Source organism: Rhinoraja longicauda, chromosome 18, assembly GCF_053455715.1.
Source record: "Rhinoraja longicauda isolate Sanriku21f chromosome 18, sRhiLon1.1, whole genome shotgun sequence".
Classification (NCBI taxonomy): Eukaryota; Metazoa; Chordata; class Chondrichthyes; order Rajiformes; family Arhynchobatidae; genus Rhinoraja; species Rhinoraja longicauda.
In genome coordinates, this window is record NC_135970.1 from 14588554 (window position 1) to 14813937 (window position 225384).

Genomic DNA, 225384 nt, shown 5'->3' on the forward strand with positions numbered 1-225384 from the left:
ACCAACCATTTCTCCTTCCAAAGATGCTACCTGGCCAGCTTTTTTGCTTTTATTTCAGATTTCCAGCATCTGCAGCCGTTGATTAACAGCTCCCCTTATTTATTGCTTCCTGCTAGTTGGTAACACAGTGCATCCAATTTGAATGGGCAGGTACGTAGAAAGGAATCAAATATTCAAATAGCAAGCAATATGGAACAAGTGTTGGAAATATCTACCTTATCAAACTTTTTCATCATATTAAAGACAATTTTCAGATCACCATTCTCAACCAGCAATTCTCTAAAGAGCCCCAGGATTTTAATCGACCAAAGTGGCAGAGGACATAAGAAGAGGAACAGATGAAGGTAAATTTAATCTGAACAAGAGAAAAGGCGTAAGCTCCGTGGGGTAGGCACCAGGCTGAAAAGTAGTAGATTTTGGGCGTTTTTTCTTTGGGAAGGTAGAAAGGTGCATGGTTGAGGACCTGAAAATGGTTATCAAATGACCTGCTGGAAACCAATTACAACTGGTTATTTATCCCTAGGAAGCAGTTCCAAGTATATTCCAAGAGGGCTTAAGGATAGATATCAATTCTGAGATCTACAGTACAAATGAAAGGACTATTGTGCATGCAGCAACACCATTTGAAAGTGTTGTGTATCTCCATTCCTCACCCCTTTTTCTAGTACGGCAATGACAATCTAATTGTGATTTATAACCATACTTAATAATCAAGTCTGTAGTCTCTTTTTGCTGTGGTTTATTTCACTCATGTTTAAACCGCAATGTTGTATTCTTAATGTTTTATTCTTAATTGTTTACTGTATGTTTGTGTTGTTACTTGCGAGCAGAGCACCAAGGCACATTCCTTGTATGTGTACATACATGGCCAATAAAATTATTTATTTATTCATTTCTTCCTCTTACGGCGATTAAATCTCAAATGTTTCCAATTCAACGTCTTTCCATATTCTCACATGGTTTATCAACCTTTTTATCCCCAATTTTTTCTTCATTGTAGCCTCGCCAACAGTCTGTCTTTTTCTTTGTTATTTTTAGTGTTTTAAAAAGTATGTGTTAATGTCCTATGGTTTGTTTTAGGTGGGAGGTGGGAAGCGGGGGAACTTTTTTTGTTCAATCTCTTACCTTGCCGGAGATGCAATTGTTTTCCGGACCGTATCTCCGGTCGCTCTGCAGCCTAACATCATGGAGCCGGAGGCCTTGCTCGAGACGAGCCCCATCGCGAGGCCGTGGACTTACCACAGGAGCCTGCGATTCCAACATCGAGGAGCTCGCAGTCTTGGGTAGAGACTGATGTCGGGAAGCTCCAAACTCGCAAGAGGTTCGACCAACCCCGACTCCGAGCTGAGATCCCCCTCCCCCGATGCGGGAGCTTGATTGCCCCGACGCGGAGGGCCCGACCGCCAGCTACGGGAGCCAAGATTGTCCCGTCAACGGAAGCCTCAAGGCCCCCGACCGTGGGAGAACAAAGGGAAGAGATTGAACTTTTTTTTCGCCTTCCACCAGTAAAATTAGCATTTGAGCACTACTGGCTCAAGTCTGCAGCTATGAACAGACCTAGTGTCAAATAATTTTGGTTCTTGATATTGTTGGACTCTGTCCCCAACAGTTGCAAAGGATAGAGGTAAACCATGGATTTTCCAGCAAATGGTCCTGCACCCCCTTTAATCCAGACAAAATTATGAGAGCAGTGCATTACATGTGGTACACGTGTCTCCGTCCTGAAAGGTAATTGTTAATCTTTTACATTTCTAGCTGTTCATGGTACTTTAGATACAGGAAGGGTACAATTAGTGGATCATAGGTGTATTGTTGTATTATTACATGACCTCTGTTGGTCCAGCAAAGGGATAATCTGGCACGGCTCTGGAACATCGATGGTGTACCTGTACTGATATACAGCATTGTTTCTGATATTAAATGAAAGTAAGGCAATCAAAGTATATCCTAAAAATGAATGGTCATCACAGAAAAGTGAAGAACTGCACACCTAGAATATTACTGGGAAGATTAACTGAAGGTCACCCTCAGGACACTGTGCTTGAGGCAACAACACATTTGATCCACAAGACATTGTTGGCAGCGGTGCTCAATTTCAACGTTAAATTAAGTTTGAAAGAATTTACTGGAATATAGTGCAGCCCATTAAATGATTGATCCAAGAGCATAAAGATAAACAGACTCAAGGCCATGAACAAAACCATTTCCCTAATAACAAGTCACCAGCTGTAATCTCAGGAAGTCACGAAAAATAATGTAATCAGGTTTTTTCCACCTGAATGGCTGTAGCTCCATCTTGTGGCCACCATGTATAGAGCAATTCTCTCAATGTTACAAATCAACCAACGCTGATGGAACTAGACAGGTTTTACAGTTGGTCATGTATTTCACTGCAGTGCTGTGGGTAGGTTGTTAGTCTATGCTTTTACATAGGTGGGTAGCCACCTTTTCAAAAGCTTCACTATTAAGAACCTCCACCAGCTTGCCTGTCCTTTTATCAATGGTATCTGTTCTACCAGAAAGCAGAATTTGCATTCACACGGGAAGTACATGTTCAGACTGAAAGGTCCCGAACCAAAATGTCATCTGTTCAGTTGCCTCCAGAAATCTTTTCTGACCCACCAAGGTCTTCCAGCAGTTTATTTCTTAATCAAGTCTCCAGCAGTTTCTTGTGTCTTGTATTCATGTGTTCAGATAGCTAACCAAACACAACTTATGACTGAAACTAACCAGAGATCCAATTTCTTGCCTTCAAGCTTTGTCACTATATTGGTGTATTTTTTCTGAAAATGTCGTGGCAGTTCTCCGCCAGCTCTAAACATAAAAACTGCCTTTGGCACCAGTACACACCACGACACAAACACAGGTAAACGTCCATTAAAACTGTTTATTTTTAGATTTTTTTTTCTATTTAATCAAAGAGACCAAAGCCCATGTCATCATCTGATTCTTCAGACTCTTCCTTCTTTTCCTCTTTCTTCTCTTCAGTTGCTAAAAAGACAGTTAAGACAAAGATCATCAACACCATAATACTAAATTATCCAAAATCCATAAGATTTAACATTTTGGGAACTAACCGCAGGTGGAACACCAAAATTGAGCTGCAAATGTACAGTATCAGCCTGCACGCTACATGGCCCAGATATTAATGGTTGATACCTCACCTAACTCACCAATTTGTTATTAGTAACGCTGAAAGTTATCCAGCAGAGAAACAGGGACCCTCCATGCTGTGTTTTGACATTTTGAAAAATCAGTGCTTTTATGTGCACCATGAAAATTGACATTTTAGCAATAAATTGAAAGTCTTTTAGGACATTAGCATAACAAAGTCAAACGTGGTTAAGATCTCAAAGCCAAAACCAGACAAATAAAATTCCCCAGATCAAACCCTTTCAATGTTGCTATAAGAATTCTATCATTTTAGAACCAAAGACACTCAGAACCTTCCCACCCCACTCCATATTCAGAAAGCACAACTAAATCAACGTTCCCATCACGAGAATTCATGGAATCCAGAGCCTTTTGCAGCAATCAATTAATATTTTTAGGGGTGTCAGGGATTTTGGGGCGAAGGCAGGAGAATGGGGTCAAGAGGGAAAGATAGATCAGCCACGAATGAATGGCCTAATTCTGCTCATAACTTATGAGATTTAGTCCAGTGCAACATGCATACTGTTCCTGGTCAGATTTGCAGCCTTGCTGTAAATCAACAAGTGCATCAAGTTATAGACTTAACTTGTATTGTCCCACAGCACTTCCTTAAAGTGAATGGATGGAAATTGAAAGCGGGTAAATAAAAGACAGCACTCACCAGCAGCAGCAGCTACAACCGGGGCAGCAGCACCTGCAGTACTGACAGCAACCGCACCTCCAGACGGGACACTTGCAAGCTTGGCATTGCCTAAACAAGACAACTGGTCAATTAATCTCTTCTTTACACCCTCCCCCCCATGAATATGAAAGTCTATCATGGTTTAGTCAACCAGTTTAACGATACAAAGATAATGTAGGCGTAATCCTGCACTTAAAATCCACCCTTTCAATCTACAGGATTCATCCAGGTATGGTAGGCTGATGTGGGTGCCTATCTTCCATTGCAATCCTTTGCCCAGGTTGCTTCACACAAACAACTAAATGTATGGCAGCCTGACTATTGAGGAAACTACAAATTTCAGATTCATAAAGGTTCCAAGATTTTCCAACCATGGATGTGAATCTAAGTTTAGAAATGTTAGCTCCCTCCAACCTCTTGAAAATGAGCAACACTGTGGCCGCACTCCAAACCAGCCTTCATCAACTTCAACAGAACCAGGATATAAATTCCAAGGCCTTGCTAATCTTGCCGGTAGTCTTGAACATTTACCAAATCTTTCTGGGTTGCTCCTTTGCAGTAACTCAACTTAAAAAAAGTAAATTCTGCAAAATGTTTATTTAACTCCCAATACACCATCATTTAAGAATTACTAAGTATATAGTAAAGCATATAAATATGCCTGCTGTTTAGACTGTTAGACTGCAAGCTAAGAACATTTGACTTAAGGTGGATAACTGCAGGTCGTCAGTTTTCTCTCTGCCTAGAAGGGCAAAAGGCCACATTTGAACACCTACTGCAAGTGAAGCTACTTTGGAGGCAGCAGATTTAATGTTAGAAAAATTACCAGGACTACCTCTGTCTTCTTAGGTGAATGGCAAAGATCTCATGACAAGGTATGAAGAGACATCTCAGTACTCTGGCCAACATTCCTCTCTCCACCCACACTACCCAAGACCAATTAGGTCACTGCTCTTCCTGGCAAATTGAAAAGATGGCAGATTACAACAGTAACCAACCTTTTAAAAAGTACTTCATTTTGATACGCTTTGGATGTGAAAGGATGATAAAATGAATCTTTCTCACAAATAACCCATAAATAAATGACCAACTGTAACCACTGGTTAAATTTAGGAAAATGAACTGTTAGAAGCAGCAATAAAGGTACACAGAACCACACCTTTACCACCCAATCACTCAAACAATTATAACATTCAAGTGGCGTCCTTAAAATACTTCCCTTAATGTACCATTGAGAAGACTCAGATTTTTGAAAGGCACTTTGGCTGGGAAAAAATGCCAACCAAGAGACCAGAATCCCCTTGATCCTCCTTGAATGTGATATTTTGCCATCCACACAGGACAAGTGGGGCCTTGGTTTAACATCTTTTCCAAAAGACAGTGCCTTCAACAATACAATTTCCAGGCACTGGAGTGGAGGTTCAATAGGGATTGCGGTTCCCCATGCAGCAACTTGGAGCAAAAATTGTGAACACAAAGCCATGGTTGAGTTTCATTCAAGCTTGTTCACTTAGTTTAATTGGCAAGCCTATTACATCTTGTTGCATACAACCCATGTGGAAGTGTATAATAAACTCTTGAAAAGGTGCACATTTCCACTGCAAGTTTGGTATCAACTTAGTCAACTACTTTGGGTGACCGCTGTCACTAGAACTTAAGGAATGGAAATACACTCCATTCCTTTCGTGCATTCCAACAAGAAATAAAACATAACAAGTAACGCAATTAATTGACGTGAAGACAAAAGTATGCCCCTTACAATCAGAGACAGGTGAATTTATAACAGGAAACAAGGAAATGGCAGAACAGTTAAAGAGTACTTTGGTTCTGTCTTCGCTAAGGAAGACAACAATCTCCCAAAAATACTAGGGGACAGAGGATCTAGTGGGAGGGAGGAACTGAAGGAAATCCACATTAGTCAGGAAATTGTGTTAGGTAAACTGTTGGGACTGAAGACAGATAAATCCCAGGGCCTGATGGTCAGCCTCCCAGAGTACTGAAGGAAGTGGCCCTAGAAATCATGCATGCATTTGTGATCATTTTCCAATGTTCTATAGACTCTGGATCAGTTCATGTGGACTGGAGGGTAGCTAATGTAACTCCACTTTTTAAGAAGAGGGAGAGAGAAAACAGGGAATTATAGACCAAATAGCCTTACATCGGTAGGATGTAACAAGCAGAATGGATAAGGGAGAGCCAGTGGATGTGGTGTATCTGGACTGTCAAAAAGTCTTTGACGAGGTCCCACACAAGAGATTAGTGTGCAAAATTAGAGCACATGGAATTGGGGGTAGGGTATTGACATGGATAGAGAACTGGTTGGAAGACAGGAAGCAAAGAGAAGGAATTAACGGGTCCATTTCAGAATGGCAGGCAGTGACTAGTGGGTTGCCACAAGGCTCGGTGCTGGGACCCGTTATTTACAATATATATTAAAGATTTAGATGAGGGAATTAAATGTAACATCCCCAAGTTTGCGGATGACACAAAGCTGGGCGGCAGTGTGAGCTGCGAGGAGGATACTATGAGGCTGCAGGGTGACTTGGATAGATTGGGCGAGTGGGCAGATGCAGTATAATGTGGATAAATGAGAGGTTATCCACATGAACAGGCAGATTGTTATCCAATTCACTGGATGTTTTCAAGAGTTAGATTTACCTCTTCGGGGTAAAGGAATCAAGGGATATGGGGAAAAAGCAAGAATGGGGTACTGATTTTAGATGATCATCCATGATCATATTTAATGGCGTGCTGGCTCGAAGGGCCGAATGGTCTACTCCTGCACCTATTTTTCTATGTTTCTACAATGATTCAACTTTTGCCTACTTTTATATATGGTTAATGACTTTTGCAGTCCCTCTACATAAATTAAAATAGATCCCTGGTAACATTCTAAAAAGATCTGCTCTGTATCAACTCTAAAGCATTCATATTCTTCCTGGCTGTTATATAAAACTGGCTGACATTCCGACAGGGGAATACCTAGGCTTTTAAAAAATAAAATAGAAGTGGCCTAACATACTTTGCACTCAAAAACAAGCTCATCTTTCATGATTGCTTTCAATCTACAGATTTTTAGTTTAGTTTAGATACAGAACGGAAACAGGCCCTTCGGCCCACTGGGTCCGCACTGACCAGCGATCCCAGCACATTAACACTATCCTACACACACTAGGAACAATTTTTACATTTACCAAGCCACTTAACCTACAAACCTATGCATCTTTGGAGTGTGGAGAAAACCCACATAGGTCACAGGGAGAACAACAAACTCCATACAGACAGCACCCATAGTCGGGATTGAACCCGGGTCTCCGGCGCTGCAAGCACTGCAAGGCAGCAACTCTCCCACTGCCCCACCAACGTGCTCAATAAACAGAACCAATATGCTTTAGTGCATCTTTGAAACCATGTAATTCTCCATCATTGTTTAAATGCATAACTACATGGTTTTAAAATATACCTGCCATTTCATGTCTCAATTTTGCAATAAAACCCTGTTTACACTCTTCATGTTGAGCCAAATGCAATCCTTACAATTGCATTTTGTACACACAATGTAACCATGCTCACCCATGTCCAAGTTTTTAACCTAGATCCCAGGTAGCATTTAAGAACAGTTTCAAAAGGTAGAACAATATTGCTGCCTATTGTTTGACTGGAATGAAACACGACCCTGAGGGGCTTAACAGGGTGAATGTGATGAGGAAGGTTTCTCAATTTCCATTGAGGAATCGAGAACTAGGAAGTTACTGCTTAAAAGGGTCAACACATGGCTTGAATTTTTCTCTCAGATGCTTCAGAACACTACCTCAATCGAAGCAAAACCCATGAGTTGGTAGAGAGACACGCGAGAATGGCTTACCGTAGGAATGCAAAATTAAGGCTACAAATGGATCCGTCACAATCTCAATCAGTGGCAGAGACGATCAGTGGCCAAATGGTGTACTCGACCATTTCAAATTTGATTTGGTAGATTTGGAGCATTGTGGCAGGGAGACAAACAGTCTTATCTGGGAGGGATGGAGATTACAACACAGAGCAACAGGGAAACCTGCCCCACCTTTAATAGGCTGAGATTTCTTGTAAATGTAGCATATAATGAAAATCGCAGTTGATATTCTAACCTGAAAATGGCATTAACAGTCACTCACAATTTTTGGACCACTTTTTTTTACTGGTTCCACAAGGATTTTCTGCATAGATTCATAACTGAAAAGTGAACCTGATCTGCACCACACCCCCAACCCAGTTGATTCAGACAGTCATGGAGCCAATGCTTAAAGTGCTACTCACCAGCAGTGATGACATCGTCCACATTCTTGCCTTTCAGCTCACTGATCACCTGAAATTCAATTTAAAAGCATTACTTAAGGAAATTAAGAATTCAGACAAACACCGAATAAAGTGTGCACAGGTAGGCACGATACCTTATTCAGTCGCTCATCATCAGCTTCAATCCCAACGCTGCCAAGAATCTTCTTAATGTCCTTTGAAGCTGGGGCCTCATTGCCGCCCAACACAGCGAGGAGGTAAGCTGCGACGTAACGCATCCTGAAAGAGGAAGAGGTTGAGCCAAAGTTCAATCTTTTGGATGCAAATTTTATCTGCTACAATTCCAACCTCATTATGTTACAAAGGCCATAAATGTATGTGACATAAATGACAGTGGTATGGACGTTTTGGGTCGAGACCCTTCTTCAGACTGATGTCAGGGGGGGCGGGACAAAGGAGGGATATAGGTGGAGACATGAGGGAGAGGGAGATCTGGGAAGGGGGAGGGGAAGAGAGGGACAGAGGAACTGTCTAAAGTTGGAGAAGTCAATGCCACCTGCCCTCAACTTTGACAGGGCGTATGTAGACTCGATTTCCCTTGACCCAAAACATCATCGACTTTGGAGATTCTGCCCATCCCGTTGAGTTACACCAGCATCTTCATCTAGGGGGATAGAGAATCTTTGAAATTCACGAATCAATAGGATTAAGGATGCTCAGTCATTGAGTATATTCATGTAAATGGCAAAAACGGGGGGCTTTTTCCTTGTTGGCTGCCAGCGACTAGTGGAGTTCCGCAGGGGTCGATGCTCTTCACATTGTACATTAAATTACTTGGATGAGGCGATTGAAGGTTTTGTGGCCAAGTTTGCAGATGATACAAAAATTGGTGGAGGGGCAGGTAGTGTAGAGAAAGCAGGGACTCTGCAGAAGGACTTGGACAGGTTGGGAGAGTGGGCAGATGGAATAATAGTGTAGCAAAGTTTGGAGTCATGTATTTTGGTAGTAGGAATAAACTATTTTCTAAATGGGGAGAGAATCCAGAAATCAGAGGTGCAAAGGGACTTAGGAGGACTGGTGCAGGATTCCCAAAAAGTAAATTTGCACGTCGAATCGTTAGTAAGGCAAACGCAATACTAGCATTTATTACAAGAGGGCTAGAATACAAAACCACTTTTCAAAAAGTCACTTGCAACTTAATGGTCTGAACATTTAATTTTTGGCAACTAACCCAACCCCCCCCCCCTCTCTCTCTTTCCCTGTGCTCCATTTGGATTGATGTTCATTACTCCCCTAACCCCTATTCTTTCCACCCGTTTCACAATTCACTGTGGCGGCCGGTCGAGCTTGCGGCCTACGGATCGGCGCCGCCACCCTCCCCGTTGTTGCAGCGCTGAGTCGGTGGCGACCGGTAGCAATGAGGGTGGATTATTTTTATTGATCTTATTGCTGGACAGTGGGTGACATTTCATTTCACTGCACATCTTGTATGTGTATGTGACAAATAAACTTGACTTGACGGCCCGGCAGCCGCCGCACATGTCTGTCTGCCCGCCCGCCCGCCCGGGGGAGGGAGCCACAGGGGCGCAGCGGCAGAGTTGTTGCCTCACAGCGCCAGAGTCAGAGCCGGGTGGAGTGTGCGGGGATGGCTGGTCGGCGTGGACTCGGCGAGCGAAGCAAGGGTCTGGGTCTCTAAACTAAACCCTCCACAAACCCGCCGTCAGCGCGGGGGGACAAGTGGCCTCCTGCTGAAGCACCCACAGCAACGAGGCGACGCCACTCGGCCCCGGTCCCCCGCCTAGTGACCAGGCCCCGGCCCCCCGCCTAGTGACCAGGCCCCGGCCGTAGGCCTCAGGCTCCCCCCTCCCCCCCAACAAAGTTGCTGCCGGTGCAACGTGGGCACCCCGGGGAGGGAGGAGTCTGGGGCGCCGGCAAGCCGGGGCGGAGTGCGGGCGGTGGGACTTACTCGGAGCCGCTGGAGAGGAGGAGGAGGAGGAGAGTCCGGGTCCGCGCTCTGTCGCCACACACACGCACGCGCTCCGCTCCAACCGCCGGAAAGAAAGGGCCGCGGCCTCACCCCTGCACATAAAGAGCATGCGCCGCGACCCGCCCCGTCCCGCCCGCACCCCATTGGTCAGCCCCGGACTCCGACCGCATCCCATTGGCCAACCCCGGACTCCGACCGCGCCCCATTGGCCAACCCCGGACCCCGCTCGCACCCCATTGGCCAGCCCCGAGCACCGCTCGCACCCCATTGGCCAATCCCGGACTCCGACCGCATCCCATTGGCCAGCCCCGGACCCCGCCCGCACCCCATTGGCCAACCTCGGATCCTGCTCGCATCCCATTGGCCAACCCTGGACCCTGCTCGCACCCCATTGGCCAACCCCGGACCCCGCTCGCACCCCATTGGCCAGCCCCGGATCCCGCTCGCACTACATTGGCCAACCCCGGACCCCGCTCGCAATCCATTGGCCAACCCCGGGCACAGCTCGCACTCCATTGGCCAGCCGCGGTTGCTGCTCGCACCGCATTGGCCAGCCCCGGACTCCACCCGCACCCCATTGACCAACCCCGGACCCCACCCGCGCCCCATTGGCCACCCGTCCGGCCAATCACACGGCCGCATCCTCATCCGCCCCCCCATTGGCTGGAAGTTTGGAGGCCACTTTGATCCGGTGTTTGCTCCAGAGTTTAGTTGGTGACAAGGGATCAAGAGTCAAGATTGTCTTATTGTCATAAGTCCCATGCTGAACAATGAGATTCTTACCTGGAGCAGCACAACAGAATGTGTAAACATAGTACACTGTACACAATATAATAAACGAGAAAAAAAGTTCTGTGTGTATGCGGTTGAAAAAGGGTCTCGACCCGGAACGTCACCCATTCCTTCTTTCCAGGGATATTGCCTGTCCTGCTGAGTTACTCCAGCATTTTGTGTATCCTCGCACATACATATACACACGTTTAATTCTCAATGCATTTAATTTCTGAAATTAAAAAAAGGATTTTTCTGCACAGTGAAGCTGTCATCATGTAAAGACGTACTCTGAACTCAGAAATTTTTAAGCCTTTCTTGTTTGATTATAATAGACACATTATTTTCTAAGAGCCTTTAGAAACTAAACCACTGCAATCTCTTTTAACATTGCCATCATCAGTCACCAGTGGAAGAGTCTAGGACCAAGGACATAGCCTCAGATAAAAGGACATACCTTTAGAAAGGAGATGAGGAGGAATTTCTTTAGAAATTCCACCCTCTGTGGTGAATCTGTGGAATTAATTGGCACCAACAGCTATGGAGGCCAAGTCATTGGGTGCTTTTTAAGGCAAAGATTGTCAGATTCTTGATTAGCAAGGTTGTCAGGAGTTATAGGGAGAAGTCAGGAGAATGGGGTTGAGAGAGAAAGAGATCAGTCATGGTTGAATGGCAGAGTAGACGCGATGGCCTAATTGTGCTTCTGTGTTCTTCTGTTTCAGTGCGTATGGGAAGATCAGAGAAAACTTCAACGGCATAATAATAATAACAGCATCAGTCTGAAGAAGGCACCCAACCCGAAGAGTCGACTGCCCATTCGTTCCACAGATGCTACCTGACCCACTGAGTTCCTCCAGCAGTTTAGTTTAGTTTAGAGATACAGCATAGAAACAGGCCCTACCGCCCAGCGAGTCCATGCCAATCATTGATGACCCACACAGTAGTTCCATGCTATCCCATTTTTGCACCCTACACACTGATTTCCAGAGGCTAATTTATCCTATAAACCTGCATGTCTTCGGAATGTGGGAAACCCTTGCAGTCACAGGGTGAATGTGAATAAAATCCGCACAGATAGCACCCGAGGTCAGGATCAAACCTGGCTTCTGGCACTGTGAGGCAGAAGCTCTACCAGCTGCACCACATTGTCATCACAAGACATTGCAAAGACATCCGGAGGCTACAGTGCATCGTTCGATCAGCCGAGAAGGTTGTTGGCAGCAACCTTCCTCCCATTGACGAACTGTTTACTGCAAGGGCCAAGAAGCGAGCGGGTAAGATCATCTCTGACCCCTCTCACCCTGGCCACAAACTCTTTGAAGCACTTCCCTCTGGAAGGCGACTCCGGACTGTCAAAGCCGCCACAGCCAGACATAAAAACAGCTTTTTCCCTCGAGCAGTAGCTCTACTCAACAACCAAAGTCTGTAGCCTCCTTTTGCCTCCTTTTGCTCTGGTATTTTATTTCATTCTTCACATGTGTAAATTATAATGTTTTATTCTTAATTGTTTACTGTATGTCATGTTGTTACTTGCGAGCAAAGCACCAAGGCAAATTCCTTTGAATAAAATCCGCACAGATAGCACCCGAGGTCAATTCAATTCAATTCAATTCAATCATATTTAATATTCCTATTTCAGTGCAGTTGGGAAGATCAGTGAAAATTTAATTTGCAATTACCCAGCAATAATAACAATAAATCAGTCTGATGAAGGACCCCAACCCTGCCCATTCCTTCTACAGATGCTGCCTGACTTATTGTGTTCTTTCAACACCACTTAACTTAGCCTAGCGATACAGTGTGATATTGCTAACTTAGAAACCATTTGTAATATTATAGCAATGTTATAATTTAAAATTATAATTTGTATGGGCAGCATAGTGGTGCACATGGTAGAGCTACTGCTTCACAGCACCAGATTTGATCCTTTTCTTACCCATGTTTGATCCTGTTCTTGGGTGCTGTTTGTGAGGAGTTTGTATGTTCTCCCTGTGACCGTGTGGGTTTCCTCCGGCTGCTCCGGTTTCCTCGCATAATCCAAAGACCTGCGGATTTGTAGGTTAATTGCCACCTGTAAATTGCCCCTGTTGTGTAGGGAGTGGATGAGAATGTGCGGTAGCATAGAACTAGTGTGAATGGATGAACGACGGTCAGCGTGGACTCGCTGGTCCGAAGGACCTGTTTCCATGCTGTATCTCTAAACAAAAAACAAACAAAAATTGGTATTTTTGGAAAGACACAACATGTTGGAGTAACTCAGCACCTGGATATTTGTGGATATTGGTAGACACGGTCATGTATGCACCAAGAGGAATATTAGTCCAGGAAATTCACAGTAAGTTTAAAAAAGTTTATTTGCGCAGTGAAGTAAAATTATGCATGCGTGTGTGTGCGTATGTGCATGCATGTGTGTGTGCATGTGTGTGTGTGTGCACGCGTATGTGCATGTGTGTATGTGCATGCATGTGTGTGTGCGTGTATGTGTGTGTGCATGCGTGTGTGCGTGCATGTGTGTGTGCATGCATGTGTGTGTGTGCATGTGTCTATTTACGTGTAGTTTAAGCGAGTTGAACGAGACAGGTCATTCCCAATCAGTAATGGATTTCAATGCTAAAACAAAATCAGATCTTCAGTTTAAATGATCGTTTCGCAGCTGAAGAATGCCAGCGGGTTGTTTGCAAAGCCAGTGGCGCGGAAACTTCAGCTTGATCTGAAGCATCGCCATCTGTCACCGTGTCTGAGAAACACCCAGTCGCCGGGCTCAGGTGCAGAGCGCTATTTACATGGTTCGCACCTGAAGCAGTTTTGTTTTAATTTGGAAAAAAATGAAAGACAAAAACAGTGAATGGTTTTGCGTGTGTTCGTGGCATCGTCCGGCCTGTGCATTCCTGGGGATGTCGGGCCGATACATTTGAAGTATGAGTACATTCCACAGACAAGGCACCTTTGTAGTCCCTTTTGAAGGACACAAACTTTTGAGTGTGTGGGAGGCGTCTGTCACTGTGAGTGCATGCGACTGAGTGAGTGGTCGAGTAAATAACGAACCCGGTGGGTGACCCTTTGCAACGTCGAAGGAAAAAGACTTCGACAGGAAATGTTTTGAACCAAGAAATGTGGCGAAGTTTCAACAACCTTAACTCTGGATAGTGTTAATTGCAAACCATGGGATGCGGCAACTGATAAACGCCATTGAGCGGGAATAATCTCCCCGAGGGCGGTTTAAAACAAAAACTGGGCGAGAGAGCAGAGTAGTCTCTTCCTGCAAAAAAGCGGTGACTCAAACCTAACCATCCGGGCCGCCTTAAACTCGTGGAAAACTTTTATTTCAAGCTTCCCAGTTCCCCCTGCACCCGGCGCGCTGTGCATGAGTAAGTTTCATTTCTGTACAGTGCTGACATGTGATCAGGAACAGATTCTTTTTTTCTACTTTAATTTTTTGTTGTTTCCACAGGCCGAATACATCTTCCCGTTTCCGTGGGGGACAGCGATCGCAGATGTTAAATTGCAAACTGTTTCGTATTTTAGTTTTGCATCAATCCATTGTCAGGGTAGGTGTCTGATATTTGGATAATTCTGTCCCTGTAACTTCCTGGGTAAGAAGGTCGTGTGGTGTTTTCTTACAGGGACTTTATTCTCCCCCCCCTCCCCCAGTTGAACTTTGCAATATCGGGCGTTTTAGGTTCGCAGAGTGTGTCGGTATGCAGTTTGTGTTGCAATAACTTGCATTTAATTTGTGCCTTTAATGCATTAAAAAAAAAGTAGAAACATCAAGCAGCGTCCCGGCTCCCAAGACATTAGCGTCAGTGAGGGGTAGCCTTCCGAACATTGGAGCTGTCAAGAACATATGGTGAATGGAGAAAGTGCAGGTGGTTCACTGACAGCCATGACATGTGCATGTTCTTCACCCTCTCAAGCCTACCTTCAGAACAAACACCCAAGCCCTTACTCCACATTCGGAGTTAAGATCTGGTGGTTTAGGTTTAAGTTGGTTATTGTCACCTTAACCGAAGTACAGTGAAAAGCTCTGTTTTTCATACTATCCGATCAAATATTATACATAAATACAATCAAGCCAAACTCAAATACAATAGGTAAACCAAAGGGGAAGATATAGGGTGCAGAATATAGTTTTCAGCATTGTAGTGCATCAGTTCCAGAGACAAAGTCTAATGTAAACAATGGGGAAGAGGTAAATTGGACAGTACCCTAGTTTATGGAAGGACCGTTCAGAAGTCTGATAACAGAGGGGAAGAAGCTCTTCCTGAGTCCGGTGGGAATAAACATGCACAGGATATGATGTTCTAAACACCTACACAACTGGGACTTTGTCCTTGTGCAGGAAGGAACTGCAGATGCTGGTTTAAACTAAAGATAGACACAAAAAGCTGGAGTAACTCAGTGGGTCAGACAGCATCGCTGGATAAAAGGAATAGGTGGCACACTGGTTCTATGTTATCCCAGTTTCGCATCCTACGCACTAGGACCAATTTACTGAAGCCAATTAACCCACAACCCTGCACGTCTTTGGAAATTTGGAAGAAACGAAAGCACCACAAAGAAAACGCACGCAATCACGGGGAGAACGCACAAACTCCATACAGACAGCACCCGAGATCAGGATCAAACCTGCGTTGTGAGGTAGCAACTCTACCGCTGCACCACCGTGCCACCTTATGCTATAATCATGGCTGTCTTCAAGAAGAGAGAGAAATCTGACCATGATAATGGCAATGGGGTCTTCCTGCTGTTTAACTTGCATTTAATTGTTCCAGGAATCATCAAATGAATTCTATCCATGTAGAGTTTCATGGACATGATCTTCACCTTGCAGCAACTTCAAGAAAAATGCAGGGAACAGCTCCAGTCGCTTTGTCGTATTTTGACGTCACTAAATGCTTTGACTGCTGAAATCGAGAGGGATTAACCTCCATAAATACTGATGCAGACACAAGTCACAATTTACAATTTTTCTCATCAGGGAAAGAAAAGTCAGTTTTACCAGCTTGCCAATTCTGCCAGCTGGTTGTGGCTTAGCAAGAGTAATTTTACAATTACTTCATGATGGTAGGTGAGGCACGATTTTAAAGAAAGTTTACACAGTGGAAAACCCATCTTTTCAACTAAACGTCTCAATGTTTCTTTAAATAGTTCAATCTTTGTTTGATAACATCCTCTTAAAGTGCTTAGGTAAGGTTTATAAAATTGAAGGGGCTTTGTAAATGCAAGGTGTTTACAAGCAGGCCCGATTGAAACTGGACTGATAGTCCAGATTGATTTAATGGGAGATACAGGTTGTTAGATAAATGTAAACTTTCTCTGAGATACAAAGGCTGGTCAATGTGCATGACAAAGAGAGAGTGCTGCAATGTAATCTTTCAGAAGTACCTCGAGTGATGTTAAATCAGTCTTTAATTTAAAACAGGGATGTTTCCCCAATGGCCAATATTTATCTGTCACACAACATGCAAAACATTTGATCTGTACACATATTTATTTGCCGATTTTGGGATCTTGATGGATGATAATTAGCTATCGTTCTTTCTAGTTTAGTTCACTGTAGAGATAGGATGTGGAAATAGGCCTATTGGCCCACCAAGACTGCGTGGACCAACACTCACCTGTGCACTAGCACTATCCTACACACTCGGAACAATTTAACTGACAAACCTGCACGTCTTTGGAATGTGGGAGGAAACCGGAGCACCCGGAGAAAACCCACCCGGTCACAGGGAGAACATGCAAACTCCGTGCAGACAGCACCCATAGTCAGGATTGAACCCAAGTCTCTGGCACTGTAAGCAGCAACTCTACCGCTGCGCCACTGTGCTGCCCAGAATCTACTTTATAACCTTGGTTACATTTTTACCTTGGTAGTTCATGGTCATTCTTTGTCATGTGCATTTTTTGTGTATATAATCAGGTGAGGATAGGATTCATCTGGACTTTGTTACTTCCCTGCTTATATGTGGCATGTAATATATATTTCAATCCCATGTTTTCCCTTATCAATATTCTGAAATGGGTCACACTTGCATGTTTGGAGAGGAATAAATGGGAGTTTGAATGCGACGTAACTTTGTTTGCCCAGGCCAGTGGTTCCCAACCTTTATCGGGCCACTGCCCCCTTGCTTCCATAAACTCATCCCCAGTGCTCTCGACCCTATAAAAAGCATTATTCAGAATAGCAGTTTGCATGACCCATTAAGGAAGATAATAACGCAATAAAAATTAAAAACAGTAACAATTAATAAGATATTTATTCAAACTCAAAATCCTATTTTTAGTTGAATTAATTTAGGATAATTGATGGTCTTGATCCAGGGACACTCCAGTTGCAGGAACAGCACTTCATATTTTGCTTGGGCAGCTTACAACCCAGTGGTATGTTCGTTGATCTCTCTAACTTCAAGTGACCCCTGCATTCCCTCCCTCCCCCCCTCCTCCCCCACCCTAGTATTCCTACTAGTTCCACTGTTTGCATCCTTGTATCCCTCTGGTATCATCTACTGCCCAGCCACAAATAGGCCATTATGGCTTTGCCCTTCATTGGTTATCTGTTGCCGGCCTGGATTCGTTCTGGCCTTTTCCTATCTCCAGTCCCCGTCTTCCCCCTATACTTTCAGTTTGAAGAAGGCTTCTAATCCAAAACGTCTCCCATTCTTTTTCTCCAGAGATGCTACCTGACCCGCTGAGTTACTCCAGCACTTTGTCCCTATCTTTGAACCAGGGATACCAGCTTTTCAAGGTCATTTAGCACAAGAGTCTTAAACACCATTTCCCGTAAATACGTGACTGTTCAGTGAATTCTCAAAGCAATGGATGGTCTTGATGAAGTGATACAACTTTGAAAAGTTCCAAGAAATACTATTTTAGCAAAAGCAGACCGTGCTTTTAGAGGGAACATCAGTTGAGTGCTCAGCAACCAACAACCAACCGGCCTATAAGCATGTCACGGGCACACCGATACCTTTCTTGCCCAATGCCGCGCCCACCTCCAACGCCCCTCTGCCAACCACTTGCCTCATCACCCCCCTAGGTAATCCCACAGACCTCCACGGGACAGTCCCGCCCACTTTGACATCCACTGGCCTAGACTGATGTGAAGTGAACCAATTAGCTAACGTGTTTGTTAACTTATGCCTTTCTTATTTTTATCAATTATTTGCAGTGCAGGCTATTCTTGAGGGAGAACGGTTGTGAAAAACATCTAATGTCTGCCTGGCGTGTTGGAACATGCCCCTCGCACAGCTGAGCCATGGTCGAAGATGGCAGAGCTGTTGTCTTGGGAGGCAGATACCGGTATTGCAGCAGAAGTGTACCTGGCAGACAACAGGCTGAATTTAGACGTATATCCAAATGGCACCAGACACTTCTTGGTGCTGTGCAATACTCGCAGGGAGGAGTTACTACAGATTGAGTTTCTACGGCTAAACTGCAATGAGGAGGAGATCAGTTCATCACTTTCCATCATTCCTGAACTAAGGCAGCTGAAATCACTCGTGCTTAAAGGTATTGGAACTAGGTTTACTTGTGCAGCCATTTAATCCATTATATTTAAATGTATACATTTTAAATATTATTGTATTTACATATAATATAATTTTCTGGGCGTAATATAAATGAGCTTTGCCATGGGTTATCACCCCAATACATTTAATTTCTAAACTACTGTAATTCATGACATATAATTTTTATTGGCTCGTGAATGGTGTCAATAATGCACAAGTTTATTTTTCGAAAAGTAATAATGTTCTTTGAATTAGTGTGTGTGTGTGTTAAAGATCACTACGACAAATTTGTTGTCGGCATGGTTAACAATGGATGTGGACACTTCCAAGGACTTCCAAGCACCTTTTTTCAATACCTGTTACATTTACTTCATTCACTAGGTGGTCATCTATGGGATGAATATGGCATGTGTCTGCCTGGACTGGTGACAACTTTGCCTGTGGAGTTTACACATCTCCAGCACCTGACCCATTTGGATCTGAGCTTCAACAGCTTCACCTCTTTGCCTGAATGTGTGACAGAGTTGAAGGAGCTGGCTGTGCTCCTGCTAAGCCACAACAAGCTGGCTGCGCTGCCCGACAGCATTGGCAAGCTGGTAAAACTAACTTTTCTTTCCCTGATGAAAAACCAGCTGAGGGTGCTGCCCGCAAGCGTTGGTGAACTTGTAGCGCTTCAGAGAGCAGACTTGTCCGAAAACGAACTGGAATTGCTTCCCGATGAGATAGGAAACCTCTGCAGTTGTACCTGGATAGACTTTTCGGGGAATCGACTGAAAACTCTCCCATCCTCACTTGGTAAGTTAATTGGACAACAACTCTGATTACTGGAGTGATGATATAACTTGAATTTCCGAACAGCCTATTAACGTAAGATCATGCAGAATGTCATGGGAAAGATAGACACAAATTGATAGAGCAACTCGGTGGGTCAGGCAGCATCCCTGGAGTACATGGATAGGTGATGTTTCGGGTCAGTACTGAAGAAGGCTCGTGATCTGAAGCGTCAACTATCCATTTTCTAAAGAGATACTGCCTGACCCACTGAGTTACTTCAGCATGTTGTGTCTATCTTTGGTATAAACCAGCATCTGTGGTTCCTTTTTATTACAGAATATTATGGTGTTGGAATCAGTGAAAATGTTGAGATAATAATGTGCAAAAATGGTTGAATTGAATTTTTATTGCCGAATAGTATGATCACTCTCAGTTTTCGAACAAATTTGGTGCATGTAATATCTTTCACTGACAAAATAGGAATTTAAAAAATAATATTTTGACTGAATCATTTATTGTTTGAACTAGCATCTAAATCACAGGTTAGAAGTTACATTAATGTTTATCAGTTTCTATTTATATATAAAAAATATTTTATATTAATATATATATATTTATATATATATATAGGTTTTATATATATATATATATATATATATATATATATATATATAAAACCTCATGTTCTGCATTTTTCCAGTATTTTTTAAAATGTGCTTTAATTTTTAAGATTTTGTTGCAGATTCCAATATTTTAAATGCTGGTGTAGTGTAATAGTTGTGGCAATAATATATTTCAAAACGCATTTATATGTGGCACAAACCTCGATATTCCTGCCTGCAGCAAACATGACATCCCTTGGGGAATTGCATCTGCAAAGCAATCAACTAGTAACGGTCCCGGCAAGCCTTGCAGACCTCCCCAACTTGTCAAGACTTGCTCTGCAGAACAATCGTCTGCGCTCGGTGCCTCCTGAGATCCAGAATTTCCCCTTTGTGCATTTGGAGGGCAATCCAATAGGGGAGGCAGAAAGCCCTGAAGAACAAGGTACAGTGTCAATAGATTGTGGTTTACCTCACTGTCTGCAACAGAGTATGCTCTGGGAATGTTGTGTTGCATATCACTCATTTGAACAAAACTTAATAATGTCTCTAAGATGAACACAAAGGTCTGGAGTAACTCAGTGGGTCAGGCAGCATCTCCGGAGAAAAAGGATGGGTGACGTTTCAGGTCGGGACCCTTCTTCAGGCTGAGAAATAGGGGCAGGGAACCAGAGGTAAGAAAAGGCCAGAACAAAATAGGGCCAGTAACAGATGAACAAGGACGGGGGGGAGCACAAAATGGCCCATTGTTGGCTGGGGAAGTGGAGATAATGAAGAGATACAAGGATGCAAACAGTAGAAACAGTAAGATGACTAGGATGGGGTAGAAAGGAGAGAGGGAATGCAGGGGTTACTTAAAATTAGAGAATTTTTTTGGGTTGGGGAACATTCCACGTCATTAAATTTGCAGCACTTGTCCCTGTCGACATTGAATTGCTTCATTAAACCTGTTATATTCAGAATTTTCAGAGAATTTTCTTAAGAATGAATGTTTATAGATGTTAAACTGAAGCCAAAATGTAATAAAAAAGATGCAGACACTAGTTTATACCGAAGATAGACACAAATACTGGAGAACTCAGCGGGTCAGGCAGCAAATGGATAGGTGACTTTTCAGACTGATTGTAGGTTGCGGTGGTTGGAAACTGGAAGCATGAAAAGACCTGGACAAATCATGACTGACGACAGCTCACCACAGGCTGGGTGATTCCCTAATAGGCCGATTGTTGGCCTGGGGCGATGAGTTTACACGGAAAATAGGCACAAAATGCTGGAGTAACTCAGCGGGACAGCATCTCTGGAGAGAAGCAATGGGTGATGTTTCTTCAGAGTTGGCGATTGAAGCCAAACCTGTCCACCATGCCCTTGGTTCATGCCAAAGGTGTACCTTTGGGAAGAGTCCTACAGATTTGTTTAATTTATTTACCAGTTCTGTGAGACTGATATTAAGGTTATTTTCTGTATGAAGTGTATTTTATGCAAGATCTTGGAACTTGACGTTAGACCATTTTGAGGATTGCAGTGACCAGCCTGTTCCCTGAGGTAGATCTGCTTCTCTGAATCCCTGTGTGTATTCAGGCAAGTGTCCCCTTCTGCAGTTCATTTAATGCACAGGTCGTGCCAGTCTACTCGAGATAGTAGTACATTTTGACACAGATGCTATATCCGGATTGTGTTGATTAAGACTGGCAGCGTACAGTAAAGCCCTCACGATTATGGACCTTCTTTATAATGGATTTTGGTTGTAGCAGATCGAGGCCTCCGTTTGTGTTGATGATGGGTGGGTGGCAAGCTGGGCAGCAGAAAGGGGGCGGTGGGGAGAGCGCGAGCAGTGAAACACTCTTGAAGATCGTTGCATTGTGCATGGGTTTGCAGCAGCCGCCACAAAGCGAGGTCTCGCGGTGTTGGATGCCGATGCAGATGCAGCACTGCCACTGCAGCTGTGCCACTCTGGTCACGGTGCAAGGCTCCCGTTGCACCACGCCCCACTTCCACCAGGTTATCCCATGGGCTGGCGCAGCGCGGCATGCTTCCACTTGCGGGAACGGAGAGAGCCGGAGTAACTCGAAGATAGTCACAAGATGCTGGAGTAACTCAGTGGGTCAGGCAGCATCTCTGGAGAACATGGATAGGTGATGTTTCGGATCGGGGCCCTGTTTTGGACCCTACCTGAGATGCCACCTATCCATGTTCTCCATAGATGCTGCCTGACCCACTGAGTTACTCCAACACTTTGTGTCATGGAATTACATTGTCTTATTCTTGTGTAAGGGTGATTTGTCATTGAGTGCTTTGTCCAACATTTCAAACAACTGTATTGTCCAATATTTCAAACAATGAATCAATAGACAATAGACAATAAGTGCAGGAGTAGGCCATTCGGCCCTTCGAGCCAGCACCACCATTCAATGTGATCATGGCTGTTCATTCTCAATCAGTTCCCCGTTCCTGCCTTCTCCCATACCCCCTTAAGAGCTCGATCTAGCTCTCTCTTTAATGCATTCAGAGAATTGGCCTCCACTGCCTTCTGAGGCAGTGAATTCCACAGATTTACAACTCTCTGACTGAAAAAGTTTTTCCTCATCTCCGTTCTAAATGGCCTACCCCTTATTCTTAAACTGTGGCCCCTGGTTCTGGACTCCCCCAACATTGGGAACATGCCTCTAACGTGTTCAACCCTTTAATAATCTTATATGTTTCGATAAGATCCCCTTTCATCCTTCTAAATTCCAGTGTATACAAGCCTAGCCGCTCCAGTCTTTCAACATATGACAATCCCGCCATTCCAGGAATTAACCTAGTAAACCTACGCTGCACGCCCTCAATACCTCATATGCATTCTCTGCAAGGTCATCCAAGGTATTTGTAGCATAACGCGACTGATGTCAGTGTCCTCTCCCAGAGTTGACATCCACAGCAGTGAGGTCTTAATTACACTTAAGACATACACCAAAAGCTGGAGTAACTCAGAGGGACAGGCAGCATCTCTGGAGAGAAGGAATGGGTGATGTTTCGGGTCGAGACCCTTCTTCAGACTACTGAAGGAAAAGGGAAACTAGAGATATAGACGATGATGTAGAGAGATAAAGAACAATGAATGAAAGATATGCAAAAAAAGTAACGATGATCAAGGAAACAGGCCACTGTTACCTATTTGTTGGGTGAAAATGAGAAACTGGTGTGACTTGGGAGGGGGAGAGATAGAGAGAGAGGGAATGCTGGGGTTACCTGAAGTTAGAGAAATCAATATTCATACCACTGGGCTGTAAGCTGCCCAAGCAAAATATGAGATACTGTTCCTCCAATTTGCGTTGAGCCTCACTCTGACAATGGAGGAGACCTAGGACAGAAAGGTCAGTGTGGGAATGGGAAGGAGAATTAAAGTGTTTAGCAACCGGGAGATCAAGTTAAATAAATTACACTTATTTAGCTCCATTGTGTGTGTGTACCATTTTATTTGTATATCTGAAACCCAGCTCCCACATTAGATATTCTACTCCAGCCTCTGTAATGGCAAAGATTACCAGGTGTCAGGTGGAAATATTTCAAGGGCGTTCTTCAAACCTCTGAAAAAATCTAACATGGAGTCACAAAGCATCGAAAAAAGCTCTTCCACACAACTCGGCCATGCCAACCAACATGCCGCTTGCGCTTGCTTCATATCCCTCTTGTCCATGTTCATACGTTTTAGGACATCCAGCACCTCCTCGACTATAACACAGTCTGTTCCCCCGCCATTCATCGCCATTAACATTCCCAAGTTCCCTAGTCTTCATGCCTTTCCCCATGGTAGAAACAACTTTATTGATTCAATGGTACTTTATTGTCACATGGTAACTAGGTACAGTGAAATTCTTTGTTTTTGCATACAATACATAAAGTAGGCAAAGAGTCTGGCGCCGACGTAGTTAGGAAAGTAATCATTACAATCCCGATGGTTCGCGTGTGTTCTCAGAGGTCGCTCTCCCTGCTGGGTCCCTCCTTGTTACCGGCGGCCCGACCTCAGCCCGCTGTCTCTCCTCGGCCCGTCACCTCTCCCCCTTGTACGGTTCGCCAGCGACACTTCACTCTCCTCTCCGGTCCTTTGGCCTTCGAGCCCAGGGGGACGCCTCCCACAGCCGACTTTGAAGATGCTTGAGGTTAGCCCCTCCAGCCCTCCTCCTACCGGCCCTTTGTCCAGCATCCACTGGTGCCGCTGCCTCTCTCCTTCCTCCGGTTGACGATCTTCGGGGGCGGGTGGGAGATGAGCCTCAGACACACTCCAGGCAGGCTGTGGACGCCTCCGGCCCATGACTGCTCTAAATGGTGATGGGACTGAGAATCTCAAATCTCTCTGAAGCACTCAGGAAGCTCAGCAATAAGAGTGCACTGCCATACTCCCCACTACACATCTCCCCAGGCAAGCACCCCCTGGCCCATCTGTGGCAGAGTCTGAAAATCCCACATCGCTCTTTGAACCCAGAGAACTGGAGTAGAAGCAAGTCATGCTTGGCCAAGAGGGACTGCCTGAGACCCCCTGATGAACCCTCAGTAATAAAAAGGAACTGCAGATGCTGGTGTACACCAAAGATAGACAGAAAATGCTGGAGTAACTCAGCAGGTCAGACAGCATCTGGAGAAAAAGGATGGGTGACACTTCGGGTCAGGACCCTTTTCCAGTCTGATTGTGGGGGGTGGTGGGGGGGGTGGAAGCAAGAAAAGACTAGGACAATTAAGGGCTGGCAACAGATGCCCTCAGGCAGGGTGGTTCCCTGATAGGCTGATTGTTGGCTGGGGATGGATGGTGTGATCCCAAGAGGGATACATCGTTGTGAACTCATTAACTGACTTCTGGTGGAGGAAGGCGAGGGGAGGGGATTGTTTCTACCTAAAATTCAACCTAAAATTAGGGAATTGAATGATCACGCCAGGGAGTTATAAGCTACCCAAGCGAAATGACTCGTGGGGTGCCACAAGGCTCGTGGCTGGGACCCCAGTTAATTACAATATATATTAACGATTTAGACGAGGGAATTAAATGTGACATCTCCAAGTTTGCAAATGACACAAAGCTGGGTGGCAGTGTGGGCTATGATGAGGATGTTATGAGGCTGCAGGGTGACTTGGAGAGGTTGGGTAATGGGCAAATGCATGGCAGATGCAGTAGAATGTGGATAAATGTGAGGTTATTCACTTTGGTGGCAAGAACAGGAAGGCAGATTATTATCTGAATGGTGTCAGATTAGGAAAAGGGGAGGTGCAACAAGACCTGGATGTGCTTGTACATCAGTCACTGAAAGTAAACATGCAGGTACAGCAGGCAGTGAAGAAAGCTAATGGCATGTTGGCCTTCATTGCGAGAGGATTTGAGTAGAGCAAGGAGGTCCTACTGCAGTTGTACAGGGTCCTGGTGAGACTGCACCTGGAGTATTGTGTGCAATTTTGGTCTCCTAATTTGAGGAATGACATTATTGCCATTGAGGGAGTGCAGCGTAGGTTCACCAGGTTAATTCCTGGGATGGCGGGTCTGACATATGATGAAAGAATGGGTCGACTGTACTTGTATTCGCTGGAATTTAGAAGGATGTGAGGGGATCTTATAGAAACACATAAAATTCTTAAAGGATTGAACAGGCTAGATGCAGGAAAAATGTTCCCGATGTTGGGGGGAGTCCAGATCCAGGGGTCACAGTTTGAGAATAAGGGGGAGGCTGTTTAGGACTGAGATGAGGAATAACGTTTTCACCCGGAGAGTTGTGAATCTGTGGAATTCTCTGCCACAGAAGGCAGTGGAAGCCAATTCACTGGATGCTTTCAAGAGAGAGTTAGATTTAGCTCTGAGGGCTAATGGAATCAAGGGATATTGGGAAAAAGCTGGGACGAGATACTGATTTTAGATGATCAGCCATGATCATATTGAATGGCGGTGTTGGCTTGAAGGGCTGAATGGCCTACTCCTGCACCTATTTTTCTATGTTTCTATGAGATATCAGGTGCAGTTCCTCCAATTTGTGTGTGGCTTCACTCTGGTGAGTGTTAAACCTTCTGCCTTGTTTGCTTTATGGTACTGAATTGAATGTGCCAGGAGGGGGTGACATATTCCCCTCATGAAGGTTTCCAGATGCTCTCAGGCTTCTCCACACTTCTCCAAAACCTATGTAGTATTTGTGGTGGGTCCAAGGAGTCACATCAGTATGATGACCTGAGTAAATGTAGGTATGTAGGTTAATTGGCTGGGTAAATGTAAAAATTGTCCCTAGTGGGTGTAGGATAGTGTTAATATACGGGGATCGCTGGGCGGCACGGACTTGGAGGGCCGAAAAAGGCCTGTTTCCGGCTGTATATATATGATATGACCCGTTGGGCCCAAACTTCTCTTGCATTGGTGCAGCACCTTCTCCTCCCCTCCCCCCCTCTCTCTCCTCCCCCTCCCCTCCCTCTCCTCCCCCTCCCTCTCCCCCCTTCCCCTTCCCCCCACTCCATCCCCCTTAACCCCCCTTATCCTCCCTCCTCCTCCCTCCCCCTCCCTCCACCCCCTCCCTCCCTCCCTACGAGATAGATTTAAACTTTAAAATGTGAATAACTTTAAAAATATAACACCGATTTCAATTAAACTTCTTCCATTAGCTCCAAAGGGATGACGGTGAGTAAGGTGGGCCTAAAATTGTTACGCTATCGTGTACCGTTTTTGGCTGTAGTTCAGGAACAAACAAACAAACGAACGAGAGTTTTAGTATATAGATGCAAAAAAGCTTAGTCTTTGATCTTTCATCAATGCTTTAGTATTGTTTTGCATTATGGGCAATGGCAAAGGATTTTAATTTAAAAAAATATTTGTAAAAAAATACTAATTATAATTGAGGATTGCAGAAATAAATCAGTTTTAGGATTTGTATATATTTGATTTCAGTATTTTATATTGTCCAAACCCTTTATTTTATTTAGTAAATCACAAACTGCTGGAGTAACCCAGCAGAGCAGGCAGCGTTTATGGAATTGAATTGATAGATGACGTTTTGGTTCCGGACTTGTATATTATCACTTGCTCCTGTTTGCTATTTTCCCTACATAAATGAACACGGAACTGGTGAAAACGATCATTTTCAGTATCGAATGTTTCAAGTCGTTTTTCCGTGCTTGATCTCCACAATTTTCTTGCTCTGGAGTTATGGGCTGTCCACATTAATGAAGTGGGGAAGTATTTTCTGGAGATTGTCTCTGTGCAGTGTCCAGTGTCCACTGGCAGTTTTCAAGGAGGTCTTGAATTGAGAGACCTCAACCACCGTGGATCCAGGGGAGGTTCGTCGCTGGGCCCGGCCCCTTGCCTGCTCCCAGTACCAGGAACCAGAGAGGAGTTGGATGGAGTCGGCGACAGATGCTGGACGAGGGACAGTGTGAAGAACCCAGGGGTCTGACCTGCCTCGTCCCCAAGGTCGGTTGCAGGAGGCGCCCCTGGGACACGAAGGTTGTAGATGGCTGGGCAAAGAGAGGGACGACGGTTAGTGGGATGACCGGACGGCTGCAATGGGCCTTTATGACCAACTATAGATGGGACAAGGAAATGGCGCCAAAACCTGGCGACTCTTGCATGTGCTGCAGACTCAGTGGGCTGATTCTGTGCATTATGTATTTATTGTACTTTTGTGTGGCAATAATCTCACTGATCTGTATGCAAAACAATAGATTTTAACAGTACTTAGGTGCATATGATTACAAAGGAACCATTGGCATTGGCTTAAATCATGCAACACAATGCAATATAAATCAGTTCATTATGTTTTAAGAAGGGTCTCGACCCGAAACATCATCCATTCCTCCTCTCCAGAGATGCTGCCTGTCCCGCTGAGTTACTCCAGCATTTTATGTCTATCTCCACTGTCTGCAGTTCCTTCCTACACATGTTTTATTTAATGTTGCATTTGTTCTCTCATTTTACGCAGACCATGCCGAACCAAAAGAAATTGTGAGCCGATACCTTGCGTCTAATTCAGACAGGTACCGTCAGTGGTTTTTCGATTAAATCAGCCATTTCCTATTTGTGTACTCTGAAGGTTAAATGTACGTGATGTTGATATGTTCCAGCTTCACTGTTACTGCTGAAGGCTGCAATGTTGTTCTGCCCTGCGGGATTGAAATCCATTTCCCACCAGAAGCAGTGTCCTTGTCGGCTGCGGTTTCCTGCAACATAATCCCTCCTGACCCCCAGCAGGTGAAGCTCGGCCATCATGACTTCTTACTGAGCCCTGTATTGGAACTCCTCCCACACAGCATACAATTTGAAAAGGTACAAACTCTCCATCTAATTCACTTGATATTTTTCCTGGAACTGTGTGCAGTGAGCTGCTCAGTGCATTTTTACTAAGCAGGAATGATTCCAACGCTGAGTTAAGTTCAGTCTCGTTAGTTTAGTTTAGTTTATTGTCACATGTACCGAGCGAGGTACAGTGAAAAGCTTCTGTTGCGCGCTAACCAGCCAGCGGAAAGACAATACATGATTACGATCGAGCATATACATGATTACAATCAAGCATGATTACAACAGCATATAATCCTCCAACACTTTCGCCACCTCCAACGGGATCCCACTACTGGCCACATCTTCCCATCTCCACCCCTTTCTGCTTCCCGCAGAGACCGTTCCCTCCGCAACTCCCTGGTCAACTCGTTCCTTCCCACCCATCCCCAGGTACTTTCCCCTGCAACCGCAGGAGATGCAACACCTGTCCCTTTACCTCCCAAGGACCCCGACAGTCTTTTCAGGTTAGGCAGAGGTTCACTTGCATCTCCTCCAACCTCATCTACTGTATCTGCTGTTCCAGGTGTCAACTTCTGTACATCGGCAAGACCAAGCGCAGGCTCGGCGATCATTTAGCTGAACACCTCCGCCCAGTCTGCCTTAACCTACCTGATCTCCCGGTTGCTCAGCACTTTAACTCCCCTTCCCATTCCCAATCTGACCTTTCTGTCCTGGGCCTCCATTGTCAGAGTGAGGCCCAGCGCAAATTGGAGAAACAGCACCTCATATTTTGCTTGGGTAGTTTACACCCCAGCGGTATGAACATTGACTTCTCTAACTTCAAAAAGCCCTTGCTTTTCCTCCCTCTCTATCCCCTCCCCCTTCCCAGTTCTCCCACCTGTCTTACTGTCTCCGACTACATTCTATCTCCGTCCCGCCCACTCCCCTGACATGAAGAAGGGTCTCGACCCGAAACGTCACCCATTCCTTCTCTCCAGAGATGCTGCCTGTCCCGCTGAGTTACTCCAGCAATTTGTATCTACCTTTGATTTACACCAGAATTCTTTCCTACCCATTACAATCGAGCCATTTGCAGTGTACTGATACATGATAAGGGAATAACGTTTAGTGCATGGTAAAGTTCGATCAAAGTTCGTAAGTCCGATGGCCCCCGATGAGGTAGATAGTAGATCAGACTGCTCTCTGGTTGGGGCAGGATGGTTCAGTTACTTGGTAACAGCTGGGAAGAAACTGTCCCTGAATCTGGAGTTAATCATCCCCTTGAAATTACTAAATCTAATTTGTGTTCAGTAAGTGTAGCCTCAGATAAATATTGAAGTGAGGGATGGTTACAGATTGAAAGACGCTTATAAATTTGGTTTGTTTGATACGGTGTATTGTGTATGACTCGATTCTACAGATTGTGGAAGGAAGTTTCACTTCTTTCTGATCTGAGGCAGATGATATAAACTTTAAGCCTGATTTCTCCAAAATGTGTACTGTGGGAATAGTTAGTTGACTTTTGGGTTTTGTGGTAAGTTGAAAACCCTGGACCACAAAGAACACTCATTGAACCTAGAACAGCACCCCACTGGAATGGGCCCCCAATGTTTGTGCCAAACATGATTACTAGATTATGAAGAAGAAGAGTCTGAAGAAGGGTCTTGAACCGAAACGTTCCCTATTCCTTTTCTCCATAGATGGTGTCTAACCCGCTGAGTTACTCCAGTTTTTTGTGTCTATCTTCGGTTTTGCATAGATTGGACATATACATAACCTTAAAGGGTAGGTTAATTGCTCCTCACCTGATGTAAAGCGTGGAAGAAGACAAGGCTAACGCGGGCAAATAGGATTAGTGTAGATGGCAAAAAGGTTGGCTTGAACTAAAAGGGCGGCTTCTGAGCTGTATGACCAATGACTGTGACAGGGCACTATGACTTTGATAATTTCCCATTGCATAGGAAGTGATGATTTGGATGCCGTACATTACTCCTCGATCTGACCACCAAAGAGAAGTTGTGATGCGAACATTCAATGGGAGCTGGACCAACCTGGAGACCAAGATTTCCAAGGTACTTTCTTAACCTGGGATAATTAGTCAACCTCACAATTGCAAACATGGATTTAATACAGGCAGATCGGTTGACTGAGTTGTCCTTCAAATACGAAATGTTGCAGATTTACTCTTCAAGTGTCACTCTCCTCACTAGTTCCAAAATCTCTGTTAGAGAACATCTGGGAGCAAATTAAGACCATGCCAACCACGGCATTTGTGCAGCATTGTAGAACTCGTTCAAAGAGAAATGTGGAAATGATGGTTTATTCTCATTCATTTTTGTGAATTGGACATCGCTGGTATTGCCAGCACTTTTGACCCATTCCTAATTGCCCCATGAGAAGGAGTGGTGACCTGCCATCTTGCATTGCGGCACTCCTCGGTGCGGGTGATTGTGCAGTGCTGTTTATTGTATTGCACTGTTTATGATTGTCACATATACTGGTTTACAGTGAAAATGAATTCATTCAAGTCAAATCATGCAATACATGAGTTTTATCAAGTTATACACACGTACACACAGGTAATGCAAGGAGAAAAATACCAGAGTGCAGAATATAGTGTTATGGCATTATAGTGCGACAGTTACAGAGACAGTACAGATTTTTTATAGTTCAAGGTCCCGATGAGGTGGGTTGGAAGATCGGAACTACACGCTGGCTTCTGGGAAGGCCTTTCAGGAGTGTGATAACAGGGGGGAAAACAGTTTCTGAATCTGGTGATATATGACTTCAAGCTTTTGTATCTACTGCGTAATGAGAGGGGAGAAGAGAGAATGACCAGGATGAAAATGGTCCTTGATTAGGTTGGCTGCTTTCCTGAGGCAGCGTGAAATGTAGATAGAGTCGATGGGGATGGGAGGCTGGTTTGTTTGATGGACTGGGCTATATCCACAACTTGGTTGCCCAACCAAGACTTGATGCAGCCTGATGGGATGCCTTCTTTGGTGCATCTGTAGTGGTTGGTAAGAGTCGTTGGAGATGCTGTTGAATTTCCTTAGTCTGAGGAAGCAGAGGTGTTGCTGTTCGTTCTTGGCCATGGCATCAGTGTGGTTGGTCCAGGACAAGTTGTTGGCAGTTTATATGCGTAGGATCTTGAAGGTGTCAACCATGGAGAATCAAATTCAGCGACTTTGATGCTGACTAGGGTATGTACACCACATCACTTCTGATGTCAATAACTAGCTGCTTCATCCTGCTGATATTGAGGGAGAAGGTTGGTGTCTTGACACCATGTTACTAAGTTTTCTATCTCCTTCCTTGTTGGGGAGAGTGTTCCAGGATTTAGACTTGGTGATAGCGAAGGAACATAGAAACGTAGACAATAGGTGCAGGAGTAGGCCATTCGGCCCTTTGAGCCAGCACCACCACTTAATATGATCATGGCTGATCATCCAAAATCTGTACGCTGTTCTGGCTTTTTCCCCATTCCCTTGATCCCCTTAGCCCTAAGAGCTAAATCTAACTCTCTCTTGAAAACGGCGATATATTTCCAGGTCACGATGGTGTGTAACTGGGAGGGGAACATGCAGCTGGTTGTGTTGGCGTACACTTGCTGCCCTTGTCTCCTCTGGTGATAGAGGTTGTGGGTTTGGGAGGTGTTGTTGGAGGCCTGGCCAAGTAATTTTGCTTCATTTTGTTGACGGTGCACACTGCAGCCACTGCGAATGGGCGCTGGAGGGGAAGAATGGATGGGACGATGGATGGGTACCAACCCAGTGGGCTGCTTTGTCCTGGATGGTGCAGGTTTCTTGGGAGTTGTTCCCATTGCACACAGCTGCCACCTTCTGGCACTGCTGTGATAAGACATTCTCCACTAGGGGGCAGCCTGGACACACAGCGAGGGTCTGAAACACAAAGTGACCGGCTCTTCCCACCAGCAGGAGTTGCAGAACAAGTCAGAGCTTCTACAACAGCCGACTGATTGAACACGTCCCGTGCAAAATCCCGAGTGCAGGTCTCGTAAGGTCTTTGCTTGAGCGGCTTGATAACTTGTGAATCTGTGTGAGCAGACCAGATAGGAATGCTCAGAATGAACTTGCGGTGAATCCCCTCCCCTCGGCTAACACTGCACCCCTCAAATGTTTTTGTTGCCTATTGCTTACAATTGTTTGGGGGGAGGGGGGGGGGATTGGGATGGATTTTGGTGCATGTCTATCAGAGACTTGTCTGTCCTTACACTGTGAACAGGGTCCTTAATCTGCATCCAGGAGTAGTACATAGGCGATAAACAGCAAGATAAAACTGAGTAAAAAATTAGCAAAAAGTGTGTGGTGGCACTGTCCTGCTTTTGATTGGCGTTACAGATTGCCACGTGTGCAGCTATGGAAATGCATGATGAGATTTAGAGACTAATGCTGGAAGATTTACAAATACACATCATCGTGGATTGAATGCGGAAATAGTCTACAGTGTAATCTCAGGCATCCATGGGGAAATGGGGAGGTGAGATTGCTGGTTGCATGAGAATTGTTTGATAAAAATTACTTTTAGTTTCAGAGATACAGCATGGAAACTGGCCCTTTGGCCCATGTGTTAACGCTGACCATCGATCACCTGTTCACACTGGTTCTGTGTTATCCCTACACATCACGGGCAATTGACAGAAGCCAATTAACGCATGACTTTGGGATGTGGGAGGAGACCGAAACACTGAGGAAACACACGCAGTCACGGGGAGAATGTGCAAATCAACACAGACAGTGCCCATGGTCAGGATCGAACTGAGGCCTCTGGCGCTGTGAGGCAGCAGCTGTGCCACCGTGCCACTCTGAGTATTCTAGGTATAAACCTCTAAATAAATCACTTGGGTCAGGAGTGTTTAATTGTCATATGTACCAAAACAGAATATTGACATTTCTTACCGTATCAAATTACAATGTTTTACATTGCAATTCCATCTGTTATAGCTATGCAGTATTCATGCAAACACAAGGAAAAAGCTGGAGGTAATCAGCAGTTTGAGGTTCATGTGGCATTAGTTCCAAGTAGAGCAAAAAATATATCATGTACATGATTGTAGTCACCATCACAGGAGGTGCCAAATCTTAAAAGAATGTTGATGCTGGTCAGCAAACAACTGCACAGCCCTCTTTTGTAAATGCAATTAAATCAAAAATGTCTTCTCACACTCTAAACTAAACTAGATAGAGCAAATGGATGACACAGAGTGCAGAATATAATTCTCAACCATATGGTACATCAGTTCCATAGACAAAGTCCAAAATCCATAGTGGGGTAGGGTTGAATTGAAGAGTACTCTATTTTTTGAAGGACCATTCAGAAGCCTGATAACAGAGGGGAATAAACTGTTCCTGAGTCTGGTGGTGCGCACATTCAAGCTTCTCCACAAGAAGGCACAGCTTAAGATGAGATTTAAGAAGGACTTCAGGAGCAACCTTTTGTGTCTGGAACAAGCTGCCAGAGGAAGTTATAAAAGCTGGTACAATGACCAGCTGGTACAATGTCTTTCAGAAGACATTTGGATTGATACATGGAGAAGAAGGGTTTTGAGGAAATGCAGCCAAATGGGACTGACCCAGAATGCCAACTTGTTCAGCGTGGACAAGTTGGGCGGAAGGGCCGGTTTCTATTTTGTACAGCTCTCTGACTGGCAATTTGGTTTGAAAAAGTTTGTATTATGAATGCTATTTTGGGTCAATGTGATATTAGCTTCATTGATATTTTGCTCTACAGTGCAGTTCAAATCAGTTTGAACACTTTGGGAGATCTATTGTTTTAAAAATACACTTGGCTATCATTCAGAGGTACAGTAGCACTCAAATGGAATGTGTTACTTGGGTACTTCTGCTTCATCAGGTTCTGCTAGTCGTTGTACATCTGGGATGTACAGTATGTTGTTTGCTGTCAGTTAGTGATGCTCGTGAGCTATTTAATTTTCTATCATTTTGGTGATGGCAGAGAATTCTTTGAGAGTAGTCATGGTGATGGAGTTCCCATGGTTACAACAAAAATTCCCAAGTACACAAGCAAGAGCATGGTGGGTATTTATTTACTGTATGTGGAATTAGCTCCATTTTCCAATACAAGCAGATCATCCATAATCTTCCATTTTGCTCCAATGTTATTTTGGGTGCTGTAGGTAACGATACGTAAAGTGTAATCATTATCACTCCTAGTGGTCACAAACATTTGGAACTATTTTTCTTCTCCCAATTTCCAGTTAAATTAGCAAATAAATGATCTTATAGGTAATTGCAATAAAGACAGCACTAGAACCTACAACATTTAAGGACACAAAATGCAGGAGCAACTCTGTGGGTCAGGTAACATCTCTGGAGAACAGTTGGACAGTTGACATTTCGGGATCGGACCCTTCTTCAGAATGATCGTTTTGTGTAAACCAGCATCTGTAGTTCTGTTTCTACATTTTGCTCTACTGCATATCAGGCTGAAGAGAGGTCCATGTTCTCCAGAGAAGCTGCCTGGCCAGCTGAGATACTCCAGCAGTTTGCATCCCTTTGTGTAAACCAGCATCTGCAGCTCCTTGTTTCTACTTACAACATTGGATGAGCACTTCAATTGGGTAGGTATAGTGGACAAAGACCAAGTGTGGGGAAATGAGATTGGTGTCAATGGGATTGGTATAGATAGGTACTTGATGATCAGCATGGACACCGTGGGCCAAAGGGCCTTTTTCTACGTTTTAAGGCTCTGTAACTCGATGAGCCAGGCGCTAAATGTCCGCAGAACTACTGTTTTTATCTTTGAGGATTTCGTTTGTTGAGGATCTCACAAATGCAATTAACGTTCCACCACAGGAACAGTTCGTGGGTTCACATTTGCCAGAATATTTGGTTCCCTGTGACTTTTTTAACAGTGTGCTCTTTTCCTGAACAATCCTTTGCTCCGTAGTCGCGACATTCGGCCTGCTGCAGAGTGCTCCACTTCTCCTGGTTCATCGTCATCTCGCGGCTGAGGGAGAATAGCTGCACTGTCCCCATGGAGGGGACCCGGTTGTTCTCATCTGTGGATCCCAACATCAAGGTGACGTTTCCATCCGGTGCAGTGAACCACACACGCAGCGTGAAAATGCAGGTTTGTCAACGTATTTAATATGAACCGCTGGAAATAAAACCATGCTGATCCCCCCCCCCCCCATCCAGTAAAGAGCATGACTTCCTTTATAGAGTCATAGAATGATACAGCATGGAAACAGGCCCTTCGGCCCAACTTGCCCACTCCGGCCAACGTTGGGATAGTCCCAGCCTCAACTACCTCCTAAAGACAATAGACAATAGGTGCAGGAGTAGGCATTCGGCCCTTCGAGCCAGCACCGCCATTCAATGTGATCATGGCTGATCATTCTCAATCAGTACCCCGTTCCTGCCTTCTCCCCAAACCCCCTGGCAGCTTGTTCCATACACCCACCACCTTTTGTGTGAAAAAGTTACCCCCCAAATTCCTATTAAATCTTTTCTCCTTCACCTTGAACCAATGTCCTCTGGTCCTCCATTCCCCAACTCTGGGCAAGAGATTCTGCGCATCTACCCAATTTATTCCTCTCATGATTTTATACACCTCGATATGATCACTTTGTTCCAATTTTGTCTTTGTTTAGCCTGACGTGTCTAACATTGCCTTGAATTGAAACATAGGTGTTGCCCATTGCTGTGGAGGAGATACATGAGCTGACAGATGATCAGGATTCTCTCGCAAGCCCTTTGCTCTGCTTGTCTCAAAACTCAGCAGATAACTTTCTGAAACCAGTAAAGATTCAGCTTCCATTACCTTCCGGAGTCACAGGTCAGTATCTCAACACCTCACTTGAATGTTGGTTGACAATTTAGTTTCACCTCTGATGTCTCGATCCATGTCTAAGTTGTAACCCATCAAAGTGAATGCTGGAATAGAGGCAGCAGGGAGGCTGTGTACCACATCTTTAAAGGCAGAAGTGCTCTTGGAGAAGAGCAGCAGGTAAAGATCATAAGTGATAGGAGCAGAATTAGGCCATTCGGCCCATCAAGTCTACTCCACCATTCAATCATGCCTGATCTATCACTCTCTCCTAACCCCATTCTCCTGCCTTCTCCCCATAACCCCTGACACCAGTACTAATCAAGAATCTATCTATCTCTGCCTTAAATATATCCACTGACTATACCTCCACAGCCCTCTGTGGCAAAGAATTCCACAGATTCAACACCCTCTGACTAAAGAAATTCCTCCTCATTTCCTTCCTAAAAGAACATCCACCATAGAGCTGCAGCCTCACAGCACCAGAGACCTGGGTTCACTCCCATCCTCGGGTGCTGCCTGTTTGGAGTTTGCCCTTCTTACTTAAACCCTTCTTACATATTAAGGTAGTGTTAATCTGCGGGGATCGCAGGTCAGTGCGGACTCGGTGGGCCGAAGGGCCTGTTTCCACGCTGAATTTCTAAACTAAACTAAACTAATGTTGAACATGACCATGAGTTGCTCTGAATTGCATTTGTATAATTCATATTACTCTGCAGTGGTTGGTTGTATTGTGCCACATTCCCACCAAAACACTGCAATCTCTTTTAACATCATCATCGTTAGCCGCCAGTGGAGAGAGTCTAGGATCAAGGGTGTAGCCTCAGAATAAAAGGACGTACCTTTAGAAAGGAGATGAGGAGGAATTTATTTTGTCAGAGGGTGGTGAACCTGTGGAATTCATTGCCACAAACGGTGGTGAAGGCCAAGTTAATGGATATTTTTAAGGTGGAGATTGACAAATTCTTGATTAATACGAGTGTCAGAGGTTATGGGGAGAAGGCAGGTGGGTGGAGTTGAGAAGGAAAGGTAGATCAGCCACGATTGAATGCTGGAGTAGCCATGATGGGCTGAATGGCCTAATTCTGCTCCTTAAACATATGAACTTCAGACTGCTTTAGTTTAAAGATACAGCATGAAAACAGGCCCTTCAGCCCAGCAAATCCACACTGACCACCCGTTTGCCTAGTTCTACGTTCAATTTTAGTTTCCACTCCGTACACACCCAGGAATGAGTAGGTTAACAGATGATGAGTGTTTGACGGCACTGGGCCTGTATTCACTGGAGTTCAGAAGAATGAGGGGGGACCTCATTGGAAAGTACCGAATAATGCAAGACTTGGATAGAGTAGATGTGGAGAGGATGTTTCCACTAGTGGGAGAGTCTAGGACTAGAGGTCATAGCCTCCGAATTAAAATACGTTCTTTTAGGAAGATGAGGAGGAATTTCTTTAGTCAGAGGGTGGTGAATCTGTGGAATTCTTTGCCACAGAAGGCTGTGGAGGCAAAGTCAGTGGATTTATTTAAGGCAGAGAGAGATTCTTGATTAGTACAGGTGTCAGAGGTTATGGGGAGAAAGCAGGGGAATTGGGTTTAGAGGGAGAGATAGATCAGCCATGATTGAACAGTGGAGTGGACTTGATGGGCTAAATGGCCTAATTCTGCTCATATCTCTTATGAGGCAATTTTACTAACTGACCTACAAACCCGCACGTCTTTGGGGTGTGGTAGGAAACTGGAGCACCTGGTGGAAACCAATGTAGTCACAGAGAACGTACAAACTCCACACACAGACAGCAAACCTGGTCAGGATCAAATCCCATAACGCTGGCACAATGAGGCAGCAACTGCACTGTGCTGCCCCACTGTACCGTCCTTCTTGCTTAAACCCATCTTACACATTGCTTACAGGTCTTGCTATTGAATATAATCTGCTTTTGATCTGTTTGTTTGCATATTTGGCATTTCTTTCTTTGAAATTGTCATGAACCTTATATTTACCAGATCCTCTCCGATTTGACATTTGAATTTACCTTGAGGTTCTGCAACTATGCAAATGAGAAGGGGCAATGATTCAACAGCAATTTAGAGACCACTCTTTCCTCTACAGCCACTGCATTAAATATTATTCCTACTGTTCAAACTATTTCTCACTCAATACTAGATCTTATATTGAATGTAAGAAATTAACTGCAGATGCTGGTACAAATCTGCACGGTGGCGCAGCGGTAGAGTTGCTGCCTTACAGCGAATGCAGCGCCGGAGACTCAGGTTCAATCCTGACTACGGGCGCCATCTGTACGGAGATTGTACGTTCTCCCCGTGACCTGCGTGGGTTTTCTCCGAGATCTTCGGTTTCCTCCCACACTCCAAAGACGTACAGGTATGTAGGTTAATTGGCTGGGCAAATGCAAAAATTGTCCCTAGTGGGTGTAGGATAGTGTTAGTGTGCAGGGATCGCTGGGCGGCGCGGACCTGGTGGGCCGAAGGGCCTGTTTCTGCGCTGTATCTCTAAATCTAAAAATCAAAAAAAAATCTAAATCGAAGGTATTTATTTCACAAAATGCCGGAGTAACTCAGCAGGTCAGGCAGCATCTCAGGAGAGAAGGAATGGGTGACGTTTTTCAGGTCGAGACCCTTCTTCAGACTGGCCGATCTTATATTGAATGTCCATGATACCAGTTGGACCATTTTGCTCAGGATATTATTACATGCAAAATGGTTCTGTCATTGTGGAACAAAACTGGCAACCTAAATCCCCCCCCCCCCCCCCTGTTGCAAATCTGAATCCAACATGTTTGGTGATAAGGTTGATGTTAGATAAGTGTCTGAAGAAGGGCCCTGCCCCGAAAGGTCACCCACTCTTTTTCTCCAGAGATGCTGCCTGACCCGCTGAGTCATTCCGCACTTAGTGTCTATATTTATGACTATTATAACTGCCTGTCCGTTGTTAACAACCTAACTGGTTTACTCATGCTCTCTGGAAGGGAACCTGTCAACCCTGTTAATCTGTGTAGGAAGGAACGGCAGATGCTGGTTTAAACCGAAGATGGACAAAAAATGCTGGAGTAACTCAGCGGGACAGGCAGCACCTCTATAGAGAAGGAATGGATGACGGTTCGGGTCGAGACCCTTCTTCTGAAGAAGGATCTCGACCCGAAACGTCACTCATTTCTTCTCTCCAGAGATGCTGCTTGTCCCGCTGAGTTACTCCAGCATTTTATGTCTAATCTTGTCAATCTACTTTCAATGTAACTTCAGTGCTTCACTATCTGCTTTGCTTTTATTGATTGTCCATCAAACTATTTCCATTCCCAATACAAAATAGGCAATTGTATCAGAGTCAAATTTACAAAGTCAACTTGACCTCAGTCTCTGTCATGTAATATGTCTTCTAACATCTCGGTTTCATAACATCTTGGCGTACATTTATTTAAGGGATATCCTTCACATTTTGAGTGAGTATTCTTCCTTCTTTATTTCACTTCTGACTACTTAATTTGTTGAATTTAGTTTAGCAATCGAGGATGGAAACAGGTTCCTCGGTCCACCGAGACAACGCCAACCATTGATCGCCCGTTCACAGTGGTTCTTTGTTATCCTCTCCCTACACACTAGGGGCAATTTACCGCAACCAATTAACCTACCAACATGTCTTTGGGATGCGGGAGGTATTGATTAGTAAGGGCATTCAAAGTTATGGAGAGAAAGCAGGAGAATGGAGTTGAGAGGAAAATATAGATCAGCCACGATCGAATGGCTGAGCAGACCCAATGGGCCGATTGGCTTAATTCTGCTCCTATGTCTTATGATCTTACAGACATACCATATAACCATATAACCTGGAGGAAATCCACACAGTCGCAGGGAGAACGTGCAAACTCCAAACAAACTCCAAACAAACTCCAAACAAACAGCACCCGAGGTCAGGATTAAACCTGGGTCTCTGGTGCTATGAGGCAGCAGTTCTACTACTGTGCCATTGTGCTGCATCATGCTATTTGCAACCTTCTATTTAACCTGGATTATATCCATTTTGAATCTTTGCAACGAAGAATGTTCAGCATATTAAAGTGTTGTTAATTCATATGATTTCCGAATACCTAATCAAGTTACATGTTCTGTGATTGCTATTCTGCTGAGGCAAAACAAGTTTAAAATCTGCTTTAAGACACAAGGAACTGCAGATGCTGGAATCTTGAGTGAAACAGAAAGAGCTTAATGCATATCTGCTTTATTCAGATCACTTGCCATTACCAAATGAGACACTGAACTGCTTGGGAATTCTAAACTTAACTTGATTAATTTCAGTCTTCCAGTAACACAACTTTTCCCGTGATCTAATTTTGGACTAATCAATCTCCCTTCTAATGGATATCCAGTGGCACAGTGGTAGATTTGCTGCCTTACAGCATCAGTGACCTGGGTTCGATCCTGACATGGGGTGCTGTCTGTTAGGAGTTTGTGCATTCTCCCTATGACACCATGGGATTTCTCCGGGTGTTCTGGTTTCCTCCCCAAAGACATGCAGGTTTGTAGGTTAGTTGGCTTCTGTAAATTGTCCCTAGTGTGTAGGATAGAACTAATGTTAGGGGATCGCAAGTCGGTTCGGACTCGGTGGGCCAAAGGGCCTATTTCCAATCTAAACTAAACCCTCTTTGTCAAATCATAAGATCTCCAGAGAATGAAGTTGGGTTTGGGTGCACAAAACCCTGTCAGAACAGCCTGCTGCTGGGTGGCTGCTGCTGATATCAATAGGTAGCTCCCAATACAGTGAGAGCTATGTTCAAGGTTCACTATTACCTCAGAGTATAGGGGGCTACCCTGTGGCTTGGTATTCTATTCTAACAGTACTGTTTGTAGAGGCTGATGATGAAAATTAATGAAAGGTCATTTGTGTTACTGGTGTCGGTCATGTAAGAAACCTTTTCAGAAGTGCAATGGAAGTTTAAATATAATATTAATTTCCTCGTTCTTCCTTCTAATTATGATTTACCCCCCACCCACCCCCATTGAGAGGCACACATCATTCTCCAGCTAAGAGGACAGGTCTGCGATTCTGCAGGTTGTGAAGGGAGTGCAACGATGTAGTTAATTCCCCTTCCCATTCCCACACTGACCTTTCTGTCCTAGGTCATCTCTCCACTGTCAGAGTGAGGCTAAATGGAAATTGGAGGAACAGCACCTCATATTTTGCTTGGGCCTAGTGGTATGAATATTGATTTCTCTAACTTCAAGTAACCCCGGCATTCCCTCTCTCTCTATCTCTCCCCACCCAAGTCGCACCAGTTTCTCGCTTTCACCCAACAAACAGTTAACAATGGCCTGTTTCCTTTACTGTTACTTTTTTACATATCTTTCATTCATTGTTCTTTGTCTCTCTACATCATTGTCTATATCTCTCATTTACCTTTTCCCTGACGAGTCTGAAGAAGAGTCTCGACCCAAAATGTCACCCATTCCTTCTGTCCAGAGATGCTGCCTGTCCCGCTGAGTTACTCCAGCTTTTTGTATCCTTCTTCGGTTTAAACCAGCATCTGCAGTTCCTTCCTACACAGGATGTATTTTATGTTTGGCCTGCCTGAGTTCAAGACTTGTCCTTTTATACTACAATTAAAACCACTTTCTGAATCATTGTCTATGTATATTTTGTCATACATCTGGAAGTGCTAATAATTCTCGTATTTTTAAAGAAAAGGTGTTAAAAATATTTTAAAACAAAATCACTGTCCTAGGTTTGAATCTGGACCGATCCAAAGTTCATTTACTCCATGGAGATCCAGAGGTCGAGGACTGGATGGACATCACGAATCAGGTGGTGCTGGAATTCACTCACCTTTATGCTATTTTTGAAGTTAACCACTTCTCATGGTAAGATGTATAAGGAATGTTCATACGTTTAAGTGATAGAAACAGAATTAGGCCATTCGGCCCATCAAGTCTACTCTGCTATTCAATCATGGCTGCTCTAGCTTTCTCTCTCAACCCCATTCTCCTGCCTTCTCCCCATAAATCCTGTCACCCATACCAATCAAGACTCTGTCAATCTCTGCCTTAATATCCATTGACTTGGCCTCCATGGCCGTCTGTGGCGACAAATTCCACTATTTCACCACCCTCTGACTAAAGAAATTCCTCCTTGTATCCTTCCTAAAGGAAGGTCCTTTTATTCTGTGCCTATGACCTCTGGTGCTGATGCCACCGACATTTTTCATTGTTGTCTCTGCATCACTGGCAAGGCCAGGTGACGTCTCCTGTTGTATGTAGAGTCACAGAGTGCAGCACAGAAGCAGCCAGTTTTGGCCCACTGTCCATGCCATACTTCTTCAATTACCCCAGTTGTCATGGCAATGGTACTTTGACAGTGCATATGGAAGAAACATATATTTCCAAGCCTGATTGGAATGTGACTTCCAGGAATATTAGATGATGGAATTGACAGAAGCAGGCCCCACATTTCCTTACACCACCCAGCTTTATTTTAGACTTTAAGCTTTAGAGATACAGCTCGGAAACAGGCCCGTCGGCCCACTAGGTTTGCGCTGACCAGCGATCACCCCGTACACTAGCGCTATCCTACACACCAGGGACAAGTTACAATTTACAGAAGGCAATTAACCTACAAACCTGTACATCTTTGTAGTGTGGGAGGAAACCAGAGCACCCTGAGAAAAAACCCTGGTCACAGCGAGAACATACAAAGTCCGTACATTCGGCACCCGTAGTCAGGATCGAGCTCGGGTCTCTGATGCTGTGAGGCAGCAACTCTCCCGCTGCGCCACTGTGCTGCCCAGCTAACCAAAGAAAACGTAATCAATATAATCTCTTGGATTGTAATGCGTTAAAACTACCCCTGCCATAACCATCCAGCGTCTGTTGTCTTTGAAATGTGTACAGATGTTGATCGGAATTTCAGCACAACAGCCTGATGCATTTTACTCTGCATTAATGTTCAAAGTGAGTAATGCCCATGAACCGATGCTGAATATAAACTATTCACAAAACGAACTCTTTACATGGATGGAAGGTGATCTGTTTAAACCAAAAAATCACCAAAAAAAATCCATTGCTATTATGAATACGGCAAAGACAAGTGACTGGTTCTGAAATAACGCTCACACTGTTTAATGTACAAACTGGACCTTGACTTAAATTGGAGAGTTCGGCATTCTGTAGTCAAAACATTTTAAATAGCAATCTTAGGTGGGGCTGAGAAAATAAGCCGATTTGACTTACTTCCAGGAACTACGATGGTCATATGCTTGGCGTTTGCGATTTTCCTGCTGCACCCTGGATAAATAACATTCCATATTTTCTCATACTTTTATGGTTACCTCATACAATTGTCCGTATTTCAAAAGTAGTTTATTTTTCATTGAGCAAGGCTGGTAATGTTTGGTGTAGTTTAGCCACCCATGAACAAATGGGTGAGATTTGGTTGAAATTCTATGGGTTGGGTGTGCAATCCAGTTCTTGTGAACTTAAGTCCAGGTTCAACAGGCACGTTTGGATGCCTGCAAGTAGATCACTTACTAATAGGGAAGATTTAATTGTTGCAGGCAGATATTAACGCAAACCTTGCAAATTGATTTAATGTTAATTACAAATGAAATATGTGGAAATCCAGTTTCAGTGGGCACAGGATCGGAGATGAGATGGTTTTTATTATTTATGGGGTGCGGTTATTGCTGGCAAGCACAGCATTCCACACTCAGCACTCCCTGCATTTGCAAATCCACAGTGAACTGCCTTAATGGCCGTACTCTGTGAATATAGCCTCCAATCCCAAGAGTCAAGAGTGTTTTAGTGTCATACTAGACCAAGTGGACCCGTTGGGCCCAAACCTCTCCGGCATTGGTTCAGCACCCTCTCCTCCCCCCCCTCCCGTCTCCTCTCCCCCCCCCCTTCCCCCTCTCCCCCTCCCTCCCTTCCCTCCTCCTCCTCTTCTCCCCCTCTCCTCCTCCCCCTCCCTCCCTCTACCCCTCCCCCTTCCCCTCCCCTCCACTCCATCCCCCTCAACTTCCCCTTATCCTCCCTCCCCCACCCCTCCCTCCCTCCACCCCCTCCCTTCCTAGGAGATAGATTTAAACTTTAAAATGTGAATAACTTAAAATATATAACTCCGATTTCAATGAAACTTCTTCCATTAGCACCAAAGGGACGACGGTGAGTAAGGTGGGCCTAAAATTGTCGCGCCATCCTGGACCGTTTTGGCTGTAGTTCAGGAACAAACTAACAAACAAACGAGAGTTTTAGTATATAGATATCCCAAACAGAACAACAAAATTCTTACTTGCAACACCACAACAGAATATATAAGCACAGTACTCTGTAAACAATATGATAAATGGAAAAAAAGTTACATAAAAACAAATAATCAATAATAGAGCAAAAAGACAAAACCAATGCCCCCAAGTCTATGTAATTCAGAGCTTATTTGGAGGTTGTAGTGTTTAATAGCCTGATGGCTGTGTGGAAAAGCTGTTCCTGAACCTGGACCTTCCAGTTTTCCGGCTCCTATATCTTCTTCCCGATGACAGCGGTGAAATGAGTGCGTGGCTTCTGATGATGCTTTAGGACATGGGAGCAAACCGGAGCACCCGGAGAAAACCCACGCGGTCACAGGGAGAATGTACAAACACCGCACGGACAGCAACCGAGGTCAAGATTGAACACAGGTCTCTGGCTCTGAGGCAGCAACTCTATCGGTCTGCCACAGTGTCGTCCACTGTCAAGTAGATACTTAAACAAAGCGGTGTACAATCTCATATCTGAAATCTCATTTCCCTCTGGCAAATTGTCAACGGAGTCCTGACAGGAACCTCTTCTCAACTTTTGACGGGATTCAGTTTGGCCGGATCAGGGTGGTGTCCAAACTGGATGCATGTGACAGGAAGATGGTTGAATGCTGCAAAGATGAGATTGTAATGTCACTTGGTAACAGTTATCCGTGGCTGCCCAAAGGAAGATCTGCTTTCTGCAGGTCCTGGTGGTGGGTGGTCTGGCTGTGGAAGTGGCCACTCCTGAACTTTTCTTTTGCCTCTGGATCATTCCAGGGTCAGCTGTATAGAAGATCTTCGCTTATCAACTTTGTTTAATCTAAAAAAATTCCTTTCGCTAAATGCAGTTGGGACCATTGTCAACAAGGAACCACAATTCCTAAAAGTCATCACAGCCATAGTGTGGAATAGAAGTTGTATGGTATTCGAGTAGCAAGGTCTGACCTGGCTTTAAATATGTTTGAAAACACTTACAATAGACAATAGACAATAGGTGCAAGAGTAGGCCATTCAGCCCTTCGAGCCAGCACCGCCATTCAATGCGATCATGGCTGATCACTCTCAATCAGTACCCCGTTCCTGCCTTCTCCCCATTCCCCCTCACTCTGCTATCCTTAAGAGCTCTATCCAGCTCTCTCTTGAAAGCATCCAACGAACTGGCCTCCACTGCCTTCTGAGGCAGAGAATTCCACACCTTCACCACTCTCTGACTGAAAAAGTTCTTCCTCATCTCTGTTCTAAATGGCCTACCCCTTATTCTTAAACTGTGGCCCCTTGTTCTGGACTCCCCCAACATTGGGAACATGTTTCCTGCCTCTAATGTGTCCAATCCCCTAATTATCTTATATGTTTCAATAAGATCCCCCCTCATCCTTCTAAATTCCAATGTATACAAGCCTAATTGCTCCAGCCTTTCAACATACGACAGTCCCGCCATTCCGGGAATTAACCTAGTGAACCTACGCTGCACGCCCTCAATAGCAAGAATATCCTTCCTCAAATTTGGAGACCAAAACTGCACACAGTACTCTAGGTGCGGTCTCACCAGGGCCCGGTACAACTGTAGAAGGACCTCTTTGCTCCTATACTCAACTCCTCTTGTTATGAAGGCCACCATTCCATTGGCTTTCTTCACTGCCTGCTGTACCTGCATGCTTCCTTTCAGTGACTGATGCACTAGGACACCCAGATCTCGTTGAACATCCCCTCTTCCTAACTTGACACCATTCAGATAATTATCTGCCTTTCTATTCTTACTTCCAAAGTGAATAACCTCACACTTACCTCCAGATTCAGGAACAGTTTCTTCCCAGCTGTAATCAGGCAACTGAACGGTCCTCTCATCAGCTTGAATGCAGTCCTGACCTGTTATATCTTTGACGTCCCCTTTATCCTTTGTCTTTGCACTGTGGGTGGCTTGATTATGTTATCATATCATATCATATCATATCATATATATACAGCCGGAAACAGGCCTTTTCGGCCCACCAAGTCCGTGCCGCCCAGCGATCCCCGTACATTAACACTATCCTACACCCACTAGGGACAATTTTTACATTTACCCAGCCAATTAACCTACATACCTGTACGTCTTTGGAGTGTGGGAGGAAACCGAAGATCTCGGAGAAAACCCACGCAGGTCACGGGGAGAACGTACAAACTCCTTACAGTACAGCACCCGTAGTCAGGATCGAACCTGAGTCTCCGGCGCTGCATTCGCTGTAAAGCAGCAACTCTACCGCTGCGCTACCGTGCCGCCCATGTTTGTGCATGTTCGTTCGTTTGTGTACTGGATAGCACACAAACCAAAGCTTTTGTTTGTACATGCTATCCAGTCATCGGAAAGACTATACGTGATTACAAGTGTAAATAGTGCAAAGATAGTTAAGGTTTATAGGAATGGAGCAATTGTAACGAATGATTGTGGATCCACTTCTGGGACCAGCATGCAGAGAGTCGCCTGGCTTGGACGCCATCTTGTATACTGGAAAGTGGGCAACTGCTATGAGGCTAATCAATCCTTAAATGTGGCAAACGGCTGGTTAGTACTTGTTCGAGGATGTTAGTTGAGGATGATCTGACGTGATAACGAATCTGAAGAAGGGTCTCGACCCAAAACGTCACCCATTTCTTCTCTCCAGAGATGCTGCCAGTCCCGCTGAGTTACTCCAGCATTTTGTGTCTACCTTCGGTTTAAACCAGCATCTGCAGTTCCTTCATACACTGATAAAGAACCAGTTTGGCAAGTTAATTGTAGACACTAGGAACTGCAGATGCTCGTTTACAAAGAAGGACACAAAGTGCTGGAGTAATTAAGTTGGTCAGGCAGTATCTCTGGGGAACATGGATGGGTGGCATTTTAGGTCAGGGTACATTTTCAGATGACTTCTGAAGAAGGGTCCTGACCCGAAAGGTCAGCTGTCCATATTCTCCAGAGGTGCTGCTGGATCCGCTGAGTTATTCCTGTCCTTAGTGTCTTTTTTTGGCAAGGTAATTACCGATCCATTTTTATTCATCGTCTGATATCTGCTTGGATTCATTGTTCCTTTCTTTTACTGCATGCACAGATCTTCTGAATCTCCACTTTGTTCAATAAATCTCGTGACCATCTCCTCAGTCTGCAGCAGACACGACTTAATGATTGCAATCGGTGATCCTCTTTTAAAAAATAATATTTCACTTGCGCAATTGTATCCTGAGTTCTTGCCTCACAGTACACCTGCCCTCATAAATATACCAGCACAAATGCAACTTTCTGCTGCATACAAACTTACATATGTACAACAGTTATAAATATTTTTATATCCACCATTTTTGATCCTGACTACGGGTGCTGTCTGCCCAGAGTTTGTACGTTCTCCCCATGACTGCATGGGTTTACCCTGGGTGCTCCGTTTTCCTCCCACACTCCAAAGATGTACAGATTTGTCGGGTAATCGGCTGCGATAATGATTGTAAATTGTTCCTAATGTGTGGGATAGTACTAGTGTGCGGAGTGATCGCTGGTCGGCGCGGACTCGGTGGGCTAAAGGGCCTGTTTCCGCGCTGTATTTCTTAACTAAACTAAACAAACATTAAAAAGTCGCAATCCATACAGATGTCATCTCATATAATATTATTCCAAACACAAATTTGGAAACACGTAGTATATTTACACAACATGCATAAAATACATTTAATGATATCATTTCAAGTATTTATATCAACATTATTCCACTATGCCCTTTATCCGTGAGCCTTTGAATTTGAAAGAACTGATTTTAAGACCTCTTGGACTTAAGTAAATAAATAAGGCCGCCATTTTCAACCATACCCAGTGGCAAGGTTGCCCAGTAGGAGTTGACTTATTTTTCGATAGGACACTAAGATAGCGTGCAAGCCTGCACTACTTGAAGAGAGTAGGCACGTTCTCCCAAGTCATCCCAAACCTTGGTCAGTACTTTTCTCAGCCAACATCATGAGCAGACAAACTGAACATTATTTCATTGCTAATTGCCAGATTATGCTGTGTGTATGCTGTCTGCCATCTTTGTTTTCCAGTGGCTTCATTTCCAGCAGAATTTAATGCTATGAAGTGGGGGGGCCTCCTTGAAATGTACTGAACAGTGAAAGGCCTGTATCGAGTGGATGTGGAGAGGATGTATCGACTAGTGGGAGAGTCTAGGACCACGGGCCATAGCCATAGAATAAAAGGACGTACCTTGAGAAAGGAAATGAGGAGGAATTTCTTTAGATAGAAGGTGGTGAATCTGTGGAATTCATTTCCACAGAAGGCTGTGGAGGCCAAGTCGATGGATAGTTTTAAGGCGGAGATTGACAAATTCTTGATTAGTACGGGTGTCAGGGGCTATGAGGAGAAGGCAGGAGAATGGGGTTGAGAGGGAAAGATAGATAAGCCAATGGCAGAGTAGACTTAATGGGCCGAATGGCCTAATTCTGCTCGTATAACTTATGAACTAAGAACTAATGAAGTACTTTAACGATTTCTACAATCATGAGAAAAACTACACATAAACCTTTCTCCACAAATAGGTTTATAATTTACAATTTAATCTCCTTTTTAATTATATTAAATTAGTTTTACTGTCATTTTACTGTGCGGTTTTATCATTTTTGGGATTCAATTCTTTATTTTAACCTTATTTTTTTTACTCACATCTTAGGCCTATTAAGCTTTAGGCTCTACAATATTTTAACATAATTTATTGACTGTACAAATGTACTCAAAATCACTGGGGTATTGCCCAAAACTGCCACAGTGCTCAAATTTTGGTTTACTATAAATTAGTGCCTCTGGTAATAAATTGTATATTAATTAAAGTAATAATAGATATTGGTCAGTCTTGTCAAAGCAATGTCACGGGTCATTGGTACAGTCATTAAATATTTTGGGTTAAAATTTATAATTTTACCTGAAAAAGCCTTTTCACTAAATGCAATTGGTTCTTCACATGGAAGAAGAGTTCTGCAAAATCCACTCAAGACCTCAGCAAATGGCACACACTTGACTTGATGGGCCGAATGGCCCGTAATTCTGCTGCTAGAATTTATGAACCAGTTTTTCCAAGCTCAGTTGTGCAATTGAGACCCCCCTAAATGCCACCGTTAACTTGTGCCCGATCGTGCTTTGACGGCAGAGGTGAGGTGCACTTCAACTTTAGGGTGGCACAGCTGGCAGAGCTGTTGCCTCCCACTGCCAGAGACCCAGGTTCGATCCTGACCTCGGGTATCTGTCTGTGTGGAGATTGCACGATCTCCCTGTGTCTGCCCGGATTTCCTCCAGGTGCTCTGATTTCCACCCATAAAATGTCATCTGAAAATTTGCTAATCATGCCATGTACGTTCTCACCCAAACCATTGATATAGATGACGAACAGCAATGGACTCAGCGCTGAACCCTGAGGCACATCACTAGTCACAGGACTAGTCACTTTCTTTTCCCCCACATCACTAAACATTGTGGGAAGAGCCCGTGGCCGACCCAGAATTGCACTGGAAGTTCACACCTATTTGTCCAATGTGTTAACTTTGGTGGAATTGTCTTTGTTTGCATTAATCAGGTACTGGCTGTGGTACACAACCATGACTTACGTTGGTGGAATCGCTAAAAAAGTGTATGAACGCTTGAGGAGGTGGCAGGTCAACTTCCTGGCACGGCAGAGGAAGAGGGATCCAGAGCAAATATTCCTACAGTGCATTCCCAAACACAAGGTATGCCTTAGATAGACACAAAGTGCTGGAGTAACTCAGCGGGTCAGGCAGCATCTCTGGAGGTAAAGGATAGGTGATGTTTCGGGTCAGGACCATTTTGCAGACTTAAAGTAATTTGGGGGGGGGTGGTGGGTATGGAAGGAGGGTTCCAGTTCTATTCAAGGTATGGCTTACTTGAAGAGAAAAGACTCAAACTGACATTCATGATTTTAGGATATCCCAAAAATACTTTACACTCGTGATGAACTCTTGAAATGTAACCACTGCCGTAACATGGAAAATGCAGCATTAAAAGGGTCAACGGACAGCAGTTAGATGGGTCCCGACCCAAAATGGCGTCCGTTCATTCCCTCCCCAGAAGCTGCCTGACCCACTGAGTTCCACCAGCAGTGTGTGTTGCTCATGTTTACACCATTTGAAGTCTTGTGTTATTAGGAAGATATTAACTTGATAATATGAGAGGAGAATGTTGTATGTTCTAATGTGCTTTTAATGAAGTCCACCAGGTCTGCGCCAACCTGATGGCGATCACCCCATACACCGGCACTATTCCACACACTAGGGACAAATTACAATTTACACAAGCCAATTAACCTACAAACATTTTAGACTTTAGAGAAACAGGCCCTTCAGCCCACCGAGTCCGCACTGACCAGCGATCCCTGTACACGAGTAGTATCTTTCACACTAGGGACAATTTATAATTTTACCGAAGCTAATTAACTTATAATCCTGCACGTCTTTGGAGTGTGGGAGGAAACCGGAGCACCTGGAGAAAACCCACGTGGTCACAGGGAGAACGTACAAACTCCGTACAGACAGCACCTGTAGTCAGGATCGAACCCAGGCCTCTGACACAGTGAGGCAGCAACTCCAGCCCTGCTCCACTGTGCCGTTTGTTGGCTTCACTGTAAATTCCTGTTAGTCTGAGTTAGTGCAAAAGAACCAAGGGAGAGTTGAAGGACGTGTGAGAGGGCGTAAATGACGGAGCTACAAGGAATTAGAGAAGAAAGTGAATTTGACTGATGGGATTGTTCTGCTGATCGCTGTGATGGACCCAGTGAGCTGCATGAACTCATTCTATGCCGTAATAAGTGAGCACACCTGAGACTTTCCATAAGTTCATAACTGACAGGAGCAGAATTAGGCAATTCGGCCCATCAAGTCTACTCTGCCATTCAAGCGTGAATGATCTATCTCTCCCTCCTAACCCCATTCTCCTGCCTGCTCCCCATAACCCCTGACACCCGCACTAATCAAGAATCTATCTATTTCTGCCTTAAAAATATCTTTTGTCTTGGCCTCCACAGCCTTCAGTGGCAATGAATTCCACTTTTATCAGGTTCTCTCCGTATGACTTTTTGTTACGCAGGTTGAGTCTGTTTGCAAGAATTTGCAGAAGAGGTATTGGGGACCCGAGCCATCTGATATTGTCGAAATGTTTGAAGGAGAAGAATTCTTTGCTGGATTTGAAAAGGGAATTGAAATTGTTTCAGGTAAATGCCAATTCAGGGAATTGTGGCTGTTCAATGAATGTTTGAAGATTATGTTTTATTAGCATCAGGAGTTTGCTTTCAAAACTGCTGTTCTATTAACATGGACACATTTTCAGTTTAAGTTTGTATTTTATAAAATTATGTGTTCATCAATTGCAAGTCCATAAGTTCTAGGAGCAGAATTAGGCCACTCGGCCCATCAAGTCTGCTCCGCCATTCAATCATGGCTGATCTATCTTTCCCTCTCAACCCCATTCTCCAGCTTTCTCCCTATAACCCCTGACAACCTTGCTAATCAAGAATCTCTCAATCTCTGCCATAAAAATATGCATTTACTTGGTCTCCACAGCCGCCTGTGGCAATGAATTCCACAGATTCACCACCCACTCCACATCTTCTTTCTCAAGGTGCGTCCTTTTATTCTGAGGCTATGTCCACACAGCGTGGAAACAGGCCCTTCGGCCCAACTTGCCCACACTGGCCAACATGTCCCAGCTACACTAGTCCCACCGGCCTGCGTTTGGCCCACATCCCTCTAAACCTGTCCTGTCCATGTACCTGTCTAATTGTTTCTCAAATGTTGCGATTGTACCTGCCTCGACTATCTCCTCCGGCAGCTCGTTCCATGCACCCACCATTCTTGGTGTGAAAAACCTACCCCTCATATTCCTATTAAATCTCTCCCCCTGCACCTTAAACCTATGTCCTTTGGTCCTCGATTCCCCTACTCTGGGCAAGGAACTGTGTGCCTACCCGATCTATTCCTCTCATGATTTTATACACTAGACTCTCTAGAGGTCCTAGATTCTCACACTAGTTGAAGCATCCTCTCCACGTCCACTTTATCCAACTGAACATTCAAGCAATGGCATTCCATTAATTGTCATTCACATGTATTTTAAAACAGAGAGGGGCAGCTGAATATTACTTACATTGGAGTTGTGGAATTGTAGATTAGTGTAATGATGTCACTCATGTTATGTGTCATGCTGTTGTAGTTACGCCCCTTTGGGCTTTGGAGTGACTGCTGTTGGCGTGACTCGAGTTAGTGTAAGTACGACGTGCAGGCATAAGGTCGTACCTGCCAAAGTAGTTAATAAAGACTAAGGTTTACTATCTAGGTGTATGGCTTCTGTTATTATACAGCACACACCAACAGGAATCATGCAGCCTCTACTGCATTATGGCATGGGCTGATCGCACAGCCTCTGTCAAGATCACATAATGACAAACAGGAGAGACAATATTTAAAATATTCATCCAGATTTGATAAATCTAGCACATTCATTTTTGAAATGTTGAGTGATTAAAAACAATAATTAATATATAATAGACATGAGTTCACAAAATAATATTTTCAGAACTGCGTTAAGAACATATTCCTTAAGTGATATCGGGGAAATGTTTGATTTGACAAAATTATGTTGTGCAATTTTGATTAATGGACAAAATACTGAAGTTTGAATGTTTTGTACAGTGACAAGGGTTGTGTTAGAGTTCATAAAACCACATTGGATCTTTGTTTTTCATTTTAATAATACATACATTTCTGCATTAATATTTTTGACAAGTTTAAGTTCTGAGATAGTGCACCTTATGTCCCCTACTCTGGCTTACCGAAATGTAAAGGGGAATTTTAAAATAATTGTGTGGGAAAGAACTGCAGATGCTGGTTTACACTGAAGATAGACACAAAATGCAGGAGTGATTCAGCGGGGCAGGCAGCATCTCTGGAGAAAAGGAATAGGCGATGTTTCATGTCGAGACCCTTCAGACTGAGAGTCAGGGGAGAGGGAGTTTGGAGACATGGAGTGGTAAGGTGTGAAAGCTACAGATTAACCTGGATTTTCTGTCCATTGGCAATGAGACACCTTTCCATCACTGACTTTGAAACGAGTCTCTAAGATTAACTGGGCTCCATAGCATGGATCTTTAACATTTCCCCTGTGTGACATGAAGCTGAGCAACGTCTGGCACATCCAACACCATTGATGGCATAAAACTGAATTGCCAATAAGCTTGAAGCCTCCAAACCAGGAAGTGAACAGCAGTAATTGTTGTCATGTTTAAAAAAATATTTTACAAAAATAACAATGAAGGTTGACAAACACTTGCGAGGCAAAGATAGAAACTGAAACAAGTTAGATGAATTAAAATAGTAGAATTGCAGAATATGTGCGTCAAGGTAGGACGCCATTTGGTCCATGATGATTGTACAGCATGGCTCAGAGGCGCAGCTGGTGGGAGCGCTGCCTCACGGCACCAGAGACCCAGGTTCAATCCTGATCTCATGTGCTGTGACTGTGTGGGTTTCCTCCGGGTGCTCCAGTTTCCTCCCTCACGTCCCAAAGACTTGTCGGTGTGCCGGGCCTCTGTGAACCTCCCCTAGTGGGTACAGAGTGGATGCAAAAGTGGATTGACGTAGAACTAGTGGGAATGGGTGATCGATGGTCAGTGTAGACTGGGTGGGCTGAAGGGCCTGTTCCCATGCTGGGAACATTGATTCATCTTTTGATCAATCTACCAGATGGGAAGGAAGTACTAAATCTAATACAACTAGGCCCCTCGTCCTGTAGGTCAGCTCTTCAAACATCTACGCACGTTGCAAATATTTTGAGCGTTTCTGCCTCCACCATCCTTCAAAGCAGTAAGTTTTAGGCACTTATCATCTTCTGTGGTTTTAGTTTCAGAGATACAGTGCGGAAACAGGCCCTTCGGCACACCGAGTCCACACCGACCAGCGCTCCCCACATATTAACACTATCCTACCATACACTTGGGACAATTTACATTTATACCAAGCCAATTAACCTACAAAACTGTACGTCTTTGGAGTGTGGGAGGTAACCGAAGATCTCGGAGAAAACCCACGTGGTCACAGGGTGAACGTACAAAGTCCATGCAGGCAGAGCCCGGGGCACTGGCGCTGTAAGGCAGCAACTCTACTGCTGTTGAAAAATGTTTTCTTTAGCTCCCCTCCAGTCCTTCCGCAGGTTGCTATAAATCTCTGCCCCATGGTTTTTCACCTTTCTGCTGTGGGAACTGGGACCTCCCTCTACACCCGTGACCCTCACAATTGTATAAACCCACTCTTCAGCCTCGGTAATTATGAAGAAGCAATCCTTTCCCCAATTGCTGACGTTTCCAGTCCTGGCATCGTACTCGTCAATCTCCCCCGTGCCCTTTCCGGTGGAATCTCAGAGAGTTTTAAATGCTGAATCCCAGAGAATTAAAATTTCATGAATATAAAATGTACTTTTTCAGGGTCAGGGAGGGCATTCTGCCATTATGATGCGATTATATGTGGCGCACAAACCATGAGGGAAAAAAGTTATTTCGCAAAAATGTACATTTTAGTTTTGAGACTTTATTGCCCATTTGACAAATGTTGTTAAAATTATCCATGGTCGTGGCTTTCTTCCCGATTGTGTGACATGAGACCTTGTGCTGCCTCATTCAAATCACAGTTCATAAATAATTCAGCGACCGCCATACTGTATTACAACATTTCCAGGCTGGTGCTTTTGTGTCGTACGGGAATGAGGTGACTAAAATACTTTAATTAGCCTGTTGATCGGGAGGAATTTAGCGGCCAAATCATCATGACCAAGGCTAGTAATCAGACGTGAGATCGAGGAAAATGCGTGATGACACTCATGATTAATTGTTTGTGTTAATCTTTTAGATCCTGGAGTCGTACAGCACAGAGATAGGCCCTTCTGCCCACCACGTCCATGCCAATCATGATGTGACCATCTGTACTATTCCCATTTACCAGTAATTAGTCTGAAACATTCTATACCTAGGTCATTCAAGAGCTCGTGTCGACACTTCATAAGATCATAAGTGATAGGAGCAGAATTAGGCCATTTGGCCCATTCAATCATGGCTGGTCTATCTCTCCTTCATCCCATTCTACTGCCTTCTCCCCATAATCTCTGACACCCACACTTCTTAAATCTGAGAAATCTAAGAGTACACTTCTTCAATGTGCAGGAGTAACTCAGCAGGGCAGGCAGCATCTCTGGAGAACATAGATAGGTGACATTTTGGGTCGGGAATCCTCTCCAAACAGTCTGAAGAAGGGTCTTGACCCAAAACATGACTCCTGCACTTTGTACCCATTTGTGCATTAATCAGCATCTGCAGTACCCTGTTTCTACTTTTAAATGTTGTGGGCGTACTTGCCTCCACACCCACTCAAATGGCACACTCCACATTCCAATGAGCTCCTCAGGTAAAATAAAATCCTCCTCAGATCTCTTCTGAACTTCTTGGCCTTGTTAGCTTGAATCGATGCACTCTAGTTTGAAACACTTTTGGTGAAGGGAAAGGTTTCTTACCGTCTACTCAATCCATGCCCCTCATAATTTTGTATGCTTCGACCGCTTCAGCCCGCTCTGCTCGAAAGAAAAAAAAATCCCCAGCCTGTCCAGTTTCACTCACAGCCAAAATGCTCCCTTCCAGGCAACATCCTGATCAATCTCCTCTGCACCATCTCCAGCACAATCATGTCTTACTATAATGTGGCCAGAACCACACACAATATGAAACATTGGTGAGGCGACAGCTGGAAGAAAGTTGTTCTTGTATATTCTATGCTCTTGCTAACAAAGACAAATATCCCGTAAGCCTTTGTCACCTCTTTATTCCTTTTTGTTCCCGATGCTTGGGGAGTCCAGATCCAGGGCTAACGGAACCAAGGGACATGGGGAGAAAGCAGGAACGGTGTATTGATTTTGGCCTACTCCGGCACCTATTTTCTATGTTTCTACATTATTGACTTGTCACCTTCAGAGATCCTTGGACTTGTGCACCAAAGCCCCTCTGTTCTTCAATATTCCCAAGGACACTGCGATCCATTGTGCATGTCCGACCCTTAGTTCTTTTAAACTCTATCCACCATTGGCACAGTGACGCAGCAGTAGAGCTGCTGCCTCACGGTGCCAGAGACCCAGTTTCGATCCTGACTGTGGGTGCTGTCCGTGTGGAGTTCATACAGTTCAGACTTTTCCCTGTGATCTGTGTGGGTTTTCTCCGGGGGCTCCGGCTTCCTCCCACATCAACAAAGACGTGCAGGTTTGTAGGTTAATTGGCTTCTGTAAATTGCCCCTAGTGTGTAGGATGCAAAAGTGGGATAACCTAGAACTACTGTACACATGGTCGGCATGGAATTGCTTACTTTCCATGCTGTAGCTCTAATTTAAAACTAAATCCACTCAGAGATCAAGGATAGGTTTAGAGGGATATGGGCCAATTGTGGCAAATGTGACTAGCTTAGATGGATTATCTTGGTCGGCTTGATGGTCCTGTTTCCGTGCTGTCGGGCTCTATGGCCTCACACTTATCTGAATTAAATTCCACCTGCCCATTTTACCAACTGTTCGTTATCATCCTGTTATCTACGACTATCCTCTTCACTATCGACAAAATAAAATGCTCACCAGTTCATTTAAGTCTTACTTTCTTTTCAGATCGGCCAGATTGCATAAATGGGAGAATCAGTTTCACCTTTTACTCGCATCTGAAGAACAGTAAAGAGCTTTATATCTCCACTCTAGATGACAGGAAAGCACAGACTGTGAAAGGACAGGTGAATGATGATCCCACTGCTCAGTTCAAATGATTGTAAATCTGCATCTCCATTGTTTAGAAGCTCTGCCTCTTGCTGATTGAGCATGTTTGCTCTTGATGTCCTGATTCCAGGAAGGTTCCTTCATTCGAATCATTTGCATCGCCTCTGTGTGGGTACCCATCTTGCAGATTTATGAGTTCATTTTTTACTACTTGCCGTTGACTTGCAGTAGAATCACAACTTAATGTCTGCAGCATATTATGCAGCTTTTCACCATTGTCAGCATGGTAATGTAATGCAAGGGGAAAGGACCAACATGCACTCTGCCCCTACGGTCACAGGGAGAACGTGCAAACTCCACACAGACAGCACCCTAGGTCAGGATCGAACCCGGGTCTCAGGCGGCATGAGGCAGCGGCTCTGCCAGCTGTGCCATTGTGCCGCCCCCACCCCACTTGTGAATGGAGTTTGGGTGACTTCCCAATGCTTAAGCAAGTAGTGAACTGTAGCAGAGATTAGCAGCCACAGCCTCAAATGGTCGTGATGCCAGCAAGCTGAGGGTGATCATCACCCTGATCTCTAAAGGCAAAGCAGTCAAAAGAACGTGTGAAAAACAAACAAGTTAGGAAGTGACGGAGAGGAAAGAGTGTAATTGGAGTGCTGGGTCTTTAAGTAGTCTGCTTTCTGGGCAAACAGGGTAAGTTAAACCTGGATGTGCTATGAGTAAACAAGAACTGTTATTTTCAAACCAGTTTGCATGTTGCACTATTTCCGATGTCTTTAGGGTGAGTTTTGCACTGGAAAACACTGCTGGAGAGAAAGACAAACTCTTCCAAGTAATGAGATGAATTTCCCAATATGTCTCACGGCAGCACAGTGGTGCAGCGGTAGAGTTGCTGTCTTTCAGTGCCAGGGACCCGGGTTCAATCCTGACCTCGAGTGCTGTCTGAAAGGAGTTTGTACGTTCTCCCTGTGACCGCATGGGTTTTCACCGGGTGCTCCAGTTTCCTCCCGCACTCCAAAGACGTGCAGGTTTATTGGTTAATTGGCTTTTTATGACTATCTTCAGTTTAAACCAGCATCTTCAGTTCCTTCCTACACCCATAACCATACATTGCCCCTGGTTAGCCCATGTTTTTATTTGGTGATCAAATCAGATGAGATGTAACAATCAAAATGATACCTAACTGATGGCTGGTCGCACAGGTGTGTCAGGTGGTTTTGGGCTTTTTGTTCAATGAATGAATCCATGTTGACATGAGAGAGAAGTGTTAAGAGCTAATTATTAAGTCTAAGACAGTCAGAATCGTTTTTCCCAGGAAGGAAAAAAAAATCAAATACAAGAGGGCATAGCTTTACGGTGAGAGGGGCAAAGTTTAAAGGAGATGTGAGAGGGAAGTGCTTTTGCACAGAGGATGGTGGGTGCCTGGAACACACAGCTAGGGGCCGTGGTTGAAGCAGATACATTAGTGCCATTTATAAGACTTTTTGATAGGCATATTGGATATGCTGAGAATGTGTGTTATGTGCAGGTAGATAAGTGATGGTCTTGGTATCATGTTTGGCACAGACATGGTGGGCCAAAGGGCCTGTTCTCGTGCTGTACTGTTCTATGCTCCATGTTTTATTGACCAGGTCATGGGAGACAACTCTTTGCTCTTCCTGAAAACAATCTCCTCGGATCTAAGGCTGCTTCTTTTAAAGTTTTGGAACTGCAAAATGTCCACATTCTCCGCGCGTGACATAAGCAGTTTTGGGGTCACATATTACATCAGACATTTAACAATTAGACAGCCACAACAAATATTTATTTTCCACAGTGGGAAGGTGCTGCTATTGTTAAAGACACAAGAGTCTGCAGATGCTGGAATCGTGAGCAAAAAAACAATCTGCTGGAGGAGCTCAGTGGGTCAGGTGGCATCTGTGGAAAGAAATGGACAGACAATGTTTTGAGTTAGGATCCTCTTTAAGACCGATGAATAAAAAGGTCCTGATTCGAAACGTCATCTGTACATTTTTCTTACGTGCTGATACAGCCTGACTCACTGAGTTTCTCCAGCAGTTTGTGTTTTGCTTCTATTGTTAGTCGTTGATGAAGCAGAGGCAGTTTAGACCAGTTCACCCAGTGGCTCCTACTCTGATTTCAGAGTCATAATGAGACTTGCATGAAAATTATTTTGCTGCGCTTAAATTTTCGATGGTGCTCTTTTGTAAATCCAGAGCTATTTATCCATTGCTAATAGGTCATCCATTTTTCAAAAAGTTCAAAAGTTATAGGAGCGGGCATTAGGCCATTCGGCCCATCATGTCTACTCTGCCATTCAATATTGGCTGACCTATCATTCCCTCTCAACCCCATTCTCCTACCTTCGCATTACCCTGGCACCTGTACTATTCAAGAATCAGTCAATCTCCGCCTTAAAAATATCCATTGACTTGGCAAAGTCTTCGTTGGCAAAGAAATTCCACAGATTCACCAACCTCTGACCAATGAAATTCCTCCTCATCTTCTTTATAAAGGTATGTCCTTTTATTCTGAGGCTATAGCCTCTGGTTCTAGACTCTCCCACTACTGGAAACATCCTCTCCACATCCACTCCATCCAGGCCTTTTACTACTCGGTAAGATTCAATGAGGTCCCCCCTCATCCTTCTAAACACTAGCGAGTGCAGGCCCGGTGCCATCAAACACACATCATATGTTAACCCACTCATTCCTGGGATCATTCTCGTAATCCTCCTCTGGACCCCCTCCAACACCAGCACATCCTTCCTCAGATATGCGGTCTGACCAGTGCCTTATAAAGCCTCAGCATTACATCTCTGTTTTTATATTCTAGTCCTCTCGAAATAAATGCTATCATTGCATTTGCTAGCGTGAAAATATTTTATCTTCAGAGCTATGGTGAGGATTATGAAATAACTGAAATTGATCTTCTGTTTTTGTTTGTGCCACAATATTAAGTGATTACAGTCCTGTGTGTGTGTGTGTTTGTGTATACGTGTGAGAGAGAGAGTGGGTGAGGGAAGTGGGGGGTAAATGCTTGTCCATATTTGAGGGGAATATGGATCAGACGTTCAATGTTTCAGCCGTGTGGAGATTTGTTTATTCATTGTGGCTCCTCGTAATTGCTGAAACTGCGTTTTGATTGTTATGGATTGCTGCTCTACAAATTAACAATTATACTGCTCCCCCCCACAGAGAGGTTTTGTTTCAGCCCTTTTCTTCATGATTGCTCTTAAATTTTTAAACTGTTATATGCCACCCTGAGGCAAAGCAAGCTAAATGTAAAATAGGCTGACTTCAGCTAATATTTCAGCATCATTTTGATCCTTTCTTTCTAACAGAAACCGAGCATTTGTTGTCCTCGGGATGGTCATTAATGATTTGGTAATGTGAAATGTGAGTCACTTGTCATCAGGGTGACACGGTGGCACAGTGGTAGAGTTGCTGCCTTACAGCGCTTTAAGCACCAGAGACCTGGTCCGATCCCGACTACGGATGCTGTCTATGCAGAGTTTGTACGTTCTCCTCATGACCGCGTGGGTTTTCTCCGAGATCTTCGGTTTCTTCCCACACTCCAAAGACGTACAGGTTTGTAGGTTAATTGGCTTGGTACAGGTGTAAATTGTCCCTCGTGTGTGTGGGGTAGTGTTAATGTGTGGGGATCACTGGTCGGTACAAACTCGGTGGGCTGAATGGACTGTTTCCACGCTGTATCTCTAAACTAAACTGAATATTTCACATTTCCACTTGATTACTATCCTCAGTGGAAATAGCAGGTGATTAACTCTTGGACCTTCGCTTAGGGCAGAGTTTAGCTTTATTTAGAGATACAGCATGGAAACAGGCCTTTCAACCCAGCGAGTGCATGCCAACCATTGATCACCCGTTCACACACGTTCTGACTTATCCCACGTTTGCATCTAATCCCTGCACACTCCACACTTCCTGTAAACCGACGCGGTCACAGGGAGAACGTGCATTTTCCACACAACACCGAGGTCGGGATCGAACCCGTGTCTAGCACTGTGAGGCAGCTGCACCACAGTCCAAACCAAGTTGGTGGGACATAAACTATAATAGATCACCCTTCCTTGCTGAGAACTATCTTGCCCAAACCTGCAACTACTGGTAGATTGCCAATTGACAATATTGAAGCAATCTGCCAGCACCAGCAGAGCTGCATTGCAACTCAAACCGCAGCCCAACAGATGTAATTGGTATATTACCGATCTTCATTCTAGGTTTCCTTTTACCGAGGAACCTTGCCAGCAAATATACCTGAAGAGGCAGCGAGGAAGCGTAAAGGACCAGATTCGATGTGGCTGGCCACTTTGCCAATCAAGTTGCCAGTAAGTCAATATATTTTTTGGATGTTTTCCATTCCACTTCAGGCAACTGAAGCTAAAATTAGAACTGGCAACAATCGGACATGTATTTTAATTGATGAAGACAGATGTTCGCTTGACCTTTTATAGCACAGTGCAGGAATGACTAGAAAGTCCAGTGGCTGTTCTTATATTGACTGATATGGCAGCCATGTAATGCACTGCCAAAGTTTGCCAAATGCAATGAATGGTCAGGATTACTGTTTGTCAGGTGGTTGAGAGAATATAATTAGGCACAATGTTCTTCAATCAGTGCTGTGTGCCCCTAGAATTCTAACTACATAGCACTTTTGTTTTGTCAGTAATGTACATATCCAAGATTATTTATTTTTTCCAGAATGAAATGTAATTAAGATGTTGACTGAGTCAATCCACAGAACCTAGGAAATTCCATTGGGCACTTCCTGTCTCTAATTGTGATGACCCGTTTCCTCCATTGGACTCAGCTGTGATGATGCCATTTCCTGTGTAACGCTCATTTAAAGTATGCCTCGGAAAAATCAATTCATGCAGTCCTGAAATATCCTGTCTTTAAGGATTTTCAGTCCAACTTAGGGTTTAGTAGGTCTGCTTATTCTGCACACTAGGGTAATTTACAGAGGCCAATTATCCTACAAACCCATGCATCTTTGGGATATTGGGAGGAAACCGGAGCACCCGGAGGAAATCAGGTATATTTAAAGGGCGACCCCTGAGCAGGTCACTGGGAACCGGGCTCAAGGAGAATAACCAGTTTATTTAGTAAACCACAGGTGATCCTCCCAACATTGCCCACATAGAAACATAGAAAATAGGTGCAGGAGTAGGCCATTCGGCCCTTCGACCCTGCACCGCCATTCAATATGATCATGGCTGATCATCCAGCTCAGTAGCCTGTACCTGCCTTCTCTCCATACCCCCTGATCCCTTTAGCAAAAAGGGCCACATCTAACTCCCTCTTAAATATAGCCAATGAACTGGCCTCAACTACCTTCTGTGGCAGAGAATTCCACAGACTCACCACTCTCTGTGTGAAGAAATGTTTTCTCATCTTGGTCCTAAAAGACTTCCCCCTTATCCTTAAGCTGTGACCCCTGGTTCTGGACTCCCCCAACATCGGGAACAATCTTCCCGCATCTAGCCTCTCCAACCCCTTAAGAATTTTATATGTTTCTATAAGATCCCCCCTCAGTCTTCTAAATTCCAGCGAGTACAAGCCCAGTCTATCCAGTCTTTCCTCATATGAAAGTCCCGCCATCCCAGGGATCAATCTGGTGAACCTTCTCTGTACTCCCTCTAAGACAAGAACGTCTTTCCTCAGGTTAGGAGACCAAAACTGCACACAATACTCCAGGTGCGGTCTCACCAAGGCCCTGTACAACTGCAGCAGAACCTCCCTGCTCCTAAACTCAAATCCTCTTGCTATGAATGCCAACATACCATTCGCTTTCTTCACTGCCTGCTGCACCTGCATGCTTGCTTTCAATGACTGGTGCACCATGACACCCAGGTCACGTTGCATCTCCCCTTCTCCCAATCGGTCACCATTCAGGTAATACTCTGCTTTCCTGTTCTTGCCGCCAAAGTGGATAACCTCATATTTATCCACATTATATTGCATCTGCCATGCATTTGCCCCCTCGCCTAATCTATCCAAGTCACTCTGCAGCCTCCTAGCATCTTCCTCGCAGCTAACACTGCCACCCAGCTTCGTGTCATCCGCAAACTTAGAGATGTTGCATTCAATTCCCTCGTCCAAATCATTAATATACACTGTAAATAACTGGGGTCCCAGCACTGAGCCTTGCGGTACCCCACTAGTCACTGCCTGCCATTCCGAAAAGGACCCGTTTATTCCTACTCTTTGCTTCCTGTCCGCCAACCAATTTTCTATCCACCTCAACACTGAACCCTCAATACCGTGTGCTTTAAGTTTGTACACCAATCTCCTATGTGGGACCTTGTCGAAGGCCTTCTGAAAGTCCAGATATAACACATCGACTGGTTCTCCCTTATCCACTCTACTAGTTACATCCTCGAAAAATTCTATAAGATTCGTCAGACATGATTTGCCTTTGGTAAATCCATGCTGACTTTGTCTGATGATTTCACCACTTTCCAAATGTGATGCTATCACATCTTTAATAACTGACTCTAGCATTTTCCCCACTACCGATGTTAGGCTAACTGGTCTATAATTCCCCGTTTTCTCTCTCCCTCCCTTTTTAAAAAGTGGGGTTACATTAGCTACCCTCCAGTCCTCAGGAACTACTCCAGAATCTAAAGAGTTTTGAAAAATTATCACTAATGCATCCACTATTTCTGAGGCTACTTCCTTAAGCACTCTGAGATGCAGCCCATCTGGCCCTGGGGATTTATCTGCCTTTAATCCATTTAATTTACCTAACACCACTTCCCGACTAACCTGGATTTCCCTCAGTTCCTCCATCTCATTAGACCCCCGGTCCCCCGCTATTTCCAGCAGACGGTTTATGTCTTCCTTAGTGAAGACAGAACCAAAGTATTTGTTCAATTGGTCTGCCATCTCCTTGTTCCCTATGATCAATTCACCTGTTTCCGACTGCAAGGGACCTACATTTGTCTTAACTAATCTTTTTCTCTTGACATATCTATAAAAGCTTTTGCAGTCAGTTTTTATGTTCCTTGCCAGTTTTCCCTCATAATCTATTTTCCCTTTCCTAATTAAGCCCTTTGTCCTCCTCTGCTGGACTCTGAATTTCTCCCAGTCCTCTGGTATGCTACTTTTTCTGGCTAATCTGTATGCTTCATCTTTTGTTTTAATACTATCCTTGATTTCCCTTGTTAGCCACAGATGCACTACCTTTCCTGGTTTGTTCTTTTGCCAAACTGGGATGAACACTTGTTGTAGTTCATCCATGCGACCTTTAAATGCCTTCCATTGCATGTCCACCGTCAACCCTTTCAGCATCAATCGCCAGTCTATCTTGGACAATTCACGCCCCATACCCTCAAAGTTACCTTTCTTTAAGTTCAGAACACTTGTTTCTGTAAAGACTGTCACTCTCCATCCTAATGAAGAACTCTACCATATTATGATCACTCTTGCCCAAGGGGCCTCGCACAACAAGACTGCTAACTAACCCTTCCTCATTACTCAATACCCAGTCTAGAATGGCCTGTTCTCTCGTTGGTTTCTCGACATGTTGGTTTAGAAAACCATCTCTCAAACATTCCAAGAAATCCTCTTCCTCAGCACCCCTGCCAGTTTGGTTCACCCAATCTATATGTAGATTGAGGTCACCCATTATAACTGCTGCACCTTTAGTGCACGCATTTCTAATTTCCTGCTTGATGCCATCCCCAACCTCACTACTGCTGTTAGGTGGCCTGTACACAACTCCCACTAGCGCTTTCTGCCCCTTAGTGTTTCGTAGCTCTACCCATATCGATTCCACTTCCTCCAAGCTAATGTCCTTCCTTTCCACTGCTTTAATCTCCTCACTAACCAGTAACGCTACCCCACCTCCTTTTCCTTTCTGTCTATCCCGCCTGAATATAGAATATCCCTGGATGTTGAGCTCCCAGCCTTGGTCACCCTGGAGCCATGTCTCCGTAATCCCAACTATATCATACCGTAATCCCAACTATATCACATCCATGCTTCCAATCTTCCCCTACAGTCCCAGGCTCCACTCTGACCCACCCCATCACTTCACAACTGGGGAATGACGACCCCAACACCTAATCAAATGATCCTCTCCCCTTCCCTCTCTCCACCTCAATTCACTTTCAGTTCCCTGCCCCTCAGCTTTGCCATTGGCCTCAGGCACCACTGAGCTTCCAAGTGAGTGGTGCGCAAGTGGAAGTCATTCACACACCACACAGTGATTGATTAGTAAACCACTGCAGGTTAATTTGTAATTCATAATGTTTAAACTCTATCCTTAGTTTGAGTTTGATTGTATTTATGTGGACTATTATCTGAACTGGATAGCATGCAAAACAAAGGTTTTCACTGTATGTCGATACATGTGACATTAATAAACCAACTTAAACTCTATCCCTAGCATTGCAATAATGAAACAGGTCATTTAATTAATTTAATTAATCCCTCTGAGGATGGGATTTATGGTGATGTGCTGTTTCCTGAGCACTGCTCCAAAATGCTAAGCTATGTCTGGGATTCCAGAGAGGGGGACATTATACCGTTTGTCACCTATACCTTTTCTCCAGAGATGCTGCCTGACCCACTGAGTTACTCCAGATTTTTGTATTCATCCTCAGTTTAAACCAGCATCTGCAGTTCCTTCCTACACATAACATTCTAACTCTTATCTGTCGACTGCTAACAACATATCTCTTTGCCCAGAGTCCATCTTCATGTTAGAAACATTTAAAGTTTTTTTTAAAGCTAATCTACTTTCTACAGAAACAGAAACCAAGACTTCATAATGAGTCAAGAAAGGAATCATCGTATCCACCGTTAAATCTCGGTGATGAAGGTGAGACTATATTGCCTTCTAAATACTAATATTTTGATTTTCTTTTTGTGTTTGTCTCAGTATTCGGGAATTAAACATGTTTTATACTTTGGCTGTCCTATGTTTGTCAGATCTATTGATTCTCAGATCAAGGACGTTTGCATTAACATCCTGAGAGAGCTATACTCTGGCAGGTGCCTGGGTTCTGACATCTTCATTCTATTCCATCTCAACGTCCCAATACCAATGATATTAGTAAGAGCTAGTCAATTACCTGCGGATATCTTTGTGCCTTCTCTTCTTCCTCCAAATATATACTTTCTTTTTAATAAGAATCCAGTCCACAAATTCTACTGATATGTGCAAAACAGGTGGCATTGTATTGGTAATTCAGTCAGTAGGTGAAATTGGGGACTCGCTGTGTGCATTGCGATCTTCCTGATGAAGTCCTCTGCGTCATCTGATATGCAAAGGGCCAGAGTTGCCTGGACATATACAGTCCACCAGGATCCCACATCTGTGATTTTCATTCATGATTGCGTTTCCATAATTCATTTAGGCCCATTTGAAGTTTAAATTTATTCCATGATATCTCTCCATCTGGCCCCCCAGTAATGGTCCATCCAGAAGCTCTGACCCCAAACCCTCTACGTTCTAACCCCGTTCTTAATTGCAACCTCCCTGCTCATCCCTGATCTGCAGGCAATCACAACATCATCAGCCTCTTTTCCCATATTGCCCCAACCCAACTCATTGGTCCTGATTTACCACGCCGCCCATCCCTTCATCGAAAGCCTGATCCAGACCCACAACCTCACTGCTGTCCTCTGCAACGGCAGGACAAATTGGGAACAGCTTACGAGTGTGTCAGACATGGAAGGCTTGTTCTGATGTGCCCGAATGCCTTGTGTGCAGTAACATTCATTGTCCACTGTACAACGCCCATTTTATGCATCATAACATGTGCCAAATAATTTCCAGGCCTCTGATTTCATTAGAGGTCAAGTGTTGTCTGGTATGGGCATATGTACTGTACGTATGTATTGCTCCCTTTAGTGTGTTTTGAGGAAGTGGAAGTTTTCGTGATGCAGGGTTTGAGATGCTTGGTTGGTTACTACGTACGTGATACAACCTTTGGTCCAGAATTGCCAGCATCATGCACTCTTCCTGACATTGCCTTATCCTCACATAGATAGATGTGGTCAATGTCCTTCATCAGTGCTTGCATGTGGTGAAGTATTTCCCGTGAAAAATTACTTTTGCTGTTTGCTAGGCTAGCATGGAGCAACTCTGTTTAGTCTTGGAAGTTACCCAATGCGTTGGAACTGTACTCGTGACCATTGGCTCAGTGAAGGGAGGTTTGAATGGGAGTAGATATTGGCAGATGACACAGATAATGGGGGGTAGAGATAGGGAATGTAATAAGAAAACTTTAACCCATAACATGGTGTCTAAAACTGGAAGGCATGACTTAAAGGTTGAGAGGGGATCTGAGGAGGAATTTCTTTTTACCCAGAGGGTGGTAGGAATCTAGAAAGCATTGCTGAAGTGGGTGGTTGAGACAGGTACTCTCAATACACAAGAAATATCTGGACATACATTTGGATCATTTTGGCATAAAAGTCAGTGAAGCAAGTGCTGGTGAATGGGATTAGTATAGATGGCCTATCGATGGTTATTTAACCCAGCCAACCTGTGCAGTATGAATGTGTAGGGGGTGGAGATGGGAAGATGTGGCCAGTAGTGGGATCCCGTTGGAGGTGGCGGAAATGTTGGAGGATAATTTGTTGTATGCGACGGCTGATGGGGTGGAAGATGAGGACAAGGGGGACTCTATCCTTGTTACGAATGGGGAGAGGGGGAGCAAGAGTGGAGCTGCAGGATATAGAGGAGACCATCGTGAGAGCCTCGTCTATAATGGAAGAGGGGAAACCCCATTTCCTAAAGAATGAAGACATCTCTGATGCCCTAGTAATGAGTCGCTTTGAGGAGCAGACCACACAGACTGCTTCATGATTTTTTTGCATAGTGTTCTAACTAGTTTCTTACTTTATGATTGGACAGAGACTGGCTACCTGACTGAAGTGAATCTCTTGAGTATTGCAAGAAGGATCGGGCCAGAATGGCAGAACATTGGAATAAATCTCGGTTTAACCTACTCACAATTGGAAAGAATAGCCCACAATCACAGGTTAGAGAGACATTTATTTATTGCTGATGTCAAACCTTTGGTTTAGTGTTTTGATCTCGATATCGTGATGGTTGGCCTGATTAATTCATAAAACACCAGCAACAAAAGATCATTGTGCATGTTTATGATTTAAAGTCATATTAGTGGGACAACACGTGGTACAATGGCACAGAGGTAGACTCGGGTTTGACCCTGACTAAAGATGCTGTCTGTAGGGAGATTGCACGTTCTCCTCGTGACCGCGTGGGTCTTCTCCGGGTGCACTGGTTTCCTCTCAAGTTTCAAAAACATGCACTATATCACTAAAGTGTTAAAAACACAAGCATGGATAAAGCCCACATAGTATTCATTTTCAGCAAGTTACACATTTCACCTTTTAGTTACACAGTTTGTTTGACCTTGAAACACCTCTGGTTGACCTTGAACTGACCTTGAATGGAGCCTCACTGCGCCAGAGACCCTGGGTTCTATCCTGACCTCGGGTGCTGTCTTTATGGAGTTTATACCGAATGATGGATTTTGACCGAATTTTCTCTAGGTTCCTCCCACATCCCAGAGATGTGCGTATTTGTAGGTTAATTGGCCTCTGTAAATTGTCCCGAGTGTGTGGGGAGTGGATGAGACAGTGGAATAACATAGAACCAGTGATTGGGTGATCGCTGGTCGGCGTGGACTGGCTGAAGGGCCAGTTTCCATGCTGTGCCCTAAACTAAAACTAAACTTGTGCTGGCTGCCTCACTGCTATACTTCCCATGGCTAAAGATGAAGCTATACTGCACCAGGATGGAGCTACCACTTGGCCCAGCCAAGATCTTCCCACCTACCTCCTTTCATCTTCTAAATCTTACAGTTTTCTCCGCACTGATCATGAGCTAGGAGCAGATGAGACAGAGCAATGTAAAGCCACATTGTGTGATGCCATTTTATTTTGAAGTGACGTTAATTAATCCAGTATCCACTAGAAAACTATGAGGATCCCATGGGATGTGGGATATCTTTAGAATCATGTGCGTCATCAGCTGAAGGTTTGACTCTCATTGAAAGTGTTGCTTCATGTTGTTTTGAAAGGAAAATGGAGCCAGCAGATGATTTATGGAACAATAGACAATTGGAAACTAAATACTGAATGAAGTAATTGTCATGCTATATCATCCATAACCTTAATAAATGTAATTTGACCTTCACAATGGCTGTTAGTCATTCCATCGTCTTTCTTACTGTGGCACAGAAGGACACTTTTCAACCCATCGAATTCATGCTGGCCCCCAGAAAAACATTCCATCAGTTTATTCTCCTTCTACCCAGGGCCAGCACCATATTAGCTGCCCTCAATTATGAACTATGGACTGCCTTTAGTTGCTCTAACTAAGTTTTTGGCTTTATTTGCTAAAATTAGTCAGGGTCTACAATAAGCTTGCATTTATCAAATCCAAAAGGTGTTAATTATTTCCCTGTGTACCTTTGGTCTTTTTACATTCTTTTTTCCTCTTTAATTGTTTTGCTGTTTATCTTCAGTCATTTGGACAATAGTTATGCAGTTTCTCTTGCCCGTGCTAAATGAACCTTCTGCCAGGGGAAAGTTAGTATAAGAAAATAACTGCAGATGCTGGTACAAATCGAAGGTATTTATTCACAAAATGCTGGAGTACCTCAGCAGGTCAGGCAGCATCTCAGGAGAGAAGGAATGGGCGACGTTTCGAGTCGAGATCCTTCTTCCGAAGAAGGGTCTCAACCCGAAACGTCGCCCATTCCTTCTCTCCTGAGATGCTGCCTGACCTGCTGAGGTACTCCAGCATTTTGTGAATAAATGCCAGGGGAAAGTAATCAGCTTCTTTTCCACCTTGACCACACAACCTCACCTCCTCACCTCTCCACAAGTAGATATGCTGCAGACAGCAGCCAGAGGAACGGAAACCAGGCCAATGTTTAGCAGTTGCTATAGTCCAGAAAAAGGCAGAACCTTCAGCCTTGATGGAAATTGCCTGCAAAGGAAATGTTATTTAAACCAGCCCTTGTCTTGTCTTTCCAAAACATTGCTTCATTTCCTTCAGGGACGACCTGGGTAAGCAAATCCTGGAGATGCTCTTTACATGGGCACGCTGCAATGCAAATGTCTCGGGCTGCATCAGTCATCTCATTGAAGCGATGAAGGAGAGCGATCGGGGAGATATCGCGGAGGAAATACACAGTATAATTGAACTTGGCAAGAAGAAGTACCGCGAGTCCATTCATCGAGTTGGACTGAGCCAGGAAAGCAGCAACGAAGATTCAGCCATTGCAATGGTGTAACCCTGAAGGCACTGGTCCTTGACCTTTGGTGATGGTGCTTCAGGAGTTGTTAACTCCTAAATTAGAATTTTATTAGATATTTATTTTTGATGGAAGTCAGTGTCAAGGAGCGTAGTAAACTCTTGGGAGTTCTGTTGGAAACTTGCATCACAAATTCCTGGGTTTGTGTTTTATGTAAACATAGAGAAGGCTTCAAGATTGAACAAGAATTTGAAGCGATGAGCAATTTACAATATCATTTCATTTAGAGTGTAGCGCCCTTTATTTCACTGATTGTTTGATTGATACTTTGTCACGTGAGATTCTTTGTTTGCATACAGTACAAGTATGCAAGAGTCGCCACCTAAAGGGTGCCGACAAAGTTACAAAAGTATTCAATATAGTCCCTCTTCCTTCTCCCCCATCTTGTGTGTTACTAAGAGGAGTGCATTACTTATACTCGTACCCTCATGCCAATACGTGTTTGCAGTTACTCACTGGAACTTACCAGCACTGGAACAAACTGTCCGCCTTAAATCTGCACCAAGGCTTTACTCCATCAGAGTCTGCTAGTCAAAGCCCTTCCTGTTCCCCATGCAATTTTGAAAGAAGGAGTGAAACACAAGCCTCTGCATTGTGAGTTTCCTAGTATCGCCGAACTCTGAATGGGTACGGTCTGGAATTCAGCAGATCGGGTTGCTATGAGGCAGTGACAAACCAGGAAGAGAACTTGGCAACACCACACAATGTCTGCCTTCTTACATTGCAGGAGTCATGTTAATGCTAGCGCCCTCAAGCTAGTCGTTTTTAAGATGAACATTGTACCTCACAGTTTAGCAGGCCCAGATAGAATAACTAAGTTAGTAAGTCAGTGGGTTTCCCTTGCATTGCTGAAGTTTTAAAACTTCCAAGTAGCAATTCCTGCGCTCTGTTAATCCCGGTCTGATAGCATTGCACAAGTGTGATTTTGGTTTCTCTTCTTTTTCAACCTTTGTGCCCTTGCTGAGGGTGGTTGACAACAGACCTTTCTCATTGTTGCAGAAACTTAGCCACTAGCACAGAAGTTCATAGTTTTTAAAACCTATAGCTGCTGGCATCCATTGCAAATGATAGCTCAGGAATAAATCTTTGATAAGCAAGTAATTATTCATTTAAAAGTTGAACTCGTATGTACTGGAACGGGTTGTTCCTTTCCAATCTGTGGTTGGGTGCCATCATTGTCATACCAGATAACTAGGACACCTGTGTAAAAGGTTTTTTACAAACATAAGAATGTTTTACAAACATATTTCCTCTAATATTAACACCTGTATTCATGCATTCCTACACCACGGGTCAGGCAGTCTGACATACTGAGTTACTCCAGCACTCTGTGACTTCTTTTGTAAACCAGCATCTGCACTACCTTGTTTCCACCACTCACTTTTACTTTGCCCCATTATCTCTTTTATTATCTAATTCTATTTTACCCTCTGCCAATGATTTTTTTTTTAAAACCTTCTCCATCTCTGCTCTGTGGCTTAAAACTTGTTTATCGCTAATCTTTTTTCCCAATTTACATGTGAAAAATTAACCTTTTATCGTTCCTTTGGTAATTCCTGACTTGGGTATTTTAACATTTTTTGGTTTTACAGCAGATTTCAGTTTGACAGCAAATTGCCAGAGTTTTGTCAGACTGAATTGAAGTAAGCTCGTACTGTTTGTCTTTAAATGTTTCTCTTTTATTTATGTGTATAAATCTGGGTGTTCATGTATAACATCTTGGAATAGTTTTTGCACAGATCATTAATGTTAATTGTTAAGGAATGCACTGGGCATTAAGTGAATACATTAGTGAAAGTGTTTTTTTTAAACATGGCACAATTTTATGTTAATTTATTTTCAAAAAATTGATTTTTCAATGAACTATAAAGAGTGTACAGACATGACTTAATGTATTGTAAAATGAATACAGCAATAAATGTTGTCTCTTATTTTAAAATAATAAATTTGGTGATTTTTCCTTTCAAACTAAACAGTGTCATTCTCACTTCCTCCCAAGACACAGTTAAAGTTAAACCTTTTTTCTGCCCCACCATTCACACCTGCACAATTTTCCATCTCTGATGTGTATAAATCTGGGTGTTCGTGTATGACATCTTGAAATAAATTTTGCACAAAAGATGTCCAGCTGGGATCTTGCAAGTATTCACATTGCTGAACTAAATCTAACTACCAAGTGGAGGAGCACGAAGACTTAACTCAAATTGACCAGTTATTGTGCAGGTAACTGGGAGAGGAACTAAATCTAACTACCAAGTGGAGGAGCACGAAGACCTAACTCAAATTGACCAGTTGTTATGCAGGTAACTGTGTGAGGAAGAACTTACTGACATCAGCTCCAGATGGACCCTTCACCCCGTATCCTCTGGGGATCAATCTTCTGACTCAGCATCAAGTCTCGATGCTTGATTGCCTGGTGTGTTCAGTTGTTGTTTGTGTAGACACTGATAACAACACACACTGCAGCAGGTATATCCCATTCACACAGTCCAAGAACAGTCGATGAAAATGATTTGGATGTAGAAATCAATCTCTAAGATTGCTTTTATTTTAATAGATTTATGTGAAGGTGAATTACTAAACTAAAATGAAGTTCTGAACATAAGGCATCCAATAAGTTAATTTGTTAATGATTAAAATCTGGTCCTAGACTCTCCCACTAGTGGAAACATCCAGGCCTTCCACTATTTGGTAAGTTTCAATGAGGTCCTCCCTCATCCTTCTATACTCCAGTGTGTAGAGGCCCAGTGCTGTTTGAATGGTGAGGCATACACTAATATCAAATGATTACTCGTGTGTTTTCTGTTACCCACCTTCCAGCTGTTTTTGTCTATCCCGATACACCTTCAAAGTTAATGTCCCAGTGGCTGTGAAAGTTGCTGGAAGGCTGGTTGGTGACTGGCCTGTGAGCCAAGGCACCCACCCACCTTTTGCAGTCCGATCCATCTACACTGCCTTTCCCTGATAAGCAGCTGAAGCCTCCTGCATTGAAAGCAACAACAATGGTGTGATCAGCGATATCCTCAAAATATAGACTCATTCTGGTGGCAACCAAATTTGAACAGCAGACATCTGAGGTCCCCCTGCAGCACTTGGACATGAGCCGGCTTCTGAATGCATTGTGATGGAAATGAAATATTAACCATCAGGTGCCGCATTCAGAACAGAGCACGCTATGAATACTCTGACAGTGCCTGCAGAAACAAACTGAGGTATTGTTTCATGTTAATCACCTTTTATCAGAACTGGAAAAATTTAGAAAACAGGCTGGTTTTGTATGAAGGTAAGGGGGAAGGTGGGAGAGGAAAGAGATTATCTATATAAACGGGAGGCCAATGGTTGGCATGGTGGCGCAGCTGGTAGAGATGCTGCCTTACAGCACCAGAGGCCCGGGTTCGATCCTGTCTACGGGTGCTGTCTGTATGGAGTATCTACGTTCTCCCCGTGACTCGGGATTTACTCCGGGTGCTCCGATTTCCTCCCACACTCCAAAGACCCGTGGTTTGTAGTTTAATTGTCTTCTGTAAATTGTCCCTGATGTGCAGGATACAACTAGTGTACGGGGTGATCGCTGGTCAGCGCGGGCTCGTCGGGCTGAAGGCCCTGTTTCCACGCTGTATTTCTAAACTAAACTAAACTAAACTAAAGATTGACCCAAACTTTCTTTTCCATGGGTTAGGCTCTTGCAGTGGTCTGTACAACACACTGATTTTGTTGCTGCTGCAGCCAATCGTGTACAGGCAGGGAAATGTGTAAGTGGGTAGCTTGTAAAGTGCTGGAGGTGATGAGGTGGTCGCAGTTGATCATCAGGTTCTGAAAGGTGAGTTTAATGCTTCAAGCTGTGAAGGCGTGTTGCAGTATACAAGGTCAAGTCACCGAGCCACTGAATGCCTGATGATGGATGGCATGATGTTTTTGCAGAGGCTAAGAAGATATGAAATAGGAGCAGGAGTAAACCATTTGGCTCTTCAAGCCCTCACTAATTGAAAGTGGAAACAAGCCCATCGAGCCCATACCGACCATCAATCACTCATTCACATTAGTTCTATGTTTTCCCACTTGCGCATACACTCATACACACTTGGGGAAATTTACAGAGGCCAGTTAACCATGCCTTCTCTGATGTTTAGTTTAGATTAGTTTAGAGATACAGCGCAGAAACAGGCCCTTCGGCCCACCAGGGCCGTGCCGACCAGTGATGTTTCCACACATTAACTACACTACACACACTAGGGACACCTTTCACATTTACCAAGCCAATTTACCTACATACCTGCACGTCTTTGGACTGGGACGAAACCGTAGATCTCGGAGAAAACCCACGCGGTCACGGGGAGAATGTACAAATTCCGTACACCCGTAGATGGGATTGAACCTGGGTCTCCGGTGCTGCACGCGCTGTAAAGCAGCAACTCTACCGCTGTGCCACCTTGGCCACCCCTCTTGATGTTCATCTATGTTCCACCTCCTGTACTATCCCCACATCCCTTGATTCCCTTAATATCCGGCAATGTTTAAATCTCCCATTTTTAATGAAAATAATGACTGAATCTCCACATCCCTCTGGAGTAGAGAATGCCAAAGATTCCCCACCAACTGAGTAAAGACATTTCTCATCATCTCAGTCAGAAATGTCCTACGCCTTATTCAGAGTCCATGACCTCGTTTTTAACTGCTCAGTTCATAGAAACATTCTCCTTGCACATAGTCTCCGGTCTGTTGATCTTCCTGCTTCGCTAATGTTTGCATTTTCACGGTCCCATGCAAGTACATCTTGGTTTATTTGAATATCAACAGTACCAAGTATCTCACCATTAACATATATCCTGTTTTTCTGCTTTGTACACCAAAGTGAATGACCACACATTTTCCCCACGTTATTTTCCATCTCTCACTGGCTCAGCTTGTCCATATCTCACCCAACCTCCTGAAGCCTCTTTAATCTCATCTGCACTCAGACCTACCTAGTTTGGAGTCTACAGTAGGAGGAACCATTGAGATCAATCACACACGGTGATCCCAATCCACGTTGTGATCCAAATCCACATTTCCCTATATCCCACTGAATATCTTTCATTGCAACTCAACTTCGTCTCTTAATCTCTCCCATCTTCAGTCATATTATTGACCTCTAATTTTATTCCTTCTTCACCTCTCAGGGAGCTCAGATAAAACCGGTTACATGTTAGTTTCTCCAGTTCTGATGACTCTGTAAACAAACCGGGTCAGGTCTGATATGTGTGCACAAAATTTCCCCATCTCATTCAAAATCAACAAACTGTTTAGAATTGCTACACTTGAATGGTGTGGCAAAGAAAGGGACAAAAAGAGAATGAATATTAACTCTTGTCATAGTTCTTCATTATCTACATGGGGAATGGTTGCATGGTGACGCAGCAGTTGAGTTACAGCGCCAGAGACCCGGGTTCGATCCTGACCATGGGTGCTGTCTGTGCAGTTTGTACGTTCTTCCTTTGACCACATGCGTTTTCCCCGGGTTCTCCAATTTCCTCCCACACTCCAAAAATGTACAGGTTTGTAGGTTAATTGGCTTCAGTAAAGATTGTAAATTGTCCCTAGTGTGTAGGATAGTGCTAGTGTGTGGAGATCGTTGGTCAGCACAGACTCGGTGGGCCAAAGGGCCTGTTTCCTCGCTGTATCTCTAAACTAAACTAAACTAATCTGCATACTACAGTCATTGCCTTTGCTCTGGATGTTGTAAAATAGTATTTGGCTTGCCATTCACTGTGAACACCATGAAGGTATTTTATAGTCATGGTTTAGTCGCTGTGGTTAAACTCTCTGTGTTTAGTTTAGTTTAGAGATACAACACGGAAATAGGCCCCGACGGCCCACCGAGTCCACACCGACCAGCGATCCCCGCATATTAACACTACCCTATACACAATAGGGACAATGTTACATTTATACCAAACCAATTAACCTAAATACCTGTACATCTTTGGAGTGTGGGAGGAAAAGGTGAAAGATCTCGGAGAAAACCCTCGCAGGTCACAGGGAGGACGTACAAACTCCATACTAACAGCACCCATAGTCAGGATGGAACCCGGGTCTCTGGCACTGTATGGCAGCAACTTTATTGCTGCGCCACCGTACTACTCAACGCTCATGTTGGTTGATCTGACCTCTCTGACAGTAGTGAATTTCAGATTGAGTCATCTGTGGCCACGTGTGATAATGAACTGCATGCCTGTTCTATGTTTCATGTTCCCTGGAGAAGAATCTTGTAAAAATTGACATAATTTGAAGACAGACTCAGTGCGGAGCAACAGCCTGCCTGGAATTCAGACAGAATTGAGAGCTATGCTGATGCTAAGTGGTACACCATGTACTGATGAGTTGCAGAACAGTTAGTGACCATAAATTGTGGTCAAATAACTGGCTTAAAAACATATTTTAAATCCTTTTTATGTAAAAAATGGCTACTTGTGGAACAAATCCTTCCCATTGCAGTATTTTAAAGATGATGGATACATTGTGGCATTCTGATATTTTTAAACATATGGCTATTTCCTTACTTGTATCTCTTTACATTCCCGCAAGTAAACTTAATTTCAGATGTCATAATGTAATTTCCAGTTTTGCTGTTCAGATTTATTTTATTTGTTTGTTTATTATATTTAAATATAATAATTCTGCTAGCTTAATTGTTTTAATTTTTTTTTTAAATTAATTTAAGCACCGTCCAATAAAGGCTACTAAAAACAGCAAGGAAAGTGTTTATCCATAAAGTCGAATGATCTTTCTGAATCAGGAGGATATGTGACTCGGAGGGGAACCTATGGATGGTGGTGTTCCCTGGTACCTGCTGCCTTTGTCTTTCTTGATTATGGAGGTTGCGGGTTTGATCTTATGATGGAGGGAGAGTCATTGGTGAAACTACTGCCGATGGTTTGATCGGATTGTACCCTGAGGTACGCCTGCAGTTATATCAATAGACAATAGACAATAGACAATAGGTGCAGGAGTAGGCCATTCAGCCCTTCGAGCCAGCACCGCCATTCAATGCGATCATGGCTGATCACTCTCAATCAGTACCCCGTTCCTGCCTTCTCCCCATACCCCCTCACTCCGCTATCCTTAAGAGCTCTATCCAGCTCTCTCTTGAAAGCATCCAACGAACTGGCCTCCACTGCCTTATGAGGCAGAGAATTCCACACCTTCACCACTCTCTGACTGAAAAAGTTCTTCCTCACAGAGCTGGAGTCCAGGTATTGCAGCTGGGGTGATTGCTGGTCCCATAGTCTTTGCTGTGTCAGTCGCGGAGAGGTTTACCAGAATGCTGCCTGGATTTGTGGGTTTTAGCTGTAAGGTTGGATAAATTTGGGTTGTTCTCTCTGGAATGCCAGAGATTGAGAGGAGAACCGATAGAAGTATATAAAATTATGAGAGGCATAGATAGGATCAACAGTCAGACCTATATCCCAGGTTGGAAAAATCAAATATTAGCAGGCACAGCTTTAAGGTGAGAGGGGCAAAGTTTCAAGGAGTTGGGCAAGGCAAGGCTTTTACACAGAAGGTGGTGGGTGCCTGGAATGTGCTGCTAGGGGTGGTGATAGAGACAGATATGATGGTGGTGTTTAAAAGGGTTTTAGATAGGCACATGGAAATCCAAGGAATGTAGGTCGTGAGGACAGATGGATCGGGTGCAGGCTGATGAGATGAGTTTTTTCTTGTCATTATGTTCGACATGGACATTGTGGGGTGAAGAGTCTGTTCTTGTGCTGTACTGTTTTATGTTCTCTGTTATCTTCGGTGATTGACTCTCTGGCTTGATAGTAGTGCTTTCAAGGGAGAGTATTTTATAGAAATACAGAAACAATTTGGCCCCTGCGCTACCATCAACATAATCCTGTTTGATCATCCACTTCAATACCATATTCCAAGACTCTCCCTGTATCCCTTGGTGCTTTTTGCTTTTAGAAATATATCAATTTCCTTCTTAAATATATTTAACAACCTGGCTTCTGCAGTCCTATGTGTAGCAAACTCCATAAATTCACCACTCTCAGTGAAGAAATCTCAGTTGTAAATCCCTCGCCAGAATTTGTGACCCTTCATTGTAGATAGCCCAACTAACGAGAACATCTCTCCCACTTCCAGTCTGTCTCATCCTGTTAGAAGTTTGTAAGCTTCAATTAGGTCTCTACTCATTCACCTGAACCCTGGTGAAGATAAACCTAGTGGACCAAATTTCTCTTCATGCAGTCTCACCGCCACAGGAATCCGATGAGCCTTGGCTGCACATTCTCCATGACAAAAGCCCTCTTTCTTTGGTAAGGTGACCAAAACTGTACACAGTATTCCCACGCATGGTGTCACCAAGGTCTTCTAATATTGTAGCAAGGCATCCTTGCTCCTGTACTCAAGGCCCTCTGGCTGTCTTCTTAACTACGCACTGCATCTGATTTCAGTGTTGAATACATTTAACACTCTTTGTACATCAATATTTCTCAATCCAATACCTTTTCAATAATGTGCCAGTTTTTTGTTTTTGCCACTGAAGTGCACAACATCACGGTTATCCCCATTATACTGCCTTCTACTTGCCTGCCATTTAAAGCATGTCTGAAGAAGGGTCTCGAGCCGAAACTTCACCCATTCCTTCTATCCAGAGATGCTGCCTGTCCCACTGAGTTACTCCAAAGTCTGAAGAAGGGTCTCGACACAAAACTTCACCCATTCCTTCTATCCAGAGATGCTGCCTGTCCCTCTGAGTTACTCCAAAGTCTGAAGGTCTCGACCCGAAACTTCACCCATTCCTTCTATCCAGAGATGCTGCCTGTCCCACTGAGTTACTCCAAAGTCTGAAGGTCTCAACACAAAACTTCACCCATTCCTTCTATCCAGAGATGCTGCCTGTCCCTCTGAGTTACTCTAGCATTTTGTGTCTATCTGTCTGAATCATCTTGAAGCCTCTTTGTTTCTTCCACAATTTATAACTCTACCCACTTTAATCTCATTGGCAAACTTCAAAATATGACATTTGGTTCCCGTATCCAAATCACTGAGATATATCGTGCACAGCTGTGTCCCCTTCACTGGTCTCTGAAAGTTCCCACTGGTTTCTGCATGGCACTCCAATGAAGATAAGAATAAGAAACATTTACACAGATAGGACAGGTTTAGAAGGATGTGGACCAAATGCAGGCAGGTGGGACGAGTGTACATGTGACATGTTGGTTGGTGTGGACAAGTTAGGCCGATAGGCTTGTTTCCATGCTGTATGACAATAGACAATAGACAATAGAAAATAGGTGCAGGAGAAGGCCATTCGGCCCTTCGAGCCAGCACCGCCATTCAATGTGATCATGGCTGATCATTCTCAATCAGTACCCCGTTCCTGCCTTCTCCCCATACCCCCTGACTCCGCTATCCTTAAGAGCTCTATCTAGCTCTCTCATGAATGTATTCAGAGAATTGGCCTCCACTGCCTTCTGAGGCAGAGAATTCCACAGATTCACAACTCTCTGACTAAAAAAGTTTTTCCTCGTCTCTGTTCTAAATGGCCTACCCCTTATTCTTAAACTGTGGCCCCTGGTTCTGGACTCCCCCAACATTGGGAACATGTTTCCTGCCTCTAACGTGTCCAACCCCTTAATAATTTTATACGTTTCGATAAGATCCCTCTACTGACCCTATCACTTTAAGATGATTTATTCCTGCTCCATTTCCAGTCTATCAACCAATTTTAAATATTTGTCCATATACTTTAATTTTGCACACTGACCAAAATTATAGGGAATTTAATAAAAAAGCTTACTGAAAATCCAAGTACTGTAACCTAATGTCTTAGGCAACATCTTAATGGACCTAAAGTGACAATGGAGCTTAATATGACTTAATGAATCAGCAACATATCTGGAGAACACCGATCGGTGACTTTTCGGGTCGAGACCGTTTAGACATCTGAAGAAGGGTCTCGACCCAAAACGTAACCTATCTTTTTTCTCCAGAGATGCTGCCTGACCCGCTGAGTTACTCCAGCATTTTGTGTCTTTTTGTGTAAACCAGCATCTGCAGTTCCTTGTTTCTACAGTTGTGGACATGATCTTGTTTGTGTCAACATAACAAACTGCAAATGCCGGTTTACAAGAAAAGACACAAAGTGCCGGGTCAGGCAACATTCTGAAGAATATGGATAGGTGATGTTTTGCATCAGGACCCTACTTTAGTCCCGACCCGAAGCATCATCTGTCCATGTTCTCCCGAAATGCTGCCTGACCCGCTGAGTTACTCCAGCACTTTGTGTCTTACGTTGTATGTACCCATGGGTTTGTGTGCAATGGACATCTGTAATGGACGGGGCATTGTCCACCACTTTCTGCCGCCTCCTTCGTTACTGAGAGTTTGAGGTACTGAACCAAGCCGCGATACAATCAGTCAGTGTGCACTCCACCGTACACATGTAGAAGTCCCATACAACATTCAGCCACATGAATGGCAAATTGGCTTCCTCTGAGGAAGCAGAGGCATTGGTGAGTTTTCTTTGTGATTGCATCAATGTGCTGGGGCCAGGATAGAGATTCAGGCATGAATATGGCCAGGAACTTGAAGCTGTTGACTCTCTGTTGCTGTCCCATTGATGTGTGTGGGAGAGAGAGAGGGAGAGAGAGAGAGAGAGAGGGAGAGGGAGAGGGAGAGGGAGAGGGAGAGGGAGAGGGAGAGGGAGAGGGAGAGGGAGAGGGAGCGGGAGAGGGAGAGGGAGAGGGAGAGGGAGAGGGAGAGGGAGAGGGAGAGGGAGAGGGAGAGGGAGAGGGAGAGGGAGAGGGAGAGGGAGAGGGAGAGGGAGAGGGAGAGGGAGAGGGAGAGGGAGAGGGAGAGGGAGAGGGAGATGGAGAGGGAGATGGAGAGGGAGAGGGAGAGGGAGAGAGAGAGATATGTTGGATGCATGGAATTGTCTTTGTGTCAGTGTGTGCACCATGCTTGTGTGTTTGATTCTACATCCAAGCTGTTCTGCAGCTCAGTCTGATCTTCGATTGCCATGGACCTCTTTTCCACTGGGGCCTGGACCCTTTTCTGTCTAGTCCATGTGGCAGTTGGTGTGCTGTGTTCAAGGAATTCAAGGAATTCACATACATGTGTCTTCTGCTACTTAGCACTGGAGCATAAGCAAATCTGAGACAGCCAAAGAAGAAAGTGCTTGTGTGCCACATGAGGAGAAATCTCAAAAAGTTGGGAATTTTCAGAACTAGAAGTACACTATTTGTAAATCAATCTGCACTCAACACAACAGTGTGACACAATGTTAAAACAACTGTATTGCATGAAATAATATCTCAACAAATGTAATTCCTTTGCATTTTTCTGTCTCAAGTCGATTTATAATGAGTCAGAACAAATCTTTCAGCTAAACCATTGAAAAGGTTTTTTTTAGCTGAGTGTCTCTCATTTGCATGTATTTACTGATATTCCTTTATCTGCCTGCATGTCACAATTGCTTTTGATGCTGTCTAAGAGAGGAATTTGTCTGTAGGGATGTAAATAACTCCCAGGTAGACACAAAATGCTGGAGTAACTCAGCGGGACAAATTTCAAATTCCCACCAGTCTTACTGTCTCCGACTACATTCTATCTCTGTCCCACCCACTCTCCTGACATCAGTCAGAAGAAGGGTCTCGACCCGAAATGTCCCCCATTCCTTCTCTCCAGAGATGCTGCCTGTCCCGCTGAGTTACTCCAGCATTTTGTGTCTATCTTTGATTTAAACCAGCATCTGCAGTTCTTTCCTACCAGTCCTAAGACATCACAGTCCAATGGTTCAATGGTGCTGTATTTGTCACGTGTGCAAGGGTGAGCAAACCACAAAGGGTTGAAGCAACTCAACCTGTCATGCAGCATCTTTGGGGCACTACAGCAGTAGGGATGCCGTCTTACAGCGCCAGAGATCCGGGTTCGAGCCTGACCATGGCTGCTGCCTGTACGGAGTTTTACGTTCTCCCCGTGAACTGCATGGGTTTTCTCCAGAATCTCCGGTTCCCTCCCACACTCCAAATATGTGCAGGTTTGTAGATTAATTGGCTTCTGCAAATTGTCCCTCGTGTGTCCGATGGTACTAGTGCACAAGGTGATCAATGGTTGGTGTGGACTCGGTGGGTCGAAGGGCCTGTTTCCACGCTGTGTCTCTAAAACTAAAACTGTGGAGGGAATGGATAGGCATTTTCCTAGGTCTGGGCCCCTCTTCAGCACTTTGTGCTTTTTTCAAGGTTCCATAAACTGCTGTTACTTGTGCCATTCAGAATGGCGATACAGAAGATGAACTTTGGGGAAGGTAATGGAGGAAACATTGAACTCCCTCTAAATATATGAACTGAGTTAAATGGCCTGTCCCACTTAGGCGATTTTAAGGCGACTGCCGGCGACCAGGCTGTCGCCGAACATTCGCCGGGGTGTCGCGGGCATGATCGTGAGGAGTCTTCCAAAGATCGTAGTGGATCTCGGCGGGTCGCCGAGAAATCAAACGGTTTGAAATCTTTCGGCGACAGCTGGCTTGTCGCCAGGCATCGTAGTTTATTGCGGTCGCTGTCGCATGCTGTCCCCCGGTTTGATAGGTTCTCTTAAGATGCATTTAGAAGCACAATATTGAAATAAGTAAAGTCATTTCAAAATACCATAAAATGCTTGTGTTTAACCAATTTATTTACCGTCAGGACATTTTACAGGTAGATTGGAGGCGACAGTTTGACGGTCAGGTAAGCGTGGGAATTTTCGCGATGTTTTTGGCCTCAGCCATTACATTTAAAGTGATCTCCAAACCCAGATATGCAACCCAGAAACCAGATATGCATCCAGTTTCAAAGAATGCCCACACAGTTTTCACAAAAATCCACTGAACCACTTTTAAAATTATATATTTTTAAAATACAGCTATTAGTAAACTGGAAGTAAGTCCAGTTTATTCCTTGTTACAGTGAAGCTTGGTTTTTAAGTAACACATACAAGATGTTATAGTTCAAAACTCTCAAGTACTTACCGACTTGTCAGTGATTTCAGCAAAAATTAGGACGCCGGAGAAGCATTGACAACGTGGGAATTTTCGCGATGTTTTTGGCCTCAGCCATTACATTTAAAGTGGGCTCCAAACCCAGATATGCAACCCAGAAACCAGATATGTATCTCCCTTACATTTTCAACGAATGTCCACGCACTTTTCACAAAAATCCACTGAACCACTTTAATTTTTATTTATTTTTTAAATACAGCTATTAGTAAACTGGAAGTGAATCCAGTTTATTCCTTGTTGCAGTGAAGCTTGGTTTTTAAGTAACCCATACAAGGTGTTATAGTTCAAAACTCTCAAGTACTTACCGACTTGTGAATGATTTCAGCGAAAACCAGGACGCCGGAGAAGCATTGACAGCGTGGGAATTTTCGCGATGTTTCAGACGACGCTGTAATCTCGACCTGACTCGGCATTGTCGTGGTCATTGTCGTCGGGTAAAAGAAAAGTTCGGCGATCTGCTACGACTTTGACAGTCGCCGGCAGTCGCCAAAAAGATCGTCTAAGTGGGACAGGTCCTAATTATTAGGCTTTCCAATCCTTTCAAGTGTGCCTACCTACTTATAGAAAGGTCATTCATCTACTCACAACCTTTGAGTCCATGCCAGCTTTGAGGTGGGATTCCCTTACCTTTGCTCGATAAAATGTATCCACTTTAATTGCAACAACAATTCACAAAATGTTGCAACCATTCGAGAAGACGTGTTGATTTTCTTTTTTGTAGATGCAATAAGTAACAGTTTTTGTTTGGTTTATTGTCATGTGTACTGAGGTACAGTGAAAAGCTACAGAAAGTAACAGAATTTCTGATACAAATGCAATGTATTTCCCAAGCTTTAACATTTTTGCCACAAGATGAAGTGGTGCAGATGATGCCAATTTGCCATTCGTACTGCAATGAACAATTGAATAGAACCTGTTATAATAAATATTTTAAACCTGTTCTGGGGTTGAAGGATGAACAGAACTGGCTTTTGGGCAGGAAGCAGATTATAGGATTTGAATTTCTAAGTACTCTTCATTATTTAACTGGAAAAAAACCATCAAAATTCTCTTAAATCCAGCGCTTTCCTGCCCATTTTGTGACACAGTTTGGTTCCTACTCGGGGCAGGGCTGAGACTGTGGAGGGAGTTGCTCAATGCCCGGTGGAGTATGGCGGGGGCGAGCATTTAAAGATCAATTTAAAGAGACGGAGAGGAGCGCTCTGAGTGAATGAAGTCCAGTCCACGCGCGCGCGCGCGTCCCCGCCAACCCCGCGCCGCCGATAGCCCCCTCGCCACGAGCGCGCGTGCACGCGTTTCCAACAGCAACGGGAGACGTGCACGCGCCTCTCATCCGACATCAGCAGGAACGGGAGACGCACGCGCGCCTCCAGCAACCGCAGGCGTGCACGCGCAGCCGGGAGCAGCAAGAGGCGTGCGTGCACGTGCAGCCGGGAGCAGCAAGAGGCGTGCGTGCACACGCACCCAGCCAGCAGCAGCAACAGCTGGTGTGCACGCGCAGCCGGGAACATCAAGAGGCGTGCGTGCACGCGCACCCAGCCAGCAGCAATTGCAGGCGTGCACGCGCAGCCAGGAGCAGCCAGAGGCGTGCACGCGCACCCAGCCAGCAGCAACAGCAGGCGTGCACGCGCACCCAGCCAGCAGCAACAGCAGGCGTGCACGCGCACCCAGGAGCAGCAAGAGGCGTGCACGCGCAGCCAGGAGCAGCCAGAGGCGTGCACGCGCACCCAGGAGCAGCCAGAGGTGTGCACGCGCACCCAGGAGCAGCAAGAGGCGTGCACGCGCACCCAGCCAGCAGCAAGAGGAGCAGGCGTACGCGCGCGCCCCCGCCCAGCCGTGAGTGCGGACGTCGGGAGCAGCCATAGCAATCCCCTGTGTGTGTGTGTGTGAGAGAGAGAGAGAGAGAGAGGGAGAGGGGGGACAGAGCAGATGTGATTGTTGCAGGAGAGACGGCGAGGGAGCTGCGCTGCGCTGAGGTAAGGTAAGGTAAGGGACGCACCGCTTCACAGCAGCACCGGGTATTGAAGCCAGCTGGGCGGGCGGGCGGAGCGGGCGTTGTCGCTGCACCTTGCACCTCACCTAGCGGTTTTATGAATCGAGTTCCATTTGCAACACCAACAAAAAAAAGGCACTTCAAGCCCGGCGCAAACGAACGGCGGGATTTATTGGATTGGAGTCATCAGTAACTTAGTCTCTTAGTCTTCGTGTCAGAACTGGGGCGCAACACCTACTGTAAACGCGCACCGTTCTTCTCATGGGGTTTTAACGTCGCGTTTAATCTAACACCGGGGTTAATTCCTGATGGGATTAAAGGGTTTTGTTTCCCTCGACACACAAAATAAAATGCAAGGCTGAGCGAGTTGTCCGATTGCGAACGTGTCAGTTTGTTTGAGATCTTTTCCCTTATTGCAACTCACATTGCTGAGTGTTTCAAGTGAAGCAAACCGACTTGGCAATGAATGACTGGAGCGTTGCAATGGCTGCTCCAGAATGCACTGAAGGGGGAAAAATCCTCCTGGTTTATGCTAACAGTAAGGCTGCTAAATAGATCTGCACCGCCCTATGCGAAAACACACGGCTTCTCTCAATTTCGGTTCAGATTTCAGTTTGGCAGAAGTTTCTCTTTCTCCAAGATGAATATCTAATAATGTCCGAAGACAGATTTATTGAACGCTGCAGCTTTGGTCGAGAAAGGGAATGTTGGTATGGGGTTGAATGGGAGCAGGAGGGCGATCGTGGAATAAGATGTGTTTACACTTTTGATGGTTGAATCACCCCCACCCCCAATTTTGCAATTAATGATGAAATAAAAAGCGATGTTGAAATTGCACTTTCTCCATCGGGCCATTTAAACTTTGCTCTCCTCAGTAAATGGTGCAATGGATGCAATGGATGCAATCAAATGAAACTTAAGACCATGTAGTGTACAAGCCAAATGGACCCTGGATATTGAGGTGTTTTAGAAATACTCATTGTGAATGGTGTAGATTTAGTGAAGAGCTGAAATAAATATTGTAAGCAAGGTCGGCATCTTAGGATCTTTTATGGAAGCTTAGTGGTTGGATGTATAAGATTCAACCGTGTCTGAATTATTTAATAGGTGGTAAATTTAAATTCGAGTAAAATTTAAAATTTATATTAAAAGTAATAGTTTCAGTAAATCAACAATGAACCTACATGTCCACATGCAAATTGGAGGAACAACATTTCATATTTTGTTTGGGCAGCTTACAACCCAGTGGTATGAATATTGATTTCTCTAATTTCAAGACACCTTTGCATTCCCTCTCCATCCTTCCCCCACCCTAGATGTCCTACTAGTTTCACTGTTTGTACCCCTTCATTATTATCTTGTCCGCAGCCAACAGTGGACCATTTTGGGCTCCACCTTTCCTGAGTCATCGGTGCCAGCTCTGATTTATTATGTACCTTTTCATATCTCTAGATTCCCTCTCCCCTGACTCTCTGCATGAAGAAGGGTCTCAACCTGAATTGTCACCTGTTCTTCTTCTCCAGAGAGTTTCTCCAGTATTCTGTGTCTATGATTGATAGAAAAACCTGGCTGGACCACTAATGTCCTTGCCTGGTTTGGTCTATGCCCTGTCTGACCTTAGACCAATCATTAAATTATGTCTTTAGTTTAGGGGCAATAGTGACAGTCAATAAATATTGGCATTGTCCATGTTATCCAGGTTCTTAGAATATATATTTTTTAATCCACGTTCTAGGTTATGGAATATCTGTATTGTTAACTATTCGCTTCATAAATGGCCATTGTACCTTTAAAAAAATAACCGGTAGAAGTATCACAAATAGGGCTAATATTTATTACCTCTCGGTAATTGTGGCAATGATCCAGTTCTTCACCTTCTACAGTCTTTGTGATGAGTGGTCTCACAAAATGGTGTTGGGTGGGGACCAAAATACGTTGAAGGAATGCCAATATATTTGCGATGCGCTGGCGTGTGACTTGGAAGATTTCTCGTAGGCTTTGGCATTCCCATGTGTCTAGTTGTCCTTCCTCTCAGTGGTAGGTTTGTGGCTTTGGCAGGTGTTGGCAAAGCTATTTTGGTGGATAACTCGGGTCCATCTCGTAGACAGTTTAAGCTGGAATGGTGCTTTGCCAGTGGTAGAGAGAATGAGTGTGTACGGTGGTGGATGCAGAGTCACAGATGCAGGCTGCTTTGTTCTGGATGGTGTTGAGCTTCTGTATATTCTGCTGGAGCTGTACTCCTCCTGACAGGGAGAGAGTAGTCCATTACTTGCCTTGTAAATGGTGGAAACACACAAGTGACACACAGAGGCTCTTGCCCAGAGTAGGAGAACCGAGAACCAGAGGGCATAGGTTTAAAGTGAAGGGAGAAAGATTATTACAGGAATCTGAAGGGTAACTTTTTCATGCAAAGGGTGGTAGACCTATGGAACGAGCTGCCGGAGGAAGTAGTTGAGACAGGGACTATTGCAACGTTTAAGAAGCAATTAGATAGGTACATGGATAGGACAAGTTTAGAGGGATATGGACCAAACGCAGGCAAGTGGAACTAGTGCAGATGGGACATGTTGGTTGGTGTGGCCAAGTTGGGCCGAGGGGCCTGTTTCCAAGCTGTATGACTCTATGAGTGACCCTGGAGTCGTGTCCTACCTGCTGTCGGATTTCCAACACTACTGCTAATGCAGTGACTACGGTTGAAATTATGTTGCATCATGTTTTTTTTCTCAGTGTTACACAATTAAAAATCAATTTCACTTGTTCCGGAAAGAAGCATGAAAGTGACCCTTTCCCGAGTAGTTACACGTCACCCTAGAAGTACAGTGGGTCATTTCATGGCTTGCATCATGATTTCTACATCGGAGATGCATGGAATGACGTCAATACCTGTGCAATGCTCCTCACATGACAACCCTGTCTTAACCAACACAATGCTGAACAGAGAGCCTATCTGGGTAGAACTACAAAAGTCTGCAGTAAGATGCTGCAGATGTTCTATCAATCAGTGGTGGCCAGTGCATTCTTCGATGCTGTCATGTGTTGGGGTAGCAGGGCGAAGGCCGCGGACGCCATCAGAATCAACAAGCTCATCAGGGAGGCTGGCTCTGTCCTGGGAGTGGAGTTGGATACATTGGAGGTGGTCTTGGAGGGGAGGATGCTCCTCAAACTGCAGAGCATCTTGGACAATACAGCTTACCCCTAGTGCAATGCTCCTCACATGACACACTGGTCAACCTGAGGAACACCTTCAGCAACAGACTGGTTCCACCAAGATGCAGCACAGAATGCCACAGGAGATCCTGTTTCCCTGTGGCTATCAAACTGTACAACTCCTCCCCTTTCTGTCATGGGGTTGACTGACTGACCCCCCCCAAATCTTTGCATATCCCAATGTCCCTAATCCTGGACTTCTCCTTGTCACTTTAATTTCATGTATCTTGTTGTGTTTTCATGACTGTTGGTAGACCAACTTCCCTCCTGGGATAAATAAAGTTCTATTGTATCATATGGTAACCAACACCATGCTGGACTGAGAGCTGATCCGGTAGGTAAATTGCATGCTTTGTTCAATGAGTAGCTGGGGAGGAAAGGTAGCATTGATCTGAACCCATGATTTGCAGTTCCCAAACACCACAGTCCAGTCCCCCCCCCCCTCCCCCCGCTTTGAGAAACGTCGGTCCTGGCTGTTTGTTCATTTATTTTTCTCTTTTTAATCCCACCCCTGAGGTAATGCAACGTAGTTATTTCCATTTAAACGTAAAATGGAACATTTTTTCCAACATTTTTTAATGTAAAGGAGACCACTTGGACGAGAATGCATTAATTAGATCTTTGAAATGCAGAAGGCACAATTCTGTCATTAAATTGAACTGATTGTAATTGTAAAGAAAGTGCACTCCGAAACAATGTAAATGTCATCTCCTTATCCTGAAAAGTGCAAAGTAAAGATCAAGGCTGATTTTGGCAAATATCACATATCGTTCCAGAGGGTCTGCTCAGTTGTTGCCCTTTTAGCTGCTTGACGATGCCTTTGCAGATCATGGTCTTACTGCTGCGAAAGACTAAGTCAGTTGCTCACAGAGTTATAGTGATACACTGTAGAAACAGGCCATTCGGCCCAATTTCCCCCCGCCGACTAGCATGCCCCATCTACACTCATCTCACCTGCCTGCCTTTGGCCCATATCCCTCTAAACCTACCCTAGCTGTCTAAAGTTTCTTAAATGTTGTGATAGTACCTGCCTCACCTACCTCCTCTGGCAGCTTGTTCCATGCACTCACCACCCTTTGTGCAAAAAAAGTTACCCCTCAGGTTCCCATTAAATCTTTCCCTCCTTCACCTTAAACCGATGTCCTCTGGTTCTCGATTCCGTTGCTCTGGTCAGGCGGCATCTGTGGAGGGAAGTGGACAGACAGTGTTTTTGGTTGGGACTTCTTCAGATGAATGGTGTAGAGGGGAAATTGGTGGTAGGCAGGAGGGGAGGGGGCTTCCTTCATCAGTTTGAGTTTTGCTCAAAATCCCAGCATCTGCAGTTGCCTCTATCTTCATGATCTCACTCCTCGTAGTGCAATACTTCAATAAAGAAAGCTAGCATTTTGGGGGGAAAATACTTAATTATCAAAATGACATCCTTTATTGCAACTAGAAGAAAGAGCTAGAAAGAAAGAAGAGAAAGAAAAATGCCCAGAAGGAATTTTTACAAATCACTAACCTCACCTAAAGGTTCAAAATTCACATTAAGCCACCAGGGTAAAGTTCAAGCATTTTATAACTGCTGAGCACGTCTAAGATTTCAGCACAAGTTACCATTTTTATGGCACAGCTGAGTTTAGTTTAGATACAGTGTGGAAACAGGCTCTTCGGCCCATCGAGTTTGCTCCAACCAAAAATTACCTGTACACTAGTTCTATCCTACACACTAGGGACAATTTATAGATGTCAATTAACTACAAATATCAGTTGGTATCATGGCTTTTATGCTATCATGAAGCAAATTTAAGTGAAGACCAACTTCTGTGGGTAACCAAATTTGAGGAAGATGTCCACAGTCCCTCCTTATTGATGGAGTCAAAAGCTTCGTTGAGATTATTAGAATGGACCATGTATGATGTCTGGTGCTAATTCCTGCCCTTTTCTTGGGATTGTTATACAGTAACATCCTGTCCACTATGCCTCTAAATGGGCAGAGAATACTATGAGTTTCAGAGAGCAGCTCTTCAGTCATTGGGAGGTGGCAGTTGAGAAGAATTCTGGCAATGTCTTTCCCTCTGACAGATAGCAAGGAGACCCTCCTGTAGACACCACAGTCAGATCTGTAGCATTTTCAAACCACATAAAATGCAAGCTTTTACTGGAGTATTGCACTAGAAACAATAAGATTATGAAGACAAAGGAGGTTGCAGATGCTGGGATCAGAATGGTCCTGATTAAGGCACTTCCGAGGTCTCCTGGATGTGGACGATGAGATTGTGTGTTTGTGATGGATGCTCTTTACCGAAGCCAATATTCCAACATTGAGTCTCTAATGCACCCAGTCAGCTATGCAGAGCAGGCCATGCCATTCACACACCCAGGCTCACTTTGCTGATTGAAAGAGATTACCAGTTGGACAAAGGAAAAGACTTGAGGACCAGTTCAAAACCTTAATTGACTCGTGGAAATCTCTGACCCTTAACAAGTGGAGGAGGAGCATTTGGGGTGGTCTTGAGGTCCTCTAATCCCCGCTTCAAGAGCATAAAGAAACCCCACAGAAGAAACGGGGTACTTCACAAACTCTCCACCCATTTGGTCCATCAGCCAAAGGCAGACACAAAATGCTGGAGTAACTCAGCGGGACAGGCAGCAGCTCTGGAGAGAAGGAATGGGTGACGTTTCGGGTCAAGCTATCTTTGGTTTAAACAAGCATCTGCAGTTCCTTCCTACACTGCTCCATCGACCATCTCCTGTTCGATCCTGAGAGGAGATTGTGGTATGGACATTGGCCTCATTATCCAGCTGAGAATCCACCAAACCAGAGTGCAAACAAGATGCTTGATACCAGGGGCTGTCTGAGAACTGGAAGGAGAGGATTTGTTATATTGCACGAGAGGTTATTGATTTGGCCTGGTGACTTTTAGTCCAGTGTGTGGCTTTTGCATGTCATATCTCTGAACTGTTTGACCTCCATTTGGACAAAATTGGAAAATGTGGCAATCAGTCCAACGTTATCACTTGATAATCGCCAGTTAATTACCATACAATCTGGATTTTAGGAATGAGTCATCGCAATCTTTATCAATGTAGGTTGAATGTGTTGCTACTACTGGCGGCACGGTAGCGCAGCGGTAGAGTTGCTGCTTTACAGCGAATGCAGCGCCGGAGACTCAGGTTCGATCCTGACTACGGGTGCTGCACTGTAAGGAGTTTGTACGTTCTCCCCGTGACCTGCGTGGGTTTTCTCCGAGATCTTCGGTTTCCTCCCACACTCCAAAGACGTACAGGTATGTAGGTTAATTGGCTGGGTAAATGTAAAAATTGTCCCTAGTGGGTGTAGGATAGTGTTAATGTACGGGGATCACTGGGCGGCACGGACTTGGAGGGCCGAAAAGGCCTGTTTCCGGCTGTAGATATATGATATGATATGATATGATACTGCATTGAAATTAGGTTTAAATGTGCTTTGTATCAGAATCTTCATAATGCTGGGTAATCATTTTATACACTAACCTTCGATTCATCACAGTACACTTGGTACTGATAAAAATTCCCTCTGCTTGGAAACAGAATTTGTGGAAAATTCCCTGTCGTGAAACACAGATATGATCAATCATTCCTGGATTGAGGGGGTCCAGTTAGAGGTGACATTAGAGATGCGGAGGTTTCTTCTACACACTTCCCTATAGAATAAATAAGGAATGTAAATAAAGAAAGCTTAAAGTATCACAGCCAGAGATATGAAGTTTGGATGCAAGATTCTGCTGTTCGATGAAGTCTAACATCTTGGGGAACTCTACCAACAAGATTTATATATTTCAAATAATTTTAGATTTATATTATACAAAAGTAAGAACCTGCATTCATTGTAAAGGCTTTGCTTGTCTTCAGTTACTCCTCACGGCTAAAGATGGACAACACAGAACTGACATAATGCTCAATTGTCATAGCAGACCCTTGCTTTCCCTACTTTACACTTTTTTGATGTTGCTCCATAACTTAGCAAAGCACCAGTAAAGAGCCTGATTTCAGAGGAAAGTAATCGCACAGTAAAGCTGACATTTTATACTTTGAGCTCTATTTAGAAATGAGAAATTGTAAGGGTAAAAAGACCCTAATGGGAGTTATCTATAGGCCCCCAAACAGTAGCCTCGACATAGGGTGCAAGTTGAATCAGGAGATAAAATTGGCGTGTCAAAAATGTAATGCTACGGTGGTTATGGGAGATTTCAACATGCAGGTAGACTGGGAAAATCAGGTTGGAAATGGACCCCAGGAAAGAGAGTTTGTAGAGTGCCTTCGAGATGGATTCTTAGAACAGCTTGTACTGGAGCCTACCAGGGAGAAGGCAATTCTGGATTTAGTGTTGTGTAATGATCCTGATCTGATAAGGGGACTAGAGGTAAAAGAGCCATTAGGAGGCAGCGATCACAACATGATAAGTTTTACTCTGCAAATCGAAAGGCAGAAGGGAAAATCGGAAGTGTCGGTATTACAGTATAGCAAAGGGGATTACAGAGGCATGAGGCAGGAGCTGGCCAAAATTGACTGGAAGGAGGCCCTAGCAGGGAAGACGGTAGAACAGCAATGGCAGGTATTCCTGGGAATAATGCAGAGGTTGCAGGATCAATTTATTCCAAAGAGGTGGAAAGACTCTAAGGGGAGTAAGAGACACCTGTGGCTGACAAGGGAAGTCAGGGACAGCATAAAAATTAAGGAGAGGAAGTATAACATAGCAAAGAAGAGTGGGAAGACAGAGGATTGGGACTCTTTTAAAGAGCAACAAAAGTTAACTAAAAAGGCAATACGGGGAGAAAAGATGAGGGTAAACTAGCCAATAATATAAAGGAGGATAGCAAAAGTTTTTTTAGGTACGTGAAGAGGAAAAAAATAGTCAAGGCAAATGTGGGTCCCTTGAAGACAGAAGCAGGGGAATTTATTATGGGGAACAAAGAAATGGCAGACGAGTTAAACCGTTACTTTGGATCTGTCTTCACTGAGGAAGATACACACAATCTCCCAAATGTTCTAGGGGCCGGAGAACCTAGGTTGATGGAGGAACTGAAGGAAATCCACATTAGGCAGGAAATGGTTTTGGGTAGACTGATGGGACTGAAGGCTGATAAATCCCCAGGGCCTGATGGTCTGCATCCCAGGGTACTTAAGGAGGTGGCTCTAGAAATAGTGGAAGCATTGGAGATCATTTTTCAATGTTCTATAGATTCAGGATCAGTTCCTGTGGATTGGAGGATAGCACATGTTATCCCACTTTTTAAGAAAGGAGGGAGAGAGAAAACGGGTAACTATAGACCAGTTAGTCTGACATCAGTGGTGGGGAAGATGCTGGAGTCAATTATAAAAGACGAAATTGCTGAGCATTTGGATAGCAGTAACGGGATCATTCCGAGTCAGCATGGATTTACGAAGGGGAAATCATGCTTGACAAATCTACTGGAATTTTTTGAGGATGTAACTAGGAAAGTTGACAGGGGAGAGTCAATGGATGTGGTGTACCTCGACTTTCAGAAAGCCTTCGACAAGGTCCCACATAGGAGATTAGTGGGCAAAATTAGGGCACATGGTATTGGGGGTAGGGTACTGACATGGATAGAAAATTGGTTGACAGACAGAAAGCAAAGAGTGGGGATAAATGGGTCCCTTTCGGAATGGCAGGCAGTGACCAGTGGGGTACCGCAAGGTTCGGTGCTGGGACCCCAGCTATTTACGATATACATTAATGACTTAGACGAAGGGATTAAAAGTACCATTAGCAAATTTGCAGATGATACTAAGCTGGGGGGTAGTGTGAATTGTGAGGAAGATGCAATAAGGCTGCAGGGTGACTTGGACAGGTTGTGTGAGTGGGCGGATACATGGCAGATGCAGTTTAATGTAGATAAGTGTGAGGTTATTCACTTTGGAAGTAAGAATAGAAAGGCAGATTATTATCTGAATGGTGTCAAGTTAGGAGGAGGGGGAGTTCAACGAGATCTGGGTGTCCTAGTGCATCAGTCAATGAAAGGAAGCATGCAGGTACAGCAGTCAGTGAAGAAAGCCAATGGAATGTTGGCCTTCGTAACAAGAGGAGTTGAGTATAGGAGCAAAGAGGTCCTTCTACAGTTGTACCGGGCCCTGGTGAGACCGCACCTGGAGTACTGTGTGCAGTTTTGGTCTCCAAATTTGAGGAAGGATATTCTTGCTATGGAGGGCGTGCAGCGTAAGTTCACTAGGTTAATTCCCGGAATGGCGGGACTGTCGTATGTTGAAAGGCTGGAGCGATTGGGCTTGTATACACTGGAATTTAGAAGGATGAGGGGGGATCTTATTGAAACATATAAGATAATTAGGGGATTGGACACATTAGAGGCAGGAAACATGTTCCCAATGTTGGGGGAGTCCGGAACAAGGGGCCACAGTTTAAGAATAAGGGGTAGGCCATTTAGAACGGAGATGAGGAAGAACTTTTTCAGTCAGAGAGTGGTGAAGGTGTGGAATTCTCTGCCTCAGAAGGCAGTGGAGGCCAGTTCGTTGGATGCTTTCAAGAGAGAGCTGGATAGAGCTCTTAAGGATAGCGGAGTGAGGGGGTATGGGGAGAAGGCAGGAACGGGGTACTGATTGAGAGTGATCAGCCATGATCGCATTGAATGGCGGTGCTGGCTCGAAGGGCTGAATGGCCTACTCCTGCACCTATTGTCTATTGTCTATTGTCTATTTGGAGTTAGATGGATTAATTCATTAGATACAGATTGTGTACTTGCGCCTTCCTGGAGGACAGTAAACCAGTGCAATGGTGAAAGAGACCATTTTAGTCTTGAAGATAAATATGATAATTTACCTCTTTGAAGTTGTCACTTCCCAAACTATTGGTAGATTTAACCCTGTTAAAAATACAACATTGGTTGTAGTTGCATTTGCCAAACTTATTTTTGAATAGCAAATGCGCTTTGCACATTTGGGTTAAAAGCTCATAACCCTCCTCAACTGCCTAACAGGCTTTAAGGCCCCTTATCTGAAGGACCCTCTGTTCAGTTCTGTCTGTGAAGTTGGTTTACAATGATAAGAGCAGGAGGTGGACCTGCTCCACTGAAGGGTCTTCCAACACCTATTCTGCTACTGTGAAGTTTTTTTGTTCAAATTCAGACATTCAGAAATTTCTACTGTGGAAACCGAATGAGTACGCACTCCCATTACTTCACGACACCTGCAGTTGCCTCCATCTTTCTCGATGCCACATTGCCTAAGTTCCCACTGGATTTTCTTCCAAACTGCTGGAGATGAAACATGTGGTCTGATATTCAAGTTTCCAAAAGGAGTGGACTGCCTGTCGACCCAAGACATTATTAGAGATACAGCATGGAAACGGGCCCTTCGGCCCACCGAGTCCGTGCTGACCAGCGATTACCCAGACATTAACACTATCCTACACACACTAGGGACAATTTACAATTAAACCAAGCCAATTAACCTACAAACCTGTATGTCTTTGGAGTGTGGGAGGAAACCGGATATCCCGGAGAAAACCCACGCAGGTCATGGGAAGAACGTACCAACTACGTACAGACAAGCACCCGTAGACAGGACTGAACCCGGGTCTCTGGCGCTGTAAGGCAGCAACTCTACCGCTGTGCCACCGTGCCGTTTGCTAGTCTTGGACCAGAAAACGGTACAGTGTTTTTTTTGGTTCCTTGGCTTTCTGCACTCTACCCTTTAATATTTTGTAACTTCATTCTTTGAGGAAAGTCTCTTTTAGTGCAATAAACTATCCCAGCTCATTCTCACTTGGGATTGAATTGCTTTCAGTCACCGTCCCCGTGTCAAGGTGTTTTGGTGTGTAGATGCGGACAAACTTGGGGAGAAATGCACACTACCAAATTTATCCAGCTTTAAACAAATCCAAAATTGAGTGTCAATTTCAGGCTTGATAAAGATTGAATTAGTGTTACTCAGCATTAAGACAATGTACCTGAGATGCGTGTAGATGAATTCTGCTGTGGTTATCAATTTCTTAGATGGGAAGCAACTCTCATGTGATAAAACCCCCTGAGATGCAATGCAAGAGAATTGCATCCAAAATATTCTGTGCAGTTTTGTTACCAGAATAAATTGGGGCCAGATTGGTTGTCTAAGAATAATACAAGTGACCATACCAATTTGGCATTGTTATATAATGAATACATTATTGCATGGCAAATGGAGGGCTGGATTCAAGTCCGGCTGCAGGGGGTTTGTTTGTATATGAGTGTATAATGCTTTCACTCAAATAGATCGTATTATAACTTGTAATGAAAAAATAAACCAGGAAAGGATAGGCTATCATCAGAGGGGTAAAATGAAAACTACTGTATAATCGTTTCAGTCTACGGTTAAAACTAGAGCCAAGCCCGAGACCTAACTTTCGTATCTGACTAACCTTTGGTATAGAACGACTTCAAACATGCTGTTCACAAATTCTGTAATAAATGCGTACTAAGCATATCATCCTGAAAGGGTCTGGTGCTTGGCATGGCCCTACCCACCCAAACAGAGTATTTTTTATCAGAATACAAAAGCACCAAGCTCGCACGCAGTTTAGGTCTCATTTTGCAGAAGAGGTCGACAGGCTACTATTAGTTCAGTTTTAGAGATACAGCACGGAAACAGAGTCCGTGCTGACCAGCAATCACTAGTGCTACCCTCTACCCGAGGGACAATTTACAAGTTTTACCGAAGCCAATGAACCAACAAACCCCTACACCTTTGCAGTGTGGGAGGAAACTGGATCACCCGGAGAAAACCCACATGGTCACTGGGAGAACGTACAAACTCCATACAGGTAGCACCCATAGTCAGGATCGAACCTGGGTCTCTGGTGCTGCAAGGCAGCAACTCTACTGTTGCGCCACCTGTGTTATTTGATTGTGGGTTTTCTTTGGGTGCTCCCATTCCCTCCCACCTCCCAGAGTCATGTGGGTAGCGTAGCGGTAGAGTTGCTGCCTTACAGTGCCAAACACCCGCGTTCCATCCTGACTACGGGTGCTGTCTGTGCGGCGTTTGCATGTTCTCCCTGTGTTTTCTCTGGGTGCTCCAGTTGAATCTACATCTCCAAACATATGCAGGTTTGTAGCGTGTAGGATAGAGCTCGTGGTTGGCACGGACATGGTGGGCCAAAGGGCCTGTTTCCACGCTGTATCAAACTAAAAACTAATCTAAACATGTCGGTAGGTTAATAGGCCATTAAATTGTCCGCAGTATAAGTGAGTGAGTGGAAAAATCTGGGGGGACTGGATGGGAATGTGAGGACAATAAAATGGTTCCTGTGTAAGTAAGTGCTGGATTGTTGTGCGGACACGCTGGACAAAGGGCTTGTTTCAGTGCTGTGTTACTCAATTACTTGACTGAAGGGCAGAGAGTGAGAGGAATTGTATGGTACAAACATGATGGTGTGCTTCAGGAACTGAGAGCACAGCAGAGGTCCTCTCAAGGGCTTGTGTAAGAAAAGAACTGCAGATGCTGGTACAAATCGAAGGTATTTATTCATAAAATGCTGGAGTAACTCAGCAGGTCAGGCAGCATCTCAGGAGAGAAGGAATGGGTGACGTTTCGGGTCGAGACCCTTCTTCAGACTGAAGAAAGGTCTCGACCTGAAACGTCACCCATTCCTTCTCTCCTGAGATGCTGCCTGACCTGCTGAGTTACTCCAGCATTTTGTGAATAAATACCCTCTCAAGGGTATTGTTACTTATATGAGGGAGCACACAAAGTGAGACTGGCAGTGCACAGATAGCTTGGGTACGAAGGGAGGATTTTGGCGTTTGGTCCTTTGACTTCAGGAGTAGAATGCATGACATTGCTGGTTATCATTAGTTCAGCTGGTATAATGGTTGCGTTGCTGTTTATATTATATGTACAGAATTGTCTATTAACTTTGGAGGACCCATCCAATTCAATGGACAATTTACACTACGGTTGGTGGGTTTAGCAAAGTGATGGATGGATAATGCATAGGTTGATCATGGTATGTGTATCTACAAGTAGTAGTTCTACTCAATAACCATAGTCTGTAGTCTATTTTTTGCTCTGGTTTATTTTCACCCACATGTTTAGACCATAATGTTGCATCCGTATTGTTTTGATGTGGTTATGCTTTATTCTAAATTGTTAACTGTGTGTTTGTGACATCATTTGTGAGCGGAGCACCAAGGCACATTCCTTGTATATGCACATACTAGGCCAATAAACTTATTCATTCTTTCATTCTACTGTATAAAATGAAAAAGGGTAGTCTTCATGTTTGTTTAACTAGAAATGCGAGTGGTAGGACAGCTTCATTCAGATGATGATATGTAAACCGGTTTCATTGAGTTTCCACGAGCTGGAAGCAGAAGTTTTTCTCCTGGAACTGACCTCACTTTCTTTGAACAAAATGTATTAACATGAAAGGTCTTAAGAGATTTTGTTTAGAGTGGCTGTGTGGGCACATTGCTTCATTGTGATTTTTGTATTCTTAAAATAGTTGGTGTTGATTAATGTGAAGTCAGGCACCCACACCTGTGCGCCATTTCCACATGCACAGATCTTTCACTGCTCATAAGCTCTTAAAGCAAAATCGCCACTTTCTCCATCCGAGGACAGACACAAAGTGCTGGAACAACTCAGTGGGTCAGGCAGCATCTTTGGAGAAAAAAGAACCTCCAACTTCTCCCCCCCCCCCCCCCCCAGCTCCCCTAAACTTTCAGTCTAAATAACGATCCCGACCTGAAACGTCTCATGTCCTTTTTCTCCAGTGATGCTGCTTGACCTGCTGAGTTACTCCAGCACTTTGTGTCTATGGTATAGACCAGTTAGTTAGTTAGTTTATTGTCACGTGTACCGAGGTACAGTGAAAAGCTTCTGTTGCGTGCTAACCAGTCAGCAGAAGGACAAGACATGATTACAATCGATCCATTTACAGCATCTGCCATTCCTTGTTCCTACATTTTGCTTGTTCAATCCTCATTCATTCATGTATTTTTTTCTGCTCCTCAAAAAATTGCCTCGCGATGGAGTGGCGCTGCAGAGAATGAGTTATCCTCTGGCCCCTCAGCCAACCGAGACTAAAAAATGATTGGTAACTGACAGAGCATGTGTGAACGAGATGTTACTCCAAAGGTAGTTGTGGAGACTGCTCTGCCCTTCAGTAAACCTTCCATAAGATGAGTTTTAATCCATCTTTAGCATAAATTGTAGCCAGACCGGTGAAATTAATTCATCTCTTTTCTCTCCACTGCTCAATGTGACCAAAATGTTAGATAATTTAAAACTGGGGTTACGCTAAATAATACTTAATCTGCAAGTACACCATTCCAACAGAAATGGTGAAAACACTCCTCACGCACTACCTATGTCAGATATTTCCAAACTTTGGTGTGCCCCACTTCAGTGATTTATTTATAAACCAGAAACTGCGGATGCTGATTGCAATAAAAAGACACAGAGTGTTGGATGAACCCAAGTAACTCAGTGGGGCAGGTAGCATCTCTGGAAAATGTGGATCTGTGATATTTTGGATCAGGACCCTCACTCAGGCTAATTGTGTTGGGGGGGAAGAAAGATGGAAGAGAGGAGGGGCAGGACAAAGCCTGGAAAGTAATGGGTGCATAGAGCTGAGGGTTTTTATAGGTAGAAGGTTGCCATAGATAAAAAGCCAGAAGCTGTATGTATGCAGCTGTGTGTATGTACACACGCGCGCACACGCACACGCGCGCACACACACACACACACACACACACACACACACACACACACACACACACACACACACACACACACACACACACACACACACACACACACACACACACAGCTACCACATAGCCATATGCCAGCCATATACAGGTCCTTCTGTTCAATTTGCCTACACCAACCAACATGCCCCATCAATACTAGTCGTACCTGCTTGGGTTTCGCCCATATCCCTCTAAACCTTTCCTATCCATGTTGCTGTCCAAATGTTTTTTAAACGTTGTCATTGTACCTGCCTCAACTACCTCCTCTGGCAGCTCGTTCCAAATACCTACCTTTGTGTGTGTGTGTGTATATATATATTAAAAAAGCTGCCTCTTAGGTTCTGATGAAATTTTTCCCCTTCTCACCTATAAATTAAAACTTATTTTTGGTTTTGTGATTGAACCCACCTTCTTCCTTCCACGTCACCCACTTTGAACACTTGGGGTTTCAAGCATTGCCTGCCATTGCTATTTCTGATGCTCACCAACCTGACATCTTCACTTGTGCCTTTCCCATCAAGGTTCACTGGACAGCAGACAGGGAAAAAAGGTCCGATTTCTTCCTTCAAACCCACCACTCTTTCTCTCCATTCACGCCATTTCAGCCATAGTCATTTAACACTGCTAGCTTCCTTCCCAGCTGAAATCTGCTGAATAGATGACTGAGAGAGACTAAACCTTACTGGCGTGGATAATCTATACATATGAAGTGAACTGAGCCATGGAGGACCTTTAAGTGCATATTTAAGGTCACTGATCCTATTCTACAGAAATCTCTTCTGGAAATACACACTACCTTGTTAATTAGCTGTATTCTATACCAGTATTATTAAATAAACCGCATAGGAAAGTGCATTTCAGAATAATTTCTCTGCTCACATTTTCGCCAATTACCATCGTATAATATGCAAGCTAATACATTTTCAGGGCTCAGTATATTAAAAGAGCTGCAGAAGCAGCATGTTATATTCTGCATTCATCTCAGAGATGACTTGCTGTGGTTTAATCTTTCATTTGATGCAGAGCTATGCCTGCAGACTTTGGGAGGATAAAGATTTTAATCCCTGCCATTTTGACTGCTTGAAATGCTTGAGACTCTCCCACACAACACGATCAACAATAACATAAAAGCGTTTTTTATTGTAAGTATAAAATGTGAGATTATTTGAATTATGTCTAGTGGATTCTTCATTATTGCTGAGTGACCTGACAATTGTATATCCCTGAAAAAATGTTCGATAAAATAAACATTCCTTTATTGGAGACTCGAGTAACTGCAGATGCTGGATTTTTGAGCAAAAAAACAAAAGGCTGACGGAACTCAACATGCCAGGCAGCATCTGTGGAGAGAGTAAATTTTGGGTCAGGGCCCTTCTTCCGATTGATGGTGGGGGGGGGGGGGGGCGGGAAAGGAGAGGTGTAAAAGCTGGAAAAGAGAAGAGGAGGGTGGGGCAAAACCTGGCAAGTGATAGGTGGATGCAGGTGAGAGGAGTTAATTGGCAAGTAGGTGGAGTAAGTAACAAAGGCTAGGGGTGAAAAGGAGACAAAAGTGTGTTAGACAAGGAAAGAAGAGGAGGAGTGAAATGTAAAGCTTGGATGGAAGGATATGGTTGGAAAAGGACAGGGCACGGGAAACAAGCGGGATGAAAGGGAAATAAGGAGCTCTGGGATGGGAGATAAGCGTACAGAGTAGGGAAATGGAGCAAGGCTATTGGGGTAGTGGGAGATGGTGGGAGAAACGTGTGTGCATTGGGATGGGAGGTTTAGATGAACGGGGGTTTACTTGAATTGGAATTCAAAGTTCAAACCATTCGTTTATTAGGCTTGTATTAACATGGGAATCCTCCAGTGGAACACTGACAATATTACCTTGGACGTGATGAATGCCAGGCGATCTGATAAATCAAGGCCCCTTCTGCCGGGTAGATACAAAACATCTCACAGCATCTATTCAAGGAAAAGCAATAAAGATATTTCTGCGTCCTGGCCAGTGTTTATCCCCCAGACAACATCACTGGAACATTTGTGGGCTGTGAGCACATGGTGGGAGTTTACTGTGTGCAAAGTGCCTGCTGCATCTCTTCCATTGAACTTGGGAAGCATTCATTGGCGTAGAGTGTATAAGAAGTGTATTATATACTATATGGATATGAGTTGGGAGGTCATGTTGCAGTTATATAAGACATTAGTGAGGCCGGATTTAGAATATTGTGTTCAGTTCTGGGCCCCATGTGTACAGGAAAGATGTTGTCAAGTTGGAAAGGGTGCAGAGAAGATTTACGAGGATGTTGCCAGGACTCAAGGGTCCGAGCTATCGGGAGAGGTTGAACATAGTGGGACTCTATACCTTGAAGCGCAGGAGGATGAGGGGTGATCTTATAGAGATGTTTTAAATCATGAGAGGAATAGATCGGGGAGACGCACAGTCTATTGCCCAGAGTTGGGGAATCGAGAAGCAAAAGGCATAGGTTTAAGGGGAGGGGGAAGATTTAATAGGAATCTGAGGGGTAACGTTTTCACACAAAAGGATGGTGGTATGGAACGAGCTGCCAGAGGAGGTTGTTGAGAAAGGGACCATTGCAATTTTTAAGGAACAATTAGACAGGACTATGGGTAGGACATGTTTGGATGGATCTGGACCAAAGGCAGGCAGAAGACACGTGTAGTTGGGACATGTTGGTCAATGCGGGCAAGTTGGGCCGAAGGGCCTGTTTCTACCCTGTAGGACTCTGCGACTGTATTGCAATTGTGAAGCATTCATTGGCATAGAGTGCTTTTGGATGTTCCAAAATGAGCATGTAAGATGCTTTATAACAGCCACACTAGCGTGGATGGCATCTTCATTCAACTCACTCACATTAAGCTTCTTGGTCTTCTAATGAAGCTGATGAGGGAAGATGTTGTGGGGTTCAATGGTGCTTTTATTGTCACATGTACGAAGTGCCAACACAGTTAAATTCTTTTTCTTACAATCATTCCAGTACAGTACTGCCATACTCCGACCCCTGATTAGCAAATGTACAGAAACAGTCGACTGAGCTCACTTGCAAGAGGCGATATGTTTTGGCACCATTTTCAAAATCCACTCTCCAGTTCTTATGTGTTTCCCTTTCCAGGCAAGTCCCAGGCTGTTGCTGCATCCAGCCTTCTCCGTCCTAGGATGGTTCACCCTTCTCCATGCCCAACCACCGTTGTTCCCGGGGGTGCCTCATGCAGCCGACCATGAGGGCGCGGCAGGCCAGTCCCCAGCTCCCTCTCCTCTCCTCTCCTACCGGCCTTGCTCCTCACCCGTCACGTCCGTCATCGCTGGTTCCATCCTCTTGGTTTTCGGGGAATGAGCAGAAACTGGTTTGGTGGCCTTCCCCTTCCAGGCAGGTGGTCCGCCGGGTCCGAAGAGCAGGGGGCCGGCTCGGTGACTTCCTCCTGTAGGCCGCAATCCACTGGGTCTAGCATTCGGCTGTGGGGGACCGGCTCGGTGGACTCCCCCTGAAGCCACCTTCTGCCGGGTCTTCTGTTCGGCCGAGCGAGGGCCACGGACTTGGAGGGGAAAACTGAAGACACATGATATCCTTACTGCCCTGAGTTCTTCACGGGTAGAGGGCAGTGGAAATCTTGTGGTTGTTCCAAAACACCCACCTGATTTTTCCCCAATGCCTCCGACAGTTAATAGCCTAAAACATGTCCCCTTGTCACAGCCTTTAGAACAGGTGAGGCCTTTGCCCAGAGCAGCCTTCAATTGTGTGCTAAATTGAGACGATGCTGTTTTTTTTTTACATCTTTGTTGTACTAATGGTCCCTGAATGATTGCTGTATCCTGCATTATCATCAAGGGAAAATGTTGCGCGTTCAAATCGTGCAGCAACAACGAGAGTCATGACCAGGATGGGAGCTGAAATCGGATATCATCAGTTGCTCATTAAGCAGCTGAGTCTTTCTGAAATAATAGCTGCTTAATGTCACTATGGGATATTCAGCAGCAGGATAGGATATTTTTGAGAACATCTGTGACATTCTGAGGACGCATCGACAGCTGCTTTGCAGCACGATACCTGCGTAGAACGCAAAGGGTTGGTGTAACGCAGTGGGCCAGGCAGCATCTCTGCAGAGCATGGATAGGTGGCGTTTTGGGTCCAGGTCCTTCTTTAGACTGATTTGTAGTGGGGGTATGGACACTGGAAAAGAGGAGGTGGTGGGATAAAGCTTGGGGAGCTGTTGTAGGTGAGGGGAGGGGGGGGGGGGAGGGGGAGGGAGAACAAAGGAGGAGCCAGCGTACTTTGTAACTTTGTCAACACCATAGGTGGTCGCTATTTGTATACCTTGGGTATGCAAGCAAAGAATTTCACTGTGCCTTGTCACATGTGACAATAAAGTATTCCATTGCATTCCACTTGATAGCTGGAAATGGGTGAGGTGGGTGGGGAGGTTTGTTTGCTGGATGGTCGGGCAAAGGCTGAGGATGGAGAATGTCTCTTTGTGGCAAAGATATACGGTTGAAGCAGGCAGGTTTCTTTGTAATTTTCCCTTTAGAAATGTTGAAGGGTAAAAACATTTTGCTTTGCATTGCACTTGGCATGTCTTCCAGATGTCACAAAACATCACAAAGCCAAAGAAATAGCTTTGAAATATTTTCATCAGTGTGATGAATGTAAACATTCAAGCAAAGGGCATAAAGCAGAGCGTGGCAATCTCTGCCACAACACATGTATCTCTCTTTAAACAACTGTTCTTTCCCATAAGGAGTGAATTCCATGAGAACATTTATCATTACATCTAGGAATAAGATTATCTTATTCATTTGTGGGGTAGATTGATGGATTAGCATTGACCAGGAGATGAGGAAGAGCATCCCTGCTCTTCAGAGAAGAAACATCAGCTCTTTTGCAGTCATTTCAACGGAAGGTTGCAGTTTCAGTTTCGTATCCTATCCAAAAACAAACACAACATATTCAAGAGTTCAGTCGTCCACTGAAAAATTAGCCTGTGTTACTCAGGTAAAGAACCACATGCAGCCACGACCTCCAAGTTATCCAATAACTTTCTGACTTTATTTTCGGCTTTGTCAGGTTTGGCCTCTTTCAGCTTCAGCACAGTCATGATCCAAATATAGACCAAAAAAACTTGAATTCAGAGGTGATGGGAGAGTCAAAGTGACATCAAGGAGCCCTGGTTAAATTGAAGACTGTGCATAGGGCAGGGGAAATGCACCAGTGGTTAAGTCACACCTTGTGCTGATGAAGATGGTTGCGATTGTTAGAGCTCATTCACCCTAGGCCCAGGATATCACTGCAGCAATTCCTCAGAAGTACATTCAGCTTTTGTGTTAATTAATTTAGGGAGGCACAGTGATGCAGCTGGAAGACCTCATAGCGCCAGAGACCCGGGTTTGATTCTGACTTCGGGTGTGGAGTTTCTCTCTGTAAATCTGGATGCTTAGTCTTCCTCCCACATCTCAAAGATGCGTGGCTTTGTAGATTCATTGGCCTCTGTAAATTGGATGAGAATGTGGGATAGCAAATAACGAGTGTGACCAACGGTCGGTGTGGACTCGATGGACTGAAGTGCCTATTTCTTTCCTGTATCTCTTAAAATAAGGCGTCCGTTAGGGAAGAAGTGAGGATATTCACTGATTGATGTATGATTCGATGTTGCCGCCAGCAAAAGATGTAGCTCATTCCCACATGCAGCGAGATCTAGAAAACATTTGGACATTAGCTGACGATTGGCAAATCACATTTCCATGGCAAGAGGACTTGGCAGTGGCATCTTTAACAAAGATGGTGTAACCATGTACTCTTGGTGTTTAAAGGCATTGCCTTCACTGAGACCCCCACATCAACATTTGGGGGAAGGGTCAATATTGACAAAACGCTTGTCCTGAACAGCCACGTAAATACAGTGGCTGCAAGAGCAGGCGATTCACCTTATGCCTTAAAATCCGTTTCTCTCAACAGCCTGCATTATTAGTCATCGTTCCATCACCTTGGGCATTTACTCATTTTTTTCCAGCATTGATGTACTGGCTGCAGTGTATGCCATCTCCAGTATATGTGCTCCAAGGATGCTCCAGCTGAACCTCCCCCTATGGCCTCTGCCCACTAGGACGGGGGCAGCAAAGGCATAGAGGCACCACGTACAAGTTCCTTACCACCCTGCCCTGGAAATATATCAATGTTTCTTCATGATCCTGGAACACTCTACTTAACAGCACTGTGGGGTGTGCTTTAACCAGAAGAACTGCAAAAGCTGGAGAAGGTGACTCAGCAGCACTTTCTCAAGGGAAATTAGGGATGTGGAATAAAATGCAACCTCGCTGGCAAAGAACGGATACTGGAAAATACATGATGTGGTTGGTATCCATGTCTGGGCATTGTGATTGCCAGTGGGCTAACCGAGTGCATCATGACAGCATGTGGTTCATGGCCCTGGGGGGGGGGGGGGCAGGCACCAATGCTCCAAGATGGTCAACAACAAAAGGAACACACTCCCCAGTCCAATGGCCAAAGACAACTTTATCTGTGGAGTTTAGAGTCGAAGGGGGAGAGTCGATATACTCCTCGATATACCGCAGCTCCACTCTTGCTCTCCCTCCTCCCTTTCGCAACAAGGACAAAGTCCCTTTTATCCTCCCCTTCCACCCCATCAGCCGTCGCATACAGCATATAATCCTCCAACACTTTCACCACCTCCAACGGGATCCCACTACTGGCCACATCTTCCCATCTCCACCCCTTTCTGCTTTCCGCAGAGACTATTCCCTCCGCAACCCCCTAATCAACTCATCCCTTCCCACCCAAACCACCCCCTTCCCAGGTACTTTCCCCAGCAACCGCAGGAGATGCAACACCTGTCCCTTTACCTCTCCCCTCGACTCCATCCAAAGGTGAGGCAGAGGTTCACTTGCACCTCCTCCAACCTCATCTATTGTATCCGCTGTTCCAGGTGTCAACTTCTGTACATCGGTGAAACCAAGCGCAGGCTCGGCGATCATTTCGCTGAACACCTCCGCTCAGTCCGCCTTAACCTACCTGATCTCCCGGTAGCTTAGCACTTTAATTCCCCCTCCCATTCCCAATCTGACCTTTCTGTCCTGGGCCTCCTCCATTGTCAGAGTGAGGCCCAGTACAGTGCCTCAGTTACTCCAGCATTTTGTGTCTACTGTAGCGACCATATGGATTGGTCCTGAGAGTCGAACCCTCGGATTGGCCAGCAAGGTCACATGGTGGTGCGACCATAGGGATTGGTCCTGAGAGTCGAACCCGCTGATTGGCCAGCAAGGTCACGTGGTGGTTTTGGGCGCCCAAAACCAGTCAGTGGGAAGAGAACTTTGATGTGAACAGTTTGAGTTAATGGTTGTCTGTAATCTCGTTTGTTGTCCTTTGTAATTGAATATTGCTGCCGCAATAAACTTCTTTAACAAAGTACAAGCCTTCAGACTCGCCATACTACCTTCGATTTAAACCAGAATCTGCAGTTCTTTCCTACATTCCTTCACCTGTGTAGGAGGGTCTGCTTGTCAAGGATAGGTCTAGTCAGCCACAGCAGGAGATGCGACCACAGATGAAACATTCCCCTCTCCTAGCAGGACAACATCACAGCCGCACCATCATCCCTTGCAGATGGACGGGTGCCAACTCAACTGAGTGAAGATGCTGTTACTGGTCCTCGCCTCACCAGGTCTTCCACCTTCCACCAGAGCTGCCACCTCTCTGTTTCAGAGCTGGAACTGTGCCTGAATCTTCACCAGTGGACTGGGTGAATGTAGGGTCACGACTGCTGCCTTGGGTCATAACCAAATGTGATCAACATGATTGTTCAGATGGGACATTATGTCCCATCAGTCACTAAATGGGTGTGTACGTACATGTGTGTGTGTGCAATACATTGCACGATGCCTTAGGAGTTGTTGAATGCAGCCATGAATATTTTTTAATGTATGAAATTAAATATAGCAAATTTGCCAAGAGGCTTCCTTCAAAATAATTTGAACTATAAATTGATGCGATCCATGTAAAGACCACAAAAGTTTGTGGTTACCTTCCCCGTGTTGAGACAGTGTGGGATGGAGAAAGGTTGATCCTGCAATTAAGTACCACAGGTTATACACTAAACCTGTAAGCCTTTGTCAATCTATTGAACTCGTTGGTTGAAAGTATTATTTTTAAGTGTTCTCCTGGACACATGAAAAGATGTTGATGAGAGAGATTCTCAGAGTCTTTTTAGGGAATCAGTGGCAGGTTTCTGAAGAAGTTACCTGAGACATGAATGCCGGTTTACATGAATGTAAAATGGAAAACTGTGGGATGTTATTTATTTTTCAAGTCTTTTTGTAGAACCAGTAATGGAGAATTCTAGTTATGACTAATAAATTAGAAATTAGGACAAATATTGAAGAAATGAAAAACACTATTCACTTGAAGCAGCTTCTCTGCAGGCTTTGTCCGACAATCTGTCAGTACACACAGATGGTTCATAACACCAGCACTCTTGTCAGCTTGCAAAAGTGATTTAGTTGGCTTTGCCAGATGCTTTATTCATTTCCTTTGGCCAGTGCAGTGCAAACCTCAGCTGCATGACAGCAAAATGACTCCAGAAAACAGATCTGCATTCAAAACCAAGCACTTGTACAACTTAAAATAACCCTACACTTTGACATTTAGATTTCATTTCTACTAAATATGGAAATCCAGTTTATAAGCTACAATATGCGTCATTCCTCAGAGCTAACATCATCGGATCCAAATGCTGTATTTGGATGCAAAGTGTAGAAGCTCGCCTGTCTAGAGATTGGTGCAGTCTACCACTTTATAATTCACAGCTGTTAACCCTGTCTGACTTTTATCTGGTTTTCTCTTAATTGTCACAGTACTTCATTTTTCAATTTGATTCCAATGCACTTGGAGATAATTTCAAGTACTTATAATTTTTGAAGAGTTTGTTCAATTAATTGACCTATGATCTATAATACTCTTTCTTTCCAATAACTAAAATGAGTGCAAGGTGAGGTGACTATGTTAGTTCATATTAGCTGATCTAAAATGTTCCGTTCAGTTCACTTCAGTTTAGATTTATTGTTCCGTGTACAGAGGTACAGTGAAAAGCTTTTGTTGCGTGTGAACCAGCCAGTGAACAGACAGTACATGATTACAATGGAGCCATTCACAGTGCACAGATATACGGTAAGGGAATAATATTTAGTGCCAGTTAAGTCCGATCGAAGATAGTCCAAGAGTCCCCGAAGAGGTAGATAGCAGTTCAGGACTGCTCTCTGGTTGCAGTAGGATAGTTCAGTTGCCTGATAACAGCTGGGAAGAAACTGTCCCTGAATCTGGAGGTGTACATTTTTACACTTTTTCACCTTTTACCTGATGGGAGAGGGGGGAGGAGGGAGTGGCCAGGGTGTGATTCATCCTTGATTATGCTGCTGGCCTTGCTGAGGCAGCATGAGGTATGAATGGAGTCAATGGGAGGGAGTTGGTTTGTGTGATGGGTCTGGGCTGCATCCACAATTTGCGACAATTTCTTGCGGTCTTGGATGGAGCTGTTCCCAAACCTTACGGTGGTGCATCCCGATATCCCCCCCAGGATATCATGAAATCTTCACAGCCTTAAATTGTATGATTGGTAGCCATCATATCATTGTAGTTTTCTCGTGGTTGTAGTTGTAACACTATTGTTCATGTTGTTGTGAAGTGCATGCCTCTCTGTTACACATTTGAATGAGCACAATGGAAACGGATACAGTGTAGCTGCTTGGAATGTAATATTATTTAGCGTAGCTGTTTAAATATTAGCAGCAGGATGGATGTTACATTGTAGTACAAGGCTCAGGAAGTGGAGAAAGCATTAACCACTTATGCTTTTGTAGCACGGACATTCGCAATTGTTAGGAGCATCGTTATGCAAAGCAACCCCTTGCTGTAGGACAGTTGTCATGCATGCTCCAACACTGCTCTGTACCTTGGTGTGAAGGAACATCAACGCACTGAGTCCGTCTGATGGCTGCCCTAAAGCAAAGAAAGGGACATCACCCCAAGGGGGCCTCATGACTGGCAATGGTGCAATGTATAAAGGAAAAGGAAGTGTTAGCACTACTGGGTGCAACACTGCAAGGTATTGACACTGAGAATTTATCATCGTTTGTTTAGCATATTTTTGAATTACATAAATTCTTAGCAGACAAGTCTCCGTTCAATAGCCTGATAACAGCGGGAAAGAAGCTGTTCTTCAATCAGGTGGAAGGTGTTTTCAAGTTTTTGTATCTTCTGCCTGACATTAGAAGGGAGAAGAGTGAATGACTGGGGTGTGAGTAGTCCTTATAATGTTGCTGATTTCCTGAGACCACGTAAAGTATAAATGAAGTCGACTGTGGTGGGGAAGGGATGCCAAGGCTAGTTTGCATGATGAACTGGGCTGTGATGACAGCAATTTCTTGTAGTCTAGGGGAGACTACAGACTATCGGGCAGCAGAGTAGTGTAGTGGCAGAGACCTGGGTTTGATCCCTGTGACCGCTTGGGATTTTTCCGGGTGCTCCAGTTTCCTCCCACATTCCAAAGATGTGCAGGTTTATAGGTTAATTTAAACATTCTCCCTAGTGCGTAGGGTAGAACCAGTGTATGTGTGATCACTGGTCAGTGTAGACTTGGTGAGCCAAAGGACCTGTTTCAAAGGTCTTTTATTGTCACATGTACCAATTAAGTTAGTGATATGCAAATTACCATACAGCCATACAAAATAAAAAGCACACAACTACGTAAAAGTTGACTTAAACATCCACCACAGCGGATTCCCCACATTCTTCACTGTGATAGAAGGCAACAAAGTCCAACCTACTTTCTCTTTATTCTCCCGTGGTCGGGGCAATCGAACCATCCGTCAGGACGGTCGAAGCTCCTGCTGCTTGGAGTTCCCGAAGTCAGTCTCTGACCTGAGACCGCGAGCTCCGTGGTATTAAGTCCGCAAGCACGCATGGTTGGAGCTCCGAGGTCGGTCCCTGGCAAAGGGATCGCGGGCTCCGCCATGTTAAAGACCCATATGCTCCCCGCGGTGGAGCTCTCAAAAGTCGGTCTCCAGCAAAGGCCGCCAACTCCTCTGTTAGGCTGCAGTGCGGACGGAGATATGATACGGAAAAAAATCCATCGAGGTAAGAGATTAGAAAAAGTTTCCCCCAACCCCCACCCCCCCATAAAACAAGCTAAAGAACACTAAAAACATACTGTACATTTAACACATACTATTAAAACACAAGGAAGGATGGGACAGACGGACTGTTGGTGAGGCAGCCATCGCTGGCGCTACCGGGTGTATGTCTAAAAGTAAAATTAAGCAGTTGCCATTCCAAGCTGTGATGCATCAGGACAGGATGCTCACTATGGTGCATCTGTAAAATTAGTAAGCCATTGCAGCCAAGCTGAATTTCTTAAGTTGAGATAGGTTAATGTTCCTGACTTGAGCTGCTTGTGATTGGAGTTTCAGAAATGCGCAGCAGTAATTCTGTACTGGAAATATGCTGAAAGGTGGTTACCAAGCTGAACTTTGAAACATTTTTATAGTAATTCCATGGAACTGATGCACGAGAATGCTGAGAACTATATTCCTTATCTTGCCCTTTGCTCTATCTACTGTACTTGACTTGATTACATTCATGCATGATATATCTGATCTGTTTGGATAGCATGCAAAACAACATTTTTATTTTATATGTACCTTGGTACAAGTGACATCAATAAGCCTAAACCTAAACCCAAGGTAAAGTCAGCATTTCACAAGCTCGGCTCATTCCAGTACTTCCTTGCAACCAAAATGTAGTCACTTTTGTAATGTAGGAAATGATTGGCGCAATAACGCATCCTACAGCAGCAATATCCTGACAGTGAATGGATATTTTTGTTGCATGTTATTTTATTGAGGAAAAAATCGACAGGTCCAAATTTCTGTGAAGTCGTACCAGAGGGATATTTCTCATCCACTGTAGTGGTCATAGAATCACACAGCGCGGAAACTACTGACCAAGATGCTCCATTTACACGTCCCACCTGCCCACGTTTGGCCCTTATCCCTCTAAACCTTTCCTATCCATGTACATGTCCTAATGCCTTTTCAAATGTTGTTATAGTACCTGCCTCAACTACCTCCTCTGGCAGCTCGTTCCATATACCCACCACCCTCTGTGTGGTCTTTGGAACTACAGCTCATCTAAGAGATGAGCATCTTTACTGGATGAGCCAAGTGCCTTTTCCACTTGCTTTGAACAGGTAAACTTCCACCAAGGAAGTCAAATTTCCTTTCATGAGGGTAAACTCTGGGAAAGTGCCCGGCCCGAAACAGGTTCAGGATCCTCAGACGAGTTCTAAAATCATGCACAAATCAACTGGCCACAGTCTTCATTGACATCTTCAACATCTCAATTCAACCTTCTACTGTTCCCATCCGCTTCAAGGAAACGTCCATCATTCTGGTCCCCAAGACAAGTACTGTCCTATCTCAATGACCACTGCATGGTAGCTCTTAAGATCGACCATAATGAATTGTTTTGAAAGACTGATAATAGCTCACATCCGCACCTATCTTCTGGACAGCCTTGACCCCTTGAAATTTCTGTACTGGAAAAGTAGGTCTACGGACGATGCCATCTGCTTTGCGCTACATTTTAGCTCCGGATCACTTAGGCAATAAGAACATCAATGTCAGCATATTATTCATTGGCTACAACTCAATCTTCAACTCCATGACACTTAATAATCTCATCCCTAAACTTCTGGACCTTGGCCTTGCTGTCTTCATCTGAAACTGGCTTCTAGACTTCCTGATCGGTAGACTTCAATTAGTTAGAATTCCTTCACCCTGATCCTTAACACTGCTGCTCCTCAGGGTTATGTAACATTGTAGGAAGTTGTTTCTAACAGTAATTGGAGTTAAATAATACCATGTTAAATCTATATGTGCAAGCATTATGCTTGTACTATGTCAGGTTTATTTAACAGCAGGATATTTTGCATCGGATTAAAAAACTCGCAAATTAACGTTCTTTTGGTGAGGGGTGGTGAAGACTTCCTAAAATGTGAACTATTTTGCATTTTTGTAAGGGGGAAATTTAAATTATGACCGAATTGACTGTTATGGGTTAGGAACTTGGTTCTCACTTATTGCTTGGTACTGTAGTGTCCCGTTTTCAGTTATTTGTGTGTTATAAACGCATTTGTACATCCTGTAGAGCTCAAGGGGCAAAGATGCATTCAATACCAGTGATCCTGATGTATCTCTGTGTCAAGTTGGTGCTTAATTATGAGTCACACCATGGTCCCACAGTTTTACAGTAAAAATGTGGGGCCATGGTGTGACTCTTAATTAAGAACCAACTTGACACTGCATCGAAGCCTATAGGGTTTGGCAGCCTTCCAGTATATTGTGCTATTTTTGCTTCCTATAATCTTGTCGATCCTCATTTACAATTTGCTGCATCCCAGCTACATCCTGTCCTATTTTTTTGCTGGAGCCTTCATCCATCAAATTCCTGCACTTTGCAGGAGTATTTCTGGATTCTCCCTCTAGGTTTTTGCCGATTGGTCTCATAATTTAACCCTATATGTTCCCCGTACCACTTTGAAAGCTAATACATATTTCCCTGGGTTCAGTAATCAAAACCAAGCACTACACTTGATCTAGAAGGTTACACAAGTTCTATGTAACTGGAGCTGTCAGCGTTCCATCACTCCCCAAAACACCACATTCACCTTCTACAGGGTCACTTACTCTCATCCTGACTCCACCCCCTCCTGGACCTAGTAGCTGCAGGCCAGTGGACCAGCACGGATGCCCCACACTCCCCCAAAAATCTTTGATGAATCTTCAAATAATGGTGCCAATAGGTAAATAAATTTCTCCTCGCCTCAGCTTTAAATGATCTGTTCTCTTATCCTGAAACTACGCCCTGTTCTGGACACTCCAGCCAGGAGAAGTGCTTCAACATCCATCTTGTTAGTCTGTCTCACGAGATCAGCTTTTGTTCTTCTAGGCTTCAATCATTGTTGGGCAGTCTTCTTTCATGATCTCTCCTTTTCATAGGATAATCTTATCCCAAGAATCAATTCTAATGCATCTCTGTAGCCTTGATTCCAAAGCATGTGTTTCCTTGGGTACAGAGACTAAAATTGCAAATAACTCTCCAGATGAGGTCTAGCCAATGTGTTGTACAATTTCCACAAAACCTCCTTGCTATTGTTCTCAATCCTTTGCAAGGGTGGTTATTTTACAATTTACTGCCCTAATTATTTACTGTATCTAAATAGTTACCATTTGTCATGAATCAACACATGGAAATTCTCCTCACATCAGCAATTACTTGTATATCACCATTTTAAGAAAGTGCTTTTCTATTGCATTTACCAAAGTGCATAAACTTGCTCTTTTTTTTCATAAACATACTCCTTCTGCCATCTTGGCCATTTAACTTTCATGTATCTCTTTGAGGACTTAATTTTGTTCTCCTCAAAGAAATTTCCCCCCAGCCTTTTCATTAAAAATAATCTTGGATAACGCTCACTTGATAAAAGTTAAGGTTTAGCACTGATCCCTATGGCAATCAACAAGCAACAGCCCAACTGAAAATGACTTGCTTATTCTTATTCGATTGGTTATCCTTTAACCTAATCCTTGCTAGTACATTTCCTCCAACTCCATGACTCCTTATGTAACAACATTTGGTTGGTACTTTAGTTTAGTGTGGAGATACAGCATGGAAACAGACCCTTTATCTTACAATAGACAATAGACAATAGACAATAGGTGCAGGAGTAGGCCATTCAGCCCTTCGAGCCAGCACCGCCATTCAATGCGATCATGGCTGATCACTCTCAATCAGTACCCCGTTCCTGCCTTCTCCCCATACCCCCTCACTCCGCTATCCTTAAGAGCTCTATCCAGCTCTCTCTTGAAAGCATCCAACGAACTGGCCTCCACTGCCTTCTGAGGCAGAGAATTCCACACCTTCACCACCCTCTGACTGAAAAAGTTCTTCCTCATCTCCGTTCTAAATGGCCTACCCCTTATTCTCAAACTGTGGCCCCTTGTTCTGGACTCCCCCAACATTGGGAACATGTTATCTGCCTCTAATGTGTCCAATCCCCTAATTATCTTATATGTTTCAATAAGATCCCCCCTCATCCTTCTAAATTCCAGTGTATACAAGCCCAATCGCTCCAGCCTTTCAACATACGACAGTCCCGCCATTCCGGGAATTAACCTAGTGAACCTACGCTGCACGCCCTCCATAGCATTAGTTCTATGTTATCCCACTTTTGATTCCACTCCCTACACGCTCGAGGAAGTTTACAGAAATTGACCTTGTGTCTGGGAGGAAACCAGAACATGCGGAGGAAACCCATACAGTCAGTCAGAGGGAGAACATGCACAGGCAGTACCCAAAGTCAGGATGGAACCCAGGTCTCTGGCGATGTGAGGCCGCAGCTCTACCAGCTGTGCCATTCATGTCTAATGCCTTTTAAAAATGATGGCTTGATGTGCCTTCATTTCCCATATTCCTGTGCATCAAGCCATTTGCCTCTCGATATTTACAATGGCAAACATCATCCTGTGGTTAACTAACTCATGAAGAAACTCGCAACAGAGTCCGAAGAGGGGTCCCAACCCGAAACATCACCTATCCATGTTCTCCAGAGATGCTGCCTGACCAGCTGAATTATTCCAGCACTTTGTAAACCAGCATCTGTTGTTCCTTGTTTCTACTCTACAGTTCGTTGAGTTACGCTTTGAGGTTGGGATTGAAAGGTTTCTCAGGGGAAACACCTACTGGTGTTGATCAACAAAAAATCTAAATTAAAAAAGATATACATCTAGTTTCTTAAGGTGCCACTATCACCAACTGACAATGTAGCTATTAATTCTCCAGAAGTCTCGGTTTTAAAAAAGTGTACCAATTTGCCTCTGTATAGTTTAGTTTAGAGATACAGCGCAGAAACATGCCCTTCGGCCCACCGAGTCCACACCAAAGATACTAGAGGAACAAGATGGACCACTCCGTTGAAATCGCCTATACTGAAATGTAGTATGCAAAGGAGCGTGACGGCCACCATTTTAGTAGGCAAAACTCACCATTCGCTATGCCTCTCGCAGTGTAATCAGTGTTTTGGAGGAACAGTTTGTGTGATGATACCATTAAAATACAGATTATATCTCATCTATCAATTCACTGATATTTGTTATTTTTCTTTTAAAATGTTTCTGCAAGTTTCTGCCTACAAAAATGGCGCCATGACATACTATGGTTTTTAGGGTCGAGTGGTCTATCTTGCTCCTCTAGTATCTTTGGTCCACACCGACCAGTGATCCCGGAACATTAACACTATCCTACACACACTAGGGACAATTTACACTTGTACCATGCCAAGTAACCAACAAACCTGTACATCTTTGGAGTATGGGAGGAAACCGAAGATCTCGAAGAAAACCCACGCGATCACAGGAAGAACGTACAAACTCCGTACAGATGGCATCCGTAGTCAGGATCTGGTACTATATACATATTCAAAGTGGACCCCTGACCTGAGATATGTTCCCTCATTGATTGCCATTTAAAATTGTAGTAAGGTGGGTAACTATGTCAAATTTTTCACCATACCAGTATACTGGTGGATGCGGGGAATTATAATTAAGCTCTACATACTGTGCATTCTCATGACAGTAGCATGTGTAGTTAGTTCTTTTTAAGCTCTGTTGTTCTTCATAGTATATTAATGTAGCCAAACTTGTCCATCTGTTTAGACAGAGACTAAATCCACTTGTTTCTTTTTAAGGTATCAAGGCAAGTATATAGTTATCAAAAATTCATTGATTCACATTCTCTTTCCCTCTCCTCCTTCATCCATTGCAGATACTAAACCAACATCTTTATTTACTATTGTAAATAGTTTGCATTATATCTTCAGGTAGTTGCCTGAAGTTAATGTTATTAAAAATGCTGTGTTCTCCCTACCAGTAGGTTTTGCAAGTGGGGCAAAGTGTATTTAATAATAAAGTGTATAATTCACATATATTAGTTGCAAATATGGTTGGGAAGATTGCACAGTTATTAAAATATGGAACAGCTGGAAAATATTTGGGTGTTTGAGCTGACCAAATATTGGGAGTGTTACATTGAAAGGCAGTAGTTGCTAAGGCAAATAATCAAAGTCACCCTGTGGAAGTGCTTTTGAACCTGAAATCATGAGGGCATTGATAATCAAAGTACCCCATTGTAAAAGACCATAAAGGAATAAAAAGGAACTTGATGATGATGGGTTTTAAATGGAGACTGACTAAGCTAAATTTGACTTCTTTGGAAGGCTGAGGATATATTGGTATCTAATTAGTACAAAGTCCAGGAAAGCATGAGCACAGATTACTATTTTGAACTTAGTTAAGTTTGTCTGATTTGAAAGAGAGGTGATCGTGTAGCCCGAGCATGAACCAATGCTACTGTTTGTGGACTGGTAACACCCGAGATCTCTAACGTGCTGGTGAGGTTGAATGCTGTAAGGTCAGTAGAATTGGGGAGCTGATTGTAATGGGAAAAATAGCTTTCAATTCATGCAATGCTGACACCATTTCTGGGGAAAGAGGGTCCATCTCTTGAGTTGCGCTGGGATCAGGCTTCTAGTATAGTTAGAGAAAACCCAAGGTGATAACGCTGGGCGGCAAAACAAAAACTGTTGGTGGTAACTGGAGTTTGTCAAGACGGGACAGAGAATGCAAACATGGTGTAAACCTCCATTTAGAGGCAGAGTAGGATAAGATTGCATTACAAGGGCAGCACAGTGGCACAGCAGTAGAGTTGCTGCCTTACAGTGCCAAAGACCTGGGTTTGATCCTGACTACGGGTGCTGTCTGTACAGAGTCTAAAAGAAAGATCTTTATATGAATACATGCAGTGAATTGATGGGATATAAAGAAATATATTGATATCATCAATAGTCATTCGTGGAGTCATGGTTGCAGAGCAACTCAGGAGAGAAATTGCATTTTCTGCGTTACTGATGTTTGCGAAGAAATAGGCAAAAATAGAAAAGATGGCATTAGCTCTTCTAATAAAATAAGGTAAGGAAAAATGATGTTAACTCAAACTAGAATCTGTTTGGAGCTCAGAAACGGCAAGAGGCAGCAAACACTGATGACAATTTATCCTTGTCTTTACTTTTATTTATAATGAATGATCTCTTGCTATCCACTTTGCTGCTGTGACACTGTAAATTTCCCCGGTGTGGGACAAATAAAGGAATATATTATTATTATTATTAACAAGAGTGGTTGTTTTTGTAGACTCCTTGCATGGTAATGTAGGGCACAATCTAAAGTTTGTAGAACAAGAATAATTTTGTTATCAAAGGGGATTTTAATCCACATATAGATTGGAAAAATCATGCTAGCAGTAATAGCAGGAAAGATAAATTTATGGAGAATACAAGAGCTGGCTTTCTAGATCAGTATGTGGGAAACTAACTAGGGAACAGGATTTTAGATTCTGCATGATGCAGTGAGGACAGTTAGTAATCGTGTACTTAATGGACCATGAGCGAAAGGTGATCAAAACATGATAGAATTTAATGTTTAAGATTGGAAAGTAATTTAATCTGAATGTGGGGTATTAAATCTAATCACGGCAAACAATGGTACAAGATGGCTAGAATAGATTCAGAGGCTGTATTGAAATACACAACAGTAGACAATCATTTGGTTATCACTGAATTGATGAATAGTTTACAACCGACATATATTCTAGAAAGGCTCTAAAACCCAGCAGGAGAACTTGTTCAACCACGACTAACAAGAAGTTAGAGATAGTATGAGAGCAAAGAATAAATCTTGTAATATTGCCAAAAAGAGTAGACTTTATAGATGCGAAGAAAGGCAATTTACAAGAATATCTAATGTGCACCATAAACCAGACTATATAAAAGCAATAAAATAGACTATAAATGTAAAAAAAGATGAGATCAGCAAAAGTTAATTTCAGTCTCCTATGGACTGCGATATTGGAAGGGATATTAAATTAAATGATATTATAAGGAAACGTCAGAGAAATTAAACGTATTTTGCAACAAAATCAAATGTGCTGGCTGTACACAGCAGATCAGACAGCATCTGTGGAGAAACAATCCATTGACATTTCACATCAATGATCCTGCAGCTCTTGAATTCTAATCCGCCTCTAGATTATTCTGTGTAGGAAGGAACTGCAGATGCTGGTTGACACCGTAGATAGACACAAATTGCTGGAGTAACTCAGCAGTCAGGCAGCTTGACCCACTGAGTTACTCCAGCATTTTGGGTCTATCTAGATTATTCGGTCTCCATTTTCTCTGGCCCCATCTCCCCTGCCACCCACACACTTTGCCATGTTTTTATTTCCCATTCTCTGAATGATCAGTCCTCAGCAGCAGCAGCCTCTGCCTCTCCAGTCCATCTCCTTTCTCAGGAATTCTGAGCTTGACATGACATGAGCCCTTCTTCCATTGCCTTTGCTAGGCATCTTCATCCCATACTGTTGACTCTCTTACCTCTCTTCAGAATGGCACTGAAGCATGTTGACTCTTTCTGTGTTGATCCCAGAAGATGGTCTATAATCATCCATTACATTTGCTCCACTCTGTTAAATCGCTATTCCATTAGTCGGAGGGTGGTGAATCTGTGGAGTTCACAGAAGGCTGTGAAGGCCAATTCAATGGATATTTTTATGGCAGAGATTTGATAGATTCTTGATTACTTCAGGTGTCAGGGGTTATTGGAAGAAGGCATGTGGAAATGGGGTTGAGAAGGAAAGATAGATCAGCCATGATTGAAGGGGGGAGTACACTTGGTAGACTGTGCCGAATGACTTAATTCTGTTCCAATAACTTATGAACTTTATCAGTTTAAAAACTACCTTCCGTACTCTGTAATTTTACCTGTTGTACTTGTGAATGGCTTGACCGTATTTAAATATAGTATTATCTGATTTAATTGAATAGCATACGGACAAAAGCTTTTAACTGTATCTCTCAATACACGTGGCAAAAATAAACCAATACCAATACTATTTCCTGATCCAACTAGAAATCTTCCAACCTCAAAATGACTAGATGTGTTTATCCCTGTCAATGCACTGTTGACTACCTCAATTTTCCTCCCATCCTTATTCTAACGCAACCCCTCTGCACCCATAGCACTCTAGTTTTACTTTAGTTTATTCTCACGTGTACCAAGGTACAGAGAAAACATTTGTTGTGTGCTAACCAGTCCGCAGAAAAGCTATACATGATTACAATCAAGCCATCCACAGCGTACAGATATATGAAGGGAATAACGTTTAGTGCAGAGTAAGGTCCAAGTAAATATTGTCTGAGGGCCTCCAGTGAGGAAGATAATAGCTCAGGATTGCTCTCAAGTTGTTGGTAGGAAGTCAATGTTCTCTAACTTCAAATAGCCCTTGCTTTCCCTCTCTCTCCGTCCCCCCCCACCCTTCCCAGTTCTCCCACCAGTCTTACTGTCTCCACTGTGCATTTATTAAAGTTAGCGGCAGCTCATTGGCTCAGCACCCCCCCCCCATTGGCCGCCACACCCATCACTCTGGCTCCCATTGTGACGTCGAACGCGGTGGAAGGCCAGCGAAAATGGAAAAGTTAATTTTTAAACTTTAAAATGTCAATAACTAAAAATATAAGACCACTTTGAATGAAACTTGGGTAATACAGGTCCCAGGTCAATGGTGAGCAAGGTGGGCTTAAAATTGTTGCGCTATCGTGTACCGTTTTGGCTGTGGGATCAACGGGGGCACAAACAAGCGGCACAAACAAACGGCATAAACAAACGGGGGAACAAACAAACAGAACAAACAAACATACCGGGGAGCAAACAAGATGAGAGTTTCAGTAATATAATAACATTAATATATAGATGGGCCAAACGCAGGCAGGTGGGACAATGTTGATGGGACATGTTGGTCTGTATGGACAAGTTGGGTCGAAGGGCCTGTTTCCATGCTGTATGACTCTATGACTTTAAGTGAGCATATTGCAGGGACCACAGTAAACAGCACAACTCCTGGTATCCATTTGCATTATTAGTAAAGAGCTTGTTTATAGACTCCACCTGTATAAATGCCGACCAATTGATTGTGACGTTATTTTCACTCCCTCTGTCTTTAGACTATCGAATTATTAAGTGTGATGACATTTTCCCTCTGCTTTGTTCAGAGTGGATTGCCCTGAGCTACCCCCTCTCTCCCATATTAAATGAGTGCTGGAACACAACAGATGTTGCACTGTTGAAAGCCGCCTAAAAATGAATTGCACCAAGTTGGCAAAACATCTTGGCAACTTAGTGGTTCACAATTATGCCTTTGGATCTTCTGGCCTACTTGACCAAGGAACTCTATTTTTCTAAATTTCGCTAAGTGATTATTCTGTGGGCTCATTGAGCAAAAGGTCAGTCTTGTTATGTCGTTTGATACACAAAAGGACACAAAGTGCTGGAGTAGCTCAGCAGGTCAGGCAGCATCTCTGGAGAACATGGATAGATGACATTTCGGGTCGAGATCCTTCTCCAGAGATGCTGCCTGACCCACTGAGTTACTCCAGCATTTTGTGTCCTTTTGTGTGGTAATCAGCATGTGCACCACCTTGTTTCGATATTATTTATTTTGGGGTGTGGATTGTATGAAATTCTCAAATCTGAGCAATCACTGATATGCGTCTTTTTGTTTTATTCTCTTTACTCGTAATCACCCTTATCCTTCATTTTCTATTCATTAAATTTTTAAAAAACAGTCCCATTTTTCTTTATTTACAAGTTAAAGTAAATCTGAATAACAGAATGAATAGATTAGATTTGATGTGCAATTATTTACTACTTAATCCCTTTAAGAGCCTGTTTTCTTTTCGGAACCACATGGTTGGGTTTAATGGTGGCTTTGTGACATCAAAACTTGCATCAGTCAGTTTTGTTTTTCACTGTATGACTAAGTTTTAAATATAGTTTTTCAAATCCTTTTGTTTTTCTTTAGCCATCTGTCTAGTCCTGCCTGCTTTGTTCATTTTATTTAGATATGAAAAAGCTTTTAATATTAGAGAATTCTGAGAATAATCAATTTGTATCTTTATATTTTTTGAGGGGGAATTGTAAAGTTGTTCATTAAAACCTAACAGTGCACACTGGTTTACTTGAAAGAAAATCTCCTTTTCCCACTTTGTTATTAGATTGCACATGGTATATTCTCAGAAAAGATTGTTGAAGTTGTAACAGAGCAGTGCTTGGAGAAATGGAGCTGCACAGTACGGAAACAGTCTCCCCATGCCGAACCAGTTAGCATTCTAGTTTAGTGTACAGTGCGGAAACAGCCCCTTCAGCCCACCGAGTCAGCGCCGACTAATGATCTCCATACATTAACACTATCCTATACACTAGCGAGAATTTGCAATCTTTACCGAAGCCAGTTGATTTACAAACCTGTACGTCTTTGGAGTGTGGGAGGAAACTGGAGCACCCAGAGAAACGCCAAGCGGTCACGGGGAGAACGTTCAAACGCCGTACAGACAGCAGCAGTAGTCAGGATCGAACCTGGGTCTCTGGCGCTGTAAGGCTGCAACTCTACTGCTGCACCACCGTGCACAGAATAGTCCTGTTTGCCTGCGTTGGGTCCAAAGCTCCCAAACACTTCCTATCCAGAAATCTGTCCAAATCCCATCAAAACGTCATAATTGTAATTGCTTCTATACCTTGGTCTGACAATTAATTCCAAATATGGACTACCCAACGAGTTAACAATATGCCTCTGATGTTTCTCTTAAATCTCTCCCCTCTCACCTTAAAACTATGGCCTCTTGTTTTAGAATTCTCCACCCGGGAGAAAAAAAACTGGTAAGTGTTCACTTTATTCATGCCCCTCAAGATCTTGTACACATCAATAAAGTCACCCCTTGACCTCTCGCCCTCCAAAGAAAAAAAGTCCCTGCCTAATGAAACCTTCCCCTATAATGCAAGCCCACATGACATCCTGGTGACTCTCTTCTGACCAATGGACAATAGGAGCAGGAGGAGGCCATTCGGCCCTTTGAGTCAGCACCAGCAATCACCACGATCATGGCTGATCATCCACAATCAGTATCCCGTTCCTGCCTTATATCCCCATATCCCTTGACTCCGCTGTCATTAAGAGATCTAACTCTCTTGAAAGCATCCAGGGAATTGGCCTCCATTGCCTTCTGAGGCTGAGAGTTCCACAGCTTCACAACACTGAATGAAAAAGTTTTTCCGAAATGGCCTATCCCTTATTCTTAAACTGTGGCCCCTGGTTCAGGACTCCCCCAACATCGGGAACATGTTTCCTGCCTCTAACGTGTCCAATCCCTTAATAATCTTATATGTTTCAATAAGATCCCCTCTCATCCTTCTAAATTCCAGAGTATACAAACCCAGTCGCTCCAGTCTTTCAACGTACGACAGACCCGTTATTCCAGGAATTAACCTCGTGAGCCTATGCTGCACTCCCTCAATAGTAAAAATGTCCTTCCTCAAATTTGGAGACCAAAACTGCACACAATACGCCAGGTGTGGTCTCACTAGGGCCCTGAACAACTGCAGAAGGACCTCTTTGCTCCTATACTCAACTCCTCTTGTTATGAAGGCCAACATTCAATTAGCTTTCTTCACTGCCTGCTGTACTTGCATGCTTACTTTCAGTGACTGATGAACTAGGACACCCAGATCTCTTTGTACTTCCCCTTTTCCTAACTTGATACCATTCAGATAATAATCTGCCTTCCTGTTCTTACCACCAAAGTGGATAACCACACATTTATCCACATTAAACTGCATCTGCCATGCATCTGCCCACTCACACAACCTGTCCAAATCACCCTGCATCCTCATAGCATCCTCCTCACACTTCACACTGCCACCCAGCTTTGTGTTATCTGCAAATTTGCTAATGTTACTTTTAATCCCTTCATCCAAGTCATTAATGTAGATTGTAAATAGCTGCGGTCCCAGCACCGAGCCTTGCAGTACCCCACGGGTTACTGCCTGCCATTCTGAAAAGGACCCATTTATCCCTACTCTTTGTTTCCTGTCTGCCAACCAATTTTCTATCCATGTCAGTACCCTACCCCCAATACCATGTGCTTTAGTTTTGGCCACTAATCTCCAATGTGGGACCTTATCGAAGGCTTTCTGAAAGTCCAGGTACACTACATCCACTGGCTCTCCCTTGTCCATTTTCCTAGTTACATCCTCAAAAAATTCCAGAAAATTAGTCAAGCATAATTTCCCCTTCGTAAATCCATGCTGACTCGGAACGATCCTGTTACTGCTATCCAAATGTTCCTCAATTTCCTCTTTTATAATTGACTCCAGCATTTTCCCCACCACCGATGTCAGGCCAACTGGTCTATAATTTCCTGTTTTCTCCCTCCCTCCTTTCTTAAAAAGTGGGATAACATTAGCCACCCTCCAATCCATAGCAACTGATTCTGAATCTATAGAAGATTCGAAAATGATCACCAATGCATCCACGATTTCTAGAGCCACTTCCTTAAGTACCCTGGGATGCAGACCATCAGGCCCTGGGGATTTATCAGCCTTCAGTCCCATCGGTCTACCCAACACCATTTCCTGCCTAATGTGAATTTCCTTCAGTTCCTCCGTAACCCTAGGATCTCTGGCCACTAGAACATCTGGGAGATTGGATCTGTCTTCACTAAGGAAGACAATCAAAGTACCTGTTCAGCTCGTCTGCTATTTCCTTGTTCCCCATAATAAATTCACCTGCTTCTGTCTTCAAGGGACCCACATTTGTCTTAACTATTTTCTTCCTCTTCACTTATCTAAAGAAGCTTTTACTATCCTCCTTTATATTCTTGGCTAGCTTACCTTCATACCTCATCTTTTCTCCCCGTATTGCCTTTTTAATTATCTTGTGATGCTCTTTAAAAGTGTCCCAATCCTCTGGCTTCCCGCTCATCTTTGCTATGTTGTACTTCTTCCCTTTTATTTTTATACTGTCCTTGACTTTCCTTGTCAGCCACGGTCACCTCTTACTCCCCTTAGAATCTTTCTTCCTCTTTGGAATGAACTGATCCTGTACCTTCTGTATTATTCCTAAGAATACCTGCCATTGTTGTTCCACTGTCTTCCCTGCTAGGGTCTCTTTCCAGTCTACTCTGGTTAGCTCCTCCCTCATGCTTCCATAGTCCCCTTTGCTAAACTGTAGTGCCGATTTTCCTCTCTATTTAGTTTAAACCCACACACTAGCAAACCTGCCTGCCAGAACGTTGGTCACCCTCCAGTTAAGGTGTAATCCATCCCTTTTGTACAGGTCACCCCTACCCCAAAAGAGATCCCAATGGTCTATAAATCTAAATCCCTGCTCCCTGCACCAGCCTCTCAGCCATATATTCATATCCCCTATCTCCCTGTTCCTGCCCTCACCAGCACGAAGTACAGGAAAGAAGCCAGAGATAACCACCCTGGAAGTACTGCTTCAGTCTTCTTCCTAACTCTTTAAACACATGTTGCAGAACCTCCTTCCTCTTCCTCCTGACTTCATTTGTGCCCACGTGTACAACTACTTCTGGCTGTTGGCCTTCCCTCTCAAGGATGTTCTGAAATCGGCCCATGACATCTTGAACCCTGGCACCAGGGAGGCAACAGACCATCCTCGAGTCTCGCTTGCCACCACAGAATCTCCTGTCCGCACCTCGGACAATGGAGTCACCCACCACTATGGCTCTGCCCGACATCGGCCTACCCGGTCGAGTCTCATTGCCAGGATTGGAGCCACCGACCTGTCCGCCGCTCGGACTGGAACCGTCTTCTGCCCCTACAGCTCCCAAGAGGGTGTACCTGTTATTACCGGAGTCTCCTGCACTCCATGTTTACTCCCCTTTCTCACGGTCACCCACCTTCGCTCTTCCTGAGTCCTTGGCATGACAACCTCACTGTAAGTAGGTCCTGTCCAGGAAGCTCTCGTTTTCCAGGATGGCCCTGAGGTCATCCAGCTGCTTCTCCAATTCCGCAACACATTCATTCAGGAGCTGCACCTGGACACAATTGCTGCAGGTGTAGTTTCCAGAAGCTCCAGCGGTGTCCCTGTCTTCCCACATCCAGCAGGAAACACACTGCACCAACTTGCCTGACATTTCTTCAATGACAAAAATCAAAAATCAAAGCTCAAACAAGCATAGCCTCCTCGCCGAAGACTCGCACTTCACCTCCCAAGGCCGCTCCACCTCACAAGGCCACTCTGCTACACCTGCACTTATTTTTTTAATCTGCTACATAATCAATTACTTTAGGGCTGATTAGTAAATTCATTAGTAAATTACCTGAACCTGAAGGTCAGACCACTTTCCAACTTACTGGCATCCTTCCTATGGCTGGGTGACCAGAACTGCACACATTATTTCATGTGTGACCTCAATAATGACATGTACTGCTGTGTCATGATATCCCAACTTTTGTACCCAAAAGTGCTTCATTTATTGCGGTACACCTGGGGCATCTGACCATTACAATCATAGCTTGCTCTCATCACTGTAATATAATTGGCATATTGGCAATTGGCACCCACCACTCTTTGTGTGAAAAAGTTACCCCTCGTGTTTCTCTTAAATCTTTCCCCCTCCCTCACCTTAAACCTATGTCCTCTGGTTCTCGATTTCCCCTACCCTGGGCAAACTCAATAAATATACCAGTGAAAAGTTAGTTTCAAGGAAATTGTACATTCACAAAGGATCAGTTTGTCAGATAATGGAAATATCGGGTCGAGACCTTTCTTCCTATGTCTAAAGGGTGAAAGAAGACTTGAAACATCAACTATCCATGTTCTCCAAAGATGCTACACCTACACCTACATCTATTCCAGCACTTTGTGTCCTTTTTTATATTAACCAGCATCTGCAGTATTTTATTTCTTCGTATATAACAGGTACTTCTGCTGTAGCAAAATAGTCACATTTCCTAATAAATCTCCAGTTACGGAAAATCGCATTATAGAACAATTGTCTTAATGGAGAAACGGGACCAGAGTGTTTCAGATTTGCATTATCAACGTTATTTATCCCCCACAGTATTTACAAAAATAAAAAGGTATTTTTCATAATTTTATTTTTATTATTGCAAGTTTAAAATTCTATAGGCTGTATGTAACATTGTGTTATAGAGTTTCATTGCACAAGTGTCGACAGTCTGAGTCCAGAGATGCTGCCTGATCGGCTGAGTTACTCCAGCACTTTGTGTTCTTTTGTGTAAACCACCACCTGCAGTTCCTAGTTTCTACCTGTCAGTATAAGTGATCGCTTGTCAATTTTAAATCGCCACCCATGGTGAAAGTCATACTGTAGCTGTGTTCTGAAGAGGCAATGGTGTCTGATTACTGTCAGGTTACATGGAAACAAGCAACAACACCTCCATTAGTCTTTCATTAGTGGAAAAATTGCTTCTATTCTTATCTCATCATGCTCAGAATCCCCACGAATTGATTCATGTGAAAATTGCTTAAAAATACAATTTAATTCATACTCTCACTTTTGTTAATAATATCCACAGCAAGACATTAAGGGGCAGAATCTGGTGGGGACATCCTAAAACAAATGAAGCGATATCACCCTAGGGGGCTACAAGAGTGGCAAAGGTGCCTGGTTTTAGGATAGTTGTAAACACTACCGAATGCATAGTTGGTGAAAATGTCTGAAGAGTTTTCACACTGCTCTTGTTTGTATATATATTTTATTCTGTGCAAAGTTTATCTTATGGGGAAAAAATATATTTAGCTGTGAAAATAGGTTCCCAATATAATAAGGAGACTTTTCCTTTGCTGGTTCTCCAGATAGCACTGGAGAATTACAGTAATGCATTTGGATTGTAACTTTTACTGAGTTACTGGACCAAAGGTATATTATGCAGGTGGTATATTATGCATAATGTTTTGGCTCATCAGTATATATATGTATATATACATATATATACACACGCACACGCACATAAAAACAATAACAGTGCAAAAAGACAAAACCAATAACCGACCTATGTAGTTCAGAGTTTATTTAAGGTTGTAGTGTTTAATAGCCGAATGGCTGTAGGGAAGAAGCTGTTCCTGAACCTGGACGTTACAGTTTTTAGGCTCTTTTCTCCTCTTCCCAATGGCAGGAGTGAAATGAGCATGGGGCCAGGGTGGTGTGGTTTTCTGATGATGCTGGCTGCCCTTTTGAGGCAGTGACTCCTGTAAACCGTTTCGATGGTGGGGAGGTCAAAATTATGTTCAGTGCACCGAAGCTCCTGAACAAATATGGATGCTTTATTCTAATCGCAAGGTGCACTACAATATAGTGCATACATCATATTTCCAATGATGATTTCTGTTTTCTTTTCTTTATCAATGCCTGTTTCTATATCCATTTTCTTTTACAAGGTATGTTGTATGTAATCCCTGTGCTTCCCCTCTAAAATTAAGTGTGTGAGTGCACTTTCCATGCATGCATTTTCATTGCAGATTTGGTCTTCCTTAATTTGTTTGACCTCCAAATGTGTGCTTGCAGCTGATGATGTTTTAGTTCTTTTGAAGTGGAAATCCTCTTGGCCCCACTCAGCACCATTCTGGCACTCTTCAACATTGGGAAATAGATCATCATCATGGGGGCAGTACTCCTGCATCTTTAGGTATAACCTTGCAATGACCTTGTGGTTCACACGGACAATTACAACTTAATTTAACAAATGCCTCTTTGAACTAAGGATTTTGAGGGCCTCCCCTCTTTCCCAGTGTTCTTTCTCCCTCCCACGCAGTCATTTTGAGCAAGGATCCTGGCACAAAACATCATCTATCCACGTTCTCCAGAGATGCTGCCTGACCTGCTGAGTTACTCCAGCGTTTTGCCCTTTTTTGATTAGTTTACCAGGTTCCATTATTGACTCAGAAATTTGCCTATTGTTTTGGTATCTTGCTCTATCCCTTCTGGACTATACTGCATTGAGTTCAATTATAAGTCGAGGCAGCAGTACATTAACAGCTCTGCTGGAGTAAAGCTCACAGCGGTGTGATATGTTGCATCGAAGAAAGTGAGAAAAGCAATGAATCACTGTGAAGCTCGAGTCACCTTGGAACATCTGCTTCCTTGAGAGCTTCCATCACGTTAACAGATCTCTGTTATTCCATTGGAAAATAAATGATGTGGAGGATTTGGTTGACATTTGATACTATTGCAGCTTATGAAGCTCAAATATTTGCAAAGTACATTCAGAAATTAAATCTGCCAATATTACGAAGTGGCACATTGATGCAGCGGTAGAGTTGCTGGCTGAAAGCACCAGAGACCCAGGTTTGATCCTGACTATAGGTGCTGTCTGTACGGAGTTTGTGTGTTCACCCTGTGACCAAGTGGGTTTTCTCCGGGTGCTCCAGTTTCCTCCCACACTCCACAGACGAGCTGGTTTGTAAGTTAATTGGCTTTGGTAAAATTATAAATTGTCCCTAATGTGTAGGATAGTACTAGTATGGAGTGGGATCGTTGGTCAGGGTGGACTCAGTGGGCCGAAGGACGCTGTATCTCTAAAGTCTAAATATTCAATATGAAGCAAAGATACACCAGCAAGGATGAATTTTCTTCAATGATTGTTCTGCTGTTGTACAAGTACCTCTTCATAAGTTCCTAATTTATAGGAGCAGTATTAGGCCATTCGGACGATCAATTCTACTCTGCCATTCAATCATGGCTGATCTATCTTTCCCTCTCAACCACATTCTCCTGCCTTCTCCCCATAACTCCTAACACCCGTACACATCATTGTCTGACATCAATCTATTTTGCACGTGGAACCCAAGGAAACTTTTTTTCTCTTTTGACTAAAGTGGGCATGAACTTGTAGGAACTGTAGGAACTGTTTCCTTGAAACATAATTAAAATGACTCTGATTTTAAACATACCTTATCCCAGCTGAACCTCACAGTATCTGTGAAAGAAGAGTCCTTGTCTGTAATACGGTTTAGGACCAACAATCATCAATCACTTGATGATTGGTAACAACAAATAAGGATCTTGTTGACGGGAATTGGTGAAAAGTATCTTCACAATTTTTCAATTTGCATGTAATTTCATTTGCCTGCTTATCCCTAACAAAAGCAAAATCTTGCTGCCTCTGTACATCGTGTTAACACAACAGATGGCAGCCCTATGCTGCAAGAGTCAAGAGGGTTTAATTGTCATATGTCCAGAAAACAGAAAGAATTCTTATTTGCAGCAGCACGACAGGCCTGTAAATACTGTAACTAACTTGCTTTTTGATTTGCATCATATTGCGGCGTGACACTAGAGAGTTACTGCTCAAACTATCCTAGGGCCAATCAAAAACGTTCCTTAGTACATCAATCCAGTTTGTTGTATCACTCTTCATAAGAATTTGGTGTAAACTGTATTGGAACCATTGCGAAGTTGGACAGAATCTGGACTGACAGTGAACTATTCACAGAAAGGTTAGTTGAAGGTCCTGTGTAGGAAGGAACTGCATATGCTGGTTTACACCAAAGATAGACACAAAATGCAAGAGTAACTCAGCGGGACAGGCAGCATCTCTGGATAGAAGGAATGGATGATGTTTCAGGTCGAGACCCTTCTTCAGACTCTTCCTTCAAGAAACATTGATCTTTGATGGGTCAATGTCAGTCCTGGATATAGAGGTATAGGGCACTTGGCTGCATGAAAAATTATCAAGACCATTTCAATTTCACAGTGTGATGGTCCAGGCACTTTAGAAACAAGTGGATTTATGCTCTGCAACAGTTGTTGCAATCGTAAGGTTGTCCTGGTTACACACATAATTACAAACTTTTCTCCTTTGTGGACTCTTAAATTGTTGAGCAATTTTAAGGCGAGAGGGACAAGATTTAATATGAACCCGAGGGGCAAGATTTTCGATGAGAGATTGGTGAGAATATGGAATGAGCTTCCTGAAGAGGTTTTGAGGCAGATGGTATAAAAGCATTTAAAAGACACTCAGATACGTACATGGATTGGAAAGTCTGAGAGAGATATGGGCCAAATGGATCTAGCTTAGTTGGGGCATCTTGGTCGAGTTGAGCCGATGGGCCTGTTTCCATGCTGTATGACTGTATGACGTCTTGACTCCAGGCGGCCTTGTGGTGCAGCGGTAGATTTGCTACTTTACTGTGCCGGAGACCCGAGTTCGATCCTGACTATGAGTGCTATCTGTACAGAGTTTGTACAGTCTCCCTGTGATCGCGTGAGTGTTCTCTGGGTGCTCCGGTTTCCTCCCACAATCCAACGACGTACAGGTTTGTAAGTTAATTGGGGATCGGTAAAAATTGAAAATTGTCCCAAGGGTATAGGATAATGCTAATGCAGGGAGGTTTCACTGGTCAGCATGAACTTGATGGGCCGAAGGGCCTGTTTCCACTCTGTCCAATCCCTAAAGTCCAAAGTCTAAAAGACTCTATGACAGTGAGCTGCACCTTTCCAGGAATGAACAGAGGGAGCTCAGTCCATCTCGGATTCCAGCCACAGCAGCCACCAGATGGTTACACTGCAGAGTTGGCAGAGACCTGGCAGTCGGCCACTGCTGCCCACACTGAGTTTTTGACGCAGTGCACTTAAAAATAGCTTCATTTTTCCTGCAAAATGCCCAGTGTCGAATGATCGTTTGTGCAAAATGCACAGTGAGCCCAAACTTGGCAAGTTTGATGGAATGTGTCCAGTTTGTAAAGTAAGATGCCATCTGTGAAATACTGCAGTGGAGATCTAGGTGTACATTTAACTTTGCTCAGTATTAGCAAAAACCTCCTCCACTGCTTTAGCTTTCCCAGTGAAAAACTGCAGCCCATAATATTACAGGACCCTGAACTTCCACGGAAAGTAGACTCTTTCGAAGCTGCAATTTAAATTGTATAAATAGGTGGGATTTAAACCTGCGAGTGGCTTTTGTTTTGTTGCTTGTGGCTTATTGCCATTCTATCAACAACTAGAGAGCAGTCCTGAGCTGCAACCTACCTCATTGGAGACCCTCAGACTATCTTTAACCTGTTCAGTGCCACCCCTGAGTATACTCTGGTCAGAGTATACAAGTATACAAGTGAAAACAAATCTTGGCAGTGAACAGGTTAATTGGAGTTTACTGGACTTTATCTTACACAAAATGTTATTCCCTTTATCATGTATCTGTACACTGTGGATGACTCTATTGTAATTGTGCATTGCTTTTCCGCTGATTGGATAGCACACGACAAAAGCTGTACTTCAGCACACGTGACAATAAACCGAACTAAACATTCACTTGATGTAACTCTCCATAAGTCAAAGGTCACGGGCTTTTTTAAGCCCATTGCAAGAGTCATAGTCATGTAGTGTGAAAGGCCCTTCAGCCCAACTTGCCCATACCGACCTACATGTCCCATCTACACTAGTCACACCTGTCTTCCTTTGGTCCATATCCCTCTGTCCTATACATGTACCTGTCTAATTATTTCTTAAATGTTGCAGTAGTCCCCGCCTCAACTACCTCCTTTGGCAGCTCGTTTCATACACCCACCACTCTTTGTGTAAACAAAAATTACCCCTGAGATTCCAATTAAAGAATTTACAAAAAGGTTTTATTTAATGTTGGGGTTTACTAATTGCATCAAGAAACTTTTAAAAATGCCTCCAAGTTGTAACTGTAATAATTAAATTCTGTAGAAGTGATTTGTGATGCACAGACAACGACTCTGTGCACAGACCCTTGCTTGTCGTGATGAATGATGCATTTTATCTTAGCTGATAGCAGAGCTAATCGAAGGGCATTGTAAGTTTGATAGTCTGTAAATAGACAGTTTGGAGCACCCTCTGGTTTTGTTTTCAGCTAGATGATCTTGAGTGATTGTGGTTATATCACTACCATAATTTACAGCAGTGTTTTATGACTGTTAATATGCTGAATTTGTATAAAATTTGCAACAAGATGCCAGGAATCAAAATTCAGCAGCATGACAAATTATAAGGATGGATTTAATTTCAAACTTTTCCCTCTCTAATTGGTTTAATGTGTAATCCTACAATTTTGTGGCTTGTCCTTTTGTCCTTGTTAGATACAGAGCGATGCATTCCAAACGGCGTGCGCTCATTTTGATAGTGATGGCGGACATTTTATGGAGTTTACATTGTAATATTTTTGCATAATTTCTTTCAAGTTTTCTCATGCACACTTATTTTCTCCCTTCCGCTCCGCATTTAAAAATTGTAGAAGCTTGCTGTGTTTCCGGGGTGTTCCAGTGTGTCCTTCAAATGTCCTCCTTTCACGTGTGAGTCTTCACCACACATCTTGATAGGCTGACCAATGATGGGACTTCTGAGCTGAATCATGCTGGCAAATGCTCACTTGCAGCTTGGACCACTCAATGACCAGCAGTCCTGATTGAAATTCCTCTTCTCTATTCAAAGCTTCTGAGCCCTACTGTGGTATAACATTTGTAGTTAAAAATAAATCGTATATTAGTCCTTGCCTTTTCAGTATCAGAGATTACTATTGTGAGTGTCTTTCGAGTACTTCAGCTCAACTTCAGTTCTTCATGTAGCATTCGTCAGAATGGTTAATTCATCTGTTACAGGACTCGTACAATTGGGTTTAGGTTTATTATTGTCACGTGTACTGAGGTACAGTTGATAGCTTTGTTTTGCATGCTATCCAATAAGATCAGATAATACTTAACATAAATATGATGAAGTCCAACTCAAGTACAATAGGTAAAGAAAAATGGAGGTTACAGTGTGCTCAGCAGCTACAGTTCTGAGCAATGTAGCACACAAATTCTAGAGACAATGTCCAATGTCTGCAATGGGGCAGAGGTGAATTGGACAGTATCCAAGCTTTTGAAGGACTGTTCAGAAGCCTGATAACAGAGGGGAAGAAGCTGTTCCTGAGCCCAGTGGTCCACTGTTTCTTCATATAGACAAGCTATTTACAAGTATAAACTGTGTTCACAAAATCTACATTAAAATATTGGTATAAAATGTCACTGAACATGTTAACTTGTTATATACACAAATATCTTTAACACTTGACTATGGAGATACAGTGTGGAAACAGGCCCTTCATCCCACCGAGTCTGCAGCGACCGGCGATCACCCCGTACACTAGCACTATCCTACACACTGGGGACAATTTACAGCAGAAACAAATTAATCTACAAACCTGCGCGTATTTGGAGTTAACTGCTAACTTGCACTCTTGCGGTGGAAATAATTTACATGATTAGAATAGCTTTGAGATTAAAGGCTCTTCAGATCACTTTGGCCATTTTGCACCAATTAAAATACATGTTCATTTCAATTTTTTGATTTGCATTATTATGTACATAATTAATCACATGGATGTGAACAACCTTCCGTTGTAGCAAAACAAAGTATGTACAAAACACAGTGCTGGAGGAGCCCAGCGGGGCAGGCAGCATCTTTAGAAGGAATGGAGAGGTGACGTTTTTGGGTCAGAACCCTTCTGCAGACTCCGCCTGTAATCTTGCTGATGACAGTCCTCCATTTAAGTTTGCTGTTATGCAACATAATGTGTGGCACATGGACATGCAGGGAATGGAAAGCTATGGAAAGCTATGGATCAGCTATAGAAGAGATGAGTTAATGTGACATCTTGTTTGGCATGGATGTTGTGGAGCAAAGGGCCTGCACAGTTCCATGTCCTACTGTGGCCGCTTTCATATAGTTTGGCTATTGTGGATCCATTTGTTACTTATCCTTCTATTTAAGATACACTTCTGTGTAGATCATAACACAGATAATAAAACACAGATCATAACATAGATAATAAATTTCATCATTTAAAAAGCTTGTGCAGAAGTAAAGGAACATTTTTGATTTCAAATATTCGTTGTTAAACCAGATTTTCAATTAAAATGCAGTGTATATATTTTGAAGTTGAGCATTAATTAAGAGGATTCTTTTGCTAAAGTTAATCCCTATTATGATGGGGTTTGGAAAATGATAACACTAAAAAACGTCAGCACCATGTACAATTGAAGATGGCAGCTATCCATCACCTTTACAGCATCACGAATAGGCACACAAATGGAATATATAGTATATATTCCACCTATTCATGATGCTGTAAAAGTGATGGATAGCTGCCACCTTCAATTGTTACAGTCATCTGGCAAAGATACTCTCAGTGAGACTCAGGGTAGGATTTAGACCTAGCAATGATAAGAAACCAGTGATAATATTTCCGAAACATGTTGGTATGTGTCTAGCGATCGCAAAGTGGCAAACTTGGGAGATGCTTTTGGAGGAGTTGAGCTGAATGACTTGCAGTACATTTTGTACACGGTGCACTCGACAGCCATGGTACATCCAAGGTGGGAGGGAATGAGTGGTGGAGACAACTCATCAGCATGTACCTGGGTGAGGGCTTAAAGATCCATAATCACTGGGGCTATTGACCAGGACCTGAGTAATGTGAGTCTTCTAACTAGCTGTATGGATGCAATGGTCTCAATGGCTGCCTGCAATGCTATAAATTTCCATAGGTCTTTATTTTAGATTTAGTTTCAGAGATACACCATGGAAACATGCCCTTTGGCCCACAGAATCCACGCCGAGCACCGATCCCCATATAATAGCACTATCCTACACACTAGGGATAATTTACATTTTTTTACCAAACCCAATTAACCTACAAACCTGCACGCCTTTGGAATGTGCAAGGAAACCAGAGCACCCGGAGAAACCCCATGCAGTTACAGGGAGAGCGTACAAACTCCATACAGACAGCACCCATAGTCAGGATTGAATCCGGTTCTCTGACGCTGTAAGGCAGCAACTCTACTGCTGTGCCACCGTGCCACCCTTAGCTTGGGAGATGCTTTTGGAGGAGTTGAAGTTCATGCTGAAGATACTTGCAGACCAAACTGGGAAGGATAAGAGATCATCTCCAAAGAAATGTAAGAAAATAACTGCAGATGCTGGTACAAATAGTCTTCAGTCTGAAGAAGGGTCTCGACCCGAAACGTCACCCATTTCTTCTCTCCTGAGATGCTGCCTGACCTGCTGAGTTACTCCAGCATTTTGTGAATAAATATCATCTCCAAAGAATATCAGTAAACCAATTTGTTAACAATTTGGCACTTTTACACATACCAGCCTTTATTTCTGTTTTATTTTTGGAAATTGCATTCAGATTGTGCACCTGCCTTGGTAGGATTTGAATTTCATGTTTTAATAGTCTAATGTGAGGCAACATTCATGTAGAACTTGACAGATGGATAATTCCTTTACCATATCTGTACCCAAATGATTTCACTTATATGACATTTTTGTATTTTAATGGTTGCCATATCAGTCTCTTGGAGTATATGTGCCTAGAATTTTGATTAGGGTGAGGTGGGTCTTTTAGTGCCATGCAATTTGAAATTCAATTTAACCAGGCTAGATAGTATTTGCAGTAATTTTGGATCAGATCACATCAGTCCTGAAGTTTGCTGGAGTGCTTCATGTCATGAGTCATCCTTCCAATCCTGATGCATTTCTATGTTGATTCACAGGATGATTTTATTCACTGTGGAACACCCATTTTAAATGCATCTTTGGAGAACCTGGTTGTGTTGTCCTCGGAGTGTTGATTTGTTGGCCACTCTCTGGACAATGTGATCCTAATCCCACACCATGTCTTGGAAGGCCCGCGAGTTAAAATGAACCAACTTCTTGCAAACTATCACCCTTCCCCAATGCACAACCAGACTCCAGTCTCTCTTTCTCTGCCCTCCGAATCCCCAGTTTAAGTGATGTCCCCACCTCTCCCCTTGCCTCTCCTTGCAGAGTACCAGGCGAGTTTCCATTCCCATGCTCCGAGGAATTTTCAACCCTTCTCCCCAATCTCTCTGGGATACAATTCAGTGGATATTTATAAGGCAGAGATAGACAAATTCTTGATTCGAACGGGTGTCAAGGGCTATGGGGAGAAGGCAGGAAAATGGTATTAGGAGGCAGAAATCAGCCATGATTGAATGGCAGAGTAGACTCGATAGGCCGAATTACCTAATTCTACTCTTATAACTTGTGAACACTGGGGACAATTTACAATTTTGCCGAAGCCAATTAACCTACAAACTTGTACGTCTTTGGCGTATGGGTGGAAATTGGAACAACCAGAGGAAACTCGTGAACCTGTGGCCCTCCCAACATAACGTCTTGCTAACTGGAGTCCATGTAGTCACTGAGTGATGGTAAGCTTCAGGCCCTATCCATTGCACCCAGTGCCCCAATTGGGTCTATTAAGTCAAACATTGGGCAGCATGCTGTTATAGCCTAGGAATACGAATTGGTGGGGCAGTGACCATGCTGATCATTGTTCAACTGCATTAGTGGTATTCAAGCTGCTTTTTCTATCAATCTTGATTGACAGTTTCTTGATTCTTGATTTTCTATCAATCTTGATTGACGGGTGTCAGGGGTTATGGGGCGAAGGCAGGAGAATGGGGTTGAGAGGGAAAGATAGATCAGCCATGATTTATTGACAGAGTAGACTTGATGGGCCGAATGGCTTAATTCTCTTCCTAGAATATATGAACTTGTGAACTTTTCGGACCCGTACTGCAATTTCCAACCCGTGTTGCTCTGTATCAATGCTAGCATTCAGTGCCGACAATTCCCTCATTCACGGTCACTGAATAAGTCAAATTCCATGACCAAATCCACCTTTTGAAATCCTGTTGGTGACGTGGGATTAAAATCTACAACTCCCGTTGCATGTATCTTAATAACTATGCCATTGGAACGCCTGCTTGTACATTCCTTGATTTATATATATATTTTTTTGTCCTTTACTTTAAAACTGCAAAACTGGAGGAATAGCTTGCCAGTCTGTGTGGTGTTTTATAAATGCGACAGTGCAATACAGAGGGAATTTGAAGGTTGTTCGAGGAGTTGGGAACATTTCAAGGTTTGGCTGCACTTTTGGATTCCTGTGGCCTCTCAGTATTGTTGCATTGGTGATTGCCAGGCAGTAGTATCTTTATTTAAATAAATCTTGTTTGGCTCTGATTATATCCATAAAATAAGCCAGTATCTGTAATTCCTTCCTACACAGAAAATAACATAGCATGCCATTAATTGAGATGTTTATGAGTCTTTATGATCCTCTATGACTCTCCATGATTCTATGACTCAGCCTCTGAAGGAAATATACTGACAGTTCTCTCCAATTTCTCTGCTAATCACACATCTATTTCATGCCTGGTTTGTTACTCATTACCTTGCTTCTTTGACCAGGTTTGTAAAAATAAGTGGTAGACAAAGGAAAATAACAAATTTGCCCATCATTTGCAGTTTTTACAGAATAGTGCACCAAAATAGGCCGGGCAGCAATCACATTACTGTACAGTAAAAGCAGCAAGAGATTGAAAGTAGATTCCGACTACATTTTTGTCACCTGCCACCTCCTTCCATTTCTTTCACATCTACTTTGAGTGTGCCAGTTGAATTCCCTTGGTTTACCTCTCGCACAACAGACACTACATATTCTTCAGCATTGGATAGAGATGTAAATCTAATTTACAGGTCAATGACTCAGAACATTGACATAGAACAGTACAGCACAGCAACAGGCCCTTCAGCCCGCAATTAGGGTTGTCAACTGTCCCGTAGTGGCCCCGTATATTGGGCTAAATTTGTTTGTCACGTACGGGACCGCCGTTGTCCTGTATTAGGCCTGGGGGGGCGCTGTAGGCCCGGACACTGTAGGCCCGGATACTGTAGGCCATGGGGCCGCTGTAGGCCCGGACAATGTAGGCTAACGGAGTGTGTTCGGGGAGCGGGGCCGAGTGTGTTCGCCTAACGGAGGTTGCACAGCAACCCGCCTCCCAGCCCGGGCGGCCGCCATTGGTGCAGCGGGACCACGTGGCCGCTGGCTGGGCGAGGTCACGTGGGACGCGGGCGGTGACGTCACCTTTTGTCCCTTATTTGGGAGTTAGAAAGTTGGCAACCCTACCCGCAATGCCTGTGCCAAACATGATGCCGAGACCTACTCTTACCTGCCTGCACAAAATCCATGTCCTTCCATTCCCTACATATCCGTAGACCTATCCTATACCTCTTAAATGCCACTATCATATCTGCCTCCACCACCACTCCCAACAGCACATTCCAGGCACCCGCCACCCTCTACGTAAAAACAGTTGTCCCACATATCTCCTTTAAATTTTGCCCCTCTCCCCTTAAAGCTATGCCCTCTAATATTCGAGAATTCCATCCTGGGGAAAAGGGGACTGTAGAAAAAGTGGTGTTGAATTTCTGTGGAAGTTGTCTGCTCTAATTCAGGACATCTCCATGGAGAATGTACAAGGTGCAGCCTGCGCAATGTGTCATTAAATGTTCAGAAAGCATTTAGTCACGGTTGTGTACATTGCATAAAGCTCCTGATTTGGCTCCGTTCTATTTACAGGTGACTGACTGGGATAACAACTCCTCTCCACGTGACTACGCAGTCCTCCTGAATTTACTTTGAGAATTTAACATCGAGTTGAAGAGTGTTTTCATTCCACAGAAGACTTGGGTTTAGAATTAAATGGCTGATAAACAAATCAGGTATTTGCACTAATGTTATTTTTGCCGTTTGTTAAAACTTTCCTCTAGAATTGCTCTCCAAGTAGGATAAATTCCATCTAAATTAATAATGAAGGAACTTGTCCTCTTAATTTAGCAACAGAATCTGTTTTAACTCTGTGATAATGCCTTTTAATATTTCTGCCTTCCTCTCTTCCAAATCACTACTCAAAATGGGGTGCAATCTTCCTGATAAGGGATGCCCATTGTAAACTGAGCTGATAGCTGTTCATGTATACTGTTTTACTCAATGGAATTTAAAGGCTATAATTCACCTGCATTTTACTGTTTCTGCATGCTGAATTGTATCACTTTTGTGTGCTTGTTTACAAAATTATCTTGACTGCTTTCCACCGCAGGAGAATCTTTAGTTCTACTGTATGCTAAATGCATGCAGCTTGGACAAGGATCTATGGTTTCCTTCTTTTGTTTCTGCATGGACAAGTGTTTAATTGTCATATATCCTGACAACAGAACAATGAAATTCTTACTTACAGCAGTTTAAAAGACCCTTAAACAAAACATACTTGATGTGCATTAATCAATAAATAATAACAGTATTACTAGATAGCTATAATGGTTTAAAAACCAAAGTCCATAAACATAGTCCATCGGAGGTCATAGTGGCTGAGGTTAGTGTTGTTAAGTGTTCAAGAGCCAGCCCGATAGTTGCTGGGAAGAAGCTGTTCTTGACCCTTGTGGTCACTGTGTTCAAGCTTCTGTACCTTCTCCCCAATAGTCATCATGAAATGAGACTGTGGCCAGGGTGGTGTGGAACTTTGATGATATCAACTGCCTGTTAATACAGCATCTCCTATAGATCCATTCAATGGTGGGGAGGTCGGTACCTGTGATGGACTGGGCAGTGTCTACTTCCTTCCTGGATGCTGAACCAGACTGTGATGCATCTGGTTCGTTCTTGGATGCTGAACCAGACTGTGATGCATCTAGTCAGTCTGCTCTCCACTGTCCACCTGTAGAGGTTCGGTATTCGTCAACATACCAATTCTCCTCAATGTTGTAAGGAACTAGAGGCGTTGATGAGGTTTTTTGTTGTGCTTGCATCAATTTGCTGGGCCCAGGAACTTCAGAGATATGCACACCTAGGAACTTTCCAATGTGGCCAAGTCGATAAAGACAGATTCATGAATCCTTGCCTTGTACCTCCTGAAGTCAACATTCAGCTCCCTGGTCTTGCTGACAGCAAGAGCAAGATTGTTGTCCTGGCACCATTCAATCAGATTTCCAATCACTCGCCCATATTCTTACTCATCATTATTTGTTATTTATCCAGCAGTGGTGATATCTTCAGCGAATTTAAAGATGGCGATGGAGCAGTGTCTGGCGCCATAAGTCATGGGCATAGAGTGAGTAGAGCAGGGGACTGAACACACAGCCTTGAGGTGCTCCTTTGTTGATGGTTGTTGAGGAGAAAGCGTTGTTGGCCATTCATGCTGATTGTGGTCTGCCAGTAAAGTTGAGGATCCAATTACACAGGGATGAGCAGCGATGCTGTTCTGAGTTTGATGATCAGTTTGGAGGCGATGATGGAGTTGAACACCAAGTGGTAGTCAGTAAAGAACAGCTTGACGAACGTGTTCTCATTATCCAGTGCAGAAAGGAGAGCAAGCAAGATCGCATCCCCCGTTGAGGAGGTTCAAGAGTCCTGGGTGTGCATGTCTCTGAAGCTCCTGGTCCCAGCATATTGATGCAATCATAAAGAAAGCCCATCAACACCTCTACTTACTTACAAGGTTGAGGAGATTTGATTTCTCGATCAATACTGTATTGATATTCTACAGGTGGACAGTAGAGATCATACTACTAGTTGGCTTTATCGAGGTCATACCTGGACCTCCCAGTTGATCCATTGTGGAATTCTCTGCCACAGAAGGCAGTGGAGGCCAATTCTCTGAATGCATTCAAGAGAGAGCTAGATAGAGCTCTTAAGGATAGCAGAGTCAGGGGGTATGGGGAGAAGGCAGGAACGGGGTACTGATTTAGAATGATCAGCCATGATCACATTGAATGGCGGTGCTGGCTCGAAGGGCCGAATGGCCTCCTCCTGCACCTATTGTCTATTGTCTATTGTCTATAGGCAAATTGTAGAGGGTCCAGGTGCTTACCAAGACAGAGATTGATATGTGTCATAACCAACCTCTCAAAGCACTTTTTCACCACAGACATCAGTGCTACCGGTCAGTAGTATATGAGGCAGGTCATCATACTTTTCTTGGGGTCTGGTATTATTGATGTCCTTTTAAAGCAGATGAGGAGCTCCAGGTCATAGTAATGAGAGGCTGAAAATGTCCACAAAATCTCCACCCAATTGGTCCGCGCAGATTTTCAGAACATAGCCTGGTTCACTATCAGGCCGAACTCTCTCTGAGGGTTCACCCTTGTGAAGGATCATCTGACCTCAGCCTCAGTGTTAAGATTGTGACTGTGGAATTCTCTGCCTCAGAAGGCAGTGGAGGCCAATTCTCTGAATGCATTCAAGAGAGAGCTAGATAGAGCTCTTAAGGATAGCGGAATCAGGGGGTATGGGGAGAAGGCAGGAACGGGGTACTGATCGAGAATGATCAGCCATGATCACATTGAATGGCGGTGCTGGCTCGAAGGGCCGAATGGCCTACTCCTGCACCTATTGTCTATTGTTTATAACAATGTCGGCGGGGGCTGTAGGGACCATGAAGGTACATTGTTTTTTTCCTTTTCGAAGCGGGCATAGAAAGCATTGAGTTCGTCTGGGAGTGATCGCCTTGTAGTGATGGCATGCAAGCCCTGCCACAGCTGCCAGTCGTCCACCTCATCCTCCAGTTTAGATCAAAAGTCCTAGAGTCATGCAGCACGGTAACAAGCCTTTGGTCCAACTCTTCCATGCTGCTAAGGTGCCCCATCTAAGCAAGTCCCATTTGCCTGTATTTGTCTCATATCCACCTTTTCCGAAGGAGCTAATTGTTCAGGAGTCCTGGGTGTGCATGTCTCTGAAGTTCCTGGGCCCAGCATATTGATGCAATCATAAAGAAAGCCCATCAACACCTCTACTTACTTACAAGGTTGAGGCGATTTGATATGTCGATGAATACTGTATTGATATTCTACAGGTGGACAGTAGAGATCATACTACTGGTTGGTCTTATCGAGGTCATACCTGGACCTCCTACATGACCCTGTATCTCCAGACTTGAATGTCTGATATCTGGTCCTCAGTAGATTCTGGATCTCCTGGTTTATCCAAGACTTCTTGTTAGGGAACAACTCCAATGGTTTTCTCTAGAATGCCACAGCATTCTAACTTCTACAGAAATTCCTTTACTTTGTCTCCACAACTTTTCAGTCTTCTATTCATATTTTCTTCAAAGAGGTTTCTTTTTAAACTAATTTGGCACTCCGACCATTTTGTGTGGCCAGATCTCTGTGCAGAATAGTAATGAAGAGCAATTGAGGTCCTTGTTATCTCTGCCAAGTTCCTGAAATTATCATTTATCTTTACCTTTCCAAAGATATTTTTCAAATAGTTCATCCACTAACCAAAAATGGGTTCACAGCCCACTGTAAGTTTTTTATTGAAAAAGTGACAAAGTCTAACAAACAATTGCTGAATATCGCAACGAGTCAGCTAATTGGCAAGATCCATGCACCCTGGTGTAAACAGTCAAGAGATTCAAGAGCATTTAAATGTAACATAGGCCAATTGGGTCAGACTATACAATGCTAGTGATGATCTCAGAATCCACACAGATTTGGGAGACCTTTTGTTAGAGATATTGTGCAGAAACAAGCCCTTCATCCCAGCGATCACCCTGTCCACCAGCATTATCCTACCCACTAGGGACTATTTACAATTTTACCAAAGCCAATTAAATTACAAATCTGTAGGTCCTTGGAATGTGGGAAGAAACTAGACCACCCAGAGAAACCCCACGTGGTCACAAGGAGAATGTACAAACTCCAATGGGTAGGCTATTGTAAGGCAGCAAACCAAACTCCATACAGACACCAAACTAAACTAACAAACTAATTGACATGTGTGGTAGACTGATCACATTGTCTTCTTTTTTAAAAGAAAGTAGAATCAAGTATCACACCGTCCCTCAAGCAGTTTCTGCAATATGGATCAACTACTGCAGCACCTCCCTGTTCTATTTATTGTACCTGTTTAGTGAACTGTGGCAATTGATTATTTTGAGGCAGTGTTCTTAACTGTTGCCAAAGGTTAGTTTGGCTTATCGTCAGGTCTACCAAGGTACAGTGAAAAGCTTTTTTGTTGCATGGTAACCAGTCAGCGGAAAGACAATACATGATTACAATCGAGGCATCCATGGTGTACAAATAAAACCATGTTAATAGATTTGGCTTTCCACGAGCTTTGAGGGTTTGGGGTCTGTAGGACCAGAGGCCATAGCCACAGAATAAAAGGACGTACCTTTAGAAAGGAGAGGAGGAGGAATTTCTTTAGTCAGAGGGCGATTAATCTGTGAAATCCATTGCCGCAGAAGGCTGTGGAGTCCAAGTCAATGGATATTTTTAAAGCGGAGATTGACAGATTTTTGATTAGTATGGATGTCAGGGGTTATGGGGAGAAGGCAGGAGAATGGGGTTGAGATGCGAGGATAGATCAGTCATGATTGAATGGCGGAGTAGTCTTGATGGGCCGAATGTCCCAATTCTGCTCCTATAACTTATGAACTTCTGAGTGCTATCCAGTCAGCAGAAAGATTATACATGATTACAATCAAGCCATCCACAGTGTACAGATACAAGATAAAGGGAATTAGAGGTTTAAATGAGTGGAACGATTGTAATGTGATTGCAGATCCGCTTCTGTGACAAGTTTGCAGAGAGTCGCCTGGCTTGGGCGCCATCTTGCTGCAGGCGCCATCTTGCAAGGGAAGATCTATCAGCAATCTTTATGTTCAAATGTTGTCTATGATGTTAGCCTATTGTGGGTTTGACGCACTACTGTGGAGCATTTTTTTTGAAACTCTGAATATCATGAAAGGGAACACATTCAACTTTTGCTTCTTGGCAGAGGCGTTTGGTTCTGATCCAGTGTTCTGGAGCCTGCATCTTGTGCAAAGAAATGGAAGGGTTCTGTTTCTCCCATTTTACTCGGGGAGCAAGAAAACCTGATGCAATAAATGTAGTGATGCGCCGATCAGATGGGACAATAAAGGCGTGATAGACTTGGGATAATGTCTTATTAGTTGGCGCAGAAACTACCATTTACTCTTTCCGTTCTGTTCTTCCTGTAGTAAGCATTTCGTTGTTGGATGAATTAAATCAAGAGGATATGCATTCTGTATTAGCAAGAGTAAAACGTCAAATGTTTTTTTATTACCCTGCACTGACCTTTTTGTTAACATTGGAGTATGATGGGGGGGGGGGTCTAGGTCAGCTGCAGTTTGGTCTGAGTGAGTTAGTCACTATCTGGCAGTGATGTTCTTTCTTTTGGTTAGTGGTGTCAGTTTACTGATGATTATCCCCATTGGCCTTGCTTGTTGAAGCTAGCAATACTTTCCATGAAGGCTAACTTGATTTTTCTGCTTGGAAACAGTCTTCCCAGCTTTTGCATAAGGGTTTAATCCGCTGTGGATATAAGGGGTAAATATTCACCTAGCTGCATTTTTTAGCTGCTCTCTGGAGGTTAGATGTGCAGTTCAGATATAGTTGGACTGTGGAATTTTCCTCTGCACTCTTCCAGCTTTCCCAGTAGATTTTTTCACACCAGCTTCACGCTGGCTGCTCCTGAGAAACGTCAGTATCTAATGTACGCCTCCTTGCCAGCTTCCCCTCAGCTAACAACGAACCATTCTACATTTCCTTATCACCCTCTGCTTTAACCTGTCGTTTTCACACCTTACCCGGTCTCGACCTAAAACATCACCTATTCCTTTTCTCCAGAGATTCTGTCTGACCTGTTGAGTCACTCCAGCTTTTTTTGTGACTGTCTTCGATTTTAAACTAGCATTTGCAGTTCCTTCCTACACACAGTGTCTCATCAGCACAGACTGCAGCATTGAGTGGTCATTGTCTCAATAAGGGGGCCCGCTTCTGTGAGCAGCGTGTCCCAGTTGGAGCTGTACTCCATTACCAGAGCCTGCTTGTGTCTCTTGAAAGGTTGGTGTATTTTTGCTCAGGTATGGGGTGGGAGATAGTGCAGTTTTGCAACTTGCCAAAGACAAAGCCGGCTCCGCTGTTTGGAGATGCTACCCTGGATTCTCTGGTGCAGGAGTTAGGGAAGGGGAGAGATACCCAGATTCTGCAAGTGGTCAGGTGGCCTTCCAGATACACACCAACAAGAAGGTGACAGAGGATGGCTGTGGCAGTTGAACAGTGAGAATCTGGAGATAGACACAAAATGCTGGGGTAACTCTACGGATCAGGCAACATCTCTGGAGAAAAGGAATAGGCAACGTTTCAGGTCGGAAGAACAGTTCACCTATTCCTTTTCTCCAGAGATGCTGCCTGACCTGCTGAGTTTCTCCATTATTTCGTGTCTATCGTCTGTATAAACCAGCATCTGCAGTTCCTTCCTACACATGATAATCTGGGTGCAGTTCCACAAAAGGGGCAGTGATCTTGAAAGCCTGTAGCTTCAAATGTAATATTCAACTACAAACCTTTGATATTTATTAGAACATCACACCTCCTAACACTCAACCCCCAACTGTCTCAATTGAGATCCTCTCCCCCCTCCCCACCAAACAAGGTGCACACTGCCACTACATACTCTTACATAATGAAGCTTCAAACCCCATGCCCATGTCTCTGTGTGTACACCGCTGTAACTATTCAACCATGGCAGGTGCAACGCCGAAACGCGTTCATTAATACCCCTCTCCCTCTTGCAGGAGTAGGTGCCACACAGCTGGAGTTGACCTGCAGGTGCAGGTGTGGCTGCATCCCTATGGAGGAATGGTGCAGACCATCGTTGAAGTGCCATTGCAGAGTCCATGACCAGTGATGGAGCTGAAACCAAGCAAGGTGACAGTATCCTCATAACTTAATACTCCATCTCACGACCCGCTAATCCCACAGGCTCTTCAGGTTTAACAGCAGCAGATGGAATAAACAAGTTTAGTTTAGAGATACAGCGTGGTGCAGTCCACCGAGTCCACACTGACCAGCGATCCCCATACTCTGACGCTATTTTACGCACACTATGGACAATTTACAATTATGCCAAACCAATTAGCCTACAAACCTGTATGTCTGTAGTGTGGGAAGAAACCGGAGAGCCCTGAGAAAACCCACGCAGGTCACGGGTAGAACATATAAACTCCGAACATGCAGCACCCGTAATTAGGATTGAACCTGTGTCTCTGACACAGCAGCAACTCTACCGCTGCGCCACCTTAGTAAGCTTCTCTTACTTTTCTCTCAACCTTTGCCATTCTTCCAGATAATTTGAGTACTGTATTTACAGACCTATTATGCTGCCGCAAGTAAGAACTACGTTATTCTGTATGACAATTAAACACGCTTGACCCTTGACTCTCTTAACCAAATATGTCAAGTGGATAGGTGGTGGTAATAATTTATATTTCTTGTTTAACACCCCTTGTTATCAGCTCAGGCATTTGCACTGTATCGTTTAGACTGCATTGTCGATTATAGAAGCTGGGAAGTCAGGCTGCAGTTATATAAGATGTTGGTAAGACCGCATTTAGGGTATTGTGAAGATTGACACAAAATGCTGGAGTAACTCAGCGGGTCAGGCAGCATCTCTGGATAAAAATCTTTGGCGGCACGTTGGCGTAGCGGTAGAGCTATTGCCTTACAGCGCCAGAGACCTGGGTTCCATCCTGTCTACGGTGCGCTTGTCTGTGTGGAGTTTGTACCTTCTCCCCATGAATTGCGTGGGTTTTCTCTGAGATCTTTTCTTTCCTTCCACACTCCAAAGACGTACAGGTTTGTGGGTTGATTGGCTTGCTGTGTGTAGGATTGCGGTAATGTGTGGGGATCGCTGGTCGGTGCGGACTCGGTGGGCCGAAGGGCCTGTTTCCGCACTGTATCTCTAAACAAAACTGACCTAAAAGGAATAGGCAAAGTTTCGGGTCGAGACCCTTCTTCAGAAGGGTTTAGGGTATTGTGTTCAGTTTTGGTCACCATGTTAAAGGAAAAGTATTGTCAAGCTAGAAAGGGTGCAGAGAGGATTTACAAGGATGTTGCCAGGACTCGAGGGCCTGAGTTATATAGGGAGGTTGAGGCTAAGACTTTATTCCTTGGAGTGCAGGAAGGCAAGTTTGGCTAAAGGGCCTGTTTCCATTGTATGACTCTATGACTCTGTACCTACGATTGTGATTATCAATACTATCACAGTATAGTATTGATAACATGAAGTAGGAAGAGGTTACTGCTGTCTTGAGCCTGCTCCTCCATTCAGTAGAATTGTGACTGATCATGTGCATTAACCACATTCCTACACTAACCCCATTGCAGAATTGTTGCACACTTAAAGGAGGACATTTAGCCCTTTTTTCTGGTGCTTTTGACAGTTTCCTGGTCCTTCTCCCTTATTCCTGCAATTTTGTTTTCCTTCAGGTACGTGGTGAGACCACAACAGTAAATGTTTCTATCATCATTATAGGCAGAACATTATTTCTGTCTGAGGATGGGTCTGGACCCAAAAGGTTGTCTATCGTTGTGCTCTGGAGATGCTGCCCGATCTGCTGAGTTACTCATAGAATCATAAAGTCATACAGCGTGAAAACAGTCTCTTAGGTCCAACTTGCCAACACCAACCAACGTGTCCCGTCTAGAATAGTCCCACCTGCCTGCATTTGGCCTCTAAGCCCACCTTATACATGCACCTGTCTGATGGCACAGAGTAGGAAACGTTGATTCATTATTTCTGTCTCCTTTTTCTTCTTGTACCTCTGTTTCTGCTATCTCTGTCTCGAGACTCCTACATCAGTGAAAACAGTTTCTCTTTATCCATTTGTTCTGTGATCCCTCATAATTTTGAACGCTTCTGCTAATCTTCTCTAACAGGATCAGTCCCTGCTGCTCCAGACTATCCATAGAATGACAGGCTTGTGAAACGGGGTAAAGCTGGCCGGGTAACTTTTTCTACGTCAATGAGTTTTAGAGAAGTTTCATGGACCTGGCTTTTCTTGCCTCACTCAAATACCTCAGTAATGTAATAAACCTCCATCCCGCAGCCTGGTTTATGGCTCCAGATTATCACAGTCTGCAAGGTTACCTGTTCAGATGCAGACTGGGAGGTAGTGTTCTATTGAAGTTTAGCAGTGAGTGCAGCAGGCAAGTCCTTGGCAAGAAACTCCAGGCCAATATCTTGTCCCTCTATGTTCTTCCTATTAAACCTTTCATTTCTCAGCATTAATTGACTATTCTACTAACCAATTTGTGGTTGATGTCTGTCAGTGTTGATGTTATCTTCCTCCTTATTGACCTAGTTTTGGTAATCCTGCAGATTTTCAAATTCTATCTGTACATCAATTGACACAAGGTTCAGGCATCACCCGCTGGACTTTTGCACCATCTGATAAACCCTATTTACTGCTGTCTGTTTCTTGTTCCTGAGCTCATTTCTTATTTTTGCTAAAACTACACCTGTTTTCTCCCCACACCCCTTGATTCGCTCGACGTTCAAAATGTTATCAATCTGTTTGTATTTATTCAGTGACTGAACACGCATAAACGTCTCGCTGGGAATGACCATTCATGGACACCAGCCGCTCTGAAGATTAAAAATTGGCACTGAGTCAGCATTGCATATAAACTCATCCTGTTTTTATTAAGGTTTTACTAAATTTGTATTTAACTTTAGAGTAGATGTCTTTGTATTTGCACATTTCATTCCATTTGTCACAATGTAGTCGTATAGCCTTTCTTATTGAACCCTCAGCTTCCTCCACCTGGGCTTGCATTGTCAGCACTCTGCAGCAATCCACTCATCTAAGTTACTGATACCCTTATGATAATCCGTTAATCATAGTCAGGCAGGTCAAGAAAGTCCCCATTATTCCGAGTCTTTCTTTTCTCTGCGTTGAGTAATCCCTGTTAATTTATTCCCCAAACCTGCAATCCACTTTTTAAAATTATGGCGATTAAATACTTTTTGGAAAATCAATATACCTGTATGCAACGGTGATAGGTTGCAGCCTAGCTGTACTGGTTAATTATAACCAATAAACAAATCTGGTAGAATCCTTAATTAATTTTATTTAAATTTTAACAAAACAAATACATGTATGAACTCATAGTACGCGATGGTACCTACATTATAAATTCGATTAACTAATCGAAGAAACTAGACCACCCAGAGAAACCCCATGTGGTCACAAGGAGAATGTACAAACTCCAATGGGTAGGCTAATGTAAGGCAGCAAACCAAACTCCATACAGACACCAAACTAAACTAACAAACTAATTAACATATGTGGTAGACTGATCACATTGTCTTCTTTTTTAAAAAAATTTAAATTAATTTTATTTAAATTTTAACAAAACAAATACATGTATGAACTCATAGTACGCGATGGTACCTACATTATAAATTCGATTATACATTTTAAATTCGATTATACCTGTATTGTTCTGTATTATCTCCCCACCCACAACCCCCCTCCTCCCCACCCCCCAGTTAGAAAAAAGAGGAAAAAGGAGAAGAAGAAAGATAAAGAAATAAAAATAAAAAAGGAAAGAAAGAAAGAAAGAAGAAAGAAGGAAACCTGGAGACAAGAAGGAAACACTTCCGGCTAATTTCTGATTAAATTCTTTTTAGGGGTATCAAAACAATCCTAAAATTAAATATTTCCAATTCTTAATCCTAGTTTTAAAGTGAATGGGTTCCAAAGTTTCAAAAAGAAATCATATTTATTTCTCAGATTATAAGTAGCTTTTTCTAATGGGATACAACTACGCATTTCTGCATACCATCTTGCAATTCTTATTTCATTGTGATCTTTCCAAATGACCGCCACACATTTTTTTGCTATTGCTAATGCTATTTTGAGAAATCTTTCCTGATATTTATCTAAAATTAATCTTGGTAATATTCCTTTAGTATCTCCCAATAAAAACAACCTTGAATCCAATGGTATGGTCTTATTCATCAATTGTTCCAAAAAGTTTTTAAGGTCTTTCCAAAAAGGAGTTACCTTAGGACATGCCCATGTGGAGTGTAAAAAAGTACCCACATCCTGGTTGCATCTAAAACAAATTTCAGGTAAATTTAGATTTAAATTGTTTAATTTTTTCGGAGTTAAATATAGTTGATGTAAAAAATTGTATTGTACTAAACTATATCTCACATTAATAGTATTTTTCATACTTTCTAAACACAATCTTTCCCAACTTGGTTCATCAATGCTAATATTCAGATCTGTTTCCCATCTTTGTCTTGATTTTTGAATTCCTGTCTTTGGACTAGATTTTTGTAACAATTTATACATTGAAGATATAATTTTTTTAGTTCCCTTGCCCTGAATCAGGGATTCAATTCCTTTAATTTGAAATAAAAACATTGAATTACCTAACTTTTCCCTTAAAAAAGATTGTAATTGATAATAGAAAAAATACTATTCCCTGGAATTTGATATTTGTTTCTCAATTGAGAAAATGTCAAAAAATTATTTCCTTCGTAGCAATCTCCCATATGTTTAATACCCTTCTGTTCCCAGACTTGTAATATTTGATTATTCCAAGCAAACGGCAGTAATCTATTTTTTACTAATGGAGTTTTAGCTGTTAGAAAAAATCTTTTATCATTAGCTTTAACTGTTTTCAACAATATATTAATTAAATGTTTTAGCAAAGGTGACTCTTGATCCTTAACTAATAGCTTCGCTTCTCATTTATAGATAAATTCTTCTGGGCATAGTTCTTTTATTTTATCCATTTCAATTTTAACCCATGCTGTTTTTCCACCCTCTTGATAAAAGGATGAAATAAAACTCATTTGTGCTGCCAGATAGTAATTTTTAAAATTTGGTAATTGCAGTCCACCTAATTCAAATTTCCATGTTAATTTTTCCATAGACACTCTTGGCATTTTACCTTTCCAAAGAAAATTTCTCACAATTTTATTCAATTCTTGAAAAAAATTATTTGGTAAAGGTATAGGCAGTGTTTGGAATAAATACTGTAACCTCGGAAAAATATTCATCTTAATACAGTTCACTCTCCCTAGCAATGTAATTGGAAGATTCATCCATTTCTTCAAGACCTCCTCAATTTTTTTAATTAGTGGTTTATAATTTAGTTTATACAGATTATTTAACTTATTATCTACTTTAACCCCTAGGTACTTCATGCCTTCTTTTTGCCATTTAAACTGACTTTCTCTTTTACATTGATCATAATTACCTTCACAAAGAGGCATTATTTCAGTTTTATCTTTATTAATTTTATATCCTGATACTTTCCCATATTCTTCCAGTCTGAAATATAATTTTCTTAAGGATTCCAATGGTCTAGTAAGACAAATTAAAACATCATCTGCAAATAAAGTAATTTTGTGATTTTCCTGATTAACTTTAAATCCTTCAATGTCTAAATCTGATCTTATTAGCTCTGCCAGAGGTTCAATGGCCAATACAAATAAAGCCGGTGACAAGGGACATCCCTGTCTACTAGATCTTTCCAAATTAAATGATTGAGAAGATTGGCCATTTGTCACCACTTTGGCTTTAGGTTGTTTATAAAGAGCTTTTACCCAGTTAATGAAACCATTTCCCAATCCGTACTTCTCTAATACTTTAAATAAAAAATCCCATTCTAACCTGTCAAACGCCTTTTCAGCATCTAAAGCAACTGCTACGCTCAATTCCTTTCTTTTCTGTGCTAAATGTAAAATACTTATAAATCTTGCTACATTATCAGATATTTTTCTTTTTTTGACAAATCCAGTTTGGTCCTCTTTAACCAGCTTCGGTAAATATTCTGCCAATCTCCTTGCCAAAAGTTTAGCAACTATTTTATAATCTGCATTCAACTATGATATTGGTCTATAAGAAGATGCATTTAAAGGGTCTTTCCCTTTTTTTTGAATTACGGTTATAATTGCCAGTGAGAAGGATTCTGGTAATGTAGAAGTTTTTTCCGCTTGATGTATCACTTCCATAAATACTGGTAACAACAAATCTTTAAATTTTTTATAGAACTCAGGCGGGAAACCATCTTTCCCTGGAGATTTAATACTTGGTAAAGAATATAATACTTCCTCCACTTCTCTCAAAGTAAAGGAGGCATTTAGTCCCATCTGCTCCTCATTAGAGATTGTTGGTAATTGTATCTTGGATAAAAAATTATTTATCTTAATTTCATCCTTTTCAGATTCAGAATGGTACAGATTAGTGTAGAATTGCTTAAATACCTCATTGATTTCTCTAGGTTTATAAGTAATAATGTTTTGATCTGTTCTAATTGCATTTATTGTTCTTGATATTTGTTCTTCTTTCAGTTGCCATGCCAATACCTTGTGCGCTCTTTCTCCTAATTCATAATATCTTTGGTTAGTTCATAATATTAGTTTTTCTGTTCTGTAAGTATGTAAAGTATTGTATTGAAATTTTTTATTTGCAAGTTGTGTTTTTTTCGTATCTGAAGAAGTTTTCTGTAAGTCTTTTTCTAATACGGTGATTTCTTTTTCTAATCTTTCAGATTCCTTCCTATAGTCTTTCTTTATCTTAGATGAGTAGCTTATAATTTGGCCTCTCAAATAAGCCTTCATTGCATCCCATACAATAAATTTATCATCAACTGAATTTAAATTTGTTTCCAAAAATAATTCAATTTGTCCTCGAATAAAATCAGAAAAGTCTTGCCTTTTCAATAGTAAAGAGTTGAGTCTCCATCTATAGACTGACTGTTCTTTATCTGGCATCGTAATTTTCATTAATAATGGTGAGTGATCCGATAACAATCTAGCCTTGTAATCTATTTGCATTATTCTACCCCTTAATTGAGCTGAAATCAAAAATAGATCTATTCTAGAATATATATCATGTCTATTGGAATAAAGGGAATTGTCTCTTTCCCTGGGATGGCTTTTCCTCCAAACATCTATTAAATTTTAAATTTCCATTAAATTCAAGGTTGTCTTCGCTGCTCTTGTCCTTGTCGTTGTCCTTGATGATCTATCCATTACTGGATCTAAACAAAAATTGAAATCTCCCCCTATCAATATATTTTCATGTGCTTCCGCCAGATTTAAAAAGGTACCCTGCACAAACTTCTCATCATCTATATTTGGTGCATATATATTCATTAAGGTCCACAATTCTGAGAAAATTTGACAATGTACCATTACAAATCTACCTACTGGGTCACTTACAATATTTTGTATCTTAATTGGTAGCGTTTTCTTAAATAGGATAGCAACCCCTCTTGCTTTTGAGTTAAAAGAAGATGCGACCATACTTCCTAACCAATCTCTCTTTAACTTTTGATGCTCTTTTTCCGTTAGATGTGTTTCTTGCAAGAAAGCTATATCTACTTCCAATTTTTTCATCTGTGTTAAAATTCTCTTCCTTTTTATCGGTCTATTTAACCCATTCACATTATAGCTTAAAAAATTTAATGTGTTATCCATTCATTCCTTTTTTTTTCCTTTTTCCTTACCTTGATACCTCTTCCGGTATTTACATTGTGCCGTATTTCAGTGTGCTCCCCTCCATAGTCCAGGTATAAAAACAGAAAAGAAATAAGAAAGATAGAGAAATAGACCCTCCCTCTAATGTTGTTAATAAATAGATTAGCAACATTACCCCCCTCTATTATACGAGGTGTGGTCCGCATCACACTTGTGCCCATGATTATGGTGGAGCATCCACATTCTCCAACCCCCCTCTATAGCATACAGATATTATTAATAATCAATCATTCATGAATCTTCTTAAGCATTTCTCGATGGCAATTCTTCTGCTTTGACAAAGTCTTTAAAAAAATTATTTTCTCCAGTGTTGATCATAATCTTCAAAGTAGCCGGATGCAGTAAAGTAAACTTATAGCCTTTCTTCCATAGAATATTGTTGGCCTTATTAGATTCTTTTTTTCTGCTCAACAAGGCATTACTGATGTCTGGGTAAAAGATTATTTTAGTGCCTTCATGTTCTATTGGTTTTCCCTCTCTTATATTATTCCCGACTGTTTTGAAAACCAATTCTCGATCTTGGTATCTTAAAAATTTAATCAACACAGATCTTGGCTTTTGATTAGCCGAGGGTTTCAGTCTTAGAGCCCTATGTGCTTTTTCTATTTCCATCCGACCTTGTTTATCTATTCCCAGAGTGGTCACTATCCAATCTTGAAAAAAGTTAATTGGGTCTTCTCCCTCCACTCCCTCTGGCAAACCAACAATTTTAACATTATTTCTCCTGCTATAGTTTTCCAAGGCATCCAACTTCTCCGCCGTCTTTTTGCTTTCAATTGCTGCTGTAGTAATACTGTCTTCATTTTTTTCCACTCTAGATTTTAACATTTCATTTTCCATTTGTATATTATCCACTTTATTTGTCACTGTTTGAAATTTCTCCTCCATTTTTTTCAAAGTCTTACGAAATTTCTTGTTATCTCTCCTCATTAATTTGTTATCTCCTTCAATTTTCTTAAGCCTGTTAATAATTTCTTGAAGCATCGTTTTCATATTAGTCTCTGTATCTTCTTGCTTTTCTTCTTCTTCCTCATTTCCACTTCCACTGCTAGTGGAGTCTCCCGTTACCTCATCGTCACTCGAGTCCGAAACTCCAGACACAACATCAGCAGCCTCTCGGCAAACAGTGGGCCTTTTTGGTAACTCACGGCGACTCCCTCGTATTTTGACCCGAGTCAAAGAGCGCTTGCTGGGAGTAGTAGACTCCAGCTTCATACCGGAGCCCTCCCCAGACTCACCGCCTGCCGAGGGGTCACCAAATCTAGTCCCCTGCTCCATCAGAGCTGTGGGCCTAACTTCGATTTTTTTTCTTGATTCCTTTGCTTGCTTCTGTGGCAGTTGTACTCCTCCTTTTACTTTCTTGGAAGACATCCGTACGTTCTGTATACTTTCTGATTTAATTTAAAGTACTTGATTGCTTTAGTTCGTCTTTTTTTTTTAGCAGTTTAGGGCTTTGTTTTCGGGAGTGCTGAAAAGTTATGTCTACTTAGCCAAGCATTGGACACGCCCCTGGTAGAATCCTAAAGCATGGGGTTCACTTCTATAAATCATTGTTCAGTCTGTGCAACAGTAATGATTTTCTCGGTGCTCTGTTGCCATATTGATAACATTGACGTCATGCCAACACTCCTCTGTTTATTTCTCTCCTTCCTTTCTAGAATAGCGGGGCCATGTTTGTTAATATGATAAGTATTCTACAATTATTCTAAAACTTTGGGAGATCATAATTAAAAATTCATCATCTGTTGCTAACCTTTTTTTAAATCCCTAGGTTGTAGATCATTTGGTCTGAGGAATTTGTTGGCATACAATGCCATTAATTTAACTCGCTTAAATAGAGAATCTATTCAACTTCTTCATTCACACTAATCACATGGTTCCCTATTATTTTCCAGATTTTTCTTTCTGTGTTCAGTGCAAGAACTAGGAATTTGTTTTATTATTTCTGCCTTTTCCTTTTTTACCATTATAATTTTTCAAGTTTGCCAAGAACCCAATGTATCTTTTTTTTCCGTTAGAAGCTTTGCAGTCTCTTTGCAAGTATATTCTTCTTTTTCCTTATCACTTTACTCTCCCCTCCCACCCGAACACCCATTTCTCCCCTCCCACCCGAACACCCCTTTCCCTCCCCACCATCTTCTCTCTCCCCATCCATCCCCTTCCACCTATAACCCTCCCTCTTCCCTCTGGCCCTCCACATTTCACTCCTCTTCTCTCCTTACTTGAGACCCTTTTGTCACCACATCACCCCTCATCTTTGTCACTTACTCCACCCATCTACCAATCAAATCCCCCTCAACTTATTAAGGGGTTGGACATGTTAGAGGCAGGAAACATATTCCCAATGTTGGGGGAGTCCAGAACAAGGGGCCACAGTTTAAGAATAAGGGGTAGGCCATTTAGAACTGAGATGAGGAAAAACTTTTTAGTCAGAGAGTTGTGAATCTGTGGAATTCTCTGCCTCAGAAGGCAGTGGAGGCCAATTCTCTGAATGCATTCAAGAGAGAGCTAGATAGAGCTCTTAAGGATAGCGGAGTCAGTGGGTATGGGGAGAAGGCAGGAACGGGGTACTAATTGAGAATGATCAGCCATGATCACATTGAATGGCGGTGCTGGCTCGAAGGGCCGAATGGCCTCCTCCTGCACCTATTGTCTATTGTCTAACTGTATCCACCTATCACATACCAAACATTGTCCCACCCCCACCTCTTTTCCGGCTTTCTCCCTGCCACTCTACAATAGGACTGAAGATGGGTCCTGACCTGAGACCTTGCCTATCCATTCCCACCGCAAATGCTGTACTGCCCGCTGAGTTTCTCCGGCATTTTGTTTTATTCCTTATCACTTTCTGACTTGCTCTTTAATGAAATGCAAACAAACATTCCCAGTTTGTACTAAGCGTTGTGAGTGAATTAAAGTTTCTCCTGTGTCTCTTGCAGTTTGCACACCAAGCTGATCAATGGAGGCATCGCAGGATTAATTGGCGTCACCTGTGTGTTTCCCATAGACTTGGCAAAAACACGGCTTCAAAACCAGCAGAATGGGCAGCGGATCTATAGCAGCATGTGAGTACGGCAGAGGTTTTACCTCCCTCGTTCGGATCCGTCATTATTCATCTGATGTGTTTTAAAATAAATGATCTAGTTCTTCGCCAAAAAAAAGCCTCAGACTCTGGAAATCTGAAATCTCAAATGTTGTATTCTTTCCCAGCTTCTGTACTGTGCACAAAGAGACACAAATGCTGGAGAAACTCAGTGGGCCAGGCGGCATCCTTGGAGAACATGGATAGGTGACGTTTCGGGTCGGGACTTTTCTACAGACTGATTGTAGGGGGGGGGGGGGGGGGAGAAAGAAAGCTGGAGGAGAGGAGACGGGACAAAGCGTGGCAGGTCGTAGGTCAACATGGGCAAGGGAGGGCTTTGATAGACAGATAGCTGGACAAAGGCGGCTTGATTAATGATTAGTAAGGGTGTCAAGGGTTGTGAAGAGAATGGGGTTGGGAGGGAAATATAGATCACCTATGATTGAATGGCGAAGTAGACTCAATGGGCCAAATTCCCTAATTCCTATGATTTATGAAAGGCTACGGATGTAAACGACGGGTGTGAGACAAAAGGACTGAGGAGTTGAAAATTGTGAAGCTAGAGGAAGGTGTGTAGGGAGGGGATGGGAGAAATAGTTGCAAACTCTCTCTTTCTGTACCGTACATTCTGCTTTGCATAACTATTTAACTCCACTTTGCTTTCTGGTTCTCCAGATGCTAATTCCTGTGCTTCCTTTAACACAGCAGGACCCTGATTCCTGCACTCCTTATAAACTTGGTTCACTTAAATTTATTATGCCATTGTGCAATATTTTAAAATAGTGAATTGGAGTAATAATAGGAATATCATCCAGGCGGTACAGTGGCGCAGGTTTTATCCAGTCGTCGGGTACTGACTGTGGAATTTGCACGTTCTCCCTGTGACCGGGTGGGCTTCCTCTGTGTGTTCCAGTTTCCTCCCATGTCCGAAAGACATGTGGGTTTGTAGATTAATTGCTCTGTAAAAATGGTCCCTAATATGTAAAACGTGGTATACAAAGTGAATTGGTGTGAACAGGTGATTGGTGGTATGCTTGGACTTGGTGGGCTGAAAGACCTGATTCGATGCTGTATCTCTAAATTAAACTAGTCTCATATCTGCCAGTATGGCACCACCAAAATCTAAAATGTTTCATTTAATGGGAGTTTTTTTGTACTTGCATTAACACTTTGCGCTTTTCGTGCATAATTGGCATTTTGAACCAATCCCGCTCTGTATTGGGGCTACCCAAAGGAGTTCATTATAACCGTCCCATTCTGCTGTCAGCTGCACTCCTACAGCCTATCTGATCCTTGTGCTGCTTTTGTTGTTGGATTGCGCTCTGTTTTCCCCCAAAGCAAAGCAAGGTGATGATCAAAATTGAGTAGGAAAAAAACCCTGCAGATGCTGGTTTGAATAGAAGGTAGACACAAAATGCTGGAGTAACTCAGCGGGTCAGGCAACATCTCTGGAGAGAAGGAATGGGTGGTGTTTTGGGTCAGTCTGAAGAAGGTCAGTCAGTCTCGACCCGAAACGTCACCCATTCCTTCTCTCCAGAGATGCTGCCTGACCCGCTGAGTTACTCCAGCATTTTGTGTCTACCTTCGATCAAAATTGAGTGACAGCATCTGCTTGTTGAACAATAAACATCTTGGGCACATGAACATGAGCAGAGAGTTGGAAAGAGTCCTGACATTGAGATGAGGGATGCCTGCTTTGCTGTACAGATGAGTTTGATGTCTGAGTAGAGCAGCATTTAGGTTGTGGGAGGGATGGAGTCGAGAGGTAAGTGCCTCAGTGGCAGAGGATACTTTAGGGAAGAAAGTGTGCCATCTTGCATGGACCGAAGAGCTGATTGGAATAAACTCTAACATATCATATCATATCATATCATATATATACAGCCGGAAACAGGCCTTTTCGGCCCACCAAGTCCGTGCCGCCCAGTGATCCCCGTACATTAACACTATCCTACACCCACTAGGGACAATTTTTACATTTACCCAGCCAATTACCCTACATACCTGTACGTCTTTGGAGTACTTGGGCTGTTTCTTCAAATTCATGTTCATAAGTCATTGGAGCGGAATTAGGCCCTTCGGCCCATCGAGTCTACTCTGCCATTCAATCATGGCTGATCTATCTTTCCCTCTCAGCCGTATTCTCCTGCCTTCTCCCCATAACCCTTGACACCCGTACTAATCAAGAACCAGTCAACCTCCGTTTTAAAAATACCCAAATTGTAAGATTAAAAGTTATATGTTGTGATTTTTTAAAAATCTTAAGGTGCTTATTACACCAGTGGGTGTTACTGTATTGTTGAGGCTTCAAACAGATTTTTGGATGTAATCAGCTTTTAGGAAAAAAAAAATTCACTCCAAAATATTTGCTCTTTTATTTTTCCTCCCTTTAAATCCTACAATTTCCTCAATGCTCATTAGAATGACCAGTTGATGACGCTGGCATGAGAGGGAAGAGTTGTGAAGTAAATATAGTTTCATGTTGCAGCATGTGATTGCTAATTGTGCATTGAAGGTCACCTCTGATATCATAATTTGTCCTTGAAAATGCAGCACAGGGCGAGAGGCTGAAAGTAAGACACGTCGCAAAAAATGCACTTTTTTTGCACATCATGGGGATTAATGATCTTTAAAAAAATAGATACAGCCACATTTATATCACTAGTTCCACCCATTTGTGTACAGTGTTCAGACATTTACAGTGTTGCTAATTATTTACACTATTTCATCCTTGAGTTGAACAATAAACATCTTGGTTCTGAGGTTCTTCTCGTTAATGAAATAAGATTTGCTGTGACTTGCATGTAAATCAGGTTATAATTTTACAATTGAAAAATACTTTATCCACAACTTGATTCTGTTTACAGTTCTGGTATCAAGACTGGAGAGCTGTGTTGATCTGGAAAAAGCAGAGGAGTTTTGCAAAGATGTTGCCAGAATATTAAGGACTGGAATATTATAGTTTTGGATTGAGTTTAGAGGACATAGGTTTTAGGTGAGGGGGTTAAAGATTTAATAGGAACCTGAGGGGCAACATTTTCACGAAGAAGGTGGTGGGTGTCTGGAACGAGCTGCTCGAGGAGGTAGTTGAGACATGTAGTATCGCAACATTTGAGAAACATTTGGACAGGTACATGGATAGGACCGGTTTAGAGGGATTTGGGCCAAACGCAGGCAGGTGGGTCTAATGTAGATGGGACATGTTGGTTAATGCGGGCAAGTCGGGCCGAAGGGCTTGTTTCCATCCTATATGACTCTATGGCTATATGGCTATTTCACTTGGGACGAGAGAGCTGAGGGAAGATTTATTTTGAGTGGATAAAATGAAAAGGGACCTATTTCCTTTAGGAGAGGTGTAAAAATCCAGAGAGGATGGGGCACCTAAAATAATTAGTCGAAGGATTTGTTTCAAGGGGAAGTACTTCACATTGAGAGGCTAGTAAAAGTCTAACTCTCAATCTGAAAACATGGGAGAGATGAAAGCCGACACCAGCTTTAAGCAATACATATGTACTTGAAGAGCCATCAACTACCAGAAAGTGGGTTTGATTCTTTGAAAAATGTGTAATATTTGCAAAAAGAATTTCACTCTGCAGGTTAGGAAACTGTTTTGACCAACACTGACATGATGGGCCAAGTGGCCAGCTTCTTGGTCATAGATGTTTCATAACTTTGCATGAACATCGCAAATCCTAATGTGAGGAAAGATGGAAACTATGTTATGGAATGGTTGTTTTTTGGTCTTCGCTGTTTCAGCTGTACTTGCACAAGAAAGATTCTCAGTGCAATGTTGGGATGTGTTTGTAAGCAGGAGCTGAAGAAAGTCGAGAATGAGTAGAGTCTGCCTGTTATTTTGCAGTTTGGCCAAATTGGAGGCTAGGCATGCCAATAATCTACAATATAAACAGATATGACGGGATAATATACAATAATTTTGCAGATACGATAGTGGCACTTAAGAGGCTTTTATATAGACAAATGGATGTGCTGAGAAGAGAGGGATATGGATCATATGCACGCTGAGGAGATTATTTAAGCTTGCATCATGTTCTGCACAGACTGGGCTGAAGGATCTGTTCTTGTGCTGTACTGTGCCAATTCCTATGCTGAGCAGAAAATGATTTTGTGGAGGGGGGGGGGGGGGGGGAGGGGGGAGTGCTGGTCACTTCCTTCGGCCAGAAAGAAAATGAGCCTTGTCCCTCAGACTCACTCATGCGGAATGAGTAACAAATAGGAAAATTGCGTTGAAAATAAAATTAGTATGAAGATGGAAATGATGATCATCTACCCACCTGGTGAAACTTATGGCATGCTTGGAGCTCTCCTTGTGAGGTGATTTATATACATTTTGTTGGTGATTAATTTTTCAAGTTGGAGAATAGTACATAAGTGAATCCTTTCATGATGACCAACTATTAAAGTGAGAATGCAAATAGGTTGTCACCATGAAGAACAATTGTTGTTCTGTCTTTAAATTGGGAGAAAGACCAGCAGCAGTTACACAATCTATGAATGCTTAAGGGAAAGTTGTAATTCTCCTTTGGTTTCAGGTCCGACTGCCTTATTAAGACAATCCGATCAGATGGCTATTTTGGAATGTATCGAGGTAAGTCTTTTTTTAATTTTTTGTTTTCTACTTTATTCTACACGTATACAGAGGGGTTCATAAATAGTATAACAACTTTTAACTCCCAATCCTTCTGTGTTTGACCATCAGGAAATGATTACTTGGTGTATCTGAATTACGTTTGTGCTCAGTGAAGGTTTGATGGCTTAGAACTTACCTATGTTGGGGCAGCAATGACTGGCAACTGGCAGTAGCAGAACCTGTTGTAACAATTGTACATCTTTACATCGTGAAGCCAGTAATGGACAGGTGAACATTCATAAACATTATTATGAATATTCAGCATTTGTTTACATCTGCTTTGAAGTCTGCAAGCGAAGTGCATGAGAGCAAGGAGAAACTTGTTGACCTTTGAGTGTCAAGAGATGAAAAAGGAGGATAGAGCTGCAAATGATCAGATGTAGTAAGTCCCTAGGTTTCGAACTATTCATCATGTCTATAAAGGACTTGGAATTATAGAATAATTGCAGCACTGAGGGTGGCCATTTGGCCCATCATGTTCATGCCAGCTCTTTACCAGAGCAACTCGCCATCTCCAGCACCAGTCCCTTATCTATGATCGTCCAAATTTTTCTTCACCAATGGCCGAACCAATTCCCTCGTGGAGACCACAAATGAACCTGCTTCTACCTTGGATAAGGAGATATTTAGCCTCAAACTTGATGATGACACACATAGCCATGGCATTTTTTTTTAAGTGAATGCCAACGCTAGATTACAAGGAGATATGAATGGACAATCCCATGAGCAGATGGATTTCAAGGTAGGCAAATGTGAAGTCAAATAATTTGGGCATAAAAATTATATATCAGAGTATTTTCTCAATTTTTTAGTGTGAGGTTATAAGGAGCAGAGATAACAAGAGATTTAGAAGTCTACGCATCTATTGGGAGAAGGTAGATGTGGATTGGTCCAGTATGGCTCGAGTGCACATTATGACTGTAAAAAACCCATAATAACAACGAGACACTGTATCTTTTGCTGTGGAGGAATCATCGCATGAATTTACCAGAATGACACCTGGATACCAAGGATTAAATTAAGGTGTGATTACACAAACACAGGCTGCATTCCACAGAATTTATACGATTAAGACATGATTTGGTAAGATCACTGACAGATTGATCGGCAGGGAAAACTATGTCTGCATCTTCAGCAAGCTGGGACTTGGAATTGTCTAAAAAGTAGAGCCCAGCCTTTCTGGATGTTGGGAAGCATTTCACCTTGCAGATCGGTAGATACTTAGAACCTGCTTCCACACACAACAGTTGAAGGGAGGTTGATGTTAATTTTGAATTGGAGTCCGATAAATTTTGTTCACAGGAACAAAAGCAGGCATAACGTATGAATTCACTTATTATTTGTTTAAAAAAAAAATTGTATGACAAAACAAACTAAAGAAGTTAAATGGCCAGCTTCTGAACTCATTTTTATCTGTGTTCTTTGAACGAGGTGTTAGTGGGAACAAAGCAATAAGTTGAAATACACGTTGCTCCACATCACTTATTATGTGGTCCCCAGAGAAAACCAGGTGAATCCACCAAGGTAAAGAAAGAACTCGAAGAAAGAGTAGACATGATTAGCTTTTTAGATTTTAAAAAAATGTATTGGCTGATTTAGTTGAAGGTTTTTAAGTAGAATACACAGGTCAAAACATTATGTGCAAGCACATCTGGAACATCTGCTTTACAGTGTCATCCTCACCTGCTGCATGCAACGTAAGAGTGAAATCATCTGAATAATCGGTTCTATATATCATTAAACTAAAATTTGAGAAAGTGAATTTAAAACTGAGTAACTGATCAACTTTGGAGAATGGTCCTGAAGTCTTCAAAGGGTAACTTGTCAATGTATGTTCAATGGCTTTTGTAGAATGGTAGGGGATCAAAAATTGATAGGGCACAGTCCACAGGAGTAGCTTGTGCAGACTAGTTTTCATGAAGTTCTTTTTCTCACTGGGCTGCTTTTGAACTGCCTGAGGGGTCTCCAGCCTGGAATCTTTCTGGTCAGCAGCTCCGGAAGTCCCTCTCAACCCCAATCAGGACGCATTTTCCAAATTCCACTATCGCCAGAAGAAGGCATGTTCTTCAACTTCCAGTACTCTTCCCCTCCAGTACAATTGTTTATCTTTCTCCAGAAGTGAACATCCAATTTCTAATTTCTGAACTGCAAGGAGTAGCGACATGCCCACACTGAGCTTGAGCCAAATCGTGAATTAGCTGATCTCAGGTGAGTTGACCCCGGAGTTTGGAGTCATTGGTACATTGACACTTGGACAAAGAGTGGAGGAATAGCAGGAATTGAGAAACTTGGTCATTGTTGGAAAGCGGCATTCAGTGACTCTGGTTGAGAAAATGTAATAGTCATTCTTCACCTTGACCATTTGCAATGTAATATACCAAACTTAGCATTAGTCAATTTTCTGGGGGAAGCAATAGTCATTTTTCAGGGAGAAGAAGATACTAGAGGGAAAAGCATCACTTGTTCATGCGTTGGGAAGTGGGTAGTTTGGGCATGACAATTCTACTGTCTTTGGACAGCACTCCATGAATGCCCAGTTGGAGATTAAAATTGCATTGATTAGGTAGCCACAATATGGGCCAATACAAAACAAGTTGATTCAAACGGATATCCGAAAGATTTTCCTGCTGATCAGATGATGTTTATGCTTTCAACTGGAAGATTAGCCAGTCAAGAAAATAGCATTGCAGAGCACCATGGATTGATTTCTGGGTTTTTTTCTCGCTAATGTTTTACACCAGAACCTTTAGCTTATAGTAGCGTTAACTTCTGAAAGCTAGAGTGTTCCAGCTGCTTGATGCCTTCCAGCACTTCATATGAAACTATTATTGATGAACCATCCTCAACAGTGAATCGTCACGTAATAGAGTGAGGGGGAGAATGGAATGGAATTATGCCATTCCAGTAAACTGCTCGACCATGCTTAACTACATTTATGGACTCTATAATAGTATGCTTTCTGGGTGAGAGGTGGACGTAGACTGTACGTGAGGGTACCCGACCCACAAAGAAGTTGTCCAAAACATCTGAGTTCATAGTTAATTGTTAGAATGGTTGCTGCCATCACAAGTGAAAGTTTTTGTAATAAACTCTAGATGTAGGTCGTTATTGCCATTGAAACTGCCACAATGTGGCCAATCATGTATACCTTGCACTCAGTGGCTTCCTCAGTAGTTGTGTGGCTAAAGATTTAATCCCCCACTTCCCCCTATCTCTCCCGTATGTGCACCCCACCCCACTGCACACCAATTTCTCCCTCTGTCTCCCACCCCGTTAAGTTACTCTGCTCCATTCCCTCCATCGTATGCTCATTCCCTGAGTCGCTCATTTCCCTTTTATCCCCCTATGTTTCCCTGTCCCTTTCCACCTATATTCCGCCCTCTAGCTTTACATTTCATTTGTCTTCTTTCCTTATCTGACATCCTTTGTCTCTCAATCACCTCCAGTCCTTGTCATTTACTTTGCCCTCCTGCCAATCAAAATCCCCCTTGCCTGTATCCACCTCTCACTTGCCAGACTTTGTTCCGCCTCTACTTCTCTTTTCCAGCTTTCTCCCCCCACATAGTCAGTCTGAAGAAGAGTCCCAACCTGAAACGTTGTCTGTCCATTTCCTCCACAGATGTTGAACTGCTGAGATCCTCCAGCACGTTGTGTTTTGTTCAAGATTACAACATCTGCAGTTCCTTGTGCTTCTGCCTTCCTTTTCACCTGTTAGTTTTGCTGCTGTTATTGCAACCATGTAGCATTATTATCATCTTGGCCTATCTGATAGTGTCTGATAGTGTTCCTTCTAACATATTTCCTTTGCAGAATCATCCTTGGAGTCATAGAATGATACAGCATTGAAACAGGCCCTTCAGCCCAACTTGCCCACATCGGCCAACATGTTCCAGCTACACTAGTCCCACCTGCTCGCTTTTGGCCCATCTCCCTCCAAATCTGTCCTATCCATGTACTTGTCTAACTGTTTCTTAAATGTTGGGATAGTCCCTGCCTCAACTACCTCCTCTGGTACCTCCTCTGGCAGATGGTTCCATACACCCACCACATTTTGTGTGAAAAAGTTACCCCACAGATTCCTATTAAATCTTTTCCCCTTCACCGTAAACCTATGATTCTTGGTTCTTGCCCTTATCCTTGCTCTACTTTATGCAGCGATCAGGCATTTATGATCTGACAATCTGCAACAGTAGCTTCTCATGGACGCCCTCAGCCATTTGCTTTTGCTATTCCCTACGTTTCTATACTTAAATGCGCTCCTAAAGTCTTCAAACTCTTACAGTGTCTCTGGAGTAAAATTGAATATAACAGAAGAGAACAATTTTGTAGTTTCAGCCTCTCCTGGCTGACTATGTTCGACAACATAGCTTATGTTGGTAGAGAGCTGTGAGAGTGGAGAATAATGAAGTTGCTTTTCTCTGTCCAAGCCTAGGATTCTTCGTTGAAATCTAGCAAATTGACAAATGCTGGAATCTTAGCAGTTTAAGCCACGTCTGTGAGAAGAGATGTGAGATTAACTTTTCAGGTCGAAGAATGGGAATAGTTGGGAAACAAACACTGCCCCCTACAGTACAATATTAGTCACAGCATGCCAACTTGAAAAGGAATAATTTATTTCTGCTTCCTGCTGGCCAGTTTTCAACCCATGCCAGCATATTTCCCCAATCCCATGTACTCTAACCTTGTTCAATAAACTCCTGTGTGGGACCATTTGGAACCTCTTGTGGAAATCAAAGTGCACACATCTACCACTGCCCCTCACCTACTCCACTCAATACATCTTCAAAAAAAACTCCAGTTGATTAATCGAAAATTATGTTTCATTCATATATCCATGTTGACTCTGCTCAATTGTATCATTTTTTTATGTGTCTTAATATCATGCCCTTTGATTAGAGAAATCAATATTTTCCCACCTACTGAGGTTAGGCTAGCAGGCTGGTAATTCCCTGTTTTTCTTTCATTTGTTTCTTAAATGCTGGAAACATTCCAGGATCTGTAGAATTTTGGAAAATGATATCCTGACCATCTATATCTAGCTCTTTCAAAATTTGATGGATCACTAAATTTCTGCAATTAATCAGCTTTTGTGCTCTTTAGCTATTCATGTTGATTTTATTTTCTTAAATTCCTTGTATTCTGCAGAATATCCAGGATATTTTAGTTGATTTTTTTTTCTGTGAAGATGGGCGTAAAGTCTCTGTTTCCATCCTCTTATTCCCTTTATCAAGAATTCTGTGAGGAATTCTTGCTTTGCCTTTGTTGGTCTTTTCCTTTTTGGATAATTCAATGGTTTTTATATTGCCATGTGTACAGAGATACAATGAAATGCTTGTTCGCAAGCCTTCCACCAAAGCCCACCATACATGAATACAATAGATCCTCTTCTGAAGCAGCGCACAAAGAGTTGCCACATTCTGGTGCCATCTTGCAAGTTCCAAGTCTCGTCAACATCCGATCTCCAACATTCGAAGGGCCGAATGGCCTACTCCTGCACCTATTTTCTATGTTTCTATGTCTATGTTTCTATTATCTCTGTCTAAGGCAACGTGCAATTCTTGTGTATCTCACTTTAAGGTCTGGTGTCCTGGCGGCACTAGTTCAATGAGGAAGACTCGGCTGTTTGTATTTGTTTCTTGGTCATTTACTCTCTTATTTCCCCTGCTTAATATATTTCTAGGTCATCCTTTGCTGGATCCTAACACCTTCCCAGACGCAGGCCCGCCCGCGCCTTTTCTTGCAATTTTATAAGCCTTTTCTTTTAAACTGAATGCGTTCTTTAATATCTCCTGTGAGTCATGGTTAGAAGTCATGGAGCAGTTTATTGCTCTTTACATGCAGATATCCTGCAAAAAGGAAGAGCACAAGGAAATGTACAATTAGATGTGAGAGTAAGCAGGAATGAACAGTTCAGTTTTAAAACATCTCAACAACTCTTAACAGTCCAGGAGTGGGAAAGACAGTTGGCATGATAATGTGCTGTTCATTATTAATTCAATTGCATTCAATTTCCTAGACAAATGAAGCTCTCACTGATTTTCTGCAAAACAGCAGGCTATAGGCAAGGAGCTGAAACAACAGTGATTTTGTGTGTGACTTTGTAGAATGTTGCTTCCTGCACACTCAGTTCCCACTTACACTCTGGAAGAAATGCAATGGCCTTGTCCACGGTGCCAATTAAGTCACAAGCGTATGTTTGCCTGGTATTGAATGCGCTGTGCTTTTATTTATTGTTGTTTATCCAACAAAAACACTCCAAAGCAAAATTTATCCAGAATGCTTTTAGTTTTTCTTTTGCTCTTGAGATATGGGAAGTTCTGAGAGGAAACATTTCTTGAAAAATGCCATTTTGTAACTTGATTCCACATAGCATAGTTCACCTAAAGGGCACACAACATTGGTAGTAGGTTTGCACCCATGGAGACAAGTTAGTTGCAGATTTGCAGTACTTTGGATGTAGCTTACAAGTTGCCAGATCGATTGAATTCTAGGTATCGGCCGACTGTCTATTAATTGAAATTTCCAGCCTTTGCTCTCTGTTGCATAAGTACTGTACACACAGTGAGTCTCATGTGGCAGGAAGATAATTGATTTTCTTTTAAGTCAGAACCAAAGTAAAAAAGCATGCGAAGAGCATGGGGTGGATAAGGGGTGAGTGGGAAAGAGAGCGATGTGTTGGCCAATATCCTTAGCAAGCCTGGTGTGGTTTTGAGGGTTTGGAAGAGTATAAAGACACCCATTCTTGATTTCAACAAAATGGATGTAAGTGTGGGAAGAACTTTGTGTTTGGAGCACAGAGAGAATGGGAAGGAAGGTGGAGCCCCATTGTTTAAGATAGAATCAGGAAAGTCAGAAGATAGTGTAGAGCTTAATGATCTTTTGATCTCTATGATGACATACTTTAGTTTGTATTCTAATGACTCTAATGACTCTAAAAAAACCCGAATGTTCTTGCAGAAAATTTGATTTGACTAAATATGATTCAGCAGTTTGTGTGCATGTAATGTGTATGTATATATATATATATATATATATATATACATATATATACATGCATACACACATATTCTTGAAGACATTTACTTTTGCTGGGTTCCAGTTGCAAAGTAGCTAGAGATTAATAAGTTTCCCCTCATTCTCATATTGCTAGATACTTTAACCACAAAGGCAAGGAAGTCATCACACTCAAGCTCATTCCACTCAACTGTTTGGACAACGGTTTGTAATAATGATCACTCAATTGGATCAAAATAGCCAATTTCTCTTGCCTCTCCTGTAGACACTCTGACATTAATTTTCATACATCTTCTATCCCTCCTCCTTGTCCTCAACTAAGGTGAGCTCATTCAGAAAGCATCGGTCAAGCCAGAGGCATGATGGTTCACGCAGTGGTATATACTACCAAATAGACCACTTCGCAATTTACTTATCAAAAGCTTATTGCTAGAAATCCTCTTTCAGTTTCAAATGAGTTTTGAAACCAGTTACTGTGTATACTTTGGGTAAAATTTGTGCTTGTAGTAGAAAATGTGAGTGTGCAGTTACAAAGAAAGCCTTCAATTGTAGATGTGAAAATACTTTATTTGTTTTCTTTCAGAGTACGAGAAAATATGGGCACTCAAAAGACCAGTGCCACTTTTAATGGTATGGTAAATGCATAAACTGAAAGAACATGTTGCGGCTGGGGAAGGATTGGGTTTGCTGAATTGGGGGGTGCCTTTTGTACAGAATGGTGGAGGGATGTTTGAAACAAGGCTCCGTTTCTTACTAACTGGTTTTATGCATGGTACTCCATTTTTGTTTCAAGTTGATGGTCTAAGTGTTTCTAGTTGTTTAAAATCTTTGAATGAAGTTTGCATCTGATTTTTATTTCCAAAAACGATATTGCTCAACTCATGAAGTAGCAACATTTGGACCATAACACTGGCACAGGTCTTTTACTCTGTTACTGTTTTCATTCATGGGTATGGATAATGTTGACAAGATGGTACTTGTCGCCCACTCCTTGTCCCGTCGGGGTGGAGGGCTTCTCCTTGAACTGCTGCAGTCCTTGTGGTGATGTTAAATGGCCAAATCCTGCATTTTGAGCCATTTTCTGTGAGGCGTCCCTGTGTCAGGATGATTCCTATCACCAAGTCACATGCCCTCTCCAAGAGTTAACAATAATTATAATTATGAGCCAAACATCCATTTTGTTTAAATAAATCATCGTGCACCTTACAGAATATTTCCATTTTCTATGGAACCGTAGAACCACTAAAAATGATTTATTAGATTTTGTTTCCTTCTGTAAAATAAATAATAGAAAATATGTTGAATATATGAGTATTATGAAGAAAGGGTTATGGTTTGAGCATTCAGAAACCAGGTCTCGGGTAACACTCATTAATACAGTGTAACATTGGTTTGTTTATGCGAGGGTTTTCTCTCTCCTTCCTATCTTGTGTGTGGCTGGTCTGACAACCAGCTTTGATGTCTGCCCATTGCCTCTGTCATTGGATTAGTTGCTAAGAGACCTTCAGCAATGTTTTTCACACCTTTCGATTTTAATTCCCTCACTAGAAACCTAAACGGTCTCCTGCTGGATAGGGACTTTACGGCAGCTGAGTCTGTCAATTTGGTAAACTGCAAGATTAAACTTGCATTGCACCATTCCCCATCCACACCACCGTATTTAAACCCCGACCACACAACCTTACATTAGGATGCAATCCAATTGCATGCGTGTGAAACCTTAAATTGACCCGTGCAAATGAGCACTCATGGAATACAACTTTTTGGGATTCACCACTCTTAAATTTGTTTGACAGCTTCACAATATGTATTGTTATTATTTATCAACTACTTTCAACACAACAAGAAAATAATAAACTGAAGCAGAAACAGGAGATTTGACTCCCTGCATCTGTTCTGTAGTTCGACAGGATAATGGTGGATCTTTTAGCTCTGGGTAATTTTCCTACACTAATCACGTAACCCATTGCTTCCCTCAATATCTAAAAATCTATCACTGGTATCTATAAATCTATTGTTTCTCATTATTTGATGCCTAGAGGCTTGAGGCTCTGGTGCAATCCAAGCATGCTGTGACAGTGAATTATTTCACTTCCTGACTTGGTTGCCATATTCCACTAGTGACTGACCATTGATGAACATGTGGTTTTATAAACTTGTATATCCATGTCTTCCAATTCACCCCACCCCTCTCTTGACCTATGTATATCTTGCAAATCACAAAAAAGGCAGTGAGTACAGGACTTTCCAACCTGTGAATCATGTGGAGATGATTGGCCTTTATTCCCTCCTCGAGCTGAGTAAACCCAGTAATTGACCCTGCTGCATCTCCTAATTGTACTGTGACCAGGAAGATTGCTACAATGCACAACATTTATATTATCCAGCAGAAACCTGCTCAACAACTCGAGTGGATCAAGAGCTGATATAAATGTATGAAATCAGGTTAGAAAAGTGGAATTGAATTGTGGAAAACGTGGCCTCTGCATACAAGGATCTATTGCTGTCCTTGAGTACTGTGTGAGATTGTACGTCCCACCCCCATGTCTCTGCTTTGTTGTACCATGCCCTGCTGTCAGTGAGCGTTTGCGAATGAGTGTTCCTCTGTACATAGTATCTCCCTTGTGAAGAGTTGCACCTCATCCAATCCATTTATATTGGTATGACAGAGTCATATAGGATGAAAACATGCCCTTCACCCCAACTTGCCCACACCGTCCAACATGTCCCATATCCCTCTAAACGTATCCTATCCACGTACCTGTCTGAATGTTTCTTAAACATTGTATAGTACCTGCCCCAACTACCTCCTCCAACAGCTCGTTCCATACATCCACCACCCTTTGTGTAAAACAAAAAGTTATCCCTCAAGTTGCTACTAAATCTTTCCCCCACACTTTATACCTATGTCCTCTGGTTCTCGATCCCCCTTCTCTGTGCAACAGATTCTGTGCCTTTACCCGATCTATTCCTATCATGATTTTGTACACCTTTACAAGATCACACCTCATCCTCCTGCACTCCAAGGAATACAGTCCTAGCCTGCTCAACCTATAGTTCAAGCCCTCGAGTACAATGAGAAGAAACTGTATAGTAAAACTCGGGTAATCTATTGTTTAGATGATTAAGAATTTGGCTCACTATTTGATTCCCACATTCATTCCCCTTACAACATTGGGGCCCTAGTTCCTGCACTCACTTTAAACTCATTGGGTTCATTGAAAAGAACTATTAAGCTACTATGTAACATCTAAAACAAAAATGACCATAGAACTTTGAACAGCACAGTCTAAGAACAGGCCCTTTGGTCCACAATGTCTGTGCCAAACATTGTCCCCAAGATGAATTCAGAAGGGTCCCGACCCGCAACGTCACCTACCCATGTTCTCCAGATATGCTGCCAGACCCGCTGAGTTACTTCACCACTTTGTGTCTTTTTTTCCCCAGCTTTTGAAATACTTGTTTTCAAACTTTCAGCATAGATGCCATTGGCAATGCTGTTTGTGACAGATTCCCAGGTTGTGTGACTGAATGGGCTGCTTGCCACTTCAAAGGGCATTAATCCGTCAAACCATTGTTTCGCACCGAACGTCTCCTCCCCTAAAGGAGACGAGCGAAACGCTTGAGTTTCCACACCGAGCCTGACAGTTTTATGCTAACGTGCATTCGTTCCATTTAATTTTCTGCGTTTATTTTTCATGTCAAATTTTCAAATTCCCGTTTTGCCACAGTAAGATTTAAACTCCTGCTCTTTGGATTACTGCTTAATTTAACATGACCGCAACACCGGCTGCCATGACCTGCTGGAGGCTTTCGGTTAAAAAAAAAGTTGTGGTGAATTTTATGTACAGTACATGTTTGGCTCTATGTTGATAATTGTCTTTGGAAGACTCCCAATTCCTTTAAAATGTACTGAGTACTTTTAAAGTTTTCTGAGGCTGATTTTTAAGACACTGCCTCAGTGATCGTGTAAAGTTGGGGGGTTGCACCTGGCTGCACATCGGAGATTGCTTCATCCGCCACCCTTTGTGACATTGCAGGAACTCTCACCTGCAGATCTCCTTCCTAATCTGGTATCTAATCTGGCAGTGAATTGGCCCCCAACATGCAATGGTGTTTCACACTTCAGTTGCTGGTGATGCACAGTATCCCATTGGCAGCCCTGTTTCTGGTGATGCTGGGGATGTTAAATGCCTATCCCCTCGAGTCGCCTTGAAAAAATGTGTACCAACCAACCAATGAGTTTGGCATGTAAACCTGGAGTAACTCAGTGGGTCGGGCAGCATCTTTGGAGAAAAGGAACATGTGACATTTCGGGATGAGACCCTTCTTCAGATTGAGAGTCAGGCAAAAGGGAAACGAGAGATATAGAAGGTACATTCTATAATGATATAATTTAAACCATTCAATATGATCATGGCTGATCATCTAAAATCATTACCCCGTTCCTACTTTTCCCCCATATCCCTTGATTCCTGTAGCCCTCAGAGCTAAATCTAACTCTCTCTTAAAAACATCCAGTAAATTGACCTCCACTGCCTTCTGTTGCAAAGAATTCCACAGATTCACAACTCTCTGGGTGAAAAGGGTTTTCCTCATCTTAGTCTTAAATGGCCTACCCCATATTCTTAAACTGTGACCCCTGGCTCTGGACTTCTCCAACATCGGGAACATTTTTCCTGCGTCTAGCCTGTCCAATCCTTTAAGAATTGTATATGTTTCTATAAGATCCCCTCTCATCCTAAATTCCAGTGAATACAAGCCCAGTGGACCCATTCTTTTATCATATTGTCAGTCCCGCCATCCCGGGAATTAACCAGGGAGGTGCAAGTGAACCTCTGCCTCAGCTGAAGGAACTGTTGGGGGTCCCTGGACAGAGTCGAGGGAGGAGGTATAGGGACAGGTCCTGCCAGTCTGAAGAAGGATTCAGACCCGAAACGTTACTTATTCCTTTTCTCCAGAGATGCTGCCTGACCTGATGAGTTACTCCAGCGTTTTGTGTCTATTGATTTAAACAAGCATCTGCAGTTCCTTCCTACACAATGTGTCTGACAATTCTTTCTTGGCCAGTCTCCCCTTCATCGGAATCATTTTAAACCAGGGTAATGGTGAGAGGATAGAAATGGTGCAGATCTGAATTACTTGAGGGGAAATTCAGCTATGATCTCCAGAATATATGTGTGTGTTTTTTCAAAGCTGGTCAACAGACTTTATTGGCAGCAATCTAAGTTCATGTTTTCTTTTCCCTACTTATTTTGATTCCCATTGGCTCTGATTCTTCCCAGTTTTACCAATGTGTCCCTCCCCATGCTAAGCAGTGACAACCTGGCCACTGTTTATTGTTGGAGCTGCTTCATAATAAAGTGCCAGAAACAAAATGTCCTTGCAGGGATAATTGTTGAGTTGCCACTCATCATCTTCTCTGTGTTTGCATCGTTTAAAGCAGATTAATTTAGTTTAGTTTAGTTTAGAGATACAGCACGAAAACTGGCCCATCTGTGGCCCAACTGAGTCCACTAGCTCAACTGTCCACTGGCCCAACTGAGTCCACTGGCCTAACTGAGTCCACTGGCCCAACTGAGTCCACTGGCCCAACTAAAGTCCACTGGCCCAACTGAGTCCACTTGCCCAACTGAGTCCACTGGCCCAACTGAGTCCACTGGCCCAACTGAGTCCACTGGCCCAACTGAGTCCACTGGCCCAACTGAGTCCACTGGCCCAACTGAGTCCACTGGCCCAACTGAGTCCACTGGCCCAACTGAGTCCACTGGCCCAACTGAGTCCACTGGCCCAACTGAGTCTACTGGCCCAACTGAGACCACATTGACCAGCGATCCCCCATAAACCAGCACTAAGGACAATTTACTATTTTTACCGAAGCCAATTAAACTACAGACCTGTGCGTCTTTGGAGTGTGGGAGGAAACCGGAGCACCCGGAGAAAACCCACGCGGCCATGGGGTGAGCGTACAAACACCGTACAGACAGCATCCGTGGTCAGGATCTAACCCGGATCTCTGGCTCTGTATGGCAGCAACTCCACCGATGTGTCGCCGCGACGCTTGTTGTCCTGTTGCCTCATGAAGTGGCAGTATGAGGATGCACCATTCCTGTGTTTCTCCCCCCACTTGCTGAGTAGCCCATATCAGTTTAGTTTAGTTTATCGTCATGTGTACCGAGGTACAATGAAAAGCTTTTGTTGCACTCTAACCAGTCAGCTGAAAGACAATACACGATTACAATCGAACCATGGTCACGGGGAGAACCGTACAAATTCCATACAGACAGCACCCGTAGTCAGGATCGAACCTGGGTCTCTGGTGCTGTAAGGCAGCAGCTCTACCGCTGTGCCACCGTGCCACCCCAAGCTAAACATCTCTAAACTAAAACTTTAAAAAAAACTAAAACAAGGCACAGAGGTGACTGGAGGGCTGCATGTGACCAACATCAGAGAGCAAGCGAGGGTCAAGTTGAGGCTGGGTGCTGTAATAACACAAGAAGGTGCCAAACATCAGGTTTCCCTGGCTTTCTGCGGCAGTTTTTGGTAAACTTTATTTTTCCTGGTGCTGTACGCTGTACAGACTTACCTGATTAGTTCAAGCTTCACTGTCACTGCAAAATCATCGGCATCTCTTAGTCAAGTCCAACATCACCAATAAGGAGAGGAATACCCTGACCCAAGAAATAAGTGCTTTGTTAAACTCTGCAAAGTGTGAACAAAAAGCTCTCCAGTAAACAGTGGATATGAAATCAGAAAAAGGTAGAGGAAACTGGGGCAGCCCTGATTACATAATACTGGTACATTTTCCCCTGTTAGACTGAGACCTTGCAGCACTTGAAATAATTTGCCTTTGTACATTGAAACATCCTCAGTTACATGACTGCTGTTTCTCCATTGGTTCACTTCAGGACTTGGTTATACAACCGTTGACCAAAGGCTCAATGGGCAAGACTGTCTTCCACTGTGTGCCTGTGTTCCTTTGAGGGGGAGGGGGGGGGGGTGTGCACGTGTCTTCCTTGGGGGGGGGTGTATACCACTTCTCGTGCATGTGTGCTTCTCTTGGGTGAGTGTGTACTTCTCTTGGGGGTGAGTGTGTGCTTCTTGTGTGTGTGCGCGCATGTGCTTCTCTTGGGTGAGTGTGTGCTTCTCTTGGTGGCGAGTGTGTGTAAGTGTGTAAGTGTGTGTTTCTCTTGGGGGTGAGCGTGTGTGCGTGTGCTTCTCTTGGAGGTGAGTGTGTAACTGCATTGCGGCAAAGGGGCTGCTTTAGTATGTCAATGTAGGCAGACCTTACACTCACACTCACACTTGCATGCACATTGTGTCCCTGTTGTGATTGGAGATACTGAACTTCTCTAACCATCATTGTTCAACTACATGGTAAACTTACAATCTTAACAAATAAGTGTACATTGACATTCTAACATTGTTGTAATTGCACCCGTGTAACAGTGACATCCCATCTGAGTGAGTGTTAGTGATGTGCTGGCATGGAACCATTCTTTGAATGAAGAAGGATTACAGAGTGATATATCCAAATAATGAGTCATAATTGGCTGCATGTCCTCTGAAAAATGTTTGATGCTAAACAGCCCACATAAGAACTGCAGCCTCTTTCAAAGCTTTTCCTACTAACCATACATGGTGCTCATGCTACTTCTAACCTCACTCTCTGCTGCCTCGCGTTGTTTACATGTAAGATTTGAGATCTGTCACTGTGGAGTCACAGAAGCATAGATATCTGAATTAGTTTTGCTTCGTGTTCGTGTACCTATTGTATTTGCTTTCTAGCTTTGAACTATTATAAGTTGAGGATCTCAAGAGTGAAAATCATTAACTACTTACAACTGGAAATGATTTGTTGTGTTTTCTCTCTTCCCCACCCCCCTCTCCCACCTCTATTTGTCCCCGACCTGCATCATTCCAGGAGCTGCTGTCAACCTTACCCTAGTTACACCTGAAAAGGCCATCAAACTCGCTGCAAATGACTTCTTCCGTCATATGCTGTCCAAAGATGGGTGAGTGGAAGTATCTTTTGACACAATTGAGCCAAACATGAAGGGGGCGAAGAAGAAATCTCTTTGCCTGAGGTTCAGCCAAGGATGCAGGCACAGCTAGATACCCCTGACTGACTGCTTAAGAAATCACGATCATCTTCCAGGCTTGTATACACTGGAATTTAGAAGGATGAGAGGAGATCTTATCGAAACGTATAAGATTTTTAAGGGGTTGGACACGTTAGAGGCAGGAAACATGTTCCCAATGTTGGGGGAGTCCAGAACAAGGGGCCACAGTTTAAGAATAAGGGGTAGGCCATTTAGAACTGAGATGAGGAAAAACCTTTTCAGTCAGAGAGTTGTGAATCTGTGGAATTCTCTGCCTCAGAAGGCAGTGGAGGCCAATTCTCTGAATGCATTCAAGAGAGAGCTGGATAGAGCTCTTAAGGATAGCAGAGTCAGGGGGTATGGGGAGAAGGCAGGAACGGGGTACTGATTGAGAATGATCAGCCATGATCACATTGAATGGCGGTGCTGGCTCGAAGGGCCGAATGGCCTCCTCCTGCACCTATTATCTATTGTTATGCATTGTAATAAAAGTGGGGATTGTCGAGTCATCTTGGCTGACTCGGTTGATGTCAATGAAATATGATGTATGAATATATGATTATGAAGTATGTTTTAATGTTGGAAAGGAGCATCTCTACATACTTCAAGTTGTTATGAAATTTCACCTGAATATCATTCCAATTTGACTGAACCCCACATTAATTGAGTTAAATAAATCATTTCTTACTACACATGCCACCATTTAAAGCCACATTTCTTGCACGTCATGAAGTTTTTGGGTGCAAGATTTAGCTAAGATTTAATCCGCTGATACTGTGTTTAGAAGGTTACTTCTGTCTTCCTTAAATATCTACACATTCACAATTCAGGTGGTCTACTCCAGTTTATATACATTTCAATTTTTGGTTTAGCTGTGAATTCAAGAAAAGGGGCAACAAATTAGACAAAATCAAAATCGCAACCTTCCAAAATATATGTGAAAAGACTCTGAGCATCTTGTATGGTTCTGAGTCAAAGCAAGAATTTTCATTTGCGGTGCTGGCATCTCTCAGTCTGGTTAGAACCCCTAGAATAACACCAACACCCATTATCGCAAACCTTAATTGATGCAGGTCACCATGTTTGTCTCACCTCCTTACCGATCTTCACACTTATTGTTTGCACAAAATATTCTATTTTATTGTTTTTTTAAAAATGTTTCATTTAAAGAATAATAACAGGCTGAATGCCAGCTCAATCTATGGTGACTATTCTCATTTTAACCTTGTAGGCAGTCAAAGTCAACTGCAGCTCTACTGCAGAGATGCCAGCAGATGTTTCCATACGTAATCACTGTGTGCGGATCATTGCTATTTCCGATTTATGAGAAGCAAATGTCTAGGGATTAGAGATCCATAATAGTACGACAAAGTGGTCATTTCAGTGTGCACTGTCTCTCTTTCACACGCTCTCTCTTTCTCACGCACTCTCTTTTTCTTGTGCTCTCTCTTTCTCATGCACTCTCTCGCACGCTCTCTCTTGTGCGCTCTCTCCCTCTCGCACTCCCTCTCTCTCGCACCCTCTCTCACACTCTCTCTCTCTTGCACTCCCTCTCTCTCGCACACCCTCTCTCTCTCGCACACCCTCTCTCTCTCGCACTCCCTCTCTCTCTCGCACTCCCTCTCTCTCGCACCCTCTCTCGCACACCCTCTCTCTCGCACCCTCTCTCGCACACCCTCTCTCTCGCACTCCCTCTCTCTCTCGCACTCCCTCTCTCCCTCTCGCACTCCCTCTCTCTCGCATCCTCTCTCTCTCGCACCCTCTCTCCCTCGCACCCTCTCTCTCTCGCACTCCCTCTCTCTCGCACCCTCTCTCACACTCTCTCTCTCTTGCACCCTCTCTCTCGCACTCCCTCTCTCTCTCGCACTCCCTCTCTCTCTCGCACCCTCTCTCCCTCGCACTCCCTCTCTCTCTCACACTCCCTCTCTCTTTCTCGTGCTCTTTCTTTCATGCACATTCTCTCTTGCACGCTTTCTCACTTTCTCGCACGCTCTCTGGCGCTCTCCACCGTGCTCTCATGCACTCTCTCACTCTCTGTTTAGCTGCTAACTCTGTTTCCTCTTCCCCGTCCGCCTCTTACCTGCTTGTCTTCATTTGCTCTCTCTTAAAATACAACTGTTTCCCAAAAAACGTGTTTCATTTTCTAAGGATGATTCTTGTACAGGAGCTTTTGAATATAATTACCACAAAGTATGTTCTGTTGTAAGGGGAAGGAAGTGGGTACTTTTCTACAAAATTGAAACTCTATTAGTTGTACCTTTCTTAATGTCAAACAATATAATCCATGGCACCTGGTGATGTAGTTTATTACGCCCAAATACTGCTGATGTCAACTTCTGAAACAGAATGAACAAGTACCTATGAATTTTGGTCGACTTCACATATTCAGTACATTGTAAAAGTCATACTTGCCATCTCTACGACAGAATAAAACTGGGTTAATGATCTTGGTCTGCGTGATATCGAAAATGAGATTGTGGCAGAGAGCGCCTGCTTAATTTGTTAATTTTTAATTACCTACGTCTTTTTAGAAGATGAATGATCGATTTGGAAATGTATAGATGAAATAGTTCATATTTCCTGCATTCATTTTCCCATTAGTGTATTAATTTTTAAAAAGATAGGAGATACATAATGGGCAAGTTATTCAGGCTGTGTAACGAGGAGCAGTCAATCCATTGAAATGTCACTGCAGCGTCTGAAGAAGGAAAGCTTTCCTCACGCTGTGCACATATTAACCACAGGCTGGTCTCAAGTGCGATTTCATGAAATGCATTAGGTACTTGCGCATTTAATATTTATGCGATATAGCTTTCAAGGCCCAAGCGTTCCACTTCGAATGCTTGTTCACAAAACTGCAAATAACTTAAGAAGGGCGGCACGGTGGCGCAGCGGTAGAGTTGCTGCCTTACAGCGAATGTAGCGCCGGAGTCTCAGGTTCGATCCTGACTACGGGTGCTGTACTGTACGGAGTTTGTACGTTCTCCCCGTGACCTGCGTGGGTTTTCTCCGAGATCTTCGGTTTCCTCCCACACTCCAAAGACATACAGGTATGTAGGTTAATTGGCTGGGCAAATGTAAAAAAAATGTAAAAATAAAAAATTGTCCCTAGTGGGTGTAGGATAGTGTTAATGTGCGGGGATCGCTGGGCGGCGCGGACCCGGTGGGCCGAAGGGCCTGTTTCTGCGCTGTATTTCTCAATGGCATTTAGGAATGGGCAAAGAAATACTGGCCTTATCAGCAGTGCCCTCATCACTGAAAATGAATGAGGGAGAGGGGGAGAAAAACTATCTGCCCACTTAATGTTTTAGCATCTTTTCTCATTATTTTGGATTTTGGCAATTCTTCTCCCAAGAAGCAGTGGGGTTCCAAAATGTAATTAGACTTACCTTTGCACAAAAGAGACTGGAGGCTGAGTGAGGAGAAAGAGTACAGAGGTTGGGTCAGATCACCATTGAGTATGTATTAAACATTTAATAGAGTAAATATAAAGGAATTACTTTCTCTGAAGGGCAAAAACAAGCAAACTGTTAAATGTCAAGTCAGGCCACTTAATCATAAAGTTGGAGGAAATGCATTTTCATGAAGGTGAAGATCTGGAGCAAAGGACATTCTGCTGAAAGAACTCAGCAGGTTAAACAACATCTTTGCAGATAAAGGGATGGTCGGCATTTCGGGACGAGGCTCTTTCCCTCCAGATTGCAGCACTTTGTGACTGAGAATCTGGAAAATCACTTCGGTTGAAATTTTAAACATTGAGATATTTTTTAATTAAGTGAGATAAAGGCATTTGGATCATTTTCAAAGGGATCAGTAATCTTGTGTTATATCACCATTATTTAATGGCTTGTCTCCCCATCAGTAGACATTCTCCCAATTAGCTATTCATACCCACCTAAATTGGCCCCTAAAACCCGTTGCAGCCGCCACCTCCATTCCAGTCATCCCGCGAACCATCATTTCTCTCCTTGCATGGCCCTCTTCAGCCCTTGTTCCCCGGGAGCACCTCCAGCAGTTGACCTTGTGGGCGCGGAAGGTTAGACACCCTGGTTCTTTTTACCAGAACTCTGCCACCATCTCCCTACATTCCTGCTCTCCGATTCCCAGTCTTCAGGGACGAGCAGGGTCCGGGCCCGACGGCTTCTCTCTCCAGTCGGGTTCCCGGTTCCAGGGCGAGCGAGCCACTCCTGCTGTTGGGAAATGGCCGCAATTCGCCAGGGGACCTTCACACTGCTCGCTGGGAGACCTTGTATCTGTGATGCAGGAAAAACACTGCCTTATCCAGAAAACCATCCTCATAGTCCCGTCTTACAGTTTATCTGAAGGATTGCTTTCTTTTTGTTGCATCTCCGCCTAAATGTTTCAGGATAATATTTTGGCTTGAAGAAAGCGAAATCCACAGGAATAGATGCTGTGCTTGAGGCACAGAACCTGATTTGCATTTTTTATCAAATCCTTTCAGAGTCAGTCAGCCTGATGGTGTTCAGACAATCCAGCTACCATATTATTTTGTGTTTATGTAAATCATTTAATAATTTGATTTTGTGGAGTTAAAAGAATTTAAGATTCTATAATTGTGTTATAGATCTGTACCTGCGTCAATTGTGGATGTGTGTTAAAAATGGAACAAAATATATTGCGATAAATGCAATTAGTTACATGTGAAGAGCTAGAGCAACTGACGTCAAAGGGCATCACATGAAGAAAGATGTGAAGCACATACGTTACACTATAAATAAAAGTCGCGATCTATCCCCTTGCCCTTCTTGGAAAGATGTGATGAGCAGATAATAATCCTTGTGAACTCAGTAAAATGGCTATTCATATGAACTGACAAATTGGTAATTTTCTTTGAAATAGGAGTTGCCTAGCAAATGACTACACGACAGAATCATAACAATAGATGTCAGTGGTGTTATTCTGCTGAGGTTTACTGTTAGGAGACTAACTAGGAGGTTCAACCAGTGTTCTTGAGTAGGTTGGCTAATTTAGCTTGATGTGTACTTGGCAAGCCATTAGCACCCATACAGAACATTAGTCAGTATATCTGCCTGTTTTTTCTCATTACCCATTAACTAATTCCAGATTGTGTGTATTTGTGTTCGTAAATGTAGGCATACTCTCAGCTGTTAGTGCCCACTTAAAAGAACAGCTCGAGCGCACGTACAATAGGATCTATAGAAAACCCACTTTGTGTTGTCGGCAGAATGTTTTCTTGCAAGAGAGTGGATGCTACAGTGGAATGATTTTTTCCAATGAAATAAACAGCCACAGACAAATTATGGACCTTGGCAAAGAACAAGCTGATCATTAATTAACATTCGCTCAATGCCCCCCTGCTGCTTGTTGAGCATACACTTTTCACTCAGAACCACAACGATCTGTAAACCCACTTCTGGAACTGTATCTAAATCAGTTTATTTTATTTTATTGTCATGTGTATGGAGGTGCAGTGAAAAGCTTTTACACAAAACTAGTGAGTAAGAGGAGAATATGAGGCTGCTTCTTAAGTCCTTCATGTTTCTTAGTTCCCCACACAGTGGATTTGATGATCTCATTATTCACAGCATCATTTTGTTAAGCATTTGTGCTGAAAAATAGATGGAGATCTGTAATAAAATCCCACAGCCCCGCTGTCATTCAGCGATGTGAATTAAAAATAAATTGCGTGGTTTTCCTTCTCTTGGCTCCATTTTACAAAAGGGTCATTGAATGCACGCAATCCTTAGAAGATCTGACACACTCGTGCATCAGTCTGATACTCTGAACTTACCCAAAGCACCTCAAACATAATGATAGTGGAAGCAACACCCACTCCATGTAAACACGCGTGATTGTAGATCTCAGCAGGGAATAACATTGGGTGGGAATAAAGGGGTCACCTTGCTTGTAAGAAAACTTAAATGATTCCTGTGCACTGTTTGAGTGGATCAGTGCATCAATAAAATATATGGGCATAGTGTGGTACTGCGCTCCTATTTTCCAACAATTTTATTTGAGGTGTTAAAAGTAGTTGATGAAACGATTTGTTCTCACTGGGCCATTGTTGTAAATCCATTGAGACCAGCCCTATTTTATTAAGGAATGCAGAAGGACATCCCAGAAGCAAAACACCACTACCTAGAAATGAGCAGGCAGTCTGGGGCACCTGCAACAGGCATTCTCGATAACAACAGCAACCTGGAGTGGAGTGAGGAGATCCCACAGCTCTGTAGCCATGCAACATGCATGAATGAAAGTGGACAAGTAAACATTTAATGGAGGGGGGGGGGGGAGGGAGACTCTAAGATGATGATGGGGTCCAGCACGTGAGTGCCACAGCAAATCTGCATCTGCAGCCAACTGAAAGTAAAGTTGTCAAAACATGAAATATTTCAAAAACATTGAGAAACATGAAAAAAAAAGAAAATATTAAAAAGTTAATTGACAATAAATAAATAAGTCATAACACCTAAATACGTCCAACCATAAGCAACTAGGACATTTCAGTGACATAACACCAGTCAGCGCATGTAAATTAAAACTAAACTGATTATGAAGGCAGCATTTGTGAATGTGATGTTGGTTCGTTCTAAAGTTGTATGGTTGGCTGGGGTGCAATATTTGGCATTTCGTACTTCCGATTCAGCATATATTCCTGCTAGGATCAGATGATGCAGGACGCCGCACTCAACAAGACCCAGCCATCGTGCATCGATAACACAGGAGCTCAGCGTGGGTGGTAGTACATTCAAAACTGTACCAAGTGATAGCGCAGGGAAGCGTTAAACTAAGATAGACACAAAGTGCTGCAACAACTCAGCAGTCAGGCAGCATCTGGAGAAAAAGGATGGGTGATGTATCGGGTCGGAACCCTTCTTCAGATCTGTAACAGCACCCATCCTTTTTCTCCAGAAATGCTGCCTGACCCGCTGAGTTACTTCAGCACTTTGTGTCTATCTTCAGTATAAAACAGCATCTGCGGTTCCTGTCCACACCAGCGATACACTAACCTTATCGAGCATGTTTTTGAAGCAAACATCAAACAACTGAGAAATGGATATTTCCCTGCCCTTGAATACAAAAATAGAATGACAATCACTGAAAGACACAAAAAGCTAGAGTAACTCAGCGGGACAGGTAGCATCTCTGGAGAGAAGGAATGGGTGACGTTTTGGGTCGAGACCATTCTTCAGACAGGTTAGAGATAAGGGAAACGAGAGATATAAACGGTGATGTGGAGAGATAAAGCACAATGAATGAAAGATATGCAAAAAAGTTACAATGATAAAGGAAATAAGCCATTATTAGTCCGAAAGTTCCGCCACCTCCAATGGGATCCCACCACTGGCCACATTTCCCATCTCCACACCTTTCCGCCTTCAGCAGAGACCGTTCCCTCCACAACTCCCTGGTTAACTCATCCCTTCCCACCCAAACCACCCCATCCCCGGTAACTTCCCCTGCAACCGCAGAAGATGCAAAACATGTCCCTATACCTCCTCCCTCGACCCTGTCCGGGGACCCTGACAGTCAATTCAGGTTAGGCAGAGGTGCACTTGCACCTCATCTACTGTATCCATTGTTCAAAATGTGGACTCTTCTACATCGGCGAGACCAAACCCAAACTGGGCGATTGTTTCGTGGAACACCTTCGCTCAGCCCATGTGAACCAACCTGATCTCCCGGTTATCATATCATCATATCATCATATATATACAGCCGGAAACAGGCCTTTTCGGCCCACCAAGTCCGTGCCGCCCAGCGATCCCCGTACATTAACACTATCCTACACCCACTAGGGACAATTTTTACATTTACCCAGCCAATTAACCTACATACCTGTACGTCTTTGCTAGACACTTTAATTCTCCTTCCCATTCCTGCACAGAACTTTCTGTCCTCGGTCCCCTCCATTGTCAGATTGAGGCTAAACGCAAATTGGAGGAACAGCATCTCATATTTCGCTTGGGCAGTTTACAGCCCAGTGGTATGAATATTGATTTCTCTCACTTCAGGTAGCCTCGGCAATCCCTCTCTCTCTATCCCTCCCCCACCCAAGTCGCACCAGCTTCTCGTTTTCACCCTACAAACGGCTTACAATGGCCTGTTTCCTTTATCATTGTTACTTTTTTGCATATCTTTCATTCATTGTTCTTTATCTCTCCGTATCACCATTTATATCTCTCGTTTCCCTTATCCCTAACCAGTCTGAAGAAGGGTCTCGACCCGAAACGTCACCCATTCCTTCTCTCCAGTGATGCTGCCTGTCCCACTGAGTTACTCCAGTTTTTTGTGTCCATCTTCGGTTTAAACCAGCATCTGCAGTTCCTTCTTACACATGATAATCAATGATAATTCCATTTCTCTCAATAAATCTTTAGATGTATACAAAGGGAACAAGATTGTGATGGCCTCTATTTGTGGTATGTAACTGACACCAATGTTCAGCATTAATTATAAAACTAACTGTTACCCTTTTTGCTTCCTTTCACAGGAAGAAGCTGACTTTGCTGAAGGAGATGCTGGCAGGCTGTGGTGCTGGGACTTGTCAGGTCATCGTGACCACCCCCATGGAGATGCTGAAGATCCAGTTGCAGGATGCAGGTCGTCTTGGTAGGTGGAACTGAGAAAGGAATATGTCCAGGAACCAAGAACAGGCCCGGACACCAGAGTTCCATTTGTAAAGCCAGAAAACACTAGAAACACTCGGAAGGTCAGGCAGCGCCCGTGGAAAGATGGAAAGAGAAACAGAGTTCATATTCCAGGTTGAAGAATAGTCAGCGGCAGAAGAATGTGGAACAAATGATGGGTGAGGTACTTGGGTTGCAAAGGTACATGGGAACAGGCATAGAGCTGCTGTCTCAGAGTGCCAGAGACCCAGGTTCGATCATGACCTCGAGTGCTGTTTATGTGGAGTTCGCACCGTGTGACCGTGTGGATTCCCTCCAGGTGCTTTGGTTCCCTCCCACGTCCTAAAGACTTACTGGTTTGGAGTGGATGAGAAAGTGGGATAACGTAGAAGTAGTGTGAACAGATGATCGATGGCCATGTGTACTCTGTGGGCCACTGTGTGAACTGGTGATGGCCGTGAGTACTCTGTGGGCCACTGTGTGAACAGGTGATGGCCGTGTGTACTCTGTGGTCCACTGTGTGAACAGGTGATGGCCGTGTGTACTCTGTGGGCCACTGTGTGAACAGGTGATGGCCGTGTGTACTCTGTGGTCCACTGTGTGAACAGGTGATGGCCATGAGGACTCTGTGGGCCACTGTGTGAACAGGTGATGGCCGTGTGTACTCTGTGGGCCACTGTGTGAACAGGTGATGGCCATGAGGACTCTGTGGGCCACTGTGTGAACAGGTGATGGCCGTGTGTACTCTGTGGACCACTCTGTGAACAGGTGATGGCCGTGTGTACTCTGTGGTCCACTGTGTGAACAGGTGATGGCCATGAGGACTCTGTGGGCCACTGTGCCGCCCTAGGCAGAGGAGGAGCGAGCAAATCCCATACAGTCAGCACATGAGGTGCGCTGGTCAGTGAATAATCTGAGGGTCATGGTAACGGTGATGTGTTACAAGTGATGAGTGGTGGAGTGAGGGCTGCACTTGCTGCCATTGCATTGTGTTGACACAGTCTTGGAAGGAAGGGGAGGTCTGGATTGTTGCAACTCAACCCATTCCAGCTTTCTCCCCCTCCCCCCAACATTCAGTCTGAAGAAGGGTCCCAATCTGAAACATCCCCTATCTATGTTCTCCAGAGATGCTGACTGACCCATCGACTTACTCCAGCATTTTGTGTCTTTTTTTAAATAAACCAGCATCCGCATTTCCTTGCCTTCCCCTCCCTCGTCCCCAACTCTGTGTAAGAGAGGCCAAGGCCGGGTAATTGGGCCTTTTTGTTTAGTACGGGTGTCAGACGTTATGGGGAGAAGGCAGGAGAATGGGGCTAGGATGGAGAGATAGATCACCCATGATTGAATGGTGGAGCTGACTTGATGGGGCAAATGGCCTAATTCTACTCCTATCGCTTATGATCATATGATCAAATGACAGTGACCAGGCAGCCTTGTGCGGGGCTCCGCTGGTTGAAGACCTTTGGAAAAATGGCTTTTGTGAGGCGAGTCAGTGAGGGCGCTGTGGCGGGCAAGCTCCTGAACTTCTGTCCGATGGCCAAAGTGCAGGATGGCCTCACCAAGTGAAGGCCTCCCTCTCTCTCTCGGTCCCTGTTGAAAACCACACTGGCCTTGTTTCCCCCATACACACAGCAAGAGCATAGGAAAGAACTGCAGATGCTGTTTTACACCAAAGACAGACATAAAAAGCTGGAGTAATTCAATGGGACATCACTCAGTTAACAGTAATGCAGCATCTGTGGAGAGAAGGAATGGGTGACGTTTCCGACTCTAAAGGGCCTTGACCCGAAACATTACCCATTCCTTCTCTCCAGAGATACTGCCTGTCCCGCTGAGTTACTCCAGCATTTTGTGTCTATCTTCACAGAGAGAGAGAGAGAGCAGCCGTTTAGATGAGATAACTGTTAATTGTGCACCAGCGTGAGTCAACACCTTCAATGAAGTATTCCATTGTGCAGACGGATCTATGATATATCTGGCTTCATTGTCTTGTGGCGACTGACCTACTTCCTCTGTGATTACATGCAGCCGCCCAACAGAAGCTGATGGCTGCCCAAGCAGTTTCGAGTTCCCCCTCAGGGAGCCCTATTTCCAGCACGAGCCAAGTTACCTCCGCTCTCAAGTCCCAGCAGACTGCCACGCAGATCACCAAAGAGCTGCTGAGAAGCAAAGGAATTTCTGGCCTCTACAAAGGCTTAGGGGCAACTTTGCTAAGGTACATGAAAAGTTGTACATTGTGTGATTTCTAATTTGATCAGAAGCCAAGTTGAAAGGTAAAGGTTATTCAGAGACATACCGCCGAGAGAACGAAGAAGAAGCTGGCGTGTGGAGAGGCCACCTGGAGAACAAAGAGGGACCCGGTATAGTGGGGGCCACCGCAAACTAAGAGGGACCATTGGGACTACAATGAATACTTTGTCATTTGTCGACTCCCTATTCATGGTGACTCTGCTTACCTTGTGCATGGGAGGCAAAAACAAAGAATTTCACTATGGCATGCCACATATGATGATAAACTTTCATTCATTCAACTCCGCTTTGAAAAGCACTTTAATTGCACTTCCAGGGTTTATGGTGGAGGCAGACACAATAGTAGCATTTGAGGCCTTTCGCCAGGCACCTGGATATGCAGGGAATGGAGGGGTACGGATCAAGTGCAAGCAGAGGAGATTAGTTCAACCTAGCACCATGTTCGGCATGGACATTGTGGGCCAAAGGGCCTGTGTCTGTGCTATACTTTTCTATGTTGTTTAAGCACGTGGTGACAACAAAAAAAAAGGGGGGAACTCACAGAAAGGAACGATCGGAAGCAGGTGACCAACAGCTTGTTGAAACAGGTGGATTTTAAGGAGGGTTTTAAAGTGGGAGAGGAGATGGAGGCGCTTAAGTGGTGGATTCCAGAGCCTGGGGCCTAAATTGTCGAAGGCATGGGCCTAGAGGTGGACTGAAGGACGTGCAAGAGGTCAGAGTGACGAGGAGAACTGCGGGAAAGTCTGGAGGTAGTTCCAAAGCCAGAGAGGAAAGAGGCCGAATTGAATTTCAAATACATGGGTGCCAATTTAAACATTTAAGAGACTGAGTACCAGTGAGGATCAGTCAACCAACACAAAACAATTTCAAAACTCCAATGGAAAAATATAGCCAGAAAATCGCCCACCAAACAGAAACAGCTTAAGGCTGTCGCCAAAACATATTTATAAAAGCAGTCACACTAAAGACCGTCTACTGTTCAAATAGCACACGGCCAATTAAATGTCTGCAGCATGAATAAGCCCTTTCAGCAGAGTTGTGAAGGGCTGTCATGCACACTAGCTTTTATACTCTATCGTGTTTCTCTATTGGCAATGAAATCTAAACAGATAAAATGAAACCAAATTGATTTTGATGCAGTCGTTAAAATATTTTTCTACAATCTATCTTTAGTAATGAGTGGGTTGGATGAATCAACTAGAACGATGAGGGGTGGATTCGCATCAGTGAAAATTCTGCTTTTATTTCAACTTTTCAACCACTAACGTTTTCAGCTCTCAGGCCCTTTGCAATTGCATGAATAGTAATGTCACGGCTTACATCACTGTGGAAGAAATAGTAATGGAATGGGTAGAAGTAGATTCACTTTGAAAGGGACCAATAATAAATAGAAACCCCAGGTTTTTGCCTCACTTTTTAAATTAAGACCACCTCTAACTCAGCAATAGTTCTGTGGGTGCTGGTTCCCATTGCATATTCCTGATCTCTGAACCTTGTCAGGTACCTTTGAGGATTTGACCATTTGAGCACCACAGGACTAATAACCATAACTCTTGTTTAAAGAGGAGTGTGAAATAATGGCTCGCTACCTGGCCACACACTCATTTCATTCCTGCCATCGTGAAGAAGATATAGGAGCCTGAAAAGTGTAATGTCCAAGTTCAGGAACAGCTTCTACCCTACAACCATCAGGCTGTTAAACACTACAAACCTCCAAATAGGCTCTGAAATACATAGACTTGGGGGCATTAGTTTTGTCTTTTTTGCAGTAATATTCTTTGTCAGTTTTATGTGCATGTATGTATGTTATGTATGTATATGTGTGTGTGTGTGTGTATATATAAATATATATATTTTTCTTTATTATATTGTCGAGAGAGTAAGCATTTCCTTGTTCTGTTTGGGATATATATGACAATAAAAAACTCTTGATTCCCAAACTGATTTAAATGAGTGCACTGTCCAGGGCTGTCATCATCTTCATGCTAGCTGATAAAGTTGTTAGTTCTTTACTGCAGGAACCTTCTATGGGATCCTTGCTAGTAAGATAATCTGTGGTGTGAACTTTGCATTTTCTGACATTGTGACTTGAATGCCACGACTAAGAGACCTATAAGAAGCACTTTCTATACAAAATACAAAGTGCAGAAAGAACTCAGAGGGTCAGGCAGCATCTCGGGCAGGAATGAACAGGCCAGGAAGGAACTCGTCCCCAAAATGCCATCTGCCCATTCCCGCCACAGATGCTGCCTGACCCTCCAGCAGTGCTGAAGTTCCTCCTCTTATGTTTTGCTCAAGATCCAAGCACTGCAGTCTCTTGCGTCCCAAGCACACATCACACTTGAATTCATGCTCTTCATGGTTATTGAGGGAAGAGACAAGAGCAGGTGCAAAATAGAAAAATGATGTACTTTTCTTGTGACGTAATTACAATTTATAGAAGTTGTCACCACATTATTGTTGCCTGGTTACGTGAGAGTAGAAATATAAAGTGTCATAACTGCAGCACCTTGACCGACAATACCCTGCCTGTATGCTTGGGTGCCTTAATGGCCTATTTTGCACTGCTGAGGGTGTACTCCGAAGGCTATGTACCTTGGTTGGACTTGAATACATTTTCTAGTTGAACTAATCAATGTCGAGTGTGTGAGAGGAGGGCATATTTTAGGAAGATTACTGCATTACCTCCCATCTAATTCTAAAATAATAACTGATTCCAAGCTGTGAAGTGATTTATGATACTAATCAGCATGTGCTCTTAATGCATTGGAAAACATATTGAAAAGAAAAGTAATGTGAACGAAGGAACTGCAGGTGCTGGTTTAAACCGAAGATAGACACAAAAAGCTGGAGTAATTCAGCGGGACAGGCAGCATCTCTGGAGAGAAGGAATGGGTGACGTTTCGGGTCGAGACCCTTCTTCAGACTTAATAATGTGATGTAATGTGACCTGCCTAACTCTGTTAAAGCCTATTGTAGCTGTTCGTTCAGTATCATATCATCATATCATATCATATATATACAGCCGGAAACAGGCCTTTTCGGCCCACCAAGTCCGTGCCGCCCAGCGATCCCCGTACATTAACACTATCCTACACCCACTAGGGACAATTTTTACATTTACCCAGCCAATTAACTTACATAGTGTTCAGGATTCTCATGTGTTAATGTAGATTTATCTCCTGGAAGCATATTTACAAGCCTAGACAATCGTGTTTGAGTAATTACCCCTATATCTTTCTAGACCTTATTATCATTAACTCTGTAACATGCCTCCCATCTTTTTGTTGCGTTGATAATTTTGCTCTGATGGAAATTTAAACTCAGGCCAACATGCTTCCTTAAATGTGTAGGAATGAACTGCAGATGCTTGTTTACACCGAAGATAGACACTAAATGCTGGAGTAACTCAGCGGGTCAGGCTGCATCCCTGGAGAAAAGGAATAGGTGGTGTTTCGGGTCGAGACCCTCCTTCAGACTGAGAGTCCGGGGAGAGGGGAACTAGAGGTTTGAAAAGGTACAGAACAAATCAGAGCCGACACTGATGGCAAAGGAGCCCACATTGTTGGCTGTGGAGGAGGTGATAATGAAGAGCTACGAACAATGAAACTAGTAGGACGACAAGGATGGGAGTGGGACGGAGAGAGGGAATGCAAGGGTTACTTGAAATTAGAAAAATCAATACTCATACCACTGGGTTGTAAGCTAACCAAGCAAAAAATGAGGTGCTATTCCTCCAATTTGTATGTGGCCTCACTCTGACAATGGAGGAGGCCTTGGGCAGAAAGGTCAGTGTAGGAATGGGAAGGGGAGTTAAAATGTTTGGCAACGGAGATCGCGTAAGCCAAGGCAGACTAAGTGTAGGTGCATGTGGGCCAAGGTGGTCTGAGCATAGTACTGTGGTGCTCAACTTTAATTAGGATCCGCACTTAAATTCAACTAAATTATTTAAACATGCCTTTAGTTATGCTTTGCAATGGAAGAAAGTGCTACATTATATGGTATTCTCTGGATAACACATTTCTTTTTGTTTGAAGGGATGTTCCTTTCTCCATCGTATATTTCCCACTGTTTGCTAACCTAAACAAGATGGGGCAGAAGAGTGGAGAAGAGAAAGCTCCAATTTATGTCTCCTTCATCAGTGGCTGTATAGCAGGCAGCACAGCAGCTATTGCAGTGAATCCCTGTGATGGTAAGGCACTGTTTTCATCTAATGCCAGTGAAATATTGTAGGAAAGATTTCCATCTCTGCCTGCCTTGACACTACTTTATATCTCATCACAGCATCACACATGGAGGTCATTTGGTCGATGTTGAATCCCAGAGGAGAAATCCCATTAGTTCTGTTCCCCACTCCTTCCCCCCCCCTCCATTTTCCATTGGCAATTGGCCTGGCTATCTGTCTCTCTTCATCTCCCTGTGCAATATATAAACAGCAATAGTGCATTACCAATGAGAGTTCACTTCACCAAACAGATCGGTTTAGTTTAGAGATAGAGCGTTGAAACAGGCCCTTCAGCCTGCCGTGTCCGTGCCGACCAGGGATCCTCGTACACGAGCACTATCCTACACACTCGGGACAATTTACAACCTTTTACTGGAGCCAATTAACCTCCAAAACTGCACATCTTTGGAGTATGGGAGGAAACTGGAGCACCCATATGGTCACAGGGAGAACGTTCAAACTCCATACAGACAGCACCCGTAGTCAGGATTGAACCCGGATTTCTGGCAATGTAAGGCTGCAACTCTACCACTGCACCAATGAAATTCAATGCCGGCCTCCATTGCCATTTTGTGGTGGGGAATCCACAAATCTATCATTATCTGAGTGATGAAACTTCTCTTTACTTTAGACTTTAGAGATACAGAGTGGAAACAAGCCTTTCGGTCCATCGAGTAAGCATCGACCACCAATCACCCCGTTGTTGTTGTTGTTGTTCGTCCTTCGGGTTTGAAGATGACCATGACTTCACTTTCAGTTGGAGGATTGGTGACTGGGTCCGTAAGTGACTAGTGAGGCCAATCCGGGCCCGGAAGGCACGCCCACACGTAGGACACAAGTGGATGGGTGCTGCAGTGGAAGTGGAGGTAGCCCGGGCCTTGCGCTTTCCTCTGGGCCTCTGCAGTGCGTCTGTTCTCTGCTGCACGGGCTGCTGTGGTGAGCTTGCTACGCCAGGTTGGACGGTCCAGAGCAAGAGATTCCCAAGTGCTGAGGTTGATGTCCAAGTCTTTGAGGGCCACTTTGAGGCAGTCCTTAAACCGTTTCTTCTGTCCTCCTACGGAGCCCTTGCCCTGACACAGTTCTCCCTACAGAAGCTGTTTTTGCAGTCGATTCTCGGGCATTCTGACGACATGGCCTGCCCATCTGGCTTGGGCTTTCCGTAGGAGGGTGTGGACGCAGGGGATTCCGGCCTGTTCCAAGACCTCTGTGTCGGGAATTTTGTCCTGCCACCTGATGTGAAGGAATCTGCGTAGGCAGCTCAAGTGAAAGTGGTTGTGCTGTTTGGCTTGTCTGCTGTAGACAGTCCAGGTCTCACTGGCATAGGGAAGAGTGGTGAGTACCACTGCACGGTAGACCTTCAGCTTGGTGTTAAGGCTGAGTCCTCTCCACTCCCAAACATTCCCACGGAGTCGCCCAAAGGCAGCGCTGGCCTTGGCAATCCTGTTGTTGACCTCAGCGTCAATGTTCACCACTCGCGAGAGTGTACTACCCAGATAGGTAAAGCTGTCGACTGCCTGTAGGTTCTGCCCCTTCACCGTGATGTGTGGTTCCTGGTAGGGCTTTCCAGGCACGGGCTGGTACATAACTTCAGACTTTTTGGTGCTAAAAGAGAGACCAAAGTTGTCACAGGCCTGTGAGAAGCAGTCCATTTCATGCTGCATCTTCTGCTCTGTGCTGGCGTTGAGGGCGCAGTCATCAGCAAACAAGAAATCGCTGATGATGGTCTCCTTCACCTTTGTAATAGCTTGCAGGCGCCTGAGGTTGAACAGCCTACTGTCAGTCCTGTACCTGATGTGTATTCCATCCTGGCAGTCACGGAAGGCATCGGTCAGCATGGCAGAGAAGACCATGCTGAAGAGTGTAGGGGCAAGAACACAACCTTGCTTCACGCCGTTTGTCACTGGAAAGGCTTCCGACTCGTCTCCATCATCGGACAGTGGGCAAGTCCTAAATGGGACTTGTACGGGAGTTGGACGACCCCACCCCCACGATGTCTCCACTGTCTTGTGTGCATGCCACATGTACAGTCAGCAAGTCGTTGGTTCCAGCGGCTTTAGGGCTTGTCTACCTCGCATGTGAAGCCTGGGTTTGGCGGATTGCGCGGAGGAAACCACCAGAAGGTTCAACGGGCAGAAAGACGATCCCAGCAAAGCGTCGTGGAGCGCAAACAGGGCAGAGTGAGATACGTAGGACACTTCTGACCATCCACTGCATCCTGACCTGTCCCCAGCCGTCCCGACTATGTCTTGCTGCTGGAACCCAATAGGCCGGGACGAGAGAGTGAGGCCGGCGATCTGCTCAACTCCCCCTCATTTAAATCCAAGTCAAGCGCAGGTCAGGACTTCAACCCCATACCGTGCAATCACCCCGTAAACTAACACTGTCCCACACACAAGGGACAACTTACAATTTACAGAAGCCAATTAACCTACAAACCTTTAGGTCTTTGGAATGTGGGCGGAAACCGGAGTACCGAGAGAAATTCCATGTGGTCACAGAGAGAACGTACAAACTCCGTACAGACAGCACCCTTGGTCAGGATCGAACCCAGATCTCTGGAGCTGTAAGACAGCAATTCTACCGCTGTGCCACTGTGCTGCCATCTCGTCTCACTTCTAAATGCCTTGCCCTGTGTCCTGCAACTATAACCCGTGACTCAAGATCTCCCACCTGAGGAAGCATCCTCCCTGCATTAAGCCCAATCAGAGTTTTGCCCATGTTAATGTGGTCTCCTCTGGTGCTTCTGAACTCTGGTACATAAAGGCCAATATCTAATCGCTAAGAGAAACTCGTGGATTTGATCAAAACCTGGTGATCAGCATGAGGCCAGCCAATGGCAAGATATTTGGCAGAAGCAGTTTAAGCAATGAGTTTGAGACACTTAAGGTTCTATTGGATTTAGTTAATCCCAACAGAGCATTGAGAGCCATGTTATGTCATACCTTGAGCAAAACACAAAGTACTTTAGACTTTAGAGATACAGCACGTAATCAGGCCCTTCAGTCCACCGAGGCCATGCCGACCAGCCCCTTACATTAACACTATCCTGCACACGAGGGATAATTCACAACTTACAATTTTGCCGAAGCCAATTAGCCTACAAACCTGTATGTCTTTGGAGTGTGGGAGGAAACCGTAGCACCCAGAAGAACCCACGCAGTCACAGGGAGAACGCACAAACTCCGTACAGATAGCACCGGTGGTCAGGATAGAACCTGGGTCTCTGGCGCTTAAGGCAGCAGCTCTACTGCTGCACTGCTGTGCCACCGTGCAAGTGCTGGAGTAACTCAGCAGGTCAGACAGCTGGAGGAACTAGATGGGCAATGTGACAGGTCAGAGAAGAGAGACTCATCCATGTTCCCTATCCAGAGTACTGTGCTGTAATATCTTTGAAAAGCCAGTATATAGGCATATAACAGGACTCTTATAAGATAATTGCCAACCATGAACTAAAAGGGCCATTTGGTTAAAGTGCTGAAAGAAACTATACACTAACATGGGAGGTGGAACCAAAGAATTCAGGAAATGGAATCCTTCTTGCTACTTACGGTTTGCCTTTTGTTCCAATTTAGTAATAAAGACAAGACTCCAATCTCTTCAAAGGGGCTTGAATGAAGACACGTATTCAGGAATAATAGACTGCATCAGGTAATAAGTAAAGACTTTAACATTCTGAATCAACAAGCATCTGCCTTTAATATAAGTAAGGAAAAACTGCAGATGCTGGTTTAAACTGAAGATAGACACAAAAAGCTGGAGTAACTCAGCGGGACAGGCAGCATCTCTGGAGAAAAGGAATGGGTGACGTTTCGGGTCTGAAAAAGGGTCTCGACCCAAAACGTCACCCATTCCTTCTCTCCAGAGATGCTAGTATCTATCCTCTGCCTTTAACATGAAGCAGCTACCACATCACATGATGGGGCATGAGGGGAAATTAATGTAAGGGCACAGGAGAAATTATGAATGATGAGGATCTTAGTCAGGGCTGGGTTGGGCTTAAGGGGGAAAAGAAGTGTCGAGCTTATGGGGATATTCCACAGATAGATCTAAGGCAAGAGATGAATGAGCTTTTGGAATCGTAGCAGTGGAAGTAAAAGCAGAGGGGCAGATGGTGGACTGTACAGCTATAGCAAGTCAGAAATAGACCTGGGTGAGGCCATGGAGGAATTTACAGAGACCTTTAACTTCCATGTAATTTAGGGTCAGGCTGTGGGTTAGAGATGAATAGCATGGTGGATGATCGGGACATTGTGTGGCATAGCATGTGGAACAGCTGCGAGTGGGTGAAATGAGGTTAAAATGTAGAAACAAGGAACTACATCTGCTGGTTATTAATTACAACTTCATTTGAACATCATCTGCCTTTGCTTTACTCCAATTCTCTCAAATCTTTCTCACTGGTGGACTACAATACAGATAAAGAAAGACACAAAGCGCTGGAGTAACTCAGCAGCTCAGGGAGAATCCCTGGGGAACATGGATCGATGAGGATTCAGGTCAGGACCCTTATTTTCATACTGATTATAATCCGGAGAAGTTCTCCACCCGGACCGTCACCTATCCACGCTCTCCAGAGATGCTGCCTGACCCACTGAGTTACTCCAGCACTTTGTGTCTTTCTTTATCTGTATTGTAGTCCACCAGTGAGAAAGATTTGAGAGAATTGGAGTAAAGCAAAGGCAGATGATGTTCAAATGAAGTTGTAATTAATAATTGGAAAAGTTTGATGCTGTGTTCAAAACAGGTTGGGGTGTAAATTGGTAAAACGTTTTCTTTCTGTAAGGTTAAAAATATCACTGGCAATGTAAACTTGCTTTTGCAAGCTAAGACTATTGTATAACTGGAAACCTACACTTACGCTAACTACTTTAATATCTTAAGGATGCCAATGACTGTTGATAACCATTAATATAAATCAATATTTTATAATGTGAATGCTCTTTAGAAAATCATGTTCCACAGTTTAGGCTCACAGAGTATTAAAAAAAGGTCTATTATTTGTATATATGTTCCATTATATTACTTTTGTCAATGATATGCATCAGTGCTTTGCACTAATACCAATATCAGGGCTATTAAATACTCCCCATTACTCAGTTTTACTGAACTAGCAAAATTTTCAAAGGCTGACAGTTCCAATTTCACCATAGTTAACATTTATTGTAGAACTGAGGATACGTTTTATTGGAGCTGCTGGCCTTTATATGAACATAGGCCAAAATTTGTCTTTGATCCATCAGTAACCAACGTGAATATCTGGTCGCACATTGCACTTGCTGCTTGTGAGATTTTAGATGGAAATGGTTCTTGCATTAACTTAATAGCTCCTAACGAACAAAATTAAGATCACTGGGAAAATTGAATAATTAAATATAAGTGTAACCATCTTATTTACAATCCTCCCAATGAGACCTCTTGCCAGCACAAAATCTCTGAATATATGAAATAAATGTTTCATGGCTTGTTGTTATTTTGCATCTGTGTTATTCTAAGTGCTTCATTGAGAATTTCTGAATATCACCAGTGGGCCTCTTTCAGACCAAGTAACTTCAACACCTTGCATTACTTGAATGGTATCTGCAGTGGTTGTTCTTTTATTACTATCCAAAACTGCTGCTGAACAGTAGCTGTGTATAGACATTTGGAGGGACTTAGACCCATGGTTGATTATATTACCGATGTAGTCTGATCTTGTATATGAAGATAACTATATGAGTAGAAGATTGGAAAGTTCTCAGTCGCCAATAAACTGTCCCCATCAGAAAGAACCAGTCCCACCCAAAGAAGCAGCTAAAAGCAGGAGTATAATAATTACTGTGTGATATGTATAATCACGATTAGTGAGAGGCAACCCTCCATTGTAGTCAAAGTCAAGTTTAGTTCATGAGAGTTTACAGGAATGACTCCTTGCAATATATATCTCAATCAGTGTTCCAAAGCTCAGATTAATAACTCCTGTTGAGGTCGTAGAAAAGATTATTATGGTGGAATTAAGAACTTATTCCGGTGAAATTGTGCATTAGCACTCCAGCAGAGAGACCACCATGTTAATTTTGTGTTCGGGTCATCTTGAATCATGTGTGACGATGTCTGATCACAAACGTTTTGCTTGTTGACGATCTCACCACAATGTTGATTTCCTGCTGTGTTTCCCCTTTTATAGGAAAATCTGGAGAAATGAAGGAGCTGGAGCTTTCCTGAAGGGTGCATACTGCAGAGCGCTGGTTATCGCTCCCCTATTTGGTATTGCACAAGTTGTTTACTTCCTGGGAATAGCAGAGACCATTATCGAGAAGCTTCCGAGCAGACGATATTAATGAAGGTGGAGCACCTCGACGCGACATTCAACCTAGTTCCACAGGGTTGCGTATGTCACATGAACAGCACAGTTTTTGGAGACTAAAACCCGGATCACCGTCCTCTTCCCTATTCCTACCCATCCCATCCCAACCTTCCCCCCACCCCCACCATCGTCCCGAAAACAGATTCCGCTTTTCCCAATCATTCCTAAAGACTGTCAGTATTTTTTGTTTATTTAAAAAAAAATTGTTAACACTTGCGTCTGGGGTGTGAGAGCCCCAGATATCATCACCATTACTGTAGTTGTGTTCTCTTGAGTTGGTCAGTACTGACACAATAGGTATCGTTTCAAAGGGATCATCCTCAGAGGAAGCAAAAGGCCCTGTTTCCAATTGTTCCCATGTGGGAAACAACAATACAGGAGCTTGATTGAATTTCCAGTAGCAAAACATTAACAGGGTTATTAATAATTGTTTTCACTTTGAGCTTTTGTACCTAGGTGCTGAGTGACATTTTTTTAACAATGAAATCTAGATAGTCCATCTTAAGTCTCTTGAACATGGCGTTGTTGGGTTTTAGAATAACAGGTAATTTAGTCTTCTAACATCTAGATAATTAATTTTTATTACACCAAATGGACAGTATGCCATCAGCTGCCCATTTGATATGGTGTCTGGTTGGGGTTACAATTGGCTTATTGAAATTTAATATAGGCTGGACATTTTATGACTAGCTAACATAATATCACTTGTTTCATTCCTGACTCTCATATATTTCAACCCCTCATTCCTTACCAAATATCTGGGTATCTTGTGTGTAAGATGTAACTTGAGATGAAGCAAATAAACAAGCAGAATGTGAAGAGATCAGGACCTAGCAGCTGCTGATGGCTGTGGCTGGCATTAGTTTGAATGAACATGTTGGAGACCAAAGCTGAAATGAGACAGAGTCCTGCAGCAAGGAAACAGGCCAGTCGGCCCAACTTACCCAAGCCGACCAAGATGGCCATCTACACTAGTTCTACCTGCTCACATTTAGCCCATATCCCTCTAAACATCTCCCATCCATTTACATGTACATGTAAACCATTGGACATGGGGCACTTTGGACAAGGCTGCTGAAACCTAGGTAGAGGCAGGATGGATTCATTTGGTATGAATCTTCTAAACTAAACTAAACTAAACTAAACTAAGCACAACATCTTAAATCCAAATGATTCCTGAACCAGGTATGGTTAATGGGCTTGTCATTTTGTGGCAACATTGCTCCCTTATCACCAGCTCCCAGGTGTCAGCTTTGGAAGGCTGGCTCCTTCTCTTGTGTTTAGCATCCAAGCTATTGCCAGTGTGATACTGACTGCTGCATTTGTGATGAAAGAGGACCTGTTTCACCAGGTCCCATTTTAACTTGCTTACATTATTAGAACAAACTAGTGACGTCCTTTGAAATTCAGTAGGTTCCATGGAGGAAACATGCGATATCCGTCTCTATTAATGTGTTTTAAAGCTAATAGACTTCAATCCCGAGTAATCCTCTTGGCTTGTGAACCTATGTTGCTCTCACAACCTCCAATTAGCAGCTAACAGTAGACACCCTTGTCTGACATAATTCAAATTATTTTGTCAAACACAAGACTAATTTAGAAAGGTAAAATGTTATTTCCATCGTATAAATGAACACGTTCCCAAAGGCCAACCTGCATTGCATTTGGTGAATTGTAATTCAACATGTAGCAAATCGGCGAAGCTTTGTTCTGAAGGTTTATGGCTTCATCTTTACTCTGTGACTGGATTATCGGTTGGTAATCCACTGCCCAGATATCTGGTATTTTATCTGCACAACATTCTGTGACTGTAAGTAATTTATTAGAGCTGATATGTTTAATATGCTGCTGTAGAATGGAATGAAAGAGCAAAAAATGTGCTTCTTGAATGCAGTTGAAAGATAAAACACGGGTACAACACACATAAAGGTTTAATGTAGGAATTTTTTGTTTCAGAGCAGAGTAATATTTTTGTAAAGGAAACAATTTCTTCACGCCCCCACGCACCAGTTATTCACAACTATGTATTTATAATCCCTGATGTGATCCCTTGGAAATACTGGGTTGTCAAAATCATTATATTTACAGTGCGGTACTTCCTGTATCTAATGTTGTCAGTACTGATACCAAAGTATTATTTGAAATCTGCTTCACACGATTGAAAAGGGTTATTGTTCTGACCCCTGGAGGTGGAGGTGCTGAATATTTGTTTGTGTTTTAATTACCAATATAACAGTATGCTGATAGGCTGTGTAGGGAAGTGCGCTAGATTTTGGTTGTCAGGAAGTATTGAGATAACGAGGGAAAGAGCATTCATTCATTGAATGATTTATCTCCAGCGAAATTGCATTTGGAATTTGAGATCTTAAAGAATTCTCATTATTGTGCAATATAGATTAAAAAGTAAAACTGCAGGAGACTAGGTGATGTAGCCTTAGATTGCTGCCTTAAACCTTGGGGACAGGTGTCCAAATCCAGTCTACAACAATGAATTAAAACCGCTGCTTTTTTAATTTTCTTGGCCCTAAATGAAATAAGTTTGCCGTCTAACCAAAGTGCTGCTGATCAGCACTAAATTGCCAATCTTACAAGATACACTATAGGACGGCTGGTGTTTGGATGTGAGACAGCTATACTGGTGCAATAGAGAGTCATCAGGCCTTGTGGTGAAGCCACTTTGCTAGAGCAGGGTACCGAGTGCGTTTACTGTAATTCGGACACTTCATGTGTGGCCCAATTGACACAAAAACACTACATGTCCGACATCTGAATTAAAAAATCGCAGTAAAATCCATCGTATTCTGATTGGCCTCCACACTTTTCCAGCATTCGCTGTCTTTTGTACACTACAATGAAACTCCTTTATGATTCAATGCCCTTAAAGGTTACCAGACACTACTTTGAGAGTGTGCAAGAGATTGTTTGATAAATTTTGCCGGAGGGCAGTATACTAGCATGCACAGTCTCATAGTTGCTCTTAAGGAAGTCATGCAGTTATAATTGTGAATTACTTCTTGCCTTAATTCCTGTTTTGAGCATTGAGATAGCGTGGGCCCTCTGAGTGCTGTGAATACCTACTGGACAGTTTGTAATTGCAGATTGCTACCAAAGAACTTATGGAGTTGAATGGATAGTTAGCAGTACAGTGGAACTATGCACACTGAATTAAAACTAAATATAAATATTTGAACACTGAATTGTAGATAAAAAATTGTTATTTTCTCAATTCTTATTACCCAGTCTCATCAACTGCTTTCCTAATTTTCATCAGCTTCATTGGAACTATGATACCTGCCTCTCACTCCTCAAGTCCACTTGCAATTCAGCACTAAATAGAGCAGAGTAGTAATTCTCTTTGTTCTTGTGATTTGGTCATTTGAACGGGCTTACTCATAGAAGAGTGAGAGAGTCTAGGGCCAGAGGGCATAACCTCAGAATTAAAGGACATTCCTTTAGAAAGGAGATGAGGAGGAATTTATTTTGTCAGAGGGTGCTGAATCTGTGGAATTCATTGCCACAGTAGGCTGTGGAGGCCAAGTCAAAGGATATTTTTACAGCAGAGACAGCTAGATTCTTGAATAGTATGGGTGTCAAGGGTTATGGGGAGAAGGCAGGAGAATGGGGTTAAGAGATAAAGATAGGTCAGCCATGATTGAATGGCGGAGTAGACTTGATGGGCCTAATAGCCTAATTCTTCCCCTATCACTTATGAACTTATGAAGACAGAGGTTTCAGGTAGACGGGTGTTATTCTGGTCTATGATCAGTGGAGTTCTGCAGGGATTTGTGCTGGGACCTCTGTGATACATATATATAAATGAGTTGCACATAAATGTAGATGGGTTGGTAGTAAGTTTGTAGATTACACCAAAATTGGGAGAATTGCGGACAGTGAGGAAGGATGTCAAAATATGCACTGGGATGTTGATCAGCTATAGAAGTACGCAGAAAAATGGTAGATAAGGTTTCATGCCAGCAACTGTGAGGTGTTGCACTCTGGGATGTCGAATGTAAGGAGGGGCAAAGTTTCAAAGGAGATGTGTGGGGCAAGGTTTTTATACAGAACGTGCTGGATGCCTAGAATGCCCTACCAAGGCTGGTGTTGGAGGCAGATACAATTGTGGTATTTAAAAGGCTTTTGGAAAGCCACATAGATATGCATGAAATGGAGGAATATGGGTCATTTGCAGGCAGAGGAGGTTAATTTAACTTGGCATCATGTTCAAAATGGACATAGCTGTAAAGCCTATGTTCCAACTCCTATGCTACTGAGACTAACCTATTTCCTCTCTAAGTCCTGATGAAACTGAGAACATTATCTGATTCTCTTCTCACAGATGCTGCCTGACCTGCTGAGTGTTTCCACCATTTTCTGCTTTCATTCCCAGTGGAACAAGTACCTTCAGGGCTCAGAGAACACTTTTACACAGACAATAATTTCACCCTTTCCTTAAAAACCCTTGTCTGAAGTATTCCATTATTGCTACCTGGTCACCAAATTCATCCTGCCATTCTTCTTTAAATTCTAACCATCATTGCTGCCATCTTTACATTCCCCGCTCCTATATGTTTTCTTTTTGAATTCTCTTCCATCAGGTTTCTCTCCCATTTCTATCATCAAGGTAATCCAATAAATTCTTTATGGAACATCCTGTGATTTGACCCAGAGATTCAGACTGAGAATGCTTTGCCTTCACCCTTGACTGTTTTCCTTTACTTCATTGGGGATGCTGAATTCTTCAGACCACCCATGCAAATACCTCCTCACCTTCCACGATGTGCTTTCCTCTACCCGTCCCTTCAAACTTCTGAACTTCTCATGCCCACTCAATTGATTTCAGTACTTGAAACGCAGGGGAATTGTTGTCTGTTGCCTCCTTGTCTCCCCTCCCTTTGCCCCATGTTCAGGGGTGAAGGTAGGTGGGGGTGGTACCCCAGTGGAGAGATGTCTGATGCAGTCAGCACAAATGGGTGGAATTGAATTGGCTTCTTCAACATAGTGATTCAGTACAGTACAGTTACTCTCATCTTGCCTTGTTGTTATTGATCTGGACCCTAGATGGCAGAGCCATCTAAAATTGTTTCTCTTCTTATGCATGTGTTAGTGAACGCCACAGATCTGTCATAACATTTCTCTTCCACGTGCCGCCCCCTGGAAATACTGAAAAAAGTATATTATTGACGTGTTTTCCTAAGTAAACTTAAGGAAACTTATGCAATAATGCTCTCTCCCTGGCAATGTTAAATATGCAGTGTGGGCTTGCAGTCTGATGCTTGCCTCAGTTTTTCGATTGCCAGCTCATCTTGCAGTCCAGCCAACACGTTGACCTCAGCCCTCTGTTCAGGCAGAAAAATGAAACTTCTGCAGCACTTGGTTCACAGTAAACCTTTAAATTGCAGCGGTGTGGAAACTTTAAAACAAATCACTGCATTTGACAGCTCCTGAGCTTCGTGCTTAATTGAAGAAATCTCCCCGGAGATTTTATTTAGCTATGTGTTGCAATTTGCTGCTGCTAGGGGCATTGCAGCAATGACCATGGGTAGGTGTAGCTTCAGTAACTCCTTGCTCCTGCAACCGAGAAATGAACTTGCCAGACAAGTTGCCTTGTCTATGTTTGTCCCTTAAATGCTGGCTTTGGCAAGTTGCTGAGCTGTTGGGATAGGTACAAATCTGTAAAGACAGCTACAAATTTATGGAGATCTAAGACTGCGAAAGACTACTTGTGACAGACAGATTGCAGGTAACCTCTGCACCATGTTATAACTCCAATGTATTACACTCTATTTGGATGATTTATCATTCTCCTTCTGCACTTTGATGATCTCAAAGTCAATAGGAATATATTTGTGTATTAAAACTATGTGTTCTTTTGATAGATCAGTCGCCTGTTCTTCTTTCACACTCTTATCTCAAGAGTGCCCGGGCAAACTCAAAGTGCTGGAGTAACTCAACGGGTCAGGCCGCATCACTGGAGAAAAAGGATGGGTGACGTATCGGGTCGGGACCCTTCTTCAGACTGCCTGTAGAGGAGTCCAGACCCATGACATCACCCTTTCATTTTTTTCCAGAGATGCTGCCTGACCCGCTGAGGTACTCCAGCACTTTGTGTCTATCTTTGGTATAAAACCCAGTTCCTTGTTTTTTTACAATCTGAACTCTGGGTCTGGATTCAAAATTCAAGTTTTCATTTCTAATCCTGATTGCATTCTGTTTTGCTGCACTGCAGGGTACCGATGAGCAGGAGAGGCAGAGGGGTATGTCCTAAACTTGCCCAATTCTGTTCCTTGAATGTCACTGAATTGGAATTGGGAAATATTGCTACATGGATTTCTATTGAGCAAAAGCAGAAGACTAAGTTTTCTAGACATTTATGCAGAGTGTCGAGAAAGAGCAGAATTCACGATGGGTAGAGTAAGCACATAGAAATAATGACCAAATTTTAGTACAGTATTTTAACAATCATGAGTCACGGTGTCTGTGTTGTCTGTGGAATGAATGGAAAAACTGGGAATCATGAAAGCATTGGAGCTACTTTCCAGACTAGTGCTGTAAAGCTGGTCATTAATGCGAGAGACCCTGGAAAGAAATGTTAGCTGTAGTGTTGTCTGAGAATTGAATGTACTCTAATGTGAAGCTGTTGTTCGCTGAGGTGCGTGATGTTGGTTGGATTTGGGTTTTTTTTCCTTTGCAACGGCTGGGAAAATAAACTTTGTTGGCCATTGTTCAATAAGTTCTGTTAATACGTATGCAAAATAATCTGTGCAGTTTGCACTGGTGCTTTTCAGTGTCAAGGCTAATCAGTGTCGTAAATTCCCAGTTCCGCAATCCTGACAGGTTTTTGTTCGCTTCTAACTGGACTCCATGCACAGCAACTGTGTGGACAACTCCAGAACTGAATGAGCAGCAGCTTAAAGAGTGAGTGTATGTAGCATTAATGTTGCTTTTCTGGACAGCCAATTTGTTGGGGGGAAACATCTTGCATTGATTGTGATCTCCCTCACGTTCACACTTCTCTCCTCCAGTTCCACGTGTGCTGGCCTTTCACAGCGAGTCTGTTAATGCCCCCTTGGGTTGTTTACATTTGTTTTCTACACGTGACCTTTGCCAGCACAGCCACAGCTGCTCACATAAACACCTCCAGGGCGAGAAGGGTTTAGGGTTTATATATATGCACTTAATCTGGCATCGTACTGTAGTTCTGAGGAATTCCTCACTGTCAGAGGTGCTACACTAAACTGAGTGCCACCCCTCCCATCTTTCACTTGTCCCAGTTAATGTTTTAAGTAGGCTGCTTATCGACCAGCATAATATTCTACTGGTGTTCTGATCAATGTTCCTCCCAAAACTACAACCACCAAAAAGAAGCAAATCAAAGGGTAGCTTATGTGGGAACCTGCAGGTGGAAATGGTAACAATACCCATTTCTCTGCAGAAATCACACAAGATGTTTTGAAGGTATCTAAGGTACTATATAAATCCCTTTGCTGGGTAATTTCTCTGTTTAAATTATTGCAAGCAAATACAAAGGAAGAAAAGGACTGATGAATCATTTGTTCTCTATCTTGCCGTTGGTAATGGGCAGAATTGGGATTGTGTTCGTGAGGAATAGAACAATCAGTCTGAATTTTGAGAGTCGAAATGGGGCCTGATCAAGAAGGGACTCGACTGATTTGTGCTGTCACATTATTCTGCCACCAGATGCACTTTCAAAAATGTCGCGATGGGTTTGCAAAGGTTGGGTTGGCGCCTGCAATTGGCTTGTTCCCTTCATTCCAGCCTTCTGCACCGTGGGGTGTGGGAGCGAGGAGATGTGGGAGGATGAATGCAGCCACACCTCAGGCACAGTCAGCCGATGTCAAATTTACCACAACGCTTGAGATACTTCATCTGCTGGCGCTAATCTTTACACAAGACCTCTTTTTAATGTATTTATTGCTGATTGGCAAATTAAGCATGAAACTAGAGTCCAACGACTGATTGACAACAAATGTCATTGTGTTTGTGTGAGGGAAACGAGATCCCTCAACTGAAGCCTCCGAAATTTGCAGTCGGCAGAGTCAGACGATGTCACAGACTAGACAGTGTACAATGAGTTGGGGGGGGGGAGATGATCAGAGGTAAGTTTGGTTATGTGGGCATGGGTTGCAGGTGACAATCTAGAATCCACATCCTTGGACCATTGTAACTTGAAAGCATTCCTAACATGTGTGGCTGTTTAGATTGAAAATTTATCCAGAGTTGCTTAAATGATAACATTTCAACAAAAGCTAATTGGGAATATTTAACTACTCTGAATTACTAAACGCTAATTCCTTAATGGTGTACAATAGAATGAAATTTATGAATGTCTGTTTATTTAAGTAAATGGAAATATGTGCTAGACAATTTGTGCAAAATACAGTTCAAAATATATTTTTCGAGTATTTCATTTTCATTATTGCAGAATGACTCAATTGATCTTCAAACCATGAAACCTGCCGTCTTTTAATTTCACTGCAGAAGGAACGGCTCCCCTTCTGCATTAACTACAGTTTCAAAAGACATTGAAACTGACTTATTTTTGCACATTGACCCGTAAAAACATACTTCCTTGCCCCCATTTAAAAAAAAACTTTTTTTTTAAATAGTGGACTTTTTAAAGAAATAGTATTTTCCAAACTCTGAAAATGTGAAATGTTTTCCTCAACAGTGGATTGTTTAAATGCAGTTGTAATTAAGATCCAAAGTTAACCTGCTGTGATGAGTGTAATTTTGTGAATTAATGTAATTTGACGTGAAGCCTATACACTGTGTTTAGTAGCTGCTGCAATATGGCACTATTTAAATCTGTAAATGGATCTGTATTAAAATAATAAAATGAATTCTGTGTAATTGATGTAATGTGGCAAAATAATAAAGGTTATTGAGACCAGAACACTGAGGTGAATCACTTTATGCATCTTATGCCCTCCAGAGATGCTGCCTGACCTGCTGGGGTAAGGGGGGTAATTTGTTTTAGTTTTTAGTTTTGGAGATACAGCACGGAAACAGGCACTTCCGGCCACCTGTCCATGTCAACCATTGATCACTAGTTTCATGTCATCCCCCTCTCCCTATATATTAGAGGCAATTTACTGAGGTCAATTAACCTACAGACCCACACATCCTTGGGATGTGGAAGGAAACTGGAGCACCCGGAGGAAACTCACGCAGTCGCAGGGAGAACGTGCAAACTCCACACAGTCAGCACCCGAGGTCAGGATTGAACCCCTGTCTCTGGCATTGTGAGGCACTGGCTCTACAAGTTGTTCCACTGTGCCATCCCCTTGTGATTTACTCAGGATTCCAGCATCCACAGTTCCTCTCGTCTCCACTTTATATCTTATCTACTTTGCATTCCTAATTTCTCATGGTGGGTGCGTCAGCTGGATACCACACACTATTCTTGGTGCATAGTGTGTGGTATCCATGGTGCTACCTATGTGCTACTGTGCCACTTGGCAACATGTTACACCTACTGCCCATTGACTATCTGCTCCACTGATGAGATGGAGCTTAAAGGCAGCAGAGCAGTCTTCAAAGAGATGATAACCATCAGTTGGAGCAGGTACCACACACCACAGGGCATTTCAGAGGCCTTGAAGGGAGAACTTCGAAAGAAACAAGGATGGGAAGGAATTTAGTAAGAGATAATCAGAAGATGAGAGAATTTATTTAGTTATGGGATTGCACGACAATTTAGTCTGGGAGAGAATGGAACATAAGATAAAGGGAAATTTTGACAAGAGTGCCTTGAGTCTGTTGGATATTCCATTGGAAATTTGAAGGGAATGAGATTCTGTAGGAAACTTAAAGGAAATGCAGGGAAATTTAGTCATGTAAAGTGGAGGGGGAGGAGGGAGGAATTAGTAAGAATGTTCTAGAGGGCACAGGGAAATTACTAAAGTGGAGTAAGGGCTGCAGGGAAATGACAAGAACTGGAGAGACAGCCGGGATTTAGTCGGGAATTTATAGGAAATTCAGTAAATGGGTTTTGGGGGTCACGGGAATTTGGCAAGAACATTAAAGGGATTAGAGTCAGAGTCACACAGCGTGGAAACAAACAGGTCCTTCGGCCCAACATGCCCACACTGACCAACATGTCCCATCTACACTAGTCCCACCTGCCTGCGTTTTGGCCCATATCCCTCTAAACCTTTCCTATCCATGTACCCATCTAAATGTTTCTTAATTGTTCTGATCGTATCTGCCTCAACCTCCTCCAGCAGCTCTTTCCATACACCCACCTCCTGTTGTGTGAAACAGATACCCCCGTAGGTTCCTATTAAATCTTTTCCCCCATCACCTTAAACCTATGTCCTCTGCTTCTCGATTCCACTACATTGGGTAAGTGACTCTGCGTCTACCCGATCTATTCCTCTGATGATTTTGTATACCACTATAAGATCAGTCCTCATCCTCTTGCTCTCCAAGGAATAGGGTCTAGCCTGATCAACCTCTTGTTTTCGTTCAGGGCCTCGAGTCCTGGCAACATCCTCATAAATCTTCTCTGTACCTTTTCCAGCTAGACAACATCTTTCCTTTAATATGGTTCCCAGAACTGAACACAATACTCTAAATGCGGCTTCATCAACGTCTTGTATAACTGCAACGTGCCCTCACAATTTCTATACTCTATACAAATGAAGGCCAATGTGCCAAAAGCCTTTTTGACCACCCTATCTACCTGTGATACTGCTTTCACTCCTAGATCCATTTGCTCTACAACACTCCCCAGAGCCCGACCATTCACTGTCGGACTGCAGACGTAAATAATGAGGGTGTTAATAAACTGCTGGATTTGACTAAGATAGTTATAGGACTTCAGGGAAATTCAATTAAAAAGTTATGGGAAGCACGTGGGGACCTGCTAAGAATGATAGAGAGATTGTTGATGAATTCCCCAAGAGGGCAACGTGGTAAAGGAGTAGGAGAGGGTTAAGTAAGAGAGTTATAGGTATTGGAGCATCATTAAAGACAGGAATATAGTGAGCAAGGGCAGCACGCTGGCACAATGGCAGAATTGCTGCCTTAGCGCGAGAGACCCATGTTCAATCCTGACTACGGGTGCTGTCTGTATGGAGTATGTATGTTGCACATTCTCCCCCCGTGACCTGCGTGGGTTTTCACTGGGTGCTCCAGTTTCCTCCCACACTACAAAGGTGTACAGGTTTGTAAGTTAATTTGCTTCGGTAAGAATGGTAAATTGTCCCTAGTGTGCAGGATAGCGCTAGTGTACGAGGATTGCTGGTCAGCGCGGACTCGGTGGGTCGAAGGGCCTGTTTCCGTGCTGCATCTCTAAACTAAACCAAACTAAAGGAGAATTTAAGAGACTGCAGGGTTATATAACAGTGAAAATATGGAGTCCGTGGAATCATTTAGCAAGAGGATTTTCAGGAAGCCTGAGGGAATTTAGGTGAGGATTAGTAGGGGAATGCAGGGAAATACATGTGGTTGTTATTAGATATGGCGGGAGGATATAGGCAGTGCAGGGGAGTTAAGAAAGTTATTTAGTGACTGTGGTATAATTCAGAAAGAGTTATAAGCCCTGAAGGGGAATTTAGTTAGAATCATTGGAGCTGCAGAGGAGAATTTACTAGGAGTTAGAGGATGGCGGAGAAGTTGAATAAAAGAGCTAGATTGGAAAGGCATGAATGGGGATTAATTAAGTAAAGCATTTTATGGGAAAATAAAACAATAATGGGGACTCCAGTGGAATTTATTTAGATAATTAGTGGAACTGCAAGGAAATTGAGTAAGTAGTTAAATTAAGTAAATGTAATGGACAATGCAAAGGACATTTAGGATGAATTAAAGGAATAAATTAATGGGGATTTGTTAAGAATGTTATGAGGACTCGAGGAGGATTGTAGTAATAATATTAGAGAGATGCCCAGAGGAGTTATTAGGAGATTTAACAGAGAATTCAAGAAACTTATTTTAGAGATTGCATGGGAATTTTAATGAGCAACCTTCTTAGACTCCAGAGGAATGGCCGGTAATGTCTGGTAATAAAAGTTCCAACAAGACCCTGGAACGTATGGTCTGCTTCCCATTTCTCGAGCCACCTCTCAACAAAGATGGACATCAAAAATTATGTCTACTGCACAGTAAAGCCGTGGTTTATTATTGCCATGTGTGCTTATAAACAGTTAAAAAGACAGTCACACAATGCTGGAGTAACTCAGCGGGTCAGGCAGCATCTCTGGAGAAAAGGTCTGACTAAGGGTCTCGACCCCAAACGTTACCTATTCCTTTTCTCCAGAGATGCTACCTAACACGCTGAGTTACTCCAGTATTTTGCGTCCATCTTTGGTGTGAACCAGCGCCTGATGTTTCTTCCTACACATTTCATCTGCTCTACTGCAAAATCTCCTCAAGGCTTGCCTACTTTGAAGAAGTTCTCCTCCAGCATCTGCAGTTCCTTCATAAACAGTTTTTAAAAAAAATTGTGTTATCCAGGTAAATTACATGAGTACAATCAAACCAGACATGAACACAACAGGTTGTGCAAAAAGAGAAAGGAAACACAGTGTAAGGCTTCAGCTACAGGGCAAGTGCAGTTATAGAAAGTGCAAGTGCAACAATGAGGGAACTGGGAGATTGGCAATTCATCCTGAGTTTACGAGAGGTCCGTTCAAGATTGCGATAACAGTGGGGAAAAGCTTTTTTTGGATTCATTCAAGGTATTGTATCTTCTACTAGATGGGAGACGGGAGAGGAGGGATTGTCTGGGATATGAGTGATCCTTGTTATATTGGCTGCTTTCCCGAAGTGTAGATGGAGTCAATGGGGCAGAAGCTGATTTGCCTGATGGACTGGCCTGTGTCCATGAGTCTCTGCAGTCTTGAGCAGAGCAGTTCCCAAACCAAACTGTGATGCATCCTGACAGGACATTTTTCCATGGTGCATTTGTACAAATTGCAAGTCAGTGGAGACATGCCGAATTTCCTTTGTCTTCTGAGGAAGATATGGCAAATATCCTGAGTCTTTGCTTGTTTGATGATCAAGATGACAAACCTGACACAGATCTCATTGTTGTAACCAGCAGCCATGATTATTGACCTCCTCAACAACCTGCTGCGGCCACCTGAGGGTATGTAAAAATGCCAGCAACATTGTCCCCACATCCTCCAAATTTTCCTTTAGAGATACAGCATGGAATCAGGCCCCTTGGCCCACTGAGTCTGGGCCAAACAACAATCACCTTGTACCCTCGCACTATTCTACACACTCGGGTCAATTTACAATTTATTTAACCAAAACCAATTAAGCTACAAATCTAAGTACGTCTTTGGAGTGTGGGAGGAATTGGAGCACCCTAAGAAAACCAACGCAGGTCACGGGGAGAATGTACAAGATGGCACCCGTAGTCACAATCAGACCCGGGTCTCTGGCGCTGTAAGGCAGCAACTCTACCGCTGCGCCACTGTGCCGCCCCACATCCCAAAGATGTGCAGGAATGACGTGAACCAACGCTGATGTCTTCACCTGGGCTCACATCCCCAGCAATGAAGCCCTGGTTACTCTTGCTCATCCCCATTGTGCAGTACATACAGTTCACATGCCAGACTCTCAGCTCCCCAAGCAGGCAGTCTGGCCTGAGCACTTCTCCCACGAGTAGATAACAGGAAGACAGAGGGAGAGATTCACGGATATTCTCAATGCCCCCTTGAAAAAAAAAAGCACCATCCCCAGAGTGGCACAGTGGCGCAGCAGTGGAGCTGAGCCTTACCGCGCTAGAGGCCTGGCTTTGATCCTGACTACGGGCGCTGTCCTGTACGTTCCCTCCGTGACATGCGAGGGTTTTCTCTGGGTGCTCCAGTTTCTTCCCACACACCAAAGACGCACATGTTTGTAGGTTAACAGGTCTGCTGTAAATTGTAAATCGTTCCCAGTGTGTACGATAGTGTTAGTGTACAGGGTGATCGCTGGTCAGTGCAGACTCAGGGGCTGAAGGGCCTGTTTACGTGCTGTGTCTCTAAAACGCTTTGTTCGCCGCTTCTCACCGCTTCTCTGTTTGTATTAATTTTGCTGTTTTTGGAAAGATTTTCTCTGTTTGCATTAATCCTTCTGCTTGGATTAATCCTTCTGCTTGACCCTCCTGGCATCATCTGCCCAGCTCTTCCACCGCTGCCTCCGCTGCCTCCAACTCACCCCTGGACTTCTCACTCCTGTCTGTGCTCTCCTGTGGGTTACCTGTACAGCTAGCTAGCTCCCTGCTAGCCACCGCTGCAGTCATCGAGCTGCAGGTTACTCGCTAGTTGCTAACGCTAGCAGGTGCCTGGCTGCCTCCTCTGCCTGCATGTCCTCAAGTCAAGTCAAGTCAAATTTATTTGTCACATACACATACTCGATGTGCAGTGAAATGAAAGTGGCAATGCCTGCGGGTTGTGCACAAAAAGAATTACAGCATATAAATAAAGTTAATAAGTTACTAAACATAGCACAAAAAGTGTCGACAAAAATTTAGTCTCTGGGGTTATAAAAATTGACAGTCCTGATGGCCTGTGGGAAGAAGCTCCGTCTCATCCTCTCCGTTTTCACAGCGTGACAGCGGAGACGTTTGCCTGATCGTAGCATCTGGAACAGTCCGTTACTGGGGTGGCAGGGGTCCCTCATGATCTTGCTTGCTCTGGATCTGCACCTCCTGATGTATAGGTCCTGCAGGGGGACGAGTGTAGTTCCCATGGTGCGTTCTGCCGAACGCACTACTCTCTGCAGGGCCATCCTGTCCTGGGCAGAGCTGTTCCCAAACCAGACTGTAATGTTGCCGGACAGGATGCTCTCTACAGCCCCAGAGTAGAAGCAATGAAGGATCCTCAGCGACACTCTGAATTTCCTCAGTTGTCTAAGGTGGTAAAGGCGCTGCTTAGCCTTACCCACCAGTGCGGCAATGTGCGTTGCCCACGTCAGAACCCTTGGGCTGCTTAGCTTCCTCGGTCCTCCTCATAGGCCATGCTCTGGATCTGCCTGTTGTGCCTGTTGTGACGTTTTGGTCTGCTAGCCCGCGGTAGCCGGCTAACTTCTCCGGGCTCTGTGCTCCTTCGCTCCTGCCTGGCATGGCACTGATGTACTTCGCTGCGAGGCTGCTCCAGCTCAACAACCACTCTACTCCGCCATGCATCTCTGCCATCATTAACCACGGACTTCTACGCCGACCCAGATACATCCACAGAGGCTCCGGTCGCAAGTTTGCTTACTCCCAGACCGGTCACTCCATCCCCGCACTCTGGTCAGCTGAGCAGACTTCCACTCGTCGATTACGTCATCACAATAACGCACACGAGCGCGCCCCCTGTCTGCAAGCCCTGGCTAAATCACCCGTGGCCATCCACACCATACAAAGCAACATGAAGCTCACTCTGTTCAATATCCGGTCCCTCAACAATAAAAGCCACATTCTGAATGACTTCCTCTGTCTGACTGAAACCTGGCAACAACCTCTGGACTACCTCCCACTCAACCTCACTACACCCAACGGATACTCCTACATCAATAAACCACGCTCGGAGGGCCGAGGTGGTGGGATTGCCGTAATACACCGACAGGACTTCAAGATCAGCCTCATCTCCATCTCATCTGCTCCTTCATTTGAACACCTGGCTTTCAAACTCTCTGGCCACACACAATTAGTCATGGCAGTTGTCTACCGCCCTCCCAAACCACACCCATCATTCCTTTCTGACTTCTCCGACTTTCTGACCCAGTTCTGTTCTCTCTCCCCCTCAATCCTCCTCCTCGGTGATTTCAACATCCACATGGACTCCACTGACTCCACAATAACCGCTGACTTCACTGAAATACTCAACTGCTTTAACCTCGCTCAACACGTCAATTTTCCCACCCATAACCGTGGGCACATTCTGGACCTTGTCTGCTCCACTGGACTAAATCTACATCACCTCTCTGGCTCCGACCCCACCCTCTCCGATCACTTAACCATCACCATGTCTGTCGACATTCCCACCCCAGCTCCAAGGCAAAAATGCAAAATCAACTTCCGTAAGCTGAACTCTGTTTCACCTACCTCGCTCTCATCCTCCCTCTCTGAAAAAATCTCTGCCTCTCCCTTCGTTGACCTCCACAGCCCCTCTGACCTCACTGACTACTACAACCGCACTCTCTCCTCCTGCCTCGACCAGCTTGCACCTATAAAAACCAAAACAGTTTCCTTCACCCACTCTGCTCCCTAGTTTACCCCTGAACTCCGCATGATGAAAACCCATGCCCGCCAACTTGAAAGACTCCGCAACAAAACAGGTCTCACAATTCATTCCCAAGCCTACAAAGACCAACTGCAGCAATACAAAGATACCCTCTCCCGCGCCCACTCCACCTACCACTCTCAAATAATTCACTCTGGCTCTGGAAACCCAAAAGCACTCTTCTCTACAATAAACAAACTCCTCAGCCCCCTGGACACCATCTCCCAGTCATTCACAGTTGACAAATGCACCTCTTTCCTTTCATTCTTCCAAAGCAAAATAGACAGCATCTACAGCACCTTAACCACCAACGCACCTGTTCCCCCTCATACCACCTGCTCCCCCTTATCCTGTCAACCCCTGCCTCAGTTCTCCCCAGTCTCCACCACCGACCTCTCTGACCTCTTCACAGGAATAAAAACTGCCATCTGCTCTCTGGACCCCATCCCCTCCAGCTTTGTCAAGGCCTGCCTTCCTGCTCTCTCTCCACTTATCACTGCAACAATAAACTCCTCCCTGTCCACTGGCATCGTCCCGCCATCCCTCAAAATCGCTGCTGTCACCCCCATTCTGAAAAAACCTGGACTCAACCCTGACACCCCAAACAAATTCAGACCAATTTCCAATCTACCCTTTCTGTCCAAAGTTTTGGAATGTGCTGTAGCTTCCCAACTCAAATACCACCTCTCTACCAATAACCTGTATGAAACTTTCCAATCCGGATTCCGCTCCAACCACAGTACTGAAACTGCACTCCTCAAAATCACCAACGACCTTTTCCTCTCCTCTGACACTGGCAACCTCAACATCCTCATCCTACTTGACCTCAGCGCCGCCTTTGACACCATAAATCACTCCATTCTCCTCACCCGACTTGAAACCTCCTTTAACATCACCGGCACAGCCCTATCCTGGATCAAATCTTACCTCTCCGACAGGCACCAGTTCATCTCCATTAACAACTGTAAATCCCCCACCGCTCCCCTCCCCCAAGGTGTCCCCCAAGGCTCAGTCCTTGGCCCCCTCCTCTTCATCCTCTACCTGTTCCCCCTTGGTCAATTAATCCGCCATCATGTTCTCAACTTCCACTGCTTCGCCGATGATATCCAGCTCCTCATCTCCACCAAGTCAATCTCCCCCACCACACACTCTACACTGACAAACTGCATCATTGAAATAAAATCTTGGCTTCAATCAAATTTCCTCAAACTCAACTGCAACAAATCCGAAATCATCATCATTGGTCCAAAAACGCTCACCAAATCCACCCAAAACTTCATCCTCAATATTGATGGTCTCCCAGTATCCACCTCCCCTCACATCCGGAATCTTGGAATCATCTTTGATCAAACCCTCTCCTTCGACAAACACATCAAACACATCACCAAGACAGCCTTCTTCCACCTCAAAAACATTGCCCTTCTCCGTCCATCCCTCTCCTCCACAGCTGCAGAAACCCTCATCCACGCCTTCATCACCTCCCGTCTGGACTACTGCAACAGCCTCCTCTATGGCTCACCTTCAAAAATCATCAGTAAACTTCAATACATTCAAAACTCCGCTGCCCGTCTACTCACCCACTCCCCGATCCGTGACCATATCACCCCCGTCCTTTACAAGCTCCATTGGCTCCCCATCCCCCAGAGAATCCAGTACAAAATCCTCCTCATGACCTACAAAGCCCTCCATAACCTGGCCCCATCTTACCTGACTGACCTCCTCCACAGATACATTCCCACCTCTACCCTCCGCTCTACTGCTGCCAACCTCCTGTCCCCCCCCCCATCCGGACCAAACTCAGATCCTGGGGGGACAGGGCTTTCTCCATCGCTGCTCCCACCCTCTGGAACTCACTACCCCAAACCGTCAGAGACTCCTCCACACTCACCACATTCAAAACATCACTGAAGTCTCACCTGTTCAGCACTGCCTTCAACCACTGACCGTCACCTCACCTTCTGTCCCCTTTTTCTGTTCGTTTACTTATTTATCTATTTATTTTCTTCTCTATGTTCTAGTACTCCCTGTAAAGCGTCTTTGAGTGTTTGAAAAGTGCTATATAAATGTAATGCATTATAATTATTATTATTATTAAAAGTCTAAATCCCCTCTAACTTATCAGAATCTCTGGCTCGTGACTGCAGGGGAATCCAGTAAATAATGGGGATTGTGCAGGGATTTAGGGAGGGAGTTATTGGGCCTGCAGGAGGGATTAGTAAGAGAGTTATAAGGGACTAGGGAGGATTTTGTAAGAGAATTATAAAGTGGTGAGTAATGAGCAATAGAGTTATTGGGACTGCAGGAGAATTAGTAAGGGTCTCGACCCGAAACGTCACCCATTCCTTCTCTCCCGAGATGCTGCCTGACCTGCTGAGTTACTCCAGCATTTTGTGAATAAATACCTTCGATTTGTACCAGCATCTGCAGTTATTTTCTTATACTATGAATTATTAAGAGACTCATCCATATTCAACAACCTTACAACCTTATCCATAACTATTTTGAAGCTAATCGTACTGTAATCACTGGTCCCAAAGGGCTTGCCCACTGACACTTCAGTCTCTTACCCTGACCAATTCCCTAAGAGTAGATCAAACCTTGCCCTCTCCCTTGTAGGACTATCAAACAATAATAGAGAAGCCAACAGGATTTAACAACGAGCTCTGAAGCAAGTTTGGTGCTGAGAACATTTTAGTCTGGGTGGAATTTGCTGGGGCTTTAAGATATGTTGTGGGATAGACTGAGACTGAGACTGACCCCACCACCCCTGCTCTCCCCAATCTTAGCACATCCCCAATCCATTCCACTCTGCATTTTAATTTCATATTTCATGTATGTTGTGTTTTTGTGTTTTTATGACTGTTGGCGGATCAATTTCCCTCCTGGGATAAATAAAATTCTATCGCATCGTATCGTAATGGATTGACGTGGATTGACAAGTAAAGATTGTAGTAGCGCAAGTAAAATAAAATTAATCTCATCTTGCATACTGCAGCGTGATATACATTGCATGTCTCTGGTGTAGACATTATTATTACAGTGTGCCCTACACTAATACCGCAATAATACATGGCTTGGGTAAAGACTTTCTAAAGGAGAGTGAAACTAATTAGCCGCCCTGCCTCGTGTGGGAAATAGAGTTTTATTTTTCTCAGAAAACTGTGGCCAAAATGCTACAGGATCACAGGGACAGCCGCTCCATAAACTTGTTCTGCCTGTCAGCTCAACGGATCCACACCACGACCCCGTTCACTCCCCCCCCCCCCCTTTGACGACGCCATTTAACGAGATCTCAAAACCGAAAGACTTGACTCGTTCAGCACCTGTAGCATTTTTCATGAAGGGAATTCAAATTGTTCACCTCCCTTTCGTGCGACTGTGCTCTCTGATTTCACGACTGCCACTAATTTTAAGATGTGTTTCTTCACAATACGTTTCACAATAAAATGAAATAGATTCTCACCGCAAGTCCCATGGTCCACAATATAACAATATCAATTATATCACAATATCAGCTACAGTTGAAGTCAGCAGATAGTAGATTCAAAGTGCCACTTTGAGAGAAGAGAGAACAGTACAGCACAAGGAGAGGCCCTTCGGCCCGCAATGTCCATGTTGAACATGGTGCTGGGTTAAATTAATCTCCTCTGCTTGCATGTGATCCATATCCCTCCATTCCCTGCATATCCATGTGCTATCTAAAAGCCTCTTAAAACACCAGCATCGTATCTGCCTCCGCCTCCACCCCTGGCAGCACGTTCCAGGCACCCACCACCCTCTGTGTAAAATAACTTGCCTGACACATCTCCTTTAAGCTTTGCTCCTCTCACCTGAAAGCTATGGCCTCTAGTCTTTGACATTTCACCTCGGCAAAAACACGAGCCACGGAAATACGAGCCCGGGTCAAGATCGGCTGCCCCACCCGACCCAGGACCACATTTTCGAGGGGACGTCTGAAGGGATTCGCAAGTAGGCTCTCATAATTTTCTCCGGATTAAAGGAGGTACTGGATCACCAGTTGCCGGGACATCTGCAGTGGACTCGTATCTACATTTCCAAACGTGTTCTGATTTGAAGTGTGCTGTAGCGCCCTCTACTGTTGATATCTGCTAGGCAACTGTACCTTACATTCCCCAGAATAAATAAATTATCTTCATACAGGCCCTGTATAAAAGCAATTATGAAAAGAGGTTTCTGTATTAGAAACTGCTTTTGTCTTTGCTGCAGACAAATTCAAAGACTTTAGACTTTAGAGAAACAGGCTGGAAACAGGCCCTTCGGCCCACCGAGTCCGCGCTGACCAGCAATCACCCTGTATACTAGCACTATCCTACACATTAGGAACTATTTATAATTTACAGAAGCCAATTAAACCTGTACGTCTTTGGAGTGTGGGAGGAAACTGGAGCACCCGAAGAAAGCCCACGCGGTCACAGGGAGAACATACAAACTCCGTACAGACAGCACCCGTAGTCAGGATCGAACCTGGGTCTCTGGCGCTGTAAGGCAGCAGCTCTACTGCTGCGCCACCATGCCATCCAAATAAGGGATTGCGTTTATGTACATTATTAAACGTAAGAGGCAAGAGTGTTTTATTGTCATAGGTACTGAAATGAAACAATTGAATTCTTACTTGCAGCAGCACAACAGGTCTGTAAATACAATACTCAATAGATTATACAATAAATGAACAAAGAAAAAATGTTCAATAAATAAAGACCCCAACACAGAGCAACAAAAAAAAGAAACGCCTGAGTTCCTAATGCAACCAAGATGGATCGTAGTTTAGGTGAAGCTCGTAGTGTTCAATAGCTTTATGGTTGTAGGGAAGAAGTTACTCCTGAACCTTGATGTTTACAATTTTCAGGCTCCTGTACCTTCTTCCCAGTGGCAGGAGTGAAACAAGGAGTGGAAACGTGACAGGATTTGAAGGGAAGAGAACAAATGGGTAGAATGTCACCCAAAATGTCACCCATTTCCTGTATCCAGAGATGCTGCCTGTCCCGCTGAGTTAATTCAGCATTTTGTGTCTATCTTAAATGGGTATTAAATCTTTATTTGTGCAGAGTTTTGGTCAGAGCCTATGTGGGCCATTGCACATAATTCCAGGCACCAAACCTTGACCTTGAAGGGGTTGTTGAAGAGATTAATGGAATAGTACTGGGTCTAAAAATAATTCTATCATGTTAACGATGTATTGCTTGCAAGGCCGAGTGGTGATCTAATTTGGGTACAAGATGACAAAACAATTGGATGGCAAAGTGCAGATATACTGTTTTCTCTGGAACAGAAAAGCAGATCAAAGCAGCCAAGTCTTCATGTTGGGAGTCTTGCCATCTCAACAGGGATGATCTGGAACGGGGGCAGGAACGGGGTACTGATTGTGGGTGATCAGCCATGATCACATTGAATGGCGGTGCTGGCTCGAAGGGCCGAATGGCCTACTCCTGCACCTATTGACTATTGTCTATTGTCTATTACCTTCAGACTTTCATTTAACGTGAAGTTAGCTGAAGGCCAAAGGAAAGCGAATTGAGAAACTGCCAAACCAGCACGAAGCTTATCCTTGATACCAATCCAATTTAGTTTTGATTAGTTTAGAGATACAGTGCGGAAACAGGCCCGTTGGCCCACCGAGTCCGCACCGACCAGCGATCCCTGCACATTAACACAAGCCTGCACACACTAGGGACAATTTACATGGTCACGGGGAGAACGTACAAACACAGATGCTGCAACTCTACCACTGCACCACCGTGCCGCACAAATTCTTAATGTTAATTGTGTAGGAAGGGACTGCAGATGCTGTTTTTACACAAAGATAGACACAAAAAGCTGGAGTAACTCAGCGGGTCAGGCAGCATCTCTGGAGAAAAGGAGCAGGTTATGTTTCGGGTCGAGACCCTTCTTCAGACTTAATGTCAATTATTTGATTGTATGATTCTGTGGAACTAAGGTAGTGATATTCCACTATATTGCATTTACACCTTGCTGCTGTCTATTAAAAAATGAGTGCATCATAAATATCTGTGACTGAAAATATGCCGTGCATTGCATTCCTGTCACTGGAGTTGCATTTGGGATGAATTTTGATGAAAGCCCTTCACTGTGACTGCAGGGTGGGCTTTGTCTCCTTGGTATTTCTTTTCACTGTCAACTGAGAGAAAGACAGAAAGCCATTGACTAGTTTCCTACAGCTATGATAAGAGACTGTCAGAAGACAATGGAAAGGACAGGAAGTTACTTCAACGTCACCTCTATGACAAGATGGATGTCTGTATGCGTTGAATTCCTCAACCCAAATTTCTCATTAATGCAAACAGCGCTTAAATTTGGTTCATCACAGAATTTCTCCTCAAGTGCCAAGAGTCAAGAGTGTGTTATTATCATGTCCCAAACAACAATGAAACTCTTACTTACAGCAGCACTTGATATGTAACCATAGTGCTCTGAGTACTAGAGTATACACACACACACACACACACACACACACACACACACACACACACACACACACACACACACACACACACACACACACACACACACACACACACACACACACACATATATATATATATATATATAGACATATATACGGGTATATGTGTATGCATGCACACAGCCACACAAGCGTACACATATATACATTCATACATACATACATACATACATACATACATACATACATACATACATACATACATACATACATACATACATACATACATACATACATACATACATACATACATACATACATACATACATACATACATACATACATACATACATACATACATACATACATACACATACACACACTCCGGACAAACAAATGGTGATGCTCTCTGCAATGGTAAAATCAGAGTCAGGTTTCAGCAGGGCTGATCCACAGGTTTTAGTTCATCCTGGCTGATTGCCAAGACAAAATGGATTGAAGATCAGATGACCGGCTCCCAGCTAATGCTTTGCCCTGTTTCAATATGGATTGAAGATTTAAACCATTAAGGATTAATGCATTCAATTGCAGGAATTTTGGGCTATTTATAAAACTTTGCTATAAAAAAATTAATGAAGAAGTGCTTGCTTTAATAAATGAAATAAGGTGTACAGATTTGGCTCTAGACATTCAAACCAGCCTCCCTTCCATTGACTCCATCTGCACTTCACTCCGCCTCAGCAAGGCCACCAGCATTATCAAGGACCAGTCTCATTCCGGACTCTCCCTCTTCTCCCCTCTCCCATCAGGCAAGAGGTACAGAAGTGTGAAAGCGCACACATCCAGATTCTGGGACAGTTTCATCCCAGCTGTTTTCAGGCAAATTAACCATCCTGTCAATAACTAGAGAGTGGTCCTGAGCTATTACCTACCTCATTGGAGACTCTCAGACTATCTTTAATCGGACTTTACTGGACCATCTTGCACTAACCGTTATTCCCTTTATCCTATATCTGTACAGTGTGGATGTCTTAATTGCAATCATGTATAGAATGTGATTGAGAGGGACGATAGATCAGCCATGATTGAATGGTGGAATAAACGTCTGAACCTACAGTCTTTTTGCTGACTGGATAGCGTGCAACAAAAAAGCTTTCTACTGTTTCTTGGTAGACATGACAATAATAAATTAAACTAAACTGAACTAAACTCTTTCGAACATAAACGCTTTCAGACTTATTGGCTTTGGTTGGCACTTTTCTTTGGCAGTGGGAAATAGATGGAACCTTGAATTCTGAAGGGTAACTTTTTCACGCTAAGTGTGGTAGGTGTATGGAACAAGCCGCCAGAGGAGGTCATTGAGGCAGGTACTATCGCAACATTTAAGAAACATTTAGACAGGTACATGGATAGGACAGGTTTAGAGGGAAGACACAAAAATGTTGGAGAAACTCAGCGGGACAGGCAGCATCTCTGGAGAGAAGGAATGGATGATGTTTCGGGTCAAGACGCTTCTTCAGACTGATGTCGGAGGAGTGGGCTGGACAGAGATATGGGGCAAGCGTGGGCAGGTGGGACTAGTATAGCTGGAACATGTTGGCCGTTGCGGGCAAGTTGGGCCATTGGGCCTGTTTCCATGCTGTAAGACTCTGTGACTCTATGACCCTCTCTGATTGACCGTGTTATAGACAGAAATATCATCTCTCAGATTTATATTGATACTCTGTGGGTCAGATGGAGCAGTCAGTGTGTGTGTAGCTCACATCTAATATCTGCAGTGTTATTTGGTTTCAACGTTAGTGTTCTTCCGGCTGTGGGAACAGTGTGAGTTTACAGTAGATGAGTTTTTACTTAAGTAACCAAGTCTTCGGAGAAAGGAAGGAGCCACCTATACAGTTTGATAACTTGGAGCCTGCAATCAAACACAAACACAAAGTGCAGCAGTAAGTCAACCGGTCAGGCAGCATCTCTAGAGTAATTACGGAGAGTGTATTGATCAACAGATGTTTATCACTGACAAAGGTAAGAATTATTCAATCTGTGTGATCAGAGAGTGCAACTCACAGGGTTGCACACGACAGTCCTACAATCCAACCCAGTTGCCAAACATTTTAACTCCCTTTCCTATTCCCGTAGTGCTCTTTCTGTCCTGGGCCTCCTCCATTGTCAGAGTGAGGCCAAACTCTGGAGAAACAGCACCTCCTATTTCGTTTGGGCAGCTTACAGCCCAGTGGTATGAATATCGATTTCTCTAACTTCAAGTAACCCTTGCATCCGCTCTCTCTCCATCCCTTCCCCACCCTGGTCGTCTTACTAGTTTCACTGTTCTCCTGTTGAGTTTCACTGTTTGTATCACTCATTATCACCCTCACTGCCAACAATGGGCCATTGTGGGCTCCAACTTTCCTTGATCATCGTTGCTTTTTGCATATCTTTCATTCATTTCTTCTGTGTACCTTCTATATCTCTCGTTTCCCTCTCCCCTGACTCGTCTGGGGAAAGGTCTTGACCTGAAACATCACCTGTTCCTTTTTTCCAGAGATGATGCCTGACCCGCTGAGTTACTCCAGCTTTTTGTGTCTATCCTTGTTGTCAAACCAATGTCCTTTGTTATTGCCTTTGTCTCTTGCTTTGGTCCCAGATACTGGGCGGGTGATGGTACACTCCATCTAACATGTTAAGGACTTCCAAGGGTAACCGAGTCATCTTGTCCGATTGTTATACTGCAGTGAAAGATGTAATATAAGCTCTTTTATCACAGTGAGCCAGCGAGAGCAAGGTTTTCATCGCCTGTTTGCAGTACACAGAAGCACTATTGCTCTCTGATCTGTCATTTTAGAAATCAGGCATGCAATTCGATAATTCTGGAGGTAACTGTGAAAAATCAATCCCTGAAAGAGGACACTTGAATGGCAGCATTTTCTCAGTGAAGGAATTATTTGTGTCAAGGGAGGTGGGGTGCATTTAGACATAGAAGCATAGAGTCATACAGCAGGGAAACAGGCTCTTCAGCCCAACTTGCACATGCCGACCAAGGTGCCCCATCTACTAGTAGACACAAAATGCTGGAGTAACTCAGCGGGGCAGGCAGCATCTCTAGGGAGAAGGAATGGGTGACTTTTCGGGTCAAGACTCTTCTTCACACTGATGTCAGGGGAGTGGGCGGGACAGAGATATGGGGCAAGCGTGGGTAGGTGGGACTAGTATAGCTGGGACATGTTGGCCGGTGCGGGAAAGTTGGGCCATTGGGCCTGTTTTCACGCTGTAAGACTCTGACTCTATAACCCTATGAAACGTCACCCATTCCTTCTCTCCAGAGATGCTGCCTGTCCCACTGAGTTACTCCAGCATTTTGTGTCTACCTTCAATTTAAACCAGCGTCTGCAGTTCTTTCTTACACGTGATATCCCTCCTCTTGTGTGAGGGGTGCTTGCACCGACTCTGCCTCTTAATGTACCACAGCGGGAAGGACCCTAGATTGTGATCCTCCCCCAAAGGGCCTTTGCATTTTTCAAAAAAATAAACGTTATTCAGAATTAAAATATATACACAATAAAAACTGTGCAAAGACTCTACCGACATTCTCAGTGTCTCCACATTCATTAGTGTCATATTCAGTAGTATTCGCACCTACCTTCAAAGAAGCACCCTTGCCACCCCTTGTTTGAGGGGTGTCCCCACTGGACTTTGCTCCTCAATGTCCAGCAGGGGAAGGACCCTAGACTGTGGTTCTCCCCCACAGAGCCTTGCCGTTGGCTGTTCCAAGCTTCAGTGCGTCCCTCAGCACGTGCTCCTGCAGTCTGGAGTGGGCTAGTCGGCAACATTCCATTCCCTGGTGGATATCCTGTGGTGCCACAGCTTTCGGTCAGACCCATGAGCATTTTTTTAATCGAGTTGATGGTCTTCCAGTTGATGATCTGATCCATTCCTGTTCTTTTATCATTGGCGCAGAGTTAGAGTTGCTGTCTTTCAGCACTAGAGACCCGGGTTCGATCCTGACTATGGGTGATGTCTGTACCGAGTTTGTATATTCTCCCTGTGACCGCGTGGGTTTTCCCCTGGTGCTCCGGTCTC

General features: G+C 43.5%; 3 protein-coding genes across 7 annotated transcripts; 2 read left to right on the forward strand and 1 right to left on the reverse strand.

Moving 5' to 3' along the window:
• Window positions 1-2869: 2869 nt before the first annotated feature.
• Window positions 2870-10206, reverse strand: LOC144602070 (large ribosomal subunit protein P2-like). The gene is given in 6 exon segments (XM_078414757.1): window positions 2870-2991; window positions 3815-3904; window positions 8132-8180; window positions 8266-8389; window positions 10077-10141; window positions 10144-10206. Coding segments are annotated over 6 exon segments (471 nt in total). The 3' UTR covers window positions 2870-2911.
• Window positions 10207-14315: 4109 nt separating this feature from the next.
• Window positions 14316-72044, forward strand: pidd1 (p53-induced death domain protein 1). Its single transcript, XM_078414758.1, has 17 exons — window positions 14316-14416; window positions 18037-18377; window positions 18758-19171; window positions 19994-20197; window positions 27672-27726; window positions 27814-28015; window positions 29929-30039; window positions 34898-35080; window positions 35641-35788; window positions 41515-41650; window positions 49620-49770; window positions 51143-51266; window positions 56741-56859; window positions 61089-61196; window positions 65623-65695; window positions 67739-67865; window positions 69917-72044. The coding sequence occupies exons 2-17, from the start codon at window positions 18134-18136 to the stop codon at window positions 70152-70154; spliced, it is 2637 nt and encodes an 878-aa protein (XP_078270884.1). The 5' UTR covers window positions 14316-14416; window positions 18037-18133; the 3' UTR covers window positions 70155-72044.
• Window positions 72045-84993: 12949 nt separating this feature from the next.
• slc25a22a (solute carrier family 25 member 22a) lies at window positions 84994-207556 on the forward strand. Of its 5 annotated transcripts, XM_078415145.1 has the most exons (11): window positions 84994-85180; window positions 101149-101267; window positions 139580-139722; window positions 157306-157431; window positions 161999-162054; window positions 177035-177125; window positions 185689-185807; window positions 187853-188039; window positions 192112-192266; window positions 195872-195947; window positions 198463-207556. In XM_078415145.1, exons 3-11 carry the CDS (start codon window positions 139703-139705, stop codon window positions 198614-198616), a joined length of 984 nt encoding a protein of 327 aa, XP_078271271.1. In that variant the 5' UTR covers window positions 84994-85180; window positions 101149-101267; window positions 139580-139702; the 3' UTR covers window positions 198617-207556. The 5 variants fall into 5 exon arrangements, with proteins under 5 accessions (XP_078271271.1, XP_078271269.1, XP_078271268.1 ...); XM_078415143.1 differs by lacking the exon at window positions 101149-101267 and having other exon boundaries at window positions 84994-85185; XM_078415142.1 differs by lacking the exon at window positions 101149-101267.
• Window positions 207557-225384: the final 17828 nt, after the last annotated feature.

Excerpts from the sequence above, each read along its gene's own strand:
- pidd1 (XM_078414758.1), top strand. The coding sequence starts at position 18,134 with ATGGCAGAGCTGTTGTCTTGGGAGGCAGATACCGGTATTGCAGCAGAA. Across the intron at positions 41,651-49,619 it reads GAAGTTAACCACTTCTCATG|GTACTGGCTGTGGTACACAA; the intron begins GTAAGATGTATA and ends TGCATTAATCAG. Across the intron at positions 65,696-67,738 it reads GTTAAATCTCGGTGATGAAG|AGACTGGCTACCTGACTGAA; the intron begins GTGAGACTATAT and ends ATGATTGGACAG.
- slc25a22a (XM_078415143.1), top strand. The coding sequence starts at position 139,703 with ATGGCTGATAAACAAATCAG. Across the intron at positions 139,723-157,305 it reads ATGGCTGATAAACAAATCAG|TTTGCACACCAAGCTGATCA; the intron begins GTATTTGCACTA and ends TGTCTCTTGCAG. Across the intron at positions 157,432-161,998 it reads CAGCGGATCTATAGCAGCAT|GTCCGACTGCCTTATTAAGA; the intron begins GTGAGTACGGCA and ends CTTTGGTTTCAG.